Genomic DNA, 288358 nt, shown 5'->3' with positions numbered 1-288358 from the left:
CATCCCACTAAACTAAGTGGCTTAAGGCTATTTCAAAGTACAGTTAAGAGTCAACCGTATTGAGTCATACATTGACCAGACCCATTAGGGACAGTAGATTTCCTTCACAGGACATCAGTGAACCAGATGGATTGTCACGACTATTTAGTAATTTCACGGTTACCATTATAGCTTTTTATTCCAGATTGACTTCATTACTTGCAGTTAAATTTCCCAGCTGCTGCAGTGCGATTTAGACTCATGTTTATGGATCAATTGTCCAAACCTTCAGGTCCTGGCAACCTGACCTTGGTCTGACATGAACATCAGGTTCAGATCAGACCAGGTGTATTTTCCAATAAAACATTCAAGTTTATGTCGTGCCATGGTAGCCCGACTCAGTAAATTACCCAAGCCAGGATGATGTGGAAATTGTCCTCTGTTAAACTTTATTTATACAGCATGGCAATAGGCCCTTCTGGCCCAACAAGCCCGCTCCGCCCAATTACACCCATGTTAACCTACTAACCTGCACATCTTTGGAATGCGGGAGGAAACTGGAGCACTCGGAGGAAACCCATGCAGTAACAGGGAGAATGTACAAACTCCTTACAGACAGCGGCGGGAATTGAAACCCGATCGCTGGCGCTGTAATAGCATTATGCTAACCACCACGCTACCGTGCCGCCCCTAAATCTTGATCAATATCTGGTGTTTCATCCTTAAACAGATCTAAGGCATGATTGAGTTTGTTACATTTAATGTGAATGCCACGTGGAGTTGGATGAGAGAGGAGGTAGGGGACAAACTGTAAGCCCTTGAGGTGGAGTTGGGCTGAGAATGGCTGTGGTTGGGTTGGATTAGATTTGGCTTTTAATTTTATTTCCAAGCAGACTTCTACCTGAGATGTTCATCCAGTAACTTAACCACCATGCTGCCCATGCTATCAATGGAAGAATGAGTGAGCAAATATCTTACAACATAATAATTTCCCTGGGTCTGGCAGCAATCTAAAGGTTAACTGTATGTCCCCTTATACCTCATCGTACTTAGGGATATTTGATTTTATGATGAACTGGATATATGGGCCCAGATTTCCCCTAAGCCCACCATAACTGTAACAAGAAAAATGGTAAAGAATAATTGATGTTACTGGACTCTTCTACTTCTGGCTCTGCTTCATATTCTAGGTTCAACTCCCTTTCCTGCTGACCTGGTATGAAGGCACAGTGACTTCATAGCTCAGACCTATGGTAAAGTAGCAGTGGGGCCCAGAGGACATAGCTGGAGTCCGATGTCCATACTTAAGGAAGAACTCCCAGGCTGCACAAATTGTCTTTCTCCTTTTCTCAGAGTTAAATTTTATCAAAAGGGAAGTGAATGAGACATCAGCAGTTCAGTCACTCATTGAACAAAACCATAAGATCAGACTGCTAGCCTGAGCTTCTGATGTCAGTGTTAGAAAATCCAGGCTGCTGTTACCATTCAGAGCTTCACCAGCAGAGCTCATAGAATTTTAACTGTGATAACTTTCATCGATTTTCCATCTGAAATGAAGATCTTTCCCAGTGTAACACTTCACTAATCTTCGCAAAGTAAAAGAAACAGAACAGGAACATGAAAGAATATCTCAAAGGATGTTATCTTTGAAACTTTAAACAGTGCATTTATCAAGCAACAGTATGTACAAAGGGTGTGTTCATTTTAAGTATCTTCAGTGATGCTCCTAAACAGGAAAACATGTTGACATGATGAAACTGAATTCGTTAATCTCAACAGGACATGATGTATGTAAATATTTTCGGCTAATTGGCATGGATTGGAATGTTCGCCTCCAGCAATATCATCTGACATTAGTGACACAAAGATGTGCACACCATCCACCCATCCCCTCATTAATTGTCAGATCAAATGAAGTATCTGACTAAGTTTATCACACAATTATCAGATTATGAGTGGATTTTTGCTACAAACCACACATTGCAATTTTCCAGTTCCTTTCCTTACATGCACCAAGAAAAAGTATAAACAAAATGTGACGTGAAATACTTACTTTGTGTATTTGTTACTGCTGTTTATCTGCTGTTTACCAAGAAGAAACGATTACCTTATTGTAAAATAGTAAGTTAACACATGCTTGTTATGAGGAACTAGATTTGCACAGGCAGCACTGTGGCACAGCAAGAAGTACTGCTACTGCCCAGCTCTGGCAGCTCAGGTTTAACCCTGACATTGGTTGCTGACTATGTGGAGTTTGCATTTTTTCCCTGTGACTGTGTGGGTTTCCCGCAGTTGCTCTGATTTCCTCCCACATCCCAAAGAAGGCTAATTGGCTACTGTAGGCAGGAGAATCAGAGGAGTTGACAGGTATGTGTGAGAAAATAAATTGCAGGGAAATAAATGGGGGAATTAGACTGCTAGGAATGCTCTGAACTGGCAGAGATTTGAGGGACTGAATGATCTGCTTCTATTTCATCTGAAAATCTGAAAACTGAACAAAAAGATTACAAATCTCCCCTTATCTATTCTAAAGAGTTTTCTGTTTATCTATCTTTCTTATTCCTCTAACAGATTACAATTTGTGCTTACTTCCTTTCCTGCTTGTAAATAACTTTCCCTGTAAAAATAAGGAAGTCCTTTATATCCAGGCATGCCAACCACTGGGAAATATGTGACATTCTTATCGTTCATTTCAGACTGGATTTGGAGTCATTCTTTTGTACCTGGAACATTTAGAACACAAACACACAAAAAATGTCGCTAAACTTTAGACTTTTTTTCTCCTTAATTGCAAAGCTTTAAAAATTTAAGTCTGATACAGAGCCATTTTTTTTCCTGAAAGCCATACGTCTCTGTTAACAATTAAATAATGTGTAACTTTATTTCAATATTGTGAAATAATCCTGTGATTCATGTAGGCTTTAATGAGGATGAGCACTTATATTAGAGAAAACACACCTATGCATCTTCTCCTACAGATGCTATGGAATGAACATAACAAGGCTGACACATTTGTCTGAGGGTATTCTACTTGTTTTTAAGCATAGGCATTGATCTATTTAAAATAAACAAGATAACATTTGCTTCAAAGACTTTAATGAACATGTTCACACATTTGTTGTTCATTCCACTCAGTCTGTGGATGTGTTGAAGCTCTTCAGATCTCCACTTCTTCCCATTGTACTGGTGTGTAAAATTTTTCAATTGTCAGTCTTGGAAGACTGACAATTAACTTCCTTAATGATTAATAAATGTGTAGAAAAATAGCTGTATGGAGTAATTATCCAGTCTGCTATTTCCAAGGAACAAATCTTGGGAAATGATTGGAGTGTAGTCTTTGATTTGCTGTCCACTCTTTATAATTAATTCAATTTTAATTAGTTATTATAGTGGAAAGAAAATTACAGGCAGCATTGCAAAACTTTCCTGAATGTATTCCTGCAAGCTCTATTCCCCGTGGAAGTGTGAATCATGTTCTTTCAGTTATTTCATCTAGAGAAGTATGTATTTTATTCATGTGAGATTATGGTTAAAATTAGCTGAAGCAGCAGGATGGGGAAAGGTGTTGGTGAACTGCTGCTTGAACTGCCCCAGTCTGTTGAAGGCACTTGCATAGTACTATTAGGAATGGTGTTCCAGGATTTTGAAGTAATGGTGATACATTTGCAAGCCAGGATGGTACATGATGTAGAAGATAACCTGCAGGTAGTTTCCATTGTGCCTGCAAGTCTTTCTCTCTTGGGCCACATCTTATCCTACTACACTGTAGTTCCTGGGCAAAGTTGCAGAAAATCCTTTTAAATTGTAATAACATATATCATCATTTCAGTATATAACTGAGAACTACTAAACCTACCACACATGCATTGCATTATAGATACAAGGATATATTAGCCAATTCCTCCCTGCTGTTTGCCTTGTTAGTCATAAAACATTGATATGCATTAAAAATGATTGTTTGCATTACTCATCAAGCATTCCTTATTGTGAAATATCTGGGCTCCACTGGGAGTAACTGAAACATTTCATATTATTCTCTGCAGAACTCTACATTATCATCTGCTACAACAGGGTCTCCCTATAGAATTTCATCTTCACACCAACATAAAAAATACTCTGTGTTGCGCGAATATTCCAGGTTCACTGACCAGGAATTTTATGATTGGTTTCATATCATTTATGCTCTTAAATCAGGTAATCCCAATTGAAAGGCTGGACAGAAGATCCAGGAAGCTTTAAACCACAAGCTGTTTCTCAACTCAGGTGCCTACCAAACACATATAAGTTTCATGAAGTATGCAATATGAAAAAGTTGGATCAGGCAAGTCCTTTATGTCAGTTACCAATGTATAATTGTATCCTTGAGAAATGGACACCCAGGTTAATATATAATGATAAATATACAAAAGGCCACGTGACATTCTAGTATGTTACTTTTATTAATTCCTTAATCCTTCTGGGAGTTCATTTACTTTTCCTTTGGAAGCCGTGTGGAAGCCCACTGATATCACCAAGTTTCTTTTCATAATGTAATAGAATGTCACAGCACCAATAGGGACTGCACTGATGTTTTTTTTTGTACAAAGCTCCAGCCAAGATTTTCATTTGTTTCTATTTTCTTATGATAATCAGTTAAGCAGCAGTGCCACTTCCATGCCCAAGAGTCATTGTTCACAGCTGGTGGATCATCCATCCGTTTTTGATTGGGCATGGATCAATGCCGTACCAATGATACGTTTTCAAATGTTCCGTTTCTGTCATTCATGCTTTATTTGAGCTGACTGAGCCTTACACTGGTTCTCATATGGAATGAATATCCAGGGCTGTGAGAGGATGGGGTGGATAGAAAGGCTATAGTCAGCACTAAGGGCACCATTGGCAAGCAGAAGTTGCAATTAAGCTGTCTGGAAAACTTGTGGAGCAATCTGCAATGGAGTTAAATTATTTTAAGGGCTGTAGATGTAGCAACAATTACTGTAAGATCATACTTGGGCCCACTCTACATTTGGGAAGAACATTGTAGAGCTTCCCATGAATGACATGGCTCCAGTTTTTAGAACGTCCATTATGTCAGGCGTAACTGGTGTGCCCCATCGATGATGCTCATGCGCCATCCCACAAAGATGGAGTGAAGGAGTGGGTCCCTCAGGATTTCAGGATTTGATCATGAAGATGCACTCTGGTGTAAGATGATTCTGGATGTTAAGGTATGTGATTCATATTTCTGATTGTCAGGGAGCAGGATGTTACAAGGAGTGTTCATGCATTGAATAAATGTGTTAAGCAAGACAAGTTCCCCCACTTCACACTGCCATAGATGTATCTTGCAACCAGTGTTAGGGTGGCGTAGGAGTGGGAGATTTATAATTGCCTGATTCTTTTCTGACTATAGCTGATCTCCTACTGTAATAGAGACCTTTCATCTCTGTTAGAATATTTCGTAGATGGGCATGTTTGAGCAAAGATGTGTTCTTATAGAGGTTATGGAGATCAAAGGCCTCCTTCACAGTAGGAGATAAGCTATAGCCAGAAAAGAATTGTACAATAGTGATTCTAATACTCCACTGGCTGCAAGATTCATTTATTTGAGAACTTCTTTTGATTAATGCATTTGTCCAATGCATGAACTCTCCTTTTTACACCCTGCTCCTTGCAATCAAACATATGCTATCATATATCTTAAGATTCAGAACAATTTTCAGTCAACTCAAGCCAGCGCAACACCATTAACTAATGGCAAATCCTGAAATTCTGAGGGATCTGCTCCACTACCCCATCACATGACAATTGCTGGATGAGACACTAACATCAATAATAGGCCACGTCAATGGTGCCTTACATATTGGAAAGTCAGAAAATTGGAGCAACATAATGCTCTGGAAGCCTCACAAGGTTCTTCCCATTCACAGAATGGGCCCAGCTTGGCTTTTCATAAAGAGAACATTGAAATCTGTGGGAACTTTGCTTTCTGAGAGCAATAACCTGCTTCTACTGTCAGTTTGGAGCATTTGGAAGGCTCTTTACAGAAGCCTGCCAATCACATTCCCTTTTTAGATTTTATCAAATAGAAAATTCTTCCAAAATCTCTGGAATGGGCCATAATTATTTCAAGCCACCAGAATTCCAAGAGTTGTATCCTGGGCCAATTTGGAATTTCTGTCCCAAAGTGCTGTCTGTGATCATTTCAGAACAGCCAAGAGCTGGCTTTCCATTCAGTCAAGACATTCCTAAGTGAAGGGAATCATCAGAATTCAAAATGCTAGAACAGAGGTTGGTTTAGGATGATCATGTGATCAGTTACAGGAGGCAATAAAAATGAGCCAATGATAAATAGAGTCAGAAAACCTACTGGATTCTCACACATTTGGCAATCTAAGTTTCTTACCTGGATACCTGATGGTCATATGCTCCCCTGAAACAAGAGGCACTTCAAGGCCTTATGTCCATCTGTGGTGTTAATATCTTGTAGTAAAGCTGAATGATGACAATTTTACAATATTTGTGTACATGTTTTGGTCTCCTTATTTAAAAAAAAGATCTACATGCTTTAAAGGCAAATCAGTGAAGGTTCACTAGATTTATGGTTCACTAGATTGTTTCTTGGGATGAGAGGATTTTCCTATGAGGGAGTCAAGTAAGTCAAGGTTGAGTTAGATTTTTCGGATTATAGAGGAATCAAGCATTATAGCAAACAGATGGGGAGATGTGTTTGAGACCCAAGATTAGATCACTTATGATCTTACTGAGGGCTGTAGAATCATGTGGCCTGCTGTTCCTTATGATTCTATATAATGCACTATCTGCTCCATCTGACATGGAGGATGCCATGATTGTTGTGTGTCAGGAATGAAATCAATAATGAAGTGTTGTGGACACATGGTTCAGACAATGCAGTCTTAGTTAGACAATCAGTGGAAAGAAAATGTGTTTTTGGTTCTTGTTTCTCATTCATAAATGTTTTACTTTGATGTCAGCATAGCATCAAGATTGGCTGTTTAAATAATTGTCTGATTTTTTTTCATTTGGACATACAGACTCAAATTTGAATTGACAATTTCCTTTATAGGAACCAAAGCTACAATATTGCAATGGCAACTATTTTAACATGAAAACTTTGGTAAATATTTACATCTTTAGCATGTCTCAGTCAGAGAGCCGTGTTCATTTTAGCTACAGCACCTTTAATGTCCTGATCGATTTCATGTTTTCTTATGTGATCAACATATTAAACCAGGAATAAAAATGGCCAACACTGCAAAGTTATTCAATGCTTCATCTCCAAAATGAGGTTGATTGGAGCTAATGAGTATTTTTGCTAAGCTGAGCTGCTTTTGTTCTCTTTATTGGGTTAGTTTATAAACCACATAAGAAATGTAGGACACCATGTGAGCATTCCAAGTCAATGACCGAATCATGTTCACCACTGGCAAAATCAAAGGGATGAAAGGTCGGTGGAGTTCTGCTGAGTGTGGGTCTCTCCAGAATCAGTAGGACTACTTGGGGTCCTGGGATCAATAACTGTGCTCTGGATGACACAATGGTTTATCTAGTGTCATTATGGAGATGGCATTGCAACCAGCAGCAGGGAATCATGTGCCCTCTTCCTCAAAACATTTCTTGGTGTCTTCATTTTGAGACAGTTATTGATACCAATCTTTTTGAGAAAGATGAAAGTGGAATTTCTGAAAACAGAAGAAGCAAACCCATCCACATAATTATAATGTCGTGTATTAATCACTGAAGCTGGGAAGCATAGCACAGACAAAACATTTGTATTGCTGTTAGTGGATTTATTGCTAAACATTGAATTGATATCTTAATGCACTGCTGATCAGGAGCAGCATTGCAATACAGCCCCTGCTCCCACATGCTGAACTTTTACATGTTCCACTGTGTTATCTTGCAAGCTCAGAGAAAGGATGTATACAAATGAAAGGAAAAGCCAAAATCCCAGCAGACTGGGAGAACGAAGGACAGTAAAAATCATTCTACCCATAAGGTTGGAGATGGTTGGTCAATTTAAATTTTCAATACTGACATTGATAGAATTGTGCTTGGTCAAGTCATCAAGGCAAATGGATTAAATGCAGATTAATGGAGTTAAAGTTTACATCAGTCATAATCTGATCAAATAATGGAACAGTGACTGAATGATCTGCCTCTTTCCTCTTGTTCCAATGTATAGAAACCCTTCCTTACATCTTGCTGATCACTAAATCCCCCTGGAGGAGCTAACAGTGATCAGCAATGCAGCAAGGAGAACTCGTGAAATGGGCTGTAATTCCTGACACCTTCTGTGGACTTCAGCAGCTGCACACTTTATTAAATTGCTAGAGAAAATTAACTTCCTTCTCAATGTTTTGTCCACTCTGTGGGAAAGGCATCCCACAGTTTCAGCCCACAGATAGCAAATTGGAAACCTTTCCCAGTAATTTGTAGTGGAAAACAAATTACCCATAAACAGGAATTTCATGGTGAGAAGGTAGGTAAAGAAGAAAGTAGTTTGTCTTTAAATAGACCAGCTGTTTAGGAACATCTGAAAGTGCTTTGTACACATTGATTTACTTTGATGCAAAGTGCAGCAGACATTTGGATAGTACATGATTTGATATAGAACAATGAAGTGAACAATCTGTTTTGTATCATTTGGGGAAGGTATATTAGCCAAAGCACCATGAATATTCAGAAGAAAAATATTGTACCCTTTGGAAATCCGAAGACGCTGGAATTATTCAGCAAGTCAGACAGCGTCAGTGGAGAGAGAGAGGGAGAGGTTATTTACTGAAACGTGTTCTCTCCCCACAGATGATTCCCAATGTCCTGAGTATGACTTCTCCCTATAATGCTACTTACAAGCTTCATGAGTATATCCAGCATCTCCTGATTTTTTTATTACCAGTAGAATTCCCCATTCTTCTCCTATGTCTATATGTTATCCAGACTAGTTCTTTCATTTCCTATTTTATTGTCTCAATCTGCAGATTTTTGCCTAAACTTTGACAAATACAGTTTAAGGTAGCAGGATTATTAATGCCCTTTGGGAATATATAACAGGGTTGGTCCAATGCTCCAATCTAACCCCTGCTTTGAAAACGCCACCTTCAACAATGTGTATCTCCTAAAATATTAAGATACATTAACATTTAAATGAACCAACACCATCACATTCATAGGTTTGCTAATAACATCAAACAGTATCCATGCTATGATGTACACAGGGTATATATGTGAGTTTTTTGAGACGGAAAGCATTATTGAATGAGGTTAATAGCACTGGGGGTGAATTTACTTTCCACTTTTAGGTGTATTAGTATTCCATGAATAGGCATAGATGACGTGAATGTGCAGTCTTTTTCGCAGGGTAGGGGAATCAAGAACTAGAGGACATAGGTTTAAGGTGAGAGGGTAGAGATCTAATAGGAACCTGAGGGCAATTTTTTCACCCAGAGAGTGTTCAGTACATGGAATGAGCTGCCAGAGAAAGTGGTTGAGGGAGGTACATTAACAACATTTAAAAGGTACTTGGAGAGGTACATGCTTAGGAAAGGCTTAGAGATACATGGACCAAATACAGGCAAATGGGACTAGCTTAGATGGAAATCTTAGTTGGCATGGACCAGTTGGGCTAAAAGGCCTGTTTCCGTGTTGTGTGACTCTATGACTATAAATAGTGCTGAATTTTTCTCAGGGTGAAAACTTGGATAGAATCCAATCAGCTTGAGTTCCTCCATAAAATTACTCCTCACAAATTCTCTTGCATTTTCCCATGATTGGACCACCAAATACCAATTAATCTGTTATCATAAATTTTAATAAGGCCTTTGGCACATAGTTCAGATTTTCTTGCTATTATGCACCTACTGTACTTTGAGAATCATAACGTGCAGTCAGACCAGTAGCCTCAGGGGAAGATGAGGAGTTTTTGAAACAGAAAAGCCTGGGACACCTAAGGAACAATTTGTGCAGCTGGAATCCATTCTTTGCTGCAATTTGTTTGACACCATGTCTATAGCCATCTGAAGACATTTGTCATAATATTGTGATCACTATTCACTAGATGTTCTCCCACACTTTCTTCCCTTAACTGTTCTGCCTCACATTCCGATTAGACTTGGAATGAATTGAGAATAATTGGGTTGGATTTGTCCTTTGTTGTTTGCCATAAAGACATAATGTTGTAGCACCTATACATTTTAGTACCTTGGCTTTAAGGTAACTGAATTTCAGAAGAAGGATACAATGTACCCCCTATTGGAGTCATAGAGCACAGAAACAGGCCCTTCAGCCACCATATCCGTGCCAGCCATTAAGTATCCATCTACACTAATCCCATTTCCCAGCACTCAGGTTGTTGCCTTGTATGCCATGATGTTTCAAGTGCTCCTCAAAACATTTCCTAAATGTTGTGAAAGTACCTGCCTCCACCATCCCCTCAGGCAGTGCATTCCATGTTTTACCTATCTTCTGGGTGAAGAAAACCATCTTTAAGTCCACTCTAAAATTTATACTTACCTTAAACCTATGGTCTCTGGTCATAGATACCTCTGTTAAGGAGAAAAGGTTTCTTGTTAGCTACCGTATCTATGCCCCTCATAGATATGGCATTCCTCTGCTTCAAAGAAAACAAGCCCAGTCTCTCCTCACAGCTCAAACACTCCAACTCAGGCAATATACTGATGAAAGACCTGGAGAGAATTGACATGGAGAGGATGTTTCCATTCATAGGAATGTCTTGGGTATGAGGGCACAGCCTCAGAATAAAGCGATGTCCCTTTAAAACTGAGATGAGGAGGAATTTCTTCAGCCAAATGGTGGTGAATCTGTGGAATTCGTTGCCACGGAGGTCTGTGGAGGCTAAGACAGAGATTGATAGGTTCTTGATTAGTAAGGAGATTAAGGGTTACAGGGAAAAGGTGGGAGAATGAGGTTGAAAAAGAAACCAGCCATGATTGAATGGCAGAACAGACTCGATGGGCTAAATGACCTAATTCTGCTCCCATGTCTCATGGAATTTGCTCTGCACCCTGTCCAGTGTATTCACATCTTTTTTATAATGTGGCAACCAAAACTGTACATAATACTTCAGCTGTGGTCTGAATAATGATTTAGATCTGGTACTATAATCTCCTTGCCATATTCTACGACCCAGCTAGTGAAGGCAAGAGTTCTATATGCTTTCTTAACTCCTTATCTATCTATGCTGCTGACTTGATGGTTCTATGGACATGTGCATCTCTGTAGCTCAGTACTTCCTCAGACCCTACCATGAATTGTGTAAATTCTTGTATTATTAGTGCTCCCAAAATGTAATGTCTTGCATTTTTGAGGATTAAATTCTATCCGCCATTTCTCTGCAATCTTACCAACTGATCAATATTGTTCTCTAACCAAGGATGACTCTCCTCGCTTTCCACAACACCATGAATCTTCATATCATTTGTGAACTTACCAATTATACGTCCTATGTTCATATCCAAATCCTTAATGTATGTAACAAGTCGCAAGGGTCCCAGTACCGATCCCCACAGAGCACAACAGGAACATAGAACATAGAACATTACAGCACAGTACAGGCCCTTTGGCCCACGATGTTGTGCTGACATTTTATCCTGCTCTAAGATCTATCTAACCCTTCCCTCCCACAAAGCCCTCCATTTTTCTGTCATTCATGTGGCCATCTAAGAGCCTCTTAAATGTCCCTAATGTATCTGCCCCCACAACCTCTGCTGGCAGTGCGTTCCACGCACCCACCACTCTCTGTGTAAAAAACTTGCTCCTGACATCCCCCTTATACCTTCCTCCAATCACTAGTCATGGGATTCCAGCTGCATAAACAGCTTTTGATCATTACCCTCTGCCTCCTGTCATCAAGCTAATTTCACACATAGTTTGTCAAATTGCTCTAGGTACCAAAGGCTCTACGTTTTGACCCATCTCCCTTGAGGGACCTATTCAAAGGCCTTTTTGAAGTCCATGAAGACTAAGTTAATCACACTACCCTTTTTGACACATTTAGTCACCTCCTCAAAAAATTCAGTCAAATTAATCAGACAGAACCTCTCCTTAAAAAGGCCATGCTGGCTGTCCCTGATCAATCCCTGTCTCTTCAAGTGTAGATTTATCATGTTTCTCAGAATTCTTTTCCAGTAATTTCCCTACAACTGATCTTAGACTCACCAGCCTGGAATTACCTGGCTTGCTCCTACTGCCCTTTGTGAATTAAGGGACCACCAGTTGTCCTCCAGTTATCTGGCATGTCTTCTGTGGCCAGAGAGGATTTGAAAATTTATGTCGGAGTCCTAGGAATACAGTATCTTACTTCCAGTATCCTGGTATCCGTAACATCAGGGCTTGGGGATTTATCCACCATTAAGCCCGCTAAGACATCTAATACCTCCTCCTTTTCAATGGTAATTTGTTCCAAATTCCAGTCCCTCCCTGAACTCTCCAGTCACAATGATCTTCTGCAATGATTGCTACCTTGGCCCCTAATAGGCCCTATTCTTTCCCCATTTACTCTCTTGTCTTTAAGATACTTACAAATCAGTTTGGGGATTTTCCTGCCTTTTGCCCACCAGTGCTATTTTGTGCCCCCTCTCTGCTCTCCTTTTTTAATTACACACACACACACACACACACACACACACACACACACACACACACACACACACACACACACACACACACACACACACACACACCCCTCCCATAAAAACACCCAATCCAAACTCTCCAATCCTCTTACATCCACTTCACACCATCATTGGTTCTTACACTCTGGAATTTCATCCATAAGCATTTCTCCCACTCTACCTCCCCCTGCTTCTTTAAGGCCTTCCTTAAAAATCAATAACAGCAAGTTCATCTTGAGTAGATAAAGATAAATACACATTCAAAAGCACATAAAGTCAATGGGAACAAATCTTGGAAACAGAGCGCAACATGTAGTTTAGTGGTACTGACTAACAACACTTCTCAGTGCATATTATTGATCAGACATTTGATCAACCCTCCTCATTTCTGATTTGAGTTGATATCTCTTGGGTTGTTTTTCTTTGTTAAAGATAATCTAAATGCAAGTTTTTGTTGAATGTTTTATAATCATAGATCAAATTGCATTTGTTTTATTATCTGGAACTGTACTGAGCTATTTGGGTAGCTTGAGTCATTGCAGATCACAGATTAACTGAAAATTTGGTTTAAAGCCTTCTCAAGGGTATGATATCAGTGGAAACAAACAATTTGCAGGAGGAACTCAGTGGGATGAGCAGCATCTATCGAGGTAAAGGAATGGTCGTTATTTTAGGTCAAGACCCTGCATCAGGACTTGGCCTTTTTTTAACAATTAAGCCACAAATAATTTTGGATAAATGTTGATACCTCACTTTGTCTTTCTGCTCTTATTTTTTTATGTATTTCTAAACCATGAGTTTTTGTTAGATTATTGAGCTAAGCAGGGTTGGGGGGGGGGGGGGTAGGGTGTGATTGGTTGGTGGTGTACCCATCTTGATACTTTAAAGGAGTTAAATTGCTATCAATGGAAATGTGTAGCAGAAGAAAAACATTACTGTTGGTAGGCAAAATGGGTCATCTATTAGTGGAAAATAAAGAGCTAACCACAACACTTTGTTTCATAGCCTGCAGTTAAAAGGTTATTTTATGGGGAACACCATAAGGAAAGACAGTGATTTCATGCTGGAAAAAAAAAGGTTTATTATGATTGTGTAGTGCTCTGCAATATAGTTAAGATTCAGTACCCATGCACTTCCTAAAAGTTTCCCAGAAATGTCATAAAGATGCTTAACCAAAAATATCTGAAAAAATAACAGAAGTAAAAGAAACAAAAGTTAAGTATAATCATTGCACTTCTAGAAGGTGTAATAATAAATCTATTGTTAACTATGTAGAATTATCAGGAACAGCATGGTGAACCATAAATCCCAATTCACTTTGTACAGTGGTTAGGACATATATGAATGTATATGTTGCAATAACCAACCACTGTACATAGTGAATGCCACACCTTTAGCCAATGGTCGAGGCGTTTGAAACTGTATGTGGCATAAATGAGAAGAGAAGGGGTGGTATAGTGACGTTATTGCCGCTGCCTGATAGATTTAGGGACCCAGATTCAATCTTGATCTCAAGTGTTGTGAGTCCAGATTTTGAATGTTCTCTCTGGGACACTTATGGGTTCCTTCCGAGTGCTTCAGTTTTCTCCCACATCCAAAAGACATTTTAATTGGTCAATTGACTGCTGTAAGTTACCTCTTTTATAAATTGATGGCAAAAATTAATCAAAGGGGAGTTTATGGGCATATTCATGAGCAGGTGTGAGTGTAAATACTTTGCAGGGGTACAGGGAAATGAGGAGAGGGACAACGATACTGATGGATTGCTCCCCTGACAGCTGATATGGATCCGATTGGTCAAATGTTCTCTTTCTGTGTCATTATTCGATAAGATTGGGAAAAAAAGAGTGGTGATAACTGGCTGGAATGTCTAAGACAATGAAATAAAATAAAAAGAGTAAAAAGTTTTTGAAGAGGTGTGAAGTCACAACCAATATGGAGTACATTTACCCTAAATGTGAATATTATTTTTACCAAGGAGAATAGTACAATATACAGGCACAGCAACTATGTATTGAAAACAGGGAGTTTTGAATCTTATGTCTTACATATGATCTGTACTGATTATCAAATGCAGGAGACTAAAATTTGTAGACATTACATGTTTGGCAATATGCAAGTATGTAGTTGTTTCTGCCATTGGAATGTGTTTGGCAATGTTTGAGGCAGTGATGTGTCCTGAACATTTCATTGTCTATCATTTAACTGGTGTCAAAACAAAAATGATAACATTGATGTGCCAACATTTTTAAATGAATAGTTCACTTAATTGTTTGTCTCGTCTGTGGTTAAGCAAATTATAAATAGGTGGGACCATTCAGAGAGATGAGAAAAAGATCTATAAAGCTATAATTATCACATTACAATTGCCTTATTAAAGATCCTTCAGCCAACCTAATACCTGTGAAAATGACAGAGAATCAAACGCTAAACCAAAGCAGCTAAGTTTAAGGTGCATCGTGAGAAAATACTGTAAGGGTACATGTGAATATCTTAATGATCGTATTGTTCTGCATTTAAGTGTGTGCCTGACTCCATTGATAAAACAAAAAGATCTATTGCATTACTCAGAAATTTGTCTTCATAACACTGTTGGTTTATAAACTGCAGAGAGATTCTAAAGTTATTGCATGGTTCAAACTAACTGCATCACACCAAGAATCAGTCAGGTGCCAATGTTGATTCATGATTGCCATGTGGCAATGCAGAACAATTAGATTGTTGTGAAACAATTTCAGCTTGTTCTCAGCAACCGAAATGGCTTTCCATCAATGTTGAAAGTTTCAAGGACCCCACAAAGAAAGTTCTTCTCAGACAGCACCTCAGAAACAACTTGGCAATCCCCAAACGAATAGAGCAGTAGAGTGTCCACACCATTTGGACTGCCCTGAAGTTGTTGCCATAATTAGAACATGTGAAAAGAACTCTTGCCTTTTCTATCACAAAACACCATGATAAGAAACACCAGGAGATCCAGGAGTTAATTAACCACAAATACAAGGCATTCTTGAATTGGAAACTCTTCCTTGTTTCAAAGGTAAAACAAACAGCTCAACATACACCTGAAGGCCAGAGTCGAACAGAAGTCCATAGTCTGAAGAAACATGGTGGATGGAAAGAATTCAGGAGGTCCAGCAATTCATAAATAATCCTGATATGTGTGTATTCTTCAGCACTTTAGTAAAGGCCCCAAGCACCCAAAGGTCCACCACATATTAGACAAGAATGGAAAGGCTTTTCAAAGGCAAAGAGACCATCATCACCCACTGAAAGGGACACTTTGAAGACCTCAACCGTGACTCTGTCTTGACATGATTTTCCTCGACTTCATCCCGCAGCAAATGATCCAATCCAACCACACCACAACCTCAGACCAACAAGATGATGGAAAGGCCACATACCAACTGAAAAATAACAGGGCCTTTGGGACAGAACAGTATCCCTATTGAAGTTCTAAAATTCACTGGAGTGGAATTTCAATGACAAGTTCATTACCATATCTGGAAAGAGGAGGACAGATCAAAGGATGTCAGAGATGCCATGGTTATGCTACCTTCAAGAAAGGAGACCAATCTGATAGAGGGACTTACAGAGTTGGTCTCCCTGCTACTTACCATGGGAAGGTCCTCACCAGGATCTCCACCCAGTGGCCAGAGAGCTCCTCTCCTAATCATAGTGTATACTCCATCCCTAAACAGACATGGTGGGCATGATCTGAACCTCGTCAACCCCAGGAGAAATGCAGCAACAGCAATAACCACCATATGGGCCTTTACTTGACCTCATAAATGCTCTTGACTCTGTCAATTGACAGGAACATCCTTCTCAAATTTGGCTGAGTAATCTTAAATCTGCTGCACCATCATAAGAGCATGAAAAATAGGAATGGGGTAGGTCACTTGGCCCCTCCAGCCTCCTCCACCTCAAACACCATTTTCCTGCCCTATCCACGTTCTTGACTGCTCTAACTTCCAGAAATCTTTTGCTCTCTGTTCTGAGCACAATCAGTGGTAGAGCTTCCATGCTCCTCCGAGTAGAGAATTCCAAAGGTTCACCACTGAGTGAAGAAGTTTCTCCTCATTTCAGTTCTGTGGCTGACCCCTCTACTTTGAGACTGTGCCCCTTGTCCTATACTCCTCAGTCAAGGGAAACATCTTTGCTAAAAAATTTATATGTTTTAATGAGCTCCCCTCATTCTTCTAAACTTGAAAATGGAGACCTAACCTATTCCTCATATGACAGGACCTAGTCTGGTGTATCTTCACTGCAGTCCCTTTGGTCAAAGTCATCGTCGATTCATCCTCTGAAGCATACAAGAGAATGGGTCAGCAAGGACTACTCACAGCAGTCACTTGGAAGCACTGGAAAAATCTCTCTGCAAAATCCTCCAAATCCCCTAGCAGGGTACACAAACTAGCTTCAGCATCATCTGCCAAATCAATATCCCCTGCACTGTGAATCCAATCCACTCAGTCATCTCCAATCAGCAGGCCACATTGTTTGGATGCCCAACCCCAACTCCGGAAGCAGATGTTCCATTTTGAGCTCTGTCGTGACAAGGGATTACCAGATTGGTAGAGAAATCATTTAAAGATGTTCTCAAAGCCTTCTTGATAAAGTATAACTGACTAGTGGCAATTCCAGCCTGTAATCACTCAAAAATGGAGAAGGAGATTTGGGATGGCATTGAGAATCTCATGTCCATGCATGGGGAGTGCACAGAAGCCCAATGGATACAGCAAAGGAGCACACCACCCTTCCAAACCATCTGGCTGCCCACCTCATCAAGGTCAATTGGCAACCCCCACCCCCTCATCCCCTGTGGCACACTCTACAGGTCCTACTTTGATCTCATTATCCACCTCAGAGCATACTGAGTTAAAATGGAAAGAAGTTATCCTTGGCCCCAAGGGACTTACTGAGATAAAGAAGATATTCAGGCAATTCTGTGCTCTGCCTCTCTGCTTTCCCATGAGCTTCCTACAGGGTTGCTGTGCCCTCTAATATATTTCTATTGATTCCCCATCCTTAATTTACACTGAATGTTGTGACTTCACCACTTCCCTCCAAGCAAAGACCAGCTTTTCAACCCCAACTTGGCACCACAAAACAGATGGTGTCTGCTGATGATTTGCCAGCTCTGTGTGTCTCTGGCTTTTCATTCATTACATTTTATTAGATTCCTTAGAGTTAATCACATGGCAATTAACACCTTTTAAAAGGGCTTGGTGAGGAATGGACCTTAGATTTTATGGATAAACGCAGATCAAGATAACTGCGTGCTCTGTGAAATATGAAGGTTCCTTAGTCCCAGCACCTCAAGGCTGTGATTTTCAATAAAGCAGCAAGTCATTAATACAGTAATTGTAATTGAAAGACTGTTCTAGGGTTTTCTAGGTTTACCTTTAGAGGTCTGTGAGAATTATTGCGGAGGTGGTTAAATTGGGGGGAATTTGTCACCCTTAGTTTCGATGCGAAGGCTACAATGCATCTCTGAACCAGGAAGTCTGAGTCATTAATTTTAACTTGGTGAGATAAAGGTTCTATAGCAGGATTAAAAGCATTTTGTTTTCCAAACTAAGCTGTTGGTGGCAGTGTCTCTATCACCACCACGGCCATTAAAGAATCCCGAGCAAGATAATCTCCACATCTCTTAAATTTACCTAAACCAAATTCACAGGTTATCATTGTGCAAGCACTGGACCCATTGGTGACATATGTAAGAGGCCTAAATCTTGCTTTGGTTGTCTACCTCAGACAATCAAAACTGAACCCAGTGAACTTGACAGTGCCCAAACACGCAGGCAGATAGAACTGACAGCCCCTGTGATAAAAGTTGTGTAACACACAGCAATTTCTTTTCTCCCTATGAAGCAGATTGAACACTGTGAAAGGAACAAATTTAGCAGGCCCATAAGCCTTTGCTTATTCAATGTTTTCTTATGCTATCAAATGGAAATTAACTCTTCCTTGAGTTGAATGATTTGAGGATGAAATGTAACTGACTGGTAAATGGAGAGAGACATTGTCTTTATAATGTCCCCTCATGAAGACTTCCTCCAGGAGTTATTGGATAGTGATCAACAGATGAACACTGGCCAATTTTCTCTCCCTTATTTGGTGGTGCTAAGGGCAATGCAAGTTGAGACTTGTCTGGCATGAAACAGCTTCTCACTGATTTAAACAATTGTAACCATAGATGAGCAACAGTTAAAAAAAATGTAATTTGAATACTAGGGGCAGAAGCAACCCCAGCTTTTGGCTTTGTTTCTTGCTTTCTGATTTACATAGAGATACTGAGCTGGATTTTGTGGTAAGTGCAATAATGAAGTTATCTGCACTCACTGTTACCAAGGTTGCAGCAGTTTCAGATGTTCATATAAACATACTGAGATGAGGACATCCAACGGTTAATGTCTGACCTGCTCTGGTCCTCCAGCTGAGCTACAACAGTGTCTCACAGAATTGCTGCCCCTCCACTGGTACAAGCTTTAGATTTGCCCTGGGAATGTGCCCATGGGTTTTTAGGGTGACACAGTGGTGCAGCTGGTAAAGCTGCTGCCTCACAGTTCCATTGACATGGGTTCAATCCTGACCTCCAGACCTGTCTTTGGGGAGTTTGCATGTTCTCCCTCTGATCACACAGGTTTCCTCTGGATGCCTCAGTTTCCTCCCACATCCCAAAAACATGCAGATTGGTAGGTTGATTGGTCACTCTGATTTGCCCTATATGTGCAGATGAGTGGTAGAATCTGGGTGGGAATTAATGGGAATATGAGGAACATAACATAGGTTTGTGTAAAGACAGGTGCTTGATGGTCAGTGGGCTAAAGGCCTTTTTCCATACTAGAGTCTTTCTATAACTCAATGACTCTAATATCAGTGCTTAAGTACTGGAAGGATGTGAAGTTGCCATGTACCTATCTGATACCCACCAAAGGAAGTGAGTGAATGTGACTGGTGTTCCTTCCCTGTTGCCTGCAGAACCTGTGCTAAAATTCCAGGCTATTTTTTTCACAATTTCCTTGCAAAACATTATCGTTTTGAGCAGCACCACCAATGATCTGAAAACTGCGTCTTCATACAGGAAGAAAATTGAAAAGATGTGGAGAAAGAGTGTGTGCAGCTAATTGTGTTACTCATTCAACCAGGAGGCAGAGGCAAGATGGGTCAAATGGCATTCTTCAATGGTGTAAGAAACCACAAAACTTTGATTTCAACTTCTGCCACCATGACTTAGCAAAACTGGATCTAATAATAATCCCAATCACTAACTATTGCTTACTGACATTTCCTTAAGATTTCCACCAATCCCATGTTAAATCAAGGGGTGAACAAATAGAAGATTTACTTCACATGGACTAAAATTCTTAATTGGATATGCAACAAGATGACTAATGGAATCAAATGTAAAGATAAATATTATATGTCAATAATTATATGAAATATAAAGACAGCTCACAAAACTTTAACTTATGCTTCTGGAATGTTCTTAAAGGCTGAAATTCAGAGGCACATTGACAGAATGTTTCCCATCGTGAGCATATGAAGCTCACGATGGGAAATATTTCCAATGCAGATTCTTACATTCAGTGTGGTCAGAATGAGACGGGGATGTAACAAGCTGGCAGGATAACCCATTTTCCCCTGGAAGTAGTGATTCTCTACATTAACCTTTGTTAAATGTAATATCAAAGTAGCCGTGCTGTTTGACCCTAAAACAAGGACACAGGCACTCCTGACATATCCTGGAGATGACAATCATTCTGTGGACTGTTAACAATATACTGGTGCTGCAGTGTTATTGATGCATTAACTAATAGTGGCACCGAACCTTCTGATATTGACATTTTAAACTAGCATGCACCAGCACATTCTTGGTGGGGCTTAGTTGACCTTCTTTGCCGCCCTGACTCTGACAAAAACATTGTTCAAGTACACAAATAGGATTTCTGCCAAACTTATATCGATATTGAGGTGGCATGTTCTGAGGTGAATTTTGACAATTCCCTTGAAAGGCTCTCTTTTTCATAGGTAGTTTTGATTAAAAAATTGGCCCTTTTTTGCAGTTAACATCATTTCCAATTTCCAATTTTAACTTGTCATAGGTTAATATTCAAATAAAAACAGAAAATGCTGGAAAAACCCAGTAAGATGGGCAGCATTTTGGAAAGAGGAGCAGTTAACATTTTAGTTCAAAGGCCCTTCATCAGAACTGAGAAAGTGAGAAAGCAAGTTAGTCCAGTGACTTTGATTTTCATTTATAATTTTAAACTTAGCTACGATTTTTCTACGGCTATCAGGATTACACTTCTAGTTTTGCCACCATTTATACTCGCATATTCAGAAACCTGTGTGAAAGGCTAAAGCACTGCCAAGGGTGGATTGAAAAGGGAAGGTGACAAAGTAAAGTCATTAACAGTGGGTAGACAGATTCAAGTTTGGAATTCAACTCCCATGGACGGTAAACCGTGGTAAATCTTAGGGTGGGTGGTAAGGAATTCTACAGCTCTGAGGTCTTTAGAGTGAACAACTTGCAATGAGAAACAGTAAAGTGAACCTTAACTTTCAAAATGTGAAAGCACCAGGAGAAGGAAGATCCTCTGAGCTGCATCATTGGATAAAGCAGCTTGGTCACTGCTTATAATTGGAGCTATTCCTTCAACCCCTCTTCCAGAACCGAGATGGAGAAAAGCCCACTTAAAAAATAAAATCTCCAATCTAAAGTGATCATTTGGGAAACAGTTTAAAATAATAGGAGTCTGGAATTAAAACATGTTGAAGTTTTGAGGTGGGGAAGGAACCAATCTCTGTATCTTCCCCAATTTGGCTTGCAAGGAACCAGGGACAGAGTGCTAGAATCCTACTGTTATGTGGCAAGTACCCAAGGGGTCTGTTTTCAGTGGTAGGCTTGTCTATGCAGCAGTTAAGAGTGTTTAATAGAACTATTGGCACACAGTTGACTCCAGAGCTGCTCAGACTTATTGAAGCAGAGCACCTCATCATGGCTGCATACCAAGATGATGGGTTTGGTTTAGCAGAAGAGTTGATCTATAATTACTGAACTTATGTTCTTGCTAAGTTGAAGAAAATTTAATTAATGGCTATCTGTCCCTGCTCAAGCACTGAAATCATAAAAACTCCAGCTTTAAACATGTTCTTACAGATAAAACAATTGTGCCAATATAAATAACAACTGCAAAATACTTTGAAAAATGCAAAATATTCAAAATATTTTTTAAAATTCTGTTTTCCTGATTTGAAGAAATTATAATTTTTTTTGCTAATGTAAACATTAATGATACTTGAGTAAACGGTCTATTTTGTGTATATTTAGCTGTTGTCAAACTCACTCATTGACACAGATATAAGACTGGGACAATGTAGCAGTCAGTCCTTGGCAGTGACTAGCACTCAGACAGGTGGGGAAATGTATTGTAAATTTTAGTGAGATTGTCAGAATCCACGCAGTGTGTTCTAAGGCTGAAAGGATTTTGTGTGCTATGTAATTCAGTCTTAAGAGATTCATTAATAAAGGAAAGTCATGGACTTAGTACCACAAAGTCAGAGATTTTCCTTCCAGGTTCTCTGTACTTCACTAATATGTAGAGGAGACAGGCATGCACATTGACATCCAACAGAGTGCAAGGTGCATATGAAAATCCTAAATCTGCAAATGGTGGAAAACTAAAACAAAAGCATGAAGAACTGGAAAAATTTAGTTAGATCAGGCAGCACCTGTGAGGAAAGAAACAAACTTAATGCTTCAGATGTGTTCGTTTGTCAGCTCTGTTATTACAGTCCATTCATGTGAGGTCTGTGGACACTGTGGATCATGCAGAAGCAGGCTTTCATGCTTGTGAATCCTGCTTTGTCATTGGTTCCAGGGTACTGGACTGAACTGATCCCTAACTGTGAAATCCATTGTTGGGAACTGACCTGAGGTAGGGCTTTTTCAAGTAAAATACATACCAATCCCTGTAGTCTACGCTCAAGCACCTCATCTCCCAGTCATGTAGCACACCATTTCCTCCTAACCCCACCATCCCCTGCCACCAGACCTCCAGCTCTCTCTCCCTCCCAATCCCCCAGTGGTCTAAAGGTTAACCCTCACTACCCTGCAGCAGCTGGTCCTAGACACTGTCCTATATAACTTGACTAGACTTGACTCTCAGAATCCTGATTTTCATTGACTGATTCCCCATCTTCATTTTCTCCCCATCACATTTTTAGACCTCCTTCCTCTGTGACCCCTGTGACCACAATCCAGACCCACATCGGATCTGTTTTCTTTCGCAAGGTCCACATCCTCCAACCCTCTGTGATCCTCCGTTTTCAGACTCTTGAGCATTCCTGAATTTACTTTTTGCTGGTCCCTCAGCTCAGAGTAAATTAGTGAGAGTCAATAAATGCTGGTATTTCCAGTGATCTCCACATGCAGTGAATGAATAAATTTTTAAAAATGACCGTGACCTCATCTGTAGCACTTCACTCCTGGCACTTTGAATTTTCTTCCTATGTACAAAACAGAAATTCACTAACACTTTCTGCTTTCTTTCTCACTCTAGATATCCACGTTCCCACTGCACGTTTAGTCCAACATGCTTCAATGTTGTTTTCAGATGTGAAAGAAGCACAACACATTCAGGGCCCTGCTTTTCAACCTTTATTTTATTAAAGATGCTCAAGTGAAATCATCAGAAACTAGTGTGGAACTTGTTACGCAACCAGTGCCCTTTGATATAATTTTCAGATTGTCAGACATCCTCTGTACAGAAAGTCATCAGCATATTAGCTGATAAAAATGTCATCTGTTGTTAGACAAATGAGAACAAAAATTAGAATTGTACAACACATGATAAAAAAGTAATGATTTATTAAATGGTAAAAAAAAATAGAAATCCTGTAGTATTATTGTAATTAATACAACATTTGTTGCCTTTAAATTTTACTAACTTCCTTTTATTGCTATCTGAAAAATTAGCATCTTGAAATGAAACAATTTGCAGAATTTAAGCCCTAACTGCATATTTTGCTGTCTTTGATGGGTGGAGGTGAGTGTTTTTTGTGGGAATATACTTTTCATTTGGTTTGTAACCCTAATATCTCAATACCAGTGTCCAAGCCACTAAATCTTCGACCTCAATCCTCTGTCATTACATAAAACCAGACTCAGAACCACGATGAGGTGTCTGACACAGCTCCAATCCCAGCTCTGTTCTACATGGTTTAAGCAGGTGGTTTCCTCAAGTTCTTTGGCTAGCCACTTAATTGTACTTTACCTACGACTTTCTTATAAAACATTATTAACAAGGGAAATATGCTTCTTGCATCATATCATTATTACTGCTGTAACCCAGTTTGTGGCAGAGGTGGCATTGAAGCTTTGCATTTGATTTATGTGAGACTGATTGATATCTTGTACAACAACCTACTCAATAATTGAAGTCAATACAGTTTCCTGTTTATGGGTGAATCTTATCTTTCAAGAAACCAGATTACTCTGGTTTACTTTTTGTTTGGGCTTTACTCTGGATTTCCTTCAGCTTGCTCTCTCATTGGTAACACCCATCAGTTACGTGGCGCTTTTTGAAATGGCATTTGGAATAGTTGGTGTAAAAGCCATCCTCTTGATATCTTACCTTGCACTGAAGGGCAATGTGGGGAACTTCAAATGACTTTTGCATCTAGGTGGCCTGTCTTGAATTTCCTTAACTCCACCTACCCTGCATCACTCAACATATCTGTGAAGTCAAGGTTAGGTGTTAGCTTTAAGCTTTAGTTTCCCAGTTATAGTGGTAAACAATTTCCTAGTTTATCCAAACTGGACGTGCCTAACTGCCAAATGATGGGTTCAGAAACCGGATATTCCACATCCCATTCCCATTCTGACATGTCTATCCATGGCCTCCTCTATAGCCATGTTGAGGCCAGGCACAGACTGGAGGAACAATACCTCATATTCCACCTTAGGAGTCTCCAGCCTGATGGCCTTAACATCAATTTCTCAAATTTCTGGTAACCCCACCCCTTCTTTTTCTTCCCCCCCCCCACCACTTCCCTTATTCCCATGGCTCCCTTTCCCTGCCTTGATGACCTGCCCATCTCCTCTCCTCCCTTCCCCCATCCTTTATTCCATGGTCCACTGCCCTCTCCTACCGGATTCCTCCTTCTTCAGCCATTGACCTCTTCCACCAATCGCCTCTCAGCTTATTACATCTTCTCCCCCTCCCCACCCACTACCTTCCCCCCTCACCTGGACTCGCCTATCACTTGATCTCACCAATCACCTGCCTGCGTGTGCTCCTCCCCCTCCTCCCACCTTCTTATTCTGGCTTCTGCCCTCTTCCTTACCAGTCCTGATGAAGGGTCTCGGCCCAAAACATCGACTGTTTATTTCCCTCCATGGATGCTGCCTGACCTGCTGAGTTCCTCCAGCACTTTTTGTGTATTGCTCCAGATACATCCAGCATCTGCAGAATTTCTTGTGTATCAGTCTTCCTCCTCCTGCTGTTTGCAGCATTTGAGAACAGAAGGAAATATAACTGAACAAGATAGACATGGTGGTTTAGCATTTAGCGCAACACTATTATAGCACCAATGACCCGGGTTCGATTCCGGCTGCTGTCTGTAAGGAACTTGTACGTTTTCCCCGTGTCTGCATGGGTTTCCTCTGGGTGCTCTGGTTTCCTCCCACATTCCAAAGGCATACGGGTTAGGAAGTTGTGGGCATGCTATGTTGGCGCTGGAAGTGGGGTGACATTTGCAGGCTGCCCCCAGAATACTCTACGCAAGAAAGATGCATTTCACTGTGTATTTCGATGTACATGTGACTAATAAAGATCTTATCTTATCAATTTGACACAACACCAGTACACACATCCATATCCTCAAATCAGCCTAGTATTGTTGAATGTGTTTAATGGAGCAAAGTTCAAAATGATTCCCTTATGTCAGTGTTTACATGGTCGTCAACCAGTATTAGTGAGAGTAATCCATTGCAGCAAGTTCCAGACAAAGAGGTTTAATCTAATTTTAACTGCCCCTCACTTGCCACACTAGGTCCACTAGGTCATCTGGTGTCACCCTATTCCCTTTGTTCCATTCCTCCCCTCCACCATCTTCCTCGCTACCTAAAACTAACTGTTTTTCTCTCTTTTCCGGTTCTGACAAAGGGTACTGGATCTGAAATTTTAACAGTTTCGCATTCCACAGATGCTGCCTGACCTGCTGAGTGTTTCCAGAATTTTCTGTATTTAGTTCAGATTTCCAGCATCTGCATTTTTTTCTTATTTTCATTGAAGTAAGTTTGGTTGGATGCAGCCGTGTAACGCCTACAAAGGCAAATTAACAGCCTTTTTTGTAGCCCTCCTTCCCATTGACCTGGAGGGATTAATTTCCCCATTCTAGATCATTGATGCCTCTTAATACTGGTCAAAGAATTCACATCGCCATACACAGTATGCTTATTTTGTTGTTTATTTTGCACATGTAAATTATGCATAATTTAAGTTAATTGGTTTATATTAACCTATGTTTGTCCTCGTCTTGCAATGTACTGTGCTGCTGCTGCAAAAATACTAATTTTCATGGCATTTGTACCTTGTGTATGTCTAGGACAATAATAAACTTGAGTTTGAGAAATATTACAACATTTAAGGGGGCCATTCATCCCATCAAGTCTGTGCAAGCCTTGTGCAAGAGTATTCAAATGGTTCCACTCTCCTCACCCTTTCCCCACAGTCCTCCACCTTTTTCCTTTCAAGTACTCATCTCATTCACTTTTCAATGCCACAATTAAACCTGCCTCCAATACCCTTCAGATTCCAACCACCAGCTGTGTTGAAAAGTTTTTCCACATGTCACCTTTTGTTCTTTTTGCCAATTACCTGCATTCTATCTTCTTTGGTTATTGAACCTTGCATCAATGGGAACAGTTTCTTTCTATTTACTATGCCTAGATCCTTCATGAACTTAAATACCTCTATTAGATTTCCTTGTAGACATTTTTGTTTCAAAGAGAACCAAAAGTGCTCCTGTCTATCCACATAACTAATAGGTCCTCCACTGTATTTTTCACAATGTATGCAAATAAGGCATAAGTATATGACAGTTTATTGAGTCCATTCACACCTTTGCAGATGCAAGTCTTCTCAAATGTGTCAGTTTAACACCTCGTATTTCACTAAAATTTGCAGTTTATGTAGTGCAATTGTCAGTGTCAGCAGCATTTTCCAAATTATTGTCTAGTGTGATGCCAACCGAACTGAATTATTAACAATAGTGCAAATAATATTGTCTAGTGTGATAGCAACTGAACTGAATTATTAACAATAGTGCAAATAAACTGGCTGGAAGTTTAAAGTATTTTCCTGTCTACAAAATCATCAAGGAGTTAATGAATGCCAACTAGCCCCTTCAATTTAAGCAAACACAATGGCCCTAGTGCTCGTGGAAGAATTATTTCAAAAAACAACAAATGAATAGAGATATTTGTTCTTCCCAATAATAAGTCAGGTTGGTAAGAGTGATGTGGAATTATTTAATTGTTTTGGAGAATTTTGAAGAATATTTTCTCAGGAGATTGAATATGAGGTACAGCTCATGATACATCTGAGTTTTAATTTAAAAATAAAGAGAGTTTTACACAATTTGATTATGAGCACATTGAACTTGGATGTCAAAACAAAACTTTTTTTTTCCATCACTTCCAATGTAACCAGTGTAGAATAGTGTTGCATTTACTGGAACTGAATGAAAGGGAGTTACCTTGAAACTTCGCTCCTCCCTTGAGTAGTTTGTTCCACTTAAGGAACCCAAACTTTTTATTGTAGCAGCAATCTCAGAGTTGCTTACCCAGCATGGGTGAGAAAGAGCTACTCTTGTTTTACCTCTTGGTCCCATCTGCCCATCATACACCCCCCTTCCCCCATCTGATTCCACCTAACACCTATCAGCCTCTGCCCCACACCTCCCTTGTGAGGCTAGGTACTGACAATCTTTCCTGGTCCCTCTCAGTCCTTTGCAGGGTCTCGACCCAAAACGTTGACTTACACTTTTTTTTCTCCACAGATCCTGCCTGGCCTGTTGAGTTCTTCCAGCATTCTGCTTTTTTTGTTCCAGATTCCAGAATGTGCCGTCTCTTTTGTCTTCTTATCTCTTGTATGCCCAGGCTCCAGACACTAGCATTGTAGAGCACCCAATGAATTAGAAGAAATCGGAACACAGCACTAAGTCTTTAGGTCAGTCATAAAACATAGTCACCATTATCAGAGTCTACTATATGTTGATGGAAATTAGTAACCGATATGCTTGATGCCTCATATTATCCAGAATGCAAAGGGAAAGTGGAGAGTGGGTTCACATAAGTGACCTTGACGAGCGTCCGTGTCTCCAGTGTGGCCTTGTGTTCTCTTGAATCCCTCCAAATACCAGGTCCAAACACATCTTTATTACTAGGTTTTCATGTATACTGTATGTTCATGTTTTTGGTGTCCCACAGGGGATCTAAGCATAATGAGGCAATAGCATGGCGATGTCTCCTCCACCTTCACAATGTTGCTAACAAAGCTGTTGTCCACTGTAGATGCAGGCCCTGTTTCTCCTTATGACAGAGCCCAGAAAAATCCTGAAGCAATAAAATGGGACCAAGGACCCAAGTACTGGATCGTTGCCCTTTGTTTCACTCCACCCTGTACTTGCTGGTTTCTCCAGGTGCCACTTCACATTAGTGCAGCAGTATGCAGTATAAACAACTGTAAAGCAGGTGATGCTCTACAGAACTGTCAATGTGCTCACATCCAATGCACAAAAGGCTGCTCTTTCTCCGGCTTGGCGATGCAGTAAAAGGTCGAGTTCATACAGGGGACTGGGCAGCAATAGATACTGTCTTCTATCAGAGTTTCTCATTATGAGATATCTTTTATTGGAAGTGAATTGTTTTATTCTTCTTCACCTTTGGCAGTCCTACAGGATCAAGAATGACCTACTTTCACTCTGGTTTTGTGGGTTCTGATGTGGCTAATGAGGTTAATGTGGGAACTGCAGACTCTTCCAGAGGTGGGAACTACAGACTTTTCCAGAGGTGGGACATGAGATGGCTGACAAGGTGAGTGGGTAGTTTGTGGGTGGTGTGCTCCTTCTGTTTCTTGAACAGAGTCTCTGTGTGCTCCTGATACATGGCCCCGAGTTTCTCAATACTATCCCAAATGCTTTTTATTCCACTTTGAGAGGTCATGAGCCAGGGATTCCCAGGAATCAGTGGGGAACTTGCATTGCTTTGAGGAGGTTCTGCGGACATCCTTGAATCTTTTCTTCTGTCTGCCTGGTAATCCCTTCTGATGACAGAGCTCAGAACAAGTACCTATTTCAGGAGTCTGGTGTCGGACATGAAAATGATGTGGCTTGCCCAACGTAGCTGAATGAGGGTGATTAGAGCCTCAATGCTGGGGATTCACTTATCCTTCCACTGCATATGGAGGAGTTTGTAGAGGTTCTGTCGGTGCCTTTTCCAGGGCCTTAGCAGGCCTGCTGTGAGTAATTCAGGTCTCAGAAGCATAGAGAGTCACAGAATTGCACAGCACTGAAGTGGATCCTTCAACCCACCAAGTCCATGCTGATCTTTTTGCCCACCTACACTAATCCCACACCCTCATTAAGTCTGTATCCTTTTATGCATTGCCTATTCAAGTACCTGTCTAAATATATCTTAAACATAATGATTGTATCTGATTCCACCACCTCCTCTGGCAGTGAGTTCCAGATATTAACCACTGTTAGTGTAAAATAAACTTTCCCTTTGATTCCTCTTTAATCTTCCTTCCTCTAACCTTACACCTATGCCCTTCTTGATTTCCTACCACGAGGAAAAGATTCTGGCTACATACCTTATAGGAGGGGAGGGATCGCTGCTGTTTGGTAGACCACGAGTTTTGTGTTGTCTGAGGTCTTGATCTTCAAATATTCTTTGCCATAATTGACAAAAGGCCGTGCTGGCGCATTGAAGGCAAGTGATGAATTTCATCACTGATGCCTGCTTTGGGGGAGAGGTGGGAAGTGCTCCACATTCTCAAGGATATCATTGTGAACCTTTATTGTCGAAGGATAGTGTGGTGCAGCATGGTCGGGTCAGTAGAGGACCTTGGCCTTGTGAATGTTAAGTACTAAAGCCCATCATAGTCAAGTCAAGTCAAGTCGAGTTTATTGTCATGTGCACAAGTATGGTGAGGTACAGGTACAATGAAAACTTGCTTGCAGCAGCATCAGGGGCACAGAGGTACAGACAACACACAGAATATAAATTATACATATATTGTACATAAAATTATACCATTCAGTGAAACAAAAGACTGTGCGAAAGCAAGACCTTGGTGCAAGAAAAAACAAAAACACAATTACACAATTGAAGACAAATCCATGGAACTACAAGAGGAGGTCCATAGTGTTCTGTTGTTGAACATTAGTGTTGGGCAGGTAGGTTTAAGAACCTGATGGTCGTAGGAAAGTAAGTGTTCCTGAACCCGGTGGTGTAGGACTTCAGGCTTCTGCACCTCCTGCCTGATGGTAGCAGCGAGAAGAGGGCACGACCTGAATGGTGGGGATCTTTGATGTTAGATGCCTCCTTCTTGTGGCAGCACCTCCTGTAGAAGCTGTCAATGGCGCATCTTGTTAATGACAACAATACATAACTCAAATATCAAACCAATCAGGTTAAGCTTCCGCAAAGTTGATCATTTCCAGCCAATCCTTTGATTGCAGAATTTATGTTATTTACAAAAAAAAGGTACCTATCTTGTAAATAGAAGAACAATATAAATATGGGCAAAGGGAATTTGAACAGCTACCATAACCTCACTTCCTTCTATGCTAGCACAGAATCAACCCTACTATCAATATGGAGATTCTTAGTGGTGTGAAAATAAGCTATTTCTTCAGTTTGTTCAATGTATGTGTCAATATGCAAAGTAACACTTCCCATGGTTGTATAATTGTTTTAATCTTTCTTAAACTGTTACCAATTTCCCAGCATTTGATAAACTGCATGTGAGTGGTAGTGAAAGCACCATTTCCTTAAAAATTGCATTGGGCAATTTGTATCTGTGGGCAGAACAATATGCAATAATTTTTAGTGTGAGCATATTAGGTATTGCAAAAAAAGAATAAAATGTTTCAGCAGTTTGTGAATATTATCAAACTACCAATGGACAACACTGAAAGAAACTCAGAAATGTCAAAAGGCCCAACGTTGAATATATTCAATCAAAGCAAATTTAACTTTATAGCCAAATGATGGAGAAAGTCTTGATCAAACTGCTTGATCAAATCTAAGCTTCAACATTGTACCCAGTTTGGGTATAACAAAAGCAATCTGTATTTAAATAGCCCTGTCAACATGATTAAACATGATGAGTTATTTCACAAGTAAAATTATGAGTGGATATTAGAGCAAACGAACAAAAGTTTGGTTTGAGTTGTGGGTTCTGGTGAGCTTCTTAAAGGAAGAGAGAGAGAGGGGTAAAGAAGTAGATAAGTTTCAGAAAGGATTTTCACAGTATAGTGTTCCTCCAGGGTGAAATGAATAAAAGTGGACAACTGCAAAACTCCAAAATTGAGAGCTTGCTGTCCTCTCAACGGTTTTTACAGGTGGTGGAGATTAGGAAGGACAATGGTTTTGGAATGGTTTGAGAATGGGAATTTTAAAACTGAGTGTTTCAGCAGCAGATGAGCTGATACAAGAGTAGGGTTGAGCAACATTACCAAACTCTGAGCAAGTAATCTTGATGGTGGATTGACAGATTATTTCAGGACCAAGTGCAACATCAAGGTTGTGAACAATTTGATAGAGATATTTCATCTCCTCTGACTGTGTTTATTGATCACCCTTTCTGCCTTGGTTGTTGTGAGGCCAGAATTGTAACCAATACACTTTAAGTGTGCCAATATGCAATGGCAACAGTAATCTGGATTTCAATTGATATTGGTTCATTATAGTCACATGTACCAAGCTAGAGTGAAAAGCTTTTGTTTTGCATGCCATCCAGACAGATTGTGTGTTTTGAGGTACATTCCACTGCTCCTCACAGGTTAAGTAAAGAAAGATTTGTATTCAATTTGTGTCTCCAATCAATGTTTCACTGCATGTAACTCTTGATGTATCTGGCTTTATTCACTTGGGCTGGCCCTGCTTTGTCCTCAATTGAAAAGCACCCTCAGGTGGCTAAACTTATTAAAAGCTCAGTGGAAACCAGATTTCTCTTTTCTTCCATGCCCAACAGCACGAGGCAAACCATTTCTTTTACAAAGTTACATCCAGCAGGTTGTGTTGTTCCCATTACTTTGTCCCTTGTTTACAATTGGCAGGTCATTAGCCTCACTCAGAATTGCTTAAGGTGAACATTTACAAAGACAGTAACAAATGATTACAAATTATAGCTGCCACATCAGCAGATGAGCAGCTAATCTTCAATGGCTAAAATGTCATGTACAAGGACTGGTGGAAACAACCAGTTTTGCAAATGATTCTTCAGTTGGTCACTGTGTGTTCTTCCTGGAGCAAAGCTGTTCAATCAGCACCTGCAGATAGGTGTGTCCATAGACTAATGATAGTAACACACTCGAAGATCAATGCTTTGTTGAGGATTTAAAGAGATAATATTTGGATTTATACAGTGCCCTAACAAATAAAGAATAGACCTGTTCACAATATAAATTAATTTAAAGTGCAATGACTATTGTTCAGGTGGGACTTGTACTATTGTTCAAGTGGGACTTAATATGTTATTTGTGGCAATCTCATGTTGATGTGAATTTGAAATACAGAAGCAAGCAATGTGCTTCAGCATGCACAAAGGTCACAGCCTGTAACTACAAACTTAGTTTGGTCCTCCTTTGCACTTTGCATTCACCTTGTGGAAAAGTTGAATAGAAAGCATAGCTTCAGGCTCAGGATTGCTGCAATTTTCTCAGAATAAGCCTCCAAGTATATTTTCGTGAAGCTGCAGACAGTCTGCAGAATTCAAAGAGTTAAAAGAACAAATAATGTGCATGATTCTCAGTTTGCAACAAGATGATAAAAATGGGAGAACGCACAGAGCCAGTCACTCAGATCTGTACAGCGCTGATACGTGTATGATTTATGAGAAACTAAGGCAGCTGTATATAAGCACAGAGATAGCCAGATATGAGCAAGATAAGCAAGGCAGGAAATTGCCTGAGAACAATGTCGCTAATTGTTAAATTATGCAGAAAAAGTTTCACAGAGATTGCAACTAAAGTTTTTTTTTCCAGTTTTGTGTTTGTGTGTGTGTGGGTAGTTTGTGATGTTTTGTTCTCTTTCTTCTGACCTGAAACTCTAGCCAGACTGCCAGCTAAAAAGCCTGTTGTGCATATAACAGGGTACAGGAGACAGGTTCTTGGAATATTTGATGAACTTGGGCCCAAAGTTTCTGATTGTCCGTTAACATCTGACAGTTTCATTAATTGCATTTGACAAGGGACTCATTTTTGATGGTTCCTTAATGTCCCAAGATTCTGTTCTGCCTCCAACCTGTGTTGTTATGGGATGCAACTATGTGGAGTTTTCGAGTCACACAGCACATAAACCGTCCATACCAACCATTAATAACCCATTTACACTGATCCTACATTAATCCCTTTTGTTTATTATTCCTACAGACTCATAAATTCCCCCAGTTTCTACCCTCATCGATATGCTAGGGGCAATTTACAGTGGCCAATTAACCTACCAACCCCCAAGCCTTTGGGACATGAGAAGAAACAGGAGCACCCAGAGGAACCCCACTTATTTACAGGGAGAACATGCAAACTCCACACAGACAGCAGCCAAGGTCAGGAGTGAGCCCATCTCTCTGGTGCTGTGAGGCTGAGGACTAGATGTGCCACTATGCCATCCTGACAGCATTTGTTGTGGTTGTCAGTGAACCCTACTGGCAATCTACTGATGCAGCTAAAGGTCTTGAGAGCAGGAAACATCACATGTTAAATGCACATGTAATCTTTAAAATCTTTTAAAAAATCTGACGTGCCTTACGGTTTTGTGTAAATTATTGGCATTTGTTAACTAATAGAACATAGAACATTACAGCACAGTACATGTCCTTTGGCCCACAATGTTGTGCTGATATTTTATCCTGTTCTGAGATCTATCTAACCCTTCCCTCCCACATAGCCCTCCGTTTTTCTATCATTCATGTGCCTACCTTAAATGTCCCTAATGTATCTGCCTCCACCACCTCTTCTGGCAGTGCGTTCCATGCACCCACCCGTCTCTGTGTAAAAAAACATAAGTCTGACATCCCCCCTATACTTTCCTCCAATTACCTTAAAATTATGTCCCATTGTGTTAGCCAATTTCACCTTGGGAAAAAGCCTCTGACTGTACACTCGATCTATGCCTCTTATCTTGTACACCTCTATCAAGTCACCTCTCATCTTCGTTCGCTCCAAAGAGAAAAGCCCTAGCTCACGCAACCTATCCTCATAAGACATGCTCTCCAATCCAGGCAGCATCCTGGTAAATCTCCTCTGCACCCTCTCTGAAACTTCCACATCCTTCCTATAATGAGGCGACCGGAATGGAACACAATATTCCAAGTGTGGTCTAACCAGAGTTTTATAGAGCTGCAACATTACCTCACGGCTCTTGAACTCAATACTCCGACTAATGAAGGCCAACACACCATATGCCTTCTTAACAACCCTATCAACCTGCATGGAAAACCTTGAGGGATCTATGGACGTGGACCCCAATATCCCTCTGTTCCTCCACACTGCTAAGAGTTCTGCCATTAACCTAGTATTCGGCCTTCAAATTCGATCTTCCAAAGTGTATCACTTCACACTTTTCTGGGTTGAACTCCACCTGCCACTTTTCAGCCCAGCTCTGCATCCTATCAATGTCCTGTTGTAACCTACAGCAACCTTCTATACTATCCACAACACCACCAACTTTTGTGTCATCGACAAACTTATTAACCCACCCTTCCACTTCCTCATCCATTTATAAAAATCACAAAGAGCAGGGGTCCCAAAGCAGATCCCCGTGGAACACCACTGGTCACCAACCTCCAGGCAGAATACACTCCACTCTGCAACCACCCTTTGTCTTCTATGGGCGAGCCAATTCTGAATCCACACAGCTGAATCCACAATTCTGATCCCATACCTCCTGACTTTCTGAATGAGCTTTCCATGAGGAACCTTATCAAACGCCTTACTAAAATCCATCTACACCACATCCACTGCTCTACCTTCATCAATGTGCTTTGTCACATCCTCAAAGGATTCAATCAGGCTCGTGAGGCACAACCTGCCCCTCACAAAGCCATGCTGACTGTCCCTAATCAGCCTATGCTTCTCCAAATGCCCATAATTCTTGTCTCTAAGAATCTTCTCCAGTAATTTGATCACCACTGAAGTAAGACTCAGTGGTCTGTAATTCCCAGGGTTATCCCTACTCCCTTTCTTAGACATAGGAACAAGATTTGCCATGCTCCAATAATCCAGCACTACTCCTGTGGCCAGTAAGGACACAAAGCGCATTGCCAAAGGCACAGCAATCTCTTCCCTCACTTCCTGTAGTAACCTTGAATATATCCCATCTGGCCCTGGTGACTTATCTATCTTAATATTTTTCAAGAGTTCCAGCACATCTTCTTTCCTCACATCAAGATGTCCTAGCATATCAGTCCATCGTACGCCATCCTCATAAACATCAAGGTCTCTGTCTCTGGTGTATACTGAAGCAAAGTATTCATTAAGGACCTCCTCTACCTCTTCCAACTCCAGGCACTTGCTTCCTCTCTTATCCCTGATCAGCCCTACCCTCACTCTAGTCATCCTCTTATTCTTCACATACGTGTAGAACGCCTTGGGGTTTTCCTTGATCCTACTCACCAAGGCCTCCTCATGCACTCTTCTAGCTCGCACTGTAGGAAGACTTACTGGCCTATAATTCCCAGGATTATCCCTACTCCCTTTCTTAAATCCATTCTCAAGCTCCCTCCTGGCTACCTTGTAACTCTAGCTCTGTCTGATCCTTGCTTTCTAAATCTTAGATAAGCTTCTTTCTTTCTCTTGACAAGACATTCTACGTCTCTTGTCAACCATAGTTCCTCCAATCTACCATCCTTACTCTGCCTCAATGAGACAAACCTATGAAGAACCCCATGCAAGTACTCCTGAAGCAACTTCCACATTTCCATTGTGCACTTCCCCAAGAACATCTGCTTCCAATTTATGCTCCCAAGTTCCTGCCTAATAACATCATAATTCCCCCTCCCCAATTAAATACTTTCCCATATCGTGTGCTCCTATCCCTCTCCAAGGCTATGGTAAAGGTCAAGGAGTTATGGTCAATGTCTCCAAAATGCTCTCACACTGAGAGATCTGAAACCTAATGAGGCTCATTGTCTAGTACCAGGTCCAGTATGGCTTCTCCTCTGGTCGGCCTGTCCACATACTGTGTCAGGAATCCTTCCTGGACACACCTAACAAACTCTGCCCCATCTATCCCCTTTACACTAAGGAGGTGCCAATCAATATTAAGGGAGTTGAAATCACCCATGACAACAACCCTGTTATTTTTGCACCTCTCCAAAATCTGCCTCCCGATCTGCTCCTCAGCATCTCTGCTGCTATTGGGGGGGGTCTGTAGAATACTCCCAACAGAGTGATCGCTCCCTTCCTGTTTCTGATTTCCACCCACACTGACTCAGTAGACGATCCCTCCAGGACGTCCACCCTTTCTACAGGTGTGGTACTGTCCATGATCAGCAAAGCCACTCACCCACTTACCTCCGTTTCTGTCCCTTTTGAAACATCTAACAGAATATGCAGCAGTCATTCCTGCCCTTGTGACAGCCAAGTCTCTGTAATGGCCACAACATTGTAATTCCATGTACTTACCTATGCTCTAAGTTAATCACCCTTGTTCCTGATACTTCTCGCATTAAAGTAGACACACTTCAGCCTGTCCAACTGACTGCAATTTTGCCCTTTCAACTGCCTATCCTTCTTCACAGTCTTTCTACACTCTGCATCTACTTGTACACTAAATGCACCAATCTCTGACCTATGACTTGGGTTCCCATTCCGCTGCCAAACTAGTTTAATCCCTCCCCAACAGCTCTAGCAAACCTGCCCCGCAAGAATATTGGTCCCCCTCCAGTTCAGGTGTAACCCATCCCTTTTGTACAGGTTGTACCTTCCCCAGAAGAGATCCCAATGATCCACAAATCTGCAACACTGCCCCCTGCATTCATCTGCCAAATCAAACAATTCTTACCCTCACTGGCTCCTGGCACAGGCAGCAATCCAGAGATTAGTACCCTTGAAGTCCTGCCTTTCAGCTTCCTACCCAACTCCCTACATTCCCTCTTCAGGACCTCATCTCTTTTCCTACCTATGTCATTGGTACCAATTTGTACCATGACTTCTGGCTGTACGCCCTCCCCCTTCAGAATGCTGTGGACCTGATCTGAGGCACCCTGACCCTGGCACCAGGGAGGCAACATACCATCCAGGAGTCTCTTTCACATCCACAGAAACTCCTGCCTGCCCCCCTTACTACTGAATCACCTATCACTACCGCTCTCCTCTTCTCCCCACTTCCCTCCTGCGCCACACAACCAGTCTTGGTGCCAGAGACCTGTTCACTGTGGCTATCCCCAAGCAGGTCGTTCCCCCAACAGTATCCAAAGCGGTATACCTGTTGTTGAGGGGAATGGCAACAGGGGTACTCTGCACTACCTGCCTATTCTCTGTCCTTCTCCAGCTACCTGCCTCCTGCAGCTTAGGAGTGACTGCCTTCCTGTAGCTCTTATCTATGAACTCCTCGTTCTCCAGTAGGAACCCAAGGTCATCCAGCTGCAGCTCCAGTCCTCTAACATGGTCTGTAAGGAGCTACAGCTGGATGCATTTCATTCAGATGTAGCTATCAGGGAGACTGGAGGTCTCCCTGAACTCCCACATCTCACAAGATGAACACACCACTGGCCCTGGAGCCATTCTAACTTCTCTAGCCTGGCACTAAAGGAAAAACCAAAGAAAGAAACTTACCAGAGACTTACCTTAGCCTCCGCCTCCTCTCACCAAAGCCTCTTGAGCCAAAGCTTCAGGTGCTCCACTCTGACACTGGTCCACTCCACTTATACCTACCTTCCTTTTATTCACTGTTGTTAATTAGCCAATCAACTATTAACAATTTGCAAATGTGCCTCTTGTAGACTCTTGCAAGGTGAAACTCACAAGCATACGCACAGAGACTCACTTCCTTTCAAAGCTCCCGCTCCAAATCTCGCTCCAACTAATGATGTTGATTTGCTCAAATATAGACAAGCTACAAATTGACAATGATAAAACTTGAGAAAAACAATTAAGTACGTCCCTCACAATTTTTAGAATGTACCAGTGTAACATAAGCAACAAAATAATCAGCTAGATAATAGACTGACATCGAGTCATACAGCACAGAAACAAGCTCTTCAGCCCACTGAGTCTATTCCAATCATCAGAAACATATTTTACACTAATGCCATCTTATTCTCGGCACATTCCCATCAACTCCCCCCAGATTCTACCACTCACTGCACACAAGAGCAATTTACAGCGGTTGATTAACCAACCAACCTGCATGTCTTTGGGATGTGGGAGGAAACTAGATAGCTCAATTGATTTCTTGCTAATTGGTATTAGCTTCATTGGTGATCTCTGATTACCTTTTATAAGCAACTATATAAAGTTGCATTCAGAATTTAACAGCTCTTTAAAAACAATACATACCAACAAACTCAGACATCATATTTTAAAAATCATAGAATCATAGAACAGTACAGCACAATACAGACCCTTCGGCCCACAATGTTGTGCCGACCTTTAAACCTCGCCTAAGACTATCTAACCTCTTCCTCCCACATATCCCTCTATTTTAACTTCCTCCATATGCTTATCTAGTAATCTCTTGAGTCTGACCAATATACCTGCTTCCACCACCACCTCAGGCAGCGCATTTCCATGCACCAACCATTCTCTGGGTAAAAAAATCTCCCTCTGATATCTCCCTTGAACTTCTCACCCACTACTTTAAAGCCATGCCCTCTTGTATTGAGCATTGGTGCTCTGGGAAAGAGGCACTGGCTGTCTACTCTATCTATTCCTCTTAATATTTTGTATACCTCTATCATGTCTCCTCTCATCCTCCTTCTCTCCAAAGAGCAAAGCCCTAGCTCCCTTAGTCTCTCCTCATAATGGATACTCTCTAAACCAGGCAGCATCTTGGTAAATCTCCTCTGCACCCAATGCTTCCACATCCTTCCTATAATGAGGCGACCAGAACTGGACACAGTACTCTAAGTGTGGTCTAACCAGAGTTTTGTAGAGCTGCATGCACACTTCTGCAACAGAGTGGATAACTTACTGTCTGAATGCTCTCACATGGTTTTCTTGCTAATAATTCAGCTCTGGTGACTCAGAAGTGGAAATGTTATCTTAAAGCATTCTTTTGATAATTTGTTAAAAGTATTTAGTCAAAATTACCTAAATTTGTGAACCTGTTAGGCTGTTTACATTTATATCTGTTATACTTTTGGAGCTGATAGTAAATTCCTCACAGAAAGTCAATTACAAATCCATTTGTTCACTAATTTGGTCAACCTTCATGTATTCTACCAGAGTACTATGGTACATCTTATCTATCCTTTATTTGGAGGGTGCTTTACAGTTAGTGCTTCAATATGTGTTCCTATTAGTTTCTGTGCAGACAATGGACCAGGTTCATACCCAGGTATCGTCCCATCCCAAATCACAACCCCTGAGCACTTATTCCTTTATTAGCAAGTGCCAGCATGTTTCAGAAGTGAGAACACAACATAATATATGGGGTACAAGCAGCACAGAAGTTAAATTACTGGATTTGTAATCCAGAAATCTATTCTAGTGATCCAGAGTCATGCATTCAAATCCCACCTCAGTAGCTGGAGAATTTAAATTCAATTAATTAAATAAATCAGGAATGAAAATATGGTAACTATCATGGAAATCATGAAACTACAAGACAGTTTAAAACCCATGTGCTTCACTAATGTTCTTTAGGGAACAAAATCCTTACCTGGTCTGACCATTAGTGATCGATAACAATGTGGTTGATTTAAACACTGCCCAAAATGACCTAGCAAGCTACTCCAATCCTGGCTATTTCTTAGATATTTATTTATTAGTCACATGTACATTGAAACACGCAGTGAAATACGTCTTTATGGGTTGCTAAGAATGTGCTGGGGGCAGCCCGCAAGTGTCGCCACTCTTCCGGCGCCAAAATGGCTTGCCCACAGCTCCTAATCTGTACATCTTTGGAATGTGGGAGGAAACCGGAACACCCAGAGGAAACCCACGCAGACATGGGGAGAACGTACAAACTCCTTACAGGCAGCAGTGGGAATTGAACTCAGGTGGCTGGTGCTGTAATAGCGTTATGCTAACTGCTGTGCTACTGGGCCATACATGTTGGCCTTGCCAGCAACATCCCCACCTCAACAGTGAATGAAAAACAATTATAACCTACAAAACATGAAAAATACATACTGTAACTCCTGATAAAAGTATTAAAAACTCTATTAGTCAGAATTTGTAGACAGAAACAAACAGTTGTCTACATTTACCACAGGCTGTGACCTGCTCTGTCATTTAAATCACTGAGCACAGAAATGGGTCCTTTAGCCCACCATGTCCATGCCAGCCACCAAGTCCCCATTTTACTGTCCTGATGAAGGGTCTCGACTGTTGACTGTTCATTTCCCTGCATAGATGCTGCCTAACCTGATGAGTTCCTCCAGCTCCTTTGTGTGTTGCCCCATTTTACGAATCCCATTTACCAGGGCTCAGTCCGTAGTCTTCAATACTGTGGCAATTCAAGTGGTTTTCTAAATACTTTGTGAGTGTACCCGCTTCCACCGAAGTCTTCAGCAGGTTACCACCTCTCCGTGAATGAAAAAATTCTTCCTCCAATGCCCTCTTATCCCTTCAGTAAAGCTATTCTTTCTATTTTAGACTTCTGCTATAGGAGAAGTTTTCTATTTTCTACCCAATTTGTGCCCCTCTTCATTTTGTAGACTTCAGTCTGGTCCCCCTAAGCCTCCTTACTGCAAGGGAGACAAACCCATTCTCTCCAGTCTCTCCTCATGACTAAATGCTCCATCCTGGGCAATATCCTGGTTAATGTCTTCTGTACCCTCTCCAGTGCAATCACATCCTTCCAGAAGTGTCGTGACCAGAACTGCACACAATACTCCATCTATATGTTTTATAAAGTTGTACCATAACCTCCCTGCTCTTGGAATCTATGCCCTGGAAAATGGAAGCAAATTTCCTGTCTGCCTTCTTCACTACCTTATCCATCTGTACTGCCACCTTCAGGGATCCTTGGACTTGTACACTAAGGTCTGTCTCTCCCTCAATACTCCCTATGGCCTTACCATTCACTGTGTAGCTCCTGCCCTTATTATTCCTTCCAAAATGCATTACCTCACACTTAACAAATTCCATCTGCCATGGTCCATCATACCAACTAATCAACATCATCCTATAACCTGCAACTAGCCTCCTCACCATCAACAGCAACATCAATTTTTTTGTGATCCGCAAACTTACCAATCAGACCCTGATACACACATATCCAAATTGTTAATGCACATTACAAACAGTAAGAATCCCAGAACCAATCCCCATGATACACCACAGGTCACAGACTTCCAATCGCAAAAATGAACTCTCCACCATCACCCTGTGTCTCCTATTACTATGCTAATTTTGGATTCAATTTGCCATTTGACCTCGATCCACAGGCTCTAAAGTTTTGGACTAGTTTCTTGTGTGAGACCTTGTCAAAGGCTTTACTGAGGCTGCATGACCAACTCCTGCTCTGATTGCTTATGTTCTTGTTACTGTGCATGTCAAGATCAGAGACATCTGCCACAGAGCCCTTTGTGGCACAACTCTTAACCCCATCAGCAAATCATTCACAAATGATCAGTTGTTATGAAGGGTTCTGACTCTAAATTACAGGCGAATCCTTTTTCCAGAAGGCAACTCCTCCGACTATGCAGATCAGTGTAAGGTGAAGAATTGCGTACCAGAAGATGCTGATGAAGCCTGTCAGGAATAGACTGCTTCCTGTCAGTGCAAAGACATCTAAGAGTTCTCTGCAAATGATGGTAGATGTACCAGAAAGTGGGTAAGGTAAACTAACCAAGGAGTTTCTGATGTGGCTAAAAGCCATGCAGCCAACACACTTACAGTTTCCATAGAGGATTTACTTAGAAGAAGTTAGAGGTTAAATGATGTTCATGATACATCAGCATGAAGGGAAAACACTGCGGTAAAATTGCTTGGAGTTATTTACATGTAATGCTAAGTTAGGAAAGCAAGTTAGTTGCATTACAAGTAAACGCTGTGCACGGAGATTCAACTACTATGTGCATAGAGTAAATTGACAGCAGACAGTCATGTTGCAAAATAAGCTTGGGCAGTATTGAGGGAATTGTTCTTGAAGGTGCTGTTTGGTAACTGATAAATTTATGAAAGACTCAGATAATCTCAGAACAGTTCTAGCACGCAAAACTGGGATCCATGGGACACTGTGGACCATCATCAGCAGCAGAAATGAACATCGTCAGAATCTATAACCTCATGGCTCAACATATTCCTCATCCTATCATATTATCATGCCAGGGGATCAACCCTGACCCAGTCCTGGCATGCAGATGGGCTTGCAAGGAATATCACCAGGCATACTTAAAAACGATTAGGTGCCAGCCTAGTGAAACTGTAATACAGGACAATGTGCATGCTAATTAGCATGAATTCTAAGAAATAAGGCTGAAACATTTACAAACATGTTCAGCCAAAAATACCACAGATGATGCATCTTGGCTTCCTCCTGAGATCCACAGAAACCTGTCTCTAGCGAACTCAATTCATTATACATGATATCAAGAAATGGCTGAGGAGATTGAATGCAGCAAAGGGCAACGGGACCACACAACATTGCAACCATTGGACCTGTGTTCAAAAACTAGCTGTGCCTCTAACCAAGCTATTGCAGACAGTTACAACACTAGCGTCTACCCAACAGTGCAGAATGTTGCCCAGGTATAGTATGTCCTGTTCACAAAACGCAGGAAAAATCCAATTTGGCTAATTGCTTCCCAATTGGTCTACTATTAATCATCAGCAAAGTTATGGAAGCTGTCATCAATAGTGCTTTCATGTGGCACTTACCAATAACCTACTCACCAATGCTCAGTTTAGAATTCACCTGGACCATGCTGTTCCAGACCTCACCTTAGCCTTGGTCCAAGCATGGGCTAAAGAACTAAATTCTAGAGGTGAGGAGAGAGGGACTGTCTGAATATCAAGGCAGCATTTGACTAAATGTGGCATCAAGATGCTCTGGTAAAACCAAGGTCAATTGACATCAAAGGGAAGACACTTCAGTGGTTAGGGTCATACCTCACACAAAGGAAGATGGTTATAGTTGTTGGAGGTCAACTATCCAAGTCCAAGAATATCACTATAGGAGTTCCTCAGGGCAGGGTTCTGGACTCAACCATCATCTGCTGCCTTGTCAATGATCTTCCTTCCATTATAAGGACAGAAGTGGAGATATTCATGGATGATTACACTGAGACATGTTTGAAGAATGGGCAAGACTGGCAATTCAATATCCCAGGGTATAGTGTTTTCAGACAACAAAGAGGGAAGATAAAGGGGAGGAGGAATTGCACTGTTTGTCAAAGATTACATTGCTTTAGTATTGCGTGAGGATATACTAGAGAGCTCCACAGATGAGATAATATGGATAGAGATTAGAAACAAAAAGGGTGTTATCAACAGGAGACGGAGGAACAGAGGTGTAGCCAGATATCAGAGAGATGCAATAAAGACAGGGTTATTGTACCAGGTGATTTCAATTTCCCAAATGTTAATGTGGATTCCCTTTGGAGTAAAGGCTCAGAGGGGGTGGAATTTTTAAGGTGTATCCAGCAGAACTTTTTGAAGCAGTATGTAGATTGACCAACGAGGAAAGGAGCACCATTCCAGATATTTAAAGTGGTTCTGGAAAAGGATAGGGATAGGTCAGTAACAAAGGTCTTAAGTCGCAGGAAGGACGATTTCATTAACATAAGTGAGGACCTGACAAAGGTAGATTGGGAGCATCTACTTGCAGGTAAATCTACATCTGCATAGTTGGAAGCATTCAAAAGAGAAATAATAAGAGTTGAAGGCCAACCTGTTCCTGTCAGGGTAAAATCCAAGGGTTACAAGTGAAAGGAACCCTGGATGTTGAGAGATGTTGAGGGTTGGATAAAGAGAAAAAAGGAAGCATATGACAGGTATACAGAACCAATAATGTTATGAGTGTAAAAAGTGAAGGGAGACACTTAAAATGGAAATTAGGAAGGCTAAGAGGGGGTCACAAGAAATTAATGGCTGTTAGCATTGAGGTAAATCAGAAAGTGTTCTATAAATATATTAAGGGCAAAATAATAACCAGGGAAAATGTAGGGCCCATTAGGGACATCAGAGGCAATCTACGCATGGAGCCAGAAGAGACAGGTGAGGTCCTAAATAATTACTTTTCTTTGGTATTGACAAAAAAAAAGGCTTTGTGATTGGAGGATGCAGTGAAAGGGGAGGTGAAAGTCCACTGAAGATCTTCATAAATAAAGAGGAAGTACTCAATGACTTGGCAAGCTTAACAATGGATAAATTCCCAGGATCAGATGGAATTTATCCCAGGTTGCTACAGAAGGCAAGGGAAGAGATTGCTGGGGCCCTGGCTGAGATTTTTAAATCTTCTCTGGACAAAAGTGAGGCTCAGATGACTGGAGACCAGCAGATGTGGTCCGCCTTTTCAGGAAAGGTAGTAGGGAAAATCTTGGTGACTATAGACTACGAAGCTAATATCAGTACGAAGGAAGACACTGGAAAAAAATTTCTGAAGGTGAAAATTGGATTAATGATGACTTGGAAAGGCAGGAGCTAATCAAAGTCAGCCAACACATCTTTGCCAAGGGCAGATCCTGACCTATTTGATTGAAATCTTTCGAGAGGCAGCAAAGTGTATCAATGAGGGCAGGGCAGTTGATGTGATTTATATGAACCTTAGTAATGCTTTTGACAAGATCCCACATGGAAGACTGGTTCAAAAGGTTAGAGCCCATGGGATTCAGCTCAACTTGGCAAACTGGATCCAAAATAGACTTGGAAATAGAAGATAAAGGGTGATGGTAGAGGGCTGTTCTTGCAATTGGATGTCTGTGACCAATGATGTCCCACAGGGATCAGTGCTAGGACCCTTGCTGTTTGTAATATATGTGAATGACTGGAATGTAGATGTGGGAGGCAAGGTCAGTAAGTTTGTGGATGACAGGAAGATTGGAGGAGTTGTTGATAGTGAGGAAGGTAGCCTTAGGTTGCAGAGACATAGTAATGTGTTGGTGAAATGGGCTGGAAAATAGCAGATAGAGTTTAATCCAGACCAATATGAGGTGATGGTTATTTTAGGAGCACTAATGAGGTGAGGACATACCCCATGAACGGTAGGGTCTTAGGGAGTATTGAAGAACAGAGAGAACTCCTTGGCTCCTTGAAATTGCCATTGTTAGGAAGGCATATGGGATACTGGCCTTGGTTAGTCAGGGTATTGACGTCAGAAGTAGGGAATACTGTTCCAACATTACAAAACCTTGATCAGGTCTCAGCTGGAGTACGACATGCAGTTCTGATCACCAAGGTATCAGAAAGATGTTATAGTGCTGGAGAGGGCACAGAGGAGATTCACCAGGATGTTGCCTGGGATGGAGCAGTTCAGTTAAGAGGAGAGACTGGAGAAGCTGGGTTGTTCCTACCTGGAGTGGAGGAGGTGAAGAGGGGACATGACTGAGGTATAAAAAAATTATGATGGATATGTATAAGGCAAACTGCAGGAAACTTCTCCCCATATCAGAGGAAGGGGAGATAAGTTTAGGGTGAGAGTGAAGAGTAAAGGGGATCTGAGGGGTAAATTTTTCACATGAAGTGTAGCTGGTATCTGGAATGAGCTGCCAGAGGAGGTGTGGAGGCAGGAACGGCAACAACATCTGTTGAGGTACTTAAATGAGCAGGGCATAAAGGAATATGGAATTAGTGCAGGCAAGTGGGATGAGTATGGATAGGCATGGTGGTTGGTATGGATGCGATAGGCCAAAAGGCCTGTGTCTATACAACTTCATGACTCTATGACACCAATCACTCTGGTTGATATGGCATTTGGCATCTATATCCTATGAAATGTCAGCATCCTTCTCCTGCCTTGATTTAGACTTTTCATGTTCTCTCTGGTTAACCCATTGTGAACATGTAATGATGATAATGACTTAATCATGATCCTGGTGACTGCAAAAGCATTGTCCTTACTGTACTGCACACCTCTACCCACAGCTGTTGCAATAGTATCACTTGGTAGAGGTGAAGCAGAAGACTTTGGTCTCTATATTTCTATATCTCTATACTTCCAATCTTCCTTTGATTTTGCAGGAAGCTGACATTGATGATTGATTTAAATGAAAGCATATGTGGGAAAAAGTCATTGCAAGCACCAGTGATTTGTAAATATTAGTGCCTTTAACATGGTATAATATTCCAAAAGGTATTTAAAGTTTATTTTTTAAAATGTATCACTAAGCCACATAAAGAAGTATTAAGAGAGGTGATCAATGCCTTAGTTGAAGAAGTAGACTTTAAAGAGCATTATAAAAGATAAGAGAAGTGGAGAGGTACAGAATTCTGAACTTAGCACCTTGGAAGATCATTATTTGTAGATTATGCTTCACAATGATTGAGAAAAATCTTATTTCTAAGCCGAGGAGAGTTGAAGTTGACCACATTGCTGAGGGTCTAGACCAGACCAGACATGGTGAACTTGTGGGGTTGTATATTAATCCAGTGGTTTTATCGACACCAATATCTACACTAGCTTTATAAATGCAGATTTATTGAGTTAATCAGAATTTAAATTCTCCAGCTGTTCTGGTGGGATTTAAACTCATGTCTCCTGATCATTATGCTACGCCTCTGGATAGCAACCTAGTAACTTTGTCACGACACACTGAAATCTATTTAGATATGTGGGATCCTGCCTCAGTTGTAATGTCTATTTAAACTTGTCAACCTTATCTCATCTGGCTCACTCTGTGAAGACAAAGATCTCATGTGATTATCTTTCCTTTGCAAACAGTAATCCAGTAGTTACCAAGGAATAAAGGTGGTTACAGAGATCAGTGAAGGCGACAAAGGAAAAATGTTGTTATTGTTTAAATCACAGCCTTCTGTTCCAGGAATGTCCACCTTGAGACAATTTACTCTTCTCCCTTTCCTCCTTGTCACACATTACAGGTGTAATAACAATGACCCCTCCAACTGACAAATGGACACAACACATCCGAAGATACATTGCTGGCCCACAACACTGGATTACCAGCAGCTAATACACTATACAAGCGCATCAGTGAGTTATACTCTGTTTTGGAAAGTCATTCCATTGAAACCAACAGAACTGAATTTCAAAGGCAGATTACGACTCCTGTATTATACAGGACATTTAGTGCCAGCAGCTGGGGATGAATTTCCAGGTACAAAAACTTAATGATGACAGCAATTTACAGTCTTACTGAGCCAACCCTAAGGAACAATCAGCGATAAATCAAAATGATTAATCAGCTACTTTATGATGTGGTTAAAAATAATAAAAAAAACTTACCTCAGAGAATCAGTTTCGAACGGGTTTCTTCTAATTCAAAATAGAAGATAAATCACCAGGAGTTTCAAGTATTTCTTCCACTGGATCTGGGGAATGGCCAATACAGATGAAAGTCACATCTTTCAAACCTACTGTAATTCCTTGAAGGGGTAGCTAAGAAAGTGGACATTGCTGGTTCACTCAATGTCATATAGTTTAAAAGGTGTTTGATGATGCTACTGCTGTAACTTCTTTAAGTTGACAAAATAGTTTGGGAACTAGTTTAGCAATAGAAAAACAAGGTTTGTGATAAGGGAAAATGTTCTTCCTGAAGAAAGAACATTGATCTATGTCTTATGAGAATTGAATTGAGGTTATAGAAATTTGGAGCAGATGATTGTAGTCTCTTTCATCAACGCTTCCTGTAGAGAGCATCAATTTCCAAGTTAACCTCTACATAAAAGAAATGGTTATCTAACACTATATACCATATTGATTGTTTAATGACATAATCTATCTTGCCACTGTGATTTGTTCCTTGAGAGATAAAAAGATGAATAGAAATGTAAAAAGCTTACAGAACTAAAACCAATAAGATCAGAAAATATACAAAACACTCAGTAATACAGTATCCATGGAAAGACAAACAGTTAACTTTTTGGTAGATGATCTTTCATTAAATCTTGATGAAAAATTAGAGATAAAATAAGTTTTAAGGTGCAGAGCAAAGTTGAAGAAGGAATGAAAGTGGCAACAGGGATCAATGAAGGTGAACAAGGTAAAATGTTGTTATCGTTTAAATTGCAGCCATTTCTCTTCCAGGAATGTCCACCTTGAGACAATTCTACTCTTCTCTCTTTCCGCCATTTCATAGTATCCCTGACTTGGCCTTTTGCTTTCTCGTCCACTTTCCACTTTCTCTGTGTTTTATAACTTGTTTTATCTCTATGTATTCCTGATGATAGGTTATGGAGCTGAAACATTAACTCTGTTTTTCTCCACAGCTGCTGCCTGACTTGTTATGTATTGCCAGCAATTTCTGCTTTTACTTTTGATTTCAGCAGCTGAAATATTTTGCTCCTGTAAAACTTCTTCTAGTTGAGTGTGAGCAGAATTCTGGGTGAGTTAATGAATTGTCCCAGACTGAATTCCACACATGGTTGAACAGCAAAAAACTGCAGATGCTGGAAATCTGAAATAAAATCAAAAGCTGCTGGGGATAATCAGCAGGTCAGACAGTATCTATGGGGAGAAAAACTGAGGTATCATTTCAGGCCAATGACCCCTTATCATTTCAAGGACTCTGTTTGATTCTCTGTTAGACTGCCTGACCTGCTGGATATTCCCCAGCATTTTCTGTTTTTAATTCCTTCCTGGTACTTGACTTCATTTTCTATTTTATTGTTAAGGGCAGGACTCTCCTTCACGTCAGAATTCTGATTTCTGAAATTGCATTTAAAATGTTTACCGTCAACCCCAACACAAGACACGTGACTTCAGTAAGGATCCAAATTTGATATATTGCAATGGTCTGTGTTTTATATAAGATACAATGTACTCTTTGTTAGTCTGTGTGTAGGTTTCAGTAACTGCCAGAAATAATTTGATCTGCTTTCTTTAATTATCCTCAGCTGCCTTGCAAAACTGGGTGCATGAGTAATTTTCTCAAGAGATTAGTAGCACAGTTTTTCTGTTGGCCATTGTGTCATGTGTTCACCAATTCTGAGTATTATACATTGTTTTGGAACAACGTTTTTTGCACCTTTACGTCCAAACCAGAAAAGGCAGATAACACATCTCTCTAATAAGGAACTGGGTGGAGCAATGTGTTACACTGTCCTTTTCACCTTTTAGACCTCAGTTTGACCCGGACAGAAGACGTGATGATTTCCTTTCTTTCAAGCAGTTAAATGCGAAATGAGTTTGTGGAGCAGAAGTTGAGCTTCTAATTGAGATGAAGCAACATAACAAAGCTTCAGCTATATTCAAAGAAAAACTCCAGTCCTGATGAATTATTTCCTATCTCTTATTACCCAGAGTTATTCAATTTTTCACTACAAAGAATCTCACTGCTACTCAATTCGTGACCACTGAGGAGAAAGACCTGTTGTGGGGTGGAGATGGTTGGGGGGGGGGGGGGGAGTGGTGTGGGGGTGGGAGAGGGGGAATCTCTCTAGAACCTAATGGCCTGTGCTGCTTTATTCATGTACAGTTAAAAAAAACTCGTTTGATCTGATGTAAGGTAGTGCTAAGGACGTCTTCAAACTGCAGATGGGCCACGAGCCAGCAGATTTCTTTACAAGCGAACAGTAAAGTCAAGCATGTTAAATAATAAAATGCTTGGCCAAGAAAAGCCCTGGTTTCTTCAAAGCAACTATGGTGTTGCTCATGAATAATGCTGTGATTGGTCTGCCTAAGGTTGGGATTTTTAACAGCTTTCTCCCTGCTCCTCCCCTCCAAAAGGTACAGCATCATCCAAAGATAAATATCTCCAAACTTCCCTCTAATGACTTTCCTGGGTGAAATTGGAGTATTCTTATGTGACTGAGGCTGCTCAGAGAACAGGAAATTTTGCTGATCTATCTTCAATTTAGCTCAAGGGTGGCTGAGGACAGCTAACTCAGAACAAAACTAAATTTGGATTTGTAACCTTCTGCTCTGTATGGTTTAGAGCTATTCATGCCTTTCTTCTCGATGCACTAGAGAGGCAGAACATTTTATTTAAATGAAAATACCTTCAATTCACTTTGGCTGCAACCCTTAAAGCCTAATATTGGGATCATTAAGAAATATTACTCCTTACATAGAATAGGCAGAGATTCTGTTCAGCACTTTATAGAGCATTTCTCATAATCTTAAGATGTCCCAAAGCATTTTGCACCAGTGAAGTACATTCAAAGCAAGTCAGTGTTGTAATGGGGGAACTGCAGCACCTGACTTGTGAACAGCAAGGTCCCGCCATAAACCATGTAATAATAATCAGATGGTTTGTTTTAGTAATGCTGTTTGTGTGATTATAATTGGTTATGACAGGAAAGAATTCCTCTATCTTCCACTGTTTTGCCTTGAGATCTTTTAAATACAAGTGAGAAAGCTGGTATTGCTGTGAAGTAAAAGATCCAAATTTGCTCTCTTGACTCAAAGTATAACTGAAATGAATGCTTACTATTACCGCCATACTTATCCTTGTCCCTATGTCCTGTTGGTTACAGTGATGGCTGTTTTTGCGGTCATTGAGCAAGTTTGCCCATTCTGACTCTCTTGAGAGCTATTTTCCTTAAAAATACTTGCGCTTTTGTCTAATTTATCTTTGGCCACAACCGATTACCTACAATGATTTGTTTTGTACAAGGCTTTCTTTTACATCAAGATAGGCTGTACTGTTCTATGGTTCTAAAGATAGTTTTAAAAAATATTCAGTTTTCCTTTCATTGCTGTTACCCTTACCTAGTGGGACTAGGCAGATTAGTTAGATAGTTTCTGATTTGTTTAGTTTATTGTCATATACACCGGAGTGCAATGAAATTCCTTGCTCATGTGAAGCTCACACAGTAAATAGTATACATGTTTATAATATATGCAGCAATAAATACAGCTACAAGCAGAAAACAACAGAATGGTGCAAAGTATAGTAGTGCAACATGAAGTAGTGCAGAAAGAAATGCTAAAGTGACAATAATGGAAGAGGTAGAATTAAGGTTCAAGAATGCGGCAGCACCATGAGGAAGGGGATATGAAAGAGGTAATTGTTTCAGAAGTCTGACTGCAGTGGGGGAAAAGCTATTCTTGAGTCTGGTTGTCTGGGCTTTCAGGCTCCTGTATCTTCTCCTAGAAGGTAGAAGAGCGAAAAAGAAATGGCCAGGGTGGCATGTATCCTTGACAATACTATTAGCCTTCTTGGTGCAATACTCCGTGAAAATGGAGTGGATGGAAGGAAGTGATGAGCTGGTGATGGACTGGGAAGTGTTTACCATTCTCTGCATGTTCTGTCAGTCCAGAGCAGAGCAGTTGCCGTACCAGGAATAGATGTAACCTGTCAGATTATGTAGGTGTAATGCAGGTGTTTGGGATGAACCTCAAAAAACATCCCCTCATCTATTCCCAGACCTGTCTGACTAAGGTGCATTCTAAATGAAGATGGATGACAATTTTGAGGGTAGCATGTCGTGTGGTTGGTACTCCATACCATACATAAAAGATCTGAAATGGAAGTTCCTTCTTACCATCAAGCAAGCAAGGTTGTGGTGCTTGTTTGGAAGTTTTGGTAATAGGTCTCCTGCCAATTGACTTTGGCAGTTTGCTCAAGGTACCACCCAATAGAATTCACCATCCCCTTTTCCTATAAGGCTTTGATGATATTTTGAACGGACAATTGCCTTACTAATTTGTGTTCAAAAATGCTCTTTGAAGAGATTGGGGTGTGGCACAGTCCAACTCAAAGGAACATTCTGTGGCAACATGGCATGACACATCTTTCGCAACACCGTGGACAGGTAGAATTTCAGAATGTAGTGACCCAGAGTCTATGCACAGCTTGATACAGCCACATACAAAAGTAGTCACCAGAATAAGGGCCACGTTTGGTATATATATCCACCGTCACGGAAACTAGCCTCCCTTCCATGGACTCTGTCTATACCTCTCACTGCCTTGGTGAAGCAACCAGCATAATCAAAGACCTCACCCATCTGGGTCATTCTCTCTTCTCCCCCCTCCCATCAGGCAGAAGATACAGGAGCCTGAGGGCACATATCACCAGGCTCAAGGACAGCTTCTATCCCACGGTGATAAGACTATTGAACTGTTCCCTTATACGATGAGATGGACTCTTGACCTCACAATCTACCTTGTTTGATCTTGCACCTTATTGTCTACCTGCAATGCACTTCCCTGCAGCTGTGACACTTTACTCTGTATTCTGTTATTGTTTTTGCCCTGTACTACCACAATGCACTCTGTACTAAGTCAATGTATCTGCACTGTGCAATGAATTGATCTGTATGAACGGTACATAAGACAAGTTTTTCACTGTACCTCGGTACAAGTGACAATAATAAACCAATACCAATACCAATACCTTTTTTGAGAGGTTTGTACATGCAGGTTCTGTGAACCTGATCCATGTTTGAGTTACCAATATCCCTAGCAGAGAAAGAATGGGAAGATTGACATTGTTTTAAAAGAATGGTTTTCTCTCGTTTCCCTCTCTACATGATGCCGACTCCCACCTGCAGTAAAGTTTTATGGGTGTTGTCTGCATTTTGGCTATTCTTTGTCAGAGTGTAGATAGTGAACGTTGGCAAACAATCCAACCATGCTATGAAGCACAAATGCATTTGTTTCTGCCTTCCCCTGACATTCTCCAGCAGAGATGATTGGACAGCCAAAAAATGGTGCCAATTTTCCCACCCTATGGCTTCAAGCAATTTTCAGGGCCTCTTCTCTAATCTCCACCTGGACCTAATTTAGCACAGAATGAATTTGCGTAGCTCAGTTGCAAACTGGAGCAACTTTTTATTTACACAATCATGTCTTACATTTTCAATAGCGATGCAATAGGAAACCAGAGCTGACAAATATTCAGAGATACAATCAAACAGGGGTTGAGAAAGAGAACTCTAAAAAGCAAAATGAGTTCAAATAAACCTGCTATGGTCAAAAAGAAACTCAAGAGAACAAAATAAAGTCTCCATATTTACATGTCTTCACCGTACTTGATCTGAGTTAACCTCCTTGGATGCAATACTAGAAGATAGACCCAGAAATTAACACAAATCAGTGTCCATCTTGGTGGTGAATTTATGCACAAGCTGTCCCTTTAATCCCAACACAAATGTGCATGAATTGGAAATAACTGGGGCCAAAGTAAACTTCAAATTCAGAAGAAACTTAACTGTGAATATTTAGCTTTCAACTCATTTAACCTTTATTCATGCACATAATGCATGCACATGATTAAAAATCTGAAATTTTGGAAGCGTTTTGATTTTTAATGTGACTAATACTTATTCCATACAAAATCCATTTGAAGAAAGAAAATATACAGAGCAGGACTGGAGAGGTGATTTAAAATAAAACTAGAGAATTTTCAATTAAAATTCCAGAGTAATGGCTTCCTTCCCGCTGTGACGGAAAATCTAGTCACATATTAAGAGAATCTACTGGATAAATGCAATTTCAAAAAAATTTGCTTTTGACAGTTGTGCATGTGCCACAAATTTGTGTGGATGAAGAGTTTGATGGACTGATGCAAGGGTTATTGAAAACATTCCCATCATTCACTTGTGCCCCAAATGCCAACTGAATTGTTGGGTTTGCACCCCGATTACATGTCCCTGTCAGGGCAAATGTGAAAAAAGGCCCATACTTTCTGACATTTAAAACAATGGGTTTGTGAATCCTCTTCATTATTACAAGGTAATTTGAACTATGGCACTTTTCTCTGTCTTAATGTGTGTATTATAGTGCATTAAAGTGAAAAAAAAAGTATTACAATGAATGTAGTATAGTATAAAAGAATAATACTGCATATCATTCTGGAGATACCAGCAGATTTATAATGAACCCGACTTGAATGTAAATGATAGAATTTCTGATAAACTATCAGCCTTTACACATTCTAAACTTTGTTAACCCAATTACTTTTCTCAGTAGATATACATACACAATCAAGGATGAATGATTCCTGCATAATGTGATGAAGAGATTTATATACTCTTTATTAATCTCACACCATACAAAACGGAAACAAAGGGATACGCAGTTGACAGTTAGAGATAAAGTGGATAACATGATAACATCTTGATAGGAAGGAAAAGGAACAGACAGCATGGACTGCGACAACTGTCTCCACATTTAGAGCATAACGTACACTGCCAATTAAAAGTCTCACTGATAACTGAGTAGATTTTAAAATGTTTATCACGTACTGAAGAAGCACTTCTAACCCTCCCCCATCACAATCTACATTTATGACCATCCAGAGGAAGGAAGGCCTTTGTTTCAAGTTTCTGTAAGTTTGTCTCTAACATAAACCATTTTCTTTTAGACCTCTCAAGCAAAAGCATTACATGATTGTGGAGACTTCAGGATTCCAGGACCTTACAGTGCAAGGAGCAAGAGGTGGAATAGTAGTGCAGCAGGTAGTGCAGCTTCCTCATTGTTCCAGCAACTCAGATTTGATCCTGACCTCTGGTGCAGTTTTTGTGGTGTTTATACAGTCCCCTTGTGAAAGACCAGCATGGGTTTCCCATGTTGCTCCGGTTTCCTCCCACATCCCAAAAATGTTGAAGGGTGAGCTGGGTACTGTAAATCACCCCTCGTGTGGATGGGTGGTCGGAGAATTGCTGGAGAGCTTGTGGGCAGGTGAAAGAGAGCAGGTTACAAAGAAATAAGTAGGGGAATGGGGTGGAAAGTCAAAAAGACTCAATGCTGGAAATATGAAATTAAAAACAGAAAATGCTAGAAACACTCAGAAGGTCAGGCAGCATCAATGGAAAGAAAACAATGACAACATTTCAGGTCCAACACCCTTTGCTGAAACTAGGGAAGTGAGAAAACAAGAGAACATGGGGGAGGGATGGGGAGAACAAAGGGAGAGTAGAGTGATACCAAATGAGGTTATACTTGTTTGTCTATGTCATGTGTTGGGCATGCCCAGCAGACCAGACTAGACCAATGGAAAGAAAAACTGAGCCAAAATCACACATGGATGACTGGCAGAAATAACCAATTCTGGTACAGACAGGAAGAAAGAACGAGTAACCTAAAGACAGAGAATTAAATATTGACCCTGGAAGGCTTCATTGTGCTCAGGTAGAAGATGAGGTGTTGTTCTACAAGCTTGCCATGGGCCTTTTGTCACAGTGTAGGGAAATGGGTCAGAGGTAACGAGGAAGTAAAGTGGCAGGCCACTGGAAGCTCAGGGTCACTCCTGTGGACTGAGTGTGGGTGCTCTGCAAAGCATCCACCTAATGTGCATTTGGTTTCCCCAAAGTAAAAGAAACCACATTGTGAATACTGAGAACTGGTTGAGTGGTGTCGCAACAACAACCTCACACTCAGTGTCAGCAAGACCAAGGAGTTGATTGTGGACTTCAGGAAAGGGAAGTTGGAAGAACACATGCCAGTCCTCATTGAGGGGTCAGCAGTGGAAAGAGTGACCAGCTTTCAGTTCCCGGTTGACAACATCCCAGAGGTCTGTCCTGGCCCCAACACATTGATGCAGTCATGAAGAAGGCATGTCAGCGGCTCTACTTCGTTAGTAGTTTGAGAAGATTTGGTATGTCACCGAAGACTCTTGCAAATTTCTATAGATGTACGGTGGAGAGCATTCTGACTGGTTGCATCACCGCCTGGTATGGAGACTCCAATGTGTAGGATCTTTAGACACTGCAAAGGGTTGTAGACTCAGGCAGCTCCATCACGGGCATGACCCGCCCCACCATCGAGGACGTCTTCAAGAGGTGGTGTTTCAAGTAGGTGGCATCTATCACTAAGGGCCTTCACCATCCAGGACGTGCCCTCTTCTTGTTACTGCCATAAGGGAGGAGCTACGGGAGCATGAAGACCACACTCAACGATTCAGAAACAGCTTCTTCTCCTACGCCATCAGATTTCTAAACAGTCCATGAACCCATAAACACTACCTCATTATCCCTTTTTTAGCACTGTTTATTAGTTGTGTAATTTATAGTAATTTTATGTACTGCTACTACAGAACAACAAATTTCACATCATAAGACAGTGATGATAAATCAGATTCTGATTCTGATTCATTAGATCGGAAGAAGTGTAACTGAATTTTTGCCTTGCCTGGAATGACTGTTTGTGTCTCTGGATAGGGAGAAAGGAAGAAGTGAAAGGACAAGTGTTGGATCTCCTGTGATTCCATGGGAAAGTGACATAAGATGGGAGTGTTTGGTGCTGAAAGGTGAGGGGAGGGAATTTGTATCCAGGGAATAAGATTAATAGATTGGTCCGAGTGTTGGCATGGACTCAGTGGGCTGAATGGCCTCCTTCTGTTTGAAACATGAGATATAAGATATAAACCTCCTTAGTTAATCAATATAGAGACTGTGGGCTCATGCCTACATTCACTGAATGCTAAAGCTTCAACTTTGCCCATGTCATTATGTGGAAACACAGACTACAGGTTGGGAATTTCCCAACATGGATAGAAGGAGCAATCGCAGGATAAATGACTTGAAGTTCATTGTTATGTACACTGTAGTATGTGCGCAGTATCACATAAAATAGTGGCCTAGGGAGATGCTAGATGATAGTGTTTGGTCAGAACAATGAGAAAAAGGAAGACAGATCCTAAGGAAAGTAAAATGAAGAAGTGGTGGTGCAAAAACTGTTGATGATCTCAGTGAAAGACATTTTCATCCTAGTGCAGCATCTCTGTCAGAAACCACCTGATATAAAGTTGCTTTGATGTTACCCATATTCCATCCAAGAGTTTTACTGAATTTCAAAAATATCCTTATTTACACAGTTAATGGTCCTGTCGGTAGCATCACATGAACTTTGGCCACATAGAATTGGCTTTCAGCATGTTTCCCATTATCTCATCTTATTCATAGGCAATTTATTTTAATCTTTAATAGTTAATATGACTCAAAAGCTCTCAATATTGTACTTAAACCATCAGTAAACAAGGGAGCAAGTTACAATATTAACTTACATTATGTGGTGCCTTGAATGATCAATATATCCCAAAAGGCACTGACCAAGAGTTCCCAATAAAAATAATTTATTGTCTCTGCCTCAACTCAAGAGGAACTTTTATTTATTCATTCATAGGATGGAAATACCAACGGTTATGTTCTGGTCAAGAATTATTTCCCTCATAACTGAATTGTGTTTAATCACACTTATTAGGTTCTCCAAATGAATTGAACAGGATATAAAGTCATGTTGCCCATTCCTGACACTAGACACCAGGTTCCTGTACAATTACCATCCAGTTTCTTGTCCTGGTGCCACTACCTTTTCAAGGCCTTATATTGCTCAGATACATTTTTACTGGAAGTAATTCTCCAATAGTATCTGACACCAGCATAGAAAAGGAGCCTTTATTTGCTTTTCACAGCCACTTAACAAGCTCAATAAACCAGTCAGAGAAAAAAATGTTGCTGTTCAGAGCCTTTCCTAATGCAAACCAGAATTTCTGTACAGGTGGTAGGGAAAGCAGACAGAAAGAAAAATAAATATAACTGCACAGATTGTGCAGCATAAAGCCACTTTCAATTGATTTGTCCTGCTATGCTACAGGAAATTTAGAACTCTTGTTTTGATGAGAGGTGCATAGTTCCAGGGTTGGAAAACCACACATAACTGTTAAAATTGTCGAGATGGTTGGGATCATCTTGATGGTTTTTATTCTAGATGAAATGATCTGTATGGATGGCATGAAAAACAAAGCTTTTCACTGTATCTTGGTTCTTGTAACAATAACAAACCAATTGCTAATTACCAATTAGATGTGAAATGCATGCCATATTCAAGATTGCATGAATTGTGGAGAACAGAATGTGAAAACAGGAAAACATATTTACTGCTTGGATTCTTAAACTGGGCAGCTTTATTCCTCAATGGGCAGCTTCCCATTCTATTACTAACCATCTCAATCTATCATGTAGGAGTCCTGTCAGCATCAATTTAAATGCAAATTACCTCCAGTTATCCCACTTACAAAGTGAATGTGTTCCAGAGGAAGTTGGAAATACTCTGCAGGTCAGGCAGCATCTATGGTAAGAGAAACAGAGTTCTCAATTAATTTGCAAGTCTGTTAATAGTGTTAATTCCAAAGTTTTCTTCATTGCTATGCTACAGGAAATTTAGAACTCAACTTTTATCAGATCACATCACTAAAATGCTACAATCGTTATTTGAGAAAACAAAGGTCAGCTTTTATCCACAATGTAGAGTGTAGTAGTGTTTCTCTTTCCTTGAACTTTCATACAGGAGTGACTATATGTTTCTTAAACCTTCCATTACTTCTCTTCTCTTGATAATCATCTGATATTCTCAAGAAACATAATTCAGTCACAGATTTCCCAAATGGAAAAATAAAACACCAGAATTACGTGCACATCCAGATATTATATTTGTCTGCTTTATACTACTTTCTGAAGTTGCAATCAGAACAAGACAAGGATGTGATATTCAGAAGAAAAATCAACTGAATGGTTCTCCCCCTCCCCCACTAAACCCTAAATTCCTTTCCTGGATTTTAAAGAATATCTTTTTGGTTTTCCAATCTTGTATCTCTTACTTCTCATCAAAACAATGACACTACCACAGTGCCACAAAATTCAACATTGTTATTATGGCTTATTTTATTTACTGCTATTTGTTACACCACTAAAGAAGACCTTGCTGGCATTAGGAAGGGCAGTGCAGAGTAATATTTCCTCATTAATTATTGGGCTATTTCATTTGTTAAGTGCCCATAAAAAAATCTATCTAGGCTTCCTTTCCACACCTTGTGGAACTTTTGATTTGTCTCCCATCGACTGTGTTTTTTAATATCTGCTGGATCCTGGGAACTGGGGAAAGAAGGTAGCTTTTTGCTGAGTATTCATCCATAGGATGGAAATGTCATTAGCAATGGCAGCATTAATTGTCCACCCTGAATTGCCCCTGTTCTAAAGGGGCAATTAAGGATCAACCACATTGGTGGGTTTGGAGTGACATATGGTCCAGACCAGGTAAGGATGGTTGATTTCCTTCCCTGAACCAAGTGGGGTCTTACAACAATCCAGTAGTTTCATTGATACAGTCACTGAGATGAGGCTTGTTTGAAATAAAATAGATCTTACTTAATTACTTGAGTTTAAATTCTCCAGCTGCCATGGTGGGATTCAAATGCTTGTATCTCGATTGAAGGTCCAGAACACTGGATGCTTGTCCAGCAACTTACCAACAAGTCCATAGTGCCCATAAGCCTTAAAGGAGAGAGAGAGGTAGTGAGGTCTAAGGAGTACATTTTATATTGCCTAGAGTGCATAATTGACCAGTGCATAATTTGCTGAGTATCCGGGAGGTGGTTAAGGTCTGTACTATGCCTAAGGTTTAAAATTGTACAGAACAGGTGGTAATATATAAAAAATATATGAGAAGGAAAATAACTAATTGTATAATTTAACTAATTAGTTAGGTAATAAATTGAGAATGTCAGGACAGGTCATGTGTCATATCTGCTGCATTGGGGAGAGCCTGAACACCAATATGTTCCAGAGCAAACATTTCTGTAGTAAGTACTTGAAGATTGTGGTCCTCACTGGCCACAGGAGTAGTGCCAGATCATTGGAGAGTGGCAAATGTTCCTTTGTTTAAGAAAGGGAGTAGGAATAATCCTGGGAATTGCAGACCAGTGAATCTTACTTCAGTAGTGAGCAAATTACTGGAGAAGATTCCTAGAGACAGGATTTATGGGCATTTGGAGAAACATAGTCCGATTAGGAATAGTCAGCATGGCTTTGTGAGGGGCAGGTCGTGCCTACAAGCCTGACTGCATTCTTTGAGGATGTGACAAAGCACATTGATGAAGGTAGAGATGTGGTGTACATGGATTTTAGAAAGGCGTTTGATAAGTTTCCTCATGGAAGGCTCATTCAGAGAGTCAGGCAGCATGGGATCCAGGAAAACTTGGCAGTGTGGATTCAGAATTGGCTCACCCATAGAAGGCAGGGGGTGGTAGTAGATGGAGTGTATTCTGCCTGGAGGTCGGTAACCAGCGGTGTTCTGCAGGGATCTGTTCTGGGACCCCTGCTCTTTGCGATTTTTATAAATGACTTGGATGAGGATGTGAAAAAGTGGGTAAGTTTGTTGATGAGCACGAAGGTTGGTGGTGTTGTGGATAGTGTAAAAAGTTGTTGTAGGTTACAACAGGACATTGAAAGGATGCAGAGCTGGGCTGAGAAGTGGCAGATGGAATTCAACCCAGAAAAGTGTGTAGTGATACACTTTGGAAGATCGAATTTGAAAGCAGAATACGAGGTTAATGGCAGGAGTCTTAGCAGTGTGGAGAAACAGAGGGATATTGGGGTCCACATCCATAGATCCCTCAACATTGCCGTGCAGGTTGATAAGGTTGTTAAGACGGTATATGGTGAGTTGGCCTTTATTAGTCGGGACATTGAGTTCAAGAGCCGCGGGATAATGTTGCAGTTCTATAAAACTCTGGTTAGACCACACTTGGAGTATTGTGTTCAGTTCTGGTTGCCTCATTATAGGAAGGATATGGAAGCTTTAGAGAGGGTGCAGAGGAGATTTACCAGGATGCTGCCTGGATTGGAGAGCATGTCTTATGAGGATAGGTTGAGTGAGCTGGGGCTTTTCTCTATGGAGAGAAGGAGGATGAGAGGTGACTTGATAGAGGTGTACAAGATGATAAGAGGCATAGATCAAGTGGACAATCACAGACTTTTCCCAGGGTGAAAACGGCTAATACAAGGGGGCATAATTTTAAGGTGATTGGAGGAAGGTATGGGGGGATGTCAGAGGTAAGTTTTGAGTGGTGGGTGCGTGGAACGCACTGCTGGCAGAGGTTGTGAGGGCAGATACATTAGGGACATTTAAGAGACTCTTAGATAGCCAAATGAATGATAGAAAAATGGAGGGCTATGTGGGAGGGAAAGGTTAGATGGATCCTAGAGCAGGATAAAATGTTGGCATAACCTCGTGGGCCGAAGGGCCTGTACTGTGCTGTAATGTTCTATGTTCTATGTTCTATGTTCAGCTCAGAGTCATTGAGTTGGAGTTTGAGCTGCAGGCACTGTGACACGTAGGGGGAAGTGCAGGGGAGGTGTCAAGGAAGGCTGTTATCTGATTGTATCGTAAGATAGTGTCTTCTGATTTGGTCAGTGTTCATGTGTTAATATAGCGGAATTAGCATGTCTACATAAATGTATATGATTTAGTGTGTTAGTATTGTTTAATATGACTGTTAAAACCCTAGTTGCCGAGAGAAGTGCCATATATTACCTAGTCAAGGAAAGGTCTCTGTAATGATTCAGTGAGAGAAGAACTGTGAAGTCAGTGGAGCTGAACTGAGCAATGGTACTGAGAGAAAATAAAAATTACACATTTACTGACCAGATGTCCAGCATGATTGGGTTTGTCAGGCGGTGGCCAGATGGAGTCCAACAAGGGAATAAACAAACATACATTGCGCACTTGCGGAATGTGAACTGTAATGAAATATGTGAAACTTGGGCTCGCTGGAGAGATCAAAAGACATGGACAGAAAGCTTGGGTCTACTTGCTTGTTTGCATCAGCCTGTTGGACCATGTAAGAAGTGGCCAAAAACTCTCGAAGTCAGATGATCAGAGCTTCAATTAACATCAGCCTGTGCATTCCACAGAAATCCTGTGAAGACTAGCCATCCAAGATCGGGTAATATCTGCAACCTCAAGGTAACAATAAAGTCAATTAGTCTGACATGACTTTGAGCTCTTGATTATTTAAAAGCAACATTTCTTTTGGGAACTTGTTGCAGTCAGGGACAGAAAATAGTGACTGCAAGTGAGGCCAGTAAGTGGATAAAGACAGCAGGATTAAGATTAAGATTTTTTTATTAGTCACATGTACATTGAAACACACAGTGAAATGCATCTTTGTGTAGAATGTTCAGGGGGCAGCCTGCGAGTGTCGCCATGCTTCTGGCACCTACATAGTATCCCCACAACTTCCTAACCCATATGTCTTTGAAATGTGGGAGGAAACCGGAGCATCCGCAGGAAACCCGCACAGACACAGGGAGAACGTACAAACTCCTTACAGACAGCAGCCGGAATTGAATCCGGGTCGTTGGCACTGTAATAGCGTTATGCAGTCTTTAAATTATCTAATGGGTTGAAGGTACTTCCAGTCCATTTGGATAAGAGTGGGGCTGCAGGGAAGATGAGCTAATTACCCATGGCATCATGTTCAAGTGGTACAGGATAGTATAATCAGGGGGACTGGCAAAATTCAGAAGACTGATTTGCCTGCTTGGTGCTAGGGTTCGTGACGTCTTCTCTGAGAGGAAATTACACTAGAAAGGGGAGGATCCAGTCCTCATGATACATGTAGGTACCAACAACATAGGCAGGACAAAGAACGAGATTCTGAATAGGAAGTACGGAGAGCTAGACATCAGATTAAGAAGAAAAACTTCAGAGGTAATAATCTCAGGGGAAAGTGGGACCTGTACAGTTGGAATGTTCTGTACCTGAACTGTGATGAGGCTAGCATTCGAACCATGTAACCAGGGAAGTAGAAAGATCTTTAAATTAGACAGTGGACTCAACAGATCAAAGTTACTATGATGTGATAAATCAAAGAGTGGAGAGCTAGAGGGAAAGGTACTCATATTGCAAATGATGAACAGGTTGTGACAGGAAGTGATAGGGAATAAAAATCTAAAAGTAAATCAGTAAATGTTAGAGGTTACAAAAATAATAAAAGGACAAAATAAAGGCTCTGTATCTGAATTCATTCAGCATTCAAAACAAAACAGATGAGCTGGGACCTAAATAGAAATATATAATTATGATCTGATTGCCATAGTAGAGGTATGGATGCAGGATGACATTGGTTGAGACCTGAATATTGAAGGGTGCATGACATTTAGGAAGGACAAGAGTCAAGGAAAAGCGGAGGAACGGCTCAGTTAAGTAGTGACGGTGTTAGAGCAATATAGAAGAATGATCGAAGTTAGGGAAACAAGTGGTTTCTTTGCTTTTATTTCTCATCTCCACCCTAGTGGTTTGGATGGAGATGAGAAATAAAGGCAGGAAGCTACCTGTGGGAGTAGTGTACAGGCCTCCTAACAGTAGCCACATGGTAGGTCAGAACATCAAGGAAGAAGTAACGGAAGTTCGTCAAGAAGGTACAGTGATAAACATGGGGGATTTTCATTTACTCCTGGACTGGAAAAACCAGATGGGCAAAGGCAACCTGGATGAGGAACTCAAAATATTTTTGGGATAGTTTCTAAGAACAGCAAATTTCTAGAGCCAAAAGGGAGCAGGCTATAGTCGAGCTGATATTGTGCAATTAATGAATGACCTTATCATATGATTAAATTTTACATTCAGTTTGAAGGAGAGAAAAATGGATCCAAGTCTAGTATAACATAGCAGCGACTGTGAGGGCATGAAGCTAGCTAAAGTATATTGGTAAATTAGATGGAAATATTGGTCAGTGACACACATTTAAGGGGATCTTTTAGACTGCACAGAATGGATACATTCCAATGAGAACCTGAAATTCCAAGGGGAGGACCCACCATCCTTGGATAACTAAACAAGTTAGGTACAATTTCAAGCTTAGAGAAGAAGTATATTATTGTGCAAGTGGCATGTCAGAAGATTATGTAGAATTTTTAAAAAAGCAGCAACAAATGACTAAAAGATTGATAAGGTAGGAAAATCAAAGTACCAGATAAAGCTAGCCAGAACTGTAAAGAGGTAGGGTATTTTAAAAAGAAAAGAGTTAATGGTGATCACATAGAAAGTGAGACAGGGAAATTAATAGTGGAAAGCAAGGAGATCACTAATGAATTAGTTTGCATCAGTCTTCACTCTAGAGGATACCAATAATAAATGAGAAATAGCTGTACATCAGGAATTAGAAAAAAAGGAGGAACTCAGGGAAATTACATCACCAGGAATGAGGTACTGAGCAAATTATTGGACCTGCAGCTGATATTTCTTTGGTTTCTGATAAATCATCCTTGGGTCTTAAAGGAATTGGCTGGTGAGACAATTGATTTCCTTTTCCAAGATTCCCAAAACTCAGATTCCCAAATTTCAGTGGAATGGCCAGACTGAGCTGGATAACAGGCTTCTTTTCCTGATGGACATAAGCAAAGCTGCTAAGTTTTTACAACCATTTACTAGTTTTAGGGCTACCACTACTGGCTTTTTCATTCCAGAATTTGTTTAACTAAATTTAAATGGCCTCACTGCGGTGTTGTAATTTGAACTCCTGCTCTTGAATCTCCAATTCAAACTATGGATTACAAGACCAATAATTTAATTATTATGCTGCAGTATTGAGCTGTAAAACCAGTCAATAACTTTCAGGCCACCACATTCAAAGACCATAGATCAATTCAATTCAGCTCTGAACATCAAAACAAAAGGTACTAGATATTCCATTGTATTGTGCAAGGTTTATGTGTGCTACTTGACTGAATTTCAACAAAAAAAAATGTGCTAAGGGAAATCAGGGTCTTGCCTTGTGGATTGCAAAGACAGAGAATTTCCTTCCTGGTTCTCCATGCATCTGACATTCTGATCCATGAGAGACCTTGACATCCACAATGGTATTCAAAGTGCTACCCTACTTCAGTAGCTTTTAGTGGTGCCCATGTGACCCCAGGAGGAAGAGGCCCCCCATACAGAAGCATGTGAAAGGAGCACCAGTGGAGGTTTGCAAAGTGACATGGGCTGTTTTGTTACTGACACTGGCTTATTAGACAGACACTGACACAAGTGGTGTTGGCTTTTAACTTAATCTCAAAGTCTTGTTCAAAATTTTAATGCCTGAGCAGATCCCAGCCTGCAAAGCCCGGCACTTGCATCGGGAATTGTAGCCATGGGACGGAATGTTGTAAGCCCTTTAGTCCACTAAACCCAGTCATGTCCCCAACCCACCCCACCAGCCAATTGCAACCGTCAGGATAATTATTGAGGCTTTAATCCTCCCTGTCCCAGAGTTCCCACCCCCTCTGGCTGATCACGCGGAGGAAAATTCTTTGTGCTTGTTAAGAGTGTAAAGGTTGGATCTATTCCACACAAGTCTGTAGAATTTTACATGTTCATTGCTCTCTGCTGAATGGAGCTCCTTTCCAAGCTGAAGAAATTTGAGGGCATGAGCTCACAGTCAATACTCTGGGGTAATGAAAAGACAAGCCATGAAAATAATCCCTTTGATCTCAGTTATAAGGAAAAGTTAGAGAGAAGGCTGATTCTTCCTTCTTAAGGGCAAACAAACCAACAGCAACTAATCTCATTTATGTAATATTTTTATTGTTTTATCTGTCCCAGGACAGTTCACAAGAGTAGCAATAGGAGAAATGCTGTAATTTACTGGGATCACCACAGTAACGTACTGTGTGTTCCTTTTTTTCCTTGGTCCTGATTTCTGGAGTGAACTCAGACTATCAGCATTCAAAAGAACAAAGATAGTTTATTAAGGAGCTGGCTCAATAATAACAATGTACATACCAGCTGGAACCCATACTGCTCCAGAAGAGAGCCATGCCTTATATATACACTGTCACAAAATTACACCACATCACATGATCTTGTTACAGAAAATCATGGGTATATATTTGTCAATTACAGACTGATACAATACTATATGTATTGTAAAGTAACCACAAATTGAGACCAGTGAGGGGGAAGAGGTAGTTGAAGAAATGGAAGAAAAGGTGGAATTTGAGATGTTTATTTGAAGAAGGAGAGGGACATGCAATATGAAAGATCTAGGAAGGGAATTTGAGAGAGAAATGTCTGGGCATTAAATGGTCTGCCAGGTAGGATGGAAAGAAAGGCGGTATGCAGAAGGATAGAGCCAGTGGACAATAGTGTCAACGAGGGAAGACGGGTCTGGACGAGATGACAAAGGTAAAGAGGAGTAAGTGTGGGCTGATTCTTGAGCAGAAGGATGAAGACTTCAAAGTAATCTGTTGATATATAGGGCTGAAAGAAAAGGGGTGACAGACTGGTGGGGTTTACAAAGAACATAGAACACAGAACAGTACAGCACAGGAATAGGCCCCTTGGCCTACAATATTGTGCCGAACCAATTACATTAGTAATTTAATGCCCAACTAAACTAACCCATTCAGCCTACACGATGTCCATATCCTACCAATTCCCTCACATTCATGTGCCTGTCTAAGAGCTTCTCGAATACCCCTATCGTATTTGCCTCCACCACCACCCCAGGCAGCGCTTTCCAGGCATCACTCCCTGTGAAAAAAAACCTTGCACTGCACATCACCTTTGAACTTACTCTCTATCACCTTAAATGCATGCCCTCTGGTATTAGACATTTCAACCCTGGGGAAAAGATATTGGCTGTCTACTCTACCTATGCCTCTCATAATCTTATAAACCTCTATCAGATCTTCCCTCAGCCTCCATCGCTCCAGAGAGAATAACCCAAGTTTGTCCAACCTATCCTCATAGCACATGCTCTCTAATCCAGGCAGCATCTTGGTAAACCTCTTCTGCACCCTCTCCAAAGCCTCGACATCCTTCCGATAATGCGGCGACCAGAACTGAATGCAGTACTCTAGATGTGTCCTAACTGAAGTTTTATAAAGCTGCAGCATAGCTTCCTGACTCTTGAACTCAACGCCTCAACTAATGAAGGCAAGCGTGCCATGTGACTTCTTTACCGGCCTATCAACCTGTGTAGCCACTTTCAGCGAGCCATGAAGTTGGACCCCAAGATCCCTCTGCTCATCAATACTGTTAAGGGCCTTGCCATTAACAATGTACTGTCTCTTTACATTTGATCTTCCAAGGTGCAACACTTCACATTTGGCCAGGTTGAACTCCATCTGCCATTTCTCTGCCCATATCGGCAACTGATCTATATCCTGCTGTATCCTTTGCCAGTCTTCGATGCTATCCACAACACCACTAGTCTTTGTATCATCCGCAAACATACTAGCCACCCATGTACATTTTCATCCAAGTCATTTATATACATCACAAACAGCAGAGGTCCCAGTACGGATCCCTGAGGAACACCACTAGTCACAGATCTCCAGCTAGATTAAGTCCCATTGACCACTACCCTCTGTCTTCTAGGGGCAAGCCAGTTCTGAATCCAAACGGCCAATTCACTGTGGATCCCATGCATCTTAATCTTCTTGGTGAGCTTCCCATGAAGGACTTTGTCAAACGCCCTACTGAGATCCATGTAGACAACATCCACAACTCTACCTTCATCAATCACCCTTGTCGCCTTGTCACAAAATTCCAAATGCTCATAAATCCTATCCTGAAGAATCCTCTCCCAGTAATACCAATACCAATACCTACCACAGACATGAGACTCACTGTCTATAGTTACCAGGATTATCCCTGTTTCCCTTCTTGACTAATGGAACAACATCAGCTACTCACCAGTCCTCCGGGACCTCAGCCCAAAGTAAGAACATTGTATTGAATGAACTTAAGTTGCTTCAGTATGGACGGAGGCATTGAAAATCCATGATCCCATATATGTGATTTTCCAATATCATCCACAGTCAGAAAGTCAGCACACAACTGTTGATAATACAGTATTGGAGCTTAGAATTTGCAAAAGGATAAATAAGAATTTCAGTGAAGAAGTGCGGTAGAGGTCTTGAAGTTTTTGAGATGGCAAGATTCTGAAAAGTCTGATGACTAAATCTTGTTGCTGATGAATTCCACCCTTACGTTTGCTACTATAATTTGTTTTCATATAGGCCAAAGGGTGTAAGCTTGAGCAGTGCTATTCATTTTGTATTATTTCACCTTATTTTCTGTAAACCTTGCCATGTTGGAATGGGGCATTGTTCTGGAGTATTTTAAAATCTGTTATACTGTGTTGGTAATATTTCCACTGCCAAGATCTTGTTACCTAGAAGGAAGTTATGCCTAGTCTAGGCATAAATAAATTTTAAGACAGTTCAAACAACAGGAGTTAGTAAGTTTGTTAGTAATGTAGAAAAGTCATCATGGAAAATCCAAGGTACCACATAGCATTAAAGTTAGATGATGCACTGGTTGATTCATGCATTAAGAACAGAGCATTATTCTGAGATACGTGCTATTAGGGCATGGTTTATTTCAATAGAGAACAAAGGACTTAAGCAATCATCTTAGATCAAATTTTGTTACAATTAAGTATAAAAGATGTTTAAAAGTAAAACTGTGCAATTGTAGCCTTGCTGAATAATAAACAATAAAGTATAGATTAAATATGTTAACTTCATATTGCTTTTAACCCAGTCCCTGAGAAAACTATCATTGTGACTCATTTGCCACAGCCCACGTCCATTCAATGCATATTAGGTTTTCTCAGAAAAAGTGACTCAGAAAATCATTAAGAATGTAAATCAATCAGTACAGAGTGGAATTTCTTTATTCATCATGTAAACTAACATGAATGGTAGCACAATATCTTAGACTTGGGAACTAAGATAGATAAATAACAAATAACAAAAGAAACATTATATAGTTTCAACATGTGAAAGGTCTGATGGATTATTGAAAAGCATATAATTGTAAGTTGTAGCTCACAGGTAATAATGCCTGCAGAGGTTAATGTGATCCAAAATTATAAGGTTTATTACATTGTGTATGTCAAGGCAAGCCGTAGTTTAAAATATTACTGGCACAATACTACTCATTAGTTTTTGTTGGGGCAAAGAGTATCACTGTTTTAAGTTCCAAATTTTCCAAATTCATCCAAGTTACAGTAAAATTGTGTGCCACCATTCAGTGTACAACTTCTTTAAAAGGAAAAGCAATAATAATTTTCATGTGTAAAAAAAAAACAGCCCAAGTCTTTGAAACAAAATGGCAGCAGAGTAAAATTAAACTAACACTTTTGTATTGTATCATCAAAAGCTGAGAGCTGACTTCCTGATGTGGATGATATTGGAAAATCACATATAGGGGATCGTGGATTAAAACAACAAGAAAGACCATCTCTACCAGAACAGAACAGATTTGGTCGGCTTCCAGACTTGTTAATTGAATATGAAATTACATAGAGCTAGACAGGATGGCTAATCTCAAAAAATTCAGAAACCTAGTGGGGCCATTGGTGAGATATCTTCATTTTCGGCAGGCCCACGAAGATGCGGATGACTTGCTTCCATTACCACCCACCCACCCCCCCCCCCCCAAGTCATGCTGTGCTGACTGAGAAGGCCAATGTAGAACGTCCGGCCTCTACCCCAGGTGGGGCATGAGGTGCTTAATGGAGTGGATGGGTGGTTCAGAGGTGGTCCACTCCTTCCTTTATCCTGACAAATAGATTTGAGGTTATCAATGCCTTGAATGCTCCTTCTCCATTCTGAAAAATCTTGGTCCAGTTTTGGTCCCCTTCCCTAAAAAAGCATATAGTACTATAGGAGACATTCCAAAAGAGATTCACCAGCCTGATTCCTGGGATGAGAAGCTTGTATTATCAAGGCTGACTAAACGGGTTAGGACTGTATTCTTCAGAGTTCAGAAGAATATTGAGACATATAAGATGCTGAGGTGGCATGACAGGGTAGATGTTGAGATGTTTTCATGAGTGAGAGTGACTCAACTCAGAGGTTATAGTTACAAGAGCAGGGGCTGGTCATTTAAAATGGAAGTGCATACAAATTTCTTTTTGCAGAGGGTGGTGAATTTCCTACCCCAGAGAGGACTGTGGAGACGAGATCATTAGAAGTATTTAAGTTAGACTTAGAAACATTTTTGAAGGATCAGAGAATTGAAGACGATGGGAAACTGACAGTAGCTGAAGCCTGGGACAGATCAGCCATGATCATATTGAACGGTGGGGCAGGCTTGAGGGGCCGAGTGGACGACTCCTGCTCATTTTTCTCTTGTGTTCTGAACAGAGAATCTGCTTTTGGAGTCTGGTGTCAAACATGTGAATGGCATTGCCTGCCCGTCAGCATTAACTGAGTGGAAGTAGGGCCTCAGAGCTGGATATGTTGGCCTGGGAGAAGGCACCAACACTGGCTTACTTATCTTGCCAGTGGATTTGGAGAGTTTTTGATAGACAGCATTGGTGCTACCTCTGCAGTGCTTTGAGATGCCTGCTCCATGATTCAGAAGTATACAGGAGAACATAGATCACTGTTGTCTTGAAGAACTTGAACTTTGTGCCAGGACTTAGTTCCTTCCCTTTCTATTTCAACCACTGACCTTTTCACTTAATATTTGAACCAGGTTTTAGAGTTGTGCACTTATTTGATGGATCTGTTTTTGGATATTTATTAAGAAACTGGAAGATGCTTGGTGAGTCCTTGACAAGGCTGTCCAGAAAACCCTCAAGTGTCAGCTGGAAAAGACCACATCCTCAACATGATACTGAATGGAGACTTAGACAGAATAACAACCATAACAAAGCAGGGAAGACTGAAACTTGCTGACCCAGAGAGGAACAAAAAAAAATGAAAACCACAGCAGAGGTTAGGCCAGATTCAAACACACACTCAAGACCTAAAGGATAGAGCATGTTCTGTAGAGTACGAGTACAGCGCATGATGAAGTTTGGAGGATAGTCACAGATGGTAGGGGTGGAAAGTAGACAAAGCAATTCAATCTGCCTGCAATTTCCTTGCACATCCTCGTGCTGAATGTGTCTATTTGAAAATTGCCCCTGTAAAGTATAGAAGATCCAGTGATGGTTAAGGTGCTAAGCCTTACTAAATGAAAGGGCCTAGGTTTGATGTTTGGTTTGTGTTAAATTAGCTCTTCTCACCATTGACACCTAAGACTATGCCTTCTGTACCCCAAATGCAAAATGGGGGATGGGGAGCAGAAGTTAGGGGGTGGTTGGGGAAATTGGGGAGATGGGGGGGTGGATAAAAATACATAATAGCTAGTGTCCCAATTTTGGATTCTATCCAATGAACTCAGTTGGAAAGTGTGTGCATGTCAATCACAGATAGAGATTAATTTAGATTAGGTACAATTTATTGGGAAATAATCTTCCAAAAGTCAAGAAGTAACAAAGTACCTGGTCGCTGGTTGTGAAGAGCCTTGCACATAGAAATAAATTTTATTTAACATGAAAATTTGTACATTGTGTACAGAGGCCATTTAAGCTCCTAGAAGGTAAGGTTTTCTCCCAAGAAATGCTATGAGAAGTTATCCCCTTTAAATTTCAAGGTTCTGAAATTTGATTGAATGACTATTGGGCTCTTGAGGCCTTTGAAATATATCCTGGCACCCTCAAGAAGGAGAAAACAAACACAAAATAAGTATAAATGCCTGGAATTTGAACCATCTAGGGCCTGTATATTATGCACAAATCTCACAAAACCCAGGACAGATTGGGCTGGCAACCATCTCTAGGTAAAATTGCAACCATCAGGATATAGGATCAGGCTTTTCTGTGCACTATTCGCATTAGCGCTTCTGACAATTTTCTGGCATCAAATATGTACCTAATGACTTCAGAATTCACACCACACCCATTTCTGTCCTTATCAACATAATTGGAACAGGCTATGATCATTGTGGAACAATATCAGCATAACTAGGAGTACACATACTGCTTTGTTGTTTTTATTGCTACAGTATGTACAGTAGGACATTCTGATGACACCAGGGCACCAGATAGAGCAGCTTCAAAACATGCAGGGAGTACTTTATCCAACACTTGGATCGCCATTCAGTGGGTGCTCCAATGGTGACACCAACACCAAGACTCCATTACAAACCTTGTAGGAGAGAAATGACAGGCTGTGTAGCAGTGCCAGCAGCTGCCATGCTGGTGTTCACTTATGGGGATTAGATTTGTCCTCAATGAGGATGAATTTCAACAGTGTGAATGCTAAATTGTTTTCAATAGCAAAATATCAAGTTATACCAAAGTCAAAGATCAATCTGTGTTTGAACTTTAACATCAAAATGTCTTTTCCGTTTTACAGCTTAATTTGAATTCTGGTGTCATATTGTATTGTCTGTCTATGACTGCAATCTGGCTGTTCCTTTCTGTTGGAGTGAGCAGTCTAAACTGGCTAACTGTGCATTATGCATCAGTGTGTTGCTGGAGAGGCTACACTGGCAATTGAATTAGTGCCCTCATGAGGGGACATCAATGTGCTGAACTTGCACACTAGGTGACCTCTCTACAGTGGCCATGGCCCAACAATCTGCTGGCACTCAAACCACTCCATGGTCGTTTCAATCCCCAGACCCAGATAAGTGGTTCAAGCTATGGAAAATAAAGTATAATATGATAAAATGTGAAACCCTCTATATTGGCAAGAAAATTTTTTTTAAAACAGTAGCATATTATCTAGATGCCAAGAGTCTGTGTATCTCTGAGATGGGTGTCCTACTGCATGATTTGCTAAAGGTTTGAATGCAGGTAGAGCAAATAATTAAGAAAGCTAATAGAATATTAATGTTTATTGCAAGAGGAATTGAATGTAAAAGTAGGGATGTCATGCTTCAGTTATAAAGGTTATTAGTGTGACCACATCTGCAGTATTATGTACCATATTGGTCTCCTTATTTAAAGAAGCAAGTTAAAGCTTTGGAAGTAATTCAGAGAAAGGTTACTACTGATACATGAAATAGACAAGTTGTCTTATGAGCAAAGGTTGGACAAGCTGACTTATTTCTGCTGGAGCTTAGAAGAGTGAGAGCTGACAATTGAAATATATAAGATCTCAAGGGGTCTTAACAGGCTGGATGTGAGGAGAAAGTTTCCTCTTTTGGGAGAATCTAGTTCTAAAGGGTAAATGTTTGAAAATAACAGGTCATTCATTTAAGACAGAATTAAGGGGATTATTTTTTCTTTCAGAAGGTCACGAGTCTTTGGAACTCTTCCTAATAGGGTCGTTGAAATAGAGTCTTTGAATGTCTTTAAGGCAGAGGTCGATAGATCGTTGATAAGCAAGGTGGTGAAAGGTTACCACAGGTTGGAGTTGAGGTTGCAATCAGAGCAGTCACAACCTTATTGAATGGTGGAGCAAGTTTCAGCACTCAGTTGGCTTATTCCTGTTCCTATTTCATGAGCTCATACTGCATGTTTGCATGTTCATATCCACATCAATGTTGAGTTGCTTCCCAATTGTGGTTTTCAGCTGAGTCTTTTGAGGCAATGTGGATGTGTGGACACCTGTTCCAGTGAATCCCACACCAGATTCCTGAAATTTGGTGGCAGATCACAGTCCACTAGTGCCCAGCCTATCTCCCTGTAATCTAATCCAATCTGCTTGTCTCTTGCAGTGCCAGTCTCTGTGCTGAAGCTTTGTAACCATGAATGTACATCTGCACACTTCAGTCCACTGTCTGATATATAACCAAATTCATAACTTAATTTTTAAGTGAAATGATCCATATGTTTACATTGGACTTACCACTTCTATGTTTACATTACATTGGGTTTTCTCAATGGTTTCAAGTTCATGCAGCTGTGCATGAAGCTGAATTAAGGAAATAGCTAGGCAAGCTTACTGCCAATACTAAAATACTGTTGCAATATTTAAAATACAACTAATTGTTTCTTATATCTGACATATTTTATGTCTGAAGTATTTATAAATATCTGACATATTTTATGTCAGATCATTTTGTCGTACATCCCATTCCAAACTTGGATTAGTTGGGTGCTCAAATCAGTTTGGATAGCTGCAAGATTTTTCTGCATTTGTTCACAGATGTGGGTGTCTCCAGCAAGGTCGGTATTTGTTGCCCATTGCTTATTGCCATTGAACCACGAGGTGAAGGTACACCCACAATGTGTAGTGGTTTTGGTGAAAATGAATGGCTTGCTAGGATCTTTCAGAGGACAGAAGCACACACAAGCCCGACCTGGTAATGACAGAAGATTTCCTTCTCTGATGTACAAGGTGTGTTAGAGCAGAAACTTTCATGAATGTGATTTCCTCATGTTTATTTAAAATTTGACAGATTTTGCAAGGTAACAACAATATCTCATCTAGGATCAACAGTAAAGAGTAATTATATATGCATACATTATAACTGTGATATTAACTCACATAAGCCAGTTGGACTACAAGAAGAATGAGACCAGCAATTAAAGTAAGCAATATTACCAGATAAACACTAAATGCGTTCATAAAACATTCCTCTGCTTTTTTTTGCCATATTAATCTGGTTATTTTATAAGGGCAAAGGAATACTGCATAAACCTGTTAACTTCTCAACTTTTGCAAAATATTGCAAACAATATTTTCCAGGCTTATGGTGACCAGTTCTTTGACCATTGCATCTTCATGGCCCAATAGCTACATTGAAATTCTTACATGAAGAGTGACTCTGCCTCAGCATGTTCATAGGTTTATGAAGCACTGAAGAATGCAGACATATCATTCTATTAAGCAATTACCAAAAAGTTCTTAGAAGTTCTATAGCTTTCTTTTAAACTTTTAAAATCATTCAGTTTTGCATTTGATCTTGTCCATGGTTATAATGGTAATAATCAAATGAAAATTACAAAAAGCAGCATGAATAGAAGGGAAAGAAGTATTCATGTACATCAAATTTATTTAGCGTCCTTCAATGAAGAAGAGATTGGTCAAAAAACAAATGTTTTGTCTGATTGCACCATCTCTTCAATTTATACCTGGGATCTGAGTGTTCCTAGCATGTATTGCATATTGCTAGTTTGAATAAAAATCCTACAATAGAAGTTTGTCCTCAGTCACATGCAATATACAGTGTGATAGCGGCTGCATGTTATACTTCACTTCTAAAACTCAGTTCCATTCACTTCAGTGGAGCCCACTTGCAACATGCAGCTGTTATTTACTATGCGGTTTATTGCCGCTGTATGAGGATGAATTTCTACCGTGATGGCTCTAGTTGTGTGTGTACCCATTACACCTTAGATGTTTGTAGTTATCATTTTAGAAAAGGCATTTGCATTTAGATCAGCCAACTGTTCATTGCTCATCAAAATAAGAATTGCTAAAGCCTCATCTAACTGACTGAAGTCTAACAAGGTGCAGTACACTTCTTGTCTGAGCTGCACACACTCAATGATACACAACAGGGTCATGAAAAGGGCCATGTCTCTGAAGGAGTTAAGTTCTTAAGCACTTCAAATTTATTTAGCAACCATTGATAGACAATAGATTGTCCAAAAACCAACCGTTTCTTCTTAATGTCCCTGACCGCACTAGTGGTAGTTTCCCATGATCGGTACTTAAAATAGACCAATGTAGCAGTGTAAAGAAAAAATGTCGTCATTTTACTAATTATAATGGAACAATGAATATATAACACAAATTAGCTATCCCATGTAAAGTGACTAAAGTTGTTATATTCTTTTTCAAGAGTTCAACAAATATTGAGATATGGTACAAAAGAGACAGATATTGTAGAGAGAAGTTTTGTTTATTGTGTACTGGGGCCTCCAGGTGCGTGCAGACCTTCAGTCCTGCGGTCAAGGATGTGGTTAGAAAACAGGCTCGATCGTTTTTGCAGACTAGAAAGGAAGCAGCTCGTTTTTGCAGCGCAGCAGCTCAGTACTGAGCTGTTCTTTTTTTTCGCTCAGCTATCTTCGATTCAGGTCACCTGATACTGGTGGCCCAGTTTCGTGACAAGGCAGCAAGAGCCAATTTCCGGAGCGAGAAGCACTGATGACGTGGTACATGCTGGCAGAGTAAGGAACGAGCTGTGAGAAAGGAACCAGTGCTTGCGCGTTTAGGCCCTTTCCAGTAAATGAGTACAGCTGCTGTGCATCACAAGTGATAACAAAGCAGGCACACTCTGAGAAACTGAAAACTGCTCCATTCTGCAAGAAACAGTCCATGAGCCAGTAAATAAATATAAAAATTGACATGCAAATATCTGTATTATTGCAAAGCAGTTTGAATGTAAATTCTACACTATTTGTACTCAAAGGAAAAGTCTCTTCCAATTAGTTGAATTTCTCATGACTAAAATCTGCGATTGAATTAAAACTAAACACCTTCAAACTATTTTTCCCTGTGTTACGTGTATTTCTGTTAATGGAATAACAAAAGCTGTCAATTGAATTATTCATTTAACATGTGTCATTTATTTGATCACATCTACTGCTCAGTTGTACCTATTCACATTAATATATACTTGGATTTCCAGAAGGCATTTGATAAGGCATAAAACAGGCTGACAAGCTGGAATATGTCGATGTTAAGAAGGAAGATATGCTGGAACTTTTGAAAAACATTAGGATAGATAAGTCCCCGGTGCCAGACGGGATATACCCCAGGATACTATGGGAAGTGAGGGAAGAGAATGTTGAGCACTTGACGATGATCTTTGCATCCTCACTGGCCACAAGAGTAATACCAGATGATTGGAGGGTGGTAAATGTTATTCCTTTTTTCATGAAAGGAAGTAGGGATAACCCTGGGAATTACAGACTAATGAGTCTTACTTCAGTGGTGGGCAAATTATTGGAAAAGATTCTTATTGACAAGATTTATGAGCACTTGGAGAAGCATAGCCTGATTAGGGATAGTCAGCATGGCTGTGTGAGGGGCACGTCATGCCTCAGGAGCCTGATTGAATTCTTTGAGGATATGACAAAATACATTGATGAGGGTAGAGCAGTGGATGTAGTGTATATGGACTTTAGTAAGGCATTTGATAAGGTTCCCCATGATAGGGTTATTCAGAAGTCAGGAGGCATGGGAACCAGGGAAACTTGGCTGTGTGGATTCAGAATTGACTTGCCCATAGAAGGCAGAGGGTGGTTGTAGATGGAGCCTATTCTGCCTGGAAGTCAGTGACCAGTCATGTTCCCCGGGGATCTGTTCTGGGACCCCTGCTCTTTGTGATTTTTATAACTTACTTGGAAGAGGAAGTGGACATGTGGGTTAGTAAGTTTGTACGTGACACAAGGTTGGTGGTGTTGTAGACAGTGTAGGAGGTTGTTGCGGGTTACAATGGGACATCGATAAGACGCAAAGCTGGGCAGAGAAGTGCCGGATGGAATTCAACCTAGAAAAGTGTGAAGTGATTCACTTTGGAAGATCAAATTTGAAGGCAGAATACAGGGTTAATGGCAGGATTCTTAGTAGTGTGGAGGAATAGAGGGATCTTGCGGTCCAAGTCCATAGATCCCTCAAAGTTGCTGCACAAGTTGATAGGGTTGTTAAGAAGGCGTATAGCGTTTTGGCCTTCATTAGTCAGAGGATTGAGTTCAAGAGCTGCGAGGTAATGTTACAGCTCTATAAAACCCTGGTTAGACCACACTTAGAACACTTTGTGTTCAGTTCTGGTCACCTCGCTATAGGAAGGATGTGGAAGCTTTAGAGAGGGTGCAGAGGAGATTTACCAGGATGCTACCTGGATTGGAGAGCATGTCTTATGAGGACAGGTTGAGCGAGCTAGGGCTTTTCTCTTTGGAGCAAAAGAGGATGAGAGACATAGATCAAGAGGACAGCCTGAGACCTTTTCCCAGGGCGGAATTGGCTAACACGAGGGGGCATAATTTTAAGGTGATTGGAGGAAATTACAGGGGGGATATCTGAGGAAAGTATTTTTTTATACACAGAGAGTGGTGGGTGCGTGGAATGCGCTGCCAGGGGTGCTGATAGAGGCAGATACATTAGGGACATTTAAGAGACTCTTGGATAGGACATGGATGATAGGAAAATGGAGGGGTATGTGGGAGGGAATGGTTAGATTGTTCTTAGAGTAGGTTAATGGTCAGCACAACATCATGGGCCAAAGGGCCTGCACTGTGCTATAATGTTCTGTGTTCTATGTTCTAAGGTGCCGCATGAAAGACTTATCCATAAGATAAGGATACATAGAATTGGGGGTAACGTATTGGCATGGATGGAGGGTTGGTTAACCAATGGAAGGCAAAGAGTTGAGATAAGTGGATGTTTCTCTGGTTGGCAATCAGTGGTGAGCGGAGGGCCACAGGAGTCAGTGCTGGGCCCGCAACTTTTCATGGTATAGATTAACGACTTGGAAGATGGACCAAGTATAGCGTATCTAAGTTTGCTGATGACACTAAATTGAGTGGAAAAGCAAATTGTGTAGAGGATGCGGAGAGTCTGCAGAGAGATATAGATAGATAAACTAAGTGGGCAAGGGTCTGGCAGAGGGAGTACAATGTTGGTAAATGCGAGGTCGTCCACTTTGGAAGGAAAAATAGAAGATCAGATTATTATTTAAATGGTGAAAGATTGCAGCATGTTGTTGTGCAGAGGGACTTGAGAGTGCTTGTGCGTGAATCACAAAAGTTTGGTTTGCAGGTGCAACAGGTTGTCAAGAAGGCAAATAGAATGTTGGCCTTCATTGCTAGAGGGATTGAATTTAAGAGCAGGGAGGTTATGCTGCAACCATACAGGGTACTGATGAGGTCGCACCTGGAGTACTGTGTGCACTTCCGTTCTCTGTACTTGAGAAAAAATATACTGGCTTTAGAGGCGGTGCAGAGGAGGTTCACCAGGTTGATTACGGAGATGAGGGGGTTAGCCTATGAGGAGAGATTGAGTCGCCTGGGACTATACTCACTGGAATTCAAAAGAATGAGAGGGGATCTTATTGAAAGGGATAGATAAAATAAAGGCAGGAAAGTTGTTTCCACTGGTAGGTGATAGTAGAGCTAGGGAACATAGCCTCAAGATTCGGGGGAGTAGATTTAGGACGGAGACGAGGAAGAACTGCTTTTCCCAGAGAGTAGTAAATCTGTGGAGTTCTCTGCCCAGGGAAGCAGTAGAGGCTACCTCATTAAATATATTTAAGGCACAGTTAGATAGATTTTTTGCATAGTAGGGGAATTAATGGTTATGAGGAAAAGGCAGGTAGGTGGAGCTAAATCCACAGCCAGATTAACCATGATCTTATTGAATGGCAAGCAGGCTCATGGGGCCAATTGGCCTATTCCTGCTCCTATTTCTTATGTTCTTATGTTCATATATACCATACTGTTGATTTAGGGTATGCCAGTTACAAAATTAAAATGGATTTATCCAAGTGACAGTGAAACAGAAAGATTGAAGAGGTTTCTTATTCCAACCTCACTCTTACAATTTTTTTTCCAATAATTTTAGCAGTGATTTACTTTTCGGTAGTAAATACCAATCTCAGTGTAGAAAGATACCTGAGAAATTGCAATTCTGATCTGAAAAGGTTTAAACTTCATGTCAGTCATATAAATAGATCAACTTATTAAATTATCCATGTATAAGTACAGCAAACTTTGCTGACTGTGAAGTCTTGTTCAAGTGCTTGAATTCAGCATTTTTACTATGCTTTCTTGAGTCACAATGCATTAAACAGGAGATGATACTTCCAGATACCTACTCTGAAGTTATTTTCATGGTAATATATTAAGGGTTTGAACATCCAGAATAATTCACCATAGCAAGTTTTGGATGGGTGATGTTGAATTTGTCAGTGGATACTCATTGGGTGGAACTCCAGATTACGGGACAAATGATAGTAGCCCACCTAAGCAGCTGTAGGTAGATGTTAAAGAATTTTGAATGAACAACATTTGACAATAGTCTGATATATGTGTTATTGGTTTTAAACCAGTATTGTGAGAAGTTTGCCTGAGAGCAAGAAGCCAACCCTGGTACCAATCCATACTACATAATATCAATCTGCCTACATGTGTTATATGATTTCACACAGGTTGAATCTATTTCCAAAGTCTCGCTTCTGTAAGTATATTCTCCATATAACTTAGAGGAATCAAGGATGGTAGTGAGGATAGCTGAATGTGGTTGATTGGATGTCTTTATTGTTGCAAACCCTCACAAGTTTATTATATCCTGGAGAAGATTCTATGGAGGGTTCAATTGTAGACCATTCGACATCTCAGCAGTATGTTGAAGTCCCTGCTGTGATTAGCGAATGTGGTCTCTTGTTGGTTGGAATCATTGCCATTCCTGGTCAAGGAGTGCATTGCTCAACTAGTAAATGGGCAGGTTATTCTTTCTGAGCCTCTGCAATTACCACATATTCCTCCAGCTATAGTAGAAAACTACAAATTAAAGATTCAGTCATATTCCACCTATCAGGGTCTCTTCAGCGTAAAGATCCAGCAAGCCCCAAAGGCCTAGCTCTCGGAAATTCTAGGGCATTGCATGGTCCTTAAAGTTTCCAGCTTATTAATTTTACTGGACCAAACAACTGTAGGTAGGAAAAGAGAGATCATGCTCTTTGGAAGGCGAATATTTGTGAAATTGGTCCTTACATCATTGCAAAGCAAAGCAGCTTCAAGTATTGAAAGGAAGCATTAGCCAAAGTTCACAATCAGCCGAGGCATATTTTAAAGAGCTCTTATAAAATCATGAATAAAATGCTAATGATGGCAAAGATATATACAGTGTTTGACAATTATTTATAATAATTGTAAAGTAATACTTGCAGTTCAAAGTTACCAGACCACTCAAACTCATTGAGAAAGTGCTCATCATTGTGGATTAATTTTCACAATCTGGTTTAAAGATCCTGGAAACATTCTTGTCCAGAAATCGTTTGGTGGGCTAAAGCTTCTGCATTAAGAGTAATGCCCAATCAAGTATCTTGCAAAATATCCCAAAATTGGCCTAAATCTAGTTAGACATGGCGTCAGGATGATTTACACCCAAAACAAGCACTAAAATGGGACCTACACAATGGGACCAGTCTCTCCCGAACTCAGCTGCCAACACTTTGCTGGGTAGTAATGATAAAAGAGCCTCAGTCCTTAAAGCCACACTCCCCATGGCAGCCACACACAAGCAACTTACATTATACTGTCATGGCGATATGACAGCCTACAGGGAGAGGACCAGATCTCCCAGATTCCCCAAAAAGGACACTGAATTCCTTACGAGATAGATACCAGGAGGGATATCTAGTGTGCTTGAAGAAGATGAGGGAAGAGATGGAAGGAGACCCACTAATGTCAGGAACAACATCATGGGCCGAAGGGCCTATCCTGTGCTGTACTGTTCTGTGTTCTATGTCACGGTTAGGAGATGGCTCTGGTGGTCACCTCCAGCACTGAGAATTCCAACAGCTCAGAGCAATCCTGCCAGAAGTATTACATGAAGAGCTGCACTCAAATACATATGTTGCTGTCTCATACGCACTTACTTATCAGATCCAAACACACTCCCAAACACCTTTGTATGCTCACACAAACACACTCACACAAACCGTACTGCACCCACACACCCAACACATCCCACCATCTCCTAAACCACGTCCCATTCTCACCCCACCATTAACATTCTATCCCCTCCACTCCCATATGAAGGTCTCCACTCCCACATGGAGGTCAAACCAACAAAGGTAATAGGATCAAAAGATTAGTCACTTTCATTCAAGCTGAGACTGAGCAATTGATCTACACAGCGAGGTCATTACCATCTGTTCTGCTGCACTACCATTAAGAGGGTTTTGGACACAGCCTACACGTGCAACAATCTTCTGTCTTGTCCCTGCAAGGTATCAGGAGAAACCGTCTTTGTTTCCTAGTATACTATTATTCCAAGTAGCAGGAGCAGTTGGAACAGGAGCGGGAGGAGTATGAGGAGCAAGAGCAGGAGGAGGACTGAAGGAAAAAGATGAGCAAGGGGATTGTGACAATGATGAAGATCACTTGACACCCCACAACAATCTCTGAAAGTGGTACCATAAGGGGTGAGTGAAATAGGCTTGATGGAAGAGGGATGGAGGGAGATATGTTAGGCACTAGTGGACTTTGTCTTGCATGAGGTGTAGTGAGGTTTGAGTGCCGAGCACCATTGTCTACTCAGTCTGTTATGAGGTCATCTGGTGTCCAGGTTCACAATGTTGATGATGCCATCACAAGCACACCAAGCTGATTCCCACCACAGTCTTTCAGGCATCACATTCACCAGTGCACCACAGGGAGCTGTCAGAGACTGCTTCTCCAATTGGCCCTGTTCAGCAGTTGAAGCCTGCCCAACCCAGTCAAGAGTTCCTTACGGGTCATCAAGACCGTATGTGGGAGTCGAATGAAAAGAAGGGTTCACTGTGATGTAGCTCATGGACACCAAACCCCCACCAACTATATTGTTAAATGGGAAAAGAACAAGGGTATGTAATTTTGCCATAAGATATTATGATTTTCCATTAACATATTATTTCATTTGGCATAGTTGTAAAGTATTTTGAAGATACCAACATTGTTGAAATGAGTACTTGTTCAGTGCAAACAACACAGTTAATTGACAGAAATAATATAGCATGTTGTGACAGCTTCAGGTATTGCTACATGCCCTATCATACCTCACCTTGAATAGCTGTTCATGTCACTAATATCATAGGAACATGCTTAAAGTAAATGTTGACTGAAGCTAGACATTCAGTGATGCTTTCCATTTAAAAATCACACCTCACTGTAGCAGACCACGCGCTTGTGAAACATTTAGACTCGTGACATCTTTGCCATGTTATTCTGCCAATGATTGTATGTAACCCCATATTAAGGTAGATTACTACCTTCTCATTTCTATTCTCTGTCTTTTCTGCCCTTGCATTACTCATTCTGGCCACCTCTGAGGGAGGGGTGCCGAGGAGAGGCAGAGAAATATGAGGGAGGTCACATAATGAGAGATGGAACATCTGCCCTGTTTTACCCCTTCTCCAGAGGCTTAGCTTTATGCAGATGTTTGAAATAGACAAGAGTATTTGAGGTAGTGTGGGTGAAAAGTACATGAAAGTATGGCGCTACATTGATCAGTTCTAGTTGTTGTGAGCTGAGTAACTTGCAATGCTTCTACCGGTGATATTTCATCAGTAATGATCAAATATATACCTTGTGTTATTAATTGTAACAATTTCAACTAAAATTATGTATTCTTCCCAGAAACACGACAGTCATTGTTTGGAAATTCTTGTGATCAGCAACAACTCACAAACAGGGAATGTTCATACAAATGTCCAGGTTTTCAAAGGGAGCCCTCAGTGGTCATCTGCACTAGTGGGATGCCTGAGATGTTCCTTGTCTTCACTCAGATCAAAGTAGTTGAAACTGTTTCTTTGAGCGTTCAGTGCCCGGTGACCTCTCTGATGTAGCAGTAAGCAGCAAACTGTGAGATATAGGAGAGGTCTGCTGTGGCCACATGGAAGACCAAAAGATATAGGAGCAGAAATAGGTCATTTGGCCCATCAAGCCTGTTCCTCCATTCAATCATGGCTCATTTTTCTTTTCTCAACCCCATTCTTCTGCCTTCTCCCCATAACCCTTAGCCCCCCTTACCAATGAACATCCTATCAATCTCTGCCTTAAATACACCCAATGACTTAGCCTTCACAGCACTCCATGACAATGATTTCTACAGATTCACCCTCTGGCTGAAGAAATTCCTCCTCATTTCAGTTCTAATGGGATGCCCCTTTATTCTGAGGCTGTGACCTCAGATCCTCGACTCTCCTACTGATGGGAACATCCTCTCCATGTCCACTCTGTCCAGTTCTTTTAGTATTTGGTAGGTTTCAATGAAATCCCCATTCATCCTTCTGAACTCCATCAAGTACAGGAAGGACTGTGTCAGTGAGGAAGCTGAGAGTCAACATGACCTTGACTTCCACAGACAGAGCAATGAAGGCATAAGCATGTGGCTGAAGGTCCTTCCCACAGAATGTCACACGTAGAGTGATAGAATCCTTGGAAAAACAGAGCCAGCAAATTGTTCATCAGAGAGGTCCAGTAGGATGCACTATTCTGGAAGTCTGTCTAGGAGGAGACACTTCGCTGATAGGCATGCTTTTGCCTCCTGCCATGAGATTCCAACCTACCCTGCGTGGTCAGTCACAGCCATAATGATACCTCCCATAATGGAATGGTGACAGCAGCAAACTTGCAGTAAATCTCAGCATCTGCTGCCAGAGGAAACAGATGCTGAGATTTTCTGCAGGTTTGCTGTAGCATACTCTGAGGACTTTGGAAGGTGTTTCAGCAGCCTGCTGTCTCTTCTGATGCTAACAATTGAGTCTCCCAGTGTAAGCAATGTTCCTTTAAAAAAAACAGTAATAAACCAACAGCATGTGAACCTAGTTCCACTGCTCCACAATGGTCATAGGTTGCAGTTTTCTGTTCTAGTTTATGCTGGTTCAGGCAGAAATGGGTGTTATGCAAATAATCTTGGGGAATGTAAGGCACAGTAATGTGAACAGCACATGAAGGTGCAATTTCGTGTCTGATGCAATTTCTTCTGGAAATGATTTCCAGTGTGACCTTCTCTGAGTAGTCAATATTGTATCATGTGTTGCTTAAAAATCCAATCACTAGGCTTCTGGCCTTCTTCTCTGCTGTTACTAATATTTGTGAGATATTTTGTTGATCTGTTTTGATTTCCTAGGTCATGCACACACTTTCCATTTGAAGCTAGAGACAGGAATTTAAAGAACAGTTATTTGATTTACTTAATTGTTTGATAATTAACGACTCAGTTTCTGTAAATCACACCTCATCTTTAGCACCATTGTTAAACTTAACCTTGCCATAATTTGTAACATTTTGGATTGTTAGCTCATTAAAATATGTATCTAAGAGGTAGAAATTGGATTAACTCCAACCAGTCCATTAATTCACATGATGGTAAATTTTGTTACTGCTTACCAGTGTTCCCTCCTGTGTGGTAAGTGAATGCTCCAAGTGTTAAATAATCATCCCAATCCCAAGACACTTTCTTATGAGATTCAAAATGTGAAACAGCTCAGGCTTCTGAAAGTGCTCTCTTCCCAGTATAAAGGCAGGACAGTGAACATTCCTAATAAAGCTCTAGCCAAATTTGCTCTTTATACCACGTGCAATAAAATTACGACCACCTTTTGGGTAACAATAGAAAAAGGATCCCTCCCTATGAAGTCCCACACCAAGGATAAGCTCCTGATAAATAAGTACCACTTGTGGTAAGCAGACTATTCAGTTAACTCTTGTTCATATGCTTCATTAGTAAGTAATCAATTGCTTGATCCTGGTCTTTCTATTTTTGAAGCATTATGTATCAAACCAACCAGCTTTGTGAAAATGTTTTGCCCATATTCCAGCTCAACTGGATCTTACGGACTTTTATTTTCAATTCTGTGGTCTTTAAATAAGCGACACTTTTGGAGCTACATTAATTTTCAATTTTCTCTGTTGTTTGATATTGCGAGATTTATTCAAACTAAGTATTGGAGGTATTTGATGTATTTTTCAATGACACTTTCCAAAATATAGGAAGAACATTACACAGTGCAGGAATGAGAGGATAACGAGGAATCATTGTTTATCATTGAAGTGAAAAGCTATGATGGGAATCTAAAACCCCTGACCTGTGTGTGTGTGTGTGTGTGCGCGCGCATGCGTGCGTGTGTGTGTGTGTGTCTGTTTTTTCTGTTTTCAGTCATCTTCCACCCATCTGACCTCTTACAATCAATTGTTTATCCATTGCTATAAAATAAAAGCAAAAATTCACAGCAATTTAACCTGTACCCGAAAGACAGACAGGATGATGTTTTAGAAATTTTGATTAAAGGTGACAACCACAACCTTTATTGGTTTTTTGTTCTTTCGTGCACTGACCAACCCACACAACTAATACATTTGATATTTTTCATTTCTTTCCTTGGTTGCATGATACCATTCTTACTTATGAGTCAGATGCTGTAGGCTCAAGGACAACTAAGAGTGGCATGTACTTCATTCCACTTGTTCTCTCAAGTGAAAGAGTCAAGACGCCATGGGCTCTCCTTGTTCCACAGACCATCACCGCATTGTCCGTTACAGTGTTCTTACAAAATTATTCCAGCAAATATAGGAAGGAGCAAAATATTTTTCGAAAACTACACAATTAAGAGTAAAGAAATGTATAAAGAGAATATGTTACAGAAACGAGAGTGAGTCACACCAACATTCAACTCGCGTTTAACATTCACATTCAATGTCATTGGGACAGAATTTCCGCTCATTCCTGCATAGTTTTAGTAGGTCAATGTGTGAGAAACCAGATTGAATATTGGTTTGAATATTTAAATGTGGCGGAAAAAGAGTCACTCAGGGCTTTCGAAAGGAAATATTGTTGACCAGTTAGGGAATGTTGCAGGACTGTCAGGAAAGAATGGAGGGCAGATGCAGATTGAATTGTTCCATGAAGGAGCCATAGTCAATGAACTGATTGGCCTATTGTGATAAAGCAATTCTAAAATTCTACAAACACATAACACTCAAAGATGTACTTTTAAAATATACAGTTCAATACTCCTTCCTGATGAGCAATATCTATAGAAATCTATCAGTATCTAAACTATAGGTTTTCAAACTGGAGTCACAGATCCTAGGAGGGCATTGTGAAAACCCCAGAGAGTCTGTGAGATTATCTTTCTGTTCATATTTCTGCTTTTCACATTAGCTGACTTGCATTTTCTATGATGAAAGCAACTTTTTCTCATCTGACATAACTTTCAGGCATTAGATTTTCAGATCTCTGGAAATGTGTCATTATAATCTTGGTTCCTCCCACCAAAGAATATTGGGAATCAATTGGTCTAATTCACTGAAATGTAAAGTTGTGAAGAGCACATTTCAGCATTATTTAATTTCCACAGATATACATTCTATTAAGCTTCTAAAGATTAGAAAATATTTGTCATCCATATTCAGATTTTGTAACAAAATGGTAAATTAATGGTAGGCACTTTCATCTCTGTAAATGGTATAAACAGTTGGCAGTCTAAATTGAGGCCTGATTTTTTGTTATCTTCTGTTTTTTTAAAAGTTGTGAACTATGTTCAAACATAAGGTCAAAGAAATACAAAAGCAGAAAATATTTTTATACTTTGTTACCCACTCCACCCTCACGATCAGGTTTTCAGTTGTTTCCGTTATCCACTCCACCCTCTATTACTCTCTTACCTTATTTTTCAGCTACTAGTTATAATTCTATCTAAATTATACTCCAATTTTATTAAGAACATTTTTATTATACTGAACCATGATTATTTTCAGTTAAATACACATCACAACATGTAATCAATTAGTAATGTTGGTTACTCCAGATTCCCATCCATTTAATAATTATTTTTCCAATGGGGATTACATGCAGTACCAGAAGTTTCCAATTGTTTCCCAAATGGAATAGTTAAATAAGATTTATATTATGCCATTAGGTATCTGTGCAATTTCCTAAAGTTTGCACTGGAATGGAAATCTGATCTTAAACTCTTATAAAATGGATGCCAATGTTATTAAGAGGTTCATAAACAAGCAGCCACCTCCGGCATTACTGCTGGACAACTTTAAATGAGTTTCTGTAGCTGTTTTCCCACTAAAAATCCCCTAATGCTTTCTACTTAGAAGCAGAAAATGAGAAAGGTCTTGGCTGGAAAGATTTTCCATGCTAGGATGGCACAACAATACTAATCTCAGATAGCTTTGGTCACTTTCCTCCCACATCCCTACTTCTGGCCAGTATCGGAGCTGATCTGAAAGAACACATCACATTTCTGATCAATCCTAAAACTGGTCCTTTTTCAAGAACCTAGGCCAGCACAGGTAATTCCCAATCAGGAGAACCTACTATTAATTCGCATATTATATATACAATGTACAATTCCATAAAAAAGTTATTTTTAAAGCACATTTGTTTTAAAGATGCAAACTATTAAAATCCATAATAATATACATAAAAATGAATTATGTGAAAATTCTTTCAAACTCTTAATTAGAGATTCATAGAGTTATACAGCACAGCAACAGGCCCTTTAGCCCAATTCATTCATGTCAACCAAATGCTTATCTCCACTAATCCCATTTGCCTGCTTTTGGCTTGTACCTTACTAAACCTTTTCTATCCATGTACTTATCCAAATGTCACTTTTTGAGTAATTACAATGAGTAATTAATCTGCTTTGATTACAATCAGAGGCACCAATTTTAACAATGCTGTTATATTCTGATAACACAAAAGCAAACCACATGATGGAGCAGGTGTGGCCTGTAAACCTCAATAAGTTACCTCAATACTCTGTATAGCATTGAACTGCAGATACTGTGAATTCAATACACTGGACAGAGAGTTGCTCCAATGCAAATGATATAAATTTTATAAATGTTTAAGTTGCTCCAATGCAAATGATATAAATTTTATAAATGTTTAAGTAAATCTCTTCAAAACTTGGAGATACAAATGAGGCAGAATTACTTCAAATCTTTGCATTCGTGACTGGAGGATACTATTCTTATAGCTAACACTTGATTTGGCTCACACTGCCATTCTGTAAGATAATTTATGAGATAGGAAGACCATAGAACTGTTAACAAAGGATTTGAAGGGCTAGATTAGTGCTCAGGGCACTGCTGTTTCATTGTGGTTTCTTCGCAATATCTGCCTCAAATAAACTTTACGGCCTTTCTAGGCTGACGCTTGTCTATTTTGAGCATGGCATTGAAATGTGGCCAGCCTTATTCCAGCAAGCATTCAGACTTCCGGAGGAAGTTTCTTCTCTTCTGCTCCATGTATCTTTGCCAAAGTGTCCAGAGTTGTGTCTGAAAATGAGAGTTTCCTCCTCACACATAATTAGCTATGACTTACAGTAAGTTCCCAAATCCTGTGGGATGACTCCTGTCACTTGCTGTAGCCATGAAGCAACTCCCCTTTATGAAGTGTAAGCATGTTTTGAACAGCACTGGTCAGTTTCAACTCATGCCAAGCACACACAACATTGGGACCTTCTGGGTAAGCACTGAGGCAATAAACAGGCATTCAGTTAGTTCTGTCTGGATGTAGCAATCATCATAATGAGGTAATCTTTTGTACAGCTAGCACCAGGCATCCAGGCTTGGGTTATTTGCACACTGAGAGGTGAACACATATTTTCCAACATTATCCAAGTCAACCTTTTGCATTTGTTTTGGAGGAAGGGCAGCAAGACAGGATAAATCCTTAGACTGAGAACTTCATTGAAATACATTACAACTACAAAGCAGAAAAGGACAAATCTTTACCAGATTACATTGGAAGTTGTATCATTCTTTTGTTACACTGTATTTTACTTTGTATTTTACTACAAATGTTTCTAAAACTGTAGATTAGAGTTTTTGGTTCACAAGGTACACAAAATTGAGCTTTACATACTCGTACTCTATACCTGTTAGTCTGATTAAAACATTGATTATAATCATGTTAAACACTGAGAAATCACATGTGAAGTTTGTAAAACCACATACATGTCCTTGCTCTTATGGTATTCTAGTTTCCACAAACTATCAATTGGTAATTGGTTTATTACTGTCACATGTGCCGAGGTACAATGAAAAGCTTTGTTTTGCAAGCCATCCATACAGATCATTTCACAACATCAGTACATCAAGGGAAAATCGATAACGGAATGCAGAACATTGTGTTACAGTTCCAGAGAAAGCACAGTGCAGGTAGACAATAAAGTGCAAGGGCCACGACGAGGTAAATTGTAAGGTAAAGAGTCCATCTTATTGTACAAGAGGTTGGTTCAATTGTCTTATAACAGCGGGATAGAAACTGTCCTTGAGCCTGCTGGTACGTGCTTTCAGGCTTTTGTATCTTCTGCTGATTTTAGTTAAACGTATTTGCAAAAAATTGGAAAAAAACTGATTTGTTTCCATTTCTCATGGACAAATAGCACATAAAAGCCATTTCATGCATATTAGATTCGATTTCAGTAACGATCATCTCCCGATCAATTAATACCATTGAGAAAACAGCTCGGGCACTTTCGACTGTGGTTAACCTTATTGCAGATGATGCTTACCCATGACCAGTTGTGCAGTTAATGATAACATAGGTTGTGCAGCATTTGTTTGCTCCATTGCTGGTAGAAATTGGAGCTTTTGGGGGACACCCATAACCTGAGGCAGGATTTTGGCCCGAAACTTTGGCAATTCCTTTCCCACCACAAATGCTGCTCAACCCACTGAGTTCCTCCAGCAGATGGTTTGTTGCTCCACATTCCAGCATCTGCATTCTCTTGTGTCCACACAACCTTTGTTGACCACTTACCAAAAAAACAAGAGCACATCCTGCATAATTTGGGAATAAGAGATCAATTAAAGGAGCTGTATAGTCATATTGCTGGTTGCCTCATTATAGAAAGGATGTGGAAGCTTCAGAGAGGGTGCAGAGGAGATTTACCAGGATGTTGCCTGGATTGGAGAGCATGTCTTATGAGGATAGGTTGAGTAAGCTAGGGCTTTTCTTTTTGGAGATAAAGAGGATGAGATGTGACTTGATAGAGGTGTACAAGATGGTAAGAGGCATAGATCGAGTGAACAGCCAGAGACTTTTTCCCAGGGTGACAATGGGTAACACAAGGGGACATAATTTTAAGGTGATTGGAGGAAGGTCTAAGGGGGATGTCAGGGGTAAGTTTTTTACACAGAGAGTGGTGGGTGCGTGGAACGCACTGCTGGCAGAGTTTGTGGGGGCAGATGCATTAGGGACGTTTAAGAGACTCTTAGGTAGACACATCAATAATAGAAAAATAGGGGACTATGTGGGAGGGAAGGGTTAGATAGATCTTAGAGCAGAATAAAATGTTGGCATGACATTGTGGACCAAAAGGCCTGTACTGTGCTGTAGTGTTCTATGTTCTATGTTCTATGTCATATTGTTGTCTGAGTGCATCCCAAACTCAGCTTTCAATGGCCAGCATCATGTTATGTAATTCACTGGAGCTCCATTCACTGAACACAGTCTTTGTCCCACCATTTATATACAATAAAACTCCAATAATCTGGCATCTGATTATTTGGAAATCCTGATAGCTTGGCATCTTTTTCACCCGTTAGTCTGAAATGTGAATTGGGGATCCAAGTGCAATCAGGACTGGAATCCCGACTGTGGACTGGGTTTGCAGCAGGAGCCGAAATTGTGATGTAGAACACTAAGGGGTCAAGTATGTGAGTAGGAGTGCGGCTGAAGCTGGTGTCCGAAGTCCTTGTATAGCTCCCACTCCCTTTAACCTTACTAGGTCCATTGGAAAATCTACTATACTACAGTGTAACATGTAAAAAAAAGTGTGTTTGGGTATTAATAAGAATAACATCCAACAGTCAGGAAAATCTGCTGCTCCAGCACTACCAAAATCCGACAAATTATCAGAGTTTTACTGTCCTTGCCAATTAATCAGCTTGTAACTTGTAGTGGCTTGGGGCTGCTCTCATCATGGGAGTTGATTGAGCCTGTTCATTGCACAGGAAGTGCCCCATTATTGGAGAATCCTGTACCCCCACTCCCACCTACTTTCCCCCCACATCATCATGGCAGCCGTTCCTGTGGTTGCATGGAAGAGCTGTTTAAGTGTTGACTCGCTTCCCCGCGCTCAGCACAGCAGTGAGACAGCAATTGTGAGCTCTGCATAAAAGTCCCAACAAAAACTGCAGAAGTCCCATCTTAACTAAATTTGTGTTCAACATCATTGAGCCAATTTTGTTGTATTTTTGGCCACTTTTGTGAATATTTTGAGGAAATGGAAGTGGGCGTTATCACTATACATAGCCCAAGCTTAATGCATCAAAAGAGGCTGGACTTTATGGGCAATTAGCATTTTTCAAGTGAATATTACAACAATCTTTTTTTTCCACTTTGGGCAACCATGTCAGCATAACAGCCCTTGAAGGTCTACAACTGCATTAACCAGATGCAGAGCAAACATTTAACTCATTCTTGGAAGAATACACAAATGCACTTAACAAATGGTTGCATTTTTCATTCCAGACTGCCAGCTTGTGCCGAATTGTGAGCAGGTTTGTACTCTTGAACCTTCTTCTACTCCCAGACTTCCCAATTGCTGCTACACTGTGGTAAATAGTAGGCTTTACAGCTCTTGGCATAGAGCTTTATTGGCTGCCTATATATTCATATATATTTTATATCAGGAACTTGGGTACACTCCCCCTCCCTCCCATTCCTCCCCACCAGATTTGTAAACCCATGAGTTTCCAAGGACATAGACCTTAATTTCCAATGTACCCTACTACTGTCCTATGCTTTCTGCACTGGCAGTAATAAAGAGGAATATGTTTTGCTTTTAAATTCTTTTCCAATTGGTAAGCTAAATGACGATTGGCCCTTTTTCTCCCAGGGCGTGCAGGATACCAGAACTATCCTGGATGACACATCATAATAATGTGAAAATATTCACGTTCAACACCATAATCCATTCATGAGAACAAACACAGTGTGTTGTAGCAGGATTTGACTGATCGATCCTTCCCTGAGAAAAATCAATCATCATCCCTTTACTCTGCAAGTCATTTGCAGGTCAAAAAATGCAAACTTGCACACAGTACCACAATGTGGCAGCCTTACCCTAGGCAGGTTTAAATACTGAAAGAAAATTACAGGTGCAATTTTTGGTTTTACGCTGGGACAATTTCTAGCAAAGAAAAGTTTTAAATTTTATGTTTTTGTACTATTTAGCTTAAGCAATTCAGACTTTTTTGGAAGATAACTAGCATTACCAAAATAAGTTTTGGAGTAGTGTTAAGGCTGCAACAAACAATTAGCTGGAGGAACTCAGTGGGGCAAGCAGGAATGCTGCTGACTGGCATATTCTAGGCTGCAGGAGTACGTGCGGAGGGATGCACTGAAGCTCGGTGCAGTCAACGCAAAGGTCTGTTGGGACAGACCACAGTCTAGCATCCTTCTGCTACTGGACATTGAATGGCTGAATCCAGTGGGGAAACCCCTCAAACAAAGGAAGGGGGCCACATCTGTGACAGTGGTGTTATGTAAAAAAAATGTGTTAGCACGACTGAATATATTGACCAAATGACACTAAGAATGCAAAGAGTTTTGCATTGCCTTTATTCTTTTGCATATTTTTTTATTATGGACAAAGTTTATTTTTGAAATGAAAGAAAACTGTGGGAGGAAAGGAATTGTTGAATTTTCAGGTCGAAACCCTGCATCAGGACCTGAACACTCAACTGGATCTTTTTCCTATTACCCTCCTCCCCTTCTTCTATCTTGATGTAGGGTTTTGACCCAAAATGTTGACAATTCCTTTCCTCTCCCAGATGTTGCTCGACCTGCTGAGTTCCTCCAGCAGACTGTTTGTTGCTCCAGATTCCAGCATCTGCAGTCCCTTGTGTCTCCAGTGTAAAGGCTGATTTAAATTTGGCATTGCTGCAAGCATTTTGATTTTTATTAAATTCCACCTCTCCCCCTCAAAGTGACTATGCCTTGGGCTAGTTGGGCCGGAATCCTTTAAACAGGTACGTTTTGTTTTATTCCAAGAATTACATGAGGTAATACAAGATGAAAGATGCAGATGCATTGCAAGCAATCCCTAGTGGCAGTGATTTTGAAAATTAAAAAAGGCAAAAGTTTGAAATCTGAAATAAAAATTCTGGAAATACTCAGTACATCCGTGGAAAGAGAAACTGAATCAATGTTTCAGATTGAAGACCCTTTGTTAAGGGGTCACAAGTGGTGATTTTGAAGTCTTTGCTGGCAGGAACCTCATTGAATTGTTGCCGATGGCTGCTTAATGAGTAAAAAGATGTTAAACTTTGTTATCTATTTTGAAAGTTATACAAGCAATTAAGAACCAAAATTGTGATCAGACTTCAATTCTACGTTAACAACACTGAGGTGGATTTTTCAAATAATTCTTTATTTCATAGAGCAGCAATAATGTCACATTTTTCTTTAATAAATAGAGTTCTTACATTTTTTTTATTTCAACATTGACATAATTCTGCCTTATATTAGTATGTGTGGCAATGCAGGTGACAACACGGATATTGTTGTTGTGAAATAAAAACAGAAAATTTTGGATATGCTCAGCAGATCAGGCACCATCTGTGGAATGAGAAACAGAATTAACGATTGAGGTCAACAACCCTTCATTGTTGGTTTTGTCGAAAGGTCACACACCTGAAACATTAACTGTGTCTCTCTCCACAGATTCTCCCTTTTCCAGCTGAATATTTCCAGCATTTCCTCTTTTTATTTCAGATTTTCATCATCCCCAACATCTTACTTTTTGTATTGTTTCTTTGAACGGTGCTGCAACAAACAAAGTATTTGTGGCACAGAATTTCACTTTCTTCGTTTGTTTGTTTGGAGTCACTTACCATGTAAGTGCTTGAAGGAAATGCTAGTTGAAGGTATTTCAAACACCAGGGCTGCTTAAGTGTGATTGCCAAAAGTATCAGTTGCTGTTGGCACTTTCACAGAGAACACCAGCTGCTCTTCACTCCAATTTCAGGCTGAAACAAGAGTAGTCATCTAAAGGAAGAAGAGACAACATGCAGAAAAAAAGTGAGGCTATAGATAAACCGAGATGATTTTATGAAGAGGGTCACTCTAAGCTCCAGAGCAAACTGAACAATAGGACAAAATAACAAAAACGTCAATGTAGCCACCCTCAGGGAAACCATAAAGGCTAGAGGATGTGGGACTTTAGATGCTACAATGGTACAGTTGTCAGCCACGGTTTTCTGAGGTTGAGGGTTAGGTACCTTGCCAGTTTGATTCAAGGGAAACTCTGAATTTAATCTGACCAATGCTGTGGGTCTGACTTGGAAAACCTTGAGACATAATTTCAACTATCCTTCCCCGGTACACTAATTTCTTGCTATCTCCACTACAAATACACATCTTTGGATAGAAATTAAACCCTGACTTTGTTACTCCAGTGCCAGAATCTTCTGTCTTACTTGGATTTTCAGTAAGCTTTCAAAATAAAAGAGCATCACTTAATCATTACTTCCTGATTGACCTCGCATTGTCTTTTACTCTTTTCAACCATAATGATGGCCTGAGCTATGGGCCTTGGCTCTTGACAATAGTTTTTCAATTTAAAAAAACAATTAAAAAATGCCATTAACCTTTCTGTTATATCCTATCAATACTGCCTGCCTGATCCAAGCTTTTACCAGCTCTTGTCACTGGGAATACTTGGACTGGGACTCAAACACAAGCTCTTTACAGTAAAACCTAATGTACACAGAGTAAAGGTACAGAGATAACCTCAAGCCTCAGAGTCCCTGAGAGAGACAGAAATGTGGCCACAGCTGTAAGAGAAGTATCTTATAATCAGTCTGTTAAAAGGATCAGTGGCATGAAGCCACCAACCAGCCTAACCTCTCTCCTCAAAGAAAAACACATAAAATAGCAAGTTAAAATTGAAACCATTGCTTAAATCTTTCCACAGTGATCTGAGTAATGCATCAGTAAACCCAACCATGAGATTTGAATTGATAACCAATTAAAGAGACAATAGAGGCTAAATTGGATAATCCCTGAAAACAGGCACCTGAATCATGGTGAATCCATGCCCATTTACTTCTGATGCAGGCAACATGCCAATTTCAGGCTGCCTGTAATTTACGTGAATGCCACATGTAGCCAGCACTAACCATGCTGTTAAGTGGCTAAATGCCTCAACAGGAAGCCAATACTGGGGATGGCTATCACCACTTAAAGTTTGCCTGCACTATTAAAACCAACCATCACCTTTTCTCTTCTTCCCTTTCTCTGCCAAGACTTCCAGTGTGGTGTAGAAGTGTTGTGGAGCCTGCTCTCTCCATTTTTGTGACATTATTTTCTCATTAGGAATTCCACTATCATCAGTTGTAACTATGTCACACCATTCAATTGGCAGTTGAAATGTAAGTGCCCCTTTGTGTTCCCAGTCACTAGTGGGGACCGTACAGAGTATTGAGAGACCAATATGGAAGGCTCCAGAGGTGAAACTGATATACTTAAGGCTCTTCTGGTGCTATGCAGAATGACACACACATTATCAAATACTTCATGCAGTGACATCACAAGTACATGTCCTACAGAGGTGGAGGAAGCTTCAGTGTTTCCACTTGGTTTTAATCAGTACTCACCATTCACAAGATTGGTACAAACAGGAGTAGCGGGCCACTCAAGAGCACAGTTAGCACTTATTATATATGGTTATCAAGTTGGCATACTGTCTCAAAGTGGCATATTGTGGTTACCTTGACCGTTTCCAGGGGTTTTCCACTTCAGCATCCTTTGACCACCACAGCTACCTCTGTGTCTTTCTCCAGCCCAAAAACGATCATCTCAAATCAGAGTTCTAATGAAATATTAACTCTGTTTCTGTCTCCACAGATGCTACCTGACCTGCTGAGTGTTTCTAGAAATTTCTATTTCATCTTAAAATCCTGTCCTGTGATTCCGTTATCCTTTGCTTTCATCGCTTTGCTGGTAGTTGGACCTTTGCTCATCCAAACCTACTTATTTTCCCATTTACTTCTTCTCCTTTAAGACCCTCATTAAAATGCATCACTTTGAACAAACATGCTCTTACTGCAACTTCTCTGACTTTGTGCCATCGTTACCAAAGGACACCTCACTTAAACACCTTGGGACATTTTTCCACTTTAAGGTGCTATTAAATCCAGGTTGATTTTCTCTAGATTTCTATGTTGAAACTGAAATAATTTAATTCCCATTTATGCACAAAATGTTCCCAAAACATTCAGAGTAAAAGGAGAAAATTTTAGAAATACTCAGCAGGTCAGTCAGAATCTGTAGAAACAGAAACAGAGTCAATGTTTTAGTCCATGGCCTTTCATCCAAATACTTGTAATCGTGAAATGTTCATTTCACTATGGTCTTGCTTATGTTAAACTGTCTTCAGAAGATAAAGTCAAAAAATTCAAAGTGATAAATATAACAATATTCGTAGAGTCATAGAGTCACAGAGTTGTAGAGAGGTACAGCATGGAAACAGGACCTTCAGCCCATTGAGTTCACTCTGACCATCAACTACCCATTTACACCAAACTTGTATTAATCCCACATTCTCATCAACTCCCCACATATTTTACCACTCACCTACACACTAGGGGCAACTTACAGTGGCCAATCAAACTACCAATGTGCATGTCTTTAGGATGTGGGAAGAAACTGGAGCACCCTGAGCACAGTCACATGAAGAACACACAAACTCCATACCTGAGGTAAGGATTGAACTTAGGTCTCTGGTGCTATGAGGCAGTGGCTCAACTAGCTGCACCATTGTGCTGCCAATATTATTGTAACAGGTCAAAAAGGATGCATAAACACGATAACTATCATTCTCTTTGCCCATGCATATGTCCCCGACTCCTCCCCCACCCCCACAATCATTGAGCTCATTGGGATGAATACAATGTGAAGTGATTAACCTGTCCTGAATGCGGAAGAACTTTCAGAGCCACGATTGGACTCATAAGCCACTTGAGAGCCCATGAATAGATCAACGGAACGAAGACCATCGTCCTTGACCTTGAGGGATAGCCACGATTAACTGAGAGTGTAGATCCTGGGGACAGCAATACAATATGGTCCCCTAACCCTGCTGATAATTTTGTTTGTCCTGGATGCTTGTGACCTTTTTCACAATTTAACTTCCAACTCCTTTTGTCTCTTAGCAGTCAATTTTCAAACCTGACACCCTCCATTTAAACCAGGCGTAGTATTTGGCCTAAAATAAAAAAAATGTAAGTTTTGTTTGGGAAACAGGTATTGGGGTACAAAGTCACTTTCTGCTGGTCACCTGTCTGTTAACAGAATGGAACAGCATATGGGTGACAACATTCCCCTTTCTTCCATGAATTTGATATGTTATGTGAATGTTCAAATGACCAACTATCTTCCTTGAAATTGCGGAAATGCAGCCACTTCAAAAGCTTTTGTGGGGAAGGACCACAATCTAAAGTCCTGCTTCCACTGGACACTGAGGGGCTGGGTTCTGTGTCATAGCCTCTCAAGTACTTCCCGTGTGTATAGTGTAAAGAGGAGAATGAAGTGGCTTTGATGTGTTGTAAATAAAATGAATTGGTTTGATGACAGAATGAATGGATTGATTTGATGACACTATGAATGTATAGAAAGACATGTAATGATTGTATTGTATTTTATGATATATTTTTATGAATAAAGTTTATTGCTGAAATAAAAAAACTCCTTGACATTGCAGAATCCCATAGTCTTGAAGAAACCTGTGTTCTCATTTGACCATTGGGAAATTAATAATATTATTTGTCCTGATGATAAAGCTTGAGGAAACAGCTTGATGCACAACACTTGACAAGATAACTGGAGTTATGCAGCCTCCTGTGGTAACCTGCGGAAAAACTCAGTGCTGGAGCAGTCTAGGATGATGGTCAGCTTCACTACCACTGGGAGTGACAACCATCTGCAAGATTGGTTTATGGACACAGTTCCAGCAGAAGATAAAACTCCATAGCTTTCTTCCTAGTTACCTACAAGTCAGTTCTACTTAACCGTCTCAGGCACTGTGGTTGGGTCATATAGCTGTATGGGTGCGGATGGGTCGTCTCTTTACAGCCAACCTCCCCAGCATTCTTCTCGACTCTTCTGCCTCCAAAATCACTCAAGAAGAGAAAGCACTGTACACAATGTGATAGACATTCCAACAACCATAATTGGAGCAAACAAAAATACTTCAGTTTCTCTGTAAGATGCCCACTGCAGGAAAATCAGAGCTTTACCAGCCTTTATTACACATGTTGTACAGTGAGTTTTCATGGGAAACATTGAGAAATCAAGTTCACCGTGTTATTAGTGTACCAGTTCTTACAAGTACACAGAGGAGCCATGTTGACCCATCAGGTCCATACCAGTTCTCAATCCCATTCGTCTATACTCTCACTCTTTACTTCCATGTACCCCTGCAATTGCCCATCAGCTCCCTTTTCCATTTTTTTGCCATTAACCTATACAAAAGGGTAATTTCTAGTAGCCAGTTAATCTACTAGCGAGTCTAGGATTGGGAGAAAAGTGAAAGGCCCAGAGGAGACCTGCTCAGCCACATTGTGAAAGTGCAAACTCGGCGCATACAATACCCAAGGTCACATTTGTGACTGGGCCCCTGGAGCTGTGTGACAGCAGTTCTAATTGCTGTGTCATGGTGCTGCCCCAGTTACTGCACTATTTCCCAGACTATATGTTTATATAAGGTACAAATATTAAATACGTTTCAATTAATTATGTTAACAAAATCAGTCTATGTACAGGTGAATAATTGTATGTATGTGGCATTTGCTTGGTATCTTAATTCTCAAGTCTGTCTGTACTTTCAACAAAATGGGTACAGTAACAACGATAAAAAAAACACATCATTTAAAATTTAAATAATCAAAAGCTTGCTCATGAATCAACACGATGTTTGTTCTCTGCAGACAATAAGAGAGGTCCTACCTTCAGTTAAAATCCTACTGCCACATATGACAGCTGGGCAGAAACCAAGTTTTTCATTACGCGGCCTGCGAGAGTTGGACTTCAAATGCAAAGGGATACAGCTGATTTAAGGTGCATAACATTTTTAAGTGTAAAGGCTATTTGTGAGGTAAAATGTTACGGTTGCAAAAATAGAAAGCACAAGAATGCAAGCACTGAAATTTCTAGTAGAGCACTACCACAAAATATTTGCACAGATACATTTGGGCAAGGTGATGACTGCAGCAAATCTTTCATTTACTCACCACAAGAGAGTACTCTTCCTCCCATGACTGGAAAATTGGCCTCACATTCCTATCTACTAACTTGTAGGTTTCTTCCTCTGCATGAAGTTCAATTTGCACTCTACTCCTTGTTCTAATCCTCAGTAAGAATCTGGAGAATTTCATTGACTATATTCTTATATAGAATGAGAACAAGGAGATTTTTTTAAAATCATTAAATCACTCTTTTTCTCCAAAAGGTGTTATTGATGGCTGGCAAGTTGTACACTTGGCAGCACTGGGTGATCCAAGAAAGACTCCAATTCTCCAAAACACCTTCTATAAAGGAGAGTGATGCATTGAAGCCTGCTAGAGTTTGTAGTTTTACTCTCAATACAGCTTAACATAAAAGTAGAATTGAAAAGTATCTCAGTTCAATAAATCTGACGCAATAAGATTATGATAACACCACATTCTAGTGTAAGGGTGGACCATTCATTTATGCAAAATTGACTGCTCCATTTCCTTATATCTCATCTGCTGTATCGGATGTGTTAACCTTACTATTGCAACTAATAAGGATGCAACACACAGTTACAACCTTGCCAAACTCACATCATCAATGGTTTGTACTTCTGGAACAAGGTTACCTCAAAGAGTACCTACGTATATGTTGGACTGGAATCTTCCCCAGCCCTTACTATTTACTACAGGTCAGAAATGCAATTTCTATCAGCTGCAAGCAACTTTCTTTTAGTAGATAAAATGAACCAGAATTCCTTATTCTACTAATGCCTTTATTTGAGGTCAAAAGATCGTAGCAATGTTAATGTAACAGCCAAAACTGTGACTCCCTTCCTTTTCTTTCTGACCCTCCTCGCTGCAAGTTAAACCCTATTGTACACTCTGGATCATTCTGCTATGTCAATCCGCCAGATATCCGTGAGAAACAACTTTCATTGAATGACTAGCTTACTTCCTTGACAGCAGTTCCTGTCTCAGTGGTCCACTGCCGACATCTGTTGGGAAGTGACCAGGTCGTCTCTCCTGATTGTGGCTGAGAGCTTCCACTTTAAGGTAAAATCCCACTGCCTTAAACAATAAGAACTGTCTTCCCTTTGTTCTAACACCTTCTTTGTACTCCACCTCTCTTGTTGGTCTTAGCTATCAATACTTCAGCTTCTTTCCACCTTTTCCTTCTCGTCCCTTATTATAATTTTAACGTTATAATATCAGAATTTTGAATTACATCCCAACTGATTAAATACTTACAATGGGATACATCTTAGATCAAGAAATAAAATCTTTTAAGCTTTGCAGCACCTGCTTTCTGCTGTCGAACCAAACTAAACCCATGCCATGTGTACACAATCAACTCCTGTATGTTAGTATTTCCGAAAGCTTCCTATGACAAAGCATCAACATTCAGGGAGCCTTCTTTTGCAATAGCAGTGTCAAGGACAGCTCTTCAGGTATACAAACACCCCAGCTGGACAGTTTCATTGAGTCCCTACTGTCTCCCAGCTTTTCTGTTTCTCACTGCCCACAGTTTGCATTCAGAACCTTCCAAAACTTGGTTCTTTCAAAGTATTATGCAAAATTTTTCAGCCAATTCCTTGAACACATCACAAACTGCAGAATGCCTGTGTGGTCTTCCAGCCCTGTTAACGCAGAGAGAGAGAGTCAGCTACTTTTCCTGAAAGTACTGCTACATAACTCCTAAAATATTGCTGGATAGAAGATACAAGAACAAGAATGATAAGACATCCAAAAAATGTTGACATGCATAATTGAAAAGGTGCATTGAAACATAAAAAAAACCTGTTGCGCATTAGGAACCTGTTTGTATGTTCAACTTTGCTCCTTCCTGTGCTCACAATAAAAAAGAACAATCCTGAAACAAAGCTGCAGAACTGAGTCAGATACATAAGCTTGAATCAAATGTGGGGTCTATGGCACATACGAGTGAATGCAAGCACTGCAGCTTACAGACCTGCTTTTGCCTATTCTTACCTGTTTTCATCTTATTGCTGTACCAGTCAATGCAGCATGGCTGTTGGATGGCCAGCAATTAGCAATAATGATGTCGCCAGAGAACCACTGCAGGCCACATTCTGTTTTAGATCATACCCTTCCATTACGAGTAGCCACGTTCTGAGCTGGCTGTTTGATATGCAATAAGAAGGGCAATGAGGGAGGAGAACTGAATCACAACAGTTTCATCCTGAGGGAGGACAGCATTTTCTGCCGCAATGCTGCCACTCTATCAGGCACCCCTCAGCACCCTGAGTAACCTGTTATTGGATTGGAGGACAGGTGCAACAACTTGCAAATCCCTTTACACATTAGTGTTCAGACCCATGTTGGGAGATGTCTGAGCTTCCACTGTAGCAGGTTGACTTCAGCTTGTTTGCACAAGAATCTGCCTTCAAACTTGGGACTACAAGTGAATTAATGGGGTTGGCTACCACTTCCAGACTGTAAAAAATTGTCTCTAAGCTTTGTCCAAAGCTCTGTTTAAGGTTGCTGCCAGATTCCTTCCATGCTTCTTGACACTGAATGCATGCTTCCTGGCAGGCCTGCTGATGAACTAAATGTTTCATTGCACAAATCCAAAAGTCTTCCTTTAGATCATGCTCTATTGACCTCACCATCGGGGCTTTATGGAGCAGAACCTTTGTGCATTCTGACTCTCCCAGGAACTGATACTGGAATTACCACTTCCCTTAGCCTGGATACAAGTTCTTGTGCCCATTTACACACCACAGATAGATTGTGCTTTTAAACTGAACTCTAAATTATGCACAGTGCCAGTATTTAAGCTGAAGGCTAAGAGTTAAATCAAATATGTTGTGGGGTAGTGTAAGTTGGAAATGGTGCAATTGTTGCGATAAGACTTTTGACGGACTATTCACTAAGCACGATAACAAGTGTAATGTGATTGAACCTGTCATAACAGTGTATCCCAGTCTTTAAAACTTGCCTTCTGGCACTGATTGATACAACAGTTTTTCACTGTTTGCCTTGATGGCCTCCTGTTTGCCTAGTATTATCATATCTTCCCCATTTTGTGCCCTCTCCACCACGTTGCATCTGAAAACCATGGACCTTGGCCTCTCCTGTCCTATTACGTCTTTTTTCTGTAATAGCTTCATCATCTGCAGCAACCACGGTGCTCCTCTAAAAGGTATGGGTTGGTTTTAAGCACAACAGGCAAGCTTTAACATGCTAGCCACTCACAGTATTAGGCTTCTTGTTTGGGATGCAACCAATAAATGGAATGGTTAGTACTGGCTGCATCCACCTTAATGCAAATGAATAAGAGCATGAAGTTGGCATGTTGCCTGCACCGGAAGCAATAGGTGCTGGTTAGTCATCACAAAGTCCATATCTACATCTGGAGCTGTCAAATATAACTCCTATTATTTTGTACACAGTTTTGGAAACTGTCAGATAAATAAAATGCTTTCTGTTCAGTAAACAGAAAGCATCTGTTTTCTGTTCAGTAAACAGGTGAAGCTGAATAATGTTACAGATACTGTAGGCAATTGGGAGATTATTATTTTGTAGACTTTTGCGTTGTGTGAAAATGTCTTTTGTGTGGCATTCTTAATTCATTATCATGAAGTGATCTGACCACCATTGTGACCAGTGGGAGACCTTTCAACCACCCCAAGCTATTGCCATCTAATTATGGTGGGCAAGATCTATAATTGTGGTGCTGAATGCTTTTCACAATTCAAATAGGCATGTGTGAGCATTTCATACATCGCCTAATCTGCTCTACTGAAATCTGAGTTGCAATGTTGCAAGTTTAGGCATTTATTCTTTTATATTTAACTTCTCAGTTTAGTTTCACTTGAAAACCCACACGATATATTTGAGAACATTAATTCCAGCAGCCGACGGTCAATGTGCTCCAATAGGGCAAACTGCTTTCAGTTGTGGTGCAATCACTGTCTCAGAGGTAGAAAGAAGGAAATAAAACCATTTGTGCAGCTATTTCAGGTTAATTCTACTGCGTATACTGAAAGAATGTCTTCATTTTCTGAACTATCTGTTGAACTGCATTTCTCTAAATTAGGTCGCAGTACACCCCCGCTCCATTCACATCAGTTTCATGAAAGTTTGGAACCTTTTCCCATGCTTGCAGAACTAAAGCAGACTGAAAAGGCTGTATCAGTGTTGTTACTTTACTTAATTTGTGCACGATGATTGTGTTTAAATCACTATTACTCCTGCAGCCATGTGCAGCCAAGAAAATGTATAAAACAACACATTAAAAATACAATAGTACGATAAGGACTGGTTACAAAAGTCAAAATAAATCAAACATTGCTTTCTATTACTGCCTTAAAAATTGGGTTTTAAAGCTAAAATTAAAAGTAGTTGTGAATGGAATAGAATCTGTCTTTATAAAATGGCAGGCAATTGTTAATGGAATGCTTTTATTCAGCTCCAGGCTGCATTGGGAACAAAAATTATGGTGTTTGTATGGGTAACTTCATTTTCAAAAGGGGGAAGGTTGCTCTTCACTAATGCAATTGGAAATAAACACTCAAACTGCTCAGAAAATCCAAGCTTCTCCAAACTGAGCCAATTCACTTGTCCTTATTGAAATTTCTCACTGGGCCAGCCTACCTTTCAATCCAGCTGGCCTAATTTATAACACACTGCTCAAATGCACAAAATGAAAATACTGCAGGTGATGGAAATCTGAAAAAAAAAGTAAATGCTGGAAATGTTTAGAATATCAGGCAGCATCTGTAGAGAGGAATCAAGTTAACAATTGAAGTCAATGACCTTTCAGCAGAGCTTGTATATGGCTCACTTTCAAATTCTTCCTGTGGCTAAATAGTCATAAAAACATCAAAGTGCATCAGCTTGGAGATACATTGAATCAATTTTCCATTCTTGTTATTGTGAGGCCAATGTAGTTTCACATTTTTTTTGGCGTTCTGTGATTTAAATCCAGATATTAAAGTGATTCCATTGTATTTGATTACAAATAAACAGTCATTGGAAAACAAAGCTTAAAAATAGAAGCTTCAAGCAACTTTTGATGACAATATGAAAAGAGTTAATAGATGTCCTTCACAAGGCAAGAAGCTATGTTTTCTGTAAAGTAATTCATATGAAGTTTGCCTTTGTGACTTGCACTATGTGTCTAATCTCAGTAGCCACCAAAACCTAGATACTCATTGGATCAGGCACCATGTGCTCCAGTGTTTCCAACAAGCAAAGACTCACAGAAGCCAGCAATGCAAGTAGAGGACTGGAGGTACAGTGTTGCTATCATTGAAATACTGTGGCGTTAGTATGCTGCGGCCTAAAAACCTACGGCCTTTCTATTGACATATTTCCTGAACACTACTTTTAATTCTTCCATGGAGCAATAAAGTGGAATGGCCTCATTTCAAGCTTCATTTATAAGAACATAAGAAATAAGAGCTGGAGTAGGCCATTTGGCCCTTTGAGCCTGGTTAGCTATTGCTCAAGGTAATGGTTGATTTTTTTTGACCTCAAAACCATTTTCCAACACAATCACCATGTCCCTTGATTCACTTAATATCCAGAAATCTAACAGTATCAGTTTTGAATTAACTCAATAACTGAGCCTGCACAGCTTGCTGGATCGAATATTCACCCTCTGCATGAAGAAGTTTCTCCTCATCTCAGTCCTAAATTCTCTGGTTCTGTACCCATGAGCCAGGAAAAATATTTTTCCCACGCCCAGCCTGTTGAAACCTGTAAGAATTTTGTAAGTTTCAATGAGATCACCTCTCATTCTTCTAAACTGCAGCGAACGCAGGCCAAGTCTATTCAATCTGTTCTCATGTGGCAAGCCAACCATTCCTGGAACTAGTCCAGTGCTGCACTCCCTCTTTGGTAAGGACCTCTTTTCTTGAGGTAAAGTGACCACAGTACTCTAGGTGCAGTCTCACCAAGACCCTATATAATTGCAGTAAGTCACTTTTACTCCTGTACCCAAATCCTCTCATAATAAATGCCAACATACCATTTGCCTTCCTAATCACTTACCATCCCTTCGTGTTTGATTTCTGTGACTTGCATACAAGGATACCCTAGGTTCCTTTGTCAAGTCAAGTCATGTTTATTTAACGTCAACACTAACTTCTCATTATTTAACATTAAATCTACCTTGCTGGTTGTGCACCGAAGTGGACAACCTTCATCCTTTCCACATTATATTCTACCTCTCATGCACTCACCTACTCATGCAGCTTGTCCTCGTCCTTCTGAAGCCTCTTTACATCCTCCTCCTTTCTCACCATCCCACCTAGTTTTGTGTTATCTTGGAAACCTGACATGTGGCCCCCTCAGCCAAATTGTTGCTAGCTCGAGCCTAAGCCCTGATCTCCACAGTACTCCACTCGTCATCCCCTGCCTCCCGATCTGTAATTATAGGAAATCTAGTTTTCGGGGCACAGAAGTTACCACTATGTCTAGCTGCAGTTTCAACAACCAATGCAAATTGGGGTCAATTGATGCGCACAGGACTCTGAATGCCATTTGCTCCCACTCCTACGGAGTACCCACTGAGATTGCCATGATAGTTAAAACAGTCAGAAAGGTAAGGTTAAATAAACATTTCCCCTATGGTGCCCAGAGCAAAAGGAGTGATCCGATGGTGCCCTGAAGAAAGACCTGGCCCTTTGATGCATAGGGTCAGCCCTCCAAATCTGCTGCTCCTTTCCAGCAGAAGTAGCTTAACAGCTTTCTGTGCAATTGAAATAGGGCCTGTTAATTAAAATCTGCCTGGCCTCTGACTCAAACTCTTACCTGGGACTGCCCACCACTCCTTCTGACTTCCCAACAGATATATACCCTCTATAGAATTCTACAGATCCATTCTTGGATGAAGCACCCTTTTTTAAGTGTAGATGAAACCTTTTTGATTGCTTCTTGAAAATTCTTGAAGGGAATTTCTTATTCAATATGGTATTACTTAAAATGTGAGCTTATGTTTAAGAACCACTGATTGTATCCAGAATTCCTTTTCCTTTATTTTACATTTTTCTTAAAGTTTTCATAGGATCTGTTTAATTTCTGGAGTTTCATACAGATTTGAAGCTTGCTAATACATTCCGCTACACTGGTAAAGCAAGGGGTAGAAACATTTAGCTCATGCTAGATGATGTCATCCACTGATTTATTTGAAACAGGGTGCAGTCAGTACTGAGGAACACAGGCTTAGCAGGTACAATCCATGCTCATGTCAATTAAGCTAGTGCTGGGACTATAATAAACTTGGAGCCCTTGAGCTGCATAAAGCTTCAGCACAGGCCCCTCCTATTGACTAATCCTGATAGGAAACAACATACAGTACATATGATTGTAGCAAAATGCAAAGTGCTGGAGGAACTCAGTGGGTCAGGCAGCATCTGTGGAGAGAAATGCAGCCTGACCCGCTGAGTTCCTCCAGCGCTTTTGTGTGTTGGTCCAGATTTCCAGCATCCGCAGTCTCTTGTAGATATATGATTGTAGGCCAATGCTCAAAGGCCAGGTTGCCTAACTGCATCTACTGCTGTGATCACAAGCAATGACTGCTCATTAATACAAGGCACTGGTGCACAGTAAACACCACCCTTAGGAAAGCATGGACAGGTTAAAACGTAAAGAATTAGAAAAAGACAATCTTCATCTTGGAAAAAATTTGCAATAATCACGCCTCGGGTAAACCTCAGCAGCTACAATACTTGCGACCGGGTTGCCAATTATACACCTTACCCAATTTAATTTAAAGTGATTGGGCAATTTTAATCACTTGTTTGCCATTTTTGCTCAAAACCAATTTCAGTTTCTAGGCATATTTGGGAGAAGGACTCTGTATGAAAAAGTTTCACTGGAATTTGTGAACTGTTTCTGTTCTAGAAGTTCAAAAATGTTAATGTTAAAAGTTTTAATGTGACTGAAACTGAAATCCTTCCACGTTCCCAGAGATGTCTGATGAATAATACATAGAGTAGTTACTCAATACATAGAGAATGACTCAAATGGTAGAGATTTGAAAATCACTTATGTTCCATATCTGAATATCAAGCACTATTATTTTATTTACGGTTCCAACACTAAAGCAGTTGCAAAATTTAATTGCACAATAGCATTTTTATTGACAAAAGAAGGAAATATTAATGATTACTAGAAATATCATCATTTCATAAGTCCCCAGTGCCTGCATTCTCTATTGTGATCCTGATCATTACTTTGGTTGTATAATAGCCATAAACAAACACATCAAGTAGCCTTTTATAACTGACAACTTCAAAAAATAGATTTAAAATTGTTCTCTCAAGTTTTAACCTATTATCTATTCTGCTGTCCCATTGTTACGTTTCTTTTGGGTGCCAAGTTTGACGGCACAGTGGCACAGCTGTTAGAGCTGCTGCCTCACAGCTCTGGCGACTGGGGTTCAGTCCTGACCTCTGGTGCTGTGCGGGTTTCCCTCTCGGATCCTAAAGGCATGTGGGTTGATAGGTTTTTTGGGTGCTGTAAATTGCTCCTAGCATGTAGATGAGTGGTAGAATCTGGGGGCAGTTGTGGGGAGAATAAAATAGGATTAACGAAAATGGGTGCTTGATTCTTGCGGTGAACACAATGGGTTGATTAGCCTGTTTCTGTGCTCCATGATTCACAAGAATGCAAGGCCCAGGGTGCCTTCAAATAAATGGTAGCTGTTTCTCCAGGAAGTCTTTACAGCATCTACGCCAATAACTGTCAATATCAATAGAAATCTTTGGTACAAAATTATGTCTCTAAACAGAACTCAATTTTCGTAGTTCCTGAGGACAGTGTATGGACGTGGACTTTCGAAGGTGTTTGATCAGCTTCATTGAGTTCTGAATCTATCCAGGCAGGTCCTCCAATGTAAGCAGAGTGCCCCAGTAAATAGACGTAAATACAAATAAAGGAGTGATCTGCACTCATTTGTACTGTGAGTGATCAATGAAGGTCATAGATTGCATCTATAAACTTCAGTTTATGTTGGTAATGACAGAAATGGGTGTTGTGACTGGTGACGTCACGAAGTTTGTGACTGAGGCTGTAAATATGCCAAACACACCAGTGTGAATAGTGCGCAGAAATGCCCAATCTAATTCATCCAATTGAACCTGGGGAAAGGTGCTTTCATTGCACATGGCAAACGATTTCTGAGCATAAAAGTTTACAATACTAATCAAAGAAATATCTCCTAAGCACAAATACTGAGATCATGCTCCCTAATTCTAGGAAATAACTTCTCAGCATCTGCCTTGTCAATCTCTGTCAAATCTTGAATGTTTCAAAGATATTGCCTCTTCTAGTTGCAGTGAATATTGGCCAATCTTAATCTTAAATTAGTGCTTAAGGAGGTCATTACAATTATATCCTTTGACAAGGTTTATCTGCATAGCTACATAAATAGAAATGGAATATCTCTTGTGTCTTTTTTAAAGTTAACCCTATCGTGTCCAGAGCAATTTGGCAGCAAAACTCCCTTCAATAGAAAATCCAAACAAAATTTGATGATTATTAGCTCAGTGGCTTCATGCTGGGATGAAAATCAATGTGGTTCTAACTCAGATTTGAGGAGATAGTGCTTAGTCTTGCGATCGAAGCATGATTTTTTTTAGTATCAGATTTGGTGTCAGGTGACTACTGATTTTAAAAGATACCAGAGGGCAAATGCATTGCACCGTCAGCTGCAGCTTTGAGTTTGAAGTTTGTGTTTGCTGGGAGGAGCATGTGAAAATTAACCAAATAATTTCAAACTTATTACATTAAGAAATAAAATAAACAACTGTTGATAACCATCTACACCGCCTGAAATTAAAAGGCCCCTGTTTTGGTGCTTTAAACAGTTGGTTCACACTTTATTTGAAGACTGTTGCTGGGGAATTCAGTAGCATTTGGGGCTGAAGGAGGGGAGTGCCAGTGAATAGGCTTTAAACTATCACAGACCTTTCCAACATTGTGGAGCACACCAAGGAATACACTGGTCAGGTCTAGCCTTGGGGTGTTGTGAATTGGGAGTATTGTCGGGAGAGTTGTGGCTAATTGCTAGTTACAGTGGCTGAGCCAATCAACAGCTGGAGGCCACTATTGTGGGTGAGGGCAGGGCAGAGGGTCCCAAGGGACAGCTGGATTAGGAAATGACTTAAAGTGGACCAAGGTGAGCCGGTTCCCAGAGCTGGACTGAGACCTGCTCAGTCAGAGTCCCTTGGAGCCACAAGGAAGCACAGAGGACCTCAAAAGAAAATCACGAAGTTCATCACCAATATTCCATTACATCTTATTTTCATTTAAATTGAATTGAGCTGTATACAAAAGTGTACTGCCACTGGATCCAATTTCTAGGCAGCTGTGTTTGAAAAATATACAAGTTTTTGGATAAGATCCCAAGAAATTCATTCTGTCACTAAGAATCACGTTGAAGTGCACTTAGCAACAACTTTTCTATATCATCCCCAGGATGTCACTGGGGGAAAGACCTACAAAAAGATCAGTGGTAATACATTAAACACCTTATGATAATCAACTGAAAATCAAATGCCATTGGCAGCCATCATGAACTAACTGGAATACCTAGGAGTGAAAGTCACTTTTGTTCACTGATGCTAAAAACCTGTGAGAGTTGTGGCCACTAGTTGTACTCATCTCCACACATTTTGTTACCCTATGCTAACCTTTCTCAGTGTCTTAATTAACAAGAACATAAACTAGTAAATAGCTGGCCACATTTTTAACCAGCAAACAAAGAACATGGAAACGCAGAACAGCACAGAACAGGAACAGGCCCTTCAGCCCACCATGTCTGCACTGACCATGATGCCAAATTAAACTAAACCCATTTGCCTGTACATTGTTTGTATCCCTCAATTCCCTGCCTGTTCGTGTGTCTGTCTAAATGCCTCTTAAACATTGCTATCATATCTGCTTCTATCACCTTCCCTTGTAGTGGGTTCCAGGTATCTACCACTTTTGTATAAAAAAAACTTGCCTTGTGATCTCCTTTAAACTTTCCCCCTCTCACCTTAAACTGATGTCCTCTAGCATTTAACATTTCAAACTTAGGAAAAAGACTCTATCTACCTTATCTATGTCTCTCAACATTTTATATACCTCTACCAGGGCGGCCCCTCAGTCTCCAATCCTCCAACAAAAACAATCCAAGTTTGTCCAACCTCTCGTTATAACTAACACACTCCAGTCCAGGCAACGTCCTGATGAATGTCTTGTGTACCCTCTTCAAAGCCTTCACATCCTTCCTGTGGTGACCAGAACTGCACACAATACTAGCCAAAGTCTTATACAGTTGCAATATGACTTCCCAACTTTTATACTCAATGTCCCTCAACTTTTATACTCAATGATGAAGGCAAGCATGGACTTGCACCCCAAGGTCCCTCTGTACATCAGTACTCCTCAGGATTTTGCCATTTACAATATAATTTGCTCCAGTGAAGCTGTTACTGCATCCCAGATTTAGACTGAACATATTTCACGAGGCACAATTTATGTTATAGTTCATGGCGGAAAGTTCGCAAATCAAGAATATGGATAAACCAATCATTGTCATGGTTAGAGATCCTGATGGATGTCCTTTCATCATCTGCAAATTAAGGAACTTAACGTCCTTTGTGTTAGAGTTAATACACTCATTAAGTGTGCATTACCAAAAGTAATTTTTATTCTTTAGCATTAATTAAGCATTGTCTAATTTTATGATCTGTTAACAAAATAACTATAATTGAACTGATTACTCTATGTAAATTCACTATCCAGACACTCACCCGTATTTTTCTTATCGATGTTTGCTGTTTGAAATGAAATTCCATTTATACGGTGACTTTCACAGCCTCAGGCTGCCTCAAAGTGCTTCATTGTCAGTGAATGCTTTCTGAAGTGCAATCATCATTGTTTTGTGGGCAAGCAGCAGCTAATTCACACAAAGACCCACAAAAAGCAATGAATTAAATGACAAGGACTCTACATTACATCTACATTAGTCAGGAAATTTGGAGAGCTTGCTGTTTTCTTTGAATTGTACCAGGGGACCTTTTAAGTCCAATCGAAGTGATAAATTTTCAGTTTTAGCTGTTCACTTGTAAAATGGCTTTGCTGAATTAATGTTACAGTGAAGCATCAGTCTGGATTTATGTATTAAATTCCTGGAGCTGGGCTTGAACCCACGGTCTTCTGATCAAGAGGTAATATTGCTGTCGAGTATGGTTCACTTGGTCATGCTCTTGCCTGTGAAACAGTAGACTAGGGGTTCAGATAGCATTCCAGTGACTTGTGTTCAAAAATCTAGGCTGATACTCCTGTGCAATTTTGAGGGAGTGCTACATTGTCAGTGTTACTGTATTTTGGTCCAAGACCATGTTTGTTCTTTGAACTTGATACAAAGCATCATCCCATCTCACAACGTTTAAGAGGAGCAGGGATTTTTTTTGGCTAATACTTATCCCTCACTCAATAACACTAAAATAGATTATTGGGTCATTATCAACTAGACATTTGTAAGTGCTTGCTATTCACACATTAGCTACTATACCTCCTACATTGCAAGCATGAATGTGCCCGAGAAGTGCTGTATCAGCTGTTAAGGATGTTGGGATATTCTGGATGGAACGGGAGCGATGCTATATAAATGCAAGTCCTTCCTTCTATTGAGCCAGGCTGATTCTAAAAGTAAAAGTTTAGAAGGAACCTGAGGAGGAATTTTTTTGCACCCAGATCATGGTTGGACTGTGGAATGCATTGCCTGAAGGGGTGTTGGAGGCAGGTGCCCTCACAGCATTTAAGTAGTATCTAGACAATCACTTGAATCCCCAAGGCATTGAAGACTACACACCAAGTGCTGGTAAATGGGATTAGTATACTTGGGATTTAGGTACTTGAAAACCAGCATGGGCATGGTGGGCCAAAGGGCCTGTTTCTGGGCTGTATGACTCTAAGTACCAGTGGCAAACTCACAACTTTTCACAGCAGGTTCCTGATTGGTATTGGTATTGGTTTATTATTGTCACTTGTACTGAGGTACAGTGAAAAACTTGTCTTGCATACCGATTGTACAGATCAATTCATTACACAGTGCAGTTAAGTTGGGTTAGTACAGAGGGCATTGATGTTGTGCAGGTAAAAACAATAACAGTACAGAGTAAAGTGTCACAGCTACAGAGAAAGTGAAGTCAATAAGGTACAAGGTCACAACAAGGTAGATCGTGAGGTCATAGTCCACCTCATAGTATAAAGGAACCATTCAATAGTCTTATATAAAGATAGTGCTGTGATAACAGAGTGTGATAACATGACCATGATGAAGCAAGTGATTCAAGAACTGCAGACCTAGGAGTTTATGAGGAACCCCCACTCTGGTTGATGCGTTGGAGGAGAAGGTGTGGGAGTAGGAGGAAAAGGAATTCTCCTTCAACAATCTTGTAAAATGCAAAGCTCTGAGATGACTGGAATCCTTTACTACATAGTGCAGAGTTTGTCAGCAGGCAGGAGGGAAATGTGCAAAGACAACATATCAATAAGGAATCCACTATCAAACCGTGCCATCGGTGAGACCTAAATCCACAAACAGCAACGACATCAACATGGATAAAACTCTCCAACACTTTCATGGAGACATCTTTCAAAGGAAGATCTAACAGTCTGTTGCTGCAATTTTTGACATGTTGCTGACTACACTAGGGTTAGTGCATTTCTTTGGGGCTCAGCAGCAGAATGCATGTACAAGAAGCAAAGGATGGGGCAGGGAGAAAAGGCCCAGCAGAAGATGAACAGCCAATTACAACAGGACTGATTTGAATGTATGTTCCCTGAGACCAGCTTTTATTATTAGTTGAACATTCTTCTTGGTTGAATTGCTTGTACAAAAAATCAATATTATTGCTGTTTTGATAAAAATATATCATCAAGATAAAACAAAAGCAGGCTGCATATTTAAGGTGACTGGCTTTTAAGATACTATAGAAAGGAAGCCCTCCATTTATAAAGCACCTTTTATAACCAAATATGTCTGAAATAAATGCAGTCATTGTTGGATATAGAGCAAGCTCCCACTAGTGTGATAAGTTAATCTATTTTTAAGATGTTGGTTGAGGGATAACTAATATCTAGGACATCAGGGATATATCCTCTGCCCTTTTTGTATCTACATCTTAAGGAACGATATTCAGTGATTATAATGCTCCATGTGCCCCTGTAAATTAATTGGACAATCATCATCCTTGCTCCAAATAACTCCATGATCTCATTTTCCAATTTAGTAATCAAAATGCAGAATTGCTGAAATGAAAAAGGAAAAAAAGAACTACCAAAAAAGCCAACTACCATTGTCTGTGTGCCAAGTTAAAAAAACAGATCAATACCTAAGAGTTTTCATTGATAGCAGAAGTAGCAGTTGCTAAGGAAAATGGCTTAGTGATGAGAAAAAATCTTGACTGACAAGTTGTCTCTAACAAAGGATGTTCCTATCATAATTATAGAAAAATATGTAGCATCAGAATTATTATCTTGTAAAAGAAATATGAAAATAACGGCACTGTGAGAGTCTCAAAACCATTGTCACATATTTTTGAACATTCTACACCAATTAACCAAACCAACAACCAAACGTTTTGGTGCAGCAGTTATTGAGTCCATTAAAACGGTTTTGACATTTTAGTCTTTGATTTCTAGGGAAAAATACCTGGAAGTCAAACTTTTATTTCCTTTTCCATACACTCTTCCATTAGCATTAAAAGAAAAGTTCTGTCCTATGCAGGGGTATTTTCGAAGGGTGTTAAATTGAAGGCCACCCTTCATCAATTTTCAGCATAGGTAGTGAACACCTACACCCCCTAATGGTCTTGCAAGTGATCTAAAAGGTAATGTTCCTAAATTTTAAACAAAGAGGACAAAAATTGTCTAAATTTATTCCACTGTAGCAATCCATTTTTTCACTATTAGTGATCGGGCACATTGCTAGATTTATATAAAGAGATGATATAACATATTAAGTAACATGAATATTTATATAGATATAGCACAATATTTATACCAGCATTTGTAAGATGAAAACCTATGTCACAGCTCTATAGATGAGTGGCAACTCCTTGCTTAAAATGTGCAATTAATTATTTATCCTAGAAATATAAAACAGTCGAATTAATACTAACTTTGTTGACTGCTGTGGGATGACTACTGGGCAACTCTGTCTGTCAAAGCGAATTTCATTTTCATGAATTCCACAGGTGCAACTCAGGATGGTTATGAACGAATGTGCAAGACTGGCACCTATAGTATTGCTTGTAACACTACTAATGAGAAAACAAGTTAACATATTCGGCAAGGATGTCAGTGAGACAGTGTGATGTAAACATGTGAATTGTGCATTGAGCAAGCTAATAAGCTATGCACACTTTTATGTGCTGAGTTTGATGTTGCTGTTTTCTAAATTGATGTTTGACTATCCAGTGATCTCCAAATCATTGTTTAAATCTTTTGCTGCTTGGTTAAATTTTTCTAAAGGAAAAGAAGGGCGTACGTGTCAGTTATTTTTGAACAAACATGATTTATCAGCTATTTGGAAGATCTTTAACTGATCTCTATCCTCTGCATTGGACAAAACAGCAACTGATTATGCAGAAACCCTCAAACTTGATGTTCAAACAAGTTATTTTCTACACTTTGCAGCTGAAGTCCACATTCATACTTCCATTTTTAACAGCAATTAATCAAGTCGACAGCTGGAGAAAAATTCAGCCCAGAGGAACAAAATGGTAAAGGGTTCCCTTATGAAGCACCTTAGACCAGTGCATTCACACCACCCTTGCACTCCACTACCCCCATTGTCTGTTGGCCAAAGAGAGTGTTAAGATACTTATCATCACTGAACCCAGTGATTCAATCAGACTCTGGGTTGAATGGGCCTCACATTTACTAACAAGACCAACACTTCAGATCCAAATTAATTTATCTTTTAGAAATTGCTCCAACTTAGTACATGGTGCTACACAAATGAATTTTGAAGTTCTTTAATGAGAAACGTTGCAATAATTGAGGCATTTAGGCAATTTAAAAAAGCAAAATAAATTCTGCTCCCAAAGATAACTCCTGATTTCCTTTGAATCTGAGAAAGGACATTCGACTACTTTAAAAAAGTCTTAATACCAGTAACATTTGAAAATTATCCATGAATAATATTTATTTACCAACATCCTTCAAGCTTTTCATCCTTTATGTACAGTCCTTTGTACAATAGTTATTAAATTACTCTCCTTAAATCAGCCATGGTATATAATTTTGCCCTACAATAGGCAGAGGCTTGGAGTAACATATAAAGTTTAACTACATAACAAGTCAATGATGGTACTTTCACTCAAATAAATTTTGGCTCTGCAAGCCATTTTCCTCAATAATAATTTGTATTGATAACTTAAACAAAAATATTCACTGAATATAGTATACTCTGTGCCCCAGTAAATTAATTCAATGATCCTTGTCACACTTTCAAATTATTCAATTATCTCACTGTCCATCATTGGCTCCTTGAGATATAAATTCCAACAACCAACCTGCGTTCCTCCAGCTTGTTGCCAGCACTCTCTGCTCCAGATTCAGCAGTACTCTTTGAGGGACACCACCTTGCCCTTTCAAAAGGGTATCAGAATCCTACCTTTCCTCAACCTTTCTGTTTCCTGTATGATTCTCATTTTATTCTGCTGTCCTGTAATTGCAAGGTTAACCTGGGGAGGTAAGATGGCAGGCATGCAGTATTGTTTGGTTTTTTGATGAGATTCAAAGACCCAAACCCTCTCTAGTTTTCTTCTTATCGGCTGAAGGATAAGTTATACATAACTTATCTCTCATAACACCTCTCTGTTCTTAATGCTCGATTTTGAAAGTTTCATTTGATCTGCAGGTTTCTGGAAGAAGGCAGTTCCAGGTTCCCACTATCCTTCTTCACTGACACCTGTGGGTACTTTTCAAAATAATACATTTTTTCTATTTGTTTCAGAATAGAAACAAGAAGTAAAGTACAGAACACTGAAATATGAGAAACAGGTGATGTACAACTGTGTGAATGTGTGTGTTCCCCTCCTGAGAAATAACAATCAAAGGCTGTCATTTGTCGCTATCTCACAAGCTTTAGAATAAACTCTTGCAGGATATCATTTTAGAAAGTGAATGATCAAGAAATTAACCACAGTTGGTTAGAAATACTAAATTATACCAAAAATTTACTCCTTTAACTTCAGAAAAACTTATAACCTCTGTCATTGTAATCTATGTTAAAAATTTTAGACCTTCAGTGTAATGGTGTAAGCTATCCTAAAGCTAAGTTTTATTATTTTTAATTAAATACTACATTCCACACCACTTGGAAATGATTTTCCTTTAATTTCTAAGGCTGAATGTTATGGCATTAAATCAGGGAAATATTTAAAGCCACAGAAAATTCTAAATTTATGGTTGAGCCCGATCAAAGGAAGCTTGGATAGGGATTCATCCCTTAAAGAATGAATCCCTGTCCCACTATAGAATAATCATTGTCCATAAAAGTGTGCTCTGTATCACCCTTTGGGTGTACAGGTCCTGATTTGGATAAAATTTTATATTCAATGCGTGCAAACTCATTTTTAGCAATCTCATGCCAACTGCTGTATTGGCAGCAGTTATGATACTAGAGCTTTTTAGAAGTATGCAAAGTAGGCAGATCATGACACTAGTTGCTGTGTAAGGCTGATCTAACACCAGATATGCCAAATTGAATGTCATCTATGCAACTAAGGCCATGTATTCAATTTGCATGGAAAATTCAGTATGGACCTTTCAAATGAAGTAATTAAATGAATTATCAATTACTTGCCAGTTTTTAGGTGATTGATTTGAAATGGTGTTGATTGTGAGGAAGTGGGGTTGAGCTAATGCAGCTATCACACAACACATAACGGTTGAGTCCGCTGAAATGGAGCTGGCCACCACTTCCATGCTGCGAAAGATGAGTTTCAGACTCTGTACAAAGCTTGGTGCAAAGTTGAAGCTGAAGTTTTCAATGCTCCTTGAGATTTCGTGTGTGCGGTCTGGTAGGTCTGACAGTGCACCAGGTATTTCCCTCTGCATAACCATCAGCCTTCTTTTGTGGGCTGCCTGATCGTCTTTCCAAGTCAGCTGCAAAAGTGTGCCCTTTGGGGTCTTGGGACTGGGGCTATTCTTTCTGTCCATCTTGGGTGCCGGCCACTTGAGTCTCATGTCTCATCATACGCATGTACTACCGTCTGTAGAATGCACAGTGCCAGCAATCTGATCTGCTAACAATGAGTGGCAGGTTGAGTGAGGGTGGAAGGCGTCTTTCCTTCCCTACACCTTATCCACCAAGATGTTGCAACATCTGGGTGCTTCCTCTTGTCCATCTTCAGTCATGGTTCCAGGAAGCTGCTAACACCTGTGGGACGACCCAATATCAGCAGAAGTCACAGCACACCAAATGCTGGATACTTTTCTTTATCATTGACTAAGTAGTGCCAGTCGTTCATGAAATAGGGCTCAGTAGATGTGTACTAAGGCTGGCAAAAGCACAATTAATACTGACTGATCACAGGTATCATACTCCATCATCACAACACATTTTTTGTGCATTGTTCACCAGGTCAAGTAGCCACAAGGTCACACATCAATTCCATTCAATTTAGTCCTATTATTTTCAGCTTCTATCACTGCTCATCTCAAAATGTAATCTAAATCCAAATTTGTACAGAATAATTGTCCCACATCTTTTCAAGCATCTTAGATTCATGAAGTCACGAGGTTGTACAGCACAGAAAAGGGCTCTTCATTCATCACATCCAGGCTGACTTTTTTGCCCATCTACACTAATCCCATTTGCCAGCATTAGGGCAATATCCTTCTATAGCTTTTCCTTCATTGCTTGCCTATTTAAGTACATGTCTAAATGCCTCTAAACTTAGCAATTGCATCTGATTACACCACATTCTCTGGCAGCTAGTTCCAGATATCAACCCCCCTCTGTGTAAAAAATTTACCCCTCAGATCATTTGGACAGGTTCATGGATAGGAATGATTTAGAGGGATATGGTCCAAATCCAGGGAAATGGGACTAGCTCAGGAAGGCACCTTGGGAGGCATGGATGAGTTGGGCCAACGGGCCTGGTTCCATGCTGTATAACTCAATGACTCAATGACTCCATTTCCCTTTAAAACTTCTTTCTCTCACCTTAACTCTATGCCTATTTTTTGATACCTCTCCCATGGAAAAAAGATTTTGACTATCTACCCTATCTATGTCCCTCATAATTTTATATACTCATATCAAGTCACCCCTCAGCCTCTTTTGCTCCAGGGAAAACAAGTCCAGCCTATCCAATCCCTCCCTATGATTAACATCCTCCAATGCAGGCAACATCCTGGTGAATCTCTTTTGCACAATTTCTAGCACAATCACATCCTTCCTAATGTGTGGCAACCTGAAATGCACACAATACTCCAAGTGCGGCCTAACTATTGTTTTGTAAAGTTGCAAATAAAAACCCTATTTGTGCTTCAAAATGCCATCTCTTGAAATCAACAGAACCAAGTTTTTTTGAAAATTGTGCTTTTAAGGGCAAGTACCAGGGCTGAATATAATCTCCATCAATATATATATTCAATATTATTTTATAAGATCTGAAAGAATCTCAAATAAACTAGTGACGATTCGGCTGTGAAATCCCCTGTGATCGTCACAGACTCGGGTTGCTGAACTCATGTGGTTCTTTTATACCTTATGACAATTGTTGGTTTTTTTGGTGGTAAAATTTGCAATATTTTCTCTTGTTTGCAGTTTTAAAAAATGTTATGTAATAGCAACTGATTTTGAAAGAGCGAAATGGTAGTTTGTGAGAACCAGAACACAGTTTCTAATGTGGACAGCAGTGGAGATTATTATGGGAATTTAATCTTCATTTCTGTCCCTAACCCATGTCCTGCCATTCCTGCTTGTTAATTGCTAGTTTTGAAAGTCAAAATCAAGTTTATTGTCATGTGCACAAATACACGTATGCACAGGTGCAATGAAAAACTTACTTGCAGCAGCATCACAGGCAAATAGCATCAGATACACAACATTCACAGGAAACACATAAGTTATACAAAATTATACAAGAAAGAACACAATTAGAACAAAAAAAACAAAGTCCATTGCAGTGCAAAGTGGTCAAAGTCTCATTGTGTTGCTATACTGAGGTAGTGATTAGGGTTGTGCAGATTGGTTCAAGAACCGAATGGTTGAAGGAAGTAGCTGTTTTTGAACCTGGTGGTGTGGGACTTCAGGCTTCTGTACCACGTTACCATTCACGTTAGCTTTCCTTCTGTTTCTATAACTTGATTGTTCATTGTAGTGTATATGGATGTTTGATGCATGCTGATGTACACTGTCTAGTTAAAAAGCTGAATAAATCAATTTCATGTATTCTAATAGTTTTCCCCGTTCCTTCCTGTTTTTCTATAAACTGTGCACTTCTCAGGTTCAAAGGAGAGAACATTGCAAATTGGTGACAAGCACAAAGGATCTACAAAAACATTGTTTATGTTGGTCAACATGCATGAGCAAATATGTTATGGGGTGAGTCTGGAAGCCAACAACCTCTTTTATCTTTGACCTTGTGCAAAGATTCGTTTTATTCCTCAGAACAAAACAATGTTTCAAGAAACAACAATATCTGGATTAAAAAAAGAGTTGGCAAAATACTGACATACTGGGTAGAAGTCCTCAAGGAGAAACTACATTCTTTAAAGTAGGAACAGGACAAAATGGCTGCTCAGACCAATGTATGTTACTTTGGAAGCCTTGATGTATAACGATTGGCTGTGAGAATCTTTCAGTTCATACATAGAAAGATGAAAATGCTTTTGCAGCATATTACATTGTGCAAATTGATGCTGATTGTGAGAATATGCATTCACAAAACGATGATGCTATGAAGAAGCACAAAAAATGCATTCTTCTGACTGAAATTAGTTCTGAAACATACACTACGTTACTAAACCTTTAAACACCGGAGTAAGCAAAACATGTTTCATTTAGCAAAGTGGTATAAATACCACAGATCATTTCAATCTTAAATTAACAGAAATTGTGGAAAGCTACAAACAGAAAACTAGAAATTAGAATTCAGTGAGATAGTCAGGGAATATATTGTCTCATACAAGGTCCTATTTCAACACTGCAACCTCCATGTCTTTTTCAACTGTGTATTAAGTGACAAGTTTGTGGTTTAACCGATAAGCAAATTCGGTTAAAGTTATTAAACACACAAAAACTCACATTTAATCTTGCAAGTAAAATTGTGATGTCAATAGAGACGAATATTAAAGAAATTTGCCCAATGAATCTGATGGCAGTCTATAGCCATTTGGTGACAAGAGTTCCAAAGAAAAATCCAAAGCAAGTAGTGAGACTGCCACATGTCATGTAACGGAAGTAACAGAAGCCATCTACAGCATGTATACCAATGTATAATGACAACATGTTTTATATTCCATGCTTAGTCTGAAACTAAGGTTGGCATGCTTAGTCTGAAACTAAGGTAATGAATCAATGCAAGTCTATCAATGTGATTTCTTTAAAGAAGGAAAGTTTACACAGAAAGAAGCCACAAGGAGGAAGTCCACGCATAATTGAAGCCGATACGAACAATGGAGAATTGGGTTTATATAACAGTGATGGTAGTAAACAGAACAACTTGAAGTCAAAGACCTGTTAAATCAACAGTGTATTAATATGAGCATTGACACAGCAACAGAATGTTCCTTATTGTCAAGGGTACATATCTCAGTTCAACCAAGTACCATGAATGAAGAATACAAGAACGTCATCGTTCACAAGAACAGCAAGTGATAGAGGCATATGAAACTGCAGATGCTGGAACCTGAAGCAAAAAACAAACTGCTGGAGGAACTTGGCAGGCGAGAACATCGACTATCCTTTTGCCTCCAAAACAGCAAATGACAGAAGAAGAGTCTGGGAAATGTACATGATACAACATGTACATTGAAACTTGTACAAGACCTTTTGAGTTATAGATCAGGAGTCAATATCAGTAATGCAAGGAATGATGATCAAGGAAAAACAATTTCATCATAGATATAAAGCTGAACTTTAAAGACAGATAGCAGGGATTGACTTTGGAATGAAAAATTTTCATTGATTCCTATTGAGCAGATACCTTTTACCCTGATCACAGATTATAAACCTTCATTAGGAGCTTTTGCTATTATATATGCAATACTGACAATGACTGGGGCAACAATACAAAGGTGGACAATTCCCTTACCAAAATATGGTGGAAACCAGGATCTACACAGTGAAAATAGTGGGAAATAATTTCCTGACTACAGTAAAGGAGAAAGCTGAGAAGGCAAGCATACAAAAAAATGTATTTTTAAAAATGAACTGAATTAGACAAATATCTGGATGAAGACATGAGACCATGATATCATCAGACTAATAACCTGAACTGTTAACAGAATAAATTTCCTTTAAAGGAGTGCATTGAGTTGTCATATCAACTGTATTGTATATAGATCCTCACACTGAACATTTTGGTGTTGTGAGAATGGTGGCAATAGCCAAGAGTTTTGTTTGTTGACTTGGCTTGAAGAGCTACTGAACAAGTGCCTATCTGTCATGATTGTGGAGCCAAGCTGTCAAAGACACCTTTACAGAGTTGGAAATGGCATATGAGACCTTTTCAAAGGGAACACAATGATTATTGAAAGAAGGGGTTTGATAACCTCTTGGTATACATTGATAGTCACTCAAAGTAGATGAAAGTTGAGTCCAGTACTACAAAATAGCATGACATCTATTCCCTCCTGTCACGGCTAACCAAAAGAACCAGTCTCAATAACAGCCTTCAGTTTTGTTCATTTCTATCTAAGCACATTAAACAACATGGAGTTAGGGACATTTTATTTCATCATCCATCATCAAATGGTGCAGCTGAGAAAGCAATGAGATTTGTCAAAGAAGCTCTGAGGGAAGAAATGTTACAAGGGTCTTCAAGATTTAATAATGAGGCAATGATTAGAAACATTTTGCTAAATTACAGAACAACCCCACATTTCATATCAGCTTACATTCCTGGTGAGTTACTAATATGTAGAAGATTCAGAACATAATTGAGGGGAACCAAGTGAGGGGAGAGTGAAAGGAAAGTAGTTGAGATAGAAAATTAAAACTCAAGCTATGCAGAGAAACTATAGTATTTTTGAGTCAAATACCACCTTGCAAATCAGAAATGGGTTATTGGAATGATAGCTGAAGTATGAGATATAATGGGATATTTTGTGGAACTAGGAGATACAATCACAAGGATACATAGGCACGTTTAATTCCAGCAAAAGAAAATGACAGAGCTTCATGTGATTGTGAGTGCATTGCAGATGTTGATACATTGAAGACAGTGGAAAAACAGCACAAGGTTCCAGTGAATTGAGTCAAGAAGTGGACACAATCTCAGTGACACAAGTTCCTTCCAGAAAATCAATGTAGCTCAGGTTAAATCTGCAAAGTGATATATTGCAAATGTGTAAAATACATGTATGATATCTGCACACGTGTGTACAGTGTAGTTAGAAAGATGAAAAAAGCAGTTGCACTTTTTATATCAGCTCTCTGTTTTTCTCTGTATCTCTACATTGCTCAAATCCAAAGTAAGGAACATGTGCATATGCATTGCACTCACCAATCAGAGAGCTTACAACCAAGCTCTCTTCTTACAACCAAGCAGAACACAAATGAGTTGACATCATTCTTTGCAGTGTTAGCAACAAATCTGTTATGAATTGACAAGTAACACATTTTCAACCCCAAAACTATATGCTTTTCTTATGTGTTGTTCTTATGGACAACTTGTTAAAGTTAAGAACTGTTACTTCAAAAGGAAAATAAAAAGAACAGAACATATCTTGGAAAGCTACAATTAAATGGCACTAAGTCTTAGTGACATTAATTGAAGGAAAGTACCTAAACATCAGGCAGTGCTTTTAGTCCCCAAACCTTCCATGGCGGAAAATCAAAGTACATTGAACATAGAAAATAGAACAGTACAGCGCAGGAACAGGCCCTTCGTCTGAAAAAGTAAATCCTCAACCAGGAACAAAGGGGAACATCAACTCAGTACAGAACATTCTGCTTCATGCTCCCAAACACTCTCATCCACATAGTTTGTGATTTAATAGAAAATAACAAAAACTAATGAGATATTGATTTACAATTTTATGATCTATGTTTAGCTAAAGAATACAACAGAGTCTAAAGTATTCATATCAAATTGGATTCTAATCCAGATGAAGTTTTGAAAAATCTTCAGCAAAACTGCAGAAGACTTAACGAGAAAATCCTTATTAGAACAGGAAGTATCAAAGGCACCACTTTTATGCTTAAAAATAAGTGAATAAGTCCATTTTAGAGTCTTTCAATGCAGAAAGTTACTCACTTGCTATCAATGTTGATTTAAGGTGAAGTGAGGATGTGGTTTCAGTAGTACGATCAACCAATTTACCAGCAGACCTGGTTTCTCAGGGGTCCTCAAAGACTAGTTTTATTTCCCAGAGATATTTAAGAATCTTTGTAAATAAAAACTTCTCTTACTGGTATTTCTGATGCATCACAGAGCTGAACACAGCATCAAACAGGATATGAGGGTGCTTCTTGTAAAAGATGAAATCTGTTCTTGCATTAGTTTCTGTCACGTCTTATTTTCCCCCCTTCTCCCTTCACAACTCAGCTGCAGATCACCTTTGTCACAGCCCATAACTTAAAAGACTACAATATTGTTCTCTTTAAGTTATCTGTGTTCATCCAGAAATTTTAAATAGAAGTCTATTAACCTTTTTAGTTAATGTTTTCATTGATTTTTCTGCTTCTGTGTCTGGATACCAAAATGCAGAGATTATTCAGAAGGAATTTGTTTATTTTACTTTATCTGAAGCACAAGCATCCTCTGAAACAACATGTGCTGAGGGCAATGATCATTCAAGATAGCCACTTATTATAAATATTTAGGGCAACATCATAAGGAACTAAGAAGAAAAGTGAGGAAAATAAATTAGGACAGGGGTAAGATTAGGGTAAATAGGTGCTTGATGTCAGCATGGACTCGATGGCCAAAAGGCCTGTTCCCCTGCACTATGATTTTATTATTCTAAATGTACTAGCAGGTGACCTGTAGGGCTGCTTACCATGAGTGGGAGGGCATGTTGTTTTCTTAGCAACAAGGCTGTTATCAGCAAAATGGGATGGAGTAAGTGTGACAATTGCAGGATGTTTACATTATGTATAATTTATTTATTAATTTTTTTAGAAAATGAAAATTGGTGCACATTGTAAATCTCATACTCCTCTCAGAACACTGCTGCTCTAGTCGAGTTGACTTTCACTTGTCCCCATATACTATGGTTATCCAGGACCACAGCATGGGGCATTGTGGAAGCAGAGATGCTCACAATATTTAAGAAATATCTAGACAAGCATTTGAGAAGCCTAGCCTATGAACCAAGTGCTGGAAAATGGGATGAGCATAGGTGGGTACTTGATGATCAGCGTGGACAATGCAGGCCAAAAGGTTTGCTTCTGTGATGGATGAGTCTATGACTATAAACTAAGGCTAAAATAAACACAGGTTATAATGAATGGGAAAGATACCAAAATCAGGAAAAAATTGATTAAGTAGAATGTAAGAGCTACAGAAAAGAAATATGTAACGGAATTTGGAAGAGGTATCAATATCATAGAATTGCAGAATCAATTAATAGGATTAGAGCACAGAAAGAGACCATTCGATTACACGTATGAACAGTCTAGCTGGTCTCACTTCCCTATCCTCTCCTCATAGCCCCACAAATTCTTCAGGCACATTTCCAGCTCCCTTGTGAACACTGCAAGTGAATTTGACTTGCTGTTAAGATGGAGATGTTTCACTGCAGTCCAAGTATCCTCACATGAGGAAGAAGGGTGAGGAAATTAAAACCAGATCTTCCAGGATGTACAAAAATGTAGAGAATAAAATAGAGCATACAGAAGATATCAAGTTGTCAACACTGATGTGAACCAAGCTGACTGCAGGAGATTGAGGAGGGAAGTAAAAAAGAAAATAAGGGAGATTAAAAAAGAGGGCATAGGAGTAAATTGTGAGCAAACATAAAAGGGAATCAAAAAAATTCTATTGTTGATATTTTGGGTCAAAACCCTGTATCAGGACCCAAAACGTCAACAATTCCTTTCCTCCCATAGATGCTGCATGACCCCTTGAGTTCCACCAGCAGATTGTTTGTTGCTCCAGATTCCAGCATCTGCAGTCTCCTGTGTCTCCAAAAAATTCTATTGAATGGGAAAAGAGTTGTAACAAAAAAGGTGGATCTGGTCAGAGAAAAAAAGAGTAAAATTATTTAGCTATTTTAGATATTTATTTATTAGTCACATGTACATCGAAACACACAGTGAAATGCGTTTTTTTGCGTTACTGAGAGTGTTCTGGGGGCAGCCCGCAAGTGTCCCCACTCTTCCAGCACCAACATAACGTGCCCACAGCTCCTAATCTGTACGTTTTTGGAATGTGGGAGGAAACTGGAGCACCCGGAGGAAACCCATGCAGACATGGGGAGAACATACAAACTCCTTGCAGACAGCAGCGGGAATTGAACCCGGGTCGCTGGCGCTGTAATGGCGTTATGTAACCGCTATACCAGACTAGGGCATTAAATGATTGCTTTACATTAGTCTTTACCAAGAAAACAATGTTATTGGAGTCAATAGACAATAGACAATAGACAATAGGAGCAGAAGTAGACCATTCGGCCCTTCGAGTCTGCACCGCCATTTTGAGATCATGGCTGATCCTCAACAATCAATATCCTGTTCCTGCCTTGTCCCCATATCCCTTGATTCCCCTATCTATAAGAAACCTATCTAGCTCCTTCTTGAAAGTGCCCAGAGAATTGGCCTCCACTGCCCTCTGAGGCAGTGCATTCCACAAATTCACAACCCTCTGGGAGAAGAAGTTTTTCCTCACCTCTGTCCTAAATGGCCTAGCCCTTATTCTTAAATCATGCCCCCTGGTCCTCGACTTCCCCAACATCTGGAACATATTTCCTGTCTCTATCTTGTCCAATCCCTTAATAATCCTGTATGTTTCAATCAGATCCCCTCTCAATCTTCTCAATTCCAGCGTGTACAATCCCAGTGTCTCCAACCTCTCAGCATAAGACAGTCCCGACATCCCCGGAATTAACCTCATAAACCTACGCTGCACGCCCTCTATAGCCAGGATATCCTTCCTTAACCCTGGAGACCAAAACTGTACACAATACTCCAGGAGTGGTCTCACCAGGGCCCTGTACAAATGCAAAAGAATCTCTTTGCTTTTGTACTCAATTCCCCTTGTAATACAGGCCAACATCCCATTAGCCTTCATCACTGCCTGCTGCACTTGCTCATTCACTTTCAGTGACTGATGAACAAGGACTCCTAGATCCCTTTGTATTTCCCCCTTACCTAACTCCACACCATTCAGATAATAATCTGCCTTCCTGTTCCTGCTCCCAAATTGGATAACCTCACACTTATCCACATTAAACTTCATCTGCCAAGTATCTGCCCACTTACCCAACCTATCCAAATCACCTTGAATTCTCCTAACTTCCTCTACACATGTCGCACTGCCACCCAACTTTGTATCATCAGCAAACTTGCTAATGTTATTCACAATGCCTTCATCTAAATCATCAACATAGATCGTAAACAGCTGCGGTCCCAGCACCGAGCCCTGTGGCACCCCACTAGTCACGGCCTGCCATTCTGAGAAACATCTTAGCAAAAGAAAATGTAGTTTGGTTTCTGGATGGGCTAAGAGTATGAGAAAGGCTAGATGCCCTTAAAGAGGATAAGTCATCTGCTTCAGATGGGATGCATCCTAGGCTGCTGAGGGAGGAAATAGCAGAGGCTCGGGACATAATCTTCCAAACATCTCAAAATTAACGCGTTGCCTGAAGACTGAAACTTGGAAATGTTACACCTTTGTTTAAAAAGGTTGCACTGATAACTACAGTAACTACAGACCAGTCAATTTGACATTGGTGGTAGAGAAATTTCTAGAAAAAAATAATCAAAGACAGAATTAACAGTCACCTGGACAAGTGATGATTAATTAGCAAAAGCCAGCATGGATTTGTTAAAAGCAATTCCTATCTAATGAAAGATTTTTGATGAAGTAACAAAAGGGTTGATTAGGAAAATATGGTTGATGTAGTTCTATATGCACAACCAAAATGTATTTCATAAGGTACCCTAGTATAGGCTTATCATCAAGATTGAAGTCTGTGGAATAAAGAGGGCTGTAACAGGATGCACAGAAAAATGGCTAAGCAATCAGGAAATAGAAGAGAGGTGAAAGGTTGTGTTTTGAACTGAAGGAAGATGCATAGTTGAGTTCCCCAGATGTCAGTATTAGAACCATTGTTTTTCTAAAAATGTTATTGATTTGGACTTGCGTGTACAAGACATAATTTCCAATCTGTAGATGATACAAAAGTTGGAGGCATAATGAAATATCAGAAGGATAGTAATGGACTTTTGGGAGAATAGACAGGCTGGTGGAATGGGAGATAGGTGGTGGATAAAATTTACTGCTGAGAAATTTGTAATTTTACATGCTGGAAGGAAGACAAGGTAGGAAGAATAAGCTATATAAACTGAAAGTCTTAATTCTAGAAGGGGAACAAGAACAAATATCTTCGACCATATGTCCATAGCTTGAAAGTGGAAGGGTAGGTTGAGAAAATGGTTGGAAAAGCATGTAGGATGCAATGTATAAATAGAAGCATAGAATACAAGGGCAAGGAAATAATGCTGAACTTAATATTCTTCAACCATAATTGGAGTATAATATCCAGTTCCGTGTGTCACATTATAGCAAAAATGTAAAGGCTAAAGAGAGCGTGCAGAAGAGATTTATTAAGATGATTCCAGGGATGAGGAATTTTAATTATGTGGGTAGACTGGAGAAGCTGGGTGTTGTCTTTGTGGAATGGGGCAAGTTATAAGGAGATCTAACAGAGCTATTTCAGATCATGAAGAAGATAAACAGAGTGCACAGAGAGAAACTGGTCCCATTGGCAGAAGGTCAAGAACATAGAACATAGAACAGTATCGCACAGGAATAGGCCCTTTGGCCCATAATGTTGTGCTGAACCAATTACATTAGTAATAAAATGCCCAACTAAACTAATCCCTTCTGCCTACACGATGTCCATATCCTACCGCTTCCTTCACATATAATGTGCCTAAGAGCTTCTTGAATGCCTCTATCGTATTTGCCTCCATCACTACCCCAGGCAGCGCTTTCCAGGCACCCACCACTTTCTGTGTAAAAAACTTACCCCGCACATCACCTTTGAACTTACCGCCTATCACCTTAAATGCATGCCCTCTGGTATTAGACATTTCAACCCTGGGGTAAAGATACTGGCTGTCTACTCTATCTATGCCTCTCATAATCTTATAAACCTCTATCAGATCTTCTCTCAGCCTCCTCCACTCCAGAGAGAACAACCCAAGTTTGTCCAACTATCCTCATAGTACATGCCCTCTAATCCAGGCAGCATCTTGGTAAACCTCTTCTGCACCCTCTCCAAAGCCTTGACATCCTTCCTATAATGGGGTGACCAGAATTGAATGCAATACTCCAGATGTGGCTTAACTGAAGTTTTATAAAGCTGAAGCATAGCTTCCTGACTCTTGAACTCAATGCCTCGACTAATGAAGGCAAGCATGCCATATGCCTTCTTCACCAGACTATCAGTTTCAGGGAGCTATGAACTTGGACTCCAAGATCCCTCCGCTCATCAACACTGTTAAGGACCTTGCCATTAGCAGTGTACTCTCTCTTTACGTTTGATCTCCCAAGGTGCAACACTTCACATTTGGCCAGGTTGAACTCCATCTGCTATTTCTCCGCCCATATCTGCAACAGATCTATACCCTGCTGTATCCTTTGCCAGTCTTCTACACTATCCACAACACCACTAATCTTAGTATCATCTGCAAACATACTAACCACCCATGAACATTTTCATCCAGGTCATTTATATACATTACAAACAGCAGAGGTCCCAGTACGGATCCCTGAGGAACACCACTAGTCACAGATCTCCAGCTAGATTAAGTCCCATCGACCACTACCTTCTGTCTTCTATGAGCAAGCCAGTTCTGGATCCAAACAGCCAATTCACTGTGGATCCCATGCATCTTAATCTTCTGAGTGAGCCTCCCATGAAGGACCTTGTCAAACACCTTATTAAAATCTATGTAGACAACATCCACAGCTCCACCTTCATCCATCACACTCATCACCTCATCAAAAAACTCAATCAAGTTAGTGAGGCATGACTTGCCCTGCACAAAGCCATGCTGACTATCCCTAATTATGCTATGGTTTTCCAAATGCTCATAATTCCTATCCTTAAGAATCCTCTCCAGTAAATACCCTACCACTGACGTGAGACACACCGGTCCATGGTTACCAGGATTATCCCTGTTTCCCTTCTTGAATAATGCAACAACATTAGCAACTCGCCAGTCCTCCGGGACCTCACCTGTGGCTAGAGAGGACACAAAGATATTAGTCAAGGCCCCAGCAATCTCATCTCCTGCCTCTCTCAATAACCTGGGGTATATCCCATCAAGCCCTGGGGACTTATCCACCTTAATGCTCTTACCTAAACTACCTGACCCAATACTACCTCCTCCTTTATCTCAAAATGCTCCACACTCATCTCCCTATCCTCCACGTCCTTCTCCTTGGTAAATACTGATGCAAAGTGCTCGTTAAGGACCTCACCCACATCCTCCAATTCCAAGCACATGTTCTGTCCTTTATCCTTGAGTGGTCCTACCCGCTCCCTAGTTATCCTCTTGCTCTTGTAGGTATAGAATGCCTTGGGATTCTCTTTAATCCTACTTGCCAAGGACTTCTCATGGCCTGTCTTGGCTTTCCTAATCCCATTCTTGAGTTCCTTTCTGGCTTCTTTATAATCGTCTGTTTGATCCCAGCTTCCTAAGCTTTATATACTTCTTTATATTCTTGACTAAATTCACCATCTCTCTCGACATCCAAGGTTCTCTTATTTTACATCCTTGTCCTTCCTTCTTACTGGAACATACCTGTCCTGTACTCTGTGCAGCTGGTCTTTAAACACCCTCCACATGTCAGATGTGGACTTGGCCAAAAACAAGCTCTTCCCAATTAATTCTCCCTAGACTAATGCTCTTGTAATTTGCCCTGCTCCAATTTAATACTCTCCTGCAATGTCCATATTTATCCTTATCTATAGCTATTCTAAAACTTAAGGAGTTGTGGTCACTGTTCCCTAACTGTTCTCCCACTGAAAGGTTGGTCACCTGGCCAGGTTCGTTACCCAACACCAGGTCCAGTACAGCCCCTCCTCTCGTTGGACTATCTACAAATTGATTTAAGAAACCAGAGAACACAAAACAAAAATGATTGGTTAAACAAAATTAGCCTGAGAAAATTAACTGAAAACTGACTGAAAAATATTTACCTAGAAAAAGAAAATTAGAAAGTAGGAACAAGAACTAGGGCAATACCCTTCGGGCTTGCTCCACCGTCCAAGACTTCAGTGTCCTCTTCCCATATCCCTTGATCCCTTTAGCATCAAGAAATATATCTACCTCCTTCTTGAACATATTTAACGACTTGGCTTCCACTGTCTTCTGTGGTAGAGAATTCCACAGGCTCACCACCCTCTGAATGAAGAAATTTCTTTCTGATCTCAGTTATAAAAGGCATTCCCCATATCCTGATGTTGTGACCACTGGCTCTGAACTCTTCAGCCATCAGGAATGTCCATTCTGGATCTCATCTGTTGATTATTGCTACAATTTTATAGGTTTCTATGAGATTCCCTCTCATTCGAACATAGAACAGTACATTTGAACAATGAATGTAGCCATGATTGGCCCAATCTATCCTCATACATCAGTCCAATCATCCCAATCAGTCTAGTAAAACTTTATCACACTAGGCAAGAATATTCCTCCCCAAATAAGGGGAGAAAATCTACACACAAGATTCCAAATGGGTCTCACAAAGGCCTTGTGCAGCTGAGAAGACATCCTTGCTCCTGCACTCAAATCCTCTTGCAATGAATAAAAACATACCACTGGCTTTCAGTAACTGGTGTCCAGATTTTGTTGCACCTGCATATTTCCCAATCTGTTCCATTTGGATGATATATTTTCTGTTTTTAGAACTAAAGTATATAACTTCACACTTATTCATGTTAAACTGCATCTGCCACTCACCCGAATTGTTCAAATCACATTAGAACCTCTATGCACTCTTCTTGCGATTCACGTTCTCCCACAGCTTTGTGTCATCTGCAAAACTGGAAATGTTACATTTACTTCCTTCACCAGAATCGTTCATATATATTGTGAATAGCTGGGGTCCAAGAAATTATCTCTGCAGCACACCACTAGTCACTCCCTGCCACCCAGATAAAGACCCATTTATTCCTGCTCTGTCTCCCATCAGTCTACCAATTCTCAATCCCTGCCAGGATACTGAACCCAATTTCATGCACGCACAAACTTTTTATTTGGGACCTTATCAAAAGCCTTCTGGAAGTCCAATTACAGGACAAAGACTGGCTCTCCCCTATTTATTCTACCTCAAAAAATGGTCTGTAATTATTGGCTTCTTTTTTCACTACCTCCTTTTTTAAATAGTGAGGTTTCATTTACCCCCTGCAGGAACTGCTGCAGAGTCAAAAGAATTTTGGAAAAGACTATGGCTGCATTCATTATTTCCAGGACCACTTCCTTTAGTGCTGTGGTATGTGGATTATCAGGCCCTGGGGATTTGTCAGTGTAGAGCTCCATTAGTTTCCCTAGCACTATGGCTTCACTAATACTGATACAGATGTCCTTCAGCTCCTCTGTCTCTCTAGATCCTTGGTTCCCTAACATAACTGGGAGGTTATTTGTGTCCTCCTTTGTGAAGTGAGAACCAAAGTATGTGTTTAATTGTTCTGCCATGTCTTTGTTGCCAATTATAATTCCCACTAACTGTAGAGCATCTACATTTGTCTCTCTTCACAAATTTACAGAAACTTTCGTGGTCAGTTATGTTCGATGTAAGCTTATTCTCATCCATCTTCCCCCTCTTAATCAATCTTTTTGTCCTCCTTTGCTGAATTCTACACTGCTCCCAGTCCTCAGGCTACTGCTTTTTCTGGAAATTGATATGGAAATTAGAGCTGAAACTATCCCTAATTTCCTTTATAAGCCATGGATGAGCCCGAAAGGAATGTATAATTGCTGAAATTTATGTATATTTTTGTTTAATATTATCTATTACCAATGCACCATTAGCCCATTTAATGAAATTTCCCAACCTATCAAAACCAACTTGCCTCCAACTGAAAGCCCATCAAGAACGAGATCTGCAATTGGAAAATTGGCAGATGTACTCAGACAAGATCATTCAATATGAAAAGTATACACTTTTAAGGCTTCTTTCTTCATGTCACAGTCCTGTATTAAACTATGGAGTTGGTCAGGCAATAATTAATTCACTTAGGTATGAATAGATGGTCTGTGCATAGACTTCAGTCCAACAGTGCCTCAAAATAGAATATCCAGTTTAAGGCTAAGGCCAGGCATCAAAATCAAAAAAATGCAGATGCTGGAAATCTGAAATTAAAATTCAAAATGCTGGAAACATACAACAGGTCAGGCAGCATCTGTGGAAAGAGAAACAGAGTTAAAGTTTCAGGTCAAAGACCCTTGGTCAGATCCTTCGGCTAAGGGCAAGGACAGTTAGTCATTCTTGGGGCTGAGCACAGGTGATTCTAGTGGAGATTAAAAGATGAAGTTTCTTTCTGAAACGTGTTTCATCCTGAAAGAGGAAGAAGCGAGGCCCTTCTAATTTTGTTACTGTACAATAACACCCTATATTAAATGAGTTCACCTGAAATGCTTTTTCACTTTTTAATTGGTCAAAGCATGTCAAATAACTTGCACAAAATTAGGGGAGAGGGGGATTTCAGATGAAGTTATTGGTATTATTGTTCATGGTCATGTGGCCTTGTGACTCTTCACATACTGGCAATTGCTATAGAGAAGACCAGCTTCTAGTTGAATAACAAAGCTTAACAGTCTGTATGCATGCGGTTTGCATGTGGCTGAACGCATGTGGATGAGTGTGTGCATACATGAGTGTGTTTGCGAGGAAGAAAGAGAGAGAGAGTGAGAGAAGGCAGCATAAAGTAGAAGAGTGAATCAAAAGGTGAAAAAATGAAAGCTAACATTAAAACAATTGTCTTTTTCCATTTACCTTATTATTTTGAGTCAGTCTTCCAGAGTCGGAGGAGACTTTTCCCTCTAGTCTTTTTTATGGCATCCTCCCCACATCATCGGTCACCTTGTTTCCCGAAAGATTGGATCACTTCTAAGTATCAAAAGCTTGAAATGACTCAGCCTGTGAATTTCCCTCTTTCCCTGTTTGGAAATATTTTCTCCTACTCAAAACCCTTTTCCCTCTTTCTCATACCCAGGAAGCGTAAGATAACGTTCCCCTAAAGGTAGCTGTGCAAAATCCTGAATGTAAGCTTAATCATCCATCGTTGTAGTCTATACCTTTCTTCTATTGTATGGTTTTATACCTAAGACTCCCATGTAGTTATTTTGTTTGGACAACGAAAAGCACTCTAGGCAGAGAAGGGAATTAAAGCTAGATCTCTCCCAACAGGAGAAGGATCACTTTCATAAGGCATCGCATCAAATAACTGATGAAACTCATCTTGAGTGACTCATAGATTCAAGTAGCAGATATTGTGCAGAATGAAATGCATCATCCTCAACCACAAGATTTTTTTTCAGTATAGTCAAGATCATTTAAAAATGAGCATTGTGGAAAAGGCAATAAAAGCAGCCTAGTGTGATCTGTTTGGACATCATTAAAAACACAGCATTCAATGAAATGAATGAAATGATAGACTTTGTTTATTTTGAGAGAAAAAGGTCACAAACTATATCTAGCTCTACGAGACATCAGTAAAATAATCGGAATGGAAACATGAGGCCAAAAAAAGCCAATTATGATCGTTGTGAACAAGGCAGAATTCTACCACTAAAGACAGTATTCAGTTATAAGACAGTTCCCTTTTTAGTTAACTTTATTTCAAAGGTCTCAGAAGACATCTCCTCTTTATGTGAACTGCAGAAGTAAGAGTTTTTTTAGATGCAAACTCAACTTTTCTTGGGAGGAGAGAGCAGACAAGAAGTATCAGAAATCAGAGTCATTCTCACGTAAAGGAGGCTTTCGAAAGCCACCAAGCGTCTATTCTGCTGCTAAAACGGAAGTGTCTAGTGGGGATAAGGAAGTCATTGGTTTTTGATGGCCATCAGAGTGGTTTTCAACTTCTCTCACATCGCCATGACTGTGCTGTACACTGATGCTAATGCGTGAGAAAGGATGTGAAAAAAACCTGTGAAAGTAAATGAAAACATTTGAGGGAACTATTCTTATTTTTTAACATTAAGTAATAATAAAAGCAGTGTTTGGACTTTTCAATGGGCAGAATGATTTTAATCAATAATGTTGAACTTATTAACTGTCAAAACCCTGAATTGCGTTCTATTAGTGCTCCAATGCGCTGTTCTACTCAAAGTGTCTCCTCAGATGGTGACGCTAGTTGGGGATGGTTACTTTAGTTTTCAGGTTTCTCATTAGCCGGAACTGTGACAGCTGCTCAGCGGTTCAGCATAGTAGTTTGAGCAAAAAATGCCTCTTCAAGAAAACTTTGTAATCATCTTCCAATTCCTTCCATCTATTTTCTTCTTTGTTTAAAATATCCCACATTACATTCCAGCTCCTGACTGAGAAAGTGGTTACCTTCATTTTATCTGAGGGTGTTGTGGAGGAAGAGGTAGGTAGGAGTACATGGGAGGGAGATGCAGGAGACTTGCTTGGGGGTGGATTAGTGAGGGTTTCTTCGAAGGGACGGTGGAGGTGCATCAGTTTAACCATGGGACTCCAGAGTCTGGTCCATTGTGGGTTCAGGGAGTTCTGGGATAGCCCCAGTACAGCTTGCTCTGGTGGCGGGGTTGCAGCTGGGACCAGGAACTCATGCTGCGTGAAATATGAATACTGACTGTCTTAAACTTCTGTTATGCCTCAAGTGTGGCAATGCAAACATCCTCCACCACTGAGCTGCCTGTATGTAAAATGCACTGCATTTTTAGTTGTAGAAACTAAACTGTACTGAAGCAGTTGTTTGGGAAGAATTAGGTGACTGACAGTTATCAGGTTGTCTTTTTCTCACACAATTTGATTGAAACTTAACAGACAAAATTACAACTGGAGTTATCCCACTCAGCTATGTGTCATTTGGAAACCTAGGTATATTACAGTTAATTCTCTCATTTAAGTCATTAATATATTATAGTGTATCTTGTGAATAGCTGGAATCTAAGCTCTGATCCCTGTGGTAAACAGCTGGTCACTCCCTGCCACTTAGAACAAGACCTGCTTATTCCTGCTCTTTGTTTCCTGTATATCAAGCAGTTCTCTATCTACACCAGTCCCCTACCTTTAGTCTTATGTGTTTTAAGTTTGCATGCCTTCAATACTTTAATTCCAAGAAAGCTCATCTCCAGACTCCTAGACCTGGGACACAACACATTCCTTTGCAACTGGATCCTTGACTTCCTGACCAAAAGACCACAATCAGTAAGGATAGGCAACAACACCTCTGCCACAATTATTCTCAACACTGGTGCCCCACAAGGCAGCGTCCTCAGCCCCCTGCTCTACTCCCTATACACTCACAACTGTGTGGCCAGATTCTGCTCTAACCCCAGTTTGCAGATGATACCACAGTAATGGGCCGAATCTCAAATAATGATGAGTCAGAGTACAGGAAGGAGATAGAGAGCTTAGTGACATGGTGTCATGACAACAACCTTTCCCTCAATGTCAGCAAAACAAAAGAGCTGGTCATTGACTCCAGGAAGGAGGGCGATGCACACGCTTCTGTCTACATCAACGGTACTGAGGTCAAGAGGGCTGAGGTCAAGTTCCTGTCAAGTGAACATCACCAATAGCCTGTCCTGGTCCAACCACGTAGACACCATGACCAAGAAAGTTCACCAGTGCCTCTACTTCCTCAGGAGGCTAAAGAAATTTGGCATGTCCCCATTGACCCTCACCAATTTTTATCAATGCACCATTGAAAGCATCCTATCCGGATGCATCACAGCTTGGTATGGCAACTGCTCTGCCTGTGACCGCAAGAAACTGCAGGGAGTTGTGGACACAGTTCTGCACATCACAGAAACCAGCCTCCCTTCCATGAACTTCTCGCTGCCTTGGTAAAGCAGCGAACATAATCAAAGACCCCACCCAGCCCGGACATTCTCTCTTCTCCCCCCTCCCATCAGGCAGAAAATACAAAAGCCTGAAAGCACGTTTCACCAGACTCAAGGACAGCTTCTATCCTGCTGTTAAAAGACTATTGAACAGTCCCTTAGTACAATAAGATGGACTCTTGACCTCACAATCTACCTCATTATTGCCTTGTGCCTTATTGTCTACCTGCACTGCACTTTTTCTGTAACTATGACAGTTTATTCTGCATTCAGTTAATGTTTTACCTTGTATTCCCCCAATGTACTATTGCAATGAAAATATCTGTATGGATGGCATGCAAAACAAAGATTTTCACTGCACCTTGGTACATGTAACAATAATAAACCACTTTACCAATTTACCAATTTAGCAATAATCTCTTAAGTGGGACCTTATTGAAAGCCTTCTGAAAATCCAAATGCACCATGGGTTCTCCCTCACCTATTCTTCTGGCAAAAAATTCCCATAGGTTTGCATGATTTCCCTTTCATAACTGACTCAATACAATTCTGTCACTGTTTTGCAGGAGCTCTGCTATTATATTTTTTATAATGAACTCCAGCATTTTCCCCACTACCAATATCAGCCCATCAATTCTCTGTTTTCTCTCTCCTTCTGTTTTAATCCATGGGATTACAATAGCTACACTCTAGTCCTTTTGGAACTAATTCAGCGTCTATAGAATGTTGGAAAATGTCCAGCAATATATCTATTATTTCTAGGGCCACTTCCATACGCATTCTGGTATATAGTTCATCGGGCCCTGGGACTTATTGGCCTTCAATCCCATTAATTTCCCTAACACCATTTCCCTCCTTATACTGATTTCATTCAGTTCCTCACTCTCATTAAACCCTATGTTCCCCAATATTTCTGGGAGATTATTTGTGTTCTCGCTTGTGAATACAGACCAAAGCATGTATTTAAATGGTCTGCCATTTTCTTTTTTCTCCTTTGGTAATGTGACAAATTTTTCTCCTTTGATCCAATACTGTCTTCAACTAATGATAGCTATGGCTGGACCAGTTTTCCTATCTTTTTCTTGCTTTAAATGAATATGTATTACTTGTGTATTAATTCTTTAGAAGTGATCCAATACCTGTTTACTGTAGTACCTTTAAATCTAGTTTCCTGATCTGCCATAACCAGCTCATGTATCATTCCTTCACAGTTTATCTTATTCAGAGTTAAGACCCTGGTTTCAGTTTAAAGTAAATCAATTTCAACCTTCATGTAAAATTCTATCATATTGGTATTTGGTATTGGTTTATTATTGTCACTTGTACCGAGGTACAGTGAAAAGCTTGTCTTACAAACTGATCGTACAGGTCAATTCATTACACAGTGCAGTTACATTGAGTCAGTACAGAGTGCATTGATGTAGTATAGGTAAAAACAATAACGGTACAGAGTAAAGTGTCACAGCTACAGAGAAAGTGCAGTGCAATAAGGTGTGAGGTCACAACAAGTTAGATCGTGAGGTCATAGTCCATCTCATTGTATCAGGGAACTGTTCAATAGCCTTATCACAGTGGGGTAGAAGCTGTCCTTAAGTCTGGTGGTACATGCTCCTGTATCCTATCTATTCCTCTCAATATTTTGTATACCTCTATCGTGTCTCCCCTCATCCTCCTTCTCTCCAATGAGTTTACTAATTATTACCGAGTTGCTTGTATACAGCACTGCTCAAGACCTCAGGGTTTCCCAAAGCCTTTTACTACCAATGAAGTGTAGTCATTAATGTAATATAGAAACTGTGGGAGCCTATTTGTACTGAGGAAAGTCCTACACACAATCATGATGATGGATACTGGCCTAGAAATTGCTCCATGTTGATCCTCTGACATTAAAACAGGGTTGTGGGTTATCCAGTGCTGTTTGTGGAAGTCACAGATAAAATGAAAACTTGAACAACAAAGTCAACAGAAGATCATTGCCTTATTTGTCTGTGCAACAGTTACTTAAAATTAAATTAAACTGGTTTCAGTACGGGCTCCCCACTGATGTGTTGCAATTTCATGCAGTTCTCAGTATCTACAACAACAGGTGCAATCTTTGCAGTCAGGTCTTAAAAGGAACATATCACAAGGCAAAAGACAAGGAAACTTTGTGTGTGGGAAAGCTGCCTGGTAATCGGAACCTGGACAAGCTGAGGAAGAACACTGCAGGAGGCATGTTCTTTGCATAAGGGGGCCGCACAGGTCCGCCAGGGCTGCAACCAGATGCTCTTGGCAGGAATGTGCCAGGACACTAGTGCAGCCTGCACTTTAGGGAAGCCTCCATGAAGGCAAATGCCTGTGCCCACACTATTTCTCCTGTGAGCTGAAGGAAAAGTAAATGAACTCTCCTCTTCCCAAGTAGGAAGGCTGGTTACTTCCCTAATGCATCTGCGAGCTGCAGCAGCCTGGGATGATCCCAAAGTTAGGAAGAAAAGGGTGACCTACATAGGCAAAGAAAGGGACAAGGTTCTAGGTGGTCAGAGAGGACAAAGAATGTAGTTTGAGTAAAGTTAACATTGCAGGTTGCTATCTTTCATCAGATGTACATTTGCAGTATTTTGCTTTTCAAATGTAGTTTGAGCGTTGCTTCTTTTTATAGCATGATTTCCCAGGAAAACCTTTTTTTTAATTGTTCTACAAGTAAATAAAAAACTGAAAAACTGGTCAGGTCTTTTTAAATGCAGGGGTGGTTGAAAGTTCTGGGTGCCTTATCTTCCAAAGTCTTTTAAAAGTACCCTGGAATATTTAATTGCCAACCTCAGTCTTTTTGCAACCAACTCTCTGTTATGGCTGTTAAATCATATCCATTTATTTCTACTTGGGCCATTAATTTCCTTACCTTGTTGTAAATGCTGCATGCATTCAAATGAAGAGCCTTCAATTTGTCCATTTGTTTCATCTTTCACTGCTCTGATTCTAAGTGTGTTTATATGCACTGTCCTTTCTGAACAGTCTCTGGGTATCATTACCCATTTTACTACACTGCACTATTGTTTTGTCCTTTCTATTTAGTTTCCTAAACTTCCCCTCTTAACCTTCCACCCTTCACCCTTCCATCATTGCCCCTGCCCCTGCTTTCCTCCTACACACACTATTTAATTTAAAGCCTAATTTTTTGATTACTGATTAATATCTCACAGACAGAGGATTTAATTTTGATTATCTTTTACAGGTAATTTAGGTTTTTGAGGCTTCTTTCAATCAAGCCCTCTCCTCTTGGTCATGTTCTTTATAGGACTGAGTCATCATCTAAAATATAACGATGGCCCTGAAGTTGGAAGAGCAGGCAAGGTTACAAGCACGTCCTTGGACAGGCAGGTCTCTGAGGGACTTTGATGGGTATATCGGTGCTGTTTCTTGCATTTGTACAAAACTGGAAAATTTTACTATTTCCATTTGACATCTTCCCTTTCCTGACTCCTCTATTGCCATCTCAGGGAACAGGTTAGCAACAGAGATCCATTATAAGCTTATCAGTCAGCTTCCACAGCTATCACAACTACAGATCCCCCTAAGCTGCTTCCTGTAAGGATTTCATTCTATTCTCCCAATTTCCCCGTCTTTGTAGTAGCAGGTCCGGTGTCAAATCTTTACACACCAATGCTTCTGAGATATCTTCCTTTTTCCATTACCACGTCTTCCCCTCTACCATAACTGACATGACTCTCAACCATGTCTTCTCCATTTCCCACACTTCTGTTCTCACCCCCTACACCCCCTATTCTCCAAGCTAGAGCAAAGATTCCCCTTGCCCTAAGCTTCCAACACACCAGCCTTCATATTCAACAGATCATCATCCATATTTTCCTCTACCTTCAATGAGTTTCCACCATCAAACATATCTTCCCCCACCCTTCCCTATCAATATTCCAAAGGGACAGTCCATGCAGGAACCCAAATGTCCTTCCAGGTGAAGCAGTGATTTACTTGCACTTCTTCCAATCTGATGGACTCAGTCAGTGCTACATCAGCATCCCTGAGCTTCCAGTTACCTTTCACTTTCATTTTCCATCCCACTCCCACTCTATATTTGGCCTCTTACACTGTTTCAGTGAAGCCCAGTGTAAACCTGAGGAAGAATTTCAGAAAACCAGCCTTTCCAGATTGTTTCAGAACTAACCAGTTCATATGTAACGTCATCAACCTGTAACATTAACTCAGTTTTCTATCTCACAGATGCCGCCTGATCTGTCGGGTATTTCATGCATTTCTCTTTTGCGTCAGATTTGTATTAATAACTGTTTTATGTATTTTTTGTCTTATTTTATTTTCTACATTCTCTTTTTTATTTAACTGCCCTCACCCATCTAATAACTAGATGGCTGTGAAAGCATTTTACCATTTGAACAACTTTGGTCTCCACCCTATAAGAGATATTATCTTTGTTCTAGCTTTGATGGAAGATCATTGTTTTGAAACGTTAACTCTGTTTCTCTGACTACAAATGCTGCCTAACCTACTGGTATTTCCAGCAATTTCTATTTCAATTTCAGAAACTCACCCACCTGGAGAAGATTCCCAAGTGGAACATCCAATCCGTTTGTTTTATTTTTATTTATTTCTCAGGATGTTGACATCACTAACAAGGCAACATTTATTACCCCTCTCTCAATCCTGTTGAGAAAGTGTTGGTGAACCAATGCTTTGGGATTATAGAAAGAGGTTTTCATTGATATTGTTTCCTTTTCCAATGATCTCCATTTCCTCCTTGCTTAACTGTTCCATTCACCATGGCAATCTGCCTCCCTTCTGTGATCATGTCTGTCCCTGAGTGGCGCTGGAGAATGAGCAGGTGATGCTACAACTTCTACCACCAGCAGAAAATGCAGGGACTGGAGTAAACACCACTAATAATGTTATTACTTTGGCATCAAAAGTTTTTTGGATTTTTATGATTTACTTCCTTATTCATGATGCTCATCTAAAAAAGGGGCATTTCTATTTGCTTTTGGATTTATATGGGAATCCAAGTGTTTCCTTAATTATTTGTTTAAGAAAGGCATGGCAACTTCCTTACTGAATTCCAAAAGAGCAAATGGCAAGTATCACTTTTCTGTTAATAATGGTGGTCCCAAGTTACCAACCCTCTTATTTTGATTCTAGCCCATTCTTACAAGCATAAATAGCTCAGGTTTGGAACAGTGAATACTGTGTATGGTGGATACCAAAAATATTCAACAAAAATGTTACCACACAAGCCACAGGCTACAAAGACAAGACAGGGCTATGTTCGGTAATGAGGAAAGTGTGCTTGGCATTAGCATGTTGGCTCTCACTAAATTGAACTTCAGCGTGGAAATAAAGGATTCCTGGATGATTTAGTGTATATATGTATTATTCCAAAAGGAGGAAGTAATGACTTGCATTATAATGAGCCTATCACAACCTCAGGATGTTTTACTTATTGTGGGGGAAGTTATCATGCAACAGTGAGACATGTAGCATGGAAATGCTAGGACAAGGAAGCCTCAGGGCCAATCAAGTCCAGGCTGGCACTTAGTACGGTAATCCAGTCAGTCCAATTCCCTTATTCTTTTCCTAGAACTTCACAGATTATTTTCCTTCAACTTCTGATCCAATTTCCTCTGGATGGCCACCCTCCATAAAGGCAGTAAATTCTAAGTCATAACTATCCTCAACATAGCTTTTTACATCTTTTACTTAAAGTTTAATATCTTGACTTATTGGTCCTTGAACCATCCACTAATGGGAATGCCTCATCACCAGAGCTCACAAACAAGACATCACTTAGCTGGTGGTGAGAGGGGCCATCACCTCCGTGCATAGCTGGATGCTCAATCCCACCACATACTGCCCTTGAGCTAGATGTGTTGCAGATGAGATGATTGTCCACCTCCTTGTGAACTGTGCATTTGCAAAGAATGTCTGGAAAAGGGTGCAGTGGTCCTTGTTGAGGTTTGCCCCAAGCAGCTGTGCAACACAGGATCCCATGCTTCATCAAAGACTATTCCAGCGACACATACGGAGACAAAATTGGAAGAACAGCAGCTCAGTGAAAGACACACTTTGGTGGTCCTGAAACTTGTTGGTCTTCTGGTGTCTGAAAGTGAGCTGTCTGAAAGTGAATGCTGCTGCCTGGCACATTCCAGGGACGTGGAATACATGCTGAGGGACACACTGAAACTCAGTGCAGCCACCACAACAGCTCTGTGGGGTAGGACCAGTTTCTATGGTCCTGCTGCCACTGGGCACTAAGGGGCTGGGCTCCGTGTAACAGCCTCCCTAACAAATTATTGTTGCATGTTAATGAAGGAAACTTAAATGGCATGGATGGATTGTAAAGGATTGCATTGAATCAGTGGTACAATGAATGTAGTTAAAGACATGTCCCGTGTACTTACTGTATACTTTATGAAGAAAATATATTTCTGGATTAAACATCAGCTTCTATTTACCCATTCTAAACTTGTGATCCTCAAGCTCTGTCAAAACTCTTCTCCGTTTTCTTTGTTGTATGGAGAACCACAGATTCTCCAGTCTAATCTTACAGCTGAAATCTCTCAACGTAGCCCAGAAACATCCCAGATCCAATTTCTGGTTCCCAGATAATCTAAGTGTCTGCACGTAGATTGAGGGAAGATTAATTTGCCAGCTGGGACACCTGGGAGAATGTGTCAAGATTGAGCTCAGCTACAAAGCTCATCATCACAGCTAAATAGCTTGCTGCAACTTTTCCTGATTTTCTGTTAGCTTGCCACCTGATTTTGGGATGGCAACATGGACAGGCATTTAACCAAAAGAACAGCTATCTTTTTCCTGAGAAGTCTGTAATTTTCTGCTGGAAGGAATGACAAGTAATGAACATATTTGCCCAACTACAGACTGGCACCCTCATGCTGCACGGTAATGCTGGGATAAACGCATATTATGTACTTACTGCCACAGCAGCACTGAGCTCAAGGAGTGTTAGCGTGTTCCTGGTGGTGAGCATTGCTGAAGTATAAACAATTTTCTTCTTCCCACTCAATTCTAAATCAGGCATTTCGAAACCACTGAAAGTATTAACTTTGGTCTGAACCCAGATAACTTGCTCATGATCACTTGGGGTCCAGTCAGGCAAGGTGGGACCACAATGCTAACTTCAGTGTCAGCCGAGGTTCGGTTGATAGTACTCATGCCTGGATTAGAAGGGTGAGGGTTTCAAGTCCCACTCCAGAGGGTTATGCAAAACATCTAGGCTAACGCTCAGTGCAGTTCTGAGAAAAAAACCACACGGTTGGAAATGCCATCTTTCAGATGAGATGCAAAACCACATCAAATGGATGTAAATAATCTCATATCACCATTCGAAGAAGAGCTGGGGAATTCTCTGCAGCATCCTGTCTGTTGTTTATCCCCAGAGCACCTTCATACAAAACTATTCTTGGTCATTTTCACATCACTGATTGTGAGAATGGCCCATTGCACAGATTGATCAAACATTATGGCAGTGATAACACTTCAAACTCCCTGCATTGTTTGTAAGGAGTTTTTATATGCCCTGATGTCCTGAAAAGCAGCATGTAAATTCAAGGGCTGGGAAAATAGATCACATAACTTAGTGATAAAAACAGAAAATTATGGAAATACTCAGCAGGTCAGGCAGCATCTGTGGAAAGAGAAAGAGTTAACATTTTAGGTTGAAGAACTTTCACCAGAACATAAGTCATGAATGCTTTCCACAGATACTGACTGACCGTTTAAGCGTTTTCAGCATTTTTTTTATTTCAGATTTCCAGCATCTGCAGCTGGTTTCTGAAATTCATATAGTTCTTGTGCGGTACATGATTCATTCTCAATGAAAACTGAAAGGTAATGGAAAATTGAGGACTTACTGCAAGTTACATGAAGTCTGTGATGTTCCTTCTGGGTCCTCCACATGCCTGAATGTCATGGACTGGACTTTCTTCCTGTGTCCTGCTTCATCCATGGGTGACAATCCAGAAGCAGCCTTCTTAAAGGGAATCAAGCCTGTAAGGTGCAAGTTGGTGATATATCTTGGGTAGGTTTCCTTGAAGTTGTATCATTACCCAGATAACTCTGCAGTCCCTACTGCCCTCAATTTGCCATATGATCAAGCCTGAATCATTATCAATCAGTTGTCTCAATCACTGCCACCCCCCAACCAACTGTCATACCTCCCTTGCACCCCGATACTGATCTTCAAATCAATCCCTTCATTATAGATTGTGGCCCATCCACCTTTCTGACCCCTGACCCCAATCTTCCTCCACCAAAATCCTAGGTGTTCAGACAGTGACATTCACTCATCGTTGCACACCAAAGTGCAGGTCCACCAACTCTGTGCATTAGTCATTGGTGGTCAAACGCATTGGGAACCAACTAGGAAAATCACAGGCTCTGTGCAATTCACATAAGTTCCCGATTTCCCACTCAGTTTTATTTTTCTTTGAAATTCATCGTCCACAAAACAGAAGCATTAATTGAGGCAACTTCCAGGTTAGACTTTACTTTCTTGCTCAGGCTTGAAGAATGTAGATTTATCAGATGTGGAACCATTGCTGTGGGCTGAGGAACTGCACATCAGCCAAAGTTGGGACCTCCTTGAAAACGGGGGAGACAGATTTTGTTCTCAGTTTAGTTTTCCTCTGGTGGGGGTGGGTTGCAAGTTGCATAACCCCAAACCTTCCACATTCAGGATCCCCAGGACTGTGGTCAATTTCTGAGAATTCATTAAAACCATGCTTTCTGTGGGGAGGGACCATCATACCACCTAACATTGTGCTGATTCATTTCAACACGTCCATTAAACGACAGCAGCGCTTGCATTGTTATAGTATGTTTGCATCCTTAGGAAGGCTTAAAATGATTCAAGTCCAATCAAATATTCTTGAAAGCTAATTCTCTGAATTGTATTCATTTTTGGACAACTTTAAATGTCTGAAAAAGGTACATTTTTATGGATCGGTGACATGAAAATTTTTTTTCACTGCGAGTGGTCTGGATTACACCGCCAGGGAGTGCTGGAGGAAGATCTGGTGTTCAAAAGGGATCTGGATAAGTATCTGAAAGGAGAAAATTTTCAGGAGAAGATAGCGGGGGGAGTGGAGATAATGAAATTGCTATTACATAGGACCAGTATGGGCAATGGGCTGAATGGTCTCCTTCCATGCTGTAAGCATTCTGTGATTCTATGACTGTGATGATTAGATTGGTATGAGGCAAGTGATCTGCATACTCTTAATCAGTGTAAGGCTGACTTTAATCATCTGTCAATCAGTTGATTAAAACCTCTGCCTGGACACCAATGGCAAGAAGCCCAATAGATGGGTCCCTAACTTGATCAGGGAGACAAGAAGTGAATGTGGAACTGGGGAAGAAGTTTGGGGCCAAAACAACTGAGAAGCACAGAAGGTTCATGCTCATTCTAGCCTACAAATATGCCTTGAAACTGTCTCTTTTGCTGAGCTTGCTCAGTCTTTGATACACTACCATCAACAGCAGCTCCCAAACCCACAGCCTCTGCCTGGAAGGAAAAGGGAAGTAGGCATACTGGGATGTACCATTGGCAAGTTGGCCTCTTGAGTCACACACTAGACCGACTTAGAAGTACATCACTGAGGAGTTAAAACTTCCTCCACCCTTTTAGCAAACACAAGTTACCATTGGGAACACGAAGACAGAAAGTGATCCTGATTCTGACAATTACCACACACAAGCACAGTAGCCAGTTTAAGCAGGGAAAACAAATTCCCAAGTAGGTAGTGGGAATTATGACCAATTAATTTGCATTAGAGTTTTTATTTTGATCTTTTAGTTCAGTCTTGAAAGTCTAGTGAGTCTTTGGTTATAATGTTTTAGCTGAAAGATCGGACATCTACAGATGAAGCACGCCCTAAGTCCTGCACTATATAAGGTGCTCAGGTGTCATTTTCAATGTTCCTATAATCAGAGGGCAATTCTCCCTAAATCCAGCTAAAGTTGCATTGCATTGCTGCATTTAGTCCAACCACTGAGTTAGCACCCCATCTGAGACCTCCCTCCACCACTCTGCCACTGCAGCTGGCTTTATCATTCCCATGAGCCACGTGGAAAGGTAACAAGGGCACAGGTCTGAGGAGATGGGTCGCAGGTGGAATTTTTTGCTGTTTCCTAGGGCTAACGTATAATAACTGAGGGTCAGGTATAGGGAGAAGAATTAATGTCTTACGGCTCAAGTAAGGACAGGAGAATGCCTTTTGGGTGGCTCTGCACAGTTGACCCTGGAAGCATTTTTGCTAAGTATCTTGGACTAAGCTCAGACTCCAGAGACAGAACCTTGAAACAGATCTTTTGAGTACTTGTACCCCTTAACGTTTGTTTCTGCTGGTGTGTGCTGCCTCACCGGTGGGATTATCCAACAATGGGCTCCCCATTGATAGTGAGGATCTCACCTGGCCTGCCATGCAATCAACCTTGAGCAGGAGAAGGTGGGTGCAACAGGTGTCTCATCCATCAAAGTTCTCTCTGATGGAGAACTGTCCCCATATATTCCTTTTTTATTAATAGTTAGCAGTCTACCAACATCTTCATGAGTATGGTTTCATCCTGACTTTGGGTGCTCTTTATATGGAGTTTGCATGTTCTCTCCAAGATAGCGTGAACTTCTGCTGGGTTCTCTGGTTTCCTCCCACTTCCCAAAGATGTGCGGTTAGATTAATTGGCTGCCGTACATTATCCCTTAGTGTAGGTTAATGGCAAAAAAAAGCAAAAGTATGTGAGAGAGAAACTAAGTGCAGGGTACAGGGAAATAAGGAAAGGGAAATGGGACTGATGTGATTGTGCTGTTGGGAGCAGTATGGACCCAATCTGTTTTGTAATAAGTGGGTAAGTAAATAATAATTTGCAACACGGATCACGAGTGGACAAGGATTTGTATTTGCACACCTAACTCAACCAGGAAAGGAAGCTTGTTGATTATATCCCAACTTCATCCTCCTCTCAACCTCCCCTCATGCAGAGTGCATAGCTGACGTCAACTGAATCTGAATCACCATTCCACTGAAAATGTTTCACTATGAGTGAATGTGGTCATGAGACAAAATGCAGATTAAACCACAAGATGTGTAAACTAATGCAACCATTTCTGGACTTTAGAAACAAAGTAACCTGCTAAACTCAAGAGCCATTATGATATCACCAGCTAATTCTCTGAGCTGAATAACAGCCAATGATTCTGAAGAAGGAAAAGTTTGCTCAGATGTTTTTCCTTCTCAGAATAGGAATGACGAGCAGTTTGCATCTCAAATAGCAACCAGGTGCTGCCATTACTCTGAACTGCCAACCATCACATGGACCTGTCTCTCTGGTCTTCTTGCCAGTCTAAGGTGAACTCGGGAACTTGGAATCCATCTGCCATTGTGCATCCAGCCAATGCTCCTCAGGAAATTGGAGAAGCTGTCATTGTCTTTCTTCACCATTCATGCATTTCTTCCTGACTATTCAGCAGTTGCTGTTGAACTCTGGTGATCTGCAGCTCAACAGCACCTCCTGAGGAACTCATAACTTTCATATTAACCAAACGAACAAGAACACAGGAATACAGCATTTTCAATCCGTTTGATGAGTATGTTAATCAGAACTCATCCTTGATAAATTGCAGTTTAGCCTCTTTAACCGACAGGAAATCAACTTCCTTAACTGCCAAAAACCTACAGCCAAGTGATATCTTTGATGAGGTAATTGGGAATTCCAACCTCTCAGTGTGGAACATACAGACACTGCATTTTACTGAATTGGAAGGTTGTCTCATAACTGATGGGGCATAATGATCATCAGCAGGACCACACCCAGGGAACAGGAGTGGGAGGAAATAGCAATGGAGTGGGGGTGGGGTGATTACCATCTCCACTGACCAGAGAGTGTGGCAGAAGACCAGCAACAATATAATGGCAAAGAAACAATATATAGCATTCAGGAAGCCTTGGACCAGCTGGTCTCACATGACTAGAAAAAACATTAGGCCCGAAGGGTCTGTTTAGTGCTGTTTTAAATATGCATGATGAAACTTACCATTATTTTCTAGGTTTGTACATGGCAGTATAAAGCTCTGTGTGTGCATATCACATGACTGTTGCAGATCCACAGCTTGCCTAGAAGTAACTGGATCTGCCCACCCTTAAATGCTGTTTTCAAGCTCCTAATGGAGAACTATAACCATTATTGTAAACCTTATCATGAAATGAGATCCCTTGTCCAGAATGCCCAACTGAAACTTCATTGTGATTACTCATACAGCAATAATTCTTTGCATCTCTTTACAGGCAGAAAATCATCTTCTTTATTTTTAGGAAACCCAGTAATTTGAGTGCGCTGGCAGCTCAGTGTTGAACATACTTGTGGGTCGGAATTTAGTTGGACAGACAGGATGGTTCCAGCAGAATAGTTGAAATAAGCTGACGATGTGAAGGGGGAGATCACAGTCCAATCTCAACATCCCCCAGTCTGAGAAAGGGAAGAGCAAAAGAAAATTCAAACACCTCTTCATCTTAAAGGTGAAAAAAATGTGGAACACAGTCCCTTGAAAATCAGTAACTTCTAGCTCAATCAGTAATTTTAAAACTGATTATATTGTGGTAAACAAGGATTGAAAAGCTTTTGGAGTCAGGGTAGGTAGATGGGGCTAAGAACAGATCAGACCAGATCTTACTGAGGAGTAGAAATCATCTGAAGGGCAGAATGGTCCTTTCTTTATTCATGTGAGTGCTGGGCAATTCTGGCATGGCCAGTAATTATCACACTCCCTAAGTATTCTTGAGAATGTGATTATGAGCGACCTTCTTGAACTGCCTGCAGTGCATCTGGTGAAAGTAATGTTACAGTATTATTGGGAAGGTAGTTCCAGGATTTAGAGGCAGTTTTCCAAACCTAACTTCCCTCATAAAACTTGGCCAGTGTTCCTTACTGAAAAGCACAGACGTCAGTCAGGCATAGCTCCAAGACTTCCTTCCCTATGGTCTAATGAACTGCTGATACTCACTACACAGGGTCAGACATGGAGAATAGCCACAACACAAGGCACTAGAATCCCATGAGCTGAGGGTGAATGGGGAGAAAATTTGTAAATCTGCAACAATCTCTTAGATAGAAAAACATTTTTGCAATTATATCCTGATTTAAACAAAAACATGATAGGGAGAGCTTGGCAATGGATACCTGGATTTGCTCCATTCAAAAGACAGAATAAAAGGTCAATTTTGAAACCTTTATCTACCACAATAATTTAACCACTTATTCAGTAATGAAATTTAAACCAAAGACATTCAAGAGGAGCATTTTTATGAAATAACATTTCAAATTCCATAATGTGAAGCTGCAACATATAAAAATTGACTGACTGGGGATAAATTTAATGCCCTCTCAATAACACATGTGGAGATCATGTATGTTTAACTTATGCCTGCAGTTTTCAGCGCATGGCATTCCTGAATCTCTTTTATCTACTAATCTGCCTGATTGCTCCATCACATGCTGAACAGCTCATTGGTGCAACACTTCAACAGGGAGCCAATCGTGGATGGCTCCACTTAAAGCTAGTTGAAATGACCTAAAGCTATCTTGCACTTCTTAAAGCTGAGGTACATTTCTGCCAGCTAGAATAGTGTGAGGCTTTCTTAAAAATTGCACTACATATTTTCTCATGCTGAACTGGAGGCCTTGCCATATGAAATGGAGACGAGGAGAGAGGTAGTTTATCCACAAGTGTCCAGAAATCCCGCCACGCAGACTCGCTGGAATCAGTGTGAATAGATACCTGTGATGGTCGTTGCAAGGGGTCAAGTCTCATGGCTTTGGATGCAGTGCAGCATGATCTAAAACCCCAGAAACTAAAATCAGTGAATGCACCTTCCAAATGCCACTTCCCACTAACTGTATCACTTCAGATGCTGCTCAATGCATCAATCATTCTTTTTATTCACTAGTTAGCAGTAAGAAATGATGGTCCCTACAATATTCAGTGCTTTCTCTCACTTCCCCCTCATTTCACAAACCTTACTGAGTTACAAGCTGAAGATTGTATAAGCCTTACATTATCACCACCACCAGCCCTCACCCTCATCCACCTCCTCTCTTCTCAACCTTGATTTTGTGTATTTTTCCTTTCAGGTAGCCAAGAAATGCAACCCAAGTGGTGGTACGACAGCAAGCAGAGAGGAAAGATGAGGACATATTGTTATTCAGTTCAATATTCACACCCCACAACTCTGGTACTGACATCATACTTTACCTCAAACGTGGATTAGAAGTGGGATCAGAATGTGGTGAAGCAATGATGGAAATCAATAGGAACTAACCAAAATGCTGTCATTGAAATTGTTCAGGTGGATTGGCCCTTACTCTTGCTGAAGAGATGCCCAGCTGCGAGAGGTTAACAAAGAGTATCAGAAATGCTGGGCTCCAAAATGGCAGCACTGGGTCAAACCAGAGTGATATGCTAATTCACAACAGGCTCTGCGTACATTTGAATTATACACATGCAATAGGTCCTCACCAAAATGGTGACAATGTGACTCAAACCACAAGTGTGTGTCTTTGCATTGGAGGCCAGTCTGGAACCAATTCAGTATTCAGAGTGCCTATCAAAGCATGCTAAGGAGTCTAATTTGTGGCCATAGTATTTAAATTAAAGATATTAAAAAATGATGGGAATTGTGGATCAAGAAATCAACTATGATCATTTTCCTTGAATTTGGAATTCTACAGATTGAGATAAAGGAATGGAATCTGTGATTTGATATGCTTGAATCAAAAATGCTTTTATGTGGATTAATATTGTTACTGGTTTATATGCTTTAATCATTTGGTTACAATAAGTAACTGCTCTGCTGAAACGGAGCCCATTGCCAAATTGTGCAGAAAGTCTTCTGGAATATATTTGTGGCCAGTGACATCAACTGGTTAGGTTAGCTGGAACTACTCAAAAAATCCAAGCTGTTCACAAAATTCACAAAGTTCAGTATGGAAGAAGGTGGCTCATCGATTCATTAAAATACCCATCCATAGAAATTATGACACACTCCTCCCTCCATATCACAGCAATCAATGTCTTTTGCCTTCTCTGTTTTCCATTTATCCTTCTCAAATGCAGCTACTTAAAGTCTTTATACTCATATAAACTAAGATGGAAACCAAATTATCCCAACTAATTTTGAAAGATCTGTTGTGATAAACAAGTTTCATAAACAAAATACACAACAAAATCACCAAAGTATTTCCTTTAAAGGAAATATGTCCCATTAGTGAACTACATATAGTAGGCAATATATACAGTATAGTGCCCCACCTATTTTCAGAGCTGACATGCAAATGAGTTTAGAAAGTAAACCCATCATTCTACAATTTGTCATGAAACAAAGAAACTCTAATATTCAATTGTGATCCCTAAAATGCTCTGCTTTAGATCAATAAAACTGTAATATTATTTAAAGGCAGAGCAGATATATTCCAATAAGTTGCCCAATAATTGAGCAAGGTATATGTAACTGCTATAATGCATTCAGCAATCAACAGTTATAGGGAGCTTTAACACTATTATTTACAGTGTAGCCACCTTGGGACTGCCACTTGTATGTCATTATTAAATAGTTTGGATAACATCCATTATTCATCGTTTTATAACAATTTGTGGAAACTGTGTGTTTTCTAGACCAAAAGATGCTTCCTCATTTGCACACTATAGGTTTTAATAATGAGGAATTTAATAGTCTTTAAATTAAAGTGGAAGAGTAGAAATTCATCTTCAGTCACATATGCCAAATGCATTATATTGTAGCATATGTACATTGAACTTCACTTTGTTGAAATAAAAACAGAAAATGCTGGAAACACTCTGCAGGTTAGGCATGTGTAGGCAGAGAAAAAGTTTAAAATTTCAGGTCAAGGACCATTCATCAGAACTCACTTCATTGAAATCAATCCTGCTCTACCACTTGTTCACTACATTCAGCAAAGGACAATTTTATACCCAGGGAATTGGACATTTTCAGGAGAAGTCTCTTGATAAACATAACTGGCTAAAATGGAGCCAATTATTCCAATGTTTCAGTGACGTTGCAGTGGATGACTGCAGAACAACATGGAAATTCTTTCCCCCTCTACCACACTCACATCTCCAATGCACTAGTCACTATTGCTTGCAGAAAACTTTTCAATCCACCATTTGATTTTTCCCCTTCCTTCGTACTTCTACAGAATTTGTACTTTGTTAACAGCTTTATAAAGAATTCATGGCTTTTCATCCACAATTGCCTGATTTTGTCCTGATTGGGGTCTCCCTAATATTGCTAAAGCACAGATTCTGACTTTAACCTTTGTCTTGAATGTGTATTAACACCCATTAGACATTCACCTGGCTCCATAAGAAACATCTTTTTTAAGATGGGGGAACCAGCTTGGATAATGCTATAGCTATTGAACCCAGCAGAATAAGGCAATTAATTGATATACATGGTTGAAATCATAAGTTATTAAGCAACTTATATTAATGAGCATACACAGTGCCTCTGGTGCTTTTAATTAAAATGAAAAAAATATACTGCAATTTTACTGCAGGGGTATAAAACTTATAAATAAGCAAGAAACAGAAAACCAAAAAGGAAACACCCTTATTTATCAGAGATGGTATGTGTACACAACCACAACATTCACCACAGGGTACATTGTATCTAATTTGAACACCATCCTTAAGTGTGGCACATTAAATAGAAAATTCTCAAGTTTCTGTCATCTTAAAAGGTTTATGAAGTAATTTCCACAGATTTTCGATAGATCTTCTGAAAAATAAACTTCAAATTTAACACTAAAAATCAATCAATCAATTTTAATGGACTGACAGTCCAATTTGCCCAGTTACACTGTTTGAAGCTGTTAAAGCTCAGTGCCATATCGGCTACTGAAAAGCTGTTGTTTTTATTTTCACTCTAGTTATAACAGGCGGTTTTCATATGCAGCCGAGAACAAAACAACATCTCACCCAAAGGAGCACCAGTTATCATTTCATAGAATCAGAATCTCGCAACACAGGAGGGTGTTTGACCACTGTTCCCCTTCAATTAGCCCTACTTCCCCTGTACAATTACTTCTCTTCTCAAGTTTACATTTAAATCCTTTTTGTAATTTATCACTGAATCTGCTTCCAGCACCAACTTGTGTAGTGGATTTTGGATTGCAACAATTCACTGTGTAGCAAACAATTCCATTCACTATGCCACTCATAGAGTCATACAGCACAGAAACTTCAGCCCAATTGGTCCACGCCGATCAAGACACCCCTCTAAGGTAATCCCATTTGCCCACGTTTGGCCTATATCCCTCGAAAAGTTTCCTATCCACCTACCTGTTCAAGTGTCTTTTAAATCTTGTTGATGTACCTGCCTCAAACACTTCCTCTGGCAGTTCATTCCATATGCGGACCACTCTCTGGGTGAAAAAATTACCTCTCAGGTTCCTATTAAATCTTTCCCCTCTCACCTTAAAACTATGTCCTCTAGTTCTTGATTCCCCAACCCTGGGGAAAAGATAATGATAGCCAAAGATGAAGCAAACATACTGTATGCAAGACTGTGGGGTTATGATACATATGTTGTAGCTTTGAGTCAAGAGCTGGGACATCCTAGTGCCAAAACTTCTCCAGGACCCACCTGACATTTGATTCACAAAATCTTTAGCACTTTAAAATAAATGTTCCAATTTACTCACATCTGAATTCCACCTGGATAAGTCTTCTTCCTAAGCAAAAGCCTGTAGCACAATGTGATGGCCCTCGGGAATGTAATTTCCCGCAACTGTATGGCAATGCATTTATCACATAACGCAATGAAGTGCACCTGCGGCCATTTTATTCCCAAATATTTCCCAATAATCCCCTTCAAGCAGTCCCACTGCCTTGTCACCAGAATAATTGGAAACATGAAGGGCTACCATAACAATGAGGTAAAAGGATCATTTAGATAAAAGCATTTCTAGAATTTTCATTTCAGTGTCAGAGTTAAGAGTCTTAACCAACACACCAGCTCATGAGTCCAAGTAATTTTTAATAATATGAAGGTCAAGTCGGTTTTATCGGCAGTTGCAAAAAAATTCAATGAAAAGAAATAAATATTCAGAAGTCCATTACCTCCCTCATTAACAATCGGGTCAATGTCTTCAAAGCAAATCCTTCACCATCAATGTTTGAGATTAAGAGAGAAAATCAGAAATTTACCACTCATCTATTTAACCAAAGTTAAACATAGCATTACTGTCTGCAAAGGGCTCTGTTTTCCTTTGTTATTGCAGGAGACTGGGTGTACATTAAAAAAGAATGCAATTGAAAATTGTAATAAGATCCTAGCTGATGGAAGCTATTGTTCTATTGTTTTATAAGGATCAAAAGGAGAAAATTTCACCTCAGAGTATAACCTGGAACAGTTTATTTCTATTATATGCAGGTTTCTGCAATTTTTTTAGCCTTTTTATTTCTTTGAAATGTCTTTTAATTGTTATAAATTTCTTAATTGTAAGAACAGCAAAAAGAGGCTCCAATTCTTTCTGTATATGTAGCGAAGTAAAACATCGATGTCATTTCTCCAGAAACTTTATACAATATTCAGCAGCACATTAAAGACAAATATAAATGAAATCACTCTGATTATAGGGTTTTTATCGTAATAAAAAACTTTGATTTCCTCGCTTAGATATTACATTTCAACAAAATCATCTGACTTTCATTAGAAGAAAAATGAATTTGGCATTATAATAGCTAAAATGTTGATCCTTAAAGTTTTTTAAAAATTAAATGTAGCTGCTGAATTTGCAAAAAAAAATGTAGCTGGATTCTAAAGACTTAAAAGGGTTTGCTGCATGTGAATCTGTTCAAAAGACTCTTGAAAACATGGTTCCAGTTCTCAGTATTAATAGAATATCAGGAAGTCCAGAGATGGTTTGTTCAGATGCTGGACAAATGATTGACCATCACAAGTAATTTCAAGAAAAGGCAAAATAGTTGAAAGAAGCAATTTAAAATTCAGGGTATAAAGAAAAAAGAAATAAAAAGCCTTCATTTTCTATTGTGATCTTCACAAAATCCTATGTACCTCCACAGCCAATGAAGTACTTATAACATAGGAAAAGCAGCAATTGCCCATAGCAGGCTTCCACAAATAGCTTCCACAAACCTGATGACTGGATAATCTGTTGCTTCAGAAAAGTTGATGGAGCAAAAGCATATTTGTCAGGGCACTGGCAGTGTAGTTGTTTGCAAGTGCCTAGAGGTTAACATCATATCTGAAAGACAGGACCTCTGACAATGCAGTGCTCTTTCAGTATATTCTAAACATCTCTCTCATTCACTTTTTAAGATACTGGAAAATAGTCAGTAATTCAGGCTTATGGCAAAAGCACCTTGTTATTGAAACATCTTCAAAGTTGGCTGCCTTTCCTCATAGTAGATTTCCTCCATACAGACTGTCCCAGGAACTTTCAATACTAGAACATTATTGAACCTATTTGTCACAGGATGCAGTGCTTACAGGGACTAACAAGAAATAATTATTGTTCATGATCAATATAACTCATGCTGCACTTATTACAACTTTCACCCCAGACTATTGCGTACAGGTCCCTGCAACTTTCCAATTCAAAGGTGAGATTTTACCAGCTGAATCACAGATAAAAGCAATATTTAATGTTGCTGATCAATACAACATGTAAAAGCAATCTTCCCTTCTCAGAAATGTCTAATGCCATTCATGATTAGAGGACTGTTTAACCACTGTGATCAATGAACATTATAAAAGAATAAACATTGAAAAACAGTGGTAGGTATCTAACAGCAGCATGCTATATCACAGGAAAATAATTTTACATTGAGATGACAGAATTAAAAAATGTAATTTGTAGACTGGAAGGTACAAAGGAATAAAAGGAAATTTTATGCTACAGATGCAAATTTACTGTCAATTTTCCATAGAACTCAGCTGTACACCAACCTCTTGTTTTGTGTGGTTTTGTGTTCTGAGGCCTTGAAGCCTTAGAGAGCATTGCATTGCAACAAGAGCAATAGGCAGCTCTGGGTTCTCTGTCAGAATTGTAACCATAACAGCCACGGGGATGGGAGATTGACAACTAACCACATGTATTCTGCTGGCAGCAAAAAAGAACTATATATTGCAACTTTGCTTTAACCAAGTGACAGACTAGAATGTCTGAACTGATAACCTTCTGTCGGTTCAACAATTTTTCCCACGAGGTGATCTCTTTTCTGCTATAAGTCAAGTTGCTTTAAATTTTACAAACAGTATATAGCGAAAGTAAAAATGATGACATTTTCTGCAGATTTAAAGTTATCCCTTTATCAAATTGAAGAATAGTTCAGGAGAACATCATGAAGAATGGAAATGAGAGAAAAATATTACAAACATACGGCTTTTTATGGGAAAGTCAAACTAAACTGAATAAATAAAAATCTTTGCATTTCTCAAAAGATATAATTTGCATCCTCCACATGCTGGGGTCCATCTGGAAGACTGCTGCTTAATGTTGCTTAATTTGTCCACATTGATGCTATTTGTTTTTCTCTGAGTACTTAAATGTATCAGGAAAGCACTGAAAAAGAACATCTGGGTATATTTTGCTGATTTCCCAATAATTCCAGTGAGCTTCATTGGATAAACTTTAATTCTTTTCTATTCTGTAGAAAACAGATCCAATTCTCTGAATCTTTCTGTACAATTCAAATTCCAGATATCCATAATCATCGTTCTTGCTGGCTCCGCATCATTATATTAAAATTTGTCATTGTTTATTGTCCAGAAATGAATGCTAAAGAGAAACAAGTTTAAGTTAATTTCATACTCAGTAATGTTGCAAGCTGTCTGTGTTTATTAATCTGCCACATTATTTGTCTTTATTACGAGATTAGCTGATGAAAGTTTGCCAAACTGAAACATTAATTATATTCCTCTCTTCATAGACGTTGCCTAAGTTCTTGAGAATTTCTAGCATTTTCTATTTACTTTAGATCTTTTCTTATCGACGTACTGTATCATGGTTCCATGAAACACAGACTTCCTCTTTCGGTTTGTGCCTTCTGTAGTAATTTCTTTACACATAGCAACATTTAACTACACCTGATGACTATTCTTCCACCAACCTAATATTCACAACGTTTTCTAAAACAAGTTGGCAATATTTATTTTGCCTCTTGCATTTAGACAAGCAGCAAGCTTTGAGATTTTGATCACGATATCCCCAAACTAAATTCTTAATATATAACAAAAAGCAGCACAGTGACTAAAATCATCATAATCTCCACATCAAACTCAACCGTATAGACCTCAATAGGATATGACAAAAATGAAGCTTAAAGTGAGAAATTAATGTAATATTCATACAGGACAAAGAAGTGATAGAATAGTACAACATCAAAATAAGGAAATAACAGCACAATAAATTATTAAACCTTGATCGAATGAAGGGACGAAGGAAGGAAGGGAAGCCACAATAAAAAAGTACTGAAACGTTCAGAAATTTACCAAATAATTAAATTGGCAGATTTCAGAATTTCAGCCCATATTGCCCAGCAGCAGAAACCTGGCTGTAAAGATGTGAAAAGGCTTCTCCTGAGCCAGCTTTCCTGGCATGTCTATATTAGGTTTCAGTTTAGGCTTCCAGCTTAACCCCTTGCAAAACAAAATATACCTCCTATTATTTATGTTCATTGCTCTTCTTAAAACTCTATGCATCAGAGCTCAACAAAAGTAGGTAGCTGGAGGGAAGTTAGACTAAAAGCTGACACTACAACTAGAGTTTTAAACACAGGGAAACTGAACAGCCAAAGATTGAATGCAGGTTGAAACAGAAGAGAAGTCTAAAAAAAGTTGGTTCAAATCAGTTAGATTGGACTATTGTAATAGTACAGCACAACAAATTCATTATTTGATATTATTATGAAGTCAAGACAAGCTGATTGAAAAAAACACCAACCCCATTATATTTAGTTGATGGGAAATAAAGTGGCTTATCATATCAAATGTTAACTTAAGCCGCCTTCAGAGGCACTGAAAATATATGGAAATGGCCATAACTGAGCTTTATTATCATACCCCACACTTCAGAGGAAAACTTGAACCTCTCACCTTACGTTCCTCGGAATGTCGGAGAATGAGGGGTGACCTTATAGAAATGTTTAAAACTATGAGAGGCATAGATTAGGTGGATGGTAACAGTCTTTTCCCCAGGCTAGGGGAGTCTAAAACTAGGGGGTGTAGATTTAGGGTGAGAAGGGAAAGATTTAAAAGAGACTTGAGGGGCAACTTTTTCATGCAGAGGGTGGTGAATATATGGAATGAGCTGCCAGAGGCAGGTACAATAGTATCATTTAAGAAGCACTTGGATAGGTACATGGAGGGGCAAGGCTTAGACGGATATGCGCCAAATGCAGGAAATTGGGACTAGGTGGGTGGACACTGTGGACGGCATGGACTGGTTGGGCCGAAGGGCCTGAATTCATGCTGTATTGTTCTATGACTCTCACTAATCCTAAATGTTCAGAGCCCATGAAGTTCATAGGAGAATACAGCAGCTAAGTCATGCATTAAAAGCTCCAACACAATGTGATAATGACCAGATAACGTGCTTCAACTTGCTTTAGATTGAGGCTAACCATTGGCTAGGACAGCAGAGATAACTCCCCCCACTCTTCTAGGAAACAGTGTCATGGGATCTTTTGCACCGCTGAGCATAAATGGAGCCTTGGTTTAAGATCTTATCATAAAGGTGTCACCTATAGAAATTTAGGACCACACTGCCAGCCTGGATACTTTGATTTACATCCCTGGAGAAGGATTTGAACCCACAGTCTTCTGACTCAAACACAATGGGGCTCCCAAGTGAGTGACAGTTCACACTCACTACAACAAGCTTGCAAATGTAGGCCAACATGAACCAGTCTGCATAGAAGTCACAAATGTGAGCTGCTTACTGATTCCCCCTGTGCCCAAGAAACATACAGATGGCTCAAATACAAACCAGAAATAACGGCACCGTAACTATATAAAGAAATGTTGGCAAAACAGTCAATATAAATAATAACAAAAAGGTATTTTTAATGAAACACCAGAAAGGGACATAAACTTTAAAAGTTAATAAAGATAAAACATGGTTAAAAATGAGCTATACAGGAGGATAATGAGAGATTGTTAAGAATTGAGTCATCGAAAGGATTTTTTAAAAACAAGATAATGTAACTGGGAATAGTTATTGGAGCATGTTATCAGATTCCCATTTCATTTCAGGTTTCCTGTGCTCACTGCTTTTCTTTTCCTCCTCTTTCTCAATAGGTTTTCTTTGACTACAAATTGCAATTGATCTGATTTCTCAGATTAGTAAACATAATTAAAAACTTCAAAAGCTTGCATCATATATGAGGTCTGTATGGTACACAATGGAAAACATTTCTATTAACACCATTTTTCCTATCTTCACTGAAGAGCCATACCAATAACTAACAGCAGTTATCACTTAAAACCCTGCAACTAATACAGTGCAAGAACTGTGTGACAAGTTTGTATAAAAACAGTTTATTCAGTAACTGAGAAAGACAATATGACTCAGGAGTGGGGAGGCAACAAGTGAATCACAAAGAATGTAATCATAAATTCCCTATCAACTACACCATGTATCGGTAAAGAAGACACAGTGAGCAACTCCTAACATTTTAACTCAGAAATTATTGGAAGCACACAGGAGATTGTTCAGGACTTTTTGCTGGACTTCTTCAATAGAATGTTCTAGTCAGTAGAATTGGAGTCCATCCTTCAAATTTTGGAGCTGAGTGATCTTGTGTTGACTTTCAGAGAAATGCAAGCCAAGAAAGTCTCCAGGGTAAGAAGAGGTGCATTAATTATGAATGCATAATGGACAATGCGTGATTTGTGTGTGTGGGGAGGAGGGCTTACTGTGGAAAAATTCTAATGCATATATAATGTGCTCAAGGACCACTCCTCTGCTCACTCCACACAGGAGAAAGAGGTGCACTATTCAAGGGTAGTGTAGGGGGCTTCAGGAGGGAAGATCACAATTGGCTGCAGGTGGTGGGTGTGGAGATGCAATCATGAGGAAAGGGGTGGTAAAGTTGCAATTGGTGGAGGAGATTAAGATTAAGATATGATGGTGTTAATTGGAGTCATGATCATTTGGGGGAGGGGGAGTCTCATGTGACATCTTGTGCAGGAAGATCAGAATTGGAGATGTAATTGCAGAAAATTCACTTGATATATAACAGTGGAGACACCATGATCACAGATGGGTTGAAGAGGTAGGGTTGAGGGTATCAGTGGGACCTACAGCTGCTTCCCTGTGCTGGATCACACAGACACGGACCTGGTTAGATATTTACATTTTGCCAAAGCAAGTCATATTGAGGTTCTGCTTCTGCTTGAGTGATCTGCACTGTCCACAGACAAAATTCACAGATGTGTGGTTTGGATGTGTGTTGTACAAGTCTCGGTGCCTCTGTGTGTTAGTACACTATGTGCAAGGAGGTTGAGGCATCAAAACTGCAGATTAAAAGATCAATGCAGTAAGTCCCAGTTTGCATTTAGTGATCTATTCTCCAAATGTTTTTATCATGCAGCACACATTAACGTTGATAGACATTCTACATGATAGAATTAGTGAGCAATATCTTAAAAATTCTTTCCACCTTGCACATAGAGTAAGCCTAAGCACTCACTTCATTATTGGGAATAAATTGTATTGGAATGGCTGTTAACAGTTTAAGTCTGACTAAACCTGAAGTGGATTCTGAGAACCCATATTTCTTCCATGGGTTCATTGCCATATAGTTAGCCAAAGATTTGAACAGTTCAAATGACTTATCAATTGAAAATAGGGATTGTGTGTAGGTATTTTATTCTAAACATTGAAATGGGTTCCTTTACATCCACCTGAGAAGGTTTTGAAGATATTTTGTGTTCTGATTCAGAGAGTTGTGGAGGTGCGAGTCATTTAATATACCCAAGGAGGAGATTTAAATGCATTTGAACCAGAAGGGGCAAGGGAAGAGAGTGGGGAAGCAGTGTTAAGGCCATGATCTTATTGAATGGCATATCAGGTTTGAGGGACAAATTAGCCTACTCTTCCTGCAGCAACACATACAAGATGCTGGAGGAACTCAGCAGGTCAGACAGCACACCGAGGAGGGAAGTAAACAGTCGATGTTTCAGGTTCTCGAAACAGTGACTGTTTATTTCCCTCCATAGCTGCTGCCTAACCTGCTGAGTTCCTCCAGCATTTTGTGTGTGTTGCCCCAGATTCCAGTGTCTGCAGAATCTCTTGTGTCTCCTGTGAGCCTACTCTTCCTTCTGTTCTTATGTATTTATTTTCTCATTTCCCATTACTAATTATATTTTAGTGTCATTCAGAGAGCATTGCTTTTGTAGTGGTAAGACTGGAAAGAAGGAGTCTCATTCATTGAAAGGAATATTCTCAATGTTTCTTCCTTTATTCCCTGATTATGATATTTAAATATGGAATTTAATTATAGGATTTTAGTTAACTTTTATTTATGGAAATTAAAAAGAAATTACATTCCACATTGTACCAATAGAGAGATTTTCTGGCCATTGTGAGTTAGTTAACATAGGAAACAGGGTAGGAAGATTTCCTTCTCTGCAAGAAATTTAATGGCTGGAAATAGGAGGGTAGAAAATTGCTCCATGATAACGACACTCTCAGCAATGAAGATATTTTTCACTGAAGATGGCTTTACCCTTTCTTTTAATTCTTCAGTATTCCCCAATGAACTGGTCGTATTCTTTCTCATATTAAAAAGCATTTTCTGTCAATTTAATCAATTCTGAAAGAAGACTTTTTTTCAGTAAACGAGTGTATAAAGGTTGTCTAAAAGAACAGATGACAAGTAAGGTTTTATTCACAAGGCCACACCACTAATAGTACTTGTTGAAAACTCTGGATTGGGGCTGGAACCCACAAAATGAATCCCCAGAGGTAAGAGTGCTACCACTGGGTCAAGGCTGACATCTGCTGCTTGCATACTTTCTGCTTGCTGTTTGGTTTAGAATAAATTACATTAATGAATCGGAATGATTTAAAACTAATTGGGAAAGGGTGTGAAACACCCAGGCAGCCAGGCAGCACCTGATGAGAGAATAGACAAGGCATAGCTTAGCCATGACCTTTTCCTTAGCCAATGGGACCATACCCAAGGAAATGATGTGTCCTCTTACTTTTCTGTCATGCTGGCTGACCTAAGATTGGTAAACATAATTAAAAACTTCAAAAGCTTGCATCATACATGAAGTCAGTATGGTACACAATGGAAAACATTTCTATTAAGCCCATTTTTCCTAGCTTCACTGAATAGCTATACCAATAACTAACAGCAGTTATCACTTAAAACCCTACAACTAATACAATGCAAGAACTGTGTGACAGGTTTGTATAGAAGAAGCTTATTCAGTAACTGAGACATTCTGTTTCTGCTTAGAATTCCTGAAACTGTGCCCTTTTCTGAATACACTGTAATTTTCACTACATCGGACTGCTTCTCTCATCCAGTAACAGACTAAGACCCAGAAATTCATCAATCTTGATACTCAGGCACTAAAGTAACATTAGCAACCTCTGTAATTTTATTTTGAAAAGCAAACAAAAATGTGCAATTTTTTGTATTGGAATGCTGCCAGGGAATGCTTTAATACTCTGGTAATGGGAGAGGGAGGTTTATTGTGGAGGGCCGTGCTGTCACGTGACAGAACTGCCCATTACCTGTTCGAAAGACACACTACTGTCAATCAAGGTCTGGCTCCACCCCACCCATCAGTGCACACCTGACCATTGGCCCCTTTAAGCACCTTTGTACCTGGCCTCGGTTCATTGGCCTTTTGTGATCGATTAGCCCCTGCCAGCACCAGGCCATTGGCCTTTTTGAACTACCTGGGCTGGACCCCCCCCCCCCCCCACCAGCCCTCCAGTACTATAAAGAGTGCACATGTGCCTGGTTTGCTCTCTTTGATTGCTCCAATGAACCGTGAAACAACGCTGGAGAGATCGTTGTAAGGTGTGCACATCAACAGGGTTAGGAGCGTTCCAAGTTAGTATTCCCGGTAGCGTAGAGCTGTGCATGCACTAAGTCAAGGGGTGGTGGGTATCGTACTGTTTTTCCTTGATTGTTTGTACCCAGTTCGTTGTGTGTGCGTGTGTGTATCTTACCCTTGTTGTGATTTTCCCACACTCGCTACCACAAGTGCGTGTGTGTGTGTGTGTGTGTGTGTGTGTGTGTGTGTGCTGCCCCCATTACCTTTTCCCCGCATTTGTCTTTGTAAATAAATCATTTAAATCTAAGACTTTGTTCAGAGTCCTTGTCCTTCGAGACTTCGAATCTGTTTCACAACAGGAGGGCAGAGCCTTCAAGGAAGCGGAGGAACTCGCAAGGGTTTCTGAGGAACCTATGCCCCTGAGGAAACTTGCTTGTGCAGGAAGTTGCCAGGGATATGTCTGTCAGTGCATGAGTGTCCGTACTTCTGGAATCTACACGATGCAGCCAAGTGCCTCTTCCGGAGGTGACTGCAAAAGTTTCATTTGTCAAAAGTGGAAGGCTCCCCACTGTCCCAGTTGGAATTTTATAGACTCCTGCAGTACAGCAATGAACAGCAACGTGTGATGTATGTCAACCTGCAAGGAGACTGAGGCAATGTTTCTCAGAGTGAGGGTCACCCTGACCTTGTGAGCAAGGTGCAGGCTCCTGAATTTGTTCACACAAAAATCCAATAAATGACTTTACTCTGTAAATTATTTTTCATTGAAGCAGAATTACATAGTGTAAAACATAGTACCGCACAATCAAATGTCCATTCCAATGTGTTTCAATACATCTATTACTTTCATAAATCACCTTGAGATACCTGCGTTTACATCTGATCATCTTGTTTCACTTTTTAAAAATTTACTTTTAAACCTTAATGGGTCCTTTCAATTTTTTTACATATATGTTGTATATATACATATACTTTTTACATATATACATATATGGCAATGGTCAGGTTAACTTTAATTGGAACTGGAAAATAGAAATCAAAACACAAATCAAGGCGAGAAAATATATTTTTTAACTGTTCTCCAAAACTAAATTTGGTTATGATGACATTGATTTCAACAGTATAAAAAAACATTAACACTTAAAATCAGCCCAAGCTCTAAAAGAAAATAATTAAGTTAATGATGGAATAAGAAGTGATCTCAGCTACTATACTCTGTTTCTGTAGTTTATAACTGCATGGTAAACCTATTATACACTGTACACAACCTCAAGACAATAAATGAAGTGCAGCTTTGGAATTAATGGGGGAGATCACACTTGCATTTTGTGGTCCAACAATCCTACTTATCGTTTGCAGCTGCATGTCTCCTAGCACGCTACCAGCATCGCTGCTGTGGTCACTCCACAAGGTGGAGGGGGCCTGGAGCAACAGCTAGGCAGCAGAATCAAAGGCCCTGGCCATAGACCACCCTGATGGCCTTCCGACAGCTACCGTTCTCAAAGCCTTCTGCACGGTTCCCAAATGTCTCTGAAGATCAAAGACATTTAGAAACAGCTGAAAATGATTACATTTTTAAAAGTTAATTGGTAATTGGTTTATTATTGTCACATGTACCGAGATACAGGAAAACTTTGTCTTGCATGCCATCCATCCAGGTCATTTCATCACATCAGTGCCTCCAGGTAGTACAAAGGAAAAGCAATAACAGAATGCAGAATAAAGTGTTACAGTTACAGAGAAAGTGCAGTGCAGGTAGACAATAAAGTAGAAGACCATGACGAGGTGGAATGTAAGGTCAAGAGTCCATCTTATCATATAAGAGGTCCGTTCAATGGTCTTATAACAGTGGGATAGAAGCTGTCCTTAAGCCTGGTGATACATAATGTCAGGCTTTTGTATGTTCTGCCCAGTGGAAGGGGGGAGAAGACAGAATGTCTGGAGTGTCTTTAATATGTTAGCTGCTTTACCGAGACAGTGAGAAATGTAGACAAGAGTCCATGAAGGGGAGGCTGGTTTTCGTGATGTGCTGACTGAGCTGCATCCACAGTTTCTTGTGGTCTTGGCCAAGCTGTGATGCATCCTCAGAGGATGCTTTCTATGGTGCATTTATAAAAATTGGTGAGTGTCAACGAGAACATGCCAAATTTCCTTAGCCTCCTGAGGAAGTAGAGGCACTGGTGAGCTTTCTTGGCCATGGCATCTACGTGGTTGGACCAAGACAAACTATTGGTAATGTTTACACCTAGGAACTTGAATCTCTCAACCATCTTCACCTCAGCACCATGGATGTAAACAGGAGTGTGTGCACTCCCCCACTTCCTGAAGTCAGTGACCAGCTCTTTTGTTTTGCTGACACTGAGGGAAAGGTTGTTGTCATGACACCATGCCACTAGGCTCCCTATCTCAGACTCATTGTTATTTGAGATTCAGCCCACGATGGTGTTGTTATCTGCAAACTTGTAGATGAATTTAGAGCAGAATCTGGCTGCACAGTCATGAGTGTATAGGGAGTAAAGTAGGCAGCTGAGAGTGCAGTCTTGTGGGGCACCAATAATCGTGGCAGAGGTGTTGCTGCCTATCCTTACGATCTGTTGGTCAGGAAGTCAAGGATTCAGTTGCAAAGGGGGGGGGTGTTGAGCCTCAAGTCTAGGACTTTGGAGATGAGTTTGCTTGGAATTATGGTATCGAAGGTGGAGCTGTAGTCAACAAATAGTAGTCCGACGTAGGTGTCTTTGTTATCCAGATGCTCCAGAGATAAGTGTAGGGCCAGGGAGGTGGTATCTGCCGTGGACCTGTTTCGGCAGTAGGCAAATTGCAGAGGGTCAGGGTTGCCTGGAAGGCTGGAGTTGATGTGTGCCATGACCAGCCTCTCCAAGCTCCTCATAATAATGGATGTCAGAGACACTGGGCGATAGTCATTAAGGCACATTACCTTATTTTTCTTTGGTAAACTTAAAATCATTGATAGGTTTTAAAATGTAAAATACACGTTGGCTTAAAAATGCTTTTAACTGAAGAAAATTAATTATAAACTATTCTTAATTAATATAAAGCAAAATAAAACAAATTGTTTACCTTTATGCCTTTTTAATGAAGTTTAGCATCCCCCTTCAAAGACAGGTGCGCTGGGATAAAGGTCCAGGGAAGAAGATATTCAACCCCCTTATTCAGTAAGTTACAAGTACCTCCGGACTCAGTGGTAAAGCCAGGGGTGGAGCGAGGGGTCAGATATTTGACCTCCAAAGCATTCAAGACTTCCACACTGCAATTATGAAATATATTGATATGCACACTGCAGTAAGTTGGCAGCTCTCTGCAGAACCATCAGCTAACTGTCAGTGCAATTTGCCCATTTATTTCTTATAATAGAAGTCAATGTCAAACCAAACTACCAGAAGCTGAGGGATGGCATGACCTACCTAGGAATTGCCACCTAATTTCAAGTGCACAAAGATCTGGATGGCCACACCATTGCTTAAGGAGTGCTGTGCTGATGGAGGTGCCTTTTCCCAGAAGAGACAGAGTGGGTATGAGAGATCTCATGGCACAATTTTGAAGAACAGCAGTAGAACTATATAGGCTGGCCTGGCCAATATTTATCTCTTAACAATAAACCACCAAGACCATATGCAATTACGGTCATGCAATTGCTTCCTGGCTTTGTGTGTTTCAGTAGGGCATTAAAGGAGGATTTAGAGAAGTAGTGACTCTGTTATACAACCATTCACAGGCTAACTACAAAAAAGGATACTTTGAAAGATTGGCGCCTGAAATTCCCTCAGGCAATAGGAGGAGAATCCATAAGGAAGATAGCATATGGATCATATCAATGTTATAGTCTGAAAGAGATGGCTTGGAACTGCAGGTTTGATGTATTAATACACATACCATTCCGGCTTGTGAAATCATGTGAGATGATGACTCACCACTCTACAAGATGATCTTAGATCTATGGCAAAAAAGAAGTATGAATATGGGATCAGAAAATAAAAGATAAAATGCTGCAACAAACATGACAAATAACATGGCAAATGGAACGACTTGATGTTCTGACACACAAATTGCATCTTATAAGATTTCTTTATTAGTCACATGTACATTGAAACACACAGCGAAATGCATCTTTTGCGTAAAATGTTCTGGGGGCAGCCGCAAGTGTCACCACGCTTCCGGTGCCAACATAACATGCCCACAACTTCCTAACCTGTACGTCTTTGGAATATGGGAGGAAACTGGAATACCCGGAGGAAACTCACGTATACACGGGGAGAATATATAAGCTCCTTACAGACAGTGGGCAGAATTGAACCTTGGTCGCTGGTGCTGTAATAGCGTTATGCTAACCGCTACACAAAAGAAGTATGGGTTAGAGGCTGCTTGTGTATAGTAAACAAATTCAATTTATTCAGAAAACTGAGTTTATTTATAATGCAGAAGAAACAACAGCAACTTCTCCCAGTAAATGGAGAATAATATCTCCAGAACATCACAGTGAATGAGTGGAAAAGTGCTTGTGTGATGCGGTGAGTATCTAGTGAACTGGATTTGAGCATGGAGTTTGTGTGTGGCAGGTTAAAGTGGTTTCAAGTAAGTTATACAGTGCATCGGCCCTTGAATGCCATATTCATGGCATCTACAAACCCATATCCATGCTGTAGTAGGAAATATGGTTATAAAATGCCAACTTAAGTCAATGAACATAGAACAAAGAACAGTACAGCCCAGTATGGACCCTTCAGCCCATGATGCTATGCAAACCTATATAAACACCTACTCGCTGATCAATCTAACCCTTCCCTCCTACACAGCCCATAACCCTCCATTTTACTTTTTTCCATGTGCCTATCTAAGAGTCTTTTAAATGTCCCTATTGTATCAGCCTCTACCACCACCCCCGGCAGTGCATTCCAGGCATTCACCACTCTCTGTGTAAGAAACCTACCTCTGACATGTCCCCTAAACTTTCCTCCTCTGACCTTCAACGGATGTCCTCTGGTATTGGCTATTGCCGCCCTGGGGAAAAGGTGCTGGCTGTCCACCCTATCTATGCCCCTTAAAACCTCATAAACCTCTAACAAGTTGCCCCTAGAGCAAGACGCTAGCTCACTCAACCTTTCCTCATAAGACATGTTCTCTAATCCAGGCAACATCCTGGTAAATCTCCTCTGCATCCTCTCAGGAGCTTCCACGTCCATCTTATAATGAAGTGACCAGAATTGAACACAATACTCTAAGTGTGGTCTAACCAGATCTTTGTAGAGCTGCAGCATTAACTTGCAGCTCTTGAATTCAATCCCCCGACTAATGAAGGCCAGTACACCACATGCCTTCTGAACCACCCTGTCAACTTGTGTGGCGACTTTGATGGATCTATGGATTTGAACCCCAAAATCCCTCTGTTCCTCCACACTGCTAGGAATCCTGCAATTAACATTGTACTCTGCCTTCAAGTTCATTCTTCCAAATTGTATCACTTCACACTTTTCGGGATTGAACTCCATCTGCCACTTCTCCGCCCAACTCTGCATCCTTCTATATCCCATTTTAATATACGACAACCTTCTATGCTGTCCACAACACCTCCAACCTTCGTAACGCTATTACAGTGCCAGCGATCCAGGTTCAATTCCAGCCGCTGTCTGTAAGTTTGTACGTTCTCCCTGTGTCTTCATGAGTTTCCTCCAGGTGCTCCGGTTTCCTCCCACATTCCAAAGACGTACAGGTTAGGAGCTGTGGGCATGCTATGTTGGCTGTGGAAGAGTGACGACACTTGCAGGCTGCCCCCAGAACACTCTACGCAAAAACGATACATTTCACTGTGTGTTTCGATGTACATGTGACTAATAAAGAAATTTTATCTTATCTTTTCATTTGCAAATTTACTAACCCATCCCTCCACTTCCTCATCCAAGTCATTTATAAAAATCACAAAGAGCAGGGGTCCCAGAACAGATTCCTGCGGAACACCACTAGTCACCGACCTCCAGGCAGGATACTCTCCATCTACTACTACCCTCTGCCTGCTGTGGGCAAGCCAATTCCGAATCCACAGAGCCAAGTCTCCATGGATCCCATGCCACATGACTTTCTGGATGAGCCTGCCATGAGAAATCACGGTAGTGTAGCGGTTAGCATAACGCTATTACAGCGCCAGTGACCCAGGTTCAAATCCGGCTACTGTCTGTAAGGAGTTTGTATGTTCTCCCCGTGTCTGCGTGGGTTTCCTCTGGGTGCTCCAGTTTCCTCCTACATTCCAAAGACGTACGGGTTAGGAAGTTGTGGGCATGTTATGTTGGTGCTGGGAGCGTGGCGACGCTTGTGGGCTGCCCCTAGAACACTCTACACAAAAGATGTATTTCACTGTGTGTTTCGATGTACATGTGACTAATAAAAGATATCTTATCTTAAATCTTGTCAAACACCTTACTAAAGTCCATGTACACCACATCCACCACTCTACATTCATCAATTTGTTTTGTCACCTCCTCAAAAAACTCAATTAGGCTTGTGAGGCATGACCTGCCCTCACAAAGTCATGCTGACTATCTTTAATAAGACTATGTTTCTCCAATGCTCGTAAATCCTCACTGGTCTATAAATCCCAGGATTATCCCTATTACTTCTCTTGAACAAGGGAATGACATTTGCCATCCTCCAATCCTCTGGCACCACTCCTGTGGCCAGGGAAGATGCAAATATCATCGTCAACATCCCAGCAATCTCTTCCCTCAACTCCCTGGGGTTTATCCTGTCTGGCTTTGGGGACTTATCTATCCTAATGTTTTTCAGAAGCTCCAGCACTACCTCTTTATTAACCTCAACATGCTCCAGCACATTAGCCTGTTCTTCACTGACCTCACACTCGTCAAAGTCCCTCTCCCTAGTGAACACTGAAGCAAAGTCTTCATTAAGTACCTCCCCTACCTCCTCTGCCTCCAGGCACATGTTTTCCCCTTTATCCCTGAGTGGTCCTACCTTCATTCTAGTCATCCTCCTGTTCTTTACTGACATGTAGAACACCTTGGGGTTTTCCTTAATTCTGCTCGCCAAGGCCTTCTCATGTCCTCTTCTAGCTCTCTAAGTCCCTTCCAGAGCTCCTCCTGGCTACCTTATAATTCTCAGGAGCCCTGCCTGATTTTTGCTTCCTAAACCCTAATTATGCTTCCTTCTTCCTCTTGACTAAATGTTTCACCTCTCTTGTCAACCATGGTTCCTTTACCCTATCATCCTTTCCCTGTCTCAGTGGGACAAACCTATCCAGGACCCCATGCAAGTGTTCCCTAAACAGCCTCGACATTTCTTCTGTGCATTTCCCTGAGGACATCTGTTCCCAGTTTACACTCACAAGTTCCTGTCTAATTAGCCTTGCCCCAATTAAAAACTTTACCATATTGTCTGCTCCTATCCCTGTCCATGGCTATGCTAAAGGTCAAGAGTTGTGGTCACTATCTCCGATAACTATCAGAACTACCAAAAGCAGGAGAGTGGAAATGTTCTATAATTGTAAACAAAAAATCCCCCTTTTGAATAATTTTATTTCCAGATATCTGACAGCATTCCACCCTTGATTGTTTCCTTCTTTTCTACTTCCATGACCTTAACATTGAGGTAATTTGGTATCTCGGAATTATGCCCAAGATAAGTTGGGTTGACCACTACGATGTACAATTTCTATTCCTCTAGAAAGTGGAGGTCTCTGTTATAGTTCCTATATAAGATTGCTGACAATGATTCTTTGTTCAAGCATCATAAAACAGATGGCTCAGAATATAAAATGGAAGCAAATCCCACTGAGCCGGAACCCCAACAGCACCCCTGGATGTGGGTTGAACCAATACTGGAGGAAACCTCAAGCAGGCAATCACTGATTTAAATAACATAAGTGGTGTTGGTCTGCCACACTACTTTTTGTCATCCATGTGCATAGGATGTCAAGTATACATTATACCCATCAGAAATAAACTAGGGATAAGCAGATATCCTAAAGGATTACACAAATATTTTGATAAATATATTTCAGATCTATTATGTGCTTTTTCTGCTTGTAACTTCTCCACTGTTCTGCCACTGATGCAGTTTGACATCTAAATTTTGGTGCCAGGCTACCTATCATGCACCTTGACTTGTTCTTTATCCCAAACAGGGCAAAAAATTTATTGGATTGAATGTAGTGTAAGTTAAAAAAAATATCAGGGCAGCTGAGAATTACGTACCCTGGGACCAGTTGACAGACTGATTTAATCATCCCCAATTAGTAAAAAAATTAATTATTTCTTTACACCTAACTCAACACCTGGCACTAATAGGTTTCCTTATGCAAATCACTTCGCATAGCCAAAATGAGGAAAATAGGAAAACATTGATGAATTTCAGAAAGCCCATACCATAGTGGGAATGTCTATTATATGTGTAGGTTCAGTGAAATAATCATCTGCTGCTATCTCCTGGCGCTGGAGGAATCGGGTAATGGGATTCATTTTGCAAGAATGAGAAACACTTAAATACTTGGGATGGGTAGGCCACACAAGTGCAGGAGAAACAATGATACAGGACCTGAAATGACATTTGGAAAATCAGAGCAATATTCTTCTCCTCTGCTGGGCAGAGCAAGAGACCCCTGAAAGGCTAAAGGTTCAACATCTTAAGATTTGTCTTCTCTCTGCAGATGAAATGAACAAGGATGACAATGATGACATTTCTTCTGGCATCAGCTGCTGCTCTCACTATTCTTGAGATATATGCTTGGACACAATGATATTCATGCCAGTGTACAGCATGTATGAATGCAAACAAGTCTAGGGAGACAGTAATGGATGGAATTCCCAGGGTAGGTCAGGAATTTCCCCCACAGCCACCAAGTGCAACTTACGGATGTAGGGGCTGGATAGATTTCTTGCCTGCTTCCCTGAATTCAAAAAGGTACAGAAATGCAGACTTCACTGGCTTTGTGGACATTTTATCCAACTGGAGCTGATGTATTACCTTAAATCATTCTGTCCAATGGACTTATTGAACAAACAACAGAACAATTTTTAAGACCCTGAAAAGGTGTCATAGAAGCAAGTATTTTAATAATCTAGGCTACCTTTAGACAAAAGTCATTGCTGGAAGACTGAGTAAATCAGAATTATGTAGGGTTCAGGTCTGACAATTGGTGCAACACTTGCCAATGTCCTTGTACCTATCATTGTCCCCATTTCAGTAAACTGATATTGCTTAGACCTGTATTTTAATTAGCTAACCAATAATAATAGCATGTGATCCAATTTAAATTTCAATTCATCCTGCATGTCATTGTGGTATGTGGCTGGTACAAGGCATTACGAGGTCATGGCTGAGGGTTGTGTCTAATAGTAAGGATTTTCATTAGAAGCCCCAGACCACAGAATTTTACAATGTATGGAAGGAGGCTTTTTCAGCTAACCAGTTAATTGCTCTTTCTGTACTAATACATCACCACAGTTCATTCTTTTTATTGTGTGGATTGTATTCAGGGTTCAAAGGCCTGGGCTATTGTGGTGCTGTTTTGAAAACCAAGTGACAAAGGTTTTATACTGTCCTAGTAAAACTCTTTGCTAATGCATCCATCCAACAGTGCTGAAATACATTTCCATTTCCATTCTCTTACCTGCATTTGAACTCAGATTCCATAGGTATGAAAGAACAGTCTCCCATGAAGAGAAAACTTTTTAATCCAGACTGAATCGGGATTGCATTTCAATTTACATTCATAGAAGTAAAATGCAATGTTTGAAGACACCTTATTAGCCAAAACTAAGTTCTGTCTGACCCAAGCAACTTGCTGAATGACGTTCTAAATGCATTAACTCTCTATATCATTTCAGTAAATACAGTGTTAAAGCTTCTTGAAATAAATAAACTAAATAAACAGTAAAGTGTCCAGAATAATGCAAACATCTTTATGGTTTCAGTCCTTCAAACTAATTCCCTATTCTTTACTAATTGCTTAACAAAACGTGTCTATTAATACTATAAACATGTCTATATTGTCAACAGTAATACTTTGTTAATTAATCGTGTTTGGAAAAAAGCACTCCATATCAGGAGACACCTTTTTCACACAGGTAGATAAAAATATTATGAGCACCATAAAATATGATACAAAGTGACATCTTTAATTTAGGCTTTCTGTAATAAAGCTCTTATACATTTATGAACATAAACCACACCCTGTGAATAAATGCCTGATGTAAATTAGCCTTTTATACTCTTTATTTTCATCATCACCATTTATTGAATATTAACTGAGTAATCTCTGAAAAAAATACATATTAACATATAGAAAATTAGAAGACAAAGACTTAACCACTTGCCAAGAAATGTTGTAACATATACTGGATATAAAATTGATGCAATGCTTCTGCTTCAAATATTATGTGTATCTTTTGTCCCCAATGGTATCTTAAAGCAGCACAAAATGCTATATTATAGAAATTTAACATAATATATAAGTTGTGTTAATTTGAGTTTTGTCGGTGTTTATGCTTAACTTTAAGTGAACTTAATAATTTTAGGTAAGATATCTTTATTAGTCACATGTACATCGAAACACACAGTGAAATACATCTTTTGCGTAGAGTGCTCTGGGGGCAGCCCGCAAGTGTCGCCCCTCTTCCGGTGCCAACATAGCATGCCCACAACTTCCTAACCCGTACGTCTTTGGAATGTGGGAAGAAACCAGAGCATCCGAGGAAACCCACGCAGACACGGGGAGAACGTACAAACTCCTTACAGACAGTGGCCAGATTTGAACCCGGGTTGCTGGTGCTGTAAAGCATTATGCTAACCGCTACACTACCGTGCCTGTTATTATTTGTTTGTACAGAAAGTAACTTTAATAACAAAGAGAGCATTATACTTTGATTAGTAGCTTACATGGATCTGGATTTATGTAACACATTAGTAAATGGGAATGTTATAATTCATGTCTGGATCTGATATATATATTTGGATAATCCCTACAGAAACAAGCTGCTGTCCATTTGTAACACTGCAATAGAATACCTCGTGCCCCCTAATTGGGATGTTGATTTCTTCTTTGTACAGAAGATCTGATGAGGTCTGCAGGGCACTCTGTGTTTAACTTACCCTAAAGTGTTTGAAAAGAATTACAAGTGCATTTGCTAAAACATTACAGAGACGGGTCACAATCTGCTTTCTTAACCTTTGACCTTGGCCCAATCAATTTTGCTGGCACCCATTAAAATGAGCTCATGCTGTCATTTTTACTGTTGAATTTAAGTGCTATCTGTAGCACAGGCAGTTCTGTTAGGAAGTCATACTGGTAATGATCTCTTTATCGATTTTTAATGATTTCCTACATTAGTACAAGCAGCATTATCCTCAACACCGTGCTCCCAGAGAGATTATGTGAATTATTTAACATGATAAACTGTGATCAAATAAATCTCTTTGCTGATGGAGGCAGGCCTCCTGTTGATATGTTTGGTGAGACAGAAGTTTAACAAGAAACAATATGTGATCTCTAAAAGCTGTACAGACAGTGATGAAGTTTCCTGCTGGTGATTTAAAAACTGGTTGGAAAGATAATTCGCAATTCTGACTAACACATTCTCATTTTGTTTACTGATGGGTCTTTTCAGCTCCAAAATGTATTCGTCCGTTCTCTGGTAACAGCTCTGACAGAGCAATGTTTCTTGTCAATGGTCTAATGACAGTTTGACATGAAGTATAAACCTAACTGAAAAAGAAGCATGCTTAAGGACAGTTTGTTAATTGATAATAATTGTAATGATATTTCAACTGAAAATGGTAGTTTCCTACCATAATACAGACCTTGCAAAAAAATTAATTTTTAATTTTCTACTTCGCAGCCATTAAAGTGCTTGTACAAAGGAGAGAATGTTTCTTTGAGTTTTTTCTCAGTGAAAGTTTAAGAACTTATACTTTGCAGAGGATGGAAGATTGGTGGCTGGTGGTATCATAGGTTAGGATCCACATTCAAGGTTAGCTTAGAAGCAAAAAACAATTTTCCCCCTTCGGCAGTCATTAAGGAATTTAAGTAAAATGAATTGTCTTAGTCCTGGTCTCAAAGGACACAATTCAGGACATAAATCCATCAGCAATTCAGAACTAGTGGGACAATCTTAAGCAGACTGACAATAAGAATGGATGTACAAAAATAAGTGGTTGTGAACTATTGTTGGTTTGGATACAACATTAATAGGTGAGGGTGTCAGAATTAAAAATGAATTACAAAAACCAAAGTATAATTTTGTGGATAAATTTTTATTTGTTTTAAAATAATTGATAATCTTCAATCATATAGCACTTTTTCGAGGATCTATTGCGAGCAGGCATGAGGATGCAATGAAGCACAAGAGAGTGAGAGAACCCAAGCTGGGTGCCTCTACAGGTCGATGAAGGCTTTGGCAACTTTAAGGAGGTTTGTAAAATCAGATAATTTTTTTAAAATTTCAAAAATAAATTTTATTCATATAAAATATATGCATGATAAAACAATTCAAAACAATCAGTACCACCTTTAGTTATGTTCATAGTGTCATCAAGTCTGTACATTCATATGTCAAGCCAAGATATTGTAAAATCTCATTTTTCTATTTCAAAAATAAACTTTATTCTTAAAAAATATATACAAGAAATACAAAACAGCTCATGCTTTTCTTTACATTCCCAGTCTATACATTCATTACATCAAATCAATACATTGTAAATGATTGAAAATAGTCAAATATTTTCAATCAAATTAAAATTTATCCACAAATTGTGGCCTCTTTGGACAATACATCCTTGAAGTGTTTGTAGGGCTGTTATACAGGACCCAGCTTTTCAGTGTCCAGTGGCAGCAGAACCTTAAATTGTAGTCCTTCCCCAGAAAGCCTTTGTGTTGGCAGCACTGAGCTTCAGTGCATTCCTCAGCATGTACTCCTGCAGCCTGGGATGTCCCAGTCGGCAGCATTCCGTTACGGACATCTTACTGTACCGGAAGACCAACACGTTTTATGCAGAACAAAGTATGTCTTTCACCAAGTTGATCATCTTCCAGCAGCACCTGATGTTTGTCTCAGTATGCATTCCTGGGAACAGCCCATAAATCAGAGAGTCCTCTGTTATGTAGCTGCATGGAACATACCCCAAAAAGGACCCTTGCATCCTTTACCAGACCTTCTTTGCTAACACACAATCCATAAAGAGGTGGACGATTGTCTCATCCTCATTGCAGCTGTCTCAAGGGTTGGGAATGAGATTCTGACTGTGCAGGAAGGATCTGATGGGAGGGCCCTTCTCACTACCAGCCAAGCAAGGTCTTGGTGCTTGTTGGTGAGTTCTGGTGATGAGGCATTCTGCCAAATGGTTTTGACTGTCTGCTCAGGAAACATACCACATGATTCATTGCATCTTTCTCCACCAGTGCCCACAGAACATTCTGTGCTGACCACAGCCTGATGGACTCTGGTCCAAGGTGTTTTTCTGAAAGAACTTTTCTATGATGGACAGGCAGTGTTGCAAAGTCCAAATGAATGGAGCACTGTACAGAAACAAGACCAGGCCCATTCTTACACTGGGGACAGGTAGAACCTCAGCACATACTGACACATGGTGTTTGCATATGGTCAACACACAGCTTGATGCAGCCACTCACAGAGGAGACCATCAGGTCCAGAACAATGTTGGGTACACTTTCTTCCCCTTTCTCTAGAGACTTTGGGCACGCTCTATCTTGGATCCCCAGATTAAACAGAAGATGGCTCAGGTGATGGCCATGACTCAGAAGCATGGTATGGGCCACACCTGTGCCATGTACGGCAATGCCAAGAGCATCTCGCTCGTGATGACAAGGTTCTTGCCCACTATTGAGTGGGAGCACCGCTCCCATGTTCCCGATTTTTGTTGGACCTTGCCTACCCACTCAAGCCAATTTTTGTTGCCTGGCTTGGCTCCTCCAAACTGCTCTGATTCCAGAACCTTCAGGCAGTCAGACTTGACGGTGAAGGGAACGGAGGATCGGTTGGGCCAGTTGTCAGATCACGTTCTTGCTCTTCCTGCCATTGACTCTGGCCCCGAAGGCCAGCTCAAACTGGGAATAGAAGCTTCTCAATCTGCTAACTGACAGCGGATCTGAGCAGAAGGTGCTGACGCAGTCCATGTACAGGGAGGCTTTGAGCTGAATGCACCCTCTGCCTGGCATTTTAACCACCACCCCCCCGCCACCCCACCCTAATGCCCGCAACTCTTTCTGATGGATTCAGCCAAGGGTTTTATGCAAGACGGGAGAGTGGACAACCTTGCCTGACACCAGACATGACAGGGAAGCTATCTGTTTCCTACCAATTAATTTGGACTGTGCTACTGATGTCTGTGTAGAACAGTTGGATCTAATTCCTGGTTCCCTCTCCACAGCCCATTTTGGAGAACATGTTCATCATGTACATCTGTGATATCCTGTCAAATGCCTTTTCCCAGTCCGCGTAGATCAGGCAAGTGTCCACATCCCTGCTCAGCATGTAGACGATGGTATTACTGACCCAAACATAACACGGAAGGTTGTCTAAATGCAGATCAACAGCATTCACTTTTAAGTAAGAATGACAATGATGAGTAACAGGGAGAAAATATTGGAGGGTAAATATTGTCAGCAAAACATTATTAGAAGGTCTCTTATTCCTTTATATTCTTCTTTATGTCAGAAAGAAGAATTTCTACAACTACTGCCTAATTCCTTTTGGCAATATCTTCACTGATCTAGTAGGCAAATACTCAAGTCATATCCAGCTCAGGGATGAGGTCTTTTGTTACCAATAAATGTTTTTCTTGGTGAATTAAGTAGTAACTAATGAAACTCATTGCAGATAATGGCTGTAATCTGGAATCTCACGCCATCATCATCTGAACCACAGTCACAAGAGCTGAGTATTTTAACCGCCAGAGACAAATGATATGGCCACAATTAAAACTCATTTTATTCAGTGCCACCCACTAGAAGGACTCACCATTGAAATAACTTGCATTGTTTACTATTTGAGGCATAGTCATGTGTTTGTAATTAGAAGTCCATTTTCTTAACAACTAACACTTGTCGATTGCCATGATTTCTTGACATTTTTGTGGAAATGATATTTTCATTGCTTTTCATTTCATTCCCCTAACAATTTCCTTTCAAATTCTTCAATTCCCTTCCTCTCCTGCGGGCACTGATTTCCTCACATGGAATAAGTTTTCTCAGGGTGCAGGAACCCTCTGACATTCTCCTCATTGCCAAGCTCCATAGGACAACTATGTATTCCTCCTTCTCCAGATGGAGCCAGCGTAGCATAGTGGTTAGCGTAATGCTATTACAGCGCCAGTGACCTGGGTTCAATTCCCACTGCTGCCTGTAAGAAGTTTGTACGTTCTCCCCATGTTTGAGTGGGTTTCCTCCGGGTGCTCCGGTTTCCTCCCACATTCCAAAGACGTATGGGTTAGGAAGTTGTGGGCACGATATGTTGACGCCGGAAGAGTGGCGACACTTGCGGGCTGCCCCCAGCATATTCTCAGTAACGCAAAAAGACGTATTTCACTGTGTGTTTCGATGTACATGTGACTAATAAATAAATATCTTCTCCTTTCTCACATCCCATCATTTCCAGAGTCCTCCAAGACTAACTGCTGCCTCTTAACAACCTCAGTCGCAAGATTCAGCTTCATATGTCAAGCTGAACCCAGCACTCCCTCCTCAATTATCACAAGCATTAAGAATTCTCACACCTGTGTATATCTGTATAATAGTTGCGTATATGATGTGTCCCTACAAAAGTGATCAGATATAAATTCTTGTGAATCAAGACTATTTCTTCAGCAGCAACTGCCTCTGTCGACGCTTCAGCTTTCACACTGCCAAACTCTCACGAACATTTATCATCACCAGGCTCATTTGCCCCAATGACCTCTGCAATTATCCACCCTTCATTTATTCCAACTTTTCTAAAACACAACCGCTATAATCCATCCCCGTCACCCATCATTCCTGCCTCTGCTGACCTTCGCTGGGTCCCCTGGCCCCAGAGCTTCTAACGTAAAATCTTTGTCTTTACTTTTAATCCCTTCCTGACAACAGATCAGTTCCTCCGCATATCTGCTGTCCCTCTGCCAATGGCCCTATAACTCCTGCTTCCTATGGTCTCCCATCCTTTCATCCAACCTTTGGCAGCAGAGTTTCCAGTTACCTCAACCCTTTCTCTGAAACTTTTCGCAATTGCACCACACCTCCACTTCTCTGAACTCTTCCTATTCCATCTTTTCACAATCTTCTGTCACTTCCCTTACTGTTCCTTCTTGGTATGCATGGTTAGTGTACGTCTAAGAGCTGAGGGTGTCACGTGGTATGACTTTCAGTGCATTGTTCTGTCTTCGGGCATTGGTTGCCTTCAATAAAGGGTGCACTGTTGGCTATTCTACCTCAGTTATTTGCCTATTTAAGCAGCAGCACCAAAAAGTCATGGCAAATCCCTTTCCAGTGGTCCAGCATCCAAAGCATTTCTCAGACCTCAGACCCAGTCTGCTGATGGTACAATCTCATAGTGATTACTGAGTAGTGATCTGAAATTTTGACCTTGGCTGATTTTTGTCTTTTCTGGTTCAGAAGCACCTCTGTTTTCCAGTTTATCACAGGGCAACAACTGGGGCATCTCTGCATTGTGGGCATCTCTGCCCAGGACATCTCTGTATTCAGTATTGTGCAATGCATGCACTACAGGAGCCATTTACAGTAAGCACCTCATTCTTATTGACTTCTACCCTGCCCATACACTGTAGAACATTAAACAAGGAAGACAAGAAACAAAATTTCAGTAGGTTAGATGTGGAGAGGAGACACGAAAGACTGCAGATGCTTGGATCTGGAGCAAACAACAAACTGCTGGAGGAACTCAGTGGGTTAGGCAGCAACTGTAGAGGCAGAGGGATGGCCGACATTTCAGGTCCCTGAGAACTTCAAGACCATGTGACAGAACATACAGAGTCCCAGCATAAATGGCAGAAGAAGTGCTGTAACTCCCAAACGGCCCACCCACCCGTGTTGTCAGGGCACCTCCCACTCCATCTATCCTGATGCAGGGCCTCGACCCAAAACGTTGACCATCCCTTTGCCTCCACAGATGCTGCTTGACCTGCTAAGTTCCTCCAGCAGATTTTTTAAATGTGGAGAAGATGTTCCCTCTTGTGGGAGAATCTAGAGCTAAGGGAGTCACTGTTTAAAAGTAAGGTGTCAAGACAGAGATGAGCATAAATTTCATGAGCCCTTGGAACATTCTTCTTCACAAGATGGTGGAAGTAGACTCTCTGAATATTTTTAAAGAAGACTTAGGTAGATTTATGATTAAAAAGAGGATTCATGATAAACAAGCTGGTGAAAGATTACCACAAGTAGACATGAATATGAAGATGAGATTACAATCAATCATATCAACCATGATCTCCTCAAATGGTGGAATAGACAAGAAGCTGAGTGGCTTACTCCTGCTCCTAATTCATACATTCAAATGTTTTTCAATGAGCTTTGCTTGTGTAATACTGAACTATTCAGCTTTTGTAATACATCAAACTCCTGCAGCCGATCCCTGGAGCTGCTTTATAATCTATACTGTCCAAAGGGCCTATTCAAATTGACAGCTGTCATATGGAAACTCTTAATGTTCAGTTATAGGAACGTTCAGTCCACTCACTTATAGGAAATAACATTTACCTATACGTCACAGTGATCACTTGTCTCAGAAAGAAGAGCTAGTCAATCAATCAGTGCAGTCTATTGAAACACATACACTACAATTTCTGTGCAGGTCCAATACAAACAGAATATAAGATAAACATTCTGTTCAGTGACATGCAGCTCAATGTATAACGAACAAGGCACTATGTAGTTGACAGGATGTGGTTAACTTTCTCTTGCATGAAGGCATGTCCATTAGTGAAGAACATTCACCCAATGTGGGAGAAAATTTATCACATTAATTTTCACACATTTTTGCCTGCGGTACATTAGTATTTATATTATATCTAAACACATTTTGAATACGAACAACCATCAGTTACCCTCCATGTCCACTTCCTCAGACATCTGGGTGCATAACTGAGTAGGTGTAATCATCCAGTAGAATGATTATGATTCTCCCAAACCAAGGTACAGAGAAATCCCGACAAGTACCACTACTGCCCCCAGATATGGAGTGCACATGATCTCCACTTTAACAGTCTCACTCATCTAGCTAAGGAAATTTTTAGTGTGGGTTAATAAGAACATTTGCTAAAAGCAGGGGCTTCCAACTGTTAACAGGGCTATAGGTAACGGTTAACAGGTTGAAGCTATATTGTGTGTTCACACGGGACATTTCTAAACTCCCCACTACTTTCTCAGGCTGGGTCATCATTTGTGTAATGACTTGCAGAATGATCCACTATCAGCCATATTTGAGCAATTTTATATACTTTAATGGGTTGATATTAATACCTTTTGGGTTGACAGATATTCTACTTTTAAATCCCTATAGCTTTTGATATAGTTTACCTTATTGGTTTGATTGTGTATTGGATTGATATTTGATATTTGACTGCTTTGATATTTTATACCTTATTGGGTTAATGTTACTACCAGTTGGATTGATACGATATACTATATTGGGTTGATAGAATATTGAGTTGATATAATGATCCCGATTGTATTGATGTAGAATGTCCCACTGGATTAATATTGTAGACTTCATTGTCTTGATAATGTATCCAATGGAGTTTCCAAAATTGATATAAAGTATACAGAAATATCCACCAACAAATCAGGAAATATAAACAGATTGATAGAATGTTAAATCAAATTCTCCCATTACTACTATACACAGTGATCAAAAGGGATCCATGAGACTAATTTGCATAACTTCTTAAAATTGAGCACAGGCATTGCAGTACAGTATTACTCCACACCCATTCACTGATGAGATTCACCATCACCTTCAGTGTGCTAGCCTTTAGCTGACAAAAGGAAAAGGGTGCTTACTGATCAAGGTCTCAAACCTGCCACAAACCCTATGATCTCCTGGGTAGCAGTGATCTGACACATGCACTATCTATTAACGGCAGCTCAAAGCATTAGAAAGACATGCTGTCTCTCCAAAATCCACCAAGTCCACCGCAAGGATAAGCAACTCATCATCAGTGTCCTTTCCCAGGTCAACACTCCAACCACTGAGGCCCTAGTCACTCTCAGTTGGCTACATTTAGCGGGCCACGTCATTTGCATTCCCCACATCAGATTCCTCAAACAGACATTCTAGTCCAAGGTCTGTCACAGAAAGTGATGGACCGGCTGGACAGAGAAAAAGATTCAAGAACATTCTCAAAGCCTTCTTGAATAAATGTAACACCCCCAACTGACTCCTGGGGATCCCAGTCCTGTGACCACCCAAAGTGGAGAAGGAGCATTCAGAATGGCCCTGAGAATTTGAAGACAATATGATAAAACATACAAGAGCCTCAGCATACACGGCAAAAGAAGTGCAGTGAATCCCAAATGGCCCACCCACCCGTGCCATTGGGCACCTCTTGCCCCATCCGTGGAAGAGCCTGTGGTACCCAAAGAACTGGAATGGAAGGATGTCGTCTTCGATACCAAGGGACTGCCTTAGAAGAAGAAGGAGCAGATCTTCATCCAGCCTGCTTATCAGTATGATTTCTGATTGGAGTCAGACCTGACTGCAAAGCTGGTTGTCAACAGATACCAATAGAGGACTCAAAATTGATATTTGCTTCCTCTAGTTAAAGCCAACTTACACTGTTTAAAGCTGGCTTTTTTTAAACAGGAATAATTTCAAAGAAATATTTCCACAGAAAAATGTTCATGCAAACAGTATTAAGTGTTTATATTTATTAAGCAATCTTATTTTTTTCATGAAATATTATGTGGAAAGGAGGTTTGATGAGTGTGACATTAATCAACAGCCTGTTTAAAGGTACCCTAGAGTTATTGAAGGGGAATAACTTTAGGGTTTGCCTTGATGCACAATTATATTATCAGTGAAAGATTGTTTAGGAGAAAACTGGTCCATCAGATGTCAGCACTCATGTGATGGTATTTGACTAAATGGATAACACACAACCTTACATCACTGCAAGTTTCCCATCCACATCTCCATTTGTACAAACTCCCAGCTTTTCAACCATATCATTTCATGTAAGCTCACTGATCACATCCTCTCCAGGATCTGCATGAAGCAGTGGATCATTGCACTGGTGTTGTTGGCCTATCTCCGATCCATACTTCCTTCAAATAGAACATCTCACTGGGAATGCAGCAGTGGGGAACCTACCCTTCTGTTACAAGTCATGGACCACCTTGCATTTTTTTTTCCAGATAAATATTTGATAAATTGCATCTGTTCCACTTTTTTTAAACAGAGTACCAAGCAGGAGGGAAGAGTTTTAATTTAAGTCAAAATAAAGGTATCAAACTAAATATAGCTAAAGATAAGGCTCTGAAAGCTGAAAGCAGCAGGATTTCAGAGACTGAAACAAATCTAAACCTTTACTCACCTCCTTGACTCCAAGCAACTAGTTTCCTATGTCTAAATATATTTCTGACAAAATCTAAAAAGGACCAAAGTACAACCTTGGTGGCTTTGGGTAAGAATGAAGTGTTTAACAAGTGGAATGGAGAACTGAACTTGCTATATTTAACATGGCCAACTCTTTAGAATAATTAGTGGACCCTCCTGTGTGTTTTGAACCAGCTTAAGAAGGGCAATAAATGAAAGAGAGCACAGAAATTAAGTTTATTACAATTATTGGGATCCAAACTGTAATAAGCTTTCAATTTTGGCAGACAGTGAAGGGGTTAGAAACTTCTTTCATGTTGATGGTTCAAATTGGATGAACTCTCTTGTATGCTTTTTGTTTATGGAGCCACTTTGACCTAAATTGGATGGCCCCAAAATTGGGTGCAGGGATTACCTGTTCAAGGGCCCAGTGGCAGCCTTTATAACCTACAACTTTTCACCTCCATGGATAATCCATTTTGCCTCTAACCAGGCAACTGTAGGAGAGGATGAATGAATACATATGGGAAATCTCAGGAGCAAGGTCCAATTGCCTGTGATCCACGATAGCCCCAGTTACATCCTTCAGTGAGGCACAGTTCTGCTGGTTATGCATCGGAGTGATGAAAAGTTGACAGTCTAACTGCATATTTCATTAGTAGAAGCAATACAGTGGGATGATCTCACATTGTTTGATGCATTTCATGATGCATAAATCCACTTTAGTGTCAAGTAAGCATCAAAGTTCTTAGAGCATCTGTTACAACTCAAGATCCTTTTAAAGTTTCGCAGAAATGTGAAAACATTTCAAGAAACTGGATGTTCCTATTTGCACTCTCAAAACATTGAACATCTACTAACCATGAATGGTTATAAGCACAGTTTTCTCCATGTGGCAAACTATGATTTACCCAACTCCCAGTGGAACAACTCCTTGCCAAAACAATACACAATAGCCACCATTCTCAGTATTAGGGAACATAACTTAAATTACCCTAGCCTTGAATCGTTGAGAATGAGAGGAGATGATCCAAATGTCTTCTTTTTCATACAAAGACATTTTTGGAAATAAGCATTGTATTTCTAGCCATGCTTAGTACTCATTATTTAAGCACGGGAAGTGTTTATGCAGTTCACAACAAACCATACAGTAGAAAAGAGAGATTTTAGAATACTCCATGATATGCAGTAGAAACATCTCCAGCACAAGCCTTGGAAATGAATTGCAGCGCTCCATAAATAATCCCAGCACTGGCTTCTAATCGTAAGGGAACAAATGCTGAAAGCTATGGAGTCCGAAATCTCACTAAACCACATGCTTTCATTGGAATACTGATGTGTGTTAAAAGGAATTAGTGATAAAGGCTTCTACTTAATAAGGTAAGATACAAATGGGTGTCACAAGATATATCTATAAACTCATCCTAGATCATGCCTTCTGGTGAATTTTAATACTTATTGAATTATGCTGCAAAAATGGTTCTGTTTTGTAAGATGCATAATCAGTATCTCAGAGGTAAGTGACAAATGCATATTGCTCCAATAATTTTTGATTCTATTCAACAAGATTTACAAAACTGTTTTCATGAAATGTTGAAAATTAGCCATTCAACACAAGGGTTACTACTTTGTTAAATAGTCTCTGTACGACTATAACATTCTGAATACAAATCACCTCCATCCTTTCTCGTGTTTTCTAAATTGTACGTTTAATAGATGTTCAGGTAAATGTATCTAATGACTTATTATTGTCTGGCAATCTCTAATCGACTGTTTTTATCTATTATTCATTTCTTTGTTGGCAGCTGTGGATGCAATCTGCAGGCTGTCTTTCATAACTTGCTATAAAAGCACTTTCCGTGTTACTAAACTGTTGGAATATAAAGTTGTGTCTCTCACTTCTCATAATACATTAATGACCCATTAAAGGCTCCCAGTGTGATGTCTCCCTCTGCCATATAAGTTTGTCTTTAGAGAACCTGCAATTTTAAATCAACTGATAACCAATTCCTGTTGACTCCATACAGGTTAATATTTTCTGTTCCAAGCACAACACTAGCACTCTGCATACAGCATTGGGCAAAGGGAAGTAAAGCAATTTGTTCTGTTTATTATCACTCATGTTAGCAATAGTAGCAACTGTAAAGCAACAAACTAACGCAACCAATTAAGAAGGAACTGCACCTGATTTATATACGTGTATATAAAACCAATAACTCTTCTTCCTCAGTTTATGTAACCCCTTAGTCGCAAACAACTACATCACCAGCTTTTTAAGAAATTCTGAGTAATCATCCAATTTTATCTGAAGTAATTAATATTCCTAATTTTCGCCTCGAGTTTCATCATGTTGTTAAAGTTGTGTCAGAAAGATATGGAATAACTAAGCCAAATAAATATCTGTCACTCTCCATCATTACGTAAAAATCATTTTCCCAATGGCAGCAACATGACAAAGATTATGTCGCAGTTCTGACTTCTTGGCTCAGAGCAATAACAAATCGTGGATCATCATCCTCTCATCGACAGAAGTCTTTGCAGGTGAAATTTGTCTTTGATCATCATTCTGAAAGTGTTGTCCCATTGACCTGAATGGCAAATGATGGAGATGAGCAACACAGTGGAAAATTGACTATTTTACAAGGAAATGATAGTAGGGTTTTATAGGCACATGTGAAGTAGGAGGATAATCAGGATAAGATCATTCGGGGATAAAACGGGATCATTCTGCACCTGAGGGAATGCCAAATACACAAAAAGAAAGATTAAAGTGGAATTTTAAGGTTACTTGAGGAGGATGCGAAACAAACACAACATTGTATTCAAAAGGAAATATTAGTAGATCAAAAATCATCACATCCATCCATCCAAGAGATTTAATGGTAGCTGAGGCACTGAGTATAGATAAAGGCTCAAAAACAATGTGATTTCCCTTAAGCCTTTCCCTATTAAATGCTTTTGATGAGAAAGAAGAGGAAGATCAAATAGATCGTTGAGGGTAGGCATCTTAATAGAAAGCTTCAGCAGTTTTTATCTCCTTGGTACACTTATCTTCCTGTCTGAAGCTTCATTTGGATTATTTCACTCTGCCCTTAATCTCAGACATTTAATAAATTCTCTTAGGAAAAGTGGAACTGGAACTGGCAGCCTATCCAAGAGCAACTTTGCTCACAATTGCCTTTGAAGAGAGCTGTCATAAAGGTCCAGCTAATTCTGTGGTATAGACTTCCCCATTCCCCATTGCATCAGTTGCTATCGACCATCAACTTATCTGAATTAGCAGCAGCCAAAACAATTGATACCATCCAGCAGGCTGAGCAGTCCTGATTGAAGGGTCTCGGCCCAAAACGTTGACAGTTTATTTCCCTCCAATGGATGCTGCCTGACCTGCTGAGTTCCTTCAGCACTTCTTGTGTATTGCTCCAGATTCCAGCATCTGCAGAATTTTTTGGGTCTCCGTTGAGCAGCCAATTATGTTGAAGAATTTTCATGAATGACAAACTAGGTAACAAAATGATCAGTTTTAAATTAATATGTTGAACGTTTTACAGTGAACAAGACAAAGATTGGAACATACACAGAAGATTAATGCAGAAGCTGAAATAAAAACAAGCTTTTACAAAGAATAAAAGAACTGATCTTATTTTATCCCTTATAACATGACTTGTATTTATTCTTTAATAAACGTTGCTAAAAAAAATGGTGATCATCACATTACTGTATGAGGGAATTCAGTGTGCAAATCTCTGCCATGTTTCCTACATTGAACCAGTGGCTATATAAATGCAAACCTCCTTTTAACTTCTTTTCCCTTTTGTTCTTCCCTTGATGATAACTTCATATGCCCCCCCAGTTATTGATTTAATGAAGAAATAGTTTTCACAATTAACCCTAAAGATTACCGATTAACTGTTTGCTCATAACTAAAATTTTCCATTGTTGACAATATCTAAATGAATCTCTTCTATACCTTTTTCATAACCAAGAAATATTATTTGCCACCAAAAAGGGGGAGAATTTTGACTGACCAAGAGTAAAGCAAAACCATAATTAATCAGCTACCTGATATATGTTTCTCTGAATTTTCATTTCAATGCAAATAGCAATTATTGAAGACATGTGGCAGGCAGCTGATTTGCCATTGCCCATTTCAGGGTTAAAACAACGCTCCAATATTCCATCTTCCCTCTACACTCTCAGTCCTGATGGAGGGTGTCAACCCAAAATGTCAACTCTCCCTTTGTCTCCACAGATGCTGTCTGACCTGCTGAGTTCCTCCAGCAGTTTGTTTTTGCTCCAGATCACAGCATCTGCAGTCTCCTGTGGCCCCAGTATTCTATCAGTAGACTACATAATGAATAGTAGAGAAATAAAGGACTGCAGATGCTGGAATCTAGATGAAAAAACAACAAGATGCTGGAGGGACTCAGCAGGTCAGGCAGTGTCCATGGAGAAAATCAGGCGGTCAACATTTTAGGTCAGGACCCTTCTTCAGGACTGAAGAAAGGAAAAAGGGAAGCCCAATATATTGGGGGGGATAAACAGAACAGTGATAAGTGGACAAAAGAAAGGAGGCATGGTGGGCACAGGGTGGTGATAGGTAGATGCAGGTCAGAGACAGTGATAGGCAGGTGTGGGGGAGGAGTGGAGAGCAGATCCACCAGGGCATGGGTCAAAGATATAGAGGCAGGTGCCCCATGGGGGGAGGGGAGGAGAGGAAAAAAATGTATTGTCAAGGAGAAGAAAGAGAGATAAGCTATAAACAGGAAGAAAAGAAGACGTAGAGAAGGAGGGTGTATGTTTACCTAAAGTGGGAGAATGCGATGTTCATGCCGTTAGGCCGTAAGGTCCCAAGACGTGCTGTTCCTCCAGTTTGCATTTGGACTTCCCTCAGTTTTTCTCCATGGATGCTACCTGGCCTGCTGAGTTCTTCCAGCATCTTGTTTTTTCATTTGCATAATGAATAGTATTGGCTTAGCATTAACACTTTTTCGGTTTTGTATCACATTTATAAATCACTGAATGAGAATATTCCCTACAGAATCCTTTCTGCATTGATCAGATTCCATGTCTATAGTGAGCTTTTCACCAAGATTCTCCTTCAGCTCAATGCAGGGAAAGTATTTATTAAATTGAAGAAAGAGCAGTGCAGGTATTCTTTCACTCAAGCAAAGGGCTGTTGTATTTCAGATGTGTCTGTGTTCTTGTGAATGGTCTTTCACAGCAGGAAAGAAAACTACTAACTCACTCTTGAGTTATGGTGCATATTCTTGGAGAGTTAATGACCCTTGTATTTCAGTACAGCTTTTAAATTAATTTTAAGTAGGTGTTCATTGTTCATCAGCCATTGAACAATAATACAAAAACGTGTTACTAATTCAGTTTCCATTTGGGTGTATTATCACTTCACCGGGCTGCAAAAGTAACACCTACTCTCATAGCCAAACACATATCAACATTTAAAATGGATAATTATTGTTCTTAATAATCCATTGTGACTGATAGTTGATGAGGAGGCGACTTAACCTTTAACACCTACCACCTGCAAAATGGTTTTCAGTAAGAATCACAGAATGTCAAAGAACAAAAGATTTTTCTTAATGACCCACAGTATTCTCAGATTTAAAAAATTTATACTGTACAAATAAATATGTGTTAGTTAGTGTCAGAGTGTTCCTCTACATAAAATGATAAGAGTTAACACTGCATGCATTGTAATTATAGACTATTTGTGAGGTCCTTTTTGTTCATTGTGCCGCTATTGGCAAAGCTGCTCTGGTATAAAACACTGTCAACCAATTGAATTTATCATGAAAGTTAACACTGGTGAACTGTGCTTGTACATTTTGTTAGAACTGTAGGCAAATTGCACATATTTTATATTTATATTTTAAAATCCTGAATCCTGCCCTGTTATTCATGTTAACAACATAGCTTCTGGATTTAAGTAGATAGTTCCCACAATAAAAGTGTTTCTAATTGAATTAAATCAAACACAGACTTAGGTTAAACAGCAACCTCCTGACATTACCACAACCTTGAAAACATAAATTACAGACTAGGCATTCAAATACAGTCAGATCTACTTCTGCACAAATTCCTGGCGGCACAATAATGTATGCAAGCTGGCGTTAAGGACAGGGCATGCTCTTTATGTGGTCGGAATAATGCACCAAGTCATAAACAAGTTGGTTCCTTGCAAAAATTTATTTTTCTCTCGTCGCAACCAATTGTTCCTTACTAGATTGTGCTGTAAATGAATATTCCTCGCAGCTGCGTGCCAGGGTTTATTTAGAACTTGCAATAATCAGAAAGGTTATTTTTCACTCACAGTACTACAATGTACAGGCCACCTACAGGACTGTGGGTGTTAATTGTAAGTGCCCATTATTGCTTCTCACTCCCAGGGCCCCTGGTCTGAAGCTAATTGGAGGTGATGAGGTGATGGAACGATAACCAACTACTCGCCTAACCACTCTTTAATGAAATTTAAGTCCCTCCTAGCAAGAGAGGCACTAAATTGAAGCTGGATTTACTTTGCCACCACTCAAGGACTCTGCCTTTGGCAGTAGGAAGCAAATGTTATTGTCTGGACACTCACCATCAGCCAGAAATAGTTGTGCATTCTTTTGATCATTTCCCCCCCTCTTTCCTGAATGGTGAGTCATGGCCCAGCTCTGTGAGTGCTGGAACGGCTCAGTTATCTTGGAGACATTCGTCATTCATGTCTTTCAAAGCTGCCATTTGGCATAGCCCGTGATTACAAGGTGGCAGGTTATTCAGCAGGAACCATGTGATTAGGATTTAAAGTGAAAATGTCAACTAATCATTCTTCACTGCCCCTGATTACCACCCACTCTCTTCCCTATTGAACACTACTTGGAAGGGCCACTGAAAGTAACAGGGGCTCAGAATGTACTCTGGCCTGGGGTCTTCAATGTCCATCACCAAGACTGACAGACCAAGCTGGCTGAGTCTTGAAGCATATGGCGGCACAGTGGTGCAGCAGTTAGTGCTGCTGCCTCCCAGCTTTATGTTCAAACCTGACCTTCTTGTGTTATCTGTGTGGAGTTTGTACACTCTCCCTGTTACTGCGTGGGTTCTCTGGTGTTCCAGTTTCATCCCATGTCAATAAAACGTGACAGGCTGGTACAGTCATGGAGTCATACCAGTAAGGGAATAGGCCATTTGGCCCATTGTGTCCATGCTATCAAGAACCTATCTACACCAATCCTATTTACCCTCACTTTGGCTGCAGCCTCTATGCCTTGACAATTCAAGTGCTCATCCAGATGCTTTATACAAGTTTTAAGTGTACTTGCTGCACTCCAGATTACAATCACTCTCTGGGTGAAAAAATTCTTCCTCAGATCCCCTCTAAACCTCTTACTCCTCAACTTAAACCTTTGTGTTCCAGCTTAAATAGCCATAGGGAAAAGTTTATTAATATCTACCCTCTTTGTGCCTCTGATAATTTTGTACATCTCCATCAGGTTCCCCCTCAGCCCCCTCTGTTCCAAGGAAAAGAAGCCCAGCCCATCCAGTCTCTCCTCATTAAACAACTCACACAACTTTGGCATGTAGGAGGAAACCAGAGCACCCGGAGGAAACCCATACAGTCACACGGAGCATGACACACAGCTTTTATTGACCCTATTAATACTGTGAAAATTATACGTTTGAAACATCAGAAGCTAGTTTAAAGTTCTATCACAGTGACAGGAGGTCATGATTGAACCTGGCCACTTGACTATGAGGCAGCAGTTGTACTAGCTGCACAACTCTGCTTCCCTGGCCATTATCACTTTGCTATTTGTGGGAGCTTGCTGTGTGCAAGGAGGCTGCCCCATGTCCTACATTACAACAGTGACTACATTTCAAAGTATGCTGGCTGTAACATACACTGGAACATCCTGAAGTGTGAAAGGTGCTGTACAGACCCTCCTTTCTTATCAGAAGGAACATGTAAGTATAAGTTTATGTTGTTGTAAAGACCCAGAAGGCATCTGCCAACAGCTGGAATATCAGGAACATAGAACATAGAACAGTACAGGACAGTACAGTAATGGCCCTTCAACCCATAATGTTGTGCTGACCTATATAAACCTTATCCACATTCAATCTATCCCCCTCTCTACTTCACCTCCCATAACCCTCTATTTTTCTTTCATCCATGTGCCTATCTAAGAGTATCTTAATTGACCCTATCATATCGGCCCCTACCACCACCCCCAGCAGAGCATTCCAGGTACCCACCACTCTCTGTGTAAAAAAACTTACCTCTGACATCTCCTCTGAACTTTCCTCCACACAGCTTAAATGGGTGACCTGTAGTATTGGCCATTACCACCCTGGGGAAAAGAGGCTGGCTGTCTACTCTGTCTATGCCTCTCAAAATCTTATATACTTCTGTCAAGTCGCCTCTCATTCTCTGTTGCTCCAAAGAGAAAAGCCTTAACTTGCTCAACCTCTCCTCATAAGACATGTTCTCCAATCCAGGCAGCAACCTTGTAAATCTCCTCTGCACCCTCTTCAAAGCTTCCACGTCCTTCCTATAATGTGGCGATCAGAACTGAACACAATATTCCAAGTGTGGTCTAACCAGAGTCTTATAGAGCTTCAACATTACCTCTCGGCTCTTGAACTCAATCCCCTGGCATATTAGTTGCTGTTGAATTCAGGACATAAAAAGTGAGAGGAACAATACTGTTTTTCACACAGGGACCAATCAGAGTCAAGATGTAACAGAGAGATAACCCATCTATTTGAGATATGAAATTGGTTTGCATTTATTTTTATTTTATTTACAAGTATAACTTTAAAGAATACTCAACGGCAAATTGTCAAAACATCATTTATCCCACAAGCAACGATTAAATAAATCATGAGTATAACAGGATAAATTACCTCACTGAATTAACTTTTAGAATCCTGTTTAAATCACAGACCTGATGTTAATATAGTAATACTGCATAAGCGTTAACTTTATAAATATATCTAATTCTTCCAAAGCCTTCATGTCATGCAGAAGGCTGATTGGCATGTTGAAAATTAAGATACCAGAAACATGGAGAGATCCAGTTAAAACAAAATATTCCATTAAGGTCACAACATTATTTTAAAAATATTTTCCATTATATTAATTTAATTCTAAACTATTAATAAATGGCATCAGATCACTGCTTCAGCAACAGGGGTCCCTCACAACTGCAATTCTTCCTAATCTACCATTACAGTTCCAAGCTGTCACTGTAATAAAAAGTTAAACTAGCTCTAAAGTTTCAAACATGTAATTTTCACATTATTGATGAGGATCGGCAATTAATGCTGGCCTTGCCAGCTACACCTGGATCCTGAAAGTGAATAAAAACTGGATTTACTCTGGGAGCTGAGCGAACATTTCCAACAAAGTCATTGATTCCCAGTGATTTTCAATATTCTGCTGGGTTACTAATTTGATTGAATAGAAATTGAATCCAATGAGGACACATCGTTGATGAACAGGGATGATATTGGGTAGAGGCAGTCCCTTTGGGAAGCAACACTTAGCAGAATGTACTGCAGTCTTCCTTCCCCTCCATTATCTGGGCTCTTTCTGGGAGCACCTATCTGATGGTCTTGGGTGTCATATGATGTCAAATTCATGTATATTTCATTTCAAATCATTCTTATTTGCATTCCAGGTCAGCTTCAGACCTATTAAAAAAAAGATAAAAAATTACTAGGCTTCCATGATTTTTCAGATGCCTGAGCTGGTGGTTGTGACTGTTGGTTATGTTTCATTGAAGAGAGACACCAGCTCCTGTTACCACAACCTGAGCACAAATAAAACCAGAGGTGAAAGGAAATCTTTTCAAATACAACAGTCCTCTTCCCTTGTGCAATAAGCTTCAACTTAAAGAGTAAAACACAGATTATTCACAGATTATTTATCTTCTAAAACACTACTCACTTCATTCATTGGCATTTACAGTTTACAGATTCACTGAGAAAATTAGATTAAGCTTTTATATCTCTCAGCTGTTTGGACATTTTAAGTGAAGCTCCATTCATCAGCAGGTAATGCATTTGTCAGTAGCTAAGCAGTGCTGGTATTTCACTTTGTGTGAAAAAATAATCTCTTTAACTTGGGGCTTCTCGGCACCTCACTTCCCCTGCCATCCAGTGAATATCAAATGTGTTCGGTGAGAATGGGAAGATTCAAATTCTCACTTGGGATTGGTAACATAATGATTTATTTTTAACAGTTTGCTAAACAGTTTGACAGTCAGCTAAACCAGATATGTGGCTTGGTCAAATGTCATTTTTTTTCCTGCATTTCTGCCTCTCAATGTGACAGGATTTATATTCAGAAGTGCAATCAACAATTGGAAGAGCTTCTTCAAGAAAGTTTTCACCACACACTGCAAGTGTAGGCTTAGTGTAGGTAGCATGTATGGCTGCTTGCTACCACCAGGAAATTCTAGGTCATCAATCAGGGTATTTGGGTCAACCATCTGCTTATACTTGGTCAACCAGTTTTCCATGTACCCACACTCCAACCAGTTCTGATTAAACCATTGACCTGAAACATTAACTTACTTCACTGGTGTTCTGAGTATTTCCAATTGTTTCTATTTTTATTTCATGTACTTTCCTTTGGAGTTATATAAAAGGGGTAACTTCAGGCACTTCAAAAACAAATTCTTTCAAGCCAAGAGATGGCATTTTAATTCAAAATACTTTAATGTCAAGGTAAAAGAGAGCTGAGAATAATGATTGCACGGCAGATTGATTAAAGATGTATATTGTGTCAAAACAGCAGAATTAAGGGAAAATCCCGGTTGAAAACTGTACAACTTGACACAGATGTGATTACTGCAAATAATCCCTGACTTGCTTTAATCAAGTTACTGACATTTGAATTGATTATGACTTTGAACTGAGGTGGATTCATATTTATGCAGAATTTACATTTCACATCATCAAGCAGACACTTTTTGATAGAATAAAGCTGTTACCTTAATGACAATATTCTCCCAAACCAACAGGAATCTGCACATCCATTCCAATGATGTATGCCTAAATACTTTATGATAAAAAATTATCTCTTTGGCAGTATATTAGGTCTTTCCAGAAAAACTGTGCATGAAAACATTAAGCTTTCTCATGTTCATAATGTAGACGAGTCATTTAATTATACATTAAGAACCAGAAAAAATTCTAAATTGGTATTATTTGGTGCAAAATGGTTGGCCAAAATACACCAGTGCTAAAATCAGAGAAAATCTTCTCACCCAAGCTACTTTGATTCCCCATCTTCACTTCTCTCAAATCACCAGCAATCTGACAAAAAGCTACAAAGGGTGAAAATTACTCTTCCGAAAAATGCAGATAATCTTGCATGAGAAGGGAAAATGCTGGAAACACTCAGAGGCAGCATCTGCACAAAGATAAACTGAGCCAACTTCACCAGAAGGATCTCTAACCTAAAGTATTGACTCTGTTTCTCTTTCCAGAGATGCTGCCTGACCTGTTGAGTGCTTTCAGCACTTTTTCTCACTCTCTATCTGAAAAGAATAAAAAGCTGTCCCCGTTCGCAACACTGACAGCGTTATGACATTTCCTTGTCCACATCTTGCAGCATTCTGAAGGGAGCATTCTCTCTGCCCCATCCTGATTCACTCTTCAATCCAACATCCGTGTCCATTGCCATGAACCTTCTTATGCAAGTGCAGGAGGTATAACTCTTGACTCTTCATCTCTTCCCTTCCTACTGTCCAGAACCTTACAAGTACTTTACTTAACAATCTCCTTTTCTTCCTTCAATTCAGTAGACTTCATTCACTTCACTCCATCCAGGAGACCACAAGCAGCATTGAAGACCACCCCTCTTCAGTCAGCAAGTGTGTGTCCCCTGGGGTTCTGATCACCTGTTTCTTTAATTCTCTGTCTCTTTGCACTCTCGTCTCTCTGTCCTCAACTTTGTTCCAATGAATAATAATTTAAGGAACAAAATCTTATTTGGCTAAGCATGTTGCAGCCTTCTGGACTCAACACTGAGTCCAACAGTTTCAGATAATAATTTTCCTTTTCACAGTTGTACCTCCCCTTGACCCTCCTCAACATCTTTATTTGACCATTATCACCCCTCCTTGTTATGTAATCTTTCCTGCATTCCACTCTGTTCTTTCATCCCCTCCCCTCTTTCTCTGCCTCTTAAAATTTGTGTCATGTCTGCTTCCAGTTCTGATGAAAGCTCCTTGACCTGAAATATAACTACAATGATGTTTCTGCTTCTCTACACAGACGTCCTGCTGCTGAGTACTCCCTGGACTTTCTGCTTTGATTTTAGATTTCCAGCATCTGCAGTATTTTGCTTTTGTTTTTATTCAGAAATGAAAGTAGCATCGATCTTTGCATCTTTGCATCTCAACTTATAGCTGATGTGTTCCATGTAAAAGCGAAGGTATTCACAGTAATTATGCTCCCCATTCTGTCGTTGCATTATGCCTATTGCAATTGGTCTACAAGGTTTCAAACATTATAGCTCTCAAGACGATAAATATTAATTAAAAGTAAGTGCATGAATGGGATATTAATTCAGCTAGCAAGTTAATGATGATATTGCAGAATCTATCATACACATTATATGTGAGGCACACTTGCATGTTCATATTGTCTCTGATCACTGTAATCACAGCAAACTGCTTGGTTGTGTTATTCCTGCAGGAAATGCAAATCTTTGATGACCTGGAAGGAAAATGTTGTTCAACTATGCTCAACGAAATATTGAGCTCTCTAACAAATGCCAGCCCACCACCTCCTGAACCATTACAGATCTCATCACATCAGGAGATCTCTCCTTCACAGCCTCCAACCTCACAGTGCCCCAACTGCACAGTGCCCGCTTCTATCTCTTATGCAAGATCCATAAACAGGACTGCCTCGCCTGACCCATTGTTTCTGCCTGCTCTTACTGCACTGAGCTCATTTCTTCATCCTGTATCCTCTTGTTCAGTCCCTTACCACTTGCATCCAAGGCACCTCTCATGACTTCCACCATTTCGAATTCCTTGGTCCCAACCAGTTCACCTTTACATCCAGACTCCATATACCTCCGTTGCCTATCAGGAAGGTCTTAGGACCCTCCGTTTCTTTCTTGAAGAAAGACCTAACCAGTTTTCCTTCACCAACACTTTCATCCACTTGGCAAAACCTGTCATCACCCTCAACAACGTTTCTGATTCCTCCCACTGTCTGCAGATCAAAGGGGTAGCTATGGGCACTCACATGGGCTCTAGCTACACCTGTCTCTTTGCTGGCTACATGGAGCATTCCTTGTTGTAAGCCTATTCCAAGTATCCCTGACAGTATCTTTTCTGGATCTCTCAGTCTCCGTCTCAGGAGACAGACTTGCCACTGACATCTTCTGTAAACCCACCAACTCCAACAGCCACCTCAACTACACCTCCTCCCATCCTGCCTCCTGTAAAGATGTCATACCTTTTTTTCAATTTCTGCATCTCTGCTGCATCCGTTCTCAAGTTGAGGCTTTCTACTCTAGGGCTTTTATCCCAGCCTCTATCCCACCCACCCACCGACGCCCCATACCATTATATACTGGCAATTTGTCCACTTCCCTCTCAGTTCTGATGCAGGGTCTCAGCCTGAAACATTGACTTACACCTGTTGCCTCCACAGATGCTGCTTGACCCATTGAGTTCTTCCAGCATTCTGTTTTTTGTTCTATATTCCAACATCTGCAGTGTCTTTTGTTGTCAACACACAAAAATGTGCACTTCTAACTATGACAAGAATTAATGACTGAAACTAATGAGCTGCCCATGGGGAATCAGAATTACTTCTTGTAAGCATCTTAAGTGGTTGAATTGTTTGTACATGAACTATGGGATGCTACGAGTTCTGACACATTTTACAACCAAACCAGAACATTTCCTATAAATACGAAGCTTGAAAATTTTGAAGTGAAACATCTTTTTGACAGTCAGTTTCAAAATGAAGATTTTTAAAGAGCTATGTCTAAACATTACATTTCCCTTATTTGTTCTCAACTGGTTCTGGAGTTCTCACCAATAAAAATTGCAAAATTGGAAAAAATACCTTTAGGGAATCACTTGGGTAGTTTTCACCCTGTTAATGTTGCACCTTTGCCACCAAGAAGTATGGGAAGTGGATCATAGTTTTAAAGACACTTCCATGAAGAACACATCACAACAGCATAAATGATGGTCAAGGAGGTAAGGAAAAGCTTGGGACGGGGGGGAGGGGGGGTGGGGTGGCATTTGCCTTCACCGCATACGGCCACATTATATCACTCCCACATCCTGTGATACTCTTCACAGATTAGTCCTGCACTCGGAATGGCCTCATGCCAATATGAGAGGTGGGCTCATTATTTAGGTAGAGATGACAGCATATCTGTGCTGTGCATAATTCTGAAGCACAGTGTAACTCAGCAATAGTTTAACAATTATTATAGAACTGAAAACCTATGCAGAGATAGGCAGATGCATTGAAGTGCCATTTCACATCTCTTAAACTAACATGCTGTGGGGATTGCTGTTTGTCTTCCTGGGAGTTATAAACAAAATTTGTTGTTGCATCTTCCAATATCTGTTAGAATCAAAATCAGAATCAGGTTTATTATCACTGACATATGTCGTGAAATTTGTTGTTTTGCAGCAGCAGTACACTGCAAGATAAGGCAGAGTTGATTTAGCGCACATTGATGGTGTGATAATGTGTACAAGTTATGCCAGAAAAGTGTTATCTGTGCTAAGTGAATAGTAACTGACAATGCCCAGGTCAATTTCAGAATGGACAGGACTTCGACCATGAATTGTTGCTTTTACATTAAAACATTTAATGTGCCATTTGTGCATTGAAAGGACACTTTGCACTGTAACATCATGTACTATTTTATCTTAGAGCAGAGTGATAACCAAAAGGACTTATTCAGTAGTCCAATTCTATTGCACCTGGCATGTGCTGTCCAATATTGAAATAAGTTAAGAATGACCCTTCAAAAATGCTGACTGGTGATTGATTTTGCTTTTGTGGAATTCATACACAAATGCTGTCTTTTTGGATACCCTAGTGAAATAAAGATATTAATCTAGTGTTGTTCTTTTTTTGCTGGTATGTAGATAAATCTATTGACAACTCACAGGAATGTTGAGCTCTTACAAAGATCAATGTTATACCTAGAACAATAACATTATTCCAAAATGAAGGAACTGAAAGAAGCATTAGCAGTTGAATGCAATATAAAATGGGACCTGGAAGTTTTATATATAAGACAGAAATTGCTTTATTATCTTTCAAAAGGCAGAAAAGGATCATTGCGAGTCACCCTATTGCTGTTATGAAATCACAGAAAGATGGGGATTCTCATGTTGCGAAGTTCACAGAAGAGCACTGTGAGGTATCTTTGGTAATACTGTTGCGTGGTCAGATTTCATGTAATATTCTCTATTGAGCTAATGCAAGCTCTTGCAGCTGCCAGTACACGATTATACTACAACACTCTTCCAGCTACAGGAGAGTGCTGTGACTGAATGAATGAATGCCACCATGAGCATTGGGAGAGTATTCCCAGGGGATCAGAGGGCAATTGACAGGCTGCTGAAGGACAGTGCTCACAGGATGTATGTTCACTCTGCATGGGGGCCACAGAAGCCATCTCAAGTTGCAGCCACGCACACTTGGCAGGAGGCTGTCACAGAGGTCTCATGATTGCAATCTATGAATACCTGCACTTTGGAGAAAGCCTGGAATGCAGCTAAGTATCCTGTCCCACTCTGCCTGCTCTTGTGATATGAAGCAGTAGAGTTTAAGTAACCTCCAATGCAGCTGTGAGCAGCGATGGTTGGATGTGGCAGTGGTCTAGAATAGCCCTGAGGCAGGAAGCTGAGAGTTTCTGTGACCTTGACCACTATGGGCAAAGCATTTCCAAACGCGTGTTAGGCTGCATTTGAGGTCGCAATTAAGGCAGAGTATTGTTTAAATGATGGGAGATGGTAAGGCTTTGGTGTTCAGTGTGACCTACTTGTCCGTGTACACAACCGTGTACACTACAACACTAATTGTGTACACAAAAGTCCGTGATAGTTAAAGCTGCAGCTAGCATTTGGGAAGACAAATGGCACATCAGCCTTTTTTGCAAGTGAGAGCAAGTGTAGAAACTTCTTGATCCAATTACATAGAGCCCTGGTCATACCGTATGTGGAACATTGTGGGCAGATCTGTCCTCCCTCCTTACTTGTGACAAAGTGCACAGAAGGTTCACCAGATAGATCTTGGGATGGCGCGTTTGTCACGTGTGTAGAGATTAAGCAAATTTGACTTCTACTCCCTGGAGTTTAAAACAATTGGAGGAGATCTCATTCAGACATAAAGAATTCTTATGGGACTTTACAGGTATATGTGGTGACTCCCTTGGCTGGGGTAACTAGAACCAGGAGTCACAGTCTCTATACAAATAAGTCAGCCATTCAGCTCAGAGAATAGATTTCTTCACACAGCAAGTCATGCATCTTTGGACCTTACTACCTAAGAGACCTGTGGATGCTCAGTCACTGAGTATTTTCAGCAGAAAGATTATAGATTTGTTGATTTTAAGGAAATCAAGGGATAGGTGATTAGTGAAGGAAATGACACTAAGATAAAATATCAGCCACGATCATGAATGATGGAGCAGGCACAATGGACATATGGTTCACTCCTGATTCTCTTTCTAATGTTTATATTTAAGGAGGTCAGAGATCTCAGCGTCAACAGAAAGTGCAGTATGAGTCTTGGATTTTTACACAGCACAAATCAAGAGAAACAAGGTTATAAAAGTCATTTGCCCCGTTAGTAAGTAACTCCTTTATCATAGAATTCAATGCATTGACACTCACTAATACAACCATCTCCCTTCACAGATTCCATGCCCTGTCTCCTGACTCCACTTCCCTGACTCTATTTCTGCTCGGAGGACATGCAGTCTCCGTTAAGCTTGAAGTCATTTTGTCGATTGCCTGCCTTTTTTGTTGCCAGATTGGCTGCTTTCTTCACTGTCTGTGCTGCCACTTTAAATGGAAATAGAGTTTACATTGGCTGGTCTGTCCGCTCCTCCTGCTACTTTCCAGCCTTCATCTTCCACCCCATCTCTCAAATTTCTTCCTCACATCCTTATCTCTTTCTTTGACACAGCCCACCTGGCACAGACTTTCAAATCAATTTAAAAGAGAAATGGGAAATATAAAGAGGTGAAGTAGTGCTTACAGCTCCACCTGTAAACTAGGCTGAGGGATGAAGTTTATGCAAATTAATGATAATTTATTTTGCATCCATTCCAAGATACACTTACTTGATTACTTATCTGACTGATTGCAAACATGCACAGAAGTTGGAACAAGTTCCATTCCAAGCTTTAGGCCAAATATAGCTTGATGAGTACAAAATAAAGCAAAAGCTAACTCTGCCATCTATGCTATGCAAAATGCAAATGTATTCTGAAGAGTGAGCCCATTTCTTTTAAGTTAAATCAATTGGGTAAAAGAAAGCAGAAACAGTGTCCGGTTACTTGCGTACCTTTACATTAATGTTACAATGAGATATCCAGGATACATTCAAGTTTAGATTCAAGTTCTTCAACAGCACCATCACTTTAATTCAATCATTTTTATGAATTCAAATCTCCCACTTATTTACCTTGTCTGTGATTGGTTATAAGTTTGCGCATTGCCTTAAATGGTGAATTGCACTCTTTTCTGTCTGCACTCCTGTCACCAGTTTCAGCTGCACCCACTTTTGGACTGTGGGAAACAAGTTTGAAAGCTGCTGATATACATCAATTGTTGAGATTAGTCATCTTCCAACGTAATTGCGCATACATTATCATATGTCCCATCTGTCCTTTCTCCTTATTTTCAAATTAACTTCTTTCTTCCCATGTCTGAACTTTCATGTTTCAAGACGTTTTGACCTTTTGACATCAAAAGATTATCAAAATACATGGAGGAATTTCAACTCTCATTCTCTGATTTATTTGTCCAGAGCTGATCCATAACTGTTATACTATCAAATCAACATAACGGTTATATCTGTTGATACATATCTTCACTTCATCTACTCCCGTGTACCTTACCTCACCTTAAGCTACTTAATCTATGTATATGCAAAAAAATTGAAGAAACACACATTTAGAAGACATGAATGTCTAATTCAAATCAGTATCGTTGTAATGCTGTGTTACAAAATTGTATTAGCTGATTGGTAGGTTGGCACTTTCCAAAACAAGGGATGCTCAGATCATTTATAGCAATGGCTGGCATTGTTGTACCGATAACCAACCCAAAGCCCAAACTTGCACCAAAGGTAAATTCTTGCCTTCTCACTGATTATGGGCAACCACCAGGCTTACAGAATGCCATAAGTGACCAGAGTAAAAGGGTTCTATTATTTCTTAACAATCAATACTGTGGGATCCTGGGTTTGTTGATCCATGCTAGTTTACAGGAAATGTGTAACCAATTGTTCTGTGATCCAAACTGAGCAGTCAAATACTTTGACCCTTATAATGGATGCAGTCAGTTCCAGTTAGGGAATGCTTGATCAATGCAAATGTTTATAGTAAGTGGATGGAAGTAAGTAAGATGTATGTCAGGGAGCTATGGTTTATAAAAAATATAGAGTAAAGCAAGGTCTCCTAAACATTAAAGATCATAACTGGAATATCATTTGTTTGTTCATTACTATATCCAAATTTCCCCAAAATAATCTTTTTTCTCAAAGAATAACTTTATATTGAAGTACTTATCAACATTCAAGTCCTCATTAACATTATCTGTAGAGGTTTTTTTCCTCTCTTGAGACAAACTTCATGCTCCAAGGGAATTTTTGGTTTGTTTGGTTTCCAGTACTAGCATAAAGATCTCTCAAATAATGTGTAATATGAAGTTGGGCAACATTTCCTCTACTTTGTTCTGCCCACATAGTCTCCTCTTGATCACAGAAAAACACTTTCCAGTATAACAGTGTGACATCTGACAGTTTTGGTCTTTAATCACCTTTATGCCTTTAATGATTGAAATCCAAATGTAATGGTTATTGTTGTTGAACTTTTTTATCTGTGGACTGTCAAACATTTCACTGAGGCCTCCTACATCTGTTAAGGGAAACATATTTTCATCCAATCTGCCGCAGCTGAATTCAAACTGAGACATCAGAGCTGAAAGTATGTTTCCCCAACTACCCCAGGCGCCTATGGATGATTTCCTTGTGGACCACTAGGTTTTGAAACCAATATGGTAGTTGAGTTTAATTATATTGAGCAGTCTTCAGAAGGTCCTGTTGAAATGGAAATAAAGCAATACTTTGAAAATTCCCTTGGAGAAAGTTGGCAAAGTGATTTCAGAGGCTCCTGCATCAATGATCATTCAGGTTTAGCAGGACCTCCTCTCCCGTGAATTTTCATTAAAGTCCTTTCAGGAAAATAACAGGAGAAACTTAGACTTAGACATTAGAGAGAGTACAGCTCCATATTCTCAAAATTTGCAACCAAGAGAAACAACGTTAATTCAAGTTGTTAAAAAAAAGTTTGTTATTCCCTGGCAATTATGAATAAACATTTTAATCAAAGGGCAAATCACAAAACTCTTAAGTTTAGTCTGATAATATACTTATATTATTTAATAACAACAATAAGTCATTTTAATTATATCTTACTGAATTAACTTTGACTCATTGGTGGCTTTATAATTGGGTTTTCCTAGTGTTTGTACATTTGGTCTTCAATAAAACCAGCAAAAATCCATTTACAAGATCTCTGTGTCTCTGTTTATTTCTTGGTCAACCATGTTATTGTCCCCTCAACATCTCAACCAGGAATTTATTGAAGGGAATAGTGAACTCAATTAAGCTCCCTCTACTGGATCCTTATGTCATTGTACAAAAGTAATCTTCAACACCATGCAGAACCAATTGTCCTCTCTTAAGTGATCATATACTTCAATAGACTGATGATAGCTGATGAATAACTGTTGAACTAATGGCAATGGGCTGATAATGTGATTCAGTAGATTATGACCATGGCTGAAGACATACACCCATGAATAAATTACCACACAGGGAAAGGTCAAACCTTCAACCAATGACTCCAGTTAAAGGAAAAGAGGAAGGTGAAATGAAAAACTCTGAATACTGGAATAAAGATAGTGCTAAATATAAATAGAAGGCCAAGCTGCATCTTAAAGAGCAAAGATATGTAAATATTTAGGGTCAGCCCTTTTCTCAGAACTGAGGCAGGATAATTGATCACCTCTAATTCATCAGTTACTCAGATGGTCCCTTTCATGACTTCAAAATGTCCAGGGACAAATTAACTTCTGGAACAATCTAACCTACAAATTAGCAGTTATTCATCTAATTACCAATAGATGAAATTGTTACTACATACTCTATCTATCTTAATGACTGCCGCCTAACATACTGTATATGGTTTCATACCAAAGGTCACTGCTGACAATAGAGTCCAGATTAATATTTGACACTATTTACTTCCGTCCATGCCATCTACATTATTTCAACATGTGGATATTGTGTAAGAATGATTGAATTACTTTTAAAATGAATTAGTAATTGAAACATGAAACTGAAGGAGTGTTCCTTGTATTGACTAAACTGTTGGAAGCTTGCTTTACCTTTAAGTGCATTTCTGATAAGTTAATACAATTTTATTGCGAACAGGTACTTAGCAGTATACATTTTAGTGAATATTATTGTTGAGTTCATATTCCCTGATAAGTAAATATTATTTTTCTAATAAACTGAATATAATGCCTTAATGTAAGAGAATACGTGAGTCTATGGCTGAGTGCTCTATGTCAGCGATTTTGGCAGATATGTAGCAATCCTTCAGTTAGGATAACATGGTGAGCAGGTAGTGAAAGCATGAGTGTCTGGTCATTAAGAGTTATTTGAGCTGGCAGTGAGATATACACTCCTCTATCCACTAAGAAACTTGCTGCACCCTCGGCAGTCAGTTCCCTGACTTGCCCTTTAATGATCTGAAATGCTAATGAAGAGGTGATTCAATTGGTTTATAATTCTGAAATGTGATAGCGCTGAAATCTGCTTAGCCCATCAGCAAATATCACTCAGTCAACAGATATAGTCTATGAGTGCGTACAAAAGACATTACAGTGCTAACACTTTCACATATGATTTTAATTTAAGTAATTTGCCAGACTAATAACCTGTTTACACCTATTACAGATAAAATTTCTCCAAAAGCAAAAAAAATTGCACATAATGGATTTACTTAAAAAAGCATCAAAAATGAATTAGTAATTGAAACAAGATACCAGAGGGCTATTCCTTGTGTTGAAGAAGTATTCCAAGTGACGTTAAATGTCAGGAATATTTATTACAGACAACCTATTAATACTGCGGAAATATGTGTTCATGGGTAAACCTGACTTTCCTTCATTATGATTAGTATTAATTGTTAAGCAGAGCAAGATGATACTGAGGCAAATCCTCCACTGACATCCACATGGATCTGCTGGAGGCTAAACCTGTAATTCCAGATCAGAATCTGCAGAGCAACCTTTCACTCAGCAAAGCTCCAAAAAAGTCCAGTTGAGCAGCATGAACTTCAGACGATTTCCTAGCTCTCAAGCTGGGAATCGGCCTGCTGACCTCAGTGCAGCAGAGACTGGTGCAAGTTAAATGGATCCATTGAAATGAATGGGAGGAATAAGTTGCCAGAAGAAAGTTAAGCTTTTTAAATGATCAAATTAAGTTGCTTAAATGTTTAAACATTTTAAGTGTGTGTGTGTGTGTGTGTGTGTGTGTGTGTGTGTGTGTGTGTGTGTGTGTGTGTGTGTGTGTGTGTGTGTGTGTGTGCGCGCGCGTACTTACTGATTAAAAAAATTATATTAAAGACTATTTTTCTTCGTTAATAGCTCAGGAGTGATTTTGAATGTTTGGAAGACATTCCCAATTCAATTTAAAAGGCATGTTTGACTGTCAGACTCACCAGCTGTCAAAACCATTCTGTTAGCACGGCTGGCTACTTAGCTGAGAGCAGTCCTATGCCGCCCAGGTCTAGAACCAGCATCCCAGTGGAAGATAACATGGATCATGCTGAAATTAACAACATGGCCCAGAGAAGATGACATGAGTGCAAAATGTACATCAATAAGTTTCTATATCATATTCTATACCCTTGGTTAAGCCACTCTTTCACATTGCTTAATTGTTCCCCAATGTATCTTGGGCCTGGGAATAAAACGGCAGTTTCGCCTCAGGATGTTGGAAAAGATAGAGGAAATGAGCCTTGACTCTGACTGATAAATTGAATAAAATTGCTGCAGTATTAACAGGTTGTCTGTAATAGGTGTTCTTGAAGTTTAACGTCTTTTGGAATGCTTTTAACATCAAACCCTATCCTCTCTGGGGAACTAATTCTAATGCAGTTTCAGTGTTAATGTGATTTGGCCAATGAAAAAGAAAGGGCTAATAAGCAAAGTAATTTTGTTTAAATCCTAATTGGTTTACTTGGGTACAATCACGGATGACCCAGTGCAGATATCCAAATGAAATACACATTTTATGTATAAAGCAAATACTGTAGATGTGTTTGAGGTTTTTAATTTTGACCCAACCTTTGACCTTGTGCTTCGATGAACATTAAATTAAATCCTTTGGATGCTGGCGCTAGTGAAAGGTTTTAAAGTGACCTGCAGTTAGTGTGGTGGACCTTCAATTCACTCATGAAATGATTGCCCTTGCCAATAAAAGCCACTAATTAGACCTCTCTTTCTATCTCTCCTTGTAATAGGACATGTAAACCTGGAAATTACTTTTGGCAATAATAGTAGATGAACACTTAACGTGTTTGAAAGACATTCCTGTCTGCTTCTTTGACAAAGATGTTAACCCATCTATTTTAAATGGGGTAATGCTTCAATTAAAACGGCAGACGATGGAATAACAACTAGCGTTTATGTAGTGCCTTTAATGTATAAAATCGTCCCAAGATGTTTCACAGAAACATAATAAGACAAAAATTGACATTGAGCCAAAGGAGGAGATGTTAAGAGGTTTGACTAAAAGCTTGCTCCAAGACATAGATTTTAAGCAAAGCCTGAAAGAGAGAGGGAGGTGGAAAAGATTACAGGAACCTGGATGCTGAAGCAAAAGCCTCCAGTAATGGGGAGAGTGGGTTGTAGAGGGGTGCACACAAGCCCATATTTAGAGGTGCATGCATTGTTCCCAGAGACTTGCATGCATGTTTACTAACAGACTGCAAAAGGCAAGACTGAAGTATTTACAGATGTCCTTGGTTAAAAGGGCTGAGTGGATGATCCATCATGGCCTCCTTCTGTGATCTCCAATATTGCAGAAGCAAATTTTCACCGAGTTCAATCCATTCTATGTGGCTACGCACTGGACTCAGCAAGACTTGAGACTCTGACAAATTTAACTGCAGTGCAGGAGACGTGTTCCAGAAGAGCTGTACCTTAGTCTACTAATGACAACTATCTGACAAAATGAACAATACCCACAGAAAGCAGGACAAATACAGTTTGGCTAATTATGGCCCCATCAGCCTGTTCTTAACTGAAACCAAACTTGCTTAGATGTTGTAGCAGTTATGAAGTGGCATTTACTCACCAATATCCAGTTTGGTGTCACCACACAGTTCCTGACTTCAGTACAACCTTGGTCTGAACTTGGAGAAAAGACATAATGGCTAGAATTGATGGAGTGTGTGACATGAAAGGGCCCTGTTTTGCTGATGTCTATTGGAACCATGGACAAACTTACTAAGTGAATGGTGGCATACCTAGCAAATACCAAGAACTTTATGAATTGCCTTTATGGATTACCTTTATGGATTACTTCAATTACTTTAGCCACAGGACAACTCTGGTACAAGCTATGACATTGCATTCTTTTCCTCAGCATTGAGTTCTTCTGATCAAAATCATTCTTGTTGAATTCTCTGTGTTACACATTAAAAGTTTTTCTTTGATTGTAAAGCACTTTGGGACTGTGAAAGATGCTGAATAAATCCTAGTTTTGTTTTGGCTTGGCCCACAATAATTATTCTCTATAAATGAATCCTGTTTCATCAGCCTATAAAATTCAGACTTCCATTAGCCTTAAGTTTGTCAAACTGTTACTTTCATTGCTGCAGAGCTTCAGTCTGGGATAGTGCATAATTCGTGGAGCATCTCTTACCTCATTTCTTCCGACCATCAAATCTGACACAAGAGGGCACATCTTCCTCTGCCCCAGGATCACAGCCCATCTGGTCTAGACTACAATGTTTCTTCCAGCATGGTCTCATGAATAGTTGTCTGCTGGGAGGCAATTTAAAACATCTGAAAATGGTGTACAGTGGTAGTGCAGTCATTAAGTTATTAGACTAGTAGTCTAGAGGCCAGGACTGGCAGTCTAGAGAACAAAGTTCAAATCATGCCATGGCAGCTGTGGAAGTTCAGTGTCTTTGGGGCAGCACAGTGGCAGTGGCACAACTAGTAAAGTTGCTGCCACACAGCTCCAAAGACTTGGGTTCAATCCTGGCCTCCGGTGACATCTGTGCGGAGTTTGCACATTCTCCCTGTGACCACAGAGTTTTCCTCCAGGGTGTTCCGGTTTCCTCCCAAATCCCAAAAGTGTGTGGATTAGAAGATTAATTTCCACTGTAAATTCTCCCTGGTGTGTAGGATCTAGAGGAGTTGATGGGAATATGAGAGAATAAAATGTGATTTGTGTAGGATACATGTAAATGTGTGCTTGATGGTCACTGTGATCTCATTGGGCTGAAGGGCCTGGTTCCATGCTGAATCACCTTATGACATTTCATGATTCTAAAAACATTTAATCTAACTAGATTAAAACACAGAGACACCTTTATTAACCTTTCTCATGAGAGCCAATTCCTTCCGTTCATTTCAATGGAACGGTCTGAAAACTAGGAATTTGGTGGAAGTTGGCAGTCCCATTGAGAAGTCCACCAGCACAGCAGGTGTATCCCAGAACCAGCACACTGCTGAGTGGATGGATGTGTTTGGGAGTAACACACAGAGCGCTGAAATATCCATTTCCCTCCATAGATGCTGCCTGACCCGTTGAGTTCCTCCAGCTCTTTGTGTGTTGCTCCAGATTCCATCATCTGCGGTTTCTTGTGTCTCCTTGTGTTTGGGAATAGTTTTGTTGTGGGTTTAACTTACCTATCTATAGATGTTGGGAAATTTTGGAAGACTTGTCCCTCTGTCTTTAGTCGGACTAAATCTGTTTCCTTACTCCAAATTTTAACTCTCATCTTGTTAATCTGAGGCATCTTGAACTAATTTTATCTTTAGCTTCTGACAGTCTATTATCAAATACATCAAATACAAATTTAGCCAAATAACTGTTAACTGATTTTTTTTCCTACACATTATATATAATCTAAAGCCATTGCAATGTCTTTTAATCCCCATCTCCCTTGTAATGTAGTAACATGAATGGTAACTCTTAAAAAAGCATGCTGATTGGTTGGATCAATATTTTTTCTCCAGTTATAATCTCAGCAGTCAAGCTCTCAGCCATCCCTACATCGTGGCCAATTTTATAACCAATTAATGTTATCCCCGTTAATTTTGTTGAATCTTCAGCACATCCAATATGATGTGTCCTTCTGAAGATACACCTCCCATTGTTGCCGGGATCTATGAATGTGAACATATCCAATGCTTCCATGCACATTTCTAAAACTTTATTCTTGTTCATCAAAGTCTTTTTTCTAAGTTTCAACTACTTCCTCCCCTCCTTACACAACATGGTGTTGACTGAAGGTTTATTATTATTCCTCGAATATTATTTCCCAGGATATTCATACCGTGGAACTTCTCACTGAGTTTAGTTGACTTTCTGCAATTCCTGGACTTTTAACATTCAAAGCTCACACAATCTTATATCTTTTGACTTTGGAGGCATTCTGAATACTTAAATTTGGCCATTCACCTTGTTGGTCAATTTTAGAAAAGGTTAACAATAATGTACTAATTTCCTGAAGACTAGTGCAACAATTCATCAATAAGGCAAGAGCTGGTGGTTGACTTGCATTCATAATGCAATTAGTATCCAAGCACAGACCAAGTGAGGGAAATGGGATGAGTATGGATGAGTACTTAACGGACAGCATCAACACGAAGGGTCGAAGTGCCTGCTTCTGTGTTGTTTATGAGTCTATGATGGTATGATACTGGTAAAGGTGCATAGTTGGCATAGACTGAATAACTTCAGGTAATAATTCCAATGCTGTTTTCTACCGCATGAATTTTAATTTCTACAGTTAGCTAATTTCAGAAGATCAGAAGTTCAGAGGATCGGATGCTAGTGCAAAAATAACACTTTCTATAACTATAAAATATCATGGACTGCTGTAAGTTAATAATTGGAGTAATGGCAAGCTTCACAACCTTTCTAACCAGTCTGTTCAGATCTTGCCATTTTAATAGGCTGCTGCACAATAGTAATATTCAGCTGCTTTCCAGCAACTAAAGCAGGATAAAGATTAAAATTTCTTTATTTTATTCCAAGATTTTATATTTAACATGATTTGTTGTTCTGCACATTGCTAAATTCTGCAGATAGTTTAACGAGAAGCAAAGTTCATGTTTAAAGTGGAGATTTTTTGTACACAAATGGTTAAGTATTTTTACTGTTGAAAGTAAAAAGCGTCTAATGCCTCTGGAGACAGTGCAGCCACGTACTAGTCAACCTTCTACTTCTAACACGCTTTGACTCTCCTCCAGATATATTTAAAAGACTTTTTAATGACCTGAAGAGCCAGTATTCTAAAAGCACTTATAAGAAGTCTGTATGTGGAATATTACCTCCTTTAGAATCTTATTTCTTTTACAACTGTTTATTATTGTTGCTTATTCTGAATTAAGTAGTTTCAATATCTCAGGTTGAGTCTACCTTATGCAAAGGATAAAATGTGTCCTTTATAATTCCAGCAGGAAATAATAAAAAGTAGAATCCATTATCTAAGTTACTGCAAGATGAAGATTTTTTTTTGCTGCTTAAATTAATTTCTCTCACTTCCTAAAATGTTTAGTAATTAGATGCATTGCCTAACATCACCTCCCAAACCTAATGCTTCACCAATATTCAGTTAGCTAAACATATCTGGATACTGGTAGATGTGCTGGAAAGAAAAGCAGGAAAAATAAAATCAGCTCTTGTCCTGATCCTAAATATCATCCCTTGATCCCTTCTGGAAAATATCTGTGTCTTTGGATATTGGGTGAATTGCTATAAACTCCATGTTTGTCAAGTAGCCTGGCAGCATTCATTAATGAGTGGAAAACAAATAAAATTGCAGATGCTGGTATCTGAAACAAAAACAGAAATGCTGCATTGAACTGATGAAGAAGGGTCATTGACACAAAACATTAACTGGTTTCTCTTTCCACAGATGCTGCTCGACTGGCTGAGTTCTCCCAGCACTTCTGTTTTTTTGCATTAATATCTACTGAGTTATGGTTAATTGCATCCCTGGGCTCAGCATCCTAGAATGAACCGTGAATCATGAGTGGTAAATAGTCAGCATACCAGAGTGATATCGAACATCAGGTTGAGTGGTGCCACAATAACAACCTCACACTCAACGTCAACAAAATCAAGGAACTAATTGTTGACTTCAGAAAGGGAAAGTCAGGAGACCACATGCCATTTCTCTTTGGTGGAGAGAGTTAGCAGATTCAAATTCCTGGGTGTAAACATCTTGGATGACCTGACCTGGGCCCAGCATATAGATGCAATCATGAAGAAGGCACGCCATTAACATGTTCTTAAGGTATAGGAATAGGCCACTCGGCCCTCTAGCCTGCTTCACCTTTTAATTAGTATTGGACTGATCTGATTGCAACTCCACATTCCCATTTACCTGTAGTAACCTTTCACCTCCTTACTTATCAAAAATCAATCTAGCTCTGCCTTAAAAATATTCAAAGACCTTCGTTTCCACTGCCCGTTGAGTAAAAGAGTTCCAAAGTCTATTCACAACCATCTGAGAGAAAAAAAAATTGCCTTATCTCCATCTTAAATGGACAACACCTTATTTATTGAACAGTGACCCCTGGTTCTAGATTCTCCCACAAGAGCAAACATCTTCTCCACATCCACTTTGTCAAGACCCCACAGGACCTTATATGTTTCAATCAAGTTGCCTCTCGCTCTTTTAAACTCCACTGGATACAAGCCCAGTTTGCCGAAACTTTTTTCAAAAGGTAACTCTCCCATTCCACGTACTAGTCTAATAAGCCTTCTCTGAACAGCTTCCAATGAATTAACACTTTTCCTTAAGTACAGAAACCAATACTGTGCACAGTACTCGAAATTTGGTCACACCAATGTCCTACATAACTCAAATATAACTTCCTACTTTTGTATTCAATTCTTTTAACAAGAAATAATAATATTTTGTTAGCTATCCTAATTACTTCCTTACCTGAATACTAGATTTTTGCAAACTATGCACTAGGAAACCCAGATCCCTCTGCACTACAGAGCTCTGCCAACTGTCACCATTTAGGTAATACACTTTTATTTTTCCTACAAGTATAGTCACCTTATACTCAATTTATTAGATCTTTGCCCACTCACTTAAGCTGCATTGTATATGTACATTTGTAGCTTTTTTATGTCCTCTTCATAAAACGTAGAAAGGATAGTAATTCATGTCATTAGCAAGTTTAGCAATCATACTTTTGGTCCCATCACCAAGTCATTTATATAAATTGTAAACAGCTGAGGCCCCAAACCCCATCCCAGTGGCACACCATTTGCTAAGACCGGTAATGGGAAATGAACAATCAAGATGAGGGTCTTGACCCAAACGTTAACTGTCCATTTCCCTCCACAGATGCTGCCTGACAAGCTGAGTTCCTCCAGCATCTTGTTTTTTGCTTAAGTTAGCTTACCTGTAGTTTCCTGCTTGCTATCCTCTTCCCTTTTGGAATAAAGGATTTCCGTTCTAATGGGACCTTCCCTGAATCTAGGGTACACTGGAAAACTAAAAGCAATGTACTATCCAGAGCAACCTTCGTGGTAACCTCCTCGAAGAACTCTATAAGATTGGTTAGACATAACCTGCCATGCACAAAGCCATGTTGACTATCCCTAATCAGGCCCTGTCTATCCAAATACTTAAATATCCTTTCCCTCAGAATACCTTCCAATAATTTACCGACGACTGACATCAGGCTCACCGGCCTATAATTTCTTGGCTTATTCACTGAGCATATCTTAAACAACGGAACAACATTAGCTATCTTCTGGTCCTCCGGCCCCTCACCCGTGGCTAAGGATGTTCTAAATATCTCTGCCAGGGCCCCTGCAATTTCTGCTCTAGCCTCCCATAAGGTCTGAGGGGACACCTCGTCAGGCCCTGGGGATTTATCCACCCTAATTCTCTTCAAGACAACAAGTACCTCCTCTTCCACAACCTGGATATGGTCCATGACCTCACTACTCTTTTGCCTCAGTTCTATAGACTCTGTGTCTGTCTCTCAAGTAAATACAGATGCAAAAAATTCATTTATGATCTCCCCATCTCTTTCGGCTCCACTCATAGATGACCACGCTGATCTTCAGGAGGACCAATTTGTCCCTTACAATTCTTTTGTTCTTAATATAACTATTGAAACCCTTGGGATTCTCTTTCAGCTTGTCTGCCAGAGCAACCTCATGTCCTCTTTTTGCCCTCCTGATTTCTCTCTTAAGTGTTCTCTTGCATTTCTTATATTCCTCAAACGCTTCATTTGATCCTAACTGCCTATACCTGCCATGAGCTTCCTTCTTTTTCTTTACCAGGGCCTCAATATCCCTCAATAACCAAGATTCTCTAAACCTGTTAGCCTTGCCTTTTATTCTAACAGGAACATACAGTTTCTGTACTCTCAATATTTCACTTTTGAAGGCCTCCCACTTACCAAGCATCTCTTTGCCAGAAAACAACCTATCCCAGTCCACACCTGCCAGATCCCTTCTGATGCCATCAAAATTGGCCTTCCTCCAGTTTAGAATCTTAACCCCAGGACCAGTCCTATCCTTCTCCATAATTATCTTGAAAACAATGGAATTATTATCACTAGATCCAAAGTGTTCCCCTACACTCACTTCTGTCACCTGCCCTGTCTCATTCCCTAAGAGGAGGTCCAGTGTCACGCTCCTTCTAGCTGGGACCTCTACATACTGATTAAGGAAACTTTCCTGAACACATTTGACAAACTCGATCCCATCCAGTCCTTTCACAGTGTGGGAGTCCCAGTCAATATGTGGAAAGTTAAAATCACCTACGATCACAACTTTATATTTCCTGCAACTGTCTGCTACTTGTCTACAAATTCACTCCTCTAAATCACGCCGACTATTGGGAGGTCTATAATATAGCCCCATTAACGTGATCATCCCTTTTTAATTCCTCAACTCCACCCAAATTGCCTCAATAGTAGAGCCCTTCAGTATGTCCTCTCTGAGCACTGCCGTGACATTTTCCCTGATGAGTAATGCCACCCTTCCCCCTCTCTCACGTCTAAAACAACGGAACCCCGGAACATCGAGCTGCCAACCCTGCTCCTCCTGCAACCAAGTCTCACTAATGGCTACACCATCATAATTCCATGTACGGATCCATGCTCTAAGTTCATCTGCCTCATCTACAATACTCCTTGCATTGAAATAGACAACTTGGAACATTAGTCCCACCAGGCTCAACTTTTCGGTTTCCATCTTTGCTTGTAGTCTTAACATCTACTTTCCCCACAGCCTGTCCAGTTGCTGCCCTGTCACTCAGGTTCCCACCCCCCTGCAAATCCACTTTAAACTCCCCCAAGCAGCACTAGCTCCTGACACTCACTTCGTTAATTGTTTTAAAGATCTGTAGAAACATAATTTCTGGTCGTATGTTCATGACTAGCTTTATCTCATACTCGAAATTTTCATTATTAATTCTTTAGTCATTCTTTGCTAACCTGCCACCCATCTTTGCCACATACATGCTTTTTCTTTAAGAATAATATTACCTTTAACATTTCTAGTTCATCACGTATGTTGGGTTTTCCTCTTGGATTATTCCTTTCACATTGGAAAGAGTCTATTCCGAGTGTTCTGAAAGATTCTCTTAATTGTCTGAAACTGCATGTCGATTGAATAATCCCTTAATTTAATGTGCCAGTGTACTTTGTATAATTCTGCTTTCTTGCCTTCATTTTTGCTTTTATTTAAATATACACTACTAGAGCGAAAAAAAACAAAATACTGGAGGAACTCGGCGAGTCCTGAAGCATCTGTGGAGCGAAATGGACAGTTGATGTTTCGGGCCAAGACCCTTCATCCATCTGAGTTCCTCCAGCTTTTTATTTTTTGCTCCAGATTCCAGCATCCATAGTCTCACATCTCCAGTTTAAAATACTAGATATGGATTTATTTTTTCTTCCCTCAAGCTGAAACACTTTCAATAAATCTTTGTTGAAAACGGGTGAAGAAAGAGCCACAACTGATTGTAAAAACAGAAATGCCATTGGAGATAAAAGGTTGAAACTAGACCATAAACATAGGCTGGTGATACTTGGCACATTACAGAATGGATTGTTTTCCTCATCAAATCCTCTCTATCTAATAGGTGAATGGAACGTTAAATTTCTAAATTCAAACCAGTAATGGATGCACCTCAGTTACTTCACTGTTCATTGGTAAATGTTCCTTCATAGCACATAATTTTTACCTTTCCTGATTAGTTCAATAGAAAATTTTCACTTCAACTGTAGAACAAGCACAACAACTATTCAAAGTAGCTAAAAACAGCAATGAAGTGATTCTACACATACGTTTATAGGTCCAGTCCTCAAAGTTTAACTATAGTGTAACTGAAGAATATTTGGATAGGATGTTTTAAATTCCTATAAGAATCTGAATGGCAAAATAAAAACATTAAAAAACAATCCACCAAGATGTATACCTGATAACCAGATATTTTACTTAGATGCTATATCATAGAGTCATACAGCACAGAGCAGGCCCTTCGGCCCAACTCGTTTGTGCTGACCAAATTGTCTACCTGACGTGTCCCCTTTGCCTGCATTTGTCCAATATCCCTAAAAATCTTTCCTATCCATGTACCTATCTAAATGCCTTTTAAATGTTGCATCAGTACCTGCCTCTACCACTTTCTCTGGCAGCTCACTCCTTGTACCCACCACCCTCTGTGTGAAACACTTGCCCCTCAGGTCCCCTTTAAGTCTTTCATTCTCACCCTAAACCTATGCTTTCCATTTTTAGACTCCCCTTCCCTGGGAAAAAGACTGACCATTCGCCTTATCAATGCCCCTCATGATTTTAATGCCCCTCTGTAAAGGTCATCTCTCAACCTCCTACACTCCAAGGAAAAAAGACCCAGCCTATCCAGTCTCTCCTTATAACTCAAGACCTCCAGACCCAGTAACATCCTTGTCAATCTTCTATGCACCCTTTCCAGCTTAATTACATCCTTCTTATAGCTGGACAACCAGAACTGCAACCAGAACAATGTTCCAAGTGCGGTCTCACTAACATCTTGTACAGCTGTAACATGACATCCCAACTTTTGTACTCAATACCCTGACAGATGAAGGCAAGCATGCCAAAAGACTTCTACACCACCTTGTCTACCTGTGTCACCATGTTCAGGGAACTATGTATTTGTACCTCCAGGTCTCTCTGTTCTACAACACTCTCCAGGGCCCTGCCATTTACAGTGTTAGTTCTGTTCCGGTTTAACTTACCAAAATGCAACACTTCATATTTGTCCAAGTTAAATTCCATCTGCCATTCCTTGGCTGACTTTCCCAGTTAATCTAGATGCTGTGTAATCTTAGATAACCCTCTTCACCGTCCACTATACCACCAATTTTGATGTCATCCACAAACTTAATAACCATGCCAACTACATTCTCATCCATATTGTTAATATAGATGACAAACAACAGAGGACTCAGCACCGATCCCTGCGGCACACCACTGGTCACAGGCCTCCAATGTGAAAAACAACCCCCCACTACCACCCTCTGACTCCTACCACCAAGCCAATTTTATATCCAATTGGCTAGCATGCCCTGGATCGCATGTGATCTAACCTTCCAGACCAGCCTACCATGTGGGACCTTGTCAAAGGCCTTGCTAAAGTCCATGTAGACAACATCAAATTCATGAGACCCAATTTCCCATGCACAAAGTCATGTTGACTATCCCTAATCAGTCCCTGCCTTTCCAAATGCAGTAGGGTACTGCCTCTCAGAATCCCCTCCAGTAACACCACCGATATTAGGCTCACTGGCCTCAGCAGAAACAGTGAGAAATATTTTAACCTTTTGGATTGATTGTAAATGTCATATTTTTTCTAACCATTGTGCACATTTAATATCTTATTTGATAATTTGGCTGTTGCACAGTCACCAACATAAGTAATTTTGAGCTTTATCCTTTAACCGATGGTGGGATTATCTTTACCTTTAAGATTCAGAAAGTCATAGAGGCATACAACATGGAAACAGGCCCTTCAGCTCACAGAATCCACACCAACCATCAACTATCAATTTACACTAATCCTACATTAACCCCACATTCTCATCAACTCCCCTGAGATTCTACCACTCACCTAGACACTGGGGGCAATTTACAGTGGCCAATTAACCTACCAATCCGAATGTTTTTGGGATGTGGGAGGAAGCTGGATTACCTGGAGAAGCCCCACACAGTCACAGAGAGAACTTGCAAACTCCACACACACAGCATCGGAGGTCAGGTTTGAACCCAAGTGTCTAGCATGGAGAGGCAGTGGGTCTACTAGCTGTGCCGGTGTGGGGAAACACAAAATCCCACATTATCTCCAATGAACAATACACCTTAATTAAGGACTAATTGTTAAACCTGAGGAACGATCCCCCAAATATAGGATGCAAATTATCTTCCTTAAGAACCCTACTTACATTCTGAAAGTATGCTCAAACTGAGACAAGATGCAAACTCTGAAGACGAGGTCAAACTAAAATGTTTCATTCATCCAGAATCTAAAATCATCTCAATATCTAAAGTGTGTGTTCTCATCTCATTCAGGCCTTAATCTTAAGAAAGCTACAACATAGATTTGATCAAGTTTATTTCTCCTCCTTTAAAAGCTGTAAATTATGTGGAATAAATGAACCCAGAACAGTATATGTGGGATGTCTTAACAATGCAGGAAGGAAGCAGACAAGTTACTGATAAAGAGAGAGTGTGGGAGGATATTGCAACAAAATCTAGAATATAAATCTTGGCTGTAGATTATCCAATCTGGATAAAGAAAATCTGGTTCTTTGAATCTCCCTTCTCCTCTTCCTACAAAGGTTCATGTGTCCCATCTTGATCTATTTCAAAGAAACAGAAATATTAATGTGTGCTCTAGGCATTGAACTAATCCATTACAAACTGTAATTAAATTTATCACTAGTATTATTTGTAAAGCATAAAGTGTTGCTGCAGTAAAGTAAATCTTGATTTCTACTAAACGAGAGTTTATAATTACACATAGAATCCAGAATATTAATTAATAGAAGTCACTGTGTGTAGTACAATGGTGTAATAAACAAAATGATGTCCGTTAATGCTGTAAAAAGAGAAGGGATATCGGTGCTTAGGTGCAAGTTATTAGTTAACCTTGAATAAAAATGTTGCCACCCAACAGTGCTTGGTCTCATAGTCAAGCATTCAGAATTAAATACCCTGGCTCCAGTAACCCAAATCCTTATTTCCCTGTGAACCTGCAGATCACTCTCTCTCACATGCTCATCAGCTCCCCTTTGATGCTTTTGCAATTTACATACAACAGGTAATGTACAGTAAGCTTTGGAATGTAGAAGGAAACTAGAGCAGTCAGTGGAAAACCTTGAGGTCACATGCAAACTCTCACAGACAACACCAGAGGTGAAGATCAAACCCTGGTCCTACAGCTGTGATGCACTAACTACTGCATCAACATCAAATATCTTTACAAAGCATTCTTGTGGCATGCATTAAGATGTTTTATAGTGTTAAAGGCATGTATGGGCCTGTATAAATGCAGTTCTTGTTGTAAAAATAGAGGGGTTAAGTTGGATATCACTGGAAAATGAGCACGAGGATTGTAATGAGTGTCTGTTCAACTCAGTGCAAACAGAGAACTGTATAACATTCCTGCTAATTATCATAAAATGACATACAAGCAATTGGCCCCTTGAGAACAATAAAATTACAGTCATGGCTGTGCCTGTACCTCAAGTCCATTATTCTGCCTGATCCCCATATCCTCTGATGGTTTTGTGTCCAAATATCTATTGATCAATGTCTTGTATATACTCAATAACAGAGTATCCTGAGCCCAATAGAGTAGAGAATGCCAAGCATTTACACCCACTAAATATCTCCCTATCTTGATCCTGAATGGCAGACCCTTATCATGAAATTATGGCCTTTAGTTCTCAACTCTCCGGGCGGAGGAAAGACCCTTCTGTGCTTTTTTTTCCCTGTAAATCTTGAATGTTTCACAGAGATCACTTCTCATCCTTCTAAACTCCTGTGATAACCAGTGAATTTTATTCAATCGCTTCTCCTAGGAGAATTCCTTCACTTCAGTACTCATTCACTGCACAGAGAACTCCAGGTTTGTGCCTCTAGCCACCTTGTAACAAAGGCCAACATCAGTTGCTTTATTTGGATACTAACTTGCTGCAAGTCATGAACTGCTACACCATGAATCCTTCACCATTCACTGGATTCTGGATGGCACAACAGCACCTCCTTACCCCTACTCACCAGGAAAAGTAGTGAGTGACATCATTATGAGTCATTATAACAGAGTTTGTCGACAGAGGCAGAGCTGCAACTAGTAAAGGTGATGGTCTTGCCATAACTACAGATAATCCTTTTTCATACATTCCACTTATATAGAGTTGTGTATACAGCACACAGACAGGCCCTTCAGCCCATTGAGTCTGTGCCAACCATTAGACACCCATTTACTTTAATCCCATTTTGTTCTTTCCATCAACTTCCCCCAGATCCTATCATTCACCTATATACTGGAAGCAATTTTCAGTGACCATTAAACCCTCCAACCCACACATCTTTGGGTACATGTGGTGTTAATAACTGAGCCCTTGATAAATGGTATGCCTTCATCTTCACTCCTTTTTCCTGGTCCTTTACCATCACTTGACCAGATCCTGGCAATCCAAGAGGGAAAACACACAAGGATAGGTTTATGATGGTTGTAGTAGGAAGTGCAGAAATGTATTTGTACTTGTTAAAAGGAAATATCTAATTACACATTGCTCCCGATTATCGAAGGTAGTAAATTTAACAATTTCACAGTTTACTGTGATGGCACAGCAAGAAGTGGGAAAATAAAAGGAGGAATACTTACACCATCAGCAGCTTGTGAATCAGAAGGAATGTGGGGCTGAGAGGACACTGGGCCAGTAGAGTGGTACAGTAGAGGAGCTGTTGTCTCACAGCTCCAGTGACTAGCCTAGAAGGATCCAATTAAATAGCACAGGTGGAGATTCCAACATGGCCTTGCTTGACTGGCACTGAGAGAGACCCTCCCTATCAGATCCTTCCTGCATGGTTGGAATTTCACTCCCAACACACACTACCCTCAAAAGTGTCTATGGTGTGAATGAGACCATTGTCTACCTCTTTGTGGACTATGACTTTGCCAAGAAGGTCTGGAAGAGGATGCAAGAGTCCTTGTTGAGCTTCATCCCAAATAGCTGTGTAACAGAAGACTCTCTGATCTATGGGATGTTTGCAAGGGCGCATACCAAGACAAGCTCAACTGCTGCTGCAAAATCATCAACTTGGTGAAAGTCACACTTTGGTCTGCCTGAAACTCATTGGTCTTCCAGTGGAACAAGATGTCTGTAAGTGCATGGTGCTGACTGGCACATTCCAAGCTGCAGGAGTATGTGCCAAGGGATGCTCTGAAGCTTAGTGCAGCCAACCCAAAGGCTTTGTGGGGAAGTACTGGAGTCTAAGGTCCTCCTGCCGCTGAAGGTCTGGGTCCTGTATAACAGCCCTGCAAATACTTCACAGGTGTATTGCTGAAAGAGGAAATATGAGTGGCTTTAATGCATTGTAAGTAAAATGTATCAGTTTGATGGCAGAATTAATGTATTCATTTAATGACACTATGAATGTAAAAGGAAGACCTGTACAGATTGTATTGTCTTTTCTGTACATATTTTTATGAATAGAGTTTATTGCTGAAATTTAAAAAAAATCCAAGACAATGTTGACTACATGACATCATTTACAAAGTTAGGTTCAAATTTATCAGCTTTGGCGTTAATTGTTGATTCACACTCTGCCCATTTCTGATGGCAAAAGTATTGCATTCATGGTGCCCTTCCTAATGTGACAGGCATGGCATTGCGAGCCAATCAGTACCATATTCCCAAACAACAAACACCACACAAACAAGCTTTGTGGCCCGATGTTTCATGTGATAGTTTAAAAAACCTCCCTTTAGCTTAATGTACATCAAATTTGCCCAATTCTGATCAACCTGCTCTTTTAAATGGGAATATCACTAATAGGAATGTCGTTCAATATGTGAAGAAGTGCAAAAACATGATCATTATAAATTATGGTGTAAACAGGCATTGAAAGTGCCATCACGGTAAGATATTAAATCATTAAAATGTATTGCCTTTGGCCTTTGATAATCGGGAACAATGTGTAATTGGGTATTTGCTTTTAATAATTACATCTTTGCATTTCAGATTCAGCAATCAAGATAAAATTGAAACCGAAAATTGTTGTTTATAATTGCTATTTAATGAAGAGCAATGTGAGGTTGAATTCAACAAATGAATTTCACTCTGAGAGGGTTAGTAATGTTTTACAAGGGAATAAAAAGCAGATATGTTACCATCAGTATTGCATGGCAGGTGATAAAATCTGACCAAAGATAGCCATGTGAACTGTGCTGTCTGAAAGTCAATGCCTTGACACTGGATTGTTTAGCAGTTCTTATACATTTTCAATTCTCACAAAACTTGTTTTAATCCAGAGTAAATCACCCTGGCGATCATGTCAAATAGTTCTCATCAGGAAATTGGAGTGGGAACTTCCTGGCACTATTTATGTTAGTGCACCTCGTCTTTTCTCAATTTCAGATGCAAATCTAATGACATCACTATTCATACAACATCCATTTCTGCCCTTTCAACATAAAATGGAGCTCAGTGCAACTTAAAACCTTCATGAAACTGATTCAGTGCAACTGGGTGCACGACCTTGTTCCTTTTTCATTATTTAAAGTGACTCACTGTTGACATCAGGACCCCCTACTGGGCACCTTCGGAATTAACTGCAGCTCCTCAAAAACCTTCCAATGATTCTAGAGTGTATAATCTAACAGACTGAGCTCTCTCCCACATTTTGCCATTGACGTACTTCATCAATGGATGCCTCAGTAGTGGCACCACTAGCAATAGTCCATTAGCAATCTTTTGAGATGAGGCGGGCCATGGCAGCAGTTGCCACACCAGTGTCACTTATCTTTACACAATGAAAGGGTAGGATTTTCTCTAATGGATGCATCTTTAAACAATGTTAGTGCATTTAAAAATTATTTATAACATCAAAAAATTAAATACTACAAAAATTGAAAATCATAATATTAGGGTCTGAAATTTAGCACCTGGGTGCCTTTCTTGTTTCCAATCCTTATATGTGGGTTTTAATGTCCTAGAATTATGTTAGAATGTCTGCCTGGGTCTGCAATCTAATTGGTGAATGGTGTTTCCTCATCTATTCAGTCTCCAGAGAAAGCTTTGATGATCCACAAGCTCTTGCCCTGGACAGATTGTCTTCAGACTGCTGTCCGGGGCAAGTTGGAGGAGCAGGATGGGATGCTTGGCTGTGTCGGACAAGTGACCATGTGGTGAGAGATGAGGTAGGCATCAATGTCCTGAACCTGCACACCAGGCAGCTTCTTGGGGACAGAGTAGACAGGGGTGCAATAAACAACTGCACTATCATTTCAACTTCCAAACCTGGAGCTGAGCAGGCTGACAGACACTGAATCACGTCTCTTCCCTGCTCGTCCTCAGAGTCAGCTCTCTAGTCCAAGCTCACAATGAAGAGTGGTGTAAGCAGGAGTGAAGGCTAAATTACATGACCCTGCAGGGGAAACAACTCAGACTAGTAATCTACTCACACAAATTCTCACTGTTTTATGAAGGCAGCAAGCTGCTTATGAGTGGCATCACTCTATCCTATGAGGAAATGAAGCTGCTCCCCTGAAGCATTTTGCTGTTCCTGTGGAGGTTCAATCTGTTCCCATGGGGCAGAACCCTGCCCTTCGACATGAAACTGCATTGAAGCTGGAAGACTTCTTCACACACCCTCCTTGGGTGACCCTACAACAGCTGTCACCTGAACCAGTGGGCAGAGTGGGATGGGAGCTGACATCCAGAGCAGAGCTCATCATCGCCTGGTTCAACACAAGCTCCTGCAAGAGCTTGGAGATGGGACTCCTCCATGTTCCATCTCATCTCTGGGTTTGGAGATTGGAAGAGCTTCATAATGCCCCAATGAGCTGCAAATTGTGAGTGGCAGAAACTAGCAGCAGCCTAGGACAACTCCAAGTGCTACTCCAAGGAAGCCAAGTGCTACTGTGGCCCTGACTGCCGTGGAATAGCACACACCATGGTTCATATGTTTCTGAGCTTATGAAAGGTCACAGATCTCAGTGGGACAAACAGTATGGGCGTTTAAGTACACCTATCTCAGGGGAAACAGAGTTCTCAATGTTCTGGGTGTAAATAATAACCATCATTCCTCAGACCAGTGTAGATTTTTAAAAAAATCACACTGCAGATGAATTTTGGTGTTACAGCATTGTTGACATCATCTGGGGGAATTTTATGTCAGAAAATGTTTAAGTGCTGCTTAAAATCCCAACTAAGAGTCAAGGATTGAATTCCCCACCAGCACGAAGAACTCCAGAAATAGCCACAATATAACTTCAGAATCAAGATCATACTGTACAGGAACTAGCCCTTTGGCCCATGTCCATGCCAATAGTTATGTTCCCATCTGTACCAATCCCATTTCCCAGCACTTGGCCCAGGCCCAGGCCCTACTTGGCAATTCAAGTACTCATCCGATACTTTTTAAATGTTGTGAGAGTACCTGCCTCCACCACCTCCTCGGACAGCACAGTCCAAATTACAACCATGCTCCAAATTAAAAAGATTTTCCTCAGAACCCTCTAACCCTTTTACTCCTCACTTTAAACCTATGCCCTCTGGATTTAAAACATCTCTGATATGGAGAAAGTTTCTCACTGTCCCCTTTATCCATTCTGTCATAATTCCAAATACCTCTGTGAGATTCCCCCTCAGCCTCCTATGCTTCAAGGAAAGCAAACTCAGCCCATCTAGTCTCTCCTCATAATTGAAACCTTCTATCCCAGGCAATATCCTGGTAAATCTCCTCTGCTCCCTCTCCAGTGCAATCATATCCTTTCTGGAGTGTTGTGACCAGAACTGTACACAATATTCCAGCTCTGACCTAACCAAAGTTTCACAAAGTTGTACCGTGACCTCCATGCTGTTATGTTCTATTCCCCATTTAATGATGTTCAGCATCGAGTATGTCTTCTACACCACTCTACCTTCTTACTCCAAGTCTACTGAACTGCACAGCATATTTTTTCAGAATTGCATTTAGGAACATCTGGGCTTTCTTAGACTTTATTTATACACCTACCCACTACCTTATTTTCGAAAAGCATTTAGCTCTTCTGGAGACAGTCTTGGCTGAGAGCATGCTGACCAAATAATTCCATTCAAGTCTCATTTGCAGCAAGAACCAATTGGTTCTTATTCAGCAATATTCCTCCCACCTGTGACATCAACATGATCCATGATTAATGAATTGGTTTCTAACCAATCAGGTTCAGAGAAATCTGAGTCACACTGAAACCTGAACTTCACGTTTGAAGCCCCCAACTACTGGTATTTGGACCACTGACCTATCTGTGACTTTCAACACATCTTCACACCTGAAAAACAGCTTGGCCTTATGGTTTTGCTTTGTTGCAGGTTAGTTTATAATTGATGGCCTTCAAATGGAATTTATGACTTAATCTGGCAAGCATTATTTCCTGCATCACTGACTCAAAATGTCCCATTCTAAATCAGTGAGTAAAATCTTGGTCATTGAATGTTAAAATCTTCAAAACTTACAAATATAAAAAGGAAGGGATTTGTTTTCTACTGATATTAAAGTGTAATAAGTGAACCCCCACAAGTGCATGAAGCAGTTTTCAGGCATCATGGTTGATAAAAGATATAGGGAAGATTATGGACTGAAAAAATTACTATAGCAGCTTTAGATCAACATTATCCTTCAATTAAAGTCATGCAGAAGGGTATCAATTTGCAGGATGCATGATTGTTAACTTTCACTCAAGATAAATACTGTTGTATACTCTAGTTTCACCAGTTTCTGCACAAGTTAACATTCTTACTTCATGATATGGAAATTGACTATGCATCAAAAGCTCCAGCCTTAGTCAACAATATTAGTAATTTATGGCATTGGGAATTTAAAATATAAGTTACTGGAAAAACAATGCATACATCGCATAAAAGATGTGACATTTGGAAGATCTGATTCAGAGTCAAAACATTTTAAAAGGTGTTTGGAAAAACAAGCTGATTCTCTCATCAAGGGTTTGCATCACAGATAATCTTAAACAGACTTTCTTAATTTTAAGCAGTTGTCATTGTTGCACTAATGCTGGAACTTGATCCAGTGGAAGCTGATGGATCTGGTTAATTCCAGCGGATGCTAAAACTATAATATTCTGCAGTTTATTGTAAAAGGGTTAATAGTCATTGTAAACTGAATTTGCTGGTCATTAGAAGTAAGGATTGATTATAATTAACTTTGTCTCAGAAGAAATCCAATCCAATAACTGCTAATGAATGTCAAAAGTGAGAATAGTTGTTATATTCAAAATGGTTTATAGACTGACTGTGTTATGTTCAGCAATGAAATTGTTCCTGATTGCCATGAGATGATTTCAAATATTCTCTGTTTTGTGAGACCTCCCTTTCCTATCAAATTATGGAAAAACACAGGGTGAAATGATGTAGCTATTAACAGAAAGCAGGCATTTATAGAAGCAAACTCACTGACAAGAGGAATAACAGGCCCTTCAGCCCATTGCATCAGTGCCAACCATCAAATACCCATCTACTCTGATCTCATTTTTCTTTTTGCATCTCTTTCCACAATCCCAGCTCTCCTGCCACCCAGCAACACGTATAGTTCTCCATCAACCTATCAAAGCTACCAACCAGCAGGCAGGAGGAAACAGAGTATCTGAGGGTGGGAAGGAGGTGGAAAAACACCACGCAGTCATAGGGAGAAACGTGCAACCTCCATGCTGACAGAACTTATCTTATTTTTCTTGGGATGAAGGATGACTTCCATTCTGGTTTTGAGTTCTGAAGTCAGGATCAAGCCCAGGTCTCTGGAGCAATGAGGCAGCCACACTAACCACAGCACCACTGTGCCCTGGTTATACTCAGTCAGCTACATCGGGTAGACCATGTCATTCGCACTAGACTCGCACTCTTTCCCAAACTCTGTTATGGGAAAAGATCGTCAGACTGACAGAGGAGAAGATTCAAGGATGTGCTCTGCACCTCTTTGAAAAAATGTAACAGCCCCCACTGACTGCAGGGAATCCCTGGCCTACAACTGCTCAAAGTGGAGGAACATGTGGAATGACAATAAGAACATTGAGGCTACACGAGGAGCCAACAGAACCCTGTGCAAGCGGTGTACAGACTAAAACTAACCACCCGCCCCATCAGACAACTCCTACCCATTCTGTGGAAGAGTCTGTGATTTCCACACTGACCTGATTAGCCGCTTCAGAATTCAAAACCAGAATGGAGGCCATCTTTCATTCCAAGCAACTGCCTAAGAAAAATAAGAAAGTGGATAAGTTCTACGTTTGTGATCCTTACAACAAACACCAATTTACCTTTACTAACTGAATTGATTTCAATAAAGTTATTAGTGACATTTACAAGCATTTTTCATGTACATTGTAATGAAAATTATGTTGAATGAGAGCTACAGTATGATTCTGAATATGATTTTTCTCAGAATTATTTGCATCAGAGCACATTCCTCACCTTCAACCCACCTTCCACCTGTCTGCAACCCTGAGCTGACCTCATTTTCCCTATGCCTAGGTCTTGTTTTACAGTTGACCAGCTCTGAGATAATTGCTAGGGGCTTAACACAGTTGCTGAAGAAAGCATCAGAAGAGAGGGTGATAGTTACAGAAAATGGTGTAAAGGTTGCTTCATCTGTCACAGGCAAGTCATTTCTTTGCATTTGATAAAATGGTAGTGAGTACCCCTGGCTGTAGACCATGAAGAATTAAGGGGATGTGACCTACATCTGATAATCACCCTCCTGTAAAAGCCCTTTACTCAGTGCCCACCTCAATGCAAAAATATTCCCTTTGTCTTTTTTAACTACATCGTGTAACTGTAAAAACTTTCTAAAGGTCATGGTGACATGGGAAGGGCTTGATTGCAATTTCTTTCTTCTCTTAACTGCATTATTAAATGTCCAGAATTAGGTTACTCTGACCAGATTGTCCTGGCTTTAATCTTTGACTGGCATCAAAAAAGCAATTGCGCTCAGGAAATCACAATGTTCAGTTAACCAGTTCTTCAGTGTCAGCGGTTTCTTCAACATCCTGTTTCACAGATTTATTTCTCTACTAGAGAAAACAACAAGCTCTCTGTTTATTTATTAACACTTTTAACCCTTCTGCTACCAGATCCCCTGGGGGTAACATTCCCATTCCCATGTTACCACAATTCATTACACTTTGATCATTGTAAATAGACGTGTAAGATTACTCATTTGTAAAGATTTCCAACACGTTGCAGCCAATATTTGTTGGGTTTTTATTTGCCTCTTTGCTAATGTCATTGGAATTAAAATTTAACAGAATCTGCTACACTTGCTAATCTAAGACGCATGATACTGTGTAGCCATTTGAACCAATGTCAAATTAATTTGTACTCAAAAAGACTTGTTGAAAAATACAGGTCTAGGGTTACATTAGATCTCCACACATATGCATATGAACTTGACACAGTCAAACCTTGCAATAAAATTATGGCTCTGCATGCATTGATTGCACTGGCTGGACTCCAATGGTTGGTGAATAATGAGGCGATAAACTGACCTGTTTAGGTGAAGAATGAATGGATTAGCATTTTCAAAGGTGAGAATAGGGTTATGAATCTTTTGTTAAAATGTACATTGTGCGTGTAGACTGCAGACCTATAAATTTAAACAAAAATCACTCATGACCAAGCTTTCAAACAGATGAAAGAAATATCTCACATTTTGGAACACTTCATGCTGTTTAGTGACAAGGTGGCTGTGCAAAAATGTTGCAGATGCTGGAAATCTAAAGTAAAAGCAGAAATACTGTAAGCTGATGGTGCGCAACCTTTTTGGTGGTTAGGGCCAGATCGACAATCAAATCATTTCTGAACACTCTTCTGCAAGCAGGGAAACACTAACTTTCCTGAGAGCTCCTCACCTGCCTCATTCTGACTGCATTCAGCAAATGGAGCATCAACTTTCTGCAGCTTCCAATTAGTGAAGTTGAGAAATCAGCCTGGTGATCCTGTGCCAGGTTAAAGCAGGGATAGAGAGTTCAGATTGGTATCACAAACCTTGAGTCCATGCAGCGGGAGTACACAGAGCCTGGGTAAGGCAAGTACCACCTCATAAACCACCCACCCTACCACCCTGTCAGCCACCACTAGTCCCATCTCTGGAAAAGTCTGTGGTTTCCACAGTGGTCTCAAACCATCTTAGACCCCGCAAACTGAATACTGAAAGGCCTGGAGAAGATGCTTCCATTAGTAGGCGAGTCTAGGATCCAAGGGCACAGCCTCAGAATAAAGGGATGTCCCTTTAAAAAACAGGAATTTCTTCAGCCAGAGGGTGGTGAATCTGTTGAATTCATTGCCTTAGACGGCTGTGGAGGTCAAGTCATTGGGTGTATTTAAGGCAGAGATTGATAGGTTCTTGATTGGTAAAGGGGTTAAGGGTTATGAGGAGAAGGCAGGAGAATGGGGTTAAAAAAAAGTCAGCCATAATTGAATGGCAGAGTAGACTTCATGGGCCAAATGGCCTAATTCTGCTCCTATGGCTTTTGGTCTTAAAACCAGAAGCAAGTCATCCTTGATCGCAAGGGACAGCCCAAAAAAATGGCAGAATGATTCAGCAACTCCATTCATTCAGAGAGGAAAGGCTTTGAAATAGATACACAAAATTCATATGACATCATTTTATATCAATTAATTTATCAAATGTATTTAATTGCTTTGAGCAGTTCCTGGTTTATTCCTGGTTCATTCCTGGTTCCTGGTAAATTTTTCAAAAAAGTTTCTAATAATTTTTAAAAGTTTTAATAGTGATTCATTAAATAGTTTTTGATTCTTTTTGAATGCTTGTGAATACCAATGACATTAACAGACATTCTAAGTTTTTTTTGCTGGCTGCTAGACCTGGTGATGTAGTTTTGTTGGCTGTCAAACCATTTCCAGGGGCAGGGCTTGCAATTTCCAAGGGAAGACCTTGCATTGTGCCAAGAAGGAGATGGCTTTAGGGACCGGATTGCAGCAAATGTAGACTGGAGAGTGGCAAATGTGGGCGACTTACCACTCAGAGGTGGGATGCATGTGGTTTCCAGTCTGGAGGATGTGTGCTATGAAAGAAAACATTCAAATTGAAAGGCTGCTGACCTGACACAGTAACCCAACTATTATCACTCCACATATGTTGCTGAGTGTTCCAGATTTTGGAGAGAATTTATGACACTATAAGTGGTTACATACTCATGTTTTAAATCAGCAACTGCAAAAAAAGGCTCAGTTTACACCATGGACAGAAACAACCTTCTTCTAGCACCCTATTGCAAATGTAGCTCTTTAATTAACTTTCCACATCTGTAATATTACTGCAATTGGTACTAAACTTAGTGTGCATGGGGTTCGAAATCTATGATGGCGATGGAAACTGGTTGCCAAATTTGTCATTTTACATTCCATCAATTAAAATTTTAAATGAGGAAGGATTGCACTACAATGTTTGCACCATTCTGCTGTGTTGCATTTGTCATTGTATTTATTGTTGTATTTATTATTAACATGTATACTGTTTACTCTGTGAACTTCATGTAAACAAGGAATTTCATTGCATCCTGGTGTATATGATAATAAACGACACTTGGTGTGTTAGTGATTCGGTAGAAGGGGCCACTCATTTCCCACTACGGCACCAGACAAGCGCCCACACTTGGTTTTGTGTTTGATGCAGCAGATACTGTTTTCTCTCTTGCCTGGGCTTTTCTGCCTCCTCTCATTACTCTTTCAATGAATCTGGATTAGGAAGGCTAGAAAAATGCTTGGAAAAATGGAGTGATTGCAGCTGGTTTTGATGAGTATAAAGGGGTCTGTGTTTTATTTAGCAGTGGTGCTCTACATGTGTTCATTTTGTTCCGTTTATTTTGCTGGCATTGACAAGGCCAGTGGTTGTCTTCTTTCTGCGCTGTTGCCTCATAAAGTTGTGCTAAGCACAGCAAGCAGAGGTAATTCCAGCAGGTATAAGAGATAAACACCCCCATCCCCATCTGTTTATCCCTTATTCTTCTAAAAACTATAAAAGAATATAAGCTGCATACATTGGCAAACATGGAGGGCTGTTTAAGCCTATCCTGAACATTTCTCCTTCCTTCACACTTAACTCACGGTGCAGCAGTAACAGTCCTTGTTCCATCAAAAACGTGGTGAACTGCTGTAAAGGGCAGTTCCCTTTGCTGCTAGAGGAACTCAGCAGGCCAGGCAGCATCCGTGGAGAAAAGCAGGCGGTCAACGTATTGGGTCAGGAGACTTCTTCAGGATCTGAAGGCTACTGCAAAGGGTGTAATTTGTGGTCTTTAGTACAAGATATCCTGCAGACAGATCCTAATGTCAATACAGCACTGTTATGTGAAGTAATACTGACTAATTTCTATGCAAGAGGTCAGTCTAATCAACCATAGGTCCACTGTTTACTGTAGAACCAACCTTGACCATTGTACAGATATGTCATTCAATCCTTCACACCTATGCTGGGTACATCCTAAAGCATTGCAAAACTAATCCATCTGTCTTCTCCCTATTTGCTTGTATCCTCTGACTTAAATTATAATCAATATTTCCTGAAAATGATACAATGGTTGCTGCATCAATCATTCCTTCTAGAAAATAGGTGGTGGCCTACCAACTCTGTCGTGAAGAAACTTCTCCTAATATCTTTCCTTATTGAAGGGCAATTTTTCAATCTTCCCAATCAGAAGAAATTGTCTTCCTTATTCCAATTTTATTACAGTAGGTGTTCCCAAGAGTTCAAGTAGATATTCAAACTCTTTCCACAACTCCATAATGTATACGAATGGAAGAAGAGTATCCTGAATATTCAGCAGGAATGTTACCTTCGGCATTGAAGGGAACAGGCCAGTACTTCTTCAGAACTTACACAATGTCTTTTTGTGAACATTATCTGTTGTACCCTCATTTCTCATAGGTGAAAAAAGATCAGAAGGTTAAACAGAAGGTTGGAAGGTTGGAGAATTTGGATAGTCATTGCAACCTTAGCTATTGATAACTTCAGAGCACCAAAATAAAAGAGCAGAACACAGGTACACAGGGCCACAGTTATTCACTGAGCAGCTTTTGGACCAAAAGGTCAACATTACAGCTTTAGCTAACATGCTTTCTAGGTAACAAGCATCATCTATGTGCATATTCCATCAGGGAGGAAGGATCTCAGTATCAATGACATTGTTGCCACATTCCAAGGGTATAATTGAACTGAACTGGAAAACACTGGTTAAATTTGCCCCATTGTAAACCACTTTGCTTCATAGTGTTTACCCATTATTAATCATACCTTTGATGTCCATTTGCGATATCCTGCCCAAGCCTGTAGCTGCAATTTTGCAAGTGTTTTTCTCCTTTACCAGACAACTCTGAGCTATTAAAAGAAAGCTGACATTTTGTTCCAAGCAAAGGGTTACCAGGTGGACCAAGGAAAAGATTCAAAAGCTCCTTGAGAATCTGTCACATACCCACTGTCTCTTGGGAATATCTGGCTGATGACTGCTCAAAGTGGAGTCGGAACATTTGGAATGGTGCTGAGAAACTCAAGTCCATGCATCAGGAGCACATAGACACCTGTGGAAACAAGGGCAGGATCACACCGCCTCACAAATCAGTCACCTGCCTGGCCCTCAGGGACCACCTGCCCTATCTGCGGAAGTCTCTGCAGTTCCTACATTAACATCATCAGTCACCTCAGAACCCACAGAACCTGGGGAGAAGCAAGTCGTCTCTGATCCTGTGAGACTACCGAAGGAGAAGATCAGAGTAAAAAGTCTCAATTATAGACACCTGGCTCAAACCTTTAAAAGGTGTTTACAGTTTTCATGCAGTGTTCTTTGGTCGGCATGGATGAGTAGGGCCAAAGGCCCCATTACCATGCTGTATGGCTCCATGTAGACATGGGACAGCTGAGCAAAGACCCATCTGCTTGCTTCCTGATTATTTTGGATTCTCGTTGATCAGGTTTCTGAAGAGTCCAGCCAAGAAAGGTGGGAATAAAAACAAGTGAAATAATAATAATGGAATATGACCACTTGTCACTTTCTTTTATTGTCACTGTAGCAACACTGGAAGTATTGGCTGTCAGTGTACAACAGGTTTCAGCATAGCTTGGCCAGGAGATTTGTGCATATAAAACATATCTCCATTTGACTTGGATCTTTTCTACGCATATCACCCAGACAGATGGGCATGCACAAGTGTATCATGGGGGGATGCAGAGTTCACTTGTGTGGGGCAGAGGGGTGAGATCACAGCCTTAGGTGTAAAAGAAGCAGTACTTCAAGCTTTTGCGATGTCAACCAGGTCCTGTTCATTACACATGGTTCCTAAATCAGGATGATTAAAGATGCTTATATAAATGGAAGTTGTTGCAGCTGAAGCCTGTGATCTGAAGTGTCTCAGTTCCCACGAATGCACGAATGTGATGTGATGGTCTTGATGCAGGGTTTCGACCTGAAACGTCGACAATTCCTTTCTTGCCACAGATGCCGCTCAATCCACTGAGTTCTTCCAACAGATTGTCTGTTGCTCCAGATTTCAGCATCTGCAGTCTCAAATGTGATAATAATCCTTATCAGGCACCACATGTAGGTCATCAATTAAAGAATTTATAGTGTAAGCTACAGCACACAATCTCAGATGGCTTTGCACACATGGTCACATTCTAAATCTTAGGGAGTGGCCGTTTGCAACTGGGAGTGGCCTTTAATAGCGAGCTCATGTATCTGGAGCCTGCAGCAGTCTTAACACAAGCCTCTTAGGATCTCCAGAGTGATGGTTTCTGCTGCATGTTTAGTAACCTCATCTTCAAAAGAAAGATGTTGAAGAGCATTTAGAAAGCCTGAGACGCCAGCAAACCATTGAATGATGATAAATTGGTACAGCCAGCCTTCACTACTGAGATTTTCCATTAATTCCCGCAGATGGCTTTTAAAAAAAGCCATGATTACAGAAGCGCTTATTTCCTTACAACATCCTAAGGTTTTATTCATTTCTCTGCCATGCTTCTTCTCTCATTGCTCGTGGTCCAGTCTGGTTTCTGATGAGCACAACAAAATAATTACTCATTCCGATGAATAATTGAAGTATAATGGTTTGGTGCAATAATGCATCATCGCTGTTTATGGAAGCGTATGTCATTCACTTAAATTTGTGGATTTCATCAGAAGCAACATCTTGGAGAAATCTCTGCATGCCTGATGAGTTGTAACAAAGCATTCACTCCATCGGATAATTCTAGTCAAAGAAGTGCAAGGAGCAGTGGAGAGGGGAGGTGGCTCATTCCGTTTGCACAAATTATGCCAATATTTGCAGATTTTCAAAACGTTATCAAAATATAATATCTTTGTTGTTCTGTCCGCTGAATTGCTGGCCTCTGACTGCTCACAAAACAATTTTGATTCTGGCGACAGGGAGAAATTAAAAGGTCTTTGTGGTTAGTTGTGGACTAAGCAGTCACTGGGCAGGAGGTACAATAACACTGGCTATCCTATTACACAGTTGTTAGACTGCCTGAAGTTCTGTATTTTAGGTTGCGTCTTATTATTCAGAAAAAAAGTTATTCCAATTTAATTGTTTGTTAACCACAATTCTGAACTAAACTGTTTTTATGCTACATTCTTAATGAAAGCATTTGTTGCCAAAGTTATCATTTGGTCTGATTTACTCTTTGGGTGAATCAATACTTGAAGAAAATGACAATTTCTGAGCAATGCATTAAAAGCTTCAGTTTTTATTGCTGTCTGTCAGTTGATCCCTAACACCGTGCGAGCCTTAAGGAAATTTGGAACAAAGCCTAGCACAAGTGAGACATGTGGCCTTAGAAGCTTCCAGCACATATAGTTAAAGCTTTGCACAACTTCCAATGCCATGTAGGTTGTAATCAAATGTTTGTAATCAAAGCTATACATTATGCTTTTAAATCACATTAAAACCTAACACACTAGTGATCCACACTCAGACTCACAGATTTTTTTTATATTCAGCACATATCACGTGTGTTAATTTTCCAAAGATCAATCACAAGTCACATTATTTTAATGTCCTGTTCCATCCAAACCTTTCAAAAGCCACAGACCAAACCTCCTTTTTGGAAGCTGAGAATCAAGCTTGTCAAAGTAAAAGCAATTCCTCTTTTAGATGTCATGGCCTGGAACTGTACTTCTGGTTTACGGCTGTTTAGCAGAGTCAAAGAAAGAACCTAAAGAAAAGAGAATAGACAGTATGCTTTTCCTACAACATATTGTGTGCAGCACAACAATGACAAAATTAGAGACAACCATAAATTATACAAACTCATTCATAACATTACAATTTAATACGACTTTTCCAGTGATACGAGGAGGTAGATTTTCCACAGCACAAAACGGAAATCAGTGGAAAGGAACATTAGATGACTTCTACAATGATTGACTAGGCCAGATTCAGCCTGGGTGACATTGAAAATCAAATACCCAATAGCTTTAAATGTAAAACTCTGTAAACTCTTCAAGAAGGTTAATCTTGTGCTTTCTGCGGTTAAAACTGTTCCAATCAGAGAGAGCACTGAGGAGACAGGACACAGAATGGCACTGTGACTTTCAGAGTAGGAACCTTATGCAGAAAAGGGGAACATTTCCACAAGCATGGCCTTCTCAGCCCTGTGGACATTAAGGGTAAACTGGGCAGAATTTCTCAGATTACCTGAATGGAAACCTGTCAGATTCAAGTCCTGACCCGCATCATGGGCGTCACTGATATACCATTACAGTTTTACCACAGGTTTCTCTCCCCCAAAGAGAACTTCTGCCCTGTTAGTAATGTCAGAGCTTCTATTCCTAAAATAGAAAACAAAAATAGAAAATGCTGAACCTACACAGGCGGCCCAATTAAAGGTTAATGAAGCAGAAATCATTTCAACAGGATTGGAAAGGTGAGAGATGATTTTCCAATGATACAAAGGAGGTGAATGTGCTGAATAAGCTACAGACCACTCAGCAGGAAAGCATGAAATGAGTAAAGGATATAAAATAATTTATTGGATTCACTAGGAAACCAAAATCATAATAAAAAAACAAATAAATAGTTAATGTTGCAGCTATGTAAAACTTTGTTTAGGCCACACATGGAATATTGTGTGCATTTCTAGTTGCCCCATTATACAGGAAGGATGTGGAGGCTTTGGAAAGGGTACTAAAGAGGTTTACCAGGATGCTACCTGAAGTAAAGGGTATGAGCTATAAGGAGAGGTTGGACAAACTTGGGTTGTTTTCTCTGTTATGTTGGAAGGTGAGAGGGGGAAAGTTTAAAGGATATGTGCGGAGCAAGTTTTTTTTCCCCACACAGATTGTGGTCAGTGCCTGAAATGGACTGCCCGAATAGTGGTGGAAGCAGAAACGATAGCTGTGTTTAAGAGGCTTTTAGATAGGCACATGACTATGCAGGGAATGGAGGGTTATGGATCACGAACAAGCAGATGAGATTTAGTTTAATTTGGCATCATGTTCGGCACAGACATTGTGGGCTGAAGGGCCTGTTCCTGTGCTGTACTGTTCTGTGTTCTGTGTTCTGTGTAAGGTGATGAGATTGGAGACAAATCCAGAAGTACAATGGAAAAGAGGAAAATCAAAGAAAAATAAGTCTGCAATTGCTCCAGTTCTTTAAGTCTGGGCACTGGAGCTTCGAGGTGAGCGAAGATTTATACAGCACATTACAGACACATGCCCAGTGGGTACGGCACTGTATGGACATGTCAGATGCTGCTCTTGGAATTCAGTTTAACAGTTGCTGCACACACATCTGAGATGCTCACTTAAAAAAGGAAGAGGTCGGTTTGTTTCCCCTATGTTAAGTGGGAGCGGTCAAATTAAAAGCCACACATTTTGCTCTGTAAATTTCAACCTAATTATTTCATACAGGAATTACAAGTCATAATGGACTGCAGTTATCTTGGTCTCACTAAAAATGCCAGTAATTGACTAACTTCTTCCCTACAGACTCCAATTTAAGATAGCTCAGTTTGTTGGAGAGTTTAGTGAAGACACCACTGGTTGATTTTCCTGGTCTTGTAAAAATTATGATGGTGTTACACTTATTACAGCTTCCATCCAACTGTTACTCAGTAAAGTCAAAGACAGTGCTCCTTGCTTTGGAATGCCAAGATACCCACCCACATCCTTGGAGGTGACACCAATGGGTGCAAGTATAAATTTTTCAGTCAGAGAAACAGGCAGAAATTGATTTGGACTGCTGGTAAACAAGTGGTATACTGAATCACAACAACTGAATCACATGGAGCAGAATTTGGGGCTGGTATCAAGAACAGAGTCCATGCATTGGAAGCACAGAGAAGCCCAATGTACATGACCAAAGAAAAGCGCCACCTCCCAATCTGTCATCAGGCACCTCCTGCCCCATCTGTGAATGATTCTGTGGTTCACACAAAATTGGAGAATAAGTACGTCATCCTCAATCCTGAGTGACTTCCCAAGAAGCAGTGACCCTAGCATTTATTGGAATGTGTCTACTTTATTTAAGCCAGTGGCAGAAGGAATTTTTTGTGTTTCTGCAATGTGCCTCATACACTGATTACCAAGGTAATAAGACATGTTCCTGCTTTACAGCAAGATCACAGGATACATCTGCAATATAAATATGATTGGTTTCTTCTCCTTACCAAGCTGTGGTTTCTGCTCTCCCAGTCCTGCCTCAGCCATGGTTTAGGGTGTTGTGGTTCACTGCTGTGGAACAGTATTAATCTAATTAACTCAACCAGCACTCTTAATTGTGACTGTGACAATGCAGAAACCACCATAGAATGACAGTGAGGGAAAACCCAGTTACCACAAATCCAACCAATTTCTTTTGCCAGTAATTATTGGCAACAATTAATAACTCCTGTTTTATTTCTTGCACACCTAATAGAACTGTCAGAATCCAGATGTTTATTACATGCAAGAAATACTAGGTTACGGTCTGTTAGTTGATGATACAGATCAAACCAAGTGAATCATCAGCTTCCTGTCCATCAGTTGTTTATGCCCAGAAAGTCAGGGGAAAAAAAACCTTCTGCATGTTAAAACAGAATGAAACTGATATGCAAATGTTCTAAAATAAGCAGATTTTAGATTCAGTGCAGAACCAACATACACTTTTCTTAAAGGATATGAAAAAGGCTGTTTACCATCTTTTTCATTTGGTCGTTAGTGGATACAAGAGCAGCACAGATAGGTTCAAAGAGGTTCTGTATTTACAATAAACAAAATACTTGTAGATTGTATCATTTTGATCTAATTGGTGTCACCTTTTGGAGGATATTATCTATGGTCTGGACACTGCATGAACAGAAGGCGTTGATGCATTGACAACAGAGAGCTCAAACAATCTTTGATGTGTGCCAAACCTTTCAATTTCTTACTGTCATCATATTATGGGAAATATGAAAACTACAAAAAGATGAAGTTTCCAAATTTTTGTTGATTTTCAATCTCGTTGAAGGGGAGAGGGAGGGAAAGAGATGTAAGGTGCTGTCGGACTGAAGGATGTTTATTAGGTTTCGAAGCAGGGAACAATAGTTGGATATTTTGAAAGAAAATGTTTGTGGCCAGGAGTATAATGACTGGACGATTACTGCCTAGAGGTGGAGGGAAGGAAAAGGAATGAGTCTGGAAATGAGCAAAATAAAGCATTCACATTGTTGTAGTGTCCCTCACAGACAAAGTGATGAACAGAAACTGGGCACAAAGCAGATGGAAGAAGTGAGGTTTTGGAAAGCAGTAACCCAGATCCAAGGTACAAAGAACAAAATATTGCCAGGAGAATTGGGGGCTAGAATAATGGTACTCATACGCTGGAGAAGCAGTCCCAGTTTCGTGTTGTGATTAGCAAAGTAATTCATGGCACTGGGTGAGGCAGAGAGAGTGGTTGTGAAGCCACCAGAAATGGATCTCTCAGGACAGGAGTAGATACAGGAGGGGATGGTCTGACTTGGGTGACCACAGTCACTTTTGGTCTGTTTTTCACGTTCCACACTTTCACTGGTTTGTTCCTGAGCATTAAAGGTTGTCAAGTTTTACTTTGAAGCTTACAGTCTGGGATTTCGTCACTGGGGTCAAATACTACGTTGCAGTTGGTGATGTTTGCAGTCAGTCAAGAGGTGTGCCATTGAGAGGCAAGGCAGTCATGAGTCTGCTGGGTTTGGAGTTTGCTCCAGTAAGGACTACAGATGCATGAGGGGAGGTTAATGTTCTTTGTCACTGGGAATGTCTCACTGGCTGTCAATCAGTGGTGCTTTTTCATCACTAAGCTTTCCCTATAGAAACTGGGAGGTTCCCTGTGGACTAGCACTTGAGCTATGTGGGTCTCAGAGCTCTAGGGATGAGCCTTCTGGCTTCCCAGAGATGGCTACCTACCACATTTATGCGGTGGCCCTTGAGCCAAGTTGAACATCAGACCTCTGGTGTCAGGTAGACCAGAACAAGTAAAGCAGTATGCATTGCATGTAACCAGCAGACCCCACCAGCTTCTGGATATGATTCCCTCTTTCCATGAACTTAGCTCCAACATTTAGCAAGTGTTAGTGGTAAAGTTAGCATTTGCCAAGCTCTTTTAGTATTGGATCATGGATGAGTAGCCAGTATAGAAATGGGCATTAAATTCTTCCCTGGCTTTTAAGTTGTTCAGATAGAAGCCTGAGGTCACAGGTTTGGTATCATTTGGTTGAAGCCTCCATAAAGTGTAATGGCTTTCCACAAAATACAAATCTTCTATGAGTGATTTTTCAATGCCCCAAAGTTCTTTAGCCTGACGAGATAAGGACAAGACACCCGAGTATGGGAAGAGCTATGACTTTGTGGGAGGAAGGTCTCTGGCATATATGTTGAAGAGGACCAATGCCAGGACTGATCCTTGTTAGAGCCCATCACTGACAATGCATAGACAACTGATATGATCTCCAAAATGCTCCCAGAACTGTCAGTTGCTGATCATGGAATTAATTAGTTGTAGGGTGTTCACACAGGAGAGAAACACCAGCCTTCATGTGGTCCTCCCATTAGAGTGCATTTTCAAATTAGGGACCCTGTAAGCTAATGCTCTGAAGAAGTTGACCAGACCCTGGCTACCAGTTCCCTAGTCCAAGCAACAGAAGTCATTAAAACATGGATTCACACAGTGACAACAAGGTTAGGAAATAGAACCAGTGACAAGAATGTACCAGCTCAATACCAAAGGTCTATCCAGGGCAAAATATGAACTATCTTTATAAGAAAACTCTAACAGAAAACTGGATATAGCCACCAAGAACCCACCTCACCAGATAATCCAGTCACTCAACATTTATTCCCAGATATCAACTCATTTCAAACAAGGATAACAAGACATACATCCTAGCCATTTACATCAAGGAAAGCCTACGAAAAGATATTGATGACCTAAAATTAGGTTAATGGTTACTTCACTAGACTAGTATCTAGAGGCTTATACTATTGGCATGGTCAAATCCCACCATGGCAGCTGGGAAATTCAAATTCCAGGAAAGCCAATGGTATCTCTGATGGTAACCATGAAACTGGCCATCGGCATCACTATTATCCGTCAGGGAAGGAGATATTACTGCTCTGGCCTACATGTGACTCCAGACCCACCAACATGATAGACTCAACTTTCTTCTGAAACCACTAGCAAGCCAATCAATTCAAGGAGAAATCAGGTATGGATAATATCTGCTGGTCTTGCCAATGATGCCCACATCGTGTGAGTGAATGAGCAGAAATTACTCAAAAAGAAAGAGGCTATAAATGGATCTGAAAATGAAAATAAGGATTTTACAAATGAGTCTCTAGACCATCAGTGAAAAGTGATCAGTGATTTGGAGGAAGGGTTGATTTTATTAAGCTTGGTCTGTGGCAGATTACATATATCACAAAACTTTGAATTAGTTCCGATTTGAGAGGCAGGGTGATCAGTGCAGAGAGCAGTGGAGAAGGTAATCTTCATAGTGAAGTCAGGAATTAAGCTGTCAGCACTGGGGGAAGGTAGACCACTGCAGAGTCAATGCTTCATAGCTGGATTAATGTGGTCTTGGCAAAGGACCAGATTGGGATGGAAAGCTCAGCTAATGGTCAAATAAAATGCCATGGTTAAACACAACTGGTTTTAGCCTTAGAGGTTGATGGATTTGGGGCCAAGGTCTTGTAGATGTTGGCAGGAGACAAAAAAGTTGGCTTCAGTTTTGATAAAACTAAGCTGATGGAAATAGTGACCTGCTGAGCTTTTAAAATGACATCCTTAAATGAATATGGAAATTTTACATGCTTATGAGAAACATTCGGTTATTTGTCTTAAAAAATTTTTTCTGTTGATTACACAGTACTGATCATATTATGGAGGAAGTTTGCTGGGGGGAATTGGTGTGCGAAGGAGCAGAATCAACATCAGTGGATAGTTTATGAAAGAACGTCCTGGGTATGTATTCAAGCAAATGAGCCTGAAAGTTCTGAAACTTTGCTTCCTTCCACTGGCCTCGAAACATGCTTTAGTCTGTGGCCTCTATGGAACAGTTATGCAACAGTTATTGCTGTTAATCTAATTACCTGACCCAGGTAATTAGGCTCAAGACAGCAACTAAACAAAGTCAGCAGCACACAAAGCATCCCAAAGTTTGTCCCTGACATTTTCCTAGCATTTGTTTTAGCTACACTGGGAAAGAAATAAACATTTGAGACACTTAGTAAGTTTATTTTATTATACGTCAAGACCCATTTTCATTATTAATTTTAAAGACTTGCAGCTCAGAGTACTCCATTAATCATGTATGCCTCAGCAATCTCGTCATTTCCACAGAATAGGCTCAGTGCATTCAGAGTGCTGGTCTCAGTTACCATTTGTGCTGAAGCAAATGAATGAGATGGAGTGAAGTATTAACTCTAAATGATGCTGAGAAGTTAACTGAATAGCCGCTGACACCAATGCAGGGATCGTGATGCACCATTGAGTTTGTACATTGAGATGATTGGTACATTACCAGAAATCCTGCACACAATGAAATGGAGGAGTCCAGCACCAACCTCGTACAGACTTTTCACACTTGCTGGAGGTTAGCCACTCCAGCATGAAAATGGTGGATAATTCCATTAGGTCACTTGGGCTGCCACCTTTGATGTTACAGGTGATGTCTGACCTTCTGATGAACAAAAGCCCAGCTAACATCTGAATGCTGCAGAGTGAACTGTGTCTCCTGTTGTGCACATCACTCTCTTAAGAGGCTACCAAAGATCCTCAACTGCCCAGAAATCTGTCTTCTTGCAGATTGCATGGAATGCTGGTATTCTGCTCAGGGAGAGTAGCAGTGGCTCTCTGGAACACAAATCCACTGTGCCTCTCAGATTGCTGGCATTCATGATCCCACCAATTCTTCGGTTGTTCCCTGCCAGAGAAGGAACAGTCGAAAGCCAGGTCTTCTCAGCCCAGGGCTGTTGAAGGTCATAGTCTGAAGCTGTCAGCTGTCTCCCTCACCAAGAGCAATCACCCTCCACCACCAATGCTGCAATCACAGGGATAACATGAATAGGAGCAGTAGAACAGCAAAGACATGTGAAAGACAAGCACCAAGGTAATGTACAAGAGTGATTCATGGATACATCTCTGCATCAGTTTATAAATTTTATTTGGAATGTTTATTGTGTTATTTTTATTACTGCATCCATGTGGACACTAATGGTCAGCAACAGAGGAATTTTTGTTGAATTGAGGATTGGGGTTGTGTTTATTGGTGGTACAGTCAGATGAGTCAGTCATGGGCAGCCCTGTCAGAAAGATACTGACTGAATTACATCCTCCCTTTTGATTGCACCTTCAGCCCTGAAACTTCTCCCATTATTGTCATTGCAAAATACAGAGAGCTTTCCACTGCAACATTGTGCAGTGTGGGGAACCTGTTCCAGCAAAGGGCTCCTCAAAGCAAGCCACGGAGTGGTTTCTTTGTTTCAGCACACCACTGTTCTGCTGCTCATGTGACAGAATGGCATTTTTTGCATGTATATATCTCACATTTGAAGGGTTTTTTTTTACACTGGCAATGAGTTATGCCAGCACCAGATAATCCTCATCATTCAATCAGTAGCCACAATTATTTTTGATGGTGGCCCAAATGCAGACAGCCTTGCAAATTTCTGCAGAACGAAAGCAACTTAACTCCACCCAGCACCTTGAATCAGAATCAGCTTTATTGTCACCGACTTCTACGACGTGAAATTTGTTGTTTTGTGGCAGCAGTACAGTGCAAAGACATAAAATTACTATGTTACAAAAATAAGTAAGTAGTGCAAAGCAAAGGAATATCAAAGTAGTGTTCATGGAGGAAGGGAAGAAGCTGTTTATGAATCGTTGATTTTGGGTATTTGGGTTCCTGTACCTCCTCCCCAATGGTAGTAACGAGGAGAAGGCATGTCCCAGGTGATGAGGGTCCTTTGCCACCTTCTTGAGGCACTGCCTCTTGAACTTGTCTTGATGGTGGGGAGGGTTGTGCCCATGATGGACCTTGCTTAAGACTTCTTTGCATGGTGCAGATCAGCTGAACACAAGGACTGGAGGCCCTTTCAATACGTCTCTCAGACAATACAAGATGCTTGCAAAGCAATATTTGTGTAGCCAACAACATCACAGGGAAACCTGAAATATTTGCAAAGCCACTGGTTCACTCCACTGGCCGCTCACTGCCAAGAGGAGGGGCATTGTTGATTCTCTTTGAATGAATGGTGAAAGAGGGTTGGGGGTAGTGGTGATCACTGGAGTCCTTCCTGCTGATCTAAGTTGTACCAGTGTAATACTGGCTTCATATCTGCCCACCAACTGGCATTATGATCTGTTGCCCAGCCTTATTCTAGCAGACATTAGCTCTGCACATGTCAGTTCCATATTAATGAGGACATTGACTAGGTATCTTAGTGCCCTTAAAGCAATTGTTACAGAGCCACAAGTTGTGGCCTCTCAAGTTGATTTCCACCCACCCAAGCTACTTAAATACCAAAAATAATGATAGTTTTGTCCGACCTTTTCATTCAGGAAGCATTACTTACCCCCAGAACTTCATCTCTGGTTAGGACAGGCTATCATTCTATTCAACATCCAAAATTCACACTAAAATCAACCCCACTGACTAGGGATGCATCAGTTAGGTAATATTCTTCACAAAGAAAGGTTGGGAAAGAAAAGCTGGAGACTGGTAATGCTCACTACTGCTTCCTTAATGGCAGCCTGGAATCTTCAAGACTTGCAGGGATGGGAGTAGGAAAGGGTGTTGTGCTTGTGTCTTCAATAATTTGGACCCTTCACTCTCATCATAATGGTGCCAGCACTGGAGGAGCAGAGGTCATGCAGCATGAAGATGAAGGCAATAGCTAAAAGGAAAGATACAGTATTTCACAGAACCTTCTGGTGGCTCTTGGAGGACACCAAGGTCAGGTAAGCAGCTTCAAGGCTCTTGGGTCCTGAGTTACATTCAACCTTGCTCTTTTTTGACAGCAAATGATCTCAGGTTTATCAGTCAATAGTCCAATAACCTCTGGTGTACGTGTGGCAAGATAAATTGTTCTATGAAGGTAGTGTAAAATCCATATCGATAATAGCAAATGCATTCAGCAAGACAGAGTGGAGGAAGTGTTGTAGCTCTCAACAGCAAGTGTAATAATTCAAGAGATCAAGTGAAACTGATCAAAATAAAAGCACATAAAGGGAGACCTAAATTAGTTGCGCTATTCAAGATAATCTACATAGCAGAGTCCAGATCGAGGATTGTTTCTATGTCTGAGTGAAACACAAATTGATTTACTATTTATTCGACTGACAGCACTGAGCAAAGGAAAAGTCGCAATTGCCTGTGCCACAGGAGATTGGGTTCCTATATCACTGTCAGTTACATTAACTGACTTCCTGGATTTCAATTCAATTAGAGCAGCATTCCCAAGCATTAATAAATCAATATTGATGCTATTGCAATATATTTTGAATGTATTTCATTAGACATTTCAGTTTAAAGATTGACAATGGATTAGAACTTGACAAGATGTGAGAGCATCTCCTCCATTATTCAGTGCCACTCTGATAACAATAGTCTAAATATAATTGCATTGTACTAAGGAATAATGCTTTTCTTTAAAAAATATGCAGACTATTCTTTTTGTTTTGTTATTCCTTTCTTTTTAAATACTCAATATACAGCTGTAACCCTGTGGAGATAGAAGGAGTTACCATTTTCATCCTCAAGCTTTATCCATTCTATCCAGCATCAAAGGGTTAAAGGAATTAGAGTGATTTGGGGAATGACTACTAGAATCTTTAGTCCCTTCTTCTGTTTCCATCATCACTCCATATTTTGTGAAAGGATATGGTGATGATGGAAATGCAGAAGAGGAATATAAGTCACTTTCACACTGACTTCTCACAAAAGGATATTGAAGCATCTTCACCAAATAAGAGATGGATTTAGTTCCTTAATAAGCATTTCTGTAAACTCTGGCTTGGAGCCACTGTTATCCATTGCGAAGATTTATATTTCATCAGATGCAATATCAGCTACAGCACAAACTTTGATCTAACTTTCATGTATCAGTGTGACTTTACAAAATATTCCCAAAACACAATGGCAATATATCAGATATACACACAGAGAATGTGACCATAAAGATTTCTTAGGAAGATAACTTTGTGTTTTTAAATTGATGTCTCTATTCAAGACACATTACTTAATTGATATACATGAAGTGAATAAGGTCACAAACTTGGTCTCAACACTGAGTTAACACTCAGTGAATATTATCTCATCCACCATTGTTTCAGTGTTGTTGGATTAAGCTCCAAAAGAAAAAGTATGGAACCTAGGTTCTGGTCCCTGAATGTCCACACATAGTATATTGCCAAGATTTGTATGTCAAATTGAAATGACCACCAATAAAGCTGAGGTGTTGTCTGAAGGCCATTAGTGTAAAAACTAAGAAAAAGATTTCAGAGCAGTTGAAATGCACATATTCAGGGCCATAACATTTATCCTATTCTAAATCTTACTGAATACATTTGCTATTAAGCACACAGGCTTAGCACTACCTTTGCAGAACAACTTATTTTGTCCTGCATTATTTATACAGATTGTACACAATTGACAGTTTGCCAATAAGGCTTCATTTACCACAACTTTACATGTGATATTGGGTTCTTTCAAAAGTGTGAACATCACACAAACAAAACTGAAAGGCGTAAGAGAAAGGGTTTAGTGACAATACTTTCTTCCAGATTATTGTATGTTACTGACAAATTTCAATAGAAACATCTGATTATCTTTATATCCAATTTTATTGGACTACGTTTTTGCAGCAATAGGATTTATAGTTTCAATCATGTATTTAGATCATTGTGTAAGTAATGGAATTTCATGATATAGGAAGAGGCAATGATCCCCACCCTGTCAATGCCAGCACTCTGAGATACCTGTCCAATTTAGTTCTACCACTAGATTTCACCCCCCATGATTATGCAGGTGAATTTTCAAATTAAGGGAATTAGCAAATATATAAAACAATTGCCAAAAACAAAGAAAATGCAAACTAGCAAAAAAAAATTCAGTTATTTAAATATATTCCTATCATAGCAGAAGTTTCAATTGGCTACTAAAGTTACAATTTTAAGATACATTAAACACTTTGTTCACAGAGTGTATGCTGTATTAATTTCATGCACTGGATAACAGTGGATCAAATAGAGATGATGGAGACTTATTTTTGTGACTGCATTTTTGCTTTAGTGTTTAATATTCTCTTACTGATAAACTAAACTCATTCTACTGGGTTTTACACCAGGACTTTCCACACCAAGGCAAATGTGATATCCACTACAGAATGGAAACATTTAATTCAATGTTCAAGCCAGAATAAGTTACCAATAGTACATCAATTCTTACATAATGCTGCACTGTGGATTAGCGGTAACATGTAGCCTGCAAAAAAAATACTGTTTTGTACTGAACACAAAGATCCCCAGCCATTAAAGAGAATAAATGCCAAACTCCAAAACTGGTATTCAACCTGCAACTAGTTGTGCAGATCTTTATTATTGCTATTCTTCTCAACAGAGGATTGAAACATGAACAGCTCCAACATCTATTTCCCATGCATGACCATTATATGGACAGGCCCATCATATTCCAGAAAAGCTAACAATTTTGGATCTGCAACAAAGGTAAGTGAAACCCAAAATAAAAATGGATGCACTCCAGTAAACTGGATTTAGCAGGACAAGGACATAAACTGAGCCAGACCAGCCTAATTCAAAAAGCACAGTGAAGGACTGTTTTATTAAATAAATCATGAATTACATAAAATCAACACAAGAGCCAGGATTAGTCAACACTGGATTGCTGTGAAATTGGAGAGATTTTGTTTAAATATTTCAAACCTTCTATGTCTCAAGTAAATAGCTTTCTTTGCACAATATTTCCAACTGGTTTTCCAGGTGGTTAACTGTTAGATGTAAATAGTTGCAGGAGACACTGGCATGCACCCGTAATCTATACCTAATCCAGTGGTCACTGTTAGGATAGAAAGAGCCAAAAGCATAAGAAAGAGAATTGTTTTAGAAAAACAGAGCAATTTCAAGACTGAAATTCAATAGTGACCACTTCAATGTCATTATTAATTGTTTATGATAACAACTGAGCCACTTATTAAACTTTCACATGTTCCCCAAACCGTCTATATTATCAACCATTATTTTTTCTTCTTTAGGATATACCATGTTTATAGATGACTGGAACATTCCAAAAATATTTCGGGAGGCCATTGACCAGTTTATTCTTTGGCCCTCTATTCAGATGTTCCTCAAAATAGATAATCTTTTTTCTCTGTAACATCCATTAATTGATCTTTTGAAAAAGGCAACCCTTACCTTAATCCATCTTAATCCATTTAAGTGTTACTATTAACTTAAATGAACAGTCTCACATTTAACCTTTAGATAACCACATTCTGCCTTGTACATTTAAACCCCGAAAGCCTGCTGCACCCACTAGTAAAAGCATATTGTGCCTTTATCTCAGACTGACTAGCTTCTATAAGCTTCAATTAATTATCCACCATAAGGTGTTTCCTTCTAATTATTCCTTAAATGCTATCTTTTCTTTGGAGAAACCTGGTACTGCCATTGATATTGTAATTGTGGCATTGTTTTCCTGATACAATCATCCTAAACAAAATTAAAGGAATAGTCACAGTTAACTGTTGAATATAATGGCTAATGTGTGATTTCATGATCACATTGTTTCTGTGGTTGGGAACACCATTGCTGATTTCTCTGCTCTTGTAGACCACTGAAGTCTATAAATGATTGCTTTTAGCTCAGGAATTAGTGGTTTGGGGCACATTTGGCTTAAACCCACTACAACACACTTTAGTTAATACCACTTACAATAACATGTTTTATCTTAAATACCACCTTCTAATTGACAGTTAATAATCACACCTTCTCCTTTGGACTGGTTGTCAGTGGTTTCCAAGCAAGATGATAACCAATGAGGTTGCTTCACATTCTAGCTGTCATTTTATTTATTAAATATTTAAGTAGCTTCCTTTATTATGAACGCAAGTTGGTTGTTTAATTCAAATCTACTTATTTATATGACAAGAACATTTGAAGATACTAGATTGGTTTCAATTTCCATTATTTTCATTGCAGTTAAGTGCATTGTTATAGAAGCAGTAGAGCTTAGATATGGGAACAATACAGTAAAAGTTATGGTTAATAACAAAGTAAGTATGTTAGATAAGTAGATCAAAATAAAGGAGTCAGTTTGCTTAAGATTCAAAGCTGGATTCAGAACGGCTCCTGTAATATATAATTCAAATAATTTCACTTCAAATTCCAAAAAAATTCATTTTTTTTATTTCAAATGTTGCTGTTTACACAAGGAAACAGACATACTGAACTCAGCAGTTTTTTTAAACACCCGTAAAACCCTAGTGGCATCAATGAAGAAGTCATTATCAGAAACCAAGTTCACAGCTAAGCAAACCAATTATTTTGGTTTGATATAAATATCTAAAGGGTTTAGTCTATTTTTATTAACTGTAATTCTTATTTCTGTTGACACATCTAAGCAATACTGCTTCCATGACATTTAGTCTTTTGTGAACTTACCAAGTGTGAATCTATACATGTCAGCTTTTGAACAGCTGTACTGCTCCACTGATGCTAGTTCGTGGTGTGAGGCTAGTTTCTAATACCATAATTAATGAACAATAGTAGCTCCAAACTGCTCTATAAGGAGGAGGAAATGGAAGAGCAAGAACTCTTTTCCATGGAGCAAATGTAACCAAGATAGAACCACAAGTTTTCACACCTGTACCATTGAGATCAAAGCTTTTACTGTTCTTGTGTTCAAAAATGCACAGATTAGCATTTCCAAGACAATGTGGGATATAGTGAAGGTTAAAGCATCAAGTAACAATATCGCATATCACAAAATCTGCATGTGACCTCAATGATCCCAAGAAAAACTTTTGGTTGACAGAAGCTTACATTTTGAGCAGTTACATCGCAAGCAGCTGTGGAATGAGCTCAAAATCAATGTTACTCCGCTATAAGTGCTATAAAGTACAGTTCACCAAATTAATTTATAATCTTTAAAATTTGTCATTTTTAATAAACACCAAAACCAAACTCTTATAGACGATGAAACCACGTTTAATAAAACTGAAAGTAAATCTTTAGGTGACACAGCACCTGTAACCGAATCATTAACCATGTTTACTGAACTTTAAGCCATACTTGCAAAATTTTAATACCAGAGTTCAAGCTTGTACATCTGAAATGTCAGACACTGAGCAGGAACAATGGATCATGGCTAGCACCTGAATCTGTGGGCTGGGCCTTTTGCCAAGAACAATTTTCACTGGGCAACAGCAAAAAGGCCCATGATCACAATCAAACAATTTTCTGCAGCTGTTTTAGAACCGACTTAGCTGTGAGTTGCCAGGAGAGTTTAAGCTTGGGGGCAGCACAGTGCCATAATATAAAATGGTGAAACATCCCTGGCTTTGAGTCATAAGTCATTTTTCACTGAAGTCAAAGGTCAACAGTGTTCCATATTGGACCAACCTGCTTTCAATCACAGTTTTATACTCCAATAATGCTCATCCACTCTCACATATGCTCTACGGATAATGGCAAATGTGGGACAGATTCAGAACTGGTTTAGTCCCGTACTGACTGAAGTTGGACCTCCCACGTAAGGAGAATGGCTGTTATATGATGGTTACAGGAAAACAGGAGCACAAACTGCTTCGCTCCCCGATGAGAAAAGAATTAAAGGGTCTCCATTCTGACTCTGATGTTTTCATCACAGCATCATTTAGCCTGATTTTACAATACTAAAGTTATTTGAGAAGTCATTAATCTTTGGACCATTAACATTTGCAACCTTTTTATTTTATGCACCTCAGTGCAAGATGCTGCCTTGCTTATTATCCTGCACCTTCCAATGATGTGGGTAATATCAGAGCAGGCAATTGTGTTGGGGTGACCACACACACAAAATACACTGTGCCCCCCCCCCACCACTCCCCAGGCCCACCTTGTGTTCTCCCTCTCCTCAGTCACAGCTTTCATGAAGGTGGCCACCTTGGGAAGAACTCTTAAGGTCTGACCATAAGACATAGGAGCAGAAGTAGGCCTTTCGGCCTATTGAGTATGCTCCACCATTCAATCATGGCTGTTTTTGTAACCCCATTCTCCCACCTTCTTCCCATAACCTTTAACCCCCATACCAATCAAGAACCTACCAACCTTTACCTTAAATACACCCAACGATTTTGGCATCCACAGCCCTCTGTGACAACGAGCTCAACAGATTTACCACCCTCTGGCTGAAGAAATTCCTCCTCATCTCAGTTTTAAAGGGATGTCCCTTTGTTCTGAGGCTGTGCCCTCAGATGTTTGACTCTCCTACTAATGGAAACATCCTCTCCACGCCTACTCTATCTAGGCCATTCAGTATCTGGTAGGTTTAAATGAGATCCCCCCTCATCCTTCTGAACTCCATTGAGTACAGGCCCAGAGATCTTCCCTGTGAAGTACATGGATAGGAAAAGTTTAGAGGGATATCTGCCAAATGCAGGCAAACAGGATTAGCTTAGGAGGCAACTTGGTCAGCATGGATGAGTTGGGCCAAAGGGCCAGTTTCTATTCTGTGACTCTATGACTCTATTAAGTCAGTGTTGTGACAGCATTACAGGAGGCATCCATTGGGAATAGCATTAACGCGAGACTCACCACTACTTCCAAGCTAGGAAATAAAGTAGAATGCTCTCAAAGAATATTTCATCCAATTTAGCAATTTTTTAACAGGAGCCCTGAACTGGTGCTGGCATTGAACACAAGTTTTAGCACACCTAAATATGTCCATTCCAATTTTTAGGCATATAATTGACAAAGGCTTGACAGATAAATGGCAGATCTCCTCATTAATGCCAACATAATTCAAACCCACATTAGAGACACAAAGTATGAGAAAGTTGGAGGCAATCCAATACATAACTCCTTGACATGTTCATTCTAATACAACTCCAATCCATTAAGGGCATTTCAAGTCATTTTAATATTACAAAAAAGATGACATGATTAAAAACCCAAGAACAAATTCTATTTAGTAATGGTATTCACACAAAATATTTTCTTTTAACAGGATTTTACTAATTTCCACCTGTTGTGTGAAACAGTTCTTTGAGGTCTTAAAGGTAAAGGAACTCTGGACACAGTCTTTGTAATTTTAAAGATAGTTTAATCACAAAGGCAAACACAGGGACAGAATGAATGGGAACAGATGCACACTCGCACACACACAGAGGAGACCGCAAAGGTGAGGGGGAAATCACAACAAGGATTACACACTCACATACACAAACACACAATAAACAAGGTACAGCTAATCAAGGGATAAACACTTCAATGCCTGAATACTTTGATCGAAACAAGCATTGGCTCTAACACTGCCTGGAATCTGACTAAGATGCTCCCAAACCACATGGTGGTGCACACTCTTACCAGTGGTCTCTGCAGCATTGTCTCACTATTCCTGGGGCAATTAAGAGAGAGAGAGAGATCAGGGGGTTGAAACACTCTTTATAGTGCTAGGAGGCTGGGTGGAGCCTAGCCAGGTGATTTAGACAGGCCAATGGTTTGGGGGTCAAGGACAAAGGTGCCTGCCACGGCCAATGGTCAGGCAGGTTCAAGGACAAAGGTGACTCTCCAAAGCCAATCCCTATGCCCACACCTGATGGCTGGGGTGGAGCCACACCTTGAATGACAGTGATGTCACTTCCAATCCAAACAGCAATGTTGTCCTCCGACCAGCAGGGTCAGTGTTGTTACGGTCACATGACAACCATGTGCTCTCATACTACACCACCAAGGTAAAAGAATAGTTAAGTACAGTGTTATTTACTCACACTCCATAAATGCTGTATAAGGTGGAAATTCTTACAAGCACGGATTGATTATATCCCTAGTAAGTAGCTGTCTGGTAATTATTAATGTTCCTATTCTGATTATCAGCAATGATGTTTAGGTGCTTTATTTTTCAACTCAGGAAGAGTGTAGATGCAGCACACAATCGTTCAAGGAGGACCTGACAGAGGACGTAGAGAATCAGATACAGAAGGAAGAAAAGGCTAGTCCTCTCAAGGCTTAATCTGAGCACAGTATTATTTCCCTCAAAGGTGCCTGAGTCGTTGGAGAGAATCCAGAGTTGACATCATGTAAGTGGAGGCCTTCAGTCATTCCAGACTCTGAGAATGTCCTCAGATGATAACTGAATAAAACATCTTGGTTTCATTCCTAAATGATTCTGAGACAGGGCACTGGAAAATACATCAACGAACCACAACAAATTTACAGTCTACCTGTTAAAATCAGATTGAGTGAGGATTCACGGTACATTTAAAGGCTTTTGTTCTGAATGTATATCATTCAAGAATGAATCCAAATCACTTTAAACTTCACTGCTGAAGAAAACCATTAGCAATAGCTGAGAACAAGAAAGGGCATGGAAATAATTTTCCAAGTAAAGATACCTACTGTTGAGTCTGTGACTTAGAGCAAGGGTATTTGTTCTTTTGCCAGATCATCAGAACAATACTGCAATCATATACAAGGAGATGTGGAATGGCTCCATTTCACTTGTGCGAACATGCCTTTGTCTGCATTTCCTTCAGTGATGCATTGATCTGAATGAGCCTGATTGCTGATTAAGTAGTTGTGTTTATTGATTTTGAAATTCAGCTTCAGCTTCTTGTTTTATATTCAGGATACTTTACAGCATTAGAGAACTCATTCATCAGCCCGGCTTTGGCACTGGTGAAAACACCACCTTGCTCTATTTCACATTCCGCTCTTAAAGATCTTAAAAGCATTTCTCTAGACTATCATGCAGAGTGAGAACAGGTCTAGGGGGACTCATTCTTTCCTTGATAGGAATGGCTACAGCTCTGAAAAAAATATTAATCTCTCTGTATTTCTGCAATGCTATTGCTCTATTAATACTATCAAGACTAAAAGATTGTTTAGTGGAGCTAAGCGAATAGCCTCTCAGCAATTCTGAGCCAAGTGCAAACCATTAACATCACCATTGCCTTCTGCAGCTCAGTGCCAAAATAAAAACCTGGCTCAGCTCAAATTTTCCTTTTCACAATTGGGGTTATAAACAAAGCCAGGTGAATAAGGCCTAAAACCTGAAGAGCTGTCTGAGGACTCCCTTCCAGCAAATGCCCCAGAACTGATAACGTTGGTCTAGGCATAAATTTTTCCAATGAAAATCTTTAACTGTAGATGCTGGAAATCAGTAGAAACAGAAAATGAATGAAAAACTCAACATGTCAGGCAGCTTCTGTAGAAAGAGAAGCAGTTATTGTTTCAGTTCGGGAACTCTTTATTAGAACTAAGGATCCCAGACCTGAAACATTAAGTTTTTCTCTTTCCACAAATGTGCCTGACCTGCTGAGTGTTTCCAGCATTTTCTGTTTTTATTATGGATTTTACAAATTTCCATTACAGTTTAGATTTCACAAAGGGGATTTTTATTTTGTCAGATGTACAAACAAAACTGTTACCTTAATGCAAAACAGATTATAGGTAATTCTTATTCACCTGTTTCCTGTATATTTAAGATGTGCACTTGCATTAACATATTCAGAGTTGTACTTATGCCTGTCTTGTTTATTAATGTTTGTGCTTAACTTTTAATTCTCAATTCCATGACTTGCTAATGGCTAAACATTAAATATGCTGCTAACAGACACTCCAGCTATTTTCATGAATTAAATGTTGCAACAAGCAGGTCACTCAGGTCAGTAATGGCACCAGAGATTTGCAGTTAGTTGAGGAGACAGAAAAGCAAGTCTCCAAATATTTCATTTCCACTGTGCATTAATATTACACAGTGATAGGAAACTTTGCATTGCTTTAATTACAATAAAGCTCTTAAAAACATTACAATAGATAATTCACGACAAAGAACATTGCCACAGGAAGGATCAGTCCACTGTGTTACTATTGTAAAACTTTTCCATTTGTAACTTCATAGATGAGCTATAGCATTTGTCTAAGATATGCAAATCATTGGATTACATAGAAGAATTTGTACCAAGCTTCAGCTTGCCTCGCTGATAGCAATTTCACCTCTGGGTCAGTGGATTCCAGGTCTATAGAATGAGGGCCTACTAATTTATTGCAACATTATACTTACTACCCACACCCCATGTCTCCACTGACCAAACCCAGTCTTGCTCCAAACACCCCGACTCCAGACCTAGTCTTAGATAGAATCATAGTCATACAGCATGGAAAGATATCAGCCCACAGAATCTACACCGAGTGTCAACCACTCAGTTGCACTACTCCTACACAAATCACATTCTTTTTTCTCCCCACACTCCCCACCAGATTCTACCACTTACTCACACACTAGGGGCAACTTACAGTTGCCAATTAATCTACCATTAATCTACCAAAGACGTATGTCTTTGGAATGTGGAAGGTAACCAGAGCAGTTGGAGGAAACCCAAGCAGTCACAGGGAGAACATGCAAACACCACACAGACAGCTCTGAAGGTCACTGGGAGCTGTGAGGCAGCAGCAGCTCTTCTTGCTGCACCACTGTGCCGCCCTTCTGGTCCCTGATGGTTCTCCCAATACCCCAGCTTTCTGATCCCTGAGAGTCACAACTCTCTGATCCCTTCATGTTCTTCACTCTCCAATTCCTCATGCTCCAAGCACTATTGAAATTTGCAGCATCAGCTCTACACTGAAATGGCCTTTAGCATGTCTCTGAAATAACCATCCAGTGCATCCGTTTGAAAAGAAGCCCATCAGCATCCCAGGGCAACTGGTCATGGCCTCAAAATTCCTGCACAGAGCACAAGAAATGTTCTACTCATCTCTCGTCACATTCTTGGGCAAGTTGTAGAACTGCTGCCAAACTCATCTGACCCTATATAGTAAAAGCCCTACCAATAAGCTGTCAATGCAGGAGAGACACAAGAAGTTAGTCCTATTATGCCGACACCCTTAGAACAATGTAAGCAGTTGATATGATGCACGAACAAGAAAACCCTCAATACCAAACTTAGGTGGCATTGTCAAAGCTAAACTGAGTAAAATGAGAGCAGTAATGGTTAGCTGGCTATACACATTCGGCTCAATTGTGCTCAAGTCACGTCACCATCCATGCTCACTTTCTATTGCATTCCAGTGGCTGCACTTATTTATTGTGCCCTGTCAATCCAATTGCCCAGGAGGCCTCCCTGCTGCAGCTCCCCTGGGAAGTGGAGAAGTCCACAAGTGGCGACTAAGCCTCTAGTAGATCCTAGGGCCCCATTTATAGATTGCACTGATGGTCTTTTGACAGCTCACTGTTATCAAAGCCTTTGATTTGTTTTAAACTGTCCACGCTGATTAAAAGTATCTTAAAACAGCTCAAAAGTCTTTCAATATTATTTTAAAAGTTAATTAAAAAGTATAAAGTAATAAATTATGTTAGAATATATTAAAATTAAAAAACACTCAGCTCTATTTGTCATTTCAATGAAGGTCAGCAAACACATTCAAAGGGGTTGCATTGCTTAAACCAACCTTTTCTGATGTAAAGTTCAAGGACCCGTTGCAAAGTTTTTGCAGCCCCACAGCTCAAAGCATTTGTGCTCCATTCTTGGGCCCAGCAGGGGAGTGAGTGGCCCAATGCGTGACATCCACCCTCCAGCTCACTCCTGACTTCATGTGGGAACGCACAGGTCTATAAATCAGGAACAAACTGACCCACACACTGGCTGGTTGGTGGCACTCTACCCAGGAGCTGAAGAACAACATGATCCAGCCCTCAGTAAGAGAATGCCTTTTTGCAGGCAAGCCTGCATAACACTCAGGTGCGATATTTTTTTCACACTTTGTACGTGTAACACTATGTTCAGCATCAACATACGACCAAACCAGAGAATGTTTGTGCTGACTCTTAGAATTCTGACAGTAGAGTGACAAATACATATGTTCAAAATTAATATTAAACAATTTTTATTGAATATCCAAATACCTTGATCCACTCAGTATAAATATTTGCTCTCAGCAGCTGCAATACAGAGCGTGAATGTCTAATCTCCCTAAAATGTATTGTGAGGGCTGCATGTTCATTCTCCCAGAAGGTAGACCTCATGTCACCTTCTAATCTCTTGTGTAGTCTGGCAGCCCAGACTATTATCTCCAGTGAATTCCATTTTATCTCACACACACACACACACACACACACACACACACACACAGACTGTGATCAAATATCACAGGTGACTGTCCAATCAATGGTTTAAATATTTGCATTATTAATTTTCACTACATGTAAGTCCTGTAAACTAAAGGAAACAAGATGCATTTGTTGCTCAGGTGTTTTTCAAAATGATACCAGGACATGCAGAAATATCCTTCTGGGTTTTACAGAATGCCGCCAAGGTGAAGTGCAGTAAGGATAATGAAGTACTTTATTTTTTCACCCACCTAAAGAATCAAATGCCTATCATCAAGTCAGAAGCAAGGCTGAACCCAGCCTTATAACCTCAGCCTAGAATCAACATGGAGACTGTAGAATTAGTGCCAGTTTTGTATAATTTGAAGCCACAGAAGACATTGCTTGCTGGAATCTTTCCAGAACAGAGGGAGGAAAAATGAAGCTTATCATTCAGATTGCTCTTTTTTAACATTGTTAGCAATGTTTTGAAATCTGAAGAATGGCTAGTTTTAGTCTAATACAGAGAATAATACGGAGCTAAGAGTGAAAAGACACCCTGTAATTTAATCAGATGTAATATTATAAAAAAATGAGTGCACAAACAGTTTAGAGAAATCTTGTGGATTTAACAAATAATTTATGTCATTATACTCCATATTTTATTTCTGACTCAGGTTAGATTTTAGCCAAGGAATTGAAATCAATTTACAAAAACCCTCATGTGTATTCTCACCAGCAAACAAAAATGGATAATTTTTTAAATTTAGCAAAAATTTTATGGCCTAGAAATTCTTCAGCACCCAGACAGATGTGTTAAGGACAGCCATTTTATAAGGCTCCCCTCCCCTGCATCAGTGAACTTCTATTATGCATGAGGTGCAAGACATCATACATGATAGACCAGACTCAGCACACTGAGCAGAGAAAAATCTCTTCTCCGTTGGCTTCGACATTGGAGAACTAGTGGAGCAAATCAGATAGCCTGAAGATTGTGGGAAATGGGAGGCCAGGAGGATCAAGCCTCAAGTCAGAAGCATTGGTCATCAGAGGCATCAGTGAAAGGGGTCATCATTGAAAGGGCACATCAAGCACCAGGGAATAGGTCAGGGAGCATCAGGCTCATGATTGGGTTGGGGGAGGGTCAGCCACACAATTGAGCCATGGTCAGGGGAAAAGGTGGTGTGATGGGAAATCAGTCAGACATGCAAATGGAAGTCCATGGGACATTGGCAGTAACTGGGGTGCTGGGAGCAAATAGCAAAACAAAACTACTTAAAGGAGAACCCACCTGCAAGATAACAGATGCCTTGGACCAGTAAAATTCAAGATGCCTTTAACTAACAGAAGTGGGCTTCAAATCTCCAGAATAGTTCCTTGGGATCTATTATATGAGAGGGTAGACAGGGCCATGGATTAATGTCTCATCTGAAAGATGGCATCTCTTATACTGCAGCATTCCCTCAGCACTACACTGAAGAATGTGACCCATGTATTCTCTATTTGTGCAGCTTTAACCCTTAATTACAACTCCTGGCATCTTTTTCTCACTCACAAGCGGTCAACTTCATTCGCAAATAAATTTTCCTTATTCCTTAATCTAAAAAAGTTTAAATAGAACTCACCATGGTGAGAACTTGGGCTATTCTGCCTATATCTCCTTGCTAGTTGACCCATTCCTCTCTCCTTAACAATCACAACAGTGAAAATTTGATTCATGCAACCTTCCCTTTTGATTATACCATCTCCATCATGTTTGTCCAACACAAGAATGTTTGATGTCCAACCATTAGTATGACAAAGATGCTTTGGCAGAGAAATGCTACAGTTTATCAGCAGTTTAGAAGTCATTAATAAGCTTCACCATTTGCAAACATCTGTTGAGGACAAACACTGCCACAATGGAGCCATGTGTTATCTATGCAGTGGTTTATAACTTTGGTGACATTGTCATATGGCAGAGGTCCCGAAGGAACCCTTGTGTTTGCATAAAACAAATATTTCAGGATTTTCTTTCCAGCTTATGGCCCATTTGAAAAGGTCAGCACTGACACCAGGTTCCCCGCAGCATCTAGGGATAGGAATTTCATTGAATTTTCAATCAATTTGGTTCACCATGAGTTACGCATTTGTGCTGAAGGCATGACTTTTGTGCTCAAGACTTTTGTGCATTTCAGAGGTGAGAGTGCCACTGACTTATGGCTGATGATTGCAATATTATAAAGTTATTGGAAGTGTACCCTGATTGTACTGCTTAAACCAACAATGGAATTGTCTTAATCAGCACGTTGCATGGTTTGAATTATCTGATTAGCTGCTATTTAGATCCTTTTACAACTTTTATATCTGAACATTGAGTCTGTACCACTTGACTGCTTTTTCTAATGTTTTATCACACTTTATTTATTGTTCCATTGTGAGTTTCTACATCAAGGGTTACAGTGGGCTTTGTCTCTGTAAACATAACCTAATGATTATCTAGTCTGAATGAAAAACACGATGACGCTGGAGGAACTCAGCAAGCCAGGCAGCATCCATGGAGAAAAGCAGGCGGTCAACGTTTTCGGTCAGGACCCTTCTGCAAGACTGAAGATAGGAAAAAGGGAAGCCCAATATATAGGAGGGAAAAGCAGAGCAGTGATAGGTGGACAAAAGAGGGGAGGTGGGGTAGGCAGAAGGTGGTGATGGGTAGATGCAGGTAAGAGATAGTGATAGGCAGGTGCGGGGGAGGAGGGGAGAGCAGATCCACCGGGGGATGGGTCAAAGGTAAGGAGAGAGGGAAAAAAGGTAGAAAAAAAGAGGCTAGGAATGGGAAGAAGAGAAGAAGCATGGTGGTGGTGGGGGGGGATTACCTAAAGTGGGAGAATTCAATGTTCATGCCATTAGGCAGCAAGGTTCATACTTAGCCTTAACAGTTGTAGCAAAGCTCCGCCGATCCATCTCAGTTATGCCAGTCCTCTCTGGTTGTCTCACCATGGTGATCCCAGGTCAATTAACCACACATGCTTCCAAACTGGTGGTGTATTCTCAGAATTAAGAATGGGTAAAGGAATTGATAAAAGAATGTGTTGCTCCTTCATAGTTAACACAGAACTTATAAAATTGTATCAATCATGTAATTCCTTCCCCAAAGCACAAAACAAATGCAAGAATACATGTTAAATAAAATGAACACTGATGTGTTTAGTCACAGTAAATCTGTGGATGTTTAATCACACATGGCATAAATATCCCTACTGTTTTAAATGCATAACTCAACCTGTCAAAAGTTGAGCGTAAGCATTTGCAGAGAAAAGATTTTTAACAAATTGCTGGCTGGGAAATTCAGGGGTGCTTTCTCTTTCAGCACTACATGTCTGAAATTCACTTCTTTCCAGAATGGATTGCAATTACATGATTCCATAAATTCAACCAGGCACATCCAGTCATATCTCATGGACATCAATCTAGCATGGGCTGATGTCATTCCCCAGTCTCCAGGCCCACCACTCTCAAGGTCCCATTTTCTGGAAATCCCCCCTCCCTGCATGCCCCAATCTTCAGATCCAGCTTCCTTTCCTCTCCCCGATCCCAGGTTATGATCTCTGGGCAAGTTCTCCCTCCAGCCAAGATCTCTGGACACACCTCCAGACTCAATCAGTCCCCTCAACCTTGCCTTCTCTCAGCCCTCAAATGCCTCAACCCATCACCTATGCCTCTATGTAGCACGTGAAGGATGAGTAGCACCAGATACATTGGCCCCAGCTGTTGCTGACACTGCTGTAGTCCCCAGAATGCTGTATGAGGCCCCTTACATCCTCTTTTAAGAGGCCACTATCTCTAAATTTATAATGCAGACTGCCAGTGTAAACTTAACAAGGACAATGGCAGCCAATTAACCTAGTAAAACATCTCAATGCACTCCACAAGAGAAAGATCAAGTAGAAGAAGACATCAAGACAGGTGATTGTATATTCAATCATAGGAAGATGGAGAGGTAAAGAGGTTTGGGAAGGGACTTCCTGAGTTTTGGGTCCAGACCGATGAATAGGAGAGAAAGGAAAGTGAGGGATAGACAAGAAGAATGACTTTGTCATACTACAGCTGAACTCATAGTGTGAAACCCAGCCAATCTTGACTCTGCAGCGCACAGGTGAAGGGAGGTACATTTGTTCCATGACAAGTTTACACAAATATGGATGCAATAATTTATAACAGGAATATAAAATTAAAGACAAATCATAAGACTTGTCTTATGACAATAGTGGCTCTGTACTCCCAGTTTCAATCTTAGAACTTCACCTGGAAACATCACCATTTCCCTATGCAACATCACCAAGGATTAATCAAAAAGCCATATAAATCAAATGATTGGATTGTCATAAAAAATAAAATAACTTAGTGAACAGAAGTACAATCATGTTTTGCTGTTATATTTAATAGGATGCATAAAATCATGCTACCTTTTTCCAAACTGCAAATGGAACGAACTTGGATGGGCATCTTGGTCAGCATAGACCAGTTGGGCTGAAGGACCTGTTTCCATACTTCATGACTCTATGACTTTATGACTTTGTCCTTCGAAGGTTGTCCCTTTTCATGAAGTTGATGTGAACATAAACCTGGGAGTACCAGGGAGTGGAGGAGAGGGGTTGGAGAGAGAAGGAATATCAGAATTCATGCTGGGTGAGGAACAGGAAGGATTAGAATTTGAAACAGTAGAAAACAGATGTTCCATCTCCCTCAAGGCATCACCAACCTGGGGAGGCAGCTCACCTCACTGACATGACAGTTTGACAGTCCACCTGGGGTTCATCCTGATCTATCCTTGTCATGCTAACATCTGGTGAGGGCAGGTGGATATGTCTTTCTGATCTGCAAAAAGTGAAACCAAGATCAATGCAAGAGCCATCTCCTAAATCATGGCCCACAGGCAGAAGTCTTCCTTCCAGGAGAACGTCAGCACTCAATGTCAGAATGGTAAGATGCTGTCCCATTGTTGCTACTAACATGGTGCTTATGGTGTGCACCTTGAATACTGTGGAATTTCTTCCCCTTTATATTTCCTAATGTGATGGTTGACTGGCACTTAGCTTTCAATGAAAGGCATGGGGATTTATTATATAATAAAAATTATGAAAACCATAACAAATGTTGTAGCTTAATAAGGCATCTCAGCTCCAATTTCTCAAGGCAATTAATGCTGACCTTGTCAGTGACTTCCACATCCCCTAAATGTACTAAATTAATGATAGATATGGGTATTCTAAAATCAAAATACTTCTTCATATTCAGCAATGCAGATGACATCTCGGTCCATGGGCAGGAATGTTTAAGATATACCCATTCATAAATTCTTTCATAATACCCATTCATAATGTCTTTCATAAATTGGCAACTGATTGGTATAAACAAAAGTACTAACTTGTTCCTCTTTGACAATTATGGAATAATTTTCTCGGTTCTCAATATTTTAGGTATCTTAGATGAAGAAATACTATGAAAGCTAAACAAAAATAACTTTGGTGTGTAGTAATGGCTGGCAATCAAATGGAAGACCAAAACAATATGCTAAATGCACAACAATACTTTTTTCTTTTAGACAGAATACTTATGCTCTCTCTGCTTTAGAATGATTGCATTGAAAGAGCAAAGGAAAGGATAGCAATGAAACAAAAGACCAGGAGACCAGTGTGTGTCTTATATGGTTTAATCCAAGAGATAATATGAAGAAATTTAAAGAAACTACAGGACAAGGTAGTTTCTTGCAGGTTATATCTTGGATAATATTCAGCAATAGATGGCTCTGAATTTTCTACTCCTTTGAGGGAAGTCTCCCAAATTAAAAGATCTGTGGAAATTGTCCCATATGACCCATTGAAAATAATCCAATTAAACATTACAAAATCAATCTGACATTATGATCTACAATGTAATCCCAGTTAGGCCTTGCCCGCCTCTGATGCCAGCTGCATAGGACATTTCAGGTGGTTTGGAATTAAACATGTTACTTCTTCTTGCCTTCATGCAGCTATTCTTTGACCCATCTGTTATATTTGTCCTGATTTATTATTGTGCATTCAAAATTCCTATACCTCTCACAAGCAAAGTCAAGGTCTGAACACAAAAGCTGTGTTAAAAGGAATGAGAAAAGCCAGAGATGAAGATGCCTGATCTAACTGACACCCTTCAATCCAGCAGGAAGTCTTCATGTTGTCAAACCAAAAGTGATGTTCTTTATATTATTGTCAATGTTTTTTCAATAGAAGGTAATGATAATTCATTCAATCTTGTGTTTCAGAGCCAATGGAATCATAAGGCAAAAACACAAATGCAGAGAATTGTTAAATCTATATGCCAAATGGAGATACCAGTTGGAGGAAAATTCCCAATAGAGAGAAAAATGTGATAGAAGTGGAATGTATATTAGCTTTAAAGTGGAAACTGGTGGCTTGGAAGTACATTGCACAGAGTAATGTTAATGGACATGCTACATGAAGGAGTTCACTCCAAGGCAACTCATAAAGAAACAAGGTGAACAAGTCAACTGAGGTTTCACTCTGCACTGTCTCACCTATTTCAAGGCCACTGAGTCTGTTGCATTAACCCTCTGTCATGTAAGTCGAGTATGGCTTCTCTTTACTTGTCCTACCAACTGCTCCTCAGTCCTCACCATTTCGGAGGTTGCTGCTTTTCCCTCTCACAATGCTCGCCTCCTCCCATAGTTTCTGGTGTAATTCTCCAGGCACATCTATCCCACCATCAAATCATCCCCAGTTAGTCACCTTTGTATCACTGACCCTCAAAGTCCCAAACAAGTCTGAAAGCCCTAAACCCTTTTCTCCTCATCCCAGTGATGCCCTCACCCAAACTTTAATGTCCAAAATCATCCATCACCTTGCCCCAATACAATATCCTCTGCAATAACTGTACCCCACAATGTACCTGATTTCCTCCACTAAATCTGCAAAGAAAGGGCCTTCGTGTGCAATATGTGAAAACCTTACGGCAAAGAAATTCTCTCGTATGAGAGAATATTGCTGTTGGTGGGGCTATACAAGAAGTAGACTTGGGCTTCTCAGCATAATTAGTTTAACATTCCTCTGAGGAATGGAAGAATTTCTAGGCTGGTGAGTACTTCTAAAAGATTCGTTTATAAAGTATGAGAAATAAGTAAATTGTGCTTTCAGAAAGCTACCAGTGAAATGGGCTAAGTACCCCTGCTCAGCTGGATTAAATCCAATGAATAGCCAGGTAATCTGCTTTTGATTGATAAGTATTCTTCTCTGGATATATGAAGTAAGTAACAAACCCAGGTGTCTTAACCTTCCTTCTAGCAATTGTTAATGTTGTGAATTTTGTCTTCAGTTGACAGGTTATTTAAATATGCTTTCTCAATGGAAATTCCTTTGGATCACAAAGGCTTGCAAGTTTGGCACACATTCACCGAAATAATTGGCTAGGAGCAAATTGCAAATTTAATGCAATATAACCGAAGATTGAACAAATTTGTGAGTAAAAATAACAAGCCGTTGAATAAATGGGCCTGGTTCTTAAAGCATAAAAGTTTTACTGTAGCATATCTGAAGAAACAGAGAAGGAATCAAGTTACATTTCCAAAATACATCCCCTCAAATTGGATCCAGATTATTGCTAGCAGATTTAAATCAGATCTCCTCAACATGACGCAGAAAGATCAGAGGCTTTTATTACTGGAAGATGCATGCAAACAATTAAGATTCACAGTAAAATAAAGGGTTGGAAAAATGCAAGATTGAAGAGACAACATCTCATTCTGTTGACTAACTGAGTCTGCAATTAAAATCCTTGAAAACATCAAATCTTCATTTGTCTGGAGCATTTGATATATATTTTACAACTAAGACAAGCCAAGATAAATGCGCCAATTAAAAAGTGCATTTACCCTTTGATTTGAAGAGAGTGGTGGCTTTAAAACTGATCCTTTTCTGTACTTTAAAAATTCCAATTTTGTTCTCTTTTTCCTTCTTTGCTATGGTTGTGTATCGGCTTCAGGAGAGAGCAGGATATTCTGGACCACGGAGCTCACTCCAGTCCCCATTGGCCTCTCCCTGCGTAATAAGATACCGACTATGGATTTTTGCAGGTAACCTTGACTAGTGGTTTTTCTTACACATGCCCCGATATGGCTGCGTTCTTGCCAGCCAGGTGCAAGCCAGTAAAGGCAAGCAAGTTTAAACTTACTGAAATAAGTACTTCCACTTATTGACCGATGATGATTAAAAAAAAGTAGGCCTTTTGATCTCTTAAGAGTTCGGATTTTTTTATATTTATATTAATATTAGAAATATTTATAGCTCTATTTTTATATACTTGGGTGTTAAGATACATTGCATAATAAATGAGGTGTGACCCTGTTACTGCCAGTGTAGTGCAGCATTCCATAAATCACATAGTTTATGGATGATAATAAATTAAATTGTACACTAGACATTTATTGGAATTATAAAATTTTACCACATTAGGAGCATAGTAACAGGATTTCAGTCCTTCAGTCCTCTTCTGCTGTTCAGTATGATCATGGCTGGTCTGCAACCCAATTCCATGACCCCTAATAATGCTGCTCACAAAAATATATCAATCTCAGCTGGAAAATTAATAAACTTCTGTTCAGAAAAGAGGATTCCAAATTTCTACCATGCTATCACTGCCGAAGGGCCTCCTTTTACTTTACAGCATGGTAACAGGCCCTTCCGGCCCAATGAGTCCGCACCGCCCATTTTAAACCCATATTAACCTACCCGTACATCTTTGGAATGTGGGAGGAAACCGGAGCACCCGGAGGAAACCCACACAGACACGGGAGAACGTACAAACTCCTTACAGACAGCGACAGGAATCGAACCCTGATCGCTGGCGCTGTAATAGCGTCGCGCTAACCACCACGCTACTGTGCAGCCCTTCTTTTCATTATTAGGATATGCAGCCTAGCCTGGACTCCCTACCAGCAGAAATAGCTTTCCTTTAGTTGCTCAATCAGTTCCCCACAGTGAGCCAGATCATCCTAGATCTAGCCCAGTGCCTCAACCCAATACCCATGAAGTCTTTAGGTACTAGTCTGTTGTGGCAACAGAGGGCTGGTCAAATTGTAATTTAACCAAGGAAACCAGGTGTCATTCTGGTAAATCTACATTGTACTTCCTCCAAGATGAATATATCGCTCCTGCAGTGTAGTGTCCAGAACTGTCTGTGGTACCTCATGTGTGGTCTACTCAGGGCTTTTACAGCTAGAGCAAACTTTGTAATTGCAACTAAAATTTTCAATATGCAGCATCATGAAAGTGAAATATTGGGAAATAATGAATGCAGCTACTCTCACAGAAACACCTTCTTTTAGCACAAAACTCCTGAATGGAATTGTTTATGCAAATATACGGAATTGGGAGGGAAGTTCAGTAACTGGGAGGGAGAGATCCATTATAATGATGGCTGTGGGGAAGCCAGAGGTTGGGGCTGGGTGAAGGAGGAGAACAGCACTGGGTGTTGCTGACACCTTCGGGGCTGTGACTCGAGAGAGAGTCTGGGGCTGGGGATTGCGAGGTTGGTGATCAGGATTAAAAGAGGCCACAAGCATCCTTGTGGCACCTCTGGGATGCACACCAATGATTTTTAGATGGAATTAAGACCCCTTGGCTGCTGAGTCATAGAGGAGTGCAGCATGGTAATGGACCCTTTGGCCACTGGATCCGCACTGACCTTCAAGCAGCCGCTGACACCAATCTTATTCAAACCTATTTCCTCAACATTCCCCTCAACACCCACTTCCACCGCTCCCCCCCCCCAACACACACACACACACAACCACCACAACCAAGTCAGATTCTACCACTCATCTATGCACTGCAGTGGCCAATTAATCTACCAACCTGCGAGCCTTTGGAATGTGGGAAGAAACTGGAGCACCTGGAGGAAACCCACACGGTCACAGGGAGAACATGCAAACGCCACACAGACAGCATCAGAGGTCAGAATTGAATCCGTGTCATTGGAGATGTGAGGCAGTGGCTCTTTCAGCTGTGCCACTGTCCTGCCTTCAACTGTTGACCACCATCCTGGTCACACTTACCGATGCCCTTGATTTTTCTGATCTTATGCCATAGTTGATCGGAGATGTGTCAGACATACAGCTTAGGACTGACATTCCAGACTATCTCAGGATGGGGAGTTGGTTAGGACAAAGGAAAACAGTTTTAAATTTTCTGGCTTCTTGATATTTTGTATGAATTGTGCAATAGACTCACCTCAAACATTGACAGGTTTGAGTGTCCCATGTTCCACTGCCGTATATCAACACACCACTCCCTATGTGACAATCCTTTCTACATGAGAACCACCTTTGTTTGCTGATGCTGCTCTAGGTTGACTCCATCAGCTTCACATCTTGGAGTGATCAAATACTGAAAAGATCTCCATTTCTGATCAATGGCATAAGATTATTTTGTGCTGTTGGCTTCACGGCTGGTTTAACTGATACCAACTGATGTAAAATAACCATGAAAGCCTTGTGACAAAGGCTTCAAATGCCCAGGAAATGTATTCTGATCAAAATAGCTTATTGTCTCCCACTTCACAAGTCAGCTCCTATTTTAGTGAAAGGTTTGGTGCATAACCTTGGAGCAAATAATTTATTTTCTTCTCAGTGGATCACTCATGGCATTGCTCATGGTGAGTCAGCTGTCATATTACTTTAAACAACAGGACAACTCAGACTTAGAAACAGATCGGCCCTCCCCCGCCTTCAAGAGCAGAAATTATAATCCCACACTAGTAATTGTCCCTCACCACAAATGCACCCCACCCCCATCTCTGGTCCAACAGATACTGGTTTCATCACAGCAATGTTGTGTGGAAATTTGTCCGCTGGTATGTTTAAAATTGTATATACTTTGAATTCCACTTCTGAAATATTCTATGCACAACAATGTAATTTGTTGTTTTTCATCTGCTTTACAATTCCCAATTTCAGACAGATCCCAGAAAGTACTTCTTTCTCCACAGTATCTCTCTTTCTCTCCTCCCTCAAGAAAGCCCATCACAACCACTTCTTAACCAGGTGGTGGGAATAACTGGGTCCTTTCCTGAGTGGTAGGCAGTGTTTAATGGGGTACTTCAGGGTTCCAGCTATTCACAGTATACACTAATGATTGAGATGAGGGAATTAAATGTAAGATCTCCAAGTTTGAGAATGACACAAAGCTGGGTTTGGTATGAACTGTGAGCTGGATGCAGAGAGGCTCCCAGCCGGTCCATTTGAGTTTCTGGTCAACGATAACTGAAAGATTTTGATTTTAATGGTGAGGGACTTGGCAATGGTAATGTCAATGAATATCAAGGACAAGTGGTTAGACCATCTCTGCTATAAACCTCATCGCCTGGTATGTTTGTGGTGCAATAATTCCTTGAATAAATATTATTAAAGCCTTGCTGCAAGGAGGCATAGAGAGCTCCATTTTCTGAGGAATTATGAATGAAATTGAACATTGTGTAATTATGAGCAAGCCTCCCCAGTTCTGATTTTATGTTGGAAGGAAAGCCATTGATGAACCAACTGAAGATGATTGGGCCTAGGACATTGCCCTGAGAAACTCCTGCGGTGATATCCTGGGCTGGGATGATTGACCTCCAACAAACCACAACTATTTTCCTTTGGGCGATGTATGACCTCATCCACCAGAGTGTTCTCCCTTTGATGCCCATTGGTTTTCAGTTTTATCCAGGCTCCTGTTACCACATTCAGTCAAATGCTGCCATGATGTCAAGGGCAGTCATTAACTTCACCACTTGAATCAGATCTTTAGTCCAAGTTTAGATTGAGGCTGGATGAAATCTGGAGCCAAGTAATCCTGGTGAAAGCAGTGCGTGGGTGAGCAGGTTACTGGTGAATCCATGTCACACAACAGCACTATCACAGTTGATGATTGAGAGTAGATTGACTAGCTAAATTGGATTTGTCCTATTTGCCAATGTTCTAATTACGTAACCTGGTGGTCAGCAGTCAGGCACTGCTTGGCACCTAACCAGGTCATTCAAAGTCATCAACCAAAAAGGCTGTGGGATTGGTCCCAGCACGTCAGGTCACAGGATGGAAATGAGGTCAATGCAGGTGGGCTGAAACATGGGCAGAGTACACCCAAAGTTTCTTTGTGAAGTTTGAAAGAGAAGTCCTGCTCTGGCCAACAAGGAGACCACTAAAGATATTGTTACCAGTTCCCGATACTTTTGGCCTGATGAGGAAGTCACCACACAGACCCTGGGTAAAAATAGCAGTCCAGTCCCAATGACATCTATATATTTGAAAGGTTCAGTCCCCCCACCCCATCCCCTTACCCTGTCTCTTCCCAACCCCCTCCCCCAACTTCAGATGGGTGTCTTTCCCTCCTGTAATTTAAGTGATAATTCATTAGATCAGAACTGGAATGAATGGGTAAGTTTCTTGCACTATTTTGTCTGCTCACCTACCCAGTTTTTGCTTGATGAAGAAGTTAAATGTAAGGCCCTTTCTCTTGCAATTCACTCTTGCTCTTATAAGCTCTTTAGCCTTGTCTCTCCCTTCCTTCCTCATCTAATACTCCAGGGGAGTTTGTTAGGTTCATTTGGCAGAATAGTGAAGGGCAGAGATGAGTTGCACTGACAGTCAGGGGAAATGGAGGGTTAAATAGCAAATGCAAGATATTGCAGGAAAATATGAGGTAAAGTAAGACAAGATCAAGAGAACGGAAATTCACTTTAACAGCAAATTTCTCAGTGGGCATGGTTACAGAAGTGCCTAAGTGCGGATGGTCAGAATAAGATTAAACCTTCTGGAAAGCCAAATGGGTTTTTGGTGTTTATACTGTCAAGGATTGAAAACAAAAGCAAAGAGATCATGATGACTCTCTACAAGATAATTGTTAAGCCACATCTGGAAATCCACATGTGGTTCTGGGTCCTTGCTGTAGGAGAATCACAATCATCCCAGAGATGTACTTAGAATTATACAAGGGATTATGAGTTCTAGTTACAATGAAAAGCCTACAGTTACCAGTGTTGTATTTTCTTCAGCTGACAAGACAAAGATGTTGATAGACATGTTCAAAATTATGAAAGGAATAGACAAGTTGGACATTGACAATTTATTTCCATTATTAAATAAATCACTAGATAAGCACACGAAGAGTGAATGGGGTTTTAGTTGAAACCAGCAGAAATTATTTCATGCCACATTATCAGAATAGGGTAAGAATCGGCCAGCTGACAGCCAATCACGTCCCAGATCGTCTTGGACCTCCACATATGCTTGGCCACGTCTGAGACAAGCTGCAGGTCAATGGTGCCAGGCGTAAGCCAGCGAGTGTTGGCAAAGGAGAGTTACTCCACTCATTAAAATGGCATCATAAGCATGTAGGTAAAGGTACATTATCTTCTTTAACAATTGTTGTGAGAAAGGTTCTTTTGGTATCTTAAAGATAAAGGTCTGGACACACAGTCTTTGTAATTTAAAAATGGTTTATTAACAAAGACAAACGCAGGACAGAATGAATGGGAACAGATGCACACTCGCACGCTCTGAAGCATGAGATCATGAATGTGGAGGGAAATCGCGACAGAGGGTGAGGTTCTCACACACACACACACACACACACACACACACACACACACACACACACACACACACACACACACACACACACACACACACACACAATAACTGGGTACAAATGATCAAGGAATAAACTATACAATGTTTGGACACCCTGATTCTGGACAAACATTGGCTCTTTGGTCTCGGGAGTCCTTAACTAACTGCCCTGGAGTAGTGCACAGCTTACCTCAACATCCTCGGACACAGAAAAAGAGGAAGAAAAACCAAACATGCAGCACTTTTATGCTGCTGGGGGGCTGGGTAGCCCAGCAAGGACAAAGGTGTTTTAAACGGGCCAATAGTAGATGTGGCCAGGAACAAAGGTGCTCGCACAGACCAGTCCGAGTGGTGCAGCAAGACAAAGGTAATGGGGCGGAGCCGGACCCCTGATTGACAGTGGTATAGCTTCCGACCTGATAGGCAATGCTATCATCCGACCATGGGGGTCAATAGTGTTGTCACTGTCATCTGACCCCTGGTCTTTCATACTACAACAATTTTATTTACTTGTTAATAGTTATGGCATTTAAAATTAATTTTTAATGTTTTAAATAGATTTTTTAGATTAGTTAAATCTACTTCAGAAGTTTTTATATATCCATCAGAAACATTTAGAAAGAGTCCATAAGACTTTGAGAGTTTGAAAGTTATTTTTGGGGTGACTAGGCCTAAGTGGTCAGTGCCTGAGAATTAGTCACCTTTTATTGCCCATCTTACAGGAATTTAGAATTCTCCAAATTTACTGGAAACAATGTCAGAATCATTTTCTTGGCCAACATCCCCAGCGCTATGACCCTGGTAACAATCAATTGGCCACTTTGGCCAGGCCCCATCATTTGCATGCTCAACACCAGACTCCCAAATCAGACATCCTATTCCAAGTTCTGCCGCAAGAAGAGAGTACCAAGCAGACAGGGGAAAGGATTCAAGGATGAGCTCAAAGCTTCCTTGATGAAATGTAACATCCACACTGATTCCTGGAAATCCTAGAAACAGCCATTCAAAGTGAAGAAAGTGCGTTCAGGATGGTATTAAGAACCTCCAATCCATACACTGGAAGAACACAGAGCTCTGTGTAAGCAGTGGAAGGAGCAGGCCACTTCACAGGCCATCTGCCAAGTCCATCAGACACCTCCTGTCCCATCTAGGAAGTCTGCAGTTCCACATTAGCCACATTAGCCACCACAGAACTAATAGAACTAGTATGGAAGCAAGTAATCCTCTATCCCAAGACACTGCCTGAGAAGACTTGCCACTCAGAGCCCTCTCTGCATAGTGAGAGACCATTCAAGTGTAGATAGTCCATTCATTTAAATTCATAGATCTAGGAGTTGTGAAGTAATGCAGGGCAGTAAGTCCAGGTAATGGGCTGGGTCCTACATGACCCTTCCCGTTGTGGATCACACTGCCACATGATGGATGATACTCTATCCGTTAGAGTATTCAAAATGGGATTGGATCATTACTTAAATTGCATAAATAAAAAAGACATGTACTTATGTAGTCTGTACACAATCTTTGAATGTAAGTGCTTTACAGCTTCCACTATATTGCAGGAAAGACAACAAAACATTTTTCACTGAGTGTAATACTGACCAGATAATCTATGTTTTTAACAACGTTAATTGAGGAATAAATATTGGCCCAGGACACCAAAGACCCAGGGTCGGGGAATCAAGAACTAGAGGACATAGGTTTAGAGTGAGGGGGAGAGATTTAATAGAAACCTGAGAGGCAACTTTTTCACCCAGAGGATGGTCAGTATATGGATTGAGCTGCCAGAGGAGGTGGTTGAGGCAGGTACATTAACAACATTTAAAAGGCACTTGGACTGGTACATGGATAGGAAAGGTTTAGAGGGCTAAAGGTGGGCAAATGGGACTAGCTTAAATGGGTATCTTGTTTGGCATGGACCAGTTGGACCAAAGGGCCTGTTTCCGTGCTGTATGACTCTGTGACCCCATGATTCTATGACATTCCCATGCTCTTCTTTAAAATAATGCCATGGCGAGAGAGGACCACAGTTTAACATCTCAACCATAGGATGCCACCTCTTACAGTGCAGAACTACCTCTCAGGAGTGCCAGTCTTAATTTTTATTCTCAAGGTTCTAGACGGACCACGATCTTCTAACTCGCTGAAAGCTGATACATAAACAAAAATTAATAAGAAAAAAGCAAGAGGTTGAATTAAGTAAACTTTATTCCACAGTGCAGGTAAGAAAGCTTAAAATATCTCTACCTGCGCTAAGAATGAGTTACTCTATTCGGAAATTTCACACCTTTAATAGACAAAGGAAATTTCACACCATGAAATGACAAAGGGTAAGGCAGCTACTTCCTCTTATACCTACCACCTCATTCTTGAAAATGTATTTGAAGTTGATAAATTGCTACTAAAATATAAATTTATTACACAAACAATACTTGCCAAATCAGCAAACAGGAGTAATTTCTCTTTTTTCAACTTACCTGTGATTTGCATCTGCTGGATTTTAAGGAAGCAGTAATTCCAAAGCATTCGATATCCACGTGGACAGTGAATTCCTGTTTTGACGTAATCTTGCATTTTCTGCTCTGTCAGCTTACTTTGTGTTTATTGGATGTCACTGTAATCCCAGAATGAACTGTATTTCATATTGATCCTTAAACAGTTCCATAAGGTACATACAGGTATCTGGACTACGTGGTAAAAGGTGGTACACTTACTACAGTGACTAAAGTTACTTTAATAAATTTTTAGGTCACTATTCCTTTCTTTTGCTTAGCACCATTTTTGTTGGACTACAAACCTATGTAGTAAACTGGAACATTTCCTCCTGAGGCAAGTACATAAATGAAATGTGTTGTTATTATTGAGGTGAAAATTATTCATTCTCTTGGAAAGATGTGATTCAATTGTCTGAACTACAGTGGAGCAGTGGGTTGTGCTGATGCCTTACCACTCCAGCAACCCAGGTTTGATCTTGACCTCTGGCGCTGTCTTTGTGGAAATTGTACGTTCTCCCTTTGACCATGTGGTTTTCCCCCAAGTGCTCTGGTTTCCTTCCACTTCCCAAAAGACATGTTGGTTGGGATGTTAGTTGGCTTTTGCATAGCGTAGGTTGGTGGCAGGAAAATCAGGGTGGAGTTTCTGGGCATCTGAGAGAAAATGGGGTACAGGGAAATAAATGTGCAAACAGGATTGCTCTGAGAGGTGTCACAGATTTAATGGACCAGATGGCCCACTCCTATGCCCTGAGAAATGAGAGATTTTCGTTTCACGCTTGAAATTCACCATGAGAGACTTCCATAGATTCATAAGAGTTACAGAGCACAGAAACAGGCCCTTGGGCTCAAAGTCCATGCTGACCATGTTGCCTACCAGAGCTAGTCCCATTTGCTCGAGTGTGGCACATATCCCTCTGAACCTTTCCTGTCCATCAACCTGTCCAAATGTCTTTTAAACATTGTAATTGTACCTGCCTCTACCATTTCTTCTGGCTGTTTGTTCCATGTCCCCACCACCTTACTCCTAAGCTCTTCCCTGCAGCACCATGCCTTCTTTTTCATTTTCACTCCCCATTCTCTTTCCACTTCTCTTCCACGACTAGGAAAAATTGAAATTCTACTGTCATTTTCTAAAACAAACAGAGCTAATTGAATGAGTGGTCCAGCAATGGCTACCATGTAAACGTTTTAAAACTTTTAATATTGTTTTAAACATTTATTAATCTGACTGTTTTCTTAGGTTTAGAAATATCTGTTTGTGTACGGCAAAATATAATAATAATAGAATTTATGATAACATCCCCTTAAAGCTCAGAAACTTGGACAATTGCACAACAAACCTTATAATCTTTGAAACTAAACAATATATCACAAGGAGAAAGAAGCGATTTGAAAGGTGACCTTAACCTGATCCCTCTAAAGTGGCCTAAATCGGCCATCCTACAATTCCCCATGGCGGATGTAGATTTTATCCAGAAGTTCAATAGATTTTATTTTCAAATTCTTTCACCGATTATATGGCAGTATAATTCTACATCTTTTTGAAAGATGGATATTTGTTTACTGATACACTGAATAGTCATTTGGGGAGTTTTAAGCGAGTTGATTTATCTGTCAGTGAGAAGGGTCAGCACCACGCACACTGCACATTCTGTACATCAAGGAAGTCATTAGCAGAAGATTGTTAGGTGTCAGAAATGGTAACATTCTGTGTTTGATTATTTGTGAACCATTATCTTCATTAAATAGAATATCCTGGTCTTCATTGTAGGATGAATCTGATATTAAAGAATATGGGTTAGGTTTGATTTTCATGACCAAAATGCCTGATCCTCTTTAATTCCTATGCCATGCCACAGAATTAAAGACTAGATGTTGACAGCACTCTGTAGTAAAGTCAAATTACACAATGAATATTTCTACTGAAACCAAATTTGGTAAGATTTACTTAACCAAGAATTTGGCAAGCAGCAAAGCTGGCAAACAGGGATGTTATTTTCTTGAGGAATATCAATTATCATAAAATCTAGACAATCCAATTGTTGGATCAACTATCCTATTATTTTATCTCATATGTGTCGTGAAGCTGACAGTGGTTTATTATAGTGTGGTATGACTCCAGCTAGTTGCATGGTTCAAATAAGCCTAATGTTGGTCACAACAGCTGAAGGAATCTAATAACTGGGCCTGGTAATTCCTCATGGTTGGGGTCCAGTTACACATGTAAAATTGATGAAGCAGCTTAAAATATTAAGGAAAAATTAAGTGGAAATGAGCTAAGTATGGAATTACAATGCATCCAAGAGTCTTCACTGGTTTAATTGCAGAATGATTCCCCTCGAGACCATGCCCACAAAATTGGTTATGCTCCAATCACTACTACCAATTGTGCTTGTTTAGGTGAGAGCAAAGTGAGCCATACCATTTTATTTAGGTTTTCAGAAACTAATATTACAGAGAAAATCAGCTGATCAGCAATGGTATTGGTATTGGTTTATTATTGCCACTTGTACCAAAGAACAGTGAAAAACTTGTCTTGCATACCGATCGTACAGGTCAATTCATTACACAGTGCAGTTACATTGGGTTAGTACAGAGTGCATTGATGTAGTACAGGTAAAAACAACAACAGTACAGAGTAAAGTGTCACAGCTACAAAGTGCAGTGCAATAAGGAACAGAAGATCCAGGTATAGAAATGCTACACCTTGGAATTTATAGAAAGCTGGCTCATTCATCCAGTATTCTGCTGCAGAATAGTAGTAAAAGTGAGAGAAGGAAAAGTCCTCTGGAGACTTGAGCACCCAAGCATTTAGTGCTACAGGGAAAGCCCTTCACCTACTTTGGGGCACTCTGCTCATGAAGTGTTCAGGCCTTGAAGGGACTGTGAGGAGATGCCTCAGGAGCTGAATATGGGCCAGTTCTTGTGATTCACCAGTGACGTATTTGGCTGACTATATGGATTGCTGCCAAATGACCTTAATCTTTAGTCAACAAGTTGTAGAAGCACAGTGGAGGAAAAGATCACCATGCTCATAAATTTCAATAGCTGTGGATCATTGCTGGATTCCAAGGGTGATCTGAACCAGTTCATTCAAAGACCAATGGCTTTCTCCAATTTGGGTAACTGGTCCTCGCCATTAACTTCATTCCCCTAGCCACAGCTACATCCCCCTCCTGGCCCCTTCGCAGGCTGAAGAAGACAGATGGAAAACTCTGCATCAGTTTTGGTGATTACACTCCTGTAAGGGCCTCAGGACGTTTTGCAACATTAAAGGCACAATTCAAGTTATCCTTGTTATTGTTGGCAGATTTCTAACCTTTGGGCCACTTGTTTTGTGAATTCACCACAGATGGCACAGATTAACTTGGAAGAAAACACAGAATATAAACAAGTCATCATTCTTGTGTGCAGAGACAGCCTAGATTTATCGACTTCTGCTCAAATCGCTGAAACCAAGTATGGTGGTCATGTGTAAGTAGTATGCTGTCATTTTGTTTTGGCTGCCATCTGCCTGTTGTGCAAATGCATTGCTGAGATGACAGTAAGATAGTTGTGTTAGCTGGAGTGCTGCTACCTGTCTTGACAGGAAGCAGCATCACTTCTGCTGCAATGCTTCCTCAGACATTGGGAACATTGTGGGGCTAAATAAATAACTCTATCAAAACAACTGTTATTGCTACTTTCACTTGAAAACTAGTTCTGGTATTGTATACCTTGGCATTCATAGCATTCCCACTCTGGGAAGGTCTGAGAAGTGAGTGAGACTAAAACCATTTTGTTACCTGTTCAGTCGGGAGTCGATCAGCATCTCATACTGGCTCCATCCTTGTTTTCATACTGTGCTCTCTTCCATATTAACTGCTCTTAATGACTTAACCAGGGTTGTTTTAACAGCAGTGGAATAGGCAGCCAGATCAGCAGAATTACTTCCTGAAAGATTTTATACAACTGAAGTGAGATGTAAAGAAAAACGAGGTTTTGGCCAGCATAGGAAAGAAGTGACATTTAATTTATTCAAAATTTACATGATGAAGTAGGCATTTGAAAAGTTGATTTACTGAAAAAGAGAATTTTAAAGCACTTTTCCAGAACTATATGTGGTGATATAATATGCTGAAGAAAGCCTTAGATTGACTGGTCACTTTTACATTGAGACTGGAGCTTCATGCTAAAAATGAATGAAGCTTATCCACCATCAGCAATTGCACCTTTAAATACAAAGATGCATAAGACAGTAACAGGGACTACTTTACAATCTTACCACACCTCAAGTCCTTCAGGCTATTCTCTCTTAATTGAACTAGTTCACTGCATGTTATCTTCCCAAGCCAGGAGTAGTTCCTGGTTCACCTTAATTGGCTTTGCCTTGTTCTTTAGGCTGCACTGCCAACTCTTGGTCATCCTGACATTCTATACAAGTTCTTCAAGCTCTACCCCTGCAGCAGATGCAGCAGATTCAAAAGCTTCATTTCTCATCCTCCTCTCACTAGTTACATGTGACATGGCCTATTCCAAAAGGGCTCAGATCAATGCTCAAAGAAATATCTATGAAGAAGTTTGCAGATGACACAAGAATTTACTGTGTGGTTGATAGACATGGAGCTGTGAACTGCAGAAAGAAGTCAATGGAGTGCTCAGATACACAAAAAGTGGCAAATGCAGATGAATGCGAAGAAGTGTGAGGTATGCATTTGGGAAGGACAGACAAAGCAAAGGAATATGACAGAAATGGTGGGTGCTGAAAAGTATAGAAAAAAACAGAAGGACCTTGGAATGTAGTTCCACAGGTCCCATAGGTTTCAGGACCGGCAGATTAGGAGGTTAAAATGAAAATGGGATCTTTACTATTATTGGCTGAAGCATAAAATATAACATCAGGGAGGTCACTGTAAAAAACACTCATTGAACCAATAGGTAAAGGGTACTGTGTATAACTATGGTCACCAAACTACAGGAGGGATATCATAAGACGGTTCAAAGGAGATTGATGAGAATATTGTCAGGGCTGAAGAATTATAGCAAGGAGAAGAGATCAACTAGGCTGGAATTGTTTTTTTTAACAAAGGATGCTGAGGAAAGATATAAATGAATGAAATTATGAGAGGCTTAGACAGGAAGGACTGAGCCACATGGTCAATAATCTGTGTACATAAATTTAACGCACTTAGAAGAAGGAATAGAGGGAAGTTGAGAAAAAGAGGAAGGAGGCTGAACATTCATAATGATGGTGCTTTATTATGTTGTGACCTACAGGTGGTGAGCTGGGAAGTGAGAAGGAGCACTCTGCAGTGACCAGGTGTTGCCATAAAGGATACAGCAGATTACCTAGGCTCCATGGAGACACAAGAGACTGCAGCTGCTGGAATCTGGAGCAACAAACAATTTGCTGGAAGAACTCAGTAGGTCGAGCAGCATCTGTGGGGGGAAAGGAACTGTCGACATTTTGGGTCGAAACCCACAGATGCTGCTCGACCTGCTGAGTTCTTCCAACAGATTGTTTGTAGCTGGGATCCACTGTGATTGTAGTTATGTTATTCATTGGGCACTTTGCAAGGAGATTATGAAAGACAATAAAAGATGAATAAACTTTCTGCAATCAAATTGCCATTTTCTACAGAGAAACCTTGGCTATCAACACACCCAGTTCTGTGCCTTCCTAAGATGCTGTAGCTGAAAAGGGTCATGATCCATCAAAACTGAAATCCAAGGCTGGTATTCATCCAAACATCAGCCTTTACAGCACATTCCTATCACAGTTACAACAGAGATACACCTGAAAGGATTCCAATTTTCCATCTTGACCAAATCAGTTTGATGCTGAAACTGCTTGTTTGATATGACCAGAATGAAAATGGGCCTGTCAATCAAAACAACAAAAAAAAATGAATCCAATAAATCTGAATCAGGAAAGTCTTTCTCTGGAATAAACCCAAAGACAATATATTATACATCACTGTATCCAAATGCTAACAAATTAACTTTACTGACGTTGTCACCACATAACTTTCCTGTGCACAAAACATGCTGTAAACTGAATAAGTAGTTATGGAGCTGTATGTAACTGCAGCCGAAGTGGTTCAAAAAGATTTACTTACATTTTTCAGACCTTATGAAAAATTATTGACCTCAAACATTAACTCATAGAGTCATAGAGTAAGACTGCATAGAAACAGGCTCTTCGGCCCAACATGTCCATGCTGATCAAGATGCCTATCTAAGCTAGTCCCATTTGCCCACATTTGGCCCATATCCTTTCCGATCCATGTACTACATGCAATAATTCATAAAATCTACTTACAAAAAAAATAACAGTTCTATAATCCATCAGATAGAGTCACAGAGTCATAGAGTAGAAACGGGCCCTACTTGTCCATGCCGACCAAGGTGCCCATCTAAGCTAGTCCCAGTTGCCCATGTTTGACATGTATTCTCTGAAGCTTTCCTATCCATATACTTATCCATATGTCTTTTAAATGTTGTTATTGTACCTGCTTCAACCACTTCCTCTGGCAGCTCGTTCCAAATAGGCACCACTCTCTGCCTGAAGAAGTTGCCCCACGGGTCCCTTTTAAATCTTTCCCCTCTCCCCTTAAACCTATGCCCTCTAGTTTTTGGTTCCCTTTCCCTGGGAAAAAGATTGTGTGCCTTCACCCTACCTATGCCCCTCATGATTTTATACACCTCTATAAGTATTAGAGGTGTATTTTATACACCTCTAACAGTCTCCTATGTTTGAAGGAATAATGTCCCAGCCTGCACAACCTCTCCCTATAACTCAGGCCCTCAAATCCTGGCACCATTCTCGAAAATCTTCTTTGATTTCTTTCCAGCTTAATAACATCTTTCCTGTAACAGGGTGACCAAAACTGTACACAGTACTCCAAGTGCGGCCTCACCAACTCTCCACAGATGCTGCCGAGCCTGCTGAGTATTTCTAGTATTTTCTGTTTTCTGTTTCAACCTTCCAGCATCTACATAATTTATACAATTTGATTTTTATTCTTAGAATGACGTTATTTCAATTCCAATGATTCCTATTTGATTTCCAATGGGATGTGGATGTCACTGGCTGAAATGAAGCAGCAGTTTCTCAGCTTTGTCAACAGATCTCGAGTCATATATGGTCCGGACAGGGTAAGGACAGCAGAATTATATCCCTGAAAAGCATTATGCTTGTGTTCTTACAAAAGTCTGGTAGTTACAGGATTCCCATTACCCTAGCAAGCATTTTTTTTAAAAAACACCCCAGATTTATTGAATTATTTGAATATAATTTCCCTAGCTGCTGTAGTGGGATCAGGACTCATGCCTCTGGGCCAATAAACTAAGCCTTTGGATACTAGTCGGATATCAACCGATGTGCTACTGTATCATTATTTGTAACATTACAAATCAATTTTTTATTTACTAAACATGAAAATAAATCTACATGTTTATATCAAGCCCAGATATAATGGCTGGTTAAGGGAGAGACAAGATTAAAAGATAAAAATAGGTACCAATAAAAGCTTAATTCCTAGGAGTGGACCTTAATCCTATCAGAATATTTTGTGATTGCACAATTCAATTATGGTTCCCATTGTCAGAGGTAACAAGATTGTCAAAAATATCAAAAATAATGTAAATAAACAGATCAATCAGAATCTGTGGAATGTATTCTATGGAATCAGTTCAGTGAAGCCTATAGTGGAATCCTTTGTAGTACAGGTTGTAGGCAGAGTGGACATGTTACCCATGATGTTCACAATACTTTGTTAAACTCTAATTTAAAAGATTATTTTTTTTAATCAGCTTCAATGTGTTTAGAAGCTGTTATAGTTAATACTCAGATTCACAGGTTTTTGGAGCAGTTCTCAGACTGATCAGTGAATGAGTTGTGGGAATGTCCAGCATGTATGATGCGCCAAAGGCAGTCTTCAAAAAGACCACAGTCTCCTAAAGCTGACAACACATCCAGATTAGGCCACCAGATATAGCCACAGAGGCAGATGAAAGTCAGCAAGACCAGTCAACCATAAAGCCCAACAGTGATTCCAGACCACCACAAGGGAGCCAGGGACCACCAGAAGCTCAGCAAGCTGCCAGTGAAATTCTTCAGCGGCCCAGCAAATTATTCATTTCAGAAGGGAATCGTTTAGCAGAGTTAGGGGTTGCAAGAGACTCAGAATATACAAACACAAAAGAGAAGCAGGAGCAGTAATCATATCATAGAGCGCCGAGTCCATGCCCGTCAATGAGCACCCATTTATACTAGGCCTACACTAAACTCATTTTTTATTCTATCTGTGTCCCCATCAACTCTGCTCACATTCTACATCCACCTACACACTTGGGTCAATTTACAGTGGCCAATTAATCTACCAACAGCAGCACCATTCACAAGCAGCATTGCATTGTGTGAATACACTATACTTGATTTCAACGTTATGGATCCCAGTAAAGAAACAGGAATAGTCAATTAATGTCTTGGGAAAGTATAAAGAAATGTGCTTTGCAGTAATTTCCAATTATCTTATCATTGTCCTCTTCCGTGGTTTTGGCTTTTTATCCTCCATGTTCAGGTATCTTTACAGCATCAATGATAAACGAGACAGTGGATGACGTATTAGGTGATTCAGACAGTGAAAGGGTGGCACAGTAGTGCAGCAGGTAGTGCTGCTGCTGCACTGCCATAGCTATGTGGAGCTGAGGTGCTGTCTGTGTGGAGTTTGCTTATTGTCTCTGTGACCACGTGGGTTTCCCATGGTGTTCCAGTTTCCTCCCACATTCCAAACATGACCTGCAGGGTGAATTGACAAAAGTAAATTTCCCTGGTGCAGGTGAGTGGTACAAGAATTGGGAGAGTTGATGAGCATGTGAAAGAGCACAGGTTTTAGTGAAAAAGGTGGGAGAATGGGACTGATGGGATTGCTCTAAGAGCTGGCATAGACTTGATGAGTCAAATGGTCTTCTTCTAAGTTGAAAGGAGACATAGAAATATAAAACAGGAGAAAAGGCTGCACTGCAAAACACTCATAGACCATTGAGGACAAAGTTGACATGTTGCTGATTTGTCTGATAATCATATCTGATAGTGTCTCTGTTCTGCTTTAGTCTAGTTACAAGGACATAAATGGGGGAATGGGACTGATGGGTATGTTTTGAGAGCCAGCATAAACTCAATGGGCTAAATAGTCTCATACATCATGAGAAAATATGAAAAAAATTGGAAAATTTATGCATTTATATTATGTCTGCCCAGCTTTGATATGGCCAGCTCAGGGCACTACATGCATCTTCTTTACTTTTCAGATAAGGATGGCATTGATGACTGTCTTCGAATAATGACACTGTGACGACCTTTGAGAAGTACTCCATTCTCTAAATTATTCAATGACAATGTTTGTATATCAAGACAGCCAGGGAATAAAACTCTTTGACCTGGAAGCTCTTTGGGGTTTGGAAAAACATGTTAATTCAGCACTGCTTTTTATGAAGGTCTATCACTATCACTGAGGCTCAGACCAGGTCTTTCATACTTTGTGCTCTGCAAGGCAGCTTCATATGGGAGTTAAGAACACATCTCCCATATAAGGCATGAGCCTACAAGTGACACAATTTAATTTAATGCCTAATAAACTGCCATTAAGTACTTATCTTTATGCTGAAGCATTCCAACAAACCAACTAGTCCAGGCATCAGTGCTTTTCCCCTCACTGCATACAGCTCTCAGTTTTGCTGCCTTAATATTCAAAGTTAGCTCATGAAGGAGAAAGGTCATGAGAGACCAGGCAAGGGAGCAGAACATCAATGGTTCTATTTTATCAGTTAACATACGGAAGCAACAGTAAGAGATGGTTCCACAGCAAGTAGAACTTTGTCTCAGCATACCTCATGGTGAAGACTGATTAATGAAGGGGTTAAGTGATTGATGAAAGTAGTTGTGTCCCCTGTCTGTGCTGCAGCCTTGGACTCTCTTTGCCTGAAGAAATATAATATTTTTACAAAGCATGTTTTATAGTGGATAATTCTTTGAAATATATTAAAAAGTGGCATGACGGAGTGTGGCAGCTGGCAAACCCTTTTATTGTCTGGCTATGAGTAATATCACAGGGGCTGATATAGTGTTGGAGAAATGAACAATGACTTTAGTTTTATTCTTTGTCTGAGTGCCGGCATAATCTCGCATGTCGGTCATGCTGACATTGCACATACCTCCAGATTTATATCATTGCTCAGAACTATAACTGCACAATATGTACATTTTATTAAAATGAGGCTTTCGTTACCTATGTTTCCATGGCTGCCATTGTCTATTGTGCCCAAAGACTTGTGCTGTAAAGTGAGAGATTATCAACGCTGGGGAATTAAACATTTCCATTTGAGCAGCCTTTGCCAACATTAAGCACTACCATGGCAGGAATAGTATGGGCTATATGCAAAGTGTGAATTATTCATAAATTAGAATCACAGAATTGTTATAGCATGGTAGGAGATTATTCCGCCCATCAAGTCTATGCCAGCTCCTAGTAAAAAATCTTACCATTCCCCTGCTCTTTCCCATTAGCCTTACAGATTTTCTTTCAACTGCCCAGTTCCCATTTTGAAACATTGATTGATTCTGTTTCCAGCAACCCTGTATGTCCTTGAATCCTTTGCTAATGACAACAGCTTTCATCACCCTATCTCAACCTGTAATGATCTTGTACATCTCCACTAAATCTCCCTTCAAGCTTCTTTGCTCCTTGGAGAACATTCACAGCTTCTCCTCTTTAACATTGTGGTTGAACTCCCTCAACCATGGATTTCTTCCAGTAAATGTTTTCTGCACCCTCCCTGGGGCTTTCACATTCTTCCTAAATTTAGATGACCTGAATTGGATGCAATATTTCAATTGTGGCCCAACCATTGCTTTATACAGGTCTAACATAATTTCCTTGCTTTTGTACTCTTTGCCTCAACATGAATCCACTATCCCTTACAGTTACTAACCATTCTCCCAACATGCCCTGCCAGATTCAAGAATTTATGCATGTACCCACTGAGGTCCTTCTGTTCCTGTATACTCTTCAGAACTTTGCCACTTAGTCAATATTGTCTCTCCTTACTCTTTCTGCCATAGGGTATTACATTTCATGTCTGCTGCTTTGTTGTAAAATTTACATGATGATCATCTGGTCTTTCAAAGCAGAATTTGCATTAAAAATGCACTGTGCACAGTTCATTCCATGGGGTCCAGGAATAAAGCCAATGTTAACCCAAAGCATATGAGGTAGCCTATGAGGGAAAGACAAATAATTTCAGCCAAAAGATCTAGATTCAGTAAAAATCCAAGACCTATAAGCCAAAGAGCCTTGAGTCATTTCACTGTGACTTCACTCCTCCCTCGCTTGGTCTGTTTGTTTAAGACTATATATGTTTTGCCTCCATCTATCTGTAGGGTTGCACTTTTGATAAAATCAAAATCACATTTGTTATCTCTTCAGATGTGAAAAAAATATAAAGGCCTAGAAAATGGAGCAACAAACAAGATGCTGGAGGAACTCAGCGGGTCAGGCAGCATCTGTGGAGGGAAATGGACAGTCAATGTTTTAGGTTGAGACCCTTCAGTCCAGATGAAGGGTCTCAACCCAAAACGTTGACTGTCCATTTCCTTCCACAGATGTTGTCTGACCCGTTGAGTTCTTCCAGCATTTTATTTGTTGCTTCAAGTTCCAGCATCTGCAGTCTCTTGTGTCTCCATAGGCCTAGAAATTCTAGAGCACTCAAATGGTAGCCCCAGACAGATGTTGGAGCAGAGCAATAGTAATTGTTTCTACTGTGGCCTCCTTCTCCTGTTAAAGTTCAGTAATGCCTGAAGGCCAATGGAAAGCGCTTGGGACCAAGGCTGGCTCCGGGATCGGCAAGGAGTGAAGAGGGATCATTGTGGAGGTCAGGGAGTGAAGAGGTGAGTGGGGAAGAGGAAGGTAACAGTCACTTGGTGTTGTGGGGGAAAGATGGGTGGAACTTTCATCAAGTATTTGGGGGGGTTGATGACTGGGTTGTTGGGGATCCAGGTCCAGGGAGGACAATTAGGACCAGCAATCGGACAAATGGCCAGAGAGTGGTCTTCATCAAGGGAGGGAGGGAACACAAAAAAGCAAAAGGTTGGGAGATCTGAGGGAGATTGAGGGAGGGAGGAGGAGGAGGAGGGTGATGGTTGAAGAGATATTGTTTGGCCAGGCAAAGGTTGGAACAGGAAAGAGTGGGAGGATATCAGAGGGAAGAACAGTTGTAAGGGACATCCTTGTAAGTATATGATTGTTTTAGTCCTTTTATTGTGATTAATTATTCAGACTCACTGCAGAGTACAATGCAAACAATGGCTGTTATTCATTATTGCCACACCCAGGAAACAGGACTTGTGTGGTATGATACACTATACAGTATCTATAAAAAGAAAATAGAGTGTTCTTAAAAAGTAACAAAATAGCAATAACACAAAAACTATCCACTACCCTACAGGGGCCCCAATCCAGCTGTGAGGTGTGAAGGTGAAATTGTCCTAAAGTGCCCAACAACAAGAAGACTTGATCTGATTTCTCCCACCAAGCGCTGTGAATGATCTCACCCCAAGTGCGATTGTCACAGACTGCATCACTTGAGTAAATGTCCTGTCAAATTCCCAAATTAAACCACATGGAAATGGTATCATCATGGGGGAAAAGATCAATTTTAACTCACATAAAACTGAGAAGAAAAAGAGTTATGCAATTTAATTTCTAGGCTGTAGAGTTTTGCAGAACACAGGACGTAATCCAGTCCATTGTAAGAACCTAGCAAATAGAACCAGAAGTAAACCATGCGTCTCCTTGAGCCTATTCTGCCGTTTAATAAGAGGACTTACCTTACTGGATTCATATTGGTATCGATTTATTATTGTCACTTGTACCGAGGTACAGTGAAAAACTTGTCTTGCATACCGATCGTACAGGTCAATTCATTACACAGTGCAGATTCATTGAGTTAGTACAGAATGCATTGAGGTAGTACAGGTAAAAACAATAACAGTACAGAGTAAAGTGTCACAGCTACAGAGAAAGTGCAGTGCAATAAGGTGCAAGGTCACAACAAGGTAGATCATGAGGTCAGAGTCCATCTCATCGCATAAGGGAACCATTGTGTAAATGTACCTTTTTCAAACATATATCCAACATCCATTTTAAAATTGCCACCAACAGTTTCTACCATTCTATTTCAAATCTTAACAACTCCCTGCTTAAAACAAAGCCTCATATTTTCATGCACAGAATATGAATGAACATTTTTGTTTTGGAAACATAGCTGCTAAATTTGAGCATACATTCCTTTCAAAAAAACCTTGGAATAGCTTGGTTAAGTTTCCCATCCCCGTCTCATTAAATTTGGGAACACTTTATGTGTTTTTGCAGAGCAGACTCATACACTGGTCACCTCTATAACTTTGAGAAATCCCCTACAATTGCACACAAACTAATGGGCAGTTTTGGTTTAAGCTTGTTTATCCTGTAATCTTCACATTCCATCCATATCATTCTTGAACAACTACAGTTAGCAAATAGATCCTTTGCTGTATTCTGCTTGGGACAAATGGAAATGTTTAACTACAAACAGGCTTGGTCCAGGTCTCAGAGGGAGTGAGACTAACAGCACAAACCTGCCCTCTAGTGCACTACGCAAACTCCACCCCTCCGAAAACTGGATTCAACACTTACTTTGTTAAGCCAGCAGGGAATGAGGTTGGAGGCATGATTCTAACTGTCAAGAATGGGAAGACCAGTCAGCTTCTTGTTGAAAAAGCAAAAAACTGCAGATGCTGGTTACTTTCTTGTTGCAATTTTCAGTGAGGGACCTGAAGGGACATACTTAAACCAGAAATGCATCCCTTTAAAGGGAAGTGACAATCTCCTTTGAAGATTGTTGTGAGAAAATCTATCAATAAAGTGAGCAAGAAACAAATCCTAGCTTTCCTGAGGTCTCCCCAGATTCACCGGTAGAAGACCTGGGGGAGAGGAGAACTGTGGTGTTTTTCGGTGTAAGGTAGAGCAGCCTGGGATGGTGAGGATCAAAATCCCAGGATCTGGATCCAATGAAGGGAACACTAACAAGAGGAGCAAGGGTGAGTACAGCCCAGTTGAAAAAGCAAATGGGTGCATATATACATGTGAGAGGTTGTACATGCATCCAGGGTGACCTTGCCTACCACTAGAACTCTAGAAAGTTTTACTTAAGAAATAGTTCATTTATACACACACACACACACACACACACACGCACGCACACACACGCACACACACACACAGCCCCTCACTAACCACAATCTCTTCAAGGCTTTGAATTTGAGTAACAATAGTCTTTCAGTGCAATGAAAGGTCATCAGTCTAAAATATCTGCCTTCTTTTTCTCTGCACAGATACTGCCTGTCCCTGTCCTGCTGAGTGTTTCTAGTATTTTCTGGTTCTGTTTCAGCCCTCCACCAGCCTTAAAAAAGACAGGTACCTGTCACTACGGCTTGACACTTGGATAAATAACAAATGCACAGTAATTATTGTGTCTGACATTAAATTAATCATCTTTATCACTTTGAGCATTTTGGTCCACCGTGCCTTTTCACTGCATCTTCCAAAACTCCAGTCAGCAGTTTTGATGTCTTTTAATGCAGAATTATGGAAGATGTGAAGGGGATTAGAAGAACCGTTAATGCAGAGGAGACATCAAGCAGGTCACTGGAAGCACTGTCCTATTAACTGGCCTCAGGCTACAACACATAACCCTGGCCTTCATTTCTCTGCTGCTCTGCAACCTTCACCTGATCCTTCCTTAACAAGAGATGATTCTTCCAGTTGCGCTGTGCCTCCCAGTGCAAGCCCTTCTGTCTTGCTGCAGTGTATACACGGTTCGAATGAATCCCTTGACTCTGCTGCAGTTGCCCAATAGCATGCTCATTGATGTTGTAATTGAATTGAGTTCTTGAGGCATGTGTGGTGTCATTAGGCACATGAAGGTGGGG

Source organism: Pristis pectinata, chromosome 22, assembly GCF_009764475.1.
Source record: "Pristis pectinata isolate sPriPec2 chromosome 22, sPriPec2.1.pri, whole genome shotgun sequence".
NCBI lineage: Eukaryota > Metazoa > Chordata > Chondrichthyes > Rhinopristiformes > Pristidae > Pristis > Pristis pectinata.
Note: the sequence above shows the minus strand (reverse complement) of the source record.